At 43.6% G+C, this 288,358-nt stretch overlaps 3 protein-coding genes across 5 annotated transcripts in view; 2 read left to right on the top strand and 1 right to left on the bottom strand.

The window, feature by feature from the left end:
• The first annotated feature begins 56,073 nt into the window (after positions 1–56,073).
• Positions 56,074–84,756, top strand: IL12B (interleukin 12B). Of its 2 annotated transcripts, none has more exons than XM_073621187.1 (8): positions 56,074–56,202; positions 65,593–65,680; positions 71,208–71,456; positions 71,632–71,743; positions 72,404–72,585; positions 77,475–77,632; positions 80,588–80,700; positions 84,177–84,756. In XM_073621187.1, the coding sequence occupies exons 2-8, from the start codon at positions 65,593–65,595 to the stop codon at positions 84,277–84,279; spliced, it is 1,005 nt and encodes a 334-aa protein (XP_073477288.1). In that variant the 5' UTR covers positions 56,074–56,202; the 3' UTR covers positions 84,280–84,756. The 2 variants fall into 2 exon arrangements, with proteins under 2 accessions (XP_073477288.1, XP_073477289.1); XM_073621188.1 differs by having other exon boundaries at positions 80,588–80,704.
• Positions 84,757–150,675: 65,919 nt separating this feature from the next.
• Positions 150,676–268,205, top strand: LOC141132600 (matrix metalloproteinase-21-like). 2 transcript variants are annotated; one of them, XM_073621186.1, is made up of 8 exons: positions 150,676–150,803; positions 201,826–202,149; positions 237,650–238,301; positions 241,009–241,148; positions 242,976–243,117; positions 254,842–255,099; positions 256,704–256,876; positions 263,965–268,205. In XM_073621186.1, the coding sequence occupies exons 2-8, from the start codon at positions 201,976–201,978 to the stop codon at positions 264,268–264,270; spliced, it is 1,845 nt and encodes a 614-aa protein (XP_073477287.1). In that variant the 5' UTR covers positions 150,676–150,803; positions 201,826–201,975; the 3' UTR covers positions 264,271–268,205. The 2 variants fall into 2 exon arrangements, with proteins under 2 accessions (XP_073477287.1, XP_073477285.1); XM_073621184.1 differs by lacking the exon at positions 150,676–150,803 and adding an exon at positions 198,237–198,392.
• Positions 268,206–272,273: 4,068 nt separating this feature from the next.
• The window catches only part of UBLCP1 (ubiquitin like domain containing CTD phosphatase 1), a 31,674-nt gene continuing 15,589 nt past the window's right edge, over positions 272,274–288,358 (bottom strand). The window contains exons 8-10 of the mRNA XM_073621183.1: positions 287,256–287,372; positions 276,733–276,860; positions 272,274–272,779 (exon numbers count right to left, since the gene is read on the bottom strand). Coding sequence (XP_073477284.1) covers positions 272,749–272,779; positions 276,733–276,860; positions 287,256–287,372 — 276 coding nt within the window. The 3' untranslated portion in view covers positions 272,274–272,748. The remainder of the gene's footprint in view (positions 272,780–276,732; positions 276,861–287,255; positions 287,373–288,358) is intronic.

The following is a 288,358-nucleotide window of genomic DNA, read 5'->3' as shown; positions in this document are numbered from 1 at the left end:
TGTCTATCCTTGTGCAGGGTGAATAATCTTGTATGCGCTCCTCTTGTGATTTTCTGCAGGCAGCTTGTAATAGGTGGGCCTGCTAAGTCCATCAGCTCTTCTCTCTGCAGGGGCTATTTACAGTACAGTGATGATGTCACCACTACTTTTACAGGGCAATAACTGGGTTTGCAAAGGCATTTTGTAGATTTGTAGTAGATTTGGTCTGGCGGTTTGATCCCAGGTTCTGATCTCTTAGTGGAGCAAGCAGCCAGGAAAAGGATTTTTTCAGCCAGATGCATTAAATCTCACTCAATCCTCAGACAGTAATCAGGCAGATAGTGTCTTTTTTTTGGTGTTTTGTATTGTTTTGTAGAACTGGGATAGGATTTAGGAAACGCTTTCGGATGCCCAGAACTAAAGAACTTGAATGATGACACTATCTTGAAGTAAACCATTCTGCTTCTTGCCCGATCACTGCCGTGATCGATTGATTGAAGCTCAGGCCGAGTGGGCCTGGGTCCTTTCTGACACATGCCGATGGTTCAGCGTTGTCGCAGTTTCTGTTTATCTCAGTTTTTAGGAAGTGCTTATTGTCTGCGGGGTTTAGTCCTACGGACTTCGCTTCCCGATCTTTCTGGATTGGGGCCAGGCCTGGACTGGGACCAAAAAATAGGCCTGGGCATTTTAGACTGAGCAGCCAATTTTTCCATGGACCGGGGGGGGGGGGGGGGGTGATTTTAGTCCTCCGCGCTGTAATGTGCAAGAACACTGATATAAATATAAAGGAGACTGCACTGTAATGATTAAAGCGCCCCTTTACAGTATATTACAGTGTCCCTGCAATCATGCCCCCCCCCTTTTATTCTCCACTCACTGTGCAGATCTCCAGCTCCTCCGCCCCCTGCTTCCTTACATCAGAGTTCGCACAGAGGTCCCTTACATCAGAGTCCGCACAGAGGTCCCTTACATCAGAGTCCGCACAGAGGTCCCTTACATCAGAGTCCGCACAGAGGTCCCTTACATCAGAGTCCGCACAGAGGTCCCTTACATCAGAGTCCGCACAGAGGTCCCTTACATCAGAGTCCGCACAGAGGTCCCTTACATCAGAGTCCGCACAGAGGTCCCTTACATCAGAGTCCGCACAGAGGTCCCTTACATCAGAGTCCGCACAGAGGTCCCTTACATCAGAGTCCGCACAGAGGTCCCTTACATCAGAGTCCGCACAGAGGTCCCTTACATCAGAGTCCGCACAGAGGTCCCTTACATCAGAGTCCGCACAGAGGTCCCTTACATCAGAGTCCGCACAGAGGTCCCTTACATCAGAGTCCGCACAGAGGTCCCTTACATCAGAGTCCGCACAGAGCCCCCTTACATCAGAGTCCGCACAGAGCCCCCTTACATCAGAGTCCGCACAGAGCCCCCTTACATCAGAGTCCGCACTGAGCCCCCACTTACACTAAGGGGGAGCTCTGTGGACTCTAATGTAAAGGGGAACACTGATTTAAGGGGGTCTCTGCTCACCAAAGCCCCTTTCTTGTATCAGAGTCCACAGAACACCCCTTAAATTTGTTTTATATAGACATTGGAAGGCAGAGCTTACTCACCCCAGGATGAGGCTCAGGAGCAGGCTGCCTGCAGCTTTTAAATCTTCCTTCCTTCACATCTCCCCCGGGATGTGTGGGCGGGGCAGACGCAGGGAGTGTAGGCGGGGCAGACACAGGGGGTGTGGGCGGAGCAGACAGAGTAGAGGGGCGGGAAGAGGAGGAGCAGTGGAACTGTCAGCGTTGGCTGAGCTGTGTGTGAGAGAGGCACACAGCTCAGCCGCTCAGCCAATCAGCCGCTATTGTAGTTGCGCCGGAGCCCAGAGATGACACAGGCATGGCCGCATAGCGGTGGGTGAGCGGTGGCCGCGACCTGTGTTAACCCTGTCCAGGCCGCGGGCGCCACTTACCTCCCGCTGTGCGGCCTGATCATCAACAGGCTATGGAGCGGGAGGCCCCGGCCCACCGGGCAAATGCCAGGTCTGCCCTATGGCCTGATTGGGGCTGCCACGGAGGCTGCTAGATGGGCACTGGGTGATCAGGTTTTGCAGCGCATTGGGCGATTCAATTTATATGTTCGTCCTCATCTCGTATTGCTTGTTGTTCCATTTTCCCTGTGCTCCTGTCTGCGTTGTTATGGTCAAATCTTTGTTTGTCGCTGTCTGTTGTACGTTCTGGCCGTTATGTGTTGCTTGTGATACGTACAATTTTATGTTTTTCAGGCAGAGAATGTTTGGTGTGGATACTCGGTCACTCCTACGTATTTTGGGGTGCCAAGAGGGCTGCAGTCAGACCAGAGGGCAGGCAGTTGGGGTTTCCATGGAGTACAGCCAGTGTGAGGTGGATCGGTGTCCCGGGCATGCTGTGGTCCTGGATGTTGACGGAGGTCCATCATTATGCCATATTGGATCGGCCCCCGAACATATTACTTTTGCATGTTGGGGGTAATGATCTCGGGCCCTGGGCGACATGGGAATTGATCTGGGACATTAAACTGGATATCCTGCGCTTGAGATCATTTTTCCCTGACACCATTTTGGTTTGGTCAGACATTGTGGCCAGATCCCTCTGGTGCCTGGCCCACTCCATGGATAAGCTCAATAAGGCTCGGATAAAAGTAAACAGGGAAGTGGCAACATCTTTTGTCAGGAACGGCGGCCTGACGGTGCACCATCTGGAGTTGGAAGGGGATAACTGGATCTATTTGCGGGGGGATAGGGTTCACCTGAACGCCATCGGCATAGATATGTGGTTCCTGAGTTTACAGGAGGGTATTCAGAGGGCTTTTCGTCTGTGGCGGGCTGCCCAAGCCTGAGGTGTCACACTTGGGCGTCGGTAGCAGGGGTTTCAGGCTTTTGAAGGTGGGCATGATCAAAATTGTCTGTGGACAATGATGGGTTGGGCCCATCTTTGGTATGGGTACCTTCCTGTAGATGTGACATCAGTATGGCGATATCAGTATTGGGGCTGTATCGGGTGGTAATGTAGTAACTAATTATCCTCGAGTTGGTGTAAGTGTGGCTGGGGGCCATGGTAAGGAACTTGGTGTTTGATACAGCCGATTCCGTAGACCATGCTTGCCTCCAAATACCTGGATTTAAGAGAGTCACTATTATACATTAGCGGGTAAAGTTTATCTTTCTTGGAATGTAATAAAAGATATATTTGTTGAATTGTGTTTTGTTAATAAAAAGGCTGCTATGGCCGCTTAAAATCCATTCTAGGTGGTCGTGTCTTAGTTACATAAGGTGGGTAAGGCGGGAAGCATGGTTTGGTCTTGGCAGCCATAAATCAGCAATAAGTCAGTCAAGGGTGAACAGGGGCGCTGTTGTGCTCTACAAGTTTGCTCTACAAGTTTGGCTGTTGTTTTTTTGTTTTTTCCTTTTGCTGAGATGTCACACAACTTTACTGCACCTCAAGACTGTCATCACTAAGTCAGACACTGCCTCAGGACTGCTGGCCCTCATTGGATACAATCCCATGTTGGGTGGGGGTATACTTTATTGTTCATTTATACCTTTCCTTAACATGGCTGAAGTGAGGATTATTACCTGGAATGTGAGGGGGCTGGCCATACCTCTGAAAAGAACAATGGTAAATTCTTTTATATCCAGCCATATTTGGCTTACAAGAGACACATTTAGTGAAGGACTCGGTGTGCTGTCTGAGATATGCATGGATCGGAAGTGCTTACCACTCCACTCCATTCATACCTCCTTTTCTGGGGGGGGGGGGGGGAGTAAACTGGTACACAGAGCTTTAACCTTTTAAGAACTGCAATGTTTAATAGATGAGGAGGGTCGTTATACGTGTAGCGATGTGGACTACAGTCATAGTATTGTGCAATTCCCCGTCATTCTTCACCTATAGACATATCCCTTTAGTGCTGGGCACCAGTGACTGTCATCACATCTGTGAGCCCAAACCCCGTGGGATTAGTATTCTTTCAGACCAGTGTTTCCTTTGTGTGACATGACATCTGCACCACACATCCCAGGGATCCTTGCTACAACCTAAAGAGACTCCTGGGAGGAACTATAAAAGAGTCCAGAGATCCTGGGCCTTGCTGTGCGCACATCTCCCTGTGTTGGGAGAGAGGCTGCGGCCTACCACGCAGTGGTTCCAACCCGGTCCCGGAGGGCCTAAACCTGCTTGCTGTTCGTCGTACATCCACGCGGCACCCACCCAGCAGATCTACATTACGGTCGCCCGTATCCAACAGCTGTGGGTCATCGCTGGTCACTTCGCTGAAGGACGTCTCTCCCAGGATCACTGTCTGCAAGGTGTAAGCTGGTCTGAACACTGTGTACAAAAACCTTTACCTTGGGAACACTTTACTACAATACTGTTTGGAACATTATACATAGACACCTTTACTTTAAAAAAAACTAAAAATACCTATGCATTTTTAGTGCTTTTTGCATTTTGCAGATTTGCAAATCTGCAGAATGCAAAAAGCACTAAAAATGCATAGGTGTAAATCAGGCCTTATGCCCTGTACACACGGTCGGACATTGATCGGACATTCCGACAACAAAATCCTAGGATTTTTTCAAACGGATTTTGGCTCAAACTTGTCTTGCATACACACGGTCACACAAAGTTGTCGGAAAATCAGATTATTCTGAAAGCGGTGACGTAAAACACGTACGTCGGGACTATAAACGGGGCAGTAGCCAATAGCTTTCGTTTCCTAATTTATTCTGAGCATGCGTGGCACTTTGTGCGTCGGATTTGTGTACACACGATCAGAATTTCCGACAACGAATTTTGTTGTCGGAAAATTTTATAGCAAGCTCTCAAACTTTGTGTGTTGGAAATTCCTATGGAAAATGTGTGATGGAGCCCACACACGGTTGGAATTTCTGACAACAAGGTCCTATCACACATTTTCCATCGGAAAATCCGACCGTGTGTACAGGGCATTAGTCTGTCTGAATTCAGTACTTACCACAAGTCATCTTTGCTTAGTAGCATCTCCAGCTTGAACTTCCACAGCTGGCTTTTGTTATTGATGAGCTTTGTGATTGCAAACCTCACATCTAAGCAACTTGCCATCCTTCACCAACTTGGATGCTGACTTGCCAGCTTGTATTATTCTTTTTAGTGCTTGGGCCCACAACCTGTTGGTTATGTGTTAAGATGAGGCACTGTGATTTTGAAGAATGTATGTTTTACCTTTTACTTGCATAGGTGAATGACATACATATGTCAGAACAGAATTATAGGAGAGAGCAGAGAAAAAGAGGAAAAAAAATCATTCTTGTGCAGAACATACAAGCATAAATACAGTGCCTTGAAAAAGTATTCATACCCTTGAAATGTTCCACATTTTGTCATGTTACAACCAAAAACCTAAATGTATTTTATTGGAATTTTATGTGATGGCCCAACACAAAGTGGCACATAATTGTGAAGTGGAAGGAAAATGATAAATGGTTTTCAACATTTTTTACAAACAAATATCTAAAAAGTGTGGCATGCTTTTATATTCAGCCCCCTTTACTCTGATATCCCTAACTAAAATCTAGTGGAACCAATTGCCTTCAGAAGTCACCTAATTAGTAAAAATAGAGTCCACCTGTGTGTAATGTAATCTCAGCATAAATACAGCTGTTCTGTGAAGCCCTCAGAAGTTTGTTAGAGAACCTTGGTGAACAAAGAGCATCATGAAGGCCAAGGAACACACCAGACAGGTCAGGGATAAAGTTGTGGAGAAGTTTAAAGCAGCGTTATGTACATGTGCATCGCTCCAAGGCATTTTCTCTTACCCTGCTGCTCCAAAAAGCCTCTATCCAATGTGCAGGGTGCGAGCCCTGTGTGCAAACAGATACTTAGAAGAAAAGAAGCCTGGACGGCCACACTCCTGTGCAAATTCTTTATTGAAGTGCCAGATACAAAGGTGAACTACAGGTATCAGCTTACATGTTTTACACCAAGGTTGGGTGCTTACTCATAGCTTACTATACTATACTATACTATACCCCCTTTATATTACAGTTGTGCTCTTTAGTGCAGAACACTCGGAATCACAGAACCATTGCAGCCATCTTACCAGACTTTTCCCACAGGTGGTTCACACTTAGGTTGCTCCTCTCCCACACATAGGGTGCTTCTCCTTAGCCCTCGAGGTCATCCTAAACCAAGCCACAGGACCTGCTAGATGAAGGTCAGGGATGGCACGGTCTCTCCATATTTTTAGTGTCCTCCTCTGGTTACCTTGGCAGTCCAGCCGTGCAGAGGGCTCTCTTTCTACAGCACAGCACTACATCTTGCCGATCAGGGATGTCCTGCTCCCATACACCAACTCCACTAGGCCCCACCTACAACTGGCATATAAAGAGTCAACAACTCTGCCCACTGCATCACCACAAAAGGGGCTATAGATAAAGTGGCACTACATTTGCAAACAAGCATGCACGTGAAGGTAGCACAGTGAGCCCACAGATATTCTATACAACAAAAAAAAAGGAAGACAGAAAAGGGAATATTTTAGTATGTGAATACTAAATACTAAATAACAACATTCCAAATTTTACAAGTTTTCACAAAAAACAGGGTTTGTTTTTTTTTGGACAAATAAAATTTGGAATGTTTTTGGTTGTGTCTTAATATTTGGTATTCGTATAATATAAATATTTCCACATTTTTTATTTTTATAATATTTATTAAAGGGATATGCTAAAAAGTGAATAATTTCCTCTGACTCCCCATTTGCTTTACTCAGTTCTTCTATAAATAAACCCAATAATTAAATCTCATGTAAATGTAACATTTTAATATAATATTAACAGCTTCAGCCCCGGAAAATTTTACCCCCTTCCTGACCAGAGCACTTTTTGCGATTCGGTACTGCATCGCTTTAACTGACAATTGCGCGGTCATGCAACGTTGCACCCAAACAAAATTGACGTCCTTTTTTCCCCACAAATAGAGCTTTCTTTTGGTGGTATTTGATCACCTCTGCGGTTTTTATTTTTTGCACTATAAACAAATAAAGAGCGACAATTTTGAAAAAAACGCAATATTTTTTACTTTTTGCTATAATAAATATCCCCCCAAAATATATAAAAAAAAAAAAATTCCTCTGTTTAGGCCAATATGTATTCTTCTACATATTTTTGGTAAAAAAAAATCACAATAAGCTTATATTGATTGGTTTGCGCAAAAGTTATAGCGTCTATAAAATAGGGGATGGTTTTATGGCATTTTTATTATTAATTTTTTTTTTTTTTTACTAGTAATGGCGGCAATCTGCGATTTTTATCAGGACTGCGATATTATAGTGGGCACGTCGGACAATTTTGACACATTTTTGGGACCATTGGCATTTATACAGCGATCAGTGCTATAAAAATGCATTGATTATTGTAAAAATGTCACTGACAGGGAAGGGGTTAACACTAGGGGACGATCAAGGGGTTAAATGTGTTCCCTAGTGTGTGTTCTAACTGAAGGGGGGAGGGGACTGTCTAGGGGAGATGACAGATCGCTGTTCATACTCTGTATGAACAGACAATATGTCTGTTCTCTCCTCAGAGAACCGGAAACTCTATGTTCACATACACAGATCCCGGTTCCCCGTGTGCCCCGAGCGATCGCGGGAGCCCGGTGGTGATCGCAACCGCCGGGCACTCGCATTGGCTCCGTGGGCGAGCAGGGGGCACGCACGCCCCAAGTGGCCAAAAAAGGAAGCAACGTAAGATAACGGCGATTCGCGCAGCCGAGCCATGTTGCCGCAGTACAACTGCGGCGGCTGGTCGGCAAGCGGTTAAAAGTAATTTTCAACATTTTTAAATATGAAGCTTTCATTAAATTAATACCCGCTGATTCTGCCACGAAGGTCCTTTGTCAAGCACTTCCTGTTATTGGGTGAAAAGGCTCTGATCCTGTCTACTAACCATACTCTTGTGTTGTCACCATGTCACTTGGGCTTCCAATGGAGACTACAAATGGGCTTTCAAAACACATTACACAGGCATGGTCTTATGTTGTAATGATCAGGAGACTTGCCCTGAGAAATATCGTGCAGTCATCGTTGGAGTGCATGTTGAAAGCAAATAGCTGCAAAGAGGATGCTGGAGGTTAGCAACACTAAGATGCAATAGAGGATAAAATTGGTGAGTGTACAGTGCCTTGAAAAAGTATTCATATCCCTTGAAATTTTCTACATTTTGTCATGTTACAAACAAAAACATACTTGTATTTTATTAAAATGTTATGTTATAGACCAACACAAAGTGGCACATAATTGTGAAGTGGAAGGAAAACAATAAATGGTTTTCTAATTTTTTTACAAATAAATACTTGAAAAGTGTGGCATGCATTTGTATTCAGCCCCCTTTACTTTTGATACCTCTAACTAAAATCTAGTGGAACCAATAGCCTTCAGAAAATAGAGTCCACCTGTGTGTAATTTAATTTCAGTATAAATACAGCTGTTCTGTGAAGCCCTCAGAGATGTGTTAGAGAACCTTAGTAAACAAACAGCGTCATGAAGGCCAAGGAACACATCACCAGCTCAGGGATAAAGTTGTGGAGAAGTTTAAAGCAGGGTTAGGTTATAAAAAAATATCCCAAGCTTTGAACATCTCACGGAGCACTGTTCAAGTCCAGCAAACACGTGGAAGAAGGTGCTCTGGTCAGATGAGACCAAGATTGAACTTTTTGGCCTAAAAGCAAAACGCTATGTGTGGCGGAAAACTAACACTGCACATAACCCTGAACACACCATCCCCACCGTGAAACATGGTGGTGGCAGCTTCATGTTGTGGGGAAGCTTTTCTTCAGCAGGGACAGGTAAGCTGGTCAGGGTTGATGAGAAGATGGATGGAGCCAATTACAGGGCAAACTGTAGGAGAAGAAAGCCTGTTAGAGTCTGCAAAAGACTTGAGACTGGGGCGGAGGTTCACATTCCAGCAGGACAACGACCCTAAACACACAGCCAGAGCTACAATGGAATGGTTAAGATCAAAGCATATTCATTTGTTAGAATGGCCCAGTCAAAGTCCAGACCTAAATCCAATTGAGAATCTGTGGCAAGACTTGAAAATTGCTGTTCACAGACGCTCTCCAATCAATCTGACAGAGCTTGAGCTATTTTGCAAAGAAGAATGGGCAAAAATACCACCCTCTAGATGTGCAAAGCTGGTAGAGACATACCCAAAATGACTTGCAGTTGTAATTGCATTGAAAGGTGGTTCTACAAAGTATTGACTCAGGGGGGCTGAATACAAATGCACACCACACTTTTCACATATTTATTTGTAAAAAAAATTGAAAACCATTTATTATTTTCCTTCCACTTTACAATTATGTGCCACTTTGTGTTAGTCTATCACATACAATCCCAATGAAAAAAAAAAAGCCCTTGTGTATTTAATTAAACTTTTTTTGCTTAATTCTCCTTTAAGGAGGTGTGACAGGGAGCATGTCCTATGCCTACATACGTTTGCTAGTAGGTGTCCCTCATTCCCATCTCAAAATGTTGGGAGGTATGGGATGCTAGTATATCATTACTGCGCCATCTATAGTTCGGAGTGCATAGTATATACTGTTGCACCAACATGGACAACCCAATTGCTTCTGCTGTGAAATTTGAGAATGAATTGCTCAACAGTACCTTCAGCGACAGATGTCAGTGAAAGCTTGTTTTAAAGGATATGTAAATAGTTGAATTTCAGCCATAGCCTGGCCATAGGTTCACATTAAAAATGTGCACCCGATTATCAGACTGATTTCTTCAGACATATAAGCTGACTATAGGCAGTGATAATGAAAGAGAAAAGAGTAGACTTAAGCAAAGAGAAGAGAAACAAGATTAGATGAAGAGAACAAATAGGAAGAAAATGTGTCTGAAAATGAGAAATACACCTTGGATTGTGGTGCAATAGAAAGAGAATGTGTGTTTCATATAGGTAGAACAGAGAGAACAAATATGATGTACAAAGAGAAACTATTCTAAAAATAAGGAAGAGAAAAAACTCTGATGTGAAGGTTTGTTTTTTTCAAGACATACTATTGACAACACTTTGCATCTCATAATAAATTGACTGGTTGTCATGCTGACCCTTTCACTTCAGTACTGTAAGTCAGGGACCCAAAACATGACAGCAGACAATACCCTGGAATTCCAATCAAATTTCAACTAAACCCTATTATAGGTTACTCCCACTCCAATTCTAAGCCTATTCTAAGCCTATTCTATGTACCCTGTAAAAGAAAAGATGTCTATACATATAACTACGACACTACCTGCCTGGAGTTGGCATGTTCTCTCTGTGCCTACGTGGGTTTCCTCCGGGTACTCTGGTTTCCACTCCCACACTCCAAAGACATGCTGGTAGGTTAATTGACTCCTGTCCAAATTGGCCCTAGTATGTGTATGTATGAATGTGCGTTAGGGACCTTAGATTGTAAGCTCCTTGAGGGCAGGGACTGATGTGAATGTACAATATATACACTGAGCAAAATTATAAACATAACACTTTTGTGTTTGCCCCTATTTATCATGAGCTGAACTCAAAGATCTACGACTTTTTTCTATGTACACAAAAGGTCTATTTCTCTCAAATATTGTTCACAAATCTGTCTAAATCTGTGTTAGTGAGCACTTCTCCTTTGTCGAGATAATCCATCCACCTCACAGGTGTGGCATATCAAGATGCTGATTAGACAGCATGATTATTGTACAGCTGTGCCTTAGGCTGGCCACAATAAAGGGGCACTCTAAGGCTAGGTTTCCACTAGTGCGTCCCCAAAGTCGCGCGATTTTGCCGCGATTTTTTACCGCGATTTTACCGCGACTTTTTACCGCGATTTGGAGCAATGCCTGTATCTATAGACCTCAAGTCGCATCAAAGTGGGACCAAAGTAGTGCAGGGACTACTTTGAAGTCGCTGCGACTTGAAGTCGCACAGATATGAACGGTACTCATTGGAAATCATGGGAAACAATTTGTCATGCGACTTTTCAGTCCCAAGTCGCATGAAAAGTCGCACTAGTGGAAACAGAGCCTAAAATGTGCAGTTTTATCACACAGCACAATGCCACAGATGTCGCAAGTTTTGAGGAAGCGTGCAATTGGCATGCTGACTGCAGGAATGTCAACCAGAGCTGTTGCCCTTGAATTTAATGTTCATTTCTCTACCATAAGCTGTCGCCAAAGGCGTTTCAGAGAATTTGGTAGTACATTCAACCGACCTCACAACCGCAGACCACGTGTAACCACACCAGCCCAGGACCTCCACATCCAGTATCTTCACCTCCAAGATCGTCTGAGACCAGCCACCCGGACAGCTGCTGCAACAATCGATTTGCATAACCAAAGAATTTCTGCACAAACTGTCAGAAACCGTCTCAAGAAAGCTCATCTGTATGCTCGTCGTCCTCATCGGGGTCTCGACCTGACTGCATTTCCACGTCGTAACCGACTTGAGTGGGCAAATGCTCACGTTTGATGGCCTCTGGCACTTTGTAGAGGTGTTCTCTTTACGGATGAATCCCGGCTTTCACTGTACAGGGCAGATGGCAGACAGCGTGTACAGCGTCGTGTGGGTGAGCGGTTTGCTGATGTCAACGTTGTGGATCGAGTGTCCCATGGTGGCGGTGGGGTTATGGTATGGGAAGGCGTATGCTATCGACAATGAATACAGGTGAATTTGATTGATAGCATTTTGAATGCACAGAGATACCGTGACGAGATCCTGAGGCCCATTGTTGTGCGATTCATACACGACCATCACCTCATGTTGCAGCATGATAAAACATCCCAGTTCTTGCATGACCAGCATACTCACCGGACATGTCACCCATTGAGCATGTTTGGGATGCTCTGGATCTGCGTATACGACAGCGTGTTCCAGTTCCTGCCATATCCAGCAACTTTGCACAGCCATTGAAGAGGAATGGACCAACATTGCACAGGCCACAATCAACAACCTGATCAACTCTATGCAAACGAAATGTGCTGCACTGCGTGAGGCAAATGGTGGTCACACCAGATGCTGACTGGTTTTCGGACCCCCCCGACCACACCCCAATACAGTAAAACTGCACATTTTAGAGTGGCTTTTTATTGTGGCCAGCCTAAGGCACACCTGTGCAATAATTATGCTGTCTAATCAGCTTCTTGATATGCCACACCTGTGAGTTGGGTGAATTATTTCGGCAAAGGAGAAGTGCTCACTAACACAGAGTTAGACAGATTTGGGAACAATATTTGGTAGAAATATTCCTTTTGTGTACATAGAAAAAGTCGTAGATCTTTGAGTTCAGCTCATGATAAATAGGGACAAACTAAAAACAAAAAGTGTTGCGTTTATAATTTTGCTCAGTGTATGTAAAAGCACAGCCTAAATTGATGGTGCTATATAAGTACCTATAATAAATGTATTCAAAAGCCGCTCCAGTTCGGTCACATGATCAGGTCCCCGCGTCGGCTTCAGTGTAGAGGAGGGACAGCTGACAACAGATGCCATATAGTAAGCCTATGGGTAATGTTATTGCCCTGGCTCTGCAGCCGTTGTCACTGCCTCTTCTCTACACTGGTGGAGCCGGTGCTGGGACCTGATTATGTGACTGGATTGGAGCAGCTTCAGAATAGGTAGGTATAGACATCTTTTCCTTTTCAGGGTAGAATAGGCTTAGAATGTGAGTGGGAGTAAATTCAGACTTAGATTTTGACTGAAATTCCATTTTAAGCACTTTCAGTGGCTTATTTACTCACTTACTGAGCATTCAGCTTTTTTATCTTTTAATCCTTGCCCATGTTCCAGTTTAACCACTGCTCCAGGTTTGGTGTTTTAGGGTGTCTCCTTTCTCTTGCAGCATCCTATAGGGCCACCTATCAATGCAGGGACTAGAGTTGTGTCTCCCTTCACTGAGCGCATCAATAGAAACATAAAGCCCCATAGCCTAGGATGACAAGGCACCCTCCACCTACTCCCTCTCTTCTCCAAGCTAAGAAATTGACTGGAGACTACACTGTGCACTGTTATCTCTCCAGTTGTAGCGGGGTGCTGCTGCTGGCTGCCTCTAATCTCCTGCCTTCCTCCGAATGCCCCCCACTGGATGTGCAGAACTGTGTTAGCCCCAGTCATCCCCTGCTGTGTAGAGCAGGGACTTACTGCGGGTTTCTCTCTCCCTCTCTGCCCCCGGTACACTGCATGTCATGGAGGGAGTGCTGGGCTGTGTGACTGCAGCCAGCTTCTCCCCTTCTGCTTTAGCAGCTGACAGGCTGTGTAATCCCCACGTCAGCTAGAGAGGACAGACCTGCACCTGAGCCTGCTAAGGCTACCTTCAGAGACTGAGTTTGAGAGAGAGAAAGTCACTGCAGGACTGGAAATGAGAGACCGCACAATGTGTAAGACCGAGACCTAATAGCTGGGGACTGCTGATCGCTAAGCCATACGGGCCAGACTAGCCACCTGCCAGGAAGTGGTGAGTTGAACGACACATCTTAATCACCCACCACACACTGTTATTCTAAATAGAGACTTCTCCTACTTAGCAACCCATCTCCTACCATCCACCGCACTCTTAAAGAGACACTGCACCACCTAAAGAAAGGCCCCACCAAAAGCCAGCCAACGATAAGTACTAGGTGCCAGGTACTCTCCACCACCTCCAGGAGTACCCCCCCCATACTAGAGGCGTATACATCTGTGCGCTATGGGGGTTGGTGTACACCTGGAACTTTTAGATCCTGAACTGGTTGAGGTTGTTTTGAGACTCTTGTTACCCAGTTGTTATTTGATTTAGTCTTAGGGTCTTAGTCTTATAACCCTTTGAAAGCCAGCTAGTAGGGATGAGCTTTCTGTTCGTGTCGAACATGAGTTCGACTTGAACATTGGCTGTTCGCCTGTTCATCGAAACTGAACATTATGGGCCATTCGCCCCAAATTTGAGCGGCGCGTAATGGCCCATAATGCACAGCGGGAGCGCAGTGCATTGCTGTATGATAATTGGCCAGAGCATGCACCATGACCTGCATGCTTTGGCCAATCACAGCTCCCTCAGCTAAGAGAGCCATAATTGGCCAAAGGCAAGGTGCCTTTTGCCAATCATGGCTCAGAGGGACTAAGTCCATGCCCCACACTATATAAGGCCGCCTGCACGTCGGCCTTGTGTAGTGTGTCGTTGCCGGAGTTTGAGATTGAGCAGGCAGGCAGGTTATTCAGTTAGCTGCAGTATATTTAATATATATATATATATATATATACTGTATCCAGTCTAGCTAGATCTGACTGCAGTCTGTTCTTGGTGTACTGTTTCTAATATACTTCAGGCAGGCAGGTGCACCCATAGTTGTATACCACCTGAAGTACATTAGAAACAGTACACCAGGAACGGCCTGCAGTGAGATACAGCTAAACTGTATGCAGTGGATATATATATATATATATATATATATATATATATATATAATCAGTACACCAGGAATGGACTGCAGTCAGATCTAGCTAAACTGGATACAGTGGAGATATATATATATATATATATATATATATATATATATATATATATATATATATATATATATGAGACTGACTGTATATATATATACCGTATTTATCGGCGTATAACACGCACTTTTTCCCCCTTAAAATCGTGGGTGCGTGTTATACGCCGATCCCCGCTATTTTTGTGATCTATCGGAGCGATCGCCGCTGACATTCACATAGCGTGTATTTTTAAATATGGCGCCGCGGAGTTCGGAGGGACTCGGCGGCGCTCGTTCAGCTGAACGAGCGCCGCCGAGAACACAGTGACTGGGCGGAGCCGAGATACACATAGCCGAGGGTTCTCGGCTCTTCTCTGCGCCGTTCACAGTCCCTCCCAGTCCCGCCATTGGACCTCTGTTATGTCCATCATAGGGACTGGGCGTGACTGTGAACGGCGCCGAGAAGAGCCGAGAACCCTCGGCTATGTGTATCTCGGCTCCACCCAGTCACTGTGTTCTCGGCAGCGCTCATTCAGCTGAACGAGCGCCGCCGAGTCCCTCCGAACTCCGCGGCGCCATATTTAAAAATACACACTAAACTTGTGTATGTCGGCGGCACTGGGGACAAGACTGCACTGACCACTGGGGACAAGGCTGCACTGACCACTGGGGACAAGGCTGCACTGACCACTGGGGACAAGGCTGCACTGGGGACAAGGCTGCACTGGGGCAAGGCTGCACTGGGGCAAGGCTGCACTGGGGCAAAGCTGCACTGGGGCAAAGCTGCACTGGGGCAAGGCTGCACTGGGGCAAAGCTGCACTGGGGCAAGGCTGCACTGGGGCAAAGCTGCACTGACAAGGCTGCACTGGGGCAAAGCTGCACTGACAAGGCTGCACTGGGGCAAAGCTGCACTGACAAGGCTGCACTGGGGCAAAGCTGCACTGACAAGGCTGCTCTGGACACTGGGGCAAGGCTGCACTAACAAGGCTGCAGATGAACACTGATGAGGCTGCATTGATGGGCATTTAAATGTAAGTTTTTTTTTCCTTAAACTTCCCTCCTAAAAGTTTTTTTCCTTAAAATTCCCTCCTAAACTTGGGGTGCGTGTTATACGCCGGCGCGTGTTATACGCCGATAAATACGGTATATATATTAAATACACTGCAGCTAACTGAATCACCTCCCTGCCTGAAGTATATTAGAAACAGTACACCAGGAACGGACTGCAGTCAGATCTAGCTAAACTGGATACAGTGGATATATATATATACACACGAGACTGACTGTATATATATATATTAAATACACTGCAGCTAACTGAATTACCTGCCTGCCTGCTCAATATCAAATGCTGGCAACGACACACTACACGAGGCCGACGTGCAGGTGGCCTTATATAGTGTGGGGTGTGGACTTTGGCCAATCATGGCTCAAAGGGACTAAGGCAACCTGCCTTTGGCCAATTATGGCTCTCTTAGCTGAGGGCGCTGTGATTGGCCAAAGCATTCAGGTCATGGTGCATGCTCTGGCCAATCATCATACAGCAATGCACTGCACTACCTCAGTGCATTATGGGCCTTTCTTGATCCACGTTACAAGGGTAAGGTTGCAGAACTTATCCAGCCTTCGCAGAGGGAGCAGAGGATGAAACATCTTCGGGAGGCCTTGCAGAAAGGTTTGTGCAATGCGTTTCCAGAGCCTGGGAGGTTACAGTTTCCTGGTGCTGGACAACGTGTTGCTTAGGCTTTGTCCAGTCACAGAAAGAGTGGAGAAGGTGGCCGGCTGACCGATGCCTTCAGGCAATTCTTCAGTCCTCAGCGCCCAGGTCTGATCGGTTCCAGCAACCATTGCCACCATCTGAATTACATGGTGCAGGAATATCTAGGGGCAAGATCAGACTTGGGGACCTTTCCACCAGAACATCCACTGGGTTACTGGGTCTTGAGGCTGGACCACTGGCCAGAGCTTGCTCAATATGCAATTGAGCTACTGGCCTGTCCTGCATCCAGCGTTCTTTCTGAACGCACATTCAGTGCTGCTGGAGGCTTTGTAACCAATCACAGAGTGCACCTGTCCACAGACTCTGTTGATCGGCTCACATTCATAAAAATGAATCAGTCTTGGATCACCCGCTACCAAGCACCTGATGCTGATGTAACCGAATGATTTTTCTATGGATGTGGGATCCCTTGAGGACTGCATATGCTGAGCGACTATCCTATTTTCATCATGATAGCTTCTAAGAATATTTTCGGTTCAGGGCACCACCACCACTACCTAAGACCCAATTTTTCTGCCCCTGTTTAACAGGGGCGCGTAATTACAATTTTTGATCAAATATGTAACAGCAGGGCTCGTTCCTGCGCTCAACAAGAGTATCTGTGAGGGGTTGCAGTGTTGTGGAACCACCACCACTGCCTAAGGCCCAATTTTTCTGCCCCTGTTTAACAGGGGCGCATAATTATAATTTTTGATCTAATATTTCACAGCAGGGCCTGTTCCTGCGCTCAACAAAAGTATCTGTGAGGCTTTGCAGTGTTGTGCCACCACCACTGCCTAAGGCTCAATTTTTCTGCCCCTGTTTAACAGGGCCATGTCATTACAATTCTTGATATAATATTTCACAGCAGGGCCTGTTCCAGCACCCACCAAGAGTAACTGTGAGGGCTTACAGTGTTCTGGTACTGTGAGGCTTTACAGTGTTGTGCCACCACCACCACCACCTAAGGCCCAATTTTTCACAGCAGGGCCTGTTCCTGCACTCAACAAAAGTATCTGTGAGGCTTTACAGTGCTGTGCCATCCCCCCCCCGCCTAAAGCCCAATTTTTCTGCCCCTGTTTAGCGTGGGCGCGTAATTACAATTTTTTATCTAATATTTCACAGCAGGGCCTGTTCCTGTGCTCAACAAAAGTATCTGTGAGGCTTTACAGGGTTGTGCCACCACCACCACTGCCTAAGGCCCAATTTTTCTGCCCCTGTTTAACAGGGGCGCGTAATTACAATTTTTGGTCCAATATTTCACAGCAGGGCCTGTTCCTGCGCTCAACAAAAGTATCTGTGAGGCTTTACAGTGTTGTGCCACCACCACCACCACTGCCTAAGGCCCAATTTTTCTGCCCCTGTTTAACAGGGCCATGTCATTACAATTCTTGATATAATATTTCACAGCAGGGCCCGTTCCAGCACCCACCAAGAGTAACTGTGAGGGCTTACAGTGTTGTGGTACCACCAACACCTAAGGCCCAATTTTCCGCAGAGTGTATAGGGCAGGCCGTATACATACAGGCGGTCCCCTATTTTCAAGCATCAGCAACATTACATTACAGCTGCAAGCAGTTTTGAATTACTTTTTTTCCTTTAGAAATGTAATTTTGTGCAGGGACTGTTCTAAACACGGGAAAAATGTGCCACTTTACAGGCATACTATAGACACCCCCCAGGCACGATATTTAAAGGAATATTACACTTTTATTGTTTCACTTTAAGCATTATTAAAATCACTGCTCCCGAAAAAACTGCCATTTTTAAAACTTTTTTTGCATTGATACAATGTCCCCTGGGGCAGGACCTGGGTCCCCAAACACTTTTTTATGACAATACCTTGCATATTAGCCTTTAAAATTAGCACTTTTGATTTTTCACGTTCGAGTCCCATAAACTTTAACGGGGTTCGCGTGTTTGCACAAGTTTGCATACGTTTTTGGCCTGTTTGCATGTTCTGCCGCGAACCGAACTGGGGGGGTGTTCGGCTGATCCCTACCAGCTAGTGGGTAATCGACCATTTCACCCTTTATAGCGCTCTTAAGTCTGTGTAATTACATGTTTTTTTATGTATTTTATGTTTGTTTGCATTGGCCTAATACATTTAATTAATTTAACTACAAGTTGTTGTGGCCTGATTCCTATGCAGTATCGCACAGTGGTAGCCTACTAATTCTTGAGCTACATAGGTGTAAATAGATTTTTTTTTTTAACATAAAGTTAATTTGTTTGTAAAAACAACATTAACAGAACAGAAATAATACAAAAGAAAAAAACAAAACAGTGTACATACAATACGCAGTGAGTTCAATCACAACAAAAGCGAGTAAAATGCATTTGCTTTCTGGCAGTCAAAATACCTTATAACCAGGAGAGGGGCAGGAGAGTGGGGAGGGGTGGGGGGGGGGGGAGGGTCAGGAAACTGATTCGTAATTTCATCTACCTATCTTCCTAAATTGGTTGGAGGCCTATACATGTTTAGGTCAAGACCTAAAAAACAAGCAGTTGGGTAAACCCTTCTGGTGCTTCAGTTCATCAAATGAGAGCAAACCTGCAGAGGACGTTATGTCAGCTAATATTGTAATATCATTCCGGGCCCAAAGCACCGGCTCAGGGATCGTCTGGAATTGTGGTAACCGTGGGTTCCCCCATAGCGGAGTTCAAGGGGACCAACTGTTAGGCGATCTTCGTTCGGACAGTCTCCCAAACTCTAAGTGTAGTTCTCATCAAAGGAGTTATGTTCGGGTTAGATTTGGGTCCACGATGCATTAAGTTTCTCAGCTCGGAATAAGACCCAAGCAACACCGCCTCCAAAGTTGAGGCAGGGTTGGGCGACTCCTCTGACAGCCACCATCTCACTGTGACCAGAACCGCTGCCCAGTAATACTTAAGAAAACATGGCAGGGCCAGGCCCCCCAGTGAGAGTGGCAGCTGAATGGTAGATTTGGCAATCCTAGGGACGCTACCACTCCACACAAATTAAATAATCAGCTTGTCAAGCTTTTTGAAAAAGGCTTGTGGGATATGTACCAGGGTTTGCCTGAAGATACCGTATTTATCGGCGTATAACACGCACAGGTGTATAATACGCACATTCATTTTAAGAGAGAAGTTTCAAGAAAAAAAAAAATTTAAATAAAGGAAATTGAAGCAAAATAAGGGTCAGTGCCAATCTGCAGCCTCACCAGTGCACATCAATACAGCAGCCTCACCATTGCCTTCAATGCAGAAGCCTCACCATTGCCTTCAATGCAGCAGCCTCACCATTGCCATCAGTGCAGCCTGATTGATGCCCATCTGCAGCTTAGAGGGGACAGGGAGGGGTGTGGGACAAGGGCCGACAGATTACATACAGTGAGAATCTCATATGATAGACAGAACAGTGGTCCAATGGCAGCCCAGGAGACAGGACTTTCTATTACAGGGGCCACCAAGTAAACATGAGATTCTCACTGAATGTAATCTGACGGCGCTCGTCCCGCCCCCCTCCCTGTCCCCTCCGAGGCAGCTAAAATTGAAGTATTGGCGTATAACACGCACGCGCTATTTGCACCCGATTTTCATGGTGAAAAAGTGAGTGTCATACGCCAATAAAATACAGTATATAAGAATTTGGGAAGCACTGACATTTTAATAAGATTGACCCTTCCAAATGGGGTGAGGGGCAGTGATTTCCAGACAGCCCATCTCTGAGTCAGGAGGGACATCGTCGGAGTCAGGTTAAGAGGGATAAACTGAGCCAGGTCTCTATGGATCTCTATTCCCAGATATCTAAATTGCAAAACCTTCTGGAGAGGGGTATCCGGGGCTATGGAGGCCTCCTCTGGGTGCAGTGCAAAAATCACAGACTTTCCCCAATTTACCCAGAAGCCAGAGAATCTACCAAATATATCTATCAGTGATAAAGCTGTCCCCAGAGAGTCTGTTTCTAAGGTACAGCAGAGTATCATCTGCGTATAAAGAAATCTTCTCTTGAACTGATCCCAGAGTTATACCTTTGACTAGGGGGGAGGAGCACAAGAGAATAGCCATCAGCTCGATGGCCAGCGCAAAGAGGGCAGGGGACAGTGGGCAGCCCTGTCTGGTGCCCCTGTGTAGACGGAAGGTTGGCGAAAGAGTCGATCCTGTGCGGACCCTGGCTTTTGGGGATTCAGGGCCTCCCATAGGTAGCACCACTCTACCGAGTAAAATGCTTTTTCTGCATCCAGGGAAGCCACTGCGTCTAAACGGCTAAGGGAATCCCTGGCCCCCAGAACAGTATACAGTCTACGGTCCTCATGTATTAATGTAAGAATGACCTAATTTAGTAGTCTAGCTAGCACTTTGGTAAGAATCTTGGCATCTGCATTTAGTAAGGATATGGGGCGGTACGAGGTACACAATCCAGGATCCTTACCTTGTTTGGGGATGACAACTATAACCGCCTCTGCCATAGATTCAGGGAGACTGGCTGTTTCTAGGGCCCCCACCATCATCTCATGCAACCTGGGTAGCAATTGCTCCCCATACTGCCTGTAGAATTCAGGCGGGAGGCCATCCACCCCAGGGGTCATCCCCACCTGGAGTTCACCCAGCGCGAGCTTGACTTCCGCTAGAGTAATGGTACTATCTAGATGGGATCGGACCTCTTCAGATAGAGTTGGGAAAATAATTTGTTCCAGAAAGGAGTCCAGCTCCATTCCTGAATAGTCAGCTTTAGAAGAGTATAGGGTGCTATAGTATGAGGCGAAACGAGCATTGATGAGCACCGGATCCGTGACCAGCGTTCTATCCGCATCTCTTAGTCGGACAATGGCGGTTACCGGCTGTTGTTCTTTAGCCAACCAAGCCAACAACCGGCCTGTCTTTTCTCCCTGCTCAAAGATGCGCTGTGACTGTGTCAGCTGCTGCTTTTTTGCTCCAGCCACCTGGAGAAGCATTACCTCTTGGTAGGCTGCCTGCATATCTACAATGGCGGTTACCGGCTGTTGTTCTTTAGCCAACCAAGCCAACAACCGGCCTGTCTTTTCTCCCTGCTCAAAGATGCGCTGTGACTGTGTCAGCTGCTGCTTTTTTGCTCCAGCCACCTGGAGAAGCATTACCTCTTGGTAGGCTGCCTGCATATCTACACGGGTAATCGGGTTTTGGGTCAGGATATAGTTAGATTCCAATTCTAAGGCCTCAACTGCTGCCCTCTCTAGTGATAGCATAGCCTTATTGCGGGCACGTGAGATAGAAGTTTGATAGCACCCCAGGATATAAGCCTTGAAGGCAGTGAAGTGGATCCAGCATTGGTCACCCAATAGTCAAAAATACATTCAGAAATCTCAGCTTCTATGGCCTCCTCGGAGATCCAGTAGCGAGAAAGGCGCCACAGTCTCTCCGATGGGGGGGGGTCTGGGTCCACAGACACAGGAGCATAGGGGCATGATTTGATATGTTCCTAGGGAGCATAGCCACCTCCTGTACCTTAGGAAGCAGCCCCCCACTAACATACAGCAAATCTATCCTGGACAGCGAGCGGTGGGAGGCGGATTGGCAGGTGAAAGCCTTATCAGTAGGAAACCTCCATCGCCAAACGTCTGTCAGGCCATAGAGGGATGCCCATTTATTTAAGGGGGAGTCTGTGCCTGTGCCCGGGGGGAGTCTGTCTAGGGACGTATTGGGAGTCATATTAAAGTCCTCTGCTATGATTAGATTGTCAGTAGAGTAGGAGGCAAGGATAAGAGTCAGAAATTTAATTAAGGACATATTAAGTGCATAAGTATAGTGTCCATAAAAACTGGTATCCATCATGCTCATCCTTAACAGTGTGCAAAAAGCATGTTTCAGTGCTCTTCTGTGACCCCCAACCGTGTATGCGCTCACCTCTGAGTGTGTGACACAGTAACTAAACAGTGTCTAACACGCATTGGAGCCACTCCTGGGCTCATACAGGGTATGCTGGTGCTGATCTCCAACTCGCTCAGATAACATCAATGATTTCACATATAAGAAAGAAAACACTGCATAGCATAATATAGTCAGGGATTTATTGAGTAAAATAAACAATTCCCCTCATGAGGGTACTCACAATGTACAGGTGCGTGAGTGCACCTTCCTATCCAGAGTATAATGTGCAGGGAATGCTCGTATGGCGTGCGGTGTGGTGTGTTAGTCTCCTCTGCTCCTCCGTGCTGACAGCTCCGTCCTGGCCCCTCCCCTACGCGTGTTCGGCACAGGGATCACGTGCCTTCATCTGGGGGATCCCCCAATAAATCAAGCACGCAGGCACTATCAGGAATCCGGGGATAAACAGGAGAGATCCATATGCAGCCACAGCTCCGCCATCCCCAGTAAACAAAGTCCAGTTAAAACGGAACAGAGGGGGAAGTGGCAGTTAGTCAGTAGGTAGCGCCGGTGGCACAAAAAGTCATGCAGCATGGTAGTCAGTAATGGCAATGGGCCTCCACATAGGAAAAATAGGGGAGAAGCAATGGGATATATCACTGGTCAATTGCAAAATCAAACCTGGAGAGACTAGTCATACCTTCACCGAGCCTGGGGCAAGGTATCCAGCCAGTGGGAGGCCTCCTCCAGCGAGGTAAATTATTGAGTGGACTCTCAATCTACCACTCTAAGGCGAGCCGGAAACAGCATGCTATATTTCAGGCCTTTCAGGCGTAGCTGTGCCTTGACGTGGTCGAAGGTACTGCGGAGCCTCTGGGTATCGATGAAATAATCCGGGAACAACATAGTCTTGGTGTTCTTGAAACGGAGCTCCGCCACCTTCCGGGCCTCCTGGAGGATCAGGTCTCTGTCGCGAAAGTTTAGCAGCCAGAAGATGAAGGTACGCGGGGGGGTGGGGGGGGGCGGCGGTGGACCCCACACGGGCGGCATCCTGTGGGCTCTTTCCACAACAAAGTGTGGGGAGAATGGGGACTGTGGGAGTAAGGTGCGAAGCAGGGTCTCCGTAAAGACCGTAGGGTCTTGACCTTCAGCGCCCTCTGGTAGACCTATCAGCCGTAAGTTATTCCCATGGCTACGGTTCTCGCTGTCCTCTGCACGCGATTCGAGAGCCTTTACCTTCGCTTGTAGTGTATGAATGGAGGCCCGGTTGTCTCGAACACCGTCCTCCGAGTCCCAAAACACGCCGCTCCGCCTCGTTCATGCGATCCCGCATCTTGTCCATATCCCTGCACAGTAACCCAAAGTCCATTTGAAGGGTTTCAATTCTGTCCGTTAAGGTGTTTTGGCAGCCGGAGATGGCCAGCATAAGAGCCTGGAAGCGGTCCTCCTCCGACCCCGGATCTGTGGGGATGGTTTGAGACGCCAGGTGCGCACGGCTCGCCGGGCCTACCGGGCTCTGTAGCTTCTGCTGCGGGGATACTTTAGGAGTGTATCCACCTCTCTTCCCGGAACCGGATTTGCCTCTTCTCATGCCCGGGTTTCATCCACTGCTGGATAGGTTAAACTGCGGCAAAAGATCCCGTGAAAACGGATAAAATATACAGGCATGAGCGGAGCTCTGCTCAGACACGTCCGCTCAGGTCTACAGCTTTAGCATATGTGTGTCAGTGGAGACCGAGCAGTCAAGAGAGTCAAGGCAGAACAGAGGACCCATCACCACCAGCAGTTCCTGCGAGGGTAAGCACTACACAGTGAAGACCAGACATTCAGGAGCTAGAAGCACTGAAAGTTGTAAACTGCAAGTACTGGGATAACAGTTTACGTAAGAATGTTTATTTTATTGTGCGCAGTGTGTTAAGTCAAAAAATGCTTAGGGTTTAATACTACTTTAAGACTTTCCTAACCTGCAAAGCTGTTCCAGGTCAGTGACTTGTGAATTATCAAAGTCAGAGGATTAGAATAAAAGACGGGTATCTGCCATATTCAGAAAATGGGCAGCAAATGCTAGCCCCCATATTTCTCTTCTAAATTATTTAGAAATTAAGATGTAAAGCTAGTCCAGCTTCTGTCGTACAGGCTGCTGTACACACTGGACGAACGTCGTCTGGTTTCTGTTGAACCAGCAAATATTTGGCCCCTGTGTAGGAGGGAGGGAGGGTGGAATGGGGACCCGTTTTTGACAGGTCCCCTTCCCCACTTCCGGGAGAGACGAGCCACGTCCCAATCTCCTGGAAGTTCGGCCTCCCTCCTCCTTCCCTTGCCACCGGGCCAATTAGAAAGCTCAGCACAGTTCATGCATGCACAGTAGGGACCAACAGGGAAGTCAGAAGGCTTCACTGCCTGGCTCCCTTACCAGGAATGGCTGCACCCGGGAGTCGATCTGAAGATTGGCTCTGGTGCTGACATCGGAGGATTCCTGGACAGGTAAGTGCCCTAATATTAAAAGTCAGCAGCTACAGTATTTTTAGCTGCTGACTTTTAATTTTTTCACCCAGGCTGGACCTCCTCTTTAACTCTTTTACTTCTATTTAAATTAAATATACAAGCAAAACCCAAAAGATTTGATTGTCAGGTAGTAGTTATCTACTATATATTTTAGGGAGGGAAAACCTATACTATAATTTTTTTGAATTGATGTCATACAACTTCCAAACTTACAAAGGCAGAGAAGACATTAGATGCAATATATAGTAGCCTAAGGACTGTAATAACAAACAAACAGAACAACTAAAGAACCTGTGTGTTTTAACCACCCTGACCGTGTCAATTGCTGAAACTCAGGAGTTTTTATTGCGTTCGCTGAGCTAACAAGAGGGAACTGTAGGGAACACATGTCATTGTTAACTATTCACAGCGGTGTCAGGTTCCACTAGCCATTTGGCCCAGACTCTGTCATATTTCCTGGAGCAACCCCTATGAGCATATATATCTTTGTGGTAGGAGAGGGCATTGTTAACCAACTGCTTCCAGAAAGGTAAACTGGAAGGGGTCTGCTTTTTCCAATGTAGCACCCTCCTAGGTAGGTGCTAAAAGAGAGTATAGTTTTTGGTCTTTCTGATTATCAAGAAGATGGTCAGGTAAAACTTAGAGTGCTGTCTGCCTACCAGGGATCAGGATCTATTGGTTCAGTCTGCTCATTGTACTCAGGTGCAGCTCAGCTTGTTCTGACTGTCCTCCACTGGTCCAATAGGGAGGCATATTGGACAGTGGGAGGGGACCTGACAAGTGAGTGCACAGGCTTTGTTACAGCCCTAGTGTTTGGCAGAGAGAAAGTGCTGCATTGCATGTTGGGATACTGTATATAAAGCCAGAGTACATGTACTCAGAGTTAGTTGAGCCGGTGAACAGGGTCCAGGAGGGAGGGGCAGCTGCCCTCTCCTCCACGAAGGAGGCTGTGCCGCCATAGGTGATCGACACAGGGACCTAGAGAGAGAGAGAAGCTGAACCCAGAGGTCCTGCAGAGCTGACTGGAAGTGAGACACCAGGAAGAATCTGATTCTGCCTACTGTAAGTACAGATCTGTGTCTTAGGGGCCTGTCGAGTGAGGTCCGCCCCTTTCAGCTAGAAAAGTCAGTGGACAGGTGTCAGTTAAAGGGGATGCTAGAGAGTGTCCTGAAGATAATGTGGTGCATCAAGTCTGCTGCTAGTGAGAGCAAGGAGACTTAATTACTCCATACATATGGCTGTATGGTTAAAGCAGTGTGACTGCTTCTGCTAATAATCTGAAAAGGTCAAGTGAGAGTTGTCTTTATCCTTTGTGAATAATTCCAGTTGGATTATCCCACTCATCCCTTCTTCCATCCAGGTTCCAAAATAAAATTCAAAAACACAAACGCCCTGGCCTTGTCATTGAGTAATGAGCAAACAGGAGTAAGGGTGGGACAAGCAGGAACTCTGAGCAAACAAGCGGGAGCCCCTAGCAACCAAGTAGGAAACCCTCAGCAACCAAGTGGGAAACCCTCAGCAACCAAGTGGAAAACCCTCAGCAACCAAGTTGGAACCATCAGCAGCCAAGTGGAAACTATTAGCAACCCGCTGCAGGTAACCAGAGAGAGTCAAGACTCGGCAAGCTAACACTCAGCAAACCCTACGGGGAGAGTGCTACACCGACATAACGTAATGGCTTTCCTGACATAAAATAATAGGGGATCAATCAAGGAGCTATATCCTCCACCAGGCCAAGCAGGCACACTGTAGGGGAGGGGGGAAACAGAAATGTTGGTCACTGATTGGATAACAAAGATCACTTGTGTCCAGTATACAGTAATTGCAGGGCAGGGCCAAAATATGTAAATAAAGTCACCTTGAGGACAGTCACAGTGCCAACATGCCGGGGAAGGGACAGGCCCCATTTTATGTACACGATGAGGGATGAGATAAGCCCTATGAACCAACTTAAACTGAATGAGATGGTCCCATAGTCAAACTAGAATTTTTAATGGATGATCCCATATGTCCTCCCAGTCAGGGCCGGTGCTACCTATAAGCAAGGTAGGTGCCAACTTAGAACACACATCAGTAGGGGGCACCGGAGCCTTCCCGGCTGTGTGAGTTAGGGACAGCCTGAGAAGAAAAGGGGATTTCCTGTCATTCTGATCAGCACAGTTCAGCCTCAAATGGCTGCTGGAGGGAGGATTTTGCTCCCCCCACTGGGTGGGATGGGGATGCGGTCAGCTTTGGAGGTCCCCCCCGCCTGAACCCCCTGCTTGCAAGTGTGTGCTGAGGTAAGCTCAGCTGACGGTACCTAGTTGCAAGAGCACTAGAGAAATGGGACTGCAGCAGGCTGGAAGTGAGGAAGTGGTTAACATTGCTGTGTCCACCGATGCAGGTGGGGTGTGAGGGGAGTCAGTGGCAGTGAAAGTTGCCCCCTCCCCCTGCACCTTGCATGGTCCTTATGACAGTGACATTTTAACCCATCTCCCCCCTTCTGCATTTGTGGTAATGTCAATATTAATAACCCTCTCCCCCCACATTGGTGGTCATGGAAGAGGTTACATTTCAATGCCACTGACCACCAATGAGGGGGAGGGGGTTAATAATACTGACACTTGTGCTTGGGGGTTATTAATGCATCCTCTGACATCAATTCTAGGGGTTCTTTAATACATCCACTGACATCAATGCTAGGAGGTCTTTAATGCGTCCACTAATATCAATGCTGGGGGGTCTTTAATGCGTCAACTGACATCAATGCTGGGGTTTTTTAATGTGTCCACTGATATCAATGCTGGGGGTCTTTAGAGTGTCCACTGACATCAATGCTGGGGGGTCTTTAATGCGTCCACTGACATCAATGCTGGGAGTCTTTAATGCATCCACTGACATCAATGCTGGGGGTCTTTAATGCATCCACTGACAATAATGCTGGGGGATCTTAAATGCATCCACTAATATCAATGCGGGGGGTCTTTAATGAGTCAACTGACATTAATGCTGGGGTTCTTTAATGTGTCCACTGACATCAATGCTGGGGGTCTTTAATGCGTCCACTGACATCAATGCTGGGGGTCTTTAATGTATCCACTGACAATAATGCTGGGGGGTCTTTAATGCGTCCACTGATATCAATTCTGGGGGTCTTTAATGCGTCCACTGACATCAATGCTGGGGGTCTTTAATGCGTCCACTAACATCAATGCTTGGGGGTCTTTAATGCATCCACTAACATCAATGCTTGGGGGTCTTTAATGCATCCACTGACATCAATGCTGGGGGTTTTTAATGCATCCACTGACATCAATGCTGGGGGTCTTTAATGCATCCACTGACAATAATGCTGGGGGGTCTTTAATGCGTCCACTGACATCAATGCTGGGGTATCTTTAATGTGTCCACTGATATCAATGTTGGGGGGGGAGTCTTTAATGCGTCCACTGACATCAATGCTGGGGGTCTTTAATGTGTCCACTGACTTCAATGCTGGGGGTCTTTAATGCATCCACTGACAACAATGCTGGGGGTCTTTAATGTGTCCACTGACATCAATGCTGGGGGTCTTTAACCACTTAAGGACCAGCCTCGTTTTGGATTTTAGGTGTTTACATGTTTAAAACAGGTTTGTTTGCTAGAAAATTACTTAGAACCCCCAAACATTATATATGGTTTTTCTTCTAACACCCTAGAGAATAAAATGGCGGTCAATGCAATACTTTTTTTTGCACCGTATTTGCGCAGTGGTCTTAAAAGCGCACTTTTTTTGGAAAAAATTCACTTTTTTGAATAAAAAAATAAGACAACACTAAAGTTAGCCCATTTTTTTTTTTTATTGTGAAATAAAATGTTACGCCAAATAAATTGATACCCAACATGTCACGCTTGAAAATTTCGCCCGCTCGTGGAATGGCGTCAAACTTTTACCCTCAAAAATCTCCATAGGCGACGTTTAAAAAATTCTACAGGTTGCATATTTTGCGGTACAGAGGAGGTCTAGGGCTAGAATTATTGCTCTCGCTCCACCGGTCGCAGCGATACCTCACATGTGTGGTTTGACCACCGTTTTTCATATGCAGGCGCTACTTGCGCATGCGTTCGCTTCTACACGCGAGCTCGTCGGGACGGGGGATTTAAAAAAAAAAAAATGACTTTTATTATTTATTTTACATTATTTTATTTATTTTTACACTGTTTAAAAAAAAAATTGTGTCACTTTTATTCCTATTACAAGGAATGTAAACATCCCTTGTAATAGAAAAAAGCATGACAGGACCTCTTAAATATGAGATCTGGGGTCAAAAAGACCTCAGATCTCATATTTACACTAAAATGCAATTAAAAAAAAAAAAGTCATTTAAAAAAATGACATTTGAAAAAATGTGCCTTTAAGAGGCATGGACGGAAGTGACGTTTTGACGTCGCTTCCGCACAGCAGTGTCATGGAGACGAGTGGGCGCCATCTTAGCCTCACTCGTCTCCAGACACAGGACGGAGACAGATGCGATCGCCTACGCCGCTACCGACAGCTCCGGTAAGCGGCGGAGGGCACCGGATCGCGGCGGGAGGGGGAAGGCCCCTCTCCCGCCACCAATAAAAGTGATCTCGCAGCGAATCCGCCGCAGGGACTGCTTTTATCTGAAAGCCGGCCACCGCACGAAAACAGGGATACCGGGGTTATGGCAGCTAGCTGACATCAATGCTGGGAGGTTTTAATGCATCCACTGACATCAATGCTGGGGTTATTAATGCGTCCACTAATACATGGGCAAGGCAAAGGGGGTGGAGTCAGGGGCAGAGCCAAGGGGGGGCGGAAAAATTAGGTTTTGCCTAGGGTGTCAAAAATCCTTGCAAATCCCTGCTCCCAGTCTTCAGAGTCCAGCTCAGGGGCATCAATGGACCACCTCTGGCAAAGCATCAAGGAGGTGTGCATATAGGGTAGAAGTGGGTTTCTCTGAGCAATCATAACATAGGATTTTTTCTAGATCCGAGGACACCAACTGAGTTTCCCCAGAGGGAAATTGACTCTTGAAAGCATGAGACAACTGTAGGAAACTAAAAAGGTGAGAGGGGAGGACATTATGATTAGAAACAAAATAGTCAAATGGGCGAATGGATAGGTCTGTAGTGACATCTTTCACAAGCTTGATGTTAAATTTGGTCCAAGCTGCAGGCTCGGGAATTTAAAAAAATAGAGTAATGTGGGATTATTCCATAGAGGAGTATTCGGGGAGACTGCGGTTCGTGGATATCGCTCACAGACAAGTCCCGTCTTCCAGGCCCAAATAGTGGTGTGCAACGAGGGTGTTAAATCATACGGAGCTCTGGGGCCACAGAATGGCAGACACTGAATGGCTCCCACTGAGCGCACCACCGCTGCTTCTAGGACCATGGCTGGGTTAGAGAGGTCTGGATTTAGCCACCAGGCAGCAGTGACCAACTGGGTGGCTATATAATATTTGTAGTAGTCTGGCAATGCTAGACCTCCTTGAGAAGTGGGTCACATTAAGGTAGTCAGCTTGAAACGGGGAGGATGTGGACCCCATAAAAAGGAAAAAAACAGACCATGTAGCTGCGTGAAATAGGATTTGGGAATCCACTGTGGGGGGGGATTCTGAAACAGGTAAGTGGGGAGGACTTTGATGGGGAGAATTATATAAGGGCTCTGATGCGCTAAAATTATTTTGGGATTTCTTTGCTTTGTTTTACTGAAGTTCTTTCTCGGTTGTTCCAAATCATATGCTGATTACAAAAAAAGCTCCAAGAAAAACATATTCATCTGATTCAATTTTATTCATTCATTTATAAACTGATGCAAGTATTTGTAAAATATATGTGACCCTCATATGGAAAATTTCAGAGACGCCTGCCTTAAAGAATAAGTGCACTTATCGTTTTTGCCTCTTTGCCCTGAGATAACTAATCCCAACTTCCCCCCTCCACAAATGTAAACTTACTTATACATATACTGTAGGTAGAGCCTAAGTTGCTGACTCTATCTTGTCCGCTGTCGCTTGCAAGCAGACATTGAGCTTGTTTTATTTATTGTCTAGTGAGTATATGCTGAATAAATGCAGCGGTTTTGTATGGTGCTATACTATCTGGTCTGCTTTGTTTCCCTCCTCTGCCCTCATTTTATTGTTGAGTTGATGCAGTCTGGGTTAAGATCTGTGCCAAGCTGGTAACTGTGGACACCTTCAGTATATGTAGGCATGCATGACCTCGGTTGGTAGGGGTCATGTATCAACTGTATTTACTCTTTTTAAATCATAATGGCAATAGAAACTACCCAACTGACCCTGATCAAAAGTTTACCCCAGTTCTTAATACGTGTATTGCCCCCTTTAACATCAATGACAGCTTGAAGTCTTTTGTGATATTTGTGGATGAGGCTCTTTATCTTCTCAGATGGTAAAGCTGCCCATTCCTCTTGGCAAAAAGCCTCCAGTTCCTGTAAATTCTTGGGCTGTCTTGCATGAACTGCACATTTGAGATCTCCCCAGAGTAGCTCAATGATATTGAGGTCAGGAGACTGAGATGGCCACTCCAGAACCTTCACTTTATTCTGCTGTAGCCAATGAAAGGTCGACTTGGCCTTGTGTTTGGGATCATTGTCATGTTGGAATGTCCAAGTACATCCCATGCACAGCTTCCTGGCTGAGAAATGCAAATGTTCCTCCAGTATTTTTTGATAACATACTGTATTCATCTTGCCATCAATTTTTACCAAATTTCCTGTGCCTTTGTAGCTCACACATCCCCAAAACATCAGCGATCCACCTCACAGTAGGAATGGTGTACCTATCATCATGTTGACTCCTCTCCAAATGTAGCATTTATGGTTGTGGCCAAAAGCTCAATTTTGGTCTCATCACTCCAAATGACTTTGTGGCAGAAGGTTTGAGGCTTGTCTCTGTGCTGTTTGGCATATTGTAAGTGGGATACTTTGTGGCATTTGCGTAGTAATGGCTTTCTTCTGGTGACTCGACCATACAGCCCATCTTTCTTCAAGTGCCTCCTTATTGTGCATCTTGAAACAGCCACACCACATGTTTTCAGGGAGTCCTGTATTACACCTTAAGTTATTTGTGGGTTTTTCTTTGCATCCCGAACAATTTTCCTGGCAGTTGTGGCTGAAATATTAGTTGGTCTACCTGACCGTGGTTTGGTTTCAACAGAACCCCTCATTTTCCACTTCTTGATTAGAGTTTGAACATTGCTGATTGGTATTCTCCATTCCTTGGATATATTTCCTGTTTTATACAGTTTAACTACCTTTTCCCCACAGATCCTTTGACAATTCTTTTGCTTTCCCCATGACTCAGAATCCAGAAATGTCAGTGCAGCACTAGATGAAAGATGCAAGGGTCTGTCAGGATTCCAGAAACTCATTGACCTTTTATACACACACACTAATTACAAGCAAACAGATCACAGGTGAGGATAGTTACCTTTAATAGCCATTCAAATCCCTTTGTGTCAACATGTGTGCATGTTATCAGGCCAAAATCACCAGGGTATGTAAACTTTTGATCAGGGTCATTTGGGTAGTTTGTGTTGTCATTATGATTTAAAAATAGTAAACGCAGCTGATTGATAATAAATGGTTTCACCCAAACACTAACCATGAGTGAAAGACATGTTTTTGTGTTATCATTCATATTCTCTGAAAAATTCTACCAGGGTATGTAAACTTATGAGCACAAACTTAAACTTATGAGTTTCTAGAAGGAAGGAAGAAGGAAGAAGTAAAGCTTTACTTCAAATTATATCCTTTATGTCATACATACCTGGAAGGAACTGTTGATTTGTTACACTTCGTGTTCTGTAAATACCAGGGCCAGATTAAGGGGCAACTGATGCCTTATGCATAGCATAACAATGATGCCCCCTTCGCATCCCATCCTTCCCCTCCACAGATGTATACTTACAGAGATCCAACTTCCACAACCTTTATTTATTTATATCCAATGCCGCAAGACCTCTCTTTCCAAGTCATCCATTTGTATTACAGCCTAGTAGACTTCTTCTATCAGTCAGCATTGTTCCAAGTTATTTCTGTTGACTACAAAGCACACCTCCTTCTATGTTATGGAAAGGAGAGGTGTTATACAGTCTTAATGCTATGGACACTCTGGCCTCAATGCCTCCACCTCCTAGGACTGATTTATGTACCTGTTTCTGACAGCTGCATGAATTTGTTGTAAACACCAACAATTTCAGTGCAGAGGTGCAATAGAATTCCAAAAAGCGTCTTTGACACGCTGTATAAGTTTCACAGTATTTGGTTAGCTTGTATTTCTGCTTTAAAGCAGTATTAAACCCAAAAACATATATGTGTATATATAGATATTTCTATCTATATATAGATATTTAGATGTGGTGGTTGCCTTAGTTTTCTTTTTTCATTTGTTTTCGATTATTTTCACCTTTTGATCTGGGCAGTATGTAGGTTAGTTATCAGCTTCCTTTAACAGACTCTGCTGTCAAGGAAAAGTGGTAGTTGGAAGGTTGAAACAGGCCTTTTAACACTGCCAGGGAGGCTTAAAATGGTCAGCTAATATTCATTTATGAAAAACTTTATCCAAAAAAGAAAAAAAATACTTTATTGCTTAAAAAGGTGTGTAGCACTAACTCACGGTGGAGCTGCTGGTTTAAGCGGGTCTGTTACATTCACTTTGCTTACCTCTGTTTCACCGGCACCGGGTCTAGGGGTTCCGTTGAGTTTACTGCTGGACGACACACGCACCAACACTGGAGTACGTTTTCAATGCTTTATTAAACATTCAAACTTTAGGAAGTAGCAGGAAAGAGACGGAAAAGGAAACCTTCAGGAGAAACTCAAATATCTTCTTACAAGATCTTAGCGATAAATGTCCCGGTAGAATTCAGATAATTATGTGGAATGCGTTCCCCTCATAGGTTGCACTCTTTGCTCCTCTGGATAGGCCTCTCTCACCGGTCTAGCAGCCAGTACGCAGCACGAATCTAAAGTCTCTGCCACAGACTTACTTGGGGGGGTAAATCTGCACGATCCTCTGCCACAGGATGTATCAGATCTTCTGCAGTGAACAGTCAGTCACAGTGCCTGAACCTTTAAGCCGAACCGGCGACACTATGCTGTATAATTACTTCTTTTGGATACGTCCTCCAGCCGAGTCACCAGGCCCCTCTATAGACCAGCACGCTGCGTGATCTCTCCAAGACGGGTCCTCCCCTGGGATCTCCTCAGCTGTCCAGCTTCGTCACACAGGACTGACAGCTCAGGACCATTCCTCGGCTGCGGTGGTAGGCCCCAGACAAGCCTCTGGACCCACCCCTGCCACGTAGCATCGCGGGCCTCCCGATCGGAGGACCACGAGGTAGCTCCTTAACGCATACCTGTTGGCCAGGAGGGCTAGCAGGTGGCTGCAAAACGAAAAACCCTAGAACATGGCGTCTGTCCCATAAATACCCTCTTCCCAGAATGCAACTCGGAGGACCACCTCCACCGAGCTTATCTCCGAGACAGAGGAGCATCTATACACTTCGACACGTTGCCCTTCCAACACTGACTAATGGTAACAGCGACACCCACCGGTCAGCATGGAAGCACACACAACGTCAGCCGAGCTGGAACAGAGGCGAACCTTTAACCTTCCTAACACACAATTTACTAAATTTACCTAATCTGCGGTAGATTGTAAATCTACCAGCGCTACAGGTGATAGCTGGATTTGAGCTTAAATTTGTTCAAACTATCTAATCTACTAGCAAATCTAGCTAATCCTACTTACTAACAATGCTGCTGTACAAGGGTGGCTCCATAGTTACATATTTACAAAATTAGTCAAAATTAGTCCGATTGGAAAAATACACGCATCCATCTAGTTCACTAATAGAAAAGCTGTTACTGTGGAGAAGCCTTTTGGTATGTGGAGGTTAAATCTCTTTTTTAGATGCAAAGAGTGCCCCGTTGACTTTTGCGATGAACTGAAAGCATATAACTCAACACCAAGTTCACTGTATGGACCACTTAAATATTTATACATGGTGATCATATCCCTCCTTTATTGCCTTTTCTCAAGAGAGAATACATTAATTTTAGCCAATCTTTACTGAGCTCCTCTGTGCCTCTGATCAGTTTGGTTGCCTTTCTCCGAACTTTCACCAGTTCTCCAATGTCCTTTTTGTAAACTGGAATCCAATACTGATTTCACATGAGGTCTTACTAATGCTTTGTACAGGGGTTCCAATGCTCCTGCACAGAGCATAGAAGGGAGACACCCTAATATATATATATATTACTGGCAGGATCACTAGGAATAAAGGAAAAAAACGTCTTAAAAACAAATGCAGCCACCACATTTAATGTTTGGTAAATTGCAATATATTAAATTGAGGCTGGACAGCCAAGCCAGGCCATCTGGTATTTTCAGTTTGAAGTTCCTATTTTTTGCCTGCTACCGAGTGATTCAGCAGCTTATTTGCTCCTAGTTTTAGAGGAAGTTATTCATACATAATGCTCTTTCTATTTTTGCACACATAAACTTGTTGGAGAAGTAAAGGAATCATGCCATTGTGTCTCAGGGCCTTGTCAACGATAGGGTCTTTCCAAGGCACAGTGGGCAGCATTTTAACTCTCTTCTTGGTCTTTCTGTATACAATGTAGGAAGGGGTTCAGTAAAATAAGTCACCAGTGTCCTTTCCTCTTATCAGATCATGGGCAGTCGGTGAGAAATACAAAGATGACTCCTGACTAAGCTGCAGTGTTGCCAACCGTCAGTATTTTTACTGGCAGCCACCTTTCTCCTGTCAGTAAATGCCAGTGACAGGAAAAGGTTGCCAGTAAAAAAAATGTCTGTAATGTTCAGGTCCGGAGCTGGCTGAGACCATCTGAGTACCTGCTACAGTGTGTTTGGGTGGCGGGTCTTGTGGATGCGGTGTCTGAGTGTTTCGTATGATGTCATGGTGCAAGGAAGCCGAGTGGAGTGACCGGAGCCTCGTGTGTGGGTCTGAAGGATAGGAGCAAGGCAAGCCAGTAGAGGGACTGTCAGTGCTGTTTGGACTGGAGTGGACTGAAGGGACCGCCTAGTGTGGAGAGAGACTGGCACTGTGACTCAGGAGGGGATGTGTCATGTCGGTGAGGTGTCATCATCATCTGTGCTGTTGCACACTGCTGTCAGTGTCACTGTGAGTCCTGTTCCTGACCTGAGCTACTTACTTACTATATTGAAATAAAATAAGAAATATGATTTTTGCCTTAATATCTACCTTAAACCACATTGCTAATTGCATATTGTACTTGTTTGTAGCCTACATATTGAAATTTGCACTTAAAACTGTAATTTTGTAAGTTTTGGAGATGCCAGTAAAAGCTTGGCTGTGCCAATAAATTTTGGGTGTCGTATTAGTAAATTTTAATCTGGTAGGTTGGCAACACTGCTAAGCTGCTCAGGGTCGGAACACCCACAAGGCAGCTGGGACAAAAGCCTGGGGCCCAGTGGATGTCCAGGAGCCCAGCTACAATCTTTATGCTGCAGCAGTAAACCAGGCGGACAGCACAATTGGTCAAATATGTACATCTGCCTAGAAGATCTATTTATGGGCAGGTGGTATCTGATGGGGCAATGGTTGTACAGACAATGCAAATGGGGTGCCTTCTTGGTGCTTATTCCAATCTTTATCAATGTCAACCTAAACTACCTTTAGGGTCTCCACTCCGGCATCTATGTCCCCCATTCGGTGTGTTCCACTGAGGGTGCAGATCAAGCTAGGAGTCCGTCCTGACTCCATGTAATCCACAGAACAAACAGAGAAAATTCTCAGCCACTGCACACCATACAAGCCCAGTGTGTAGTGATAGCAGCCTCAGCCTAATTCCATCAAGGCCAATCCCCCTAACATGTTTCTTCCCACCCATGGGGCTCAGTCATGGAGGGGGTGTTGTTAGAACAACAGCATGTAATGTAAAGTTGCTATAACACTGCATTCTATGGTGATGTGATCACAGGGTGTTCTGTCTATGTTCCGTGTATGTACTTGTGTGCTCCTTGTTCCTGTCCCATGATGAAAAGACACGTTCTGATATTCCTCCATGAAAGTAAAGCGTATTGCTGTATATAAGAAGCTTCTAGTGCATGATTTAATTACTCTGTACAACAGGGGGTGGGGTGAAACATGTTGGAGGCATGGCCTGGATGAAGTTGGGCTGAGGTTGCTATCACTTTTTACCCGTGGTGGCTGGTGCTCAATAATTTAGGGGGCAGCAAACCAACACCCCCCCCCCCACGTGCGGGAGACGGACAGGATGGCGGAGATCCAGCACCACCCCCCACAGGAGACAGATGGACGGGAAGGTGGACGGCTTCCTTATCTTAGGAGGCAGATGAAGAGTCCTGCCTGGGATGACATTCCGATCTTCCCTCCTCCTCTCTCCCCTGTCCAAGCCGGAGAATGCTGAATGTGGCGGAGAATGCCATTGTGGGTGAGCCATCCCTAAAGACTTCACTCCTTGGCCATTGCTTCTTCTCCCAGCCAACCACCCTTTTTTGAAGCCAATTATGCCGCGTACACACGGTCGGACTTTTCGTCTACAAAAGTCCGACAGCCTGTCCGACAGACTTCCGGCGGACTTCCGGCGGACTTTCGGCGGACTTGCAGCAGACTTTCTAACGAACGGACTTGCCTACACACGACCACACAAAAGTCCGACGGATTCGTACGTGATGACGTACACCGGACTAAAATAAGGAAGTTCATAGCCAGTAGCCAATAGCTGCCCTAGCATGGGTTTTTGTCCGTCGGACTAGCACACAGACGAGCGGATTTCGGGGTCCGTCGTAGTTACGACGTAAAGATTTGAAGCATGTTTCAAATCTAAAGTCCGTCGGATTTGAGGCTGAAAAAGTCTGCTGAAAGTCCGGAGAAGCCCACACACGATCGGATTACCAGCCAGCTTTAGTCCGTCGGCGTCCGTTGGACTTTTGTAGACGAAAAGTCCGACCGTGTGTACGCGGCATTAGAGTCTCAGGCTCTAATTATGTGCTTCAAAAAAAAAAAAACTATTGGAATCCATGCATCCAGCGCTCTGCATATAGATTAGGGGCCGGGCACATGGATTAGGGGGGCGGTGCTCCTTATGGACAGGCCGCCATTGCTTATTACACACTGGGCTTGTATGGTTTGCGGTGGCTGAGATTTTTCTTTATTTGTTCTCTATCAATGTCAGTTGAAGGGATGGCTGATGGACCAGAGTTGTTACCTTGCCTGGGGCTCCACTGTGCCTCAATTTGTCTGTAAAGTTTGACGTGAGTGGGAGCTGTGCACCTGACAGTAAAATCCCAACTAGAGGCAATTTTTTTTTTCCACAGAGTGGGTAATAGCTCATCCACATCTTTACGATGCAGTAGCATACAGCAAAATATGCGCTTTACTATACAATTATTAACATACACACAAGGGTGCGTTGCATATTGTTGCAGTGATAACCATTATTAATGGTACCCCAATGCAATATTTTAGTGGTGGGTCACCCCAACCCCCCCCCCCCAAAGTTAGGCCTTGTTCACACCAATGCAGGTTGCAGTTAATGCGTTTTCCAGGTGCATTTAGCATTTTTTTGAGTTTTGAGTTTGTTGGGAGATGTTTGTTGTCTTACAGGAGAATCCAGCAAAATTGCAGCAGAAGCACTGCAGCAAGCACTGCATATTTGATGCGTTTCCATTGAAGTCTCTGGAACCAAATGCACAACCTGCTGCTGGAAAAAAGTCCCTGACACTTTCCAAATATGCACTGATGGAAAATGCACAGATGTGAACGTGACCCATTGGAAACCATGTTAAATGGACTGTAGTGCGTTTCTGCAAAACTGAAAACACACTGAAAAATGCATAGGTGTGGACCAGGCCTAATAGTCGACAATGCATATACTGTCTGCTGTGAAAAAGAGGGTCACATCTGGGGGGGGGGGGGGGTTGTGTTAACGTATTGTTGACAGTCCATTCATAACTGATGGGCTGCATTAACACAGCACGCCTTAACAAGCAATAACACATTGCATTAACATACATGCATTAACACAACACTTCTGTCAAGTTTTTATTGCTGCCTGTGTCCTCCTAGAGAAGATTTACCAGGACAAGAAATGTGGCAGTGCAGGTGTCACCAAAACAGAAGGACACGGAATAATTAAAACTTGACAAACTCTCTCACCTTTTCCCATACTAATAAATAGAAGTCTTTTTTGTGCAGTCTTTCCACTACAGAGACACTACCTGTACTTGTAACATCCTTTCACCAGGATAGGAAGTGGTAGTAAATTCCCCCAATGGCTACACAGGCAGCAATAAAAACCTGACAGATATTCTAAGCCTCTTGAATGTACAATATTAAAAACAAAATGTTTTGGTTGCAGTGTGAGTAATTAAAAATACATATTATAATAAGTGTAACCCAGAAGTTTGTGGTGACCAGTACTAAAAGAACAAGAAATCCCTCCATTAAACAATTGTGTAGCACAGTATGGTTTTCTCAAGACAGAATTCTGTTATATATCCCAAAATAAGAAGATTATTCCCCATTTCAGGATATTGGGCAGAACCATGCAAATAATATTTTTTTTACCCATGTCCAAGTGTGCAATAAATGACTCTATAAATTAGGTTGTAACTGTACTACACACCAACACTTATGGATGTGCAATTGGCCATAGGGTGAAAAGGAATTATTAGCATGACTCTGCTCACTGTCCTAAAATGAGGATTAATCGTCTTATTTTTGGGACCTATGATAGAATACCCTACAGTTCTACATGGGCTTAATGGAGGGCATTTTGGTTCCTAAAGGCCCTCCTTGCCATACCTTTCTCGGTTAGGTTCTCTTTACTGTACTATTAATTAAAAAAGGAAAAGTCAATTAAACTAGTGACATATGTCCAACCATAGTTGTGCGCAGGGGGTGTGGGGCGTGCCTGGGCACACCCTAATCACCCAGGGCACCAGTGTATAATCCAGTGTACAAAAGTGTGCGGGGCACACAAATCCGATAAAAGGGGGACCCACTGTGGCTGTGCCCTGTCATGCACTACACACCGCAAGTAATCATTTATATTTTGCAAGCAGCACTGGATCCGCTGCATAATCTCCTCACCTCCCTTGCCGACTTGGTTGGGTGGGGGTGCCTGTGAGCTGGGGGCGGAGCACTCTATTGTGTGGATGTGTTAATCCAATCGGGAGTGCCCAGTACAGTGTGCTGTACAAACAGGATAGAGGAGGCTGAATCTGCTCTGCTTCCCATCCTATCCCTGCTATGTCTGCCCTGCCCCCCACTCCACCCCCTGACTTGCACACACTGCTGTGAAAGGGCGTATAATGAAGGTGGCAGATTTAAATATACAGCACACAGCAGCTCTAGATCCTGGCTGACTGAGCCCATGGGAGACCAGCCTGGGGTTATGATTGTAGCAGACATACTGCATACCCCTTCTCTCTCTCCTACCCCCCCAACTCTTTACCCCTCTCTCTCTCTCTCTCTCACCCCTCTTCTCTTTTTGCCCCACTTCCTCTCTCTCTCACCCCCTCTCTCCTGCTCTCACCCCCCTCTCTCTCTCTTACCTTCAACCCCTTCTCTCTCACCCCCTCTCTCCTCCTCTCACCCCCTTTCTCTCTTACCTTCAACGCCTTCTCTCTCACCCCTCTCTCCTCCTCTCACCCCCTTTCTCTCTTACCTTTAACCCCTTCTCTCTCACCCCCTCTCTCCTCCTCTCACCCCCTTTCTCTCTTACCTTTAACCCCTTCTCTCTCACCCCCTCTCTCCTCCTCTCACCCCCTTTCTCTCTTACCTTCAACCCCTTCTCTCTCACCCCCTCTCTCCTGCTCTCACCCCCCTCTCTCTCTCTTACCTTCAACCCCTTCTCTCTCACCCCCTCTCTCCTCCTCTCACCCCCCTCTCTCTCTTACCTTCAACCCCTTCTCTCTCACCCCTCTCTCCTCCTCTCACCCCCTTTCTCTCTTACCTTCAACCCCTTCTCTCTCACCCCCTCTCTCCTCCTCTCACCCCCTTTCTCTCTTACCTTCAACGCCTTCTCTCTCACCCCCTCTCTCCTCCTCTCACCCCCTTTCTCTCTTACCTTCAACCCCTTCTCTATCACTCCCTCTCTCCTCCTCTCACCCCCCTTTCTCTCTTACCTTCAACCCCTTCTCTCTCACCCCTCTCTCCTCCTCTCACCCCCTTTCTCTCTTACCTTTAACCCCTTCTCTCTCACCCCCTCTCTCCTCCTCTCACCCCCTTTCTCTCTTACCTTCAACCCCTTCTCTCTCACCCCCTCTCTCCTGCTCTCACCCCCCTCTCTCTCTCTTACCTTCAACCCCTTCTCTCTCACCCCCTCTCTCCTCCTCTCACCCCCCTGTCTCTCTTACCTTCAACCCCTTCTCTCTCACCCCCTCTCTCCTCCTCTCACCCCCTTTCTCTCTTACCTTCAACCCCTTCTCTCTCACCCCCTCTCTCCTCCTCTCACCCCCTTTCTCTCTTACCTTCAACCCCTTCTCTCTCACCCCCTCTCTCCTCCTCTCACCCCCTTTCTCTCTTACCTTCAACCCCTTCTCTCTCACCCCCTCTCTCATCCTCTCACCCCCTTTCTCTCTTACCTTCAACCCCTTTTCTCTCACCCCCTCTCTCCTCCTCTCACCCCCTTTCTCTCTTACCTTTAACCCCTTCTCTCTCACCCCTCTCTCCTCCTCTCACCCCCTTTCTCTCTTACCTTCAACCCCTTCTCTCTCACCCCCTCTCTCCTCCTCTCACCCCCTTTCTCTCTTACCTTCAACCCCTTCTCTCTCACCCCCTCTCTCCTGCTCTCACCCCCTTTCTCTCTTACCTTCAACCCCTTCTCTCTCACCCCCTCTCTCCTGCTCTCACCCCCCCTCTCTCTCTTACCTTCAACCCCTTCTCTCTCACCCCCTCTCTCCTCCTCTCACCCCCTTTCTCTCTTACCTTCAACCCCTTCTCTCTCACCCCCTCTCTCCTCCTCTCACCCCCTTTCTCTCTTACCTTCAACCCCTTCTCTCTCACCCCCTCTCTCCTGCTCTCACCCCCCCCCTCTCTCTCTTACCTTCAACCCCTTCTCTCTCACCCCCTCTCTCCACCTCTCACCCCCCTTTTTCTTTCTCCCTCTGACTAGCTCGACAATAAGATGTAAAATGTATTAAAAGATTTTTTAATGTTTTAATACATTTAAAAATATGTATTTGCATTTATTTAAAAGAGTGTGTGTGTCTGTATAAACGTGTATGTCTGTATGAACGTGTATGTATATACATATACACTGTATATACAGTATCTCTCAAAAGTGAGTACACCCTTAACATTTTTGTAAATAATATATTATTTATTTATTTTATTAATACATATTTTATTAATATACTCCAGTGGCAACCTGTGAAGCTCCGGTGAACTCCATGTCCAAGAGAGTTAAGGCAGTGCTGGAAAATAATGGTGGCCACACAAAATATTGATACTTTGGGCCAAATTTGGACATTTTCACTTAGGGGTGTACTCACTTTTGTTGCCAGCGGTTTAGACATTAATGGCTGTGTGTTGAGTTATTTTGAGGGGACAGCAAATTTACACTGTTATACAAGCTGTACACTCACTACCTTACGTTGTAGCAAAGTGTAGTTTTTTCAGTGTTGTCACACGAAAAGACATAATAAAATATTTACAAAAATGTGAGGGGTGTACTCACTTTTGTGAGATACTGTGTATATATATATATATATATATATATATATATATATATATATATGTATACACACTGTATATAGGTTCAGGGGGTTCATACATTATAATTGGGGTTCTACCCTAATGCAATAGGCTGCGCACACCTATGTGCCCACATCTGATCCCCTGCTGTGTGCCTGTGCTCCCCCTCACCCATAGCGCTGCTGGATTTCCTCTCCTACTGGGCACTGCGGGAACCCAGGGGGGTGTGTCAGGACTGAGAGCAGGGAAAGAGGCCGGTAAATAAATCATTTACCACCCCTTCCTTTTCTAAATGGACACAGTGAGCAATTGGTACTGATCACTCCTATGTCCATTGATAACTGAGCATAGTAAACTGTGTCTACCATGCCTCAGTTTATTAATGAACAGGAGCATCTGTCTCCTGTTCATTCATATTCAATGTAGCTGAGGCTACAGAGAAAAGAACTGAACAATCCGTGTTCTCAATTCCTTTCTCTGTCTCAAAGTTTAGATGTCAGGGGTACATGTATATGTACAAAATAATTTAAAAAATTAGGGGCTCATTCACACGGGTTTTCTGGCCCATACAGTGTGAAACGATTTGTTGGCATCTGTTAGGCCTCTTTCACACGGACGATCCGTATGTCCGTTTTCATCCTTCCGTTTTCGGATGAAAAACGGACATACATTCATCCCTATGGAGCGTCGGATGTCAGCGGTGACATGTCCGCTGACATCCGACCCCGCTCCGATCCGAAAAGTGTATCGGAGGAAAAACCTACTTTTCCATCCGTTTTCGGATCGGATCGGGTCCCCCATAGGGGAGAGCGGCGCTCTGACAGGTCCGTCGCTGCACAGCGTGCAGCGATGCACCTGTCATCTTCCTGCTCAGCGGGGATCAGCGGAGCGATCCCCGCTGAGCCAGCGGATGTTCACGGGGCGGATCATCACTGATCCGCCCCGTGAGAAAGAGGCCTTACTCTATGGCAGGGGTCTCAAAGAGCTGCTGCAAAACTACAAGTCCCATGAGGCATTGCAACAGCTGGAAGGCCGCCAGTTTGAGACCCCTGCTCTATCTCTATAGGAATGCAGCAGCTGCAGGTCCTTATTTGATAGTTGTGTAGGTGTTGGTGAGTGGCCCCGAATGCATACTGTTGTGTTTGGGGGCCATACACCTAAATCAGCATGTCTGTCAAGTTAGGACCTGCAGCTGTGTTCATACAACTGCTGCATCCCCATAGCGTAACATAGACTGCTTGAACACAGCAATACCACATTAAAAAAAAAGACACATCAGACTGTAGAGACCACAGTACTCATGTGAATGAGCCACAAGACCTTGTTAACACACTGAGCTTTATTGACTCCAAACAACTCTTTTAGATCTAGCAGGAATTTTGTAAGTTATGCTATGTTTGTGTTCGCTACTAATGATTTTAGTGTATTTTTAGTGAAAAAATTTTAGATATTACCGTATTTATCGGCGTATAACACATACTTCTTTCCCCTTAAAATCAGGGGGAAATCGTGGGTGCGTGTTATACGCCGATCCCTGCTCTCTCTGAGGGGAAGAGGAGCCATCGCCGCCGAAATAGACCGAGACGAGTGTACTGTGTACTCGGTTCCGCTCACAGTCATGCCCAGTCCCGCCTCCTAGCCTTTACGTCCCGCCATTGGACCGGTGTTGTGTCCATCATAGGAGCCAGGCCAAGGGGTGGGACTGGGCGGGACTGCGAGGCGAGACGAGCCGAGAGGAGCCGAATACACAGGACATCCGGCTCTGTGTATCTCGGCGGCGCTAAAATTGAAAAACTATCATGCTGCAATTTTGGCCAAGGCTGCAGATGGACACTGGGCAAGGCTGCAGATGGACACTGATTAGGCTGCATTGATGGGCATTTAAAATGTAAGTTTTTTTTTCCTTAAACTTCCCTCCTAAAAGTTTTTTTTTCCTTAACCTTCCCTCCTAAACTTGGGGTGCGTGTTATACGCCGATAAATACGGTATTTGCAATCATATATCATCAAAAATAGTCCAATGACAATAAAAAAATGTGCATCAAATATAACAATGATAACAATGATTCAAAGTCTCTTCAATTGTGCAAAATAAGTGCAAAAAACAGGAGGGGGGTGAGAAAAAAGTGTCCAAGTGCAAATCAGCAGGATAGGATGTGATGATAGCCTGTAGATAACCTCCAACAATCCACACCCAGCCTCTCAGCCTCCCAGCTCAAGGATAGACCCCAATGGGTCTAGTCATGCATCAAGATGTTGAATCCTGGTGAACTGTGCTGTCTTCCTCTTCAATGGAACAACTGCAGTCTCAAGGGATGGATGGATATTTTCCCATATAATCCACGTTCCACAACAAACTCTTCCGATATTATCTCCAGATCCAGATTACATAAAGGCTATAAGAGCCTCCATAGTATAGTAGTTTAAAAAATCGTAGGTCTTTTATTTAAAATAGACAAAATAACATCTAAAAATGGCAAAGCCAGCAGCACACATGAAAAATTGTGTCAAACACAAAGACTCCCGGTCTCGGCCGTGACCGGAAATTACGTCACCCAGATTCTCCCGACACGTTGCGTCATAACATACGTGACTTTTTCAAGGGTATGGATACTGGGTGATGGAGATCAGGGTATATACCAGCGGTAGCCATAGAAACCACATAGCAATTAATTGAGGGCTTCATATGCAAATAGGCAGTCATAATGGAACAATGAAAGAGGAGACTCAATTGGCTTAATAGAAACTTCTCATTTTCCCAATTGGATAATAAAAATAGAGAAGCATGTAGAGCTAAACAAAGGAATGGCATTCTATTATGAAGATTTATATAATTAAATGTCACTAAAATATGTTTTTGAGAAGTCAACTTGAGTTCAAGGTTTATCTTTTGAAATTAAACCTAAAATTTTTATTAGCTTGGAATCCTTATAATGAAAAGGGAAGTGAGAAAGAGCTGGAAAAGTCCTGTATATAGAGCATACGCACAAAGGTCAGAAGTCTGCAGTTTCCACCCAGTTTGGATTATTTATTTATAATGATTATTCATTTATAATTGGAAATCTATTTTTTCTGCACAAATTCTGCAGAAACCACTGTAGTAACTTTTACCTGTAGTGTGTATCCGGGTGGCCTTCCTTACCTAAACATGAAACAATTTCTGTGTTAACATTCTTTGATTAACAATTATAGTCATTTCATACCTTATAATGGTGTTTTGTTAAAAATTCTACACTATAAATGTTGAAATTTTCCCTCTCACCAAAAGGAAAAAAAAAACAGGAAGTGAGGGAAAATTTCCCTAGAGTGGTAACAGATAGAGGAAAAAAGACAAGACAAAATTGTAGCTCTACCCTTCCAAATCTAAAAATGAGGCTTTAACCGCTTCAGCCCCGGAAGAATTTACCCCCTTCCTGACCAGAGCGTTTTTTGCAATTCGGCACTGCGTCGCTTTAACTGACAATTGCTCGGTCGTGCGACGTGGCTCCCAAACAAAATTGACGTCCTTTTTTTCCCACAAATAGAGCTTTCTTTTGGTGGTATTTAATCACCTCTGCGATTTTTATTTTTTGCGCTATAAACAAAATAAGAGCGACAATTTTGAAAAAAAGCATTATTTTTTACATTTTGCTATAATAAATATCCCCCAAAAATATATAAAAAAACATTTTTTTCCTCAGTTTAGGCCGATACGTATTCTTCTACATATTTTTGGTAAAAAAAAAATCGCAATAAGCGTTTATTGATTGGTTTGCGCAAAAGTTATAGCGTTTACTAAATAGGGGATAGTTTTATGGCCTTTTTATTAATAATTTTTTTTTCACTAGTAATGGCGGCGATCAGCGATTTTTATTGTGACTGCGACGTTATGGCGGACATGTCGGACATTTTTGACACATTTTTGGGACCATTGTCATTTATACAGCGATCAGTACGATTAAAAATGTACTGATTACTGTGTAAATGACACTGGCAGTGAAGTGGTTAACCACTAGGGGGCGGGGAGGGGTTAATCAGTACTAGGGGAGTGTTTTCTAACTGTAGGGGGGAGGGGCTGTATGTGTCACTAGACTGATCACAGCTCCCGACGACAGGGAGCAGTGATCAGTGACACTTGTCACTAGGCAGAACAGGGAGATGCTGTTTACATCAGCATCTCCCCGTTCGTCCTCTCCGTGAGGCGATCGCGGGTATCCCCGTGGCGATTGAGTCCGCGGGACCCGCGACCCGACTCACGTCGCTGCCGGCTGGCGCGCGCGCGCCGCTGGTGGCGCGCGCGCGCCGCTGGTGGCGCGCACGGAATGGCACGGCGGGGAATTCAAATGGACGTACAGGTACGCCCATTTGCCCAGCCGTGCCATTCTGTCGATGTACATCGTCGTGCAACGGTTCGGAACCGGTTAAGATATTACTAAAATAGATGAGATTAACAGTAATAAGCATATCAGTATTTTTTTTAACAGTGTAAAACATATTAGTATTTAATAATGCTTCAAATACTTGTCATAAATAAAAAACATTTTTATCAATACTTTATTTATTACAAATGTTTCTAACAAATAAGACATAAAAATAATGACAAAAAGAGAGAAGATGAAAACTAAAACATAAAAAAAAAAAAAAAAAAAAACAGAATCCCAATACCAAAACACGACATATTAAAACATTTAAAAAAAAACACTGAGTACATTACGGCAATATTATTCCTCAGCTTGACGCACCTACCATATTTTCACCAATGCAGTGCCAAACCAGGTGTCTGAAGCCATTCTGCCTATATTTATTTAAGGTGAATTTCCACTTTTGCAACCAAATTGAGATAATACCTGCTTTATATTCACTTCACATGGCATAACTTTAAAACATTTACAAATTGCTGCTTACCTTTTTTATTTTCATTTTTTTAGCCAGAAAATATTACTTAGCGTTCCCTGTGTTCTGAAAAGGAGGAGGCTATGGGGGCTCTGTACTGTGCTGGCAGATTTAATTTTTTTAGTTGTAAACTAGATCTTTATTTACTAAAGCTAGAGAGGGCAAAATTAGTCACAATTCTGTATAGAAACAAATCCGTTTCCAGGTTTTATTGTCAAAGCTTAATTGAACAAGCTGAGGTTAGAAGCTGACTGGTTGGAACTTCTGTAAGGCTCCATAGCCAGATGGGAGGAGAGGACGTGAGGACGTAGTGCCCGTCACGGAGGGAGGAGCTCCAGAGTGTCAGCCGGCCGCCGAAGCGGAGAGAGACGCTGAAGCTGCGGGAGGTCCGCAGACAAACAGCGGGATGAGAGGTACTGTCCCCCCGCAGGAGGAACGATAGCGGCCCCCGGTCCAAGGCTCTGCTAGACGGAACGCTGAAAGGGGACCGGCAGAGCAATTAGAAAGCGGCTGAAACAGAGCGCCGAGGATTGACAACAGACACGGCGGAATACTGAACCCCCCCCGCCTTCCGGGAACCTCTGCACGTCCCCCCACCCGGCTGAATAAAAACCCCCCCTAAAGGCTGTAAGTATCCCTGCCACACAAGAGGGGAAGGAACACAACAAAGAAGGGCAGAAATCAAAGGTAACCAATACAGGTCTACTTATACAATGATGACATGCATGTACTTGTAACGGACGGGACTTCTCTGTAACACAGCCATACATCTGGCTACTAAGGTATGAGCTTGTAAACATGCGGTACTGAACAGAAATATAAGCCTGGAGGAGCAGTTAAGTTAAAGTAAAAACAAAGAAGCCATAAATAGTGAACAAAGACGGTGTCAGTAGCAGGTGTGCGTTTATGCTTAAAACAGTATGGATATAAAAAGGAGGTTTGAACAGCACTAAGGGGGAGGTTCAGTCTACCAGATGGAATACTAAAGACTCTATTTGAATAGACTGGAGTTAAGGTGTGATCGATTAGTGCATGGATTTGAGCATTAATATACATAAATTTGAAAGAAGAGACCAAGTAAGAGCGGTAACAGAGTAATCCATTAAGTGAAAGGACGGTTAAAAAACAGCATGTGTCCAAATGGGCGTGGAACTGTATAAAAAATATTCAAGACTGGTCTGGAAGGAATGGTAGCCTGGCCGGCCTGCTTAGTAATTGTGATTAAGCAAATGTGTAAAAATAGAGGTATAGCCAAGCAATAGTGATAACAAAGAAGTCACATTTAAGGCAAAAAGGGAACAACACACGGATCCCCAAAATAGGTAGGAGAAGCGGAGAGGTTGGGTAAAAGTTTGGAGGATTTCAAAGTGGGGATATAATACTGGGCTAAAGCCGTTACAGAGAAAAGAGCATCTGAACCTATAATTAAAAAGCCCGGCAATCGGCTGGGGGAGAAATACAGATAGGAGTAGGACATTTAATCAGGTTGAGGTACCTATTCTCCCCAAGCCCTTCTCCCCCCCCCGCTTCCCTCCCCATACTCTATAAATATTTCCTTACCTGGACTAAAGATCCAGGACCCCCCACTGAAGTGGAGGGAAGATAGGAAACCAAGGTTGGGTAAGCGGATAAGAGGGACAAGAAAGAGAGATAAAATGAGTAAAAGTACACCTAAAGTAACAAGGGGGAATGCCCCTAAGTCCCCGAAAGACAAACCAGCAGTTAGTACGTTAAAACAATATAAGACACAAGGAGCTAGCCCAAGGAATACGGACTCTGAGAGACAAGGTCAAAATAAAGCAGAAAAAAAAAAAGGGGACCGACAAAAAAACAGGAGAGACCCCAGAACATTCCAGAGAAGACTTGTCAACAGAAGGGGATCAGGACTTCAGTGGAGCTGAAGGGGGTCCATTTGGGACCCTCCCACTAAATAAGGGAGAGATGAGCGAACTGCTTCTGAAAATGGAAAATTCAATAAAGACAGATATTCAAAATCTGAGAGGAGACCTGGGACACATACTGGAAAGAGTGGAGATCACGGAAAAAACTACAGAAGAACAAAAACAAGAACTGGAAACCCTCAGACAGCAAGTTAAAAGAACACAACAAAATCAAAAGATAATATTATACAGGTTGGAAGACCAGGAGAACAGGAGTAGACGAAAGAACATCAGGATTCGCTCAGCTCCAGAAAAAGGGGGGGAAGACCTGAAGAAAATGATTAACACAATATTTGGGCCCTTGTTAGATAGAGGAGGGGAGGACTGCCTAAAGATAGAGAGGGTACACCGAGTGGGACATGCCCGTGACTCGAAGACAGAACGACCGAGGGATATTATTGTTAGATTTAGATTCTATGAAGATAAATGGGAAATCTGGAAGAATCTGAGAGGAAAACCACCTATGGTGATCGAGGGAGCGGAAATTCAGATCTATGCAGATTTAGCTCAAGAGACCTTATCAAGAAGAAGACTACTGAAGCCATTATTGGAAACAATGAGAGTACAAAACATCAAATATAATTGGGGATTCCCGGCCTGTCTGAATGGACATAAGGGAGGGAGGTCTGCTAGACTACGATTTCCGGAAGACCTAGAAGAATTTTGCAAAAGATTGGATATACAGGTTCCAGAATTACCAGGCTGGACGATAGAAGATTAAGGGGCCTATCAAGGGGGGGTAGCCCATATAGAATTGGGTATTAAAAAAAAAAAGAAAGAAAAAGAAAAAGCTTTCGGCTGGGGGGGGGGGGGGGGGGGACGGCGGCGGAGGGTGGAGGGGGGGGGGGGGGGAATTGTAGAAAATGAAAACGAGGCCGTAATAAAGAGTATAGAGGGACCGGCTGGACCACCCCACTCCAATAGCCAACTTGAGGAATGGGGTGGAGAGGAACACTCGGAACTCCACCTTAGGATATAGGGACTCAGAAAGGGCTCGGATGGAGACCCTTGATGACCTTAGGGGCCCTGAGGGGCCAATTTGGGTAGGGGGGAATGGAGGGAGGTGAGTCAAATATCAGATTGTGGTCAAAGATTTTCCCGACGTGGTATTATGGAGATACAATTTCTAATAGAGCAAGAGGAGTGGCAATAGGATTGGCAAGAGATGTACAATTCAAACTAGAAGGAAGAATGCAGGACACGGAGGGGAGATTCCTTTTTTAAAGGGGACACTGGGGGAACTAGACTGCACTATTGCAAGTATATACGCCCCTAATAAAAATACAGCAAAATTCCTGATAGGTACACTGGAGAAATTATTAAACTTTAGGAAAGGGGGACTGATTGTAATGGAAGATCTTAATGTATGTCTTGAGCCTGCGGTGGATAGTACGTCCGGGGTACAGGGGACGAACAACGAACAGCTTAGAAGGGTCAGACAGAAGTTCTATGAGAACCAGTTAGTAGATATATGGAGGATTATAAATGGTAAATCTAAAGACTATACGTTTTACTCCCCTGTACACCGGACGTACTCTAGGTTGGACTACATATTGTTAGAACATGGATTATTAGAAAGGGTAGAAGATGCAAAAATAGGAATCACTACACTGTCAGACCATTCCCCCATAGAAATGGAAATGCGAATTTCTCAAATACAGAGACAAGCCCCCTTATGGAGAATAAATGAGGACCTATTATTAGATGAGGGTGTGGCTCAAAAGGTGGAAGAGGAACTCAAACAATATTTTAAGACAAACGAAACAGGAGATGTCTCGGGGGCTGTGGTCTGGGAGGCCCATAAGGTGTACATAAGGGGAATACTAATAAAAGAGGGAGCTAGAAAAAAAAAAGAAAGGAAAGATAGAATGGGAAACCTTATGACAGTAATATTTAACATTGAACAAGAACACAAAAAACAGAGAGGACTCCATAAGGAAACATACCAAAGGTTGATAGAAAAACGGGAAGAACTGAAAAGCTTGATAGATCAAGAAACAAAGGAAAAATTCTTCCTAATAGCGAAAGAGAGATATCATTGGGGGGATAAAACAGGGAAATATTTGGCCAGAATGCTAAGGGAAAAAACAACTTGTAACTTTATCGGCAAGATACAGTCTAAACAGGGCTTAATGGTTTATGAGACAAAAGAAATAGGAGAAACTTTCAAAAACTATTATAAAGATCTGTATGCAGGGGATCAAAACGGGGGGCAGGCAAAAGGAAAAAAAAAAAAGATAAGGGAATTCTTAAAAAAAGCGGGGATACCTAAGATTCAGGAGAACGATAGGGAGGCCTTAGAGGAATCAATTTCGGAAGAAGAAGTAAAGGAAGCACTATTAGATACAGCACAAGGGAAAAGCCCAGGGCAAGACGGATTTACCGCATATTATTATAAAAAATTTAAGGATATTCTGATACCGAAGATGTGTCAGTATATGAATGGACTGGGAAAGGATTTCGAGTTGAGTAAGGAGGCGCAAACGGCAATGATCACGGTAATCCCAAAGGAAGGAAAGGATGTGACCCTTTGCTCTAGATACAGACCAATATCGCTATTAAATGCAGATACGAAGATCTATGCAAAAATATTAGTAAAAAGGATGAAAGGACTATTGAATACAATAGTCCACCCTGACCAAGTAGGGTTCGTAGCTGGAGGAGAAGGGAAGGACCACGGGGTGAGAACCTTGCTTATACTCCAGAAGATAAAGGAAGATGGGACCCCCGGTCTGCTTCTGTCGAGCGACGCTGAAAAGGCGTTCGATGGAGTAGACTGGGGGTTCATGTTTCAAACACTAGAAAAAATGGGAATAGGCCCAAAGATGTTGAAAAGAATAAAAATTCTATATAGACAACCAAGAGCAGCAATTAAGATCAATGGAGTACTCTCAGATTTTTTTGAGATGGAGAGAGGGACAAGACAAGGGTGCCCGCTGTCCCCACTCCTTTTTATCCTATCCTTAGAGCCGCTCCTCGCAACAATCCGCAATGACCCCGATATTAAAGGATTTAAGGTGGGTAGTGAAGAGCACAAGTTATCAGCATTTGCTGATGACGTGCTCTTTTATATAACCAACCCTGAGAGTATATTGCCAAAGTTAATTAGAACGTTTAAGCAATACGGAGAGCTAGCAAAGAAGGAGTTCCAATTTATATGGAAAAAGAGATAAAATATTTGGGAATAAAATTAGCTAACTCCCTGGAGAAAATATATAAAAGAAATTATATCCCCCTACTGGACGAAATTAGGAAAGAAGGAAGAAAGTTACAGATCAGACCAATATCCTGGATAGGACGTATAAACGCTATTAAAATGACTCTTCTCCCAAAAATTACATATAAATTCCAAATGTTACCTATCGGACTACCATCGTACTACCTCAGAAAGCTCAAAACAATACTAACAAATATTATTTGGAAAAACAAAAAGCCGAGAGTATCCTTAGACACTAAGACAAGAGAAAAAAAGAGGGGGCCTGGTGGTTCCGGATATTTTAGCATACTACAAAGCAATAATCTCGTCACGAGCGATAGAATGGGCAAGGGATAATCAAGAAAAAAGATGGGTAAATATAGAAAAATTTTATAGTAAGGCACAGTTAGGAGTAATTATTTGGAACCCCCCCCCCCAACACAGAACGATAGATGAAAAAACACATTTGTTAACACGGGTGGTATTAAGGATGTGGGATACAATTTATAAGCAGTTAAATAAAATTTATAACTCACCTTTATTAAGATTAAAAGACAACAAGTTTTTTGCCCCGGGGAAAATAAGTATAGGGGGGAATTGGATAAAGAAAGACAAGGTAGAACTAAGGGAGATAGTAAACAAAGGGAAAATTAGGACACTTCACGAGCTGGAACAGAACACAGAAACATGGGTGATTAATGGATGGAGGTATTCACAATTAGAAAGGTTTGTTAAAAAGTTACCACAGCCAATAAGATCAGGAGAAGAACTGACGGGGTTGGAAAAATTATGCACCTCAGAAACCACAAAAAACACTATCTCAAAATTATATAAATTATTATTAGTAGAGGATGAAATAGAGATACCCACATTTATTAAACAATGGGAAAAGGACTTGGGGACACAGACAGAGTTAAACACGATTAAAAAAATCCTGAACCTTACCCTTAGTTCGGCAATAGACACAAAAACAGCTGAGATGAACTACAAGTGCTTAGTGAGGTGGTATGTAACACCAGATAAGGCCAGTAAATATCAAAAAGAGATGTCGGCAGACTGCTGGAGAGGATGCAAGGAGGCAGGCACAATGGCACATTTATGGTGGAAGTGCCCGAATATTCAAAAATATTGGGAAAAGGTATTAAGCATTGTCAAAGAGATTACTGGGAGAGAGGTGAAAAAAGATCCATGGTTGGTGCTCTTCCACGGCGTTGATGAGAACGAGAAACAATATAAAGCCTCGTTGGTGCCACATTTAATTAACGCAGCAAAAAAGCTAATCCCTAAAAATTGGAGGGAAAAAGAAAACCCACAGATATGGGAGTGGATAAATGCAGTGGAAGAAACCTACATCATGGACAGGATTTATGGTAATAAGGAAGAAATGTCTGAGGGGAGGAAAGACAAATGGAAGTGTTGGAGAGAGTTTAAAAAATCATTGAGTTATACAGAGAAAATCAGGATCTAGCAGAGTTAATTATGGAAGGGGCATTGCACAAGGGGAGGGGGGGGGGGGAAATAGATTAAAAAATTATGGGACATGGGTAATTGAGACAATATAATAAAGGTTGATTTTTTTAAATATTAATCCTAGAAGGAAGGAGAAGGGCCATATAGGGACAAGGGGACTACAACACTTGCTGGGAACTGTACCCTTTCCTTCCCTTTCATCTTTTTATACTGTTATGAAAATTAGCCACAGTGATGTGAAGAATAGAATAACAGAGACGTATATGAACAGAAAAGTTGATTGTTGTCTCGCTATATATGAAACTGAGTGGCAAAAAAAAAAAAAAAAAGAAGCTGACTGGTTTCTATGCTGAAATGTGACAAACTTTGCCCTCCCTAGCTTTGGTAAATAAACCCCTATATGTCCTAACAAAGGGTTAAAGATCTCCTGGCTTGGGTTCTGCTTTTTATAATATTATTACAATGTATTTATGGGTGAGAACTGTAAACACTTTATTGATACAGGAACCACTGTCATTGCTGTCATTGCTCCTAAGACACCACCACAGATTACAGTGGCAGCTGGGGGCATCACTGTTCAGAGCTCACATATTATTACATGAGCACTGTTCAGTACAGTAGTAAGGACCACCCACCATGGCCAGTGCAGTAATACTCAGAGCCATGTGATGGTGTATGCCCAGGGGGCATGCCCTTGACAGCCTGTGCACAGACAAAGTGAGCTGAATCGTGCTGGCTGTCATGCCACCTGAGGACATCTAGTGGGTGAAAGGAGATACTGTGGAAAGCACCAAAGCAACAATAAACTGAAAGAAAGCAATGCATTAAAAGCTGTTTTTTTAAGAGGGTTTTTTCTTATCTGGAATTTAGCTTTTAGAAAAAAAGGAATTCAAACAATGGCCTGGTATACCTTGTTCTACTTTTGGTGCATGTTTTTAACTCCAGCTAACGTACATACCTGTACGTCGGCCCTTCAAGACGCTGTAGGAACGTGTGTCGGGAGCCAATGCGAGTGCCCGGCGGGCTCGATGACCGCCGGGCACCCGCGATCGCTCGTGACAGAGCATGAACCGAGATTTGTGTGCATAAACACACAAATCCTGGTTCTCTCAGGGGAGAGGAGAGAGATTATGTGTTCATACTAAGTATGAACACCGATCTCTTTCCTCCCCTAGTCAGTCCCATCCCCCTACAGTTAGAACACACCTAGGGAACACAGTTAACCCCTTGATCGCCCCATAGTGTTAACCCCTTCCCTGTCAGTGACATTTATACAGTAATCAGTGCAATTTGTCCACCGCAATATCGACATCCCAATAAAAATTGCAGATCACCGCCATTACTAGTAAAAAAAAATAATAATAATAAAATTGCCATAAATCTTTCCCCTATTTTGACGATGCTATAACTTTTTAAGTTTTTCAACTTTCCAATTAATAAATGCTTATTGCGATTTTTTTTTTTAACCAAAAATATGTAGAGAAACACATATCGGCCTAAACTGAGGAAAAAATGTGTTTTTCTTTTAAAAAATTTGGGGTATTTATTATAGCAAAAAGTAAAAGATATTGGGGGTTATTTACGAAAGGCAAATCCACCTTGCACTGCAAGTGCGTTCGAAAGTGCACTGAAAGTGCACTTGGAAGTGCAGTCGCTCTAAATCTAATGGGTAGATCTGAAATGAGGGGAAGCTCTGCTGATTTTATCATCCAATCATGTGCAAGCTAAAATGCTGTTTTTTATTTTCCTCCTCGGATCTACAGCGACTTTACTTTCAAGTGCACTTGCAGTGCAAAGTGGAGTTTCCTTTAGTAAATAACCCCCATTGTGTTTTTTTCAAAATTGTCACTCTTCTTTTGTTTAACAGCGCAAAAAATAAAAACTGCAGAGGTGATCAAATACCACCAAAAGAAAGCTCTATTTGTGGGAAAAAAAGGACGTCAATTTTGTTTGGGTGCAGCGTCGCACAACTGCGCAATTGTCAGTTAAATCGACGCAGTTCCGTATCGCAAAAAATGGCCTGGTCATTGAGCAGCCAAATTTCCGAGACTGAAGTGGTTAAAGAGATTAACAGAAACTACATAATGCCACCCACACAAGCTGAATTAGTTTTGTCTAAAATTCCCTTTGAGCTTCTATTTTAATGTCATACTAAACAGGTATCGTAAGGCAAGGTACACTAAAATGAGTGGCATATCTGTACAGTATATCATGTTCTTCCACTTCACACATAATGAAAGAGGAAGAGGAAACCATTAAGCCACTTTAGAAAAATAAAAAAAATATCAGACCTTTCAGCTTCCTCTAGGAATGGGGCATTACCAGTGACATCATTAGACTTCTATATAACCAGGGATCCTCTGCAGTTTACAGATTGTGATATTTGGCTGGAACAAGGAAGCAGAGGTACTCACATCATCATCGCAGCAGCTTCAGGCTCTGTTCCAGTGACATACGAAAAAGTAAGATGCCTTAGGTTATTGTTTTGTTTATAGCATTTTAGTACATTTATAGCATGGGTATACTTTAGTTAGTTGTAGGGCCGTTCTGTGTGTCTTTTCTAAAGGAAAATGGGTTATATCCCTCAATTAATTAATCCTTAGTTAATATTGTAACTGTCATGTCTAACTTAAATTGCATCTAAGAAAATGTATTATTGTCTTTGGATGCAGTGACTCCATTTTTTTTCCCCAGACATTTTTTCACCTAGGGAGCTTAACAGTAACACATTTCCTGTCCTAGGGTGACAAACTTTCTCACTGTACTGTGTCATTGGAGGACAAGCTATGCCAGCCTGAGACAGGAAGTGTATTAGGACTACAGAATACTTCCCCCTATCCTCATCTCCATAACATAATGGCGAGAAGTGTTATGTAGTTCATTGAACTGGATGTGCAAAATTTGATAACAATATTTGTGATTTCACAACAGTGTAGACACTGGGAGGGATTCAATAAAGAAAAAAGGACTGTTTTTTGGCATTATGGCCCTTTAAAATAGCCTGTGCCAAAATTAAAAAATCTCTATCACCCATTTTAGTAACTTTACCGACACTTGCGGCGGATTCAAGAAGTTCTTAAAAGCCCCACTTGTACAAAGTGGTGCTATTAATGCACCAAATTCAAAAATAATTACCCCCCAGTTCATAGATAACGAAACTGGAGGTAATTAAGAGGTACAATTAATTGGCATACAGAGACAGACAGAGTGCCTGTCCCTGTCCGTAGTGTAGAAAAGTGGCATATTTTCCATTGCTACACCCCCTCTTATTACTTGTTGTTAAGGATGCTGTTGGCTTCAAAGCCGACATCCTCTTAACAACCAATGGTGCTGAGGTGGGTGGAGTCTGATGGAGAAGCTGGGACACTAGTTCCCCATCAGGTCTGCACTTAATTGTAATTGACAGTAGGCAGTGGGCAGATTCTTTGACTAAAAGCAGGCTGTCTGTTGACTAAAGATCTGCCCACTGTCAGTAACAAGGGGGGTGGACCTGATGGGGAACTAGTGTCTGTAAATTCCCATCAGGCTTCTCCTGCCCAAGTACAGAACTCCTCTATTGTTGCACTGTCTGTGTAACAGCTTCAGCGGCAGTGAGAGAGCACCGCTGTACTGAGGTTGGTTTAAAGGGATGAGGTGGCAACCCTAGTTGTAAGTGTTAATGAAATGGAGCAGATTAAAATATGTTTTCTCTCTGTGTGGCAGAGCTGTGTAAATCCCAGAGCTGGATAGATAGAAATTCAAATTCAAATTCTTTGTCAGGTAAAATAGCCCCCCTGTCAGAAACCATGAAATCAGGCCGAGACAGAAGTACAGTTAAATCACACTTGTTTAATAATAAAAGTAAAAAGAACTAACATAGTCAAAACCTAGCCAAAGTTCAGTAACCGGAACAGATAGTCAGCCAAGCCAGAAGTCAGGGATCAATGTAGTGGAACAGCAAATATAATCTGGAGCCAGAAGGGATGTCAGCAAAGCAAGTCTTGAACAGGATCGCAGAAGATGTGCGAGTTGCGCTGCGCGTCTACACTGGTCCCCGTTGTGTTGTGGGAACTGTGTGTTTCCCATAACACAACGGGGGGGGGGCATTTGCAGCTAGCTGCCGCTAGCTATTCCCGGAAGTGGGTGCAGATACCTGTATTATACAGGTATCTGCACCCCTCTCCCCCCTGAAAGGTGCCACTTGAGGCACCGGAGGGGGGGAGGAATCCGATGAGCGGAAGTTCCACTTTAGGGTGGAACTCCGCTTTAAGTAGGCAGGACTGACGAGCAGGATATCATCAACAGCTGAGTAACTGTGGAGAGATAGGAGCTGGCAATTAGCCGACAGCCGAGTGGCCAGCACAGAGAAGGAAGGGCTGAGCCAAGACCTGACACCCCCTTCATCTATTTCATCTGCTGATTCAACTCTTTGCCTGGAGTTTTAGTATTAATTGTTGTTTTAAATGGTAATTGACATTACATGGGTAGGAATTTAAGCACACTTACCTCTATACGCAGAATTTAATCAACAAATATTGTAAATAAAATTGAATTATAATATAAAGTATAATATTAAGGGATATTGTGAAACTCTGGGTAAACGCCAATTTAACAATGTAGTATTGGGTGGAATATGGTACATTAAACCATATAGATTAATATATTACATTTCCTTTAAGTGAAACTCTGGGTAAACAGCAAAATGCACAATTTGAATTTACTATTTTAACTTTTAAAAAAGTAAAAAAAAAAAAGGAAACTTTTTTTTTTTTTTTTGTAAAATTTGTTTAAATAGTTTTCTAGCCCATTTTGTATAACTTGGTTATAACAAAATTTGTGATTTTGTTATACATTAATTTTCTTTTTTCAACTCCAGGTATATAATTTCTAATAGAATTCAGCTCTTTAGTATAGTATGAAGATCTATACTTATGACAATGGGTGAGACTGTTTCCATAGAGCAGCTTTGTGTGACAAATTAGCAACAAAAGTACGCAGCTCCTTCCCCTGGCAGAATTACATGGGCTGTAATTACAATAAAGGATTTGTGGCCGGTGAGTGGGGCAGCAGGGTAAGAAGGGACAGCACCATATATCAGAATTTACAAATTGATAAACTTTTTCTTATCTTGTTTCTATTTTCTGGCTACCTTAGGACATTGTTGCTATATTCAGCAAGAGAACTGTAAGGGGAATGGGGTGTATGTTATGTTGAGAGGAGTCAGATGGCTCTTTACAGTTCGGTAAACGTGAACCCGTCTTTGCTTTTTTTTTTTCAAGGGGGTCTGTATAGTATAGAATCATCTGTTCTTGAAGAGATCTCCAATTGTCTGGCACTGTTCGGCGCGTAAGCATTTAAATCTGACTAGGGAGGAAGGAAATATCATACGTATCTTTATCCTGTCACTTTTTCTTTGTACTTACCTATTTTATTCTGCCTTTGTGCTGCTTGTGTCCTTGTTCCCATGCTGCCATTTTTAAAATGAGCTTAATACTGCACATGCGTGAGCAGTGGTCACTTACCGATGCCCCTGGGAATTCAGCATTCCCATAGCCTTAAGGGAAATTCTATACCTAAACTGCAAGATCAAACACAGATTAGTACAATGGCAGCCAAGGATGTGGGGAGCAAGGCATCACAATGAATAGAAACTACACCAAAAAATACGGAAGGGGGACTTTTGAGGTGCCTGCTCAAGATAATACACTTTAGCATATTTTAAAATATGATAATTTTTTTTTCCCATACATTAAAAAAAGATATTACAATCTTCTCTAAAAAAAGTTTAACAAAGATGAAAAGTCAAACGCGATCACAATGTACTGTGCAACACTATTTGCTTGACATGTTTCGCCAGAATATGGCTTCTTCGGGAGACATTATACTTTTTTTATACAGGATACTGCAAACAGAAAAATACACATTAGAAAAAACAACAGGGCTGCATAAACCTGTTAAATTCATTTTTCAATTCACATGATTACATTGGATCTTCAGAGAGACCACTCTTACTCCGAATAAATCTTCAGGTCAATATGCATGTACAACAGGGCCACAGGACTACCGCCATTAGGACATCAGTGTGTCATAGGAAGACCATGATGCCATGAGGGAAATATTGAAATGATGCCATGAGGGAAATATTTGGGGACTCTACTTTTACATCAGTATTTGTGATCGAAAGAGCTCATCGAGTATGCCTGAGGTATATTGTACCTTTTTTGGGCCTTTTCTTTTCCTTTTTTTTTTTTTTACATTGGATCTTCTGAGAGACCACTCTTACTCCGAATAATTCTTCAGGTCAATATGCATGTACACCAGGGACACAGGACTACCGCCATTAGAATATCAGTGTGTCATAGGAAGACCATGATGCCAAAGAAAATCTAAAAAACACCCTATACACACACATATATATATATATAGCATGTATACTATTCCAAAAATTCTACCGAAATATATATGACCAATTATGGTCTCTATATTTGGAGAACAGTGTTAATCACAATTACCTGTAAATTGGACATATAAAGCTATCTGCTAGAAAGGTTTCAGCTTCTGAACTGTAGTTGCTTTGATCAACCACCAGGGGGAGATCAAACACTTGTTGCGGATCCTTTATTTCTATGTAAAGAAAGATCATTCTACTAACAGGGAAGGTTCTCTCCTCCCCTTCAACTAATACTAGACTGCATAGGCGTGCGCACTGGGTGTGCTGGATGTGCCTAGGCACACCCTAATCACCCCATTTGCATTAGCATTATTGCTCTGTGTGCCAGTGGTAAGGTGGGATAGATCTCCGACTGAGCAACTGCATAAAGGAGAAGTGTGGAAGAATTTCTCTCTTTGAATCTGCAGGCAAGGAGATCATGTACCGGCGGGTCAGAGTGCCGCAAGTAAGAATGTGTGTGTGTGTGTGCATACATACATACATACATACATGTGTTTGAGCTTTGGTGTGCACACCCTAATGCAATAGGCTGCGCACACCTATCCTTGACTGCAAATAGTCAATGCTAGCCTACCACTTTATTTCTTTCCATCGTATTGTCTTTAACCGCTTCCCGATCGGCTCCTGTACATATACAGCAGCAGGATGGCTCTCCTGTGCGAATCGCCATATATGTACGGCGGCTCCTTTAAGAGCCATAGCACGGCGGGGACCTGATGCACGTGGCCAGCGGGCGCGATTGCCGCCGGCCACCCGTGGTCGCGGGCACAAGGGTCAGAACGGGGATTTGTGTGTGTAAACACACAAATTCCCATTCTGACAGGGGAGGAGAAACAGATTGTCTGTTCCTACTAAGTAGGAACAACGATCTGGCTCCTCTTCTAGTCAACCCCTTGATCGCCCCCTAGTGTTAACTCCTTCCCTGCCAGTGACATTTATACAGTAATCAATGGCTATTTTTAGCTCTGATCGCTGTATAAATGTCAATGGTCCCAAAAAAGTGTCAAAAGTGTCCGATCTGTCCGCCACAATGTCACAGTCCTGTTAAAAATCACTGATCACCGCCATTACTAGTAAAAAAAAATAATAATAAAAATGCCATAAATCTATTCCCTATTTTGTAGACGCTATAACTTTTGCGCAAACCAATCAATATACACTTTTTTTTACCAAAAATATGTAGAAGAATACATATTGGCCTAAACGGATGAATAAATTATTATTTTATTTTTTAATTTGGGATATTTATTATAGCAAAAAATATTGTGTTTTTTTTTTCAAAATTGTCACTCTTCATTTATTTATAGTGCAAAAAATAAAAACGAGGGGATCAAATACCACCAAAAGAAAGCTCTATTTGTGGGGAAAAAAAAAGGACATAAATTTTGTTTGGTACAACGTTGCACAACTGCGCAATTGTCAGTTAAAGTGATGCAGTGCCGTATCGCAAAAAATTGCCTGGTCAGGAAGGGGGTAAATTCTTCCGGGGCTGAAGTGGTTAATTGAAAATCAATAGATATATCTGTTAAGAAAACTGTGAGATCCTGCAGGATTGTCACTACAGGCATCTGTTGGGTGGAAAAAACCCTGTAAGTTTTTTTGCACAGATTCACTCGGGATACTTTTTTTAAAAACCATAATGCACTGCATGGCTTTTGAACTATGGCCAGCTGGATAAGGAGGGCCAATCAGAGGGCCTTTGGATAAACCATGCACTGGGGTGCCATTCACAATAAATGGCAATCCAAGGCATAGTCAATAGAGCGGGTGCTTTGCTATGCTTCATGGTAACGTACGTTAGCATGTTTTTAGCACGTGTTCCTCCAACACACAAGCGCGAATGGACCCACAGAAGCTTGTTATCACACCCAAGTAAACATTAGGCACGCCACGGCACTGCGCACAATGCTGAATTGTTCCAGCACGTGGAGAGGAAAACAATTAGAATATTAAGTTACATAAAAATTCTTGGAAGAGAGCCACTGCAGTGAGTCAGGTTATATGCTGTCACATCTGCAAACACTAGCAGTTTCAAGTTAACAGCTGTTCTTATTTGATCTGAATGGGACATTTTATGGGTTTGTTTGGGTTCTCTGACCCTATCATTCATTCATTAAATATCTGACAAGACTTTATAATATTTTTTCATAAATGTTTTTATATAGTTTTTATGTAAAATTGCAAGCAACAAAGGAGACAGTACAGCATGTACAGGTTTCCAATCAGTATAACTAGCCTGTGCAATCACAAAACAAGAATGCAATATACATAACAGGACATTCAGTAAGTAGCTGAGTGTCTTAGGGAGGGATAGAAAAAAGAAAAAAAAGTCACAAGGGGTTAAGGGGTGTGAGTTGGGGGTTATTTTAAGTATCATGAGAAAGGAACAATTGGGGAGTGGGAAACATGAGTAGGGTGGGGGACATGATTTGAGGCATAAAGATGATTTTTTTATTTATTTATCAAGGCAATGCTCACACTTTCAAGTTTGAAGAGGTCCACATACAGCGTGGTCATGACACTGTAGTAGATATACAATGGTCCTGCAAGAAAGCATTGGGCAGACCACTCAAGAAAAGGAATGCATTATGCCCTTGTATTAAACATTGGTTTTATAGTGTAACCAACACATACCATGTCACTTGGACAGCCTTTCTTGCATTATATGTATCAGCTGCTCCATATTCACCACCTTATTGATTAGTGTGAACCATTCCTGCAACGTAGGAGTCTGTTTGGCACGCCAGGTGTCAGAATGCACCATCCGTATGTTAAGCTTGAATCTCAGAAGCTTGACTCTGTACATAACTCATGCTTAATTTTTCCTTGAGGCCTCATTCCATCTTCCACAACATACAGGCTGGGTCCCTACGATGTCCCATACCATTAGTTGGAGCCAGATTGGGGTTTCCTTTGCTAGGGAAGGTGCCTAAGCTTACCAGCTCCTTCACTACTGGGAGCTATGCCAAGTCATCTCCACTTCCCAACTGGCTGCTATTTGCACCTAGAAACTAGTACTGTAGTCATTACTAGTTAGTTCTACTGCACTTTATGCATATATACTGTATATTTTCTTGTTCTGGTGTGAACCATACACTATATGTGATATGCATGCATGCACCCCTTCTTCTAATATCCTTAAGTAACTTCAGACCAGACGAAGATGTATACAAGAATGTTTCTTTTCTAAAGTTGCTAAGGTATAATTAAACAATTACAGCTTCTTCTATCCATTCCTAACACAAAGTGCCTTCTGAGTGTCCCTTGGTGCCCCTGCCCATTGAGGTAGTCATACCTTGTAAATAGAACATCCTTTAAAGGGGTTGTAAAGGATTGTGTATTTTCACCTTAATGCATCCTATGCAGTAAGGTAAAAAAAACACCTTGCAGTCACCGGCCCCCTACCCCCCCCCCCCAGTTTTACTTACCTGAGCTCCGAATTTCTGTCAGCACATCCCCGCCGTCCCTCTCTCCACGGGTTCCCAGCTCTTGATTGGATAGATTGATAGCAGTGCAGCCATTGGCTCCCGCTGCTGTCAATAAAATCCAATGACGCGGGTGCTGAGGGGCGGGCTTGAGTCCTGACGCCAAATGCTGGACGGCCACAAGGCAACGCCCTCAGGAGAGTTGGAGAGTCTCCAAGGGGGTTATCTAATGCGGGGAGGAGCCACAAGAGCTGCCGAGGGACCCCAGAAATGGATGGTCAGGGCCACTCTGTGCAAAACGAGCTGCACAGTGGAGGTAAGTATGACATGTTTGTTAATTAAAAAAAAAATAAAAAAAATATCCTTTAGTATCACTTTAAGTTCTTAAATGAATAGCACAAATCTATATACCTGGAACCCCGACTGGGTTCTCGCCAAGGGATGGTATCAAGTAAGGAAGCAATCGCATACAAGCACATCTACTGTTCCCTTCCCCTTGCGTAGATTGACTGATGTCTAGAGGCAGGTCTCTTTATATATATATACAGTTGCCCCACCAGAGGGTCGTTCCACCCAAAAAGCCCAAGAAAACCTGGCCTAAATAAGGTAATCCATAACTTCCAGAAGGCACCAGCTGTGCAGAGCAACATAGCAAAACAGTACAACAATCAAAACTTTAACAAAAAAAAAAAACAAAGGACGCATAGTACAGCTACAGCAATCCCCTGCACAAAGTGTCCTCACTATATATATGAAAAGTTAGAATTCAACTATGTCCAGAAAAAAAGCCATACATGATGCAATGTTATTACAAATAAATATTACCTAGCAACCAGAAACCTTTAAAGCCTAACTCCAGTAAACCTAAAACTCCTCCTCCCTGACAGTGGGGCTGGGCCCACACTGCATGTGTTAACTACTCATTTAGACCTAGGGGATGATAAAAGCAATTTATTTACCTGATTCTCCGCTTCCACAGTAGAGAGTGCCCCCCCCCCATTCCGGCAGTGAACCCTACCTCGTCGTTTTCATGTCCAGTGCAGGGTTTTGGTCTCTGTATTGGTCTTGATGAAGTCAGAGGACTTTAGACTGCCAGGAAAGAAGAAGCTGCAGGGACCAGTCTAGCCACCCGTAGGATTGAGTAATTAAGTCCCGGTGGGTGGGTCGAAATGCATCAGGGTGTGCGATGTGGTGGCTAAGGCCGCTCCTTATCATCTATTCACCTGGGCTGGTCGGGTGTAGTGGTAATCCTTTCCTCTTTACATGTTGCGGTATTGTTGCTTCATCAGGAACCTACAAATATGGAAGCTGACATTGCAGAAAATGTTATTTGTCCACCTAGTATGCTGATATGTTGGCTTTCGTATCAACAAAGATAGAAGTAGAAATTCAACACTTATCTGATACTTTTTTGCTGTATTCTTGTTTCAAGTTAGTGGCTCTGAAGTAATTAACCTGGAGACAGACAGGCAACTAGTATTTTCACAATGATACTAGCAATAATAGCTTACATATATCTCTATTGACTTTAAAGGAGACCTGCACTCTAAAAGTACCGATAAATGTTATGTCATAGAGAAAATCTAGAAATCTTTTTGAAAGTCACGATCTCTGTGTGTAATGTCTGTGGCGGCAGGCAGTTGGTCGCCGGCCACCAGCAGAGGAAACATTGTTCGGATGGGTACTCTTGTAGATCTATGGATGACCTTATAATCCTACACATTGCTGGCATGCAGTTGGGCCTTTTATATATAGGCTTCTGTTTGTATACCAGTAGGTAGTGTGTACAGAAAGCTTTTACAAGCACTTACTTTTTAGCCAGCCCATTAACATGAGATGGAGTTTCCAAGTTAGGTGAGGCTAAACGAAATCTTCTTGAAAAAATGTAGTGATAAATTGTTCCTCATTCTTTAGTTGTTTTTTTCATTCCTATTAAATTAGAACATTAATTACCAGCTCAGCAATCAAAACAGATCATAAAACATTTTGTCTTACAGATGATGCATCTACCGATGACTCTAATGTTAATCTTGCTATACCTGGATCCACTGCATGGAGCCTGGGAACTGCAGGTCAAGAAAAACAGTAAGTGTGATTTTGTTTTTACCACCTCAGGGGCCTCATGTATCCAGTCTAAAGGGAGGGAAAAGTGAGGGAGTGGCCCACCTTAACCCACCAGGTATTTGCTTCTTGGAGAGGAGCTGAGCTCTAAGCTCCAGCTCAGATCTGACTCTGTGTTTGTTTGATAATGCTGGGTGGTCGTGAAATAATTGCCAACATTTTATTCACACAGTCTGGAGCACACTGCTGCAGAGATAGTGGGGTTGATTTACTAAAGTCAAATAGACTGTTCATGTTCAAAGGGAATTTGACCCAGAGCTTAGTGAATGAGTTGAAGTTTTGCTGACTTCCATCATCCAATCACTTGCAAGCAAAAATGCTGTTTTCTTTAAAATTTTATTTGCACGTGATTGGGTATTTATTGCAAAGTGAAACTTCACCACATTCACTAAGGCAAATTCCTTTGCAAAATCCAACTTCCCCTGCAAAATGAATGACCTATTTGCCTTTAGTAAATCGACCTCAGTGCATCCAAGCATGTTGTGATCAATACTATTTGACAGGACCAGGTGAAGAATATGAATTTCTGCTGTCTTCTGATGCAGGATTTTTTTCAAGAGGCAGCTCTCTGGCACGCAATGAGCATTGCTAGGCTATTGAAACAAAAGTTTTGAAAAATAGGAGCTGCAAACAAGTACTGAATTCCAGATATAGTTTATTACGCTATCCATTAAAAATTCTATTAATTTCGGAAGTTCTTCATCAGGGCATAGAAATGGCAGGTAGATCTGGACCAAAAAGAGGCAAGTATGATTTGTGCAAAATCATAGAACCTTCTGGACAAGGTGTCACTATTTATTTAACCACAGCATATTAATTTGGTATGCGAACAAACCTAGAGTTTGTTAATCAAAAAAAAAAAAAAGATCCTGCTCCTTTAAAGCATATTATACAGCACGGTGCTTGTGCTGTGTAATTTGGCCCCCGTATCACCTGTAATACCTGGCTGATCTTGCCCGGCTTTACCCTCCCCCCTGTAAACTGACCACGGTGTATCATGGCTGCTGAGCCCTGACACATGGTCAGTTTATGTGCCTCCGTCAGCCACAGCTCTCCTGTCCTCCTCTGTGCTCTCCTCTGTCCTCTCCCCCCTCCCCTCCCTGCGTGTCTGCTACTGTGTTAGGCCCCTTTTACACTGGGGCGGAGGTGCGTAGGCAGTAAAGCGCCGCTATTTTTAGCGGCGCTTTACCATTGTTTTAGCAGCGGTATTCGGCCACTAGCGGGGTGGTTTTACCCTCCGCTAGCGGCCGAGAAAGGGTTAAAAACCACTGCAAAGTGCCTCTGCAGAGGTGCTTTGTCGGCGGTGTAGCTGAGGTGCCCCATTGATTTCAATGGGCAGGAGCGATGAAGGAGCGGTATACACACCGCTCCTTCACCGCTCCAAAGATGCTGCTAGCAGGACTTTTTTTCCCATCCTGCTAGCGCACCACTCCAATGTGAAAGCCCTCGGGGCTTTCACATTGGAAACAAAGCATCGGCACTTTCAGGGAGCTTTGCAGACGCTATTTTTAGCACTGTAGTGCCTGCAAAGCGCCCCAGTGTGAAAGGGGTCTAAGTGCCCGCCCCTCCCCTGCTGCTAAAAAAACTTTTATTGTCCTCTATAATCTTCTGTGTCCTAATGACAAGTGCTCCTGTCTGTATGATTTATAAAAAAAAAAAATCCTCCTTTACCATATTTCAGAGCGTTTCCCGGCGATCACATGACCAGCCGGCTCTCTCTCTCTCCTCTCCTCCTCTCGTCCTGACTGATGTCAGTGGGGGAATCTTGGCCCTGCCTGCTGCATCTGTCAGACGGGGAGAGGAGAGAGCCGGCCGGTCACGTGATCGCCAGGAAACGCTCTGAAATACGGTAAAGTAGGCATTTTTTTAAAAGATCACACAAACAGGAGCACTTGTCATTAGGACACAGAGAAGATTATAAGAAATAGTCAAAGTGGGTTAACAACCACTTTAACCACTGCAAAACCAACATTATTATGGCCTCTTTGCCTTCCTTTGCGCCTATAACAGCCAACACTTACTCAGCCTCTACATTTTCTAGAAAGGCTTTCTACAAGATTTTGGACTATGCCCATGAGAAATTGTGTCCATTTAGCCAAAAGATCACCCAGGAGAATACCTGGGTCGCTATCAGCATTGGTCACAATCAGAATTCCAATTCATCCCAAAGGTGTCCAATAGGGTTGAGGTTAGGGCTATATGCAGACCACTCTAGCAAGTCAACCATGTCTTTATGGGGCTGGCTTTGTGCACAGGGGTACAGACATGATGGAATAAAAAAGGATCTTCTCCAAACTGGTACCCTAAGGCTGTAACTGCACAACTGTCTAAAATGTCTTTGTATGCAGTTGCATTAACAGTACACTTTACTGTAAACACCCAAACTGAATAATTTGGAGGGATGTCCACATACTTTTGACCATGTAGTATAATTTTCTCATCGCAGGCATACTTTAAAGGTCAGGTTAATGCGGAACTAAACTCTCTACATCAACGTTAGGTATTTTAAAATTCTTTTTATTAACAAAGTAATACATAAGCGCAATCAATAAAATGCTCAACATAAGCATGAAAAGGTACATTGTATGATTTACAGACATGAAGCAGATCAAATAAAGACATGTATAACATAATGCTTTAAATTTCAATATGAGGCTCGATATCAAGTACCTTCCTGAGTATATCAAAAAACATTAAATATCAGCCGGTGAGATCCTGGGTCACATCATGCAAAAACACAACATTCCCTAGGTCACAGATCACTCTGCACAATTTTAGCCATTAATAACGGTAAGAGAGGGAAAACACCATGTATCCCAAATCTTATTGTATTTTATGGGGCATCCTCTATGCTGGAAAATGAGTTTTTCGTATGGCAATATATGGTTCACCAGCTGTATCCATTTACGAAACAGATGGAGGGGCAGGTTGGATCCATTTAGTTGCTATAGCTTTTCCAGCTAAGAATAATGTCTCTCTCAGCATAGTTCTATCATATCTCTGCCACTGCTCCTCATCTAAAATGCCCAGAAGACATACATTTGGGGTGTTTGGTACTGGTACAGATAAGATAGAAGAAAGAATGTCAATCACTCGTTTCCAATATCTAGCAATGATGGGGCATAACCACATAATATGGGCAAAGTCAGCATTTGTACAGTCATACCTGGTACAGTTTGGAGCAGGTATGCGATGCATAGCATGTAACTGCGTTGGTGTGAGATATGATTGATGCAGCATGTAGAATTGTATTAGTCTATTATTAATAGCCAGAGAGACATACAGGTGAGAGGAGCAAGCTTCCTCCCAATCTTCATCTGATAGATCAGGGATACGTTGTTGCCATTTAGAGTACACCGCAAGTGGAGTTTTGTTAATGGTGGCGGATAACAAATAGGAATATATTTCAGAGATAAGACCTCTAGGACCCTGTGACCTTAATATCCCCATTAATGGATAATTAGAGAAGTTAGTGTTGTATATACCAAATTTTGTGTGCAGTGCAAACCGAGATAGGAGATACCTGTAGAAAGCAGTGCGAGTGAGTTCATATTTTCTTTGTACCTCAGCAAAGGAAGAAAGAACATAACCATTATAAATGTCCTCAATAGTAGTGAAGCCCTTTTGTTTCCAAAAAGAGCAATCTGTAAAATGTAATAAATGGAGTAACATGGCATTATGCCAAATAGGAAGTTTAGCAGCAATGGCTTTAAACTCTGCTATGTGTTTAGCTTCTCCACAAACTGCACAAGCTAAATTCAAAAACATTACATATTTGTAATCCTTATGCTGCTAGCATTTGTAAATCAGTAGAAATGTATGTTATATTTATATGTTTTAAACTTTTTTTTTTACATTTTTTCATTTGCTTCCTGGTTTCTGGCCTAGGCCAAATTATGTCATACATTTCAGGAGTCTTTACTGGTACTTTTTTTCTTTCCTTTCTGGAGGAGCAACTTTCTTAACTAAGCATAATCTTCTGCCTGCATTTTTTAACTAAGGGCAGATGGATTCCAGGAAGCAAATGCTATGTGAATCATCTGCCCTTACTCGATATACACTGTTACCAAAAGTATTGGGATACCTGCCTTTACATGCTCATGAACTTTAATGGCATCCCAATCTTAGTCCATAGGGTTCAATATTGAGCTGGAATAAAAAAAACAAAGGGTGCTTCTGGATAGTGACATCTGTCCAGAGAAGGTGTCCCCAAACAGGGCAGGTATGAATCTGGCTGATAGACGTCTGATTAGAACACTAAGGCAGTACTTCAAGAGGAAAGCAACAACTCTGAAGAAACAAAATAAAGGGAAGGTGCCTCTAAGTGCAGAACACCAAGACTTTATTAGCCAAAGGGATTAATAACACTTACTAAAAGGTTGTGGTAAAAAGGCTCATCATATAGAAGAGTCCAGCAATGGTAGTAGTCCTGGGATGGTCAGGTTCGCAGCTGGGTGTTGTGTATCCCAGTCGTCCAGCAGAGGACGGATGGATGGCGTCACCGGATGTGCGCCCGGAATCAGCGTAAGAACGCGCGGTCCCAGAAGTGACGTCTAAATGGCGGGATGCATTTCAGAGCATCTGAGAGGCTCCTTCTTCATGCCGGTAGAATGGCATGAAGAAGGAGCCTATCAGATGCTCTGAAACATGTCCCACCATTTAGACGTCACTTCCGGGACCGTGCGTTCCATGCTGATTCCGGGTGTACTTCCGGTGACGTCATGAGTCCAGCATTCTATGCTGGTTTACAACAGCACAACAGCTTCCTCACTGATCTCCTGTCACACGGCTTCCCTCTGCTGGACAGCTGGGATACACAACACCCTGCTGCGGACCTGACCATCCCAGGACTACCACCATTGCTGAACTCCTCTATATGATGAGCCTTTTTACCATGACCTTTTAGTAAATGTTTTTAATCCCTTTGGCTAATAAAGTCTTGGTGTTCTGCACTTAGAGGCGCCTTCCCTTTATTTTATTTTATTTTTATTTCTTTTATTTTTTTCAATATTGAGTTGGCCCACCATTAACAGCTATAAGAGCTTTATCTCATTTGGGAAGGCTGTCTACAAGGTTTAGGAGTGTGTCTATGGAATGTTTGACCATTCTTCCAGAAACGCATTTGTGAGGTCAGGCACAGATGTTGGACGAGAAGGCCTGGCTCACAATCTCCGCTCTAATTCATTCCAAAGGTGTTCCATCGGGTCAAACTCAGGTTAAAGTCAGGAATCTGTGCAGTCTCTGTGTTCAGATACAGTGAGTTTAGTTCTGTTTTAAGATTAGAGTTGACGGCACTTAGCTGGTAACCTTATAATAAAGCCTTCCCTGTCATTTCTTCATTGGTCAAGCATTTTCTTTTCAAGCAGCTTAATGTTATGGGGGTAGAGAAAGAAAAAGAAGGGAAAGAAAGTGAACATGTCTAGTTTTATTACCCTGAGATTCCTTCATTTTGCTTATTAGTCTCCATTTTTTTCCATTATTCTCCATTCAGCAATGGTAGTAGATGTTGCTGAGAATCCATCAGTAAATGTAAAGTGCCACACTCAGGACCATCAAACTGTCCACTGGAAGAAGAAAACTAGAAAGCAACGATCCAACAATGGGATACTAAATCTAACAGTGCAGGAACATGCTGACGCTGGGAATTTTACTTGTCACTCAGATACAGGACTCATTCTGGATTATAAAGTCATTCTTTTACATGAGGAAAACTTACCGCAACGCAAGAGGATATTGTCAAGTAAGTTTATTGCGAATAGTGGTTTTAATCCTGTTTCGTAAATCATGTATTCATATTTATATACTTGACCTTTACTGTCAAAGCTTTCATTGATTTTAGTACCTGTGCCCTTGTTAAGCTTTGAATGACAGTTAACCATATTGAATTTGTTTTGGTTTCTGCTGTTTTTTAATAGAGTCGGGAGAATTATTGAAATGTTCAGTAAAAAACTACAGTGGCAACTTTAGTTGTTTCTGGAATTCAACAGATGACAGCAATATTGAATTTTTCTTTAAAGCTCGTAGAGGGTAAGTTACCTATGAAGGTCAAATATTGAAATGGTATTGATTATTTATGAATATAGGTGTAGGATCTGTTATCTGGAATGTCAGTAACCCAAAAATATGTTTTTATTTTAAAAAAGTATAAGCTATTTCTACACTTCAAGAACAGAAAACACCACTTAAATTTGTAGCAGCAGTATTGAAAAATAGAAGTGAAATCGATAACATAAATTAAACATATAATAAACATAAAATATATATTACATTACATTAAACTGTATATCCAACCTCTGATCATTGCATATTTAAAAATGCTAGTAAAAAAGCACAAGGATATACAGGGAAAGAAAATAACCTGAATTATTATACATGGAAATGTATTACTAAACATGATTTACAGAGGATTTGTGCCTCCCTGCCTACCTTGCCGCCCTAGGCCATAGTTGTTTTGGTTCCTCATTTCTTTTCCTAGTGACAAAGTAACAGTAAGGGAGGATACGTTTTCCTAGTGGGGTCTAAGGTATTAACTCATCTCAAGTCTATCCAAAGCTAAACAAAACATTTTAGCTGGAGTTATTTTAAAATATGGCAAAAATGTATAGTTTATAGTTTTTTTAGCCATTTTATGTCCACACTTGGCAGCCTGACGATTGTATTATACTAACTCAAATGTGTATTATGCAGTGATAATGACAGCATATCCTGCGATGAGCCTGTAAAAAATAAAGGTCAATACAGTGTGGAGTGCCGCGATACCCAATCCTGCATTTACGAAGAAGAGGAACAAAGCATCACGGTTCATCTGCATGTAATTCAACAACATAAATACGAGAATTATACACTGGCTTTCATGCTAAGGGAAATCAGTAAGTATTTTCTGTTAAAATTGTTTTCTCTGACCAAAGGTTATAGAGCAGTGACACTCAATGGTGGCTTTGGATGCTATTCTGTGGCTCACCTAGCTTTAGGATGGCAGGGGTTGGGTCTTTATTTTGTCATCTATGTTTCTGAAAGAAACTAATAGATGCCCTCAAGTCTTGTAAGAGGGACCAAGACTGCTGGACCCATTGCAAGAACAAGCATCCCTCACTATAATGTTGTTGATATTCTTTGCGGGCGAGGTTATAATGCTTGTGGGTGGGTTTATGGGTTTTGTGTTAAGTACAGGTGATGAAAGGTCCTTTTATCAATGTTTGGCTTTCAGCTGTCACTGTGGTATTAAACCCAATACCAAAAATGTAATATAATGCAGCTTACCAATCAAAAGATACGGTGGCTGCATTTGTTTTCTTTTTTTCCCTCTGTTTTCACCTGGTGATCTGGCCAATAGCACACTTCCTGTATTAGAGTTCCCCTACTCTGGATGAAGGAGCACATTTGGACAGCAGCATTGTCAGTCTGGAGGGAGGGGAGTGTTAGATGTACTAGAAGGTTTAGATACATTGACAAATTGAAGCCAAACCCCAGTTAACACTTTATAAAAGCAGTTCCAAAAAAACGTTTTGTTCTTTTTGGGATAAAGGTTTTATATAAATAAATAAAAGCTGAACATTATAAGCACACCTGTCAGTGGTAAATGGTTTGGCTCATCACTGTAACTGTAATATTTGCAAAAGAGCTTGTTCTGTTGAAAAACAACAGACTTACTAGCTGGATGACCAGATGAAAATAGAAGAAAGAAAGCCTAAAAAGTAAACAAATGCAGCCATCACATCTAATCAAACTACAATATAGTAAAAAAGTATTGCTTGAATTGTCACAACCTGTTCCTATGTGTTGTTATTATATGCAATGGTTTTAAAGTGCCTGTGCTTTGTCTATACAGGGCAAGGCAACAGGTTCACTTTCATTACCTCAACCCCAAAAGCCCATACTTCCTTTACCTTCTCTTTCCACTTCCCTGTTAGCAAGCGTAAAGGGAACACCCTGACACTGACGTCTAGTTACTGAGCTCAGGCCAACTTTCTCAAGATACATGTCTTGAGAAAGATGTACTGAGCTCCATCGAATCGTTGACAATAAAATGCTGTTGCTTTGAGCTATCTCCACTGTTTTCGATTTGTATGGTTTATTTTGTGGGTGAGCACTTGGGCATACTGTATATAGAGTGTGGTGGCTATCCTTTGAACTATGATATGTCTTTCCTAAAGTCTGACTTGAAGTCAGTTTAGTTTTAAAAGTTTGCAATAAAACAAACAGAACATAATTCCTTGCCACCCAGGCACTAACTAAACAGTACAGATTCCTCTCTGACAGGTGAAGGACTTCTCTCTGTCATCTACAAGAAAAAAAAAAAAAAGTTTTGCAAACCTTTTCTTTCTCTCACAAAGCAATTTCCACACACAGCTCTATTAAGTAATTTTCCTGAGTCCCAGACCAGAGCAAACTCTTGCTCCAGCTGTTCCTTATTTATCCCACCTGCTGCTAGTCAAAAATGGGCAGCAAAACTCGGCTTGGATTCCACACTGCCAAGGTAAGCTGGAAAACATGGACCAAATTCTACCTTAGTTTTCCACATATAATACCATGTGAGGTGAAAAATACTGTCCCTCATTATGTGACATACCCCCACCTTTGCCCAAGCCGTTGCAGCTGAGCAACTGTCCCAAGAAGGCAATGGACACAAGAAAGGGCATCTTTGTTGTCCTGAAGTTTCCCTGCTCCACCGTAGACTTAAATGCTTTTGTAGCCAGGAATCACCTTGTCACATTTCTCCTTATTATCTCGAATTCAAATAAGAGGGGCATGATCAGTGACTAGTTTAAACTGTCTACCAAACAGGTTATACTTGAGGGCATCCAAGGCCCATTTGATAGCCGAACATTCCTTATCAATGGCAAATTTTTTCTCATGTCTATTAAGCTTTCTGCTAAGGTAGACCACAGGGTGCTCCTCCCCATCTCTGATTTGGGACAGTACAGCACCTAATCCCACATCAAATGCATCTGTCTGTACCACAAACTCCTATGTGAGATCAGGGGTCACGAGCAGTGGTTAGGCACAAAGAGCTTCAATGTCTGAAATGCCTTCTCAGAATTCCACTTAGTCCTAACTGACTTTTCGTCAGGCCCATCAGTGGGGCTGCAATGGTGGCAATATTGGGAATAAAATGACTATGATTCCAAGAAGTGCTCTGACTTTTTATTGATAGGTTGGGGCCACTTTTTAATCACCCCAATCCTATTGATCTGAGGTTTAATCAACCCTCGACCAATGATGTAGCCAAAGTATTTGGCCTCCTCCAAACCTATAGCACACTTTTTGAGGTTGGCTGTAAGTTCTGCTTTCCTACTGGAATCTACTACTGCTTGGACCTGGGGAAAATAAGACATCAGTGCTTTGGATGTCTACATTATCTGAATAAACAGCTGCATATTGGTGATGTAGTCTGAAAGTCTTGTCTATCATTCTCTGGCAGAGAATGAGACAGGAGCACCATGCAAACCAAAAGGCATCAGCTTGTACTGGAATGAGCCCTCGGGGTAGTTATGGACTGGCCAGTTCCCAATCTGTCAATGAGCTTGTCCACCCGAGGCATCAGGTAAGTATCAAAATTGGACATGCTATTCAACTTTCTGAAATCATTACAAAATCTTATGATTCCTTCCGGCTTTGGGACCCTCACTATTGGACTTGACCAATCACTGTGGGACTCCTCCCTTTTGCGACTGCTTCCCATTTGGCTTTGGGTATTCTATAAGGCTTTACATGTACACGGACACCAGGCTCCGTAATTATGTCATGATGTACAGTATAACTGTGGTCAGTCCATGTGTTTGAGAGAAATAGTCTCTATTCTTTCTCACAAACCCTATTATTTAATTCTTTTCAGCCACTGACAAGGTTTCAGTTATGAGCACCTCAGTGGTAAAAGGGGCCATATCATTTTGGGGGGTTGGTACTGCCAGCAAAGTCTCTCTGTCCTTCCAAGGTTTTAAGAGATTGACATGATGTACTTGCTCTGGTTTCCTTCTGCCTGGCTGGTGGACTGTATAGTGTACTTCCCCTACTCTCAACCATGGGGACTAGTACCAGCACTCTATCTCCATGGTTAAAGTTGCAGATATTGGAAACTCTATTATAAATTATTTTCTGTGCCTCCTGGACTTGTTCCATATCCATGCCTGTACATATCCATATGTCAGTGGACTTCAAGCAGTTATACCAGGATGATGCCCGCAGCTGCATATATCACCCCTTTTTTAGAGCTGACAGTCAGGTCTCTCTTGTAAAAGTGATCCAAGCGGCTAACTAGCCGCTGGACTGCTTATACAAGTAACGGCAAGGGACACCCCCCTCCTCACACCGCCTTCTGCAGCTCTCTTAGGCCCTCCCCTCCCATACCCCAAAGATGTTTACATGTATAAAATAAAACATCTGGGAGCAGGGTGGCTTGTTGGTACTATACGCCCATTGATGCACCCGTTGAGCTCAGACCATCATGGTGACATCCAGGCGTGCAAGAATTTCATGCCTTCGATTTATCATAATCCTGGGCAGCCATAATAGGCTTTTTGGGGTTCACCTGTCAGAAAAGGTGCTAGAAGTGCCACCCATTGCTCTTTTTGCCATCTTTCCTGTGCAGCAACTCTCTCAAAAGTTGTCCACGTTACTTCAGGTATTATCTTTTCCAGGTAATAGCTGGCACACATCATTTTCTGTTACACCCTTTGTGGACCTGTGGTGCCCCTCTTTAACTCCATAAGGTGTTGGGCCACCACTTGTGGAGCTCTCAGTATCCTTGCTGGGCCTCCGTAAACTGGCGATTCGTCTCCATCAAACTGCCGCTGATTCTCAGCTAACTGGCAGTTGGTTTCCTGCTGGATTGCAGTGGTGGGCAGCAAGGCTCTTATCACATCCTCAATCTTTCCACTTACTCGGGAAGTTATCTGCATCCTCCACCATATGTGGGGGTTAGCTCAAGTGGAGATCACCTTCCCTGGGGAAAAAGGCAATCCAAGTTAGTTTTATTTTAAAAGATTACACACAAAAAAACAAAATGAAACAGAGAATAAATCCTTGCCATCCAGGGACTAACTAAACAGTACAGATCCCTCCCTGTCAGGTGAAGGGCTTCTCTCAGTCACCTACAACCAGTCCGTCTTTATTTATCCCACCTGCTGCTGGTCAAAAATAGGAAGCAAAACCCAGCTTGGAATCCATACTGCCAAGGTGACCTGGAAAACATGCATTAAATGCACCCTAGTTTCTCGCATATGAAAGCATATGAGATGAAAAATACCATCCCTCAACCACCTTGCCTTTTGTTATGTCACATATTATGGATATTAAAATGAATCTTCATATCAACGTAATAAAATTCATCAAAAAGTACTCAGAAAATACTCAGACAATAATCATAAAATACTCAAAGTACTCAAAAAATCTTCTTTTTAACAGTCTTATGTTGATATCAGTATATGAAAATAGAAATCAAAATAATTACAATGTTGTAGCCAAAAGTGTAATTAAAAAAAAAATGTTTTAATGCTGCCTGGGTCCCTGTTGAAGAATTTCCTCTAATTTCTTGTTGCAGCAACTGTGGTCGCTGAGACAGGAAGAGTATGGGCACATCAAAAATAACAAAATAACTCACAGAAGTCTCATTTCTTCCCCACCTTATCCAAAAACATTTAGGTTGCAATCTCAGTGCCTACATTTCAAGGTCATCCATACCCCGAGGCCAGCTATATTAGTGATTTGTTTACATTGGAGTCCTTCTTTAACTCTTCCATAATTTGATTCTTTTTTACAGCCAAGCCTGATCCCCCTCAAGAACTAAATATTAACAACACAAAAGATCGCAAACATGTTTCCATACACTGGAAGTACCCAAAAACTTGGTGTAACCGCCATTCATTTTTCCCACTCATCTTCAATGTTCAGATAAAAAAGGATGAAAAAACCATAGAGGTAAGCGGATAGTATCTCTAAGAAAAAAAGCCTCTATATTAATTATTTCATTCAAATGGTTAATTTTTTTTAAATACAATGTGCAACGGTGATTATTATTTTTTTTTTTTTAAACAGCCCAACAAGGGCGTGGTTTAGGGTGTGGTAGTTTATAGGGGTGTGCTTTAAATTGCCAATAGGCTCCCAAGATATAAATCCACCACTGATAATAGGTCAAGATTGTCAATCACAGCAATTGCAACAAAACAATAATGGCCTTTTCTGTTTTTGTAATTATTTCCTCCCATTAACTGACTTGAACTGTCCTTTTACAAGCAAGCTAGTAAAATAGGCAGGTGGCAGCCCTTTATATGATAGAATCCCGCTATGTATAATACAGAAAGGCCGAGTACCTGAATGGGAAAAAAAGGGAGAAAATCTATAGTAATAAAGAAACCAAGAACTAATCACATGTAAATATGCTTCTTTGTAAAATATTATACACTTCAAGAAATAAAAGAATGTACTGAGCAAGTTTAGTTATGTTTAGAAGCGTGTTTCTGTAGCAGCAATTACCTGTTTCCTTGTGCCTCAAGGGTATTTGGAAATGTAGATTGCACAGAACTTCCTGGAAACTTATAACAGTCAGGGCGGGACAGATTTAAACATTGTCTTGTGTTACGTTGCGTATATACTTTATATGTTATTGTAATATCACATCAAAGCAGATGTTCTTTTTTTAGCTTTAACATACCGTGAAAACCTGTTTGAATTATTCTAGTGGTTATTTATAGGTACAGAAAATGCTCACCTTATACTGACTGAGGGCTCACTAACTACAATGTTTTCTCTTTAGTGATAAAGTCTTGGTGCTGGTAATTCCAGTACAGAAAGCAATGCTCAAATTAAAGTCCCACTCACAGTAACCCTCCCTAAAATCCCAACACTTACCTGCCCTGTAATTCTAACCCGAACCCTCCCTGCAACCCTAACTACAACCCTCCCATGATCTTCTAACACTGACCTTCCCTGTAACCGTAACACTAACACTCCATGTAACCCTAATACTAACCCACCCTGTAACTCTAACACTGACCTTCCCTGTAACCATAGCACTAACACTCCATGTAACCCTAATACTAACCCACCCTGTAACTCTAACACTGACCTTCCCTGTACCATAGCACTAACACTCCATGTAACCCTAATTCTAACCCACCCTGTAACTCTAACACTGACCTTCCCTGTAACCATAGCACTAACACTCCATGTAACCCTAATACTAACCCACCCTGTAACTCTAACACTGACCTTCCCTGTAACCATAGCACTAACACTCCATGTAACCCTAATTCTAACCCACCCAGTAACTCTAATACCGCGTACACACGATGGGATTTTCCGACAACAATTGTTGGATGTCAGACTTTCCGAGTGTGTACACAAGTCCGTCGGACAAAAGTCCACGCATGCTCAGAATCAAGTACGAGCTGGAAGCGCTCGGTCTTGTAAAACTAGCGTTTGTAATGGAGACATCACGTACATCTTGTACGTCACTACGTTCGTAATTGTTGGCCAACATTTGTGTGACCGTGTGAATGCAAGACAAGTTGGAACCAACATCCTTCGAACAAAAATCCACGGTTTTGTTGTCGGAAAGTCCGATCGTGTGTACGGCATAACACTGACCTTCCCTGTAACCCTAACACTATCTCTCCCTTTAACTCTTCCCCAACCTTCTTCTAACCTTCCCTGTTTTTCTAACAGTAGCCTATCCTGTAACCCCAATACTAACCTTCTCTGTAACTGTAACCCTTTCTGCAACCCTAACACTAACCTTTTCAGTAACTCTCACATCCACCCTCCCCGTAGCTCTAAAATTAATCCTCACTGTAACCCAAATATTAACCCCTCCTGTTACCCTAACACTAACCTTCCCTGTAACCCTAACATTAACCTTAACTATAACTCTAACACTATTCCTCCTTGAAACCCTAACACTAACCTTCCCTGTAACCCTAACACTAATTATCCCTGTAACCCTAACACTAACTCTTTCTGTAACCCTAACTCTCCCTGTAACTCTAAAACCAACCATCCCTGTAACCCCAATAATATCTTTCCCTTTAACCTTGATATTACCTTCCCTGTTCCCCTAACACTTGCCCCTACTGTAACCCTCCCTGCAACTCTAACCCTTGTTATAACTCTAACAATAACCTTCTCAATAACTCTCACATCCACCCTCCCTGTAGCCCTATAACAAATCCATTGCTGTAACCCAAATGCCAACTCTTCCTGTTACTAAAACACTAACTTTCCCTGGAGATGTTCAGCACATTGGTCTTGTAGCTGTGCTGTCCAGTGAGCACTTTCCATTGTGAGCACCATGATGATGGATACACGTGGATGGGGCTGTGTATTGCAGTGTACATGGACTTCTAAATTGGCAGCATGGGGCATCACAGCCTGTATGTGCAGCAGGGTCCGCAGTGGTGGCCAGGATATTTGGAGTTAATTTACCTTTTCATTTTTGTGAAAAGGTGAACTTACCCTTTAAACCCAGATGCTAATGTACTCAAGCGATTTTCTTTCCTTGATTTCTTGATTTTCACCTGGTTATCTGGCCACAAGAAAAACAGAAATGGAAGGCTCGCACACCTAGTGCATTACCAGAGATAATTTAATAAGAAATCATTTAATAAGACATTTTTGTATAAAAGTGGGTACTCACAAAATGCAACTGACAAAATACCAAATACACAGTGCATGGACATGCACAGAGCATGGGGTACAGCTAACGCATTTCGGGGGTGCACCCCCTTCCTCAGAGCTAAGGGTAGAGCCATGCTCTGAGGAAGGGGGTGCGCCCTGAAACTCATTAGCTGTGTTAATGTCAGTGACTGGCATCAATTATGTCATTTTTGAAATAAGCATGTGCTATAAAGTAAATGCCACTTTTGTTTGACATTTTAGCATCAAACTGATCATACCACTTTTAAGTTGGAGGACAAACACATTGAATCCTTCTGTGTCCAAGCTAAAGACAAGTTCTTCAACTCATCCTGGAGCGAATGGTCATGTTACAAGTAGGTAAGATATCCTATGTACTACATTGACTGCACAAGTGTACTGGTTGGTTACCACTAGTTACTAACATCCACCAAATCACCCTGCTGCCAGACCCCCATCTATCACCTCTGAAACAATGAGCAGTCATTTGTGTAGTTTTGTTGTGTTTATTGTGGGATACAACTTGATTGGGGTAAAGGAAGATATGGGATGCCCATAGCACTTATTGTATTGTCATCACACGAGTAAGACATTGATTAGAAGCTGTAGCCTTGAAATGATGCACCTCTAACATTCACAGTCTATTTCCTCTGCATGTCTCCTCTGCAGACTATTGCTTCTCCTCTACTGCAAAACTGTTCGATTCCTGTTGCTTCACTTCCAGTAAGACAAAAAGGGATCACTCTGAATAACCCCAGATTGCTGGCTGTACTTTGTTACTGTAGTAAAGTCTCTAAATGGTGTGGCTTTAGCAAATCAATAAGCCAGAGGCATGCAATACCTCTCTCTGTGGCTCAGTGAATTTGGTAGCTACACAGTCTCTTGGAAGGTATTACCAAAATCCTTTGCCAAGCCAGAGATACTTAGTACCTCTCCCCGATTGCCTAGCACATGGTAATAAGTGGACTACTGTTCCCAGCAAGTCCATAACTGCGAACGCTGCGTTCCCCAGCCACAGCTCTCTGCACTACTCTCAGCAATTCTCCTTTTGCTTCTTGCACGCTGACCTTCTCCAAAGGGCAAGCTCTGTGTTCCCAAGTCACAGAACTTTGTTCTACTCTCCTCGGTCCTACTGTTGCTTCTCCTTCACCAATCTTCTCCTGTGTGCAAGTCCTGTGTTCCCCCAGTCACAGCAGCTTGACACCAACTCCATGGTGAAGATCTTTATCCAGGAATACATTCTAGCAGCTCCTCCATCCCTCCTCCGCGCTCGGCGCGCCCCCCACATGGGGACGCCCTGCTGCAGCTACCTATAACTCCATTCTTCTTTTCCTGCTCCTTCATAACTCCTCTCTGGCAGCATGTGACCTCAGCTTATATGGGAGGCCTGCCCCCTGCCAACACCAAATGGTAATTGGTTAGAGCTCTTCACATGAGCTTCTGCCACTCAAACCTCAGGTCCAACCTCTGTTCCAGAACAATCTTCCTGAAAGCAGGGGAGGCGCTTCTGAGTCAGAGCACAGGTGGTCACACCCACCACTACACCAAACACTGCCAGTCCCAAATCAAATCAACCAGGCCCAGCCTAAAGCACAGGCCAGGCTAAATTTGCCTAAACACAGGCCTGGCTAAATTTGCCTACACTGAAAGCTTTAAACCCAGAAAATCCTATTCTAGCACCTACCTAAAGGTAGAGGATGCTACATAAGATTGGTATGTTTTGTTGAATTTTTTGTGACTCGCACAGTTAGAATTGGGGGAGTAATAAAACAGCAAGTGTCCCTACAGAAAACCCTACAGGAGGCTCTTGGCTCTTGGGCTTTGATCCTAAAGTGAATCTGTGCTTTGCCCTCCAAGGTTGGCTCCTGCAGATGCTTGCACTTAGCCACTTCTTCACTCTCCAGCAAAATGCCATACCCAGTACTTCCAAGTATGAGGAAGCATGTGACTCACTTCCTTTCTTCCCTTTCTGCGACAGTGCTTGGCAATTGGTTGCTCATTATTCACGCTGTCACATTCACGCTTTGTTTATGGATCCTCTATTGTACTCTGGAAGAAGTGCTGCCTTGCACCGCCTGCAGTAAACTTCTGATTACTATCACACTGTGGTGAGCTGATTGTCTTTGGGTTTCACCTCAACCCAGCATACTCCAATGTTGTCGGAAATTCCAAACGTAAAGAACGCAGTGACGTAGAAGACGTTCGACGAGCCGAGAAAAATGAAGTTCAATAGCCAGTGCGGCTCTTCTGCTTGATTCCGAGCATGGAATTGTGTACACACGAATGGAATTTCCGACAACAAATTTTGTTGTCGGAAAATTTGAGAATCAGCTCTCAAATTTTTGTTGTCGGAAATTCCGACAGCAAATTTCTGATGGAGCATACACACGGTCGGAATTTCCGACAACAAGCTTACATCGAACATTTGTTGTCAGAAAATCCTATGGTGTGTACGGCCCATTAGTCTGCTAACTTGCTACACATTTTCACTGGCAAGTTGTACACATACAGAGCACTTGAAGCACAAATTCCAGTTGACACTGTCCAATTTGTAGCAAATTTACATGACAAGACTCTATCAAGAGCAAAGTTGCAGTGGTGAGTCTACAGCAAGAGCTCTGCAAGTCTACAGCATGAAAATTCAGCCACAGTGACCCCCTGTGGTGGGATAACTATTGCACAACATAACTGAAACAGAACTTGCAGCAGACTTGCAGAATGTTTGCAAAGAAAGTTGATCTGGATTCATGCAATGCAGACTTGCTGCAATTGTGCAACAAACTTGTGAAGTCTGGCAAGTCTGGCAATAGCTTAGCAAGTCATTTTCAAACTTGCAGCACAATTGCTTGCTATCTGACCAGTTGTGAGCTGGACTGACACCTGGTGTTTGGGCAGATGTAAGTGGATCGAGTGGGAGTGTTATTATATAGTGTATGTTTGGTACAGCCAAGTGTTTCTTTTCAGCTGCTGACAATATGGCTGTACAAATCAATGACAGGCTGACAGTTTCTGCTGCTGTCTGCAGCTTTTTTCATGTAATCGCACATGGAGTGATTACCTGCAGTTAGGGATGGCTGCACAAACCTAGGTGCAGACAGTTCACTTCCAAGAAAGCGCATGAGAATAGCTGCTGACAGTTGTGGACGGTGTTAGCCTGTCATTGACTTGCACAGGCTTACTATACGTGGCTGAACAGAAACCTCTGGCCGCATCTACCTCAGAAATACTCGGAGCAGTGTACAGCCCTAATCGTCTGTGTGCATGAGCCTTTAAAATGGTTTCTGGATGGGAGTTTCTGCCATTAGTGTAATCATTGTAATGAAAGAAACTGCAGTGTTAGCTATCATTATGGGAAGGATAACCCATGGAGAGTATCTGACCAAAAATGAAAGTGCTGTTTCAGGGGATGCCTGAAATTTGACCTGTATCTCTGTGCAGACTACTAGAAAAAGCACACAAACAGGAAATGAAATGATTGGGGAGATTCTGTACACGATTTTTCCATGTTGCACAAATTTTTTTTTTTTTTTTAAATAGTTTTAGAAAATGACAAAGGGCGCGATTTGAAATGGAAAGTATTTTGTAATGGGAGCCCCTCTCTGGGCTCCCATCGCGAAGCAAACCAAGCAAGGGGCAAGTACAGGAATTAACAGCAGCCAACCAAATTTTGGGGTAGCAGAGGATGCCTTCTGATTGGTTGCTACAGCAGCCATGGCTTAAGGTTTGCTCTTGCACAGCTTTATAAAATAACCTAAAAAATGTTTTTAAAAAATTGTCAGTGAAGATACAAAAAAATAGAGCTCATGAAAACAACTGTCTTTTTAATTCACAGACTGAAAAATAAAAGTAAGAAGAATGAAAAGAAGAAGGGAGAAAAACATAAAGGAATAAAAGAAAAAAAGAAAAAGAAGAAGAAAACAGATAAGAAGCTATAGACAGCAGCCTCTCTTGCGTATACTACAGTACTTACCGTACATGCCATTCAGACAAGCTCATGCCTTCTGCCTCCACAGCCTGATCACAGAAGGCTGATTCTTCAGTCTTCAATGACAATAGGCCAGCAGGTTTCCACTTTTGTGTATTGCTTTACCTCCACCCGTTCTTGTGATTTAAAATCTAAAGTGTTCATTTATTTATGTTCTGGTAAGATTGAAGAATCTGTTTTCTTTGATTCTAATATCAAAATGGGTGTCATGTGTTAACCAAGATAAGAAGAAATAGTTGGTGTTGCTTACAGCAGCCTAATCATATTCCAGCTTTCCTTTTTCTACATCAAGCTAGTATGCTATCCTTTTTCAAACTGACCACACTAGGCATGGGAGCACATCCATCCCGATGTGGTCAGTTTTCTGGCTGCATGCCTGTCCTCCAATGGCCAAGACACCCCCCCCCCCCTCCACAGCCAAGATCAGTGTAGTATATATATATATATATATATATATATATATATATATATATATATATATATATCTATATATATATATCTATAGATATATATCTATAGATATATATATATATATATATATATATATATCTATAGATATATATATAGATATATATCTATATATATCTATATATAGATATATATAGATATATATCTATATATATATATATATATATATATATACACATATACACACACATGTGTTTTGCCTTTCATTTCTATTGTTTACATACACTTTAAGATCATGTAGGCATTAACAAGGGTATATAACTTACTACTTTGAAGTCGTCATTACTGCACCCAAAATATTTTGTATGTCAGATGTTCCCTTTTCTATAAGAAAAAGAAATCGAAATTTTACCATGTCTGTTTATATTGCCTGAAATAGCTGTTGATTTTGTCCCAGCTCATTACTCATAGTGAGGCATCTGCTTGTCTTTGACTAGTCGTGGAGAATGAAAGCAAGCATCTGATTGGCTATTATTTGCAACCCCAATATTCTTCTCTTTGTTCAGATTTTAGTTTGCTTATGCATTTTCTGGTCATTTCAATAACAAACATGAGAGTGGTAGTATTTATACTATATATATATATTAATATGTTTATACTATTCTTAAGGTTTTGGGTCAGTTTTCACAAAAACTTTATTGTAACATATTTTACTTTCTAGCTAAGAGCTTAAGTTGTCTTTTATTTATATCAGCACCAGAGTACATTGAGTGAGAAGTGTCCCTTGTGCTGTTGTGGTAACTGCTCTGTTTGTTAAAGTCCAAACTGTAATCTTCTAGTGTTGTGGGGATTAATACAAACCACTGATCCTGAACCACTCGGCTAAAATGACAATGCCCGTCCTTGTTGCCCCCTGCTCCATTCATAAAATTTGTACTATCTCTTCCCATAATGAAAAATGCTCTATGAAAGGATGAGCGGATGACTTAAAGGTCCTGTCATTCAACTGGCCATCCTAATTTCATAGAGTGCTTTTCATTGCAGGAAGCCATAGTATAGCTTCTATAAATGAAGGAGGGGGCAGAAAGGGTGGGCATAGTCGGCACTTTTGATGAACGCCTGTGCAGGTCCAGCAGCTGCTATTAACCCTGGAACACCAGAAGGTCATGACTGCAGGGTATACAAAGGGGCGGACGACTGAAACAGAGCAGCCACCAGCACAAGGGACACTTCTCATTCAATGTAAGTACCCTCTCTTGTGCTGATTAAAATAATAAAATAAAATACCGTAACTAAACTTAAGCTTTAAAGCAAAGGTGTTATAAAATCCTTGTGGTGCAGTATGTTGAAAAAAAGCGGCAGGTGTGTTCTTCTGTTATATCCATACAGAGGTTAAAACTCTTCACCATTATATGTGCACTGAAATTGGAAAACAAATTAGTGAATGCATACACAATATAACTATTACAACCATACATTAACATCTTATCATGTGATTAAACATCCCAGTCGCCAAGTTTCCTGTCTGTGGAACGCACACATAGGAGCGATGGTGCGCTCCCCTTCTGTTCACCACAGGCTGTTTACATTGGTGCTATTTTAGCACCATTTCATGTAAGTGCATTGGCATATTGTTTTATTTGTGGGCATATTTAATAAAAATGCGATGTCTGTGTTCGCACAAGTGTGAACCCAGGCTTAAGGATTGTTTAATGCATGATAAGATGTTGGTGTATGGTTGTATAGCTGCGTATGCATTCACGATTTTGTTTTGAATTTCAGTGCACATATAATGGTGAAGCGCTTTAACCTCTGTATGGATATATTATTATTATTATACAGGATTTACATAGCGCTGACAGTTTACATAGCACTTTACAACTTGAGGGTAGACAGTACAAATACAAAACACTTTATTACAGTAGGAATCAGAGAGCCCTTAGAGCTTACAATCTAAGAGATTGTTTTCAATGTTGTTATACACTTAAAGTGATACTAAAGGATTGTTTTTTATTTTTTTTTAAATAACAAACATGTCATATTTACCTCCACTGTGCAGCTCGTTTTGCACAGAGTGGCCCCGAACATCCATTTCTGGGGTCCCTTGGCGGCTCTTGCGGCTTCTCCCCACATTAGATAACCCCCTTGGAGAAGCGATGTCCCGAGGGGGTTACCTTGCGGGCGCGCTCCCGGGTCCAGCATTCCGCGTCCATAAAGGCCGAATGTAGGACTCGGCCCTGCTGCACGCGTCATTGGATTTGATTGACAGCAGTGGGAGCCAATGGCTGCGCTGCTATCAATCTATCCAATCAAGAGCTGGAAACCCGTGGAGAAAGGGACGTGCCAACAGAAATTCAGGGCTCAGGTAACTAAAACGGGGGGCTAGGGGGCCGGTGACTGCAAGGTGTTTTTTCACCTTAATGCATAGGATGCATTAAGGTGAACAAACACGAGCCTTAACAACCCCTTTAAGGGAACAGCAGCATCACTTCAGTTTTTTCACTTTGGTGCCTTTAAAGTTAGACGCCCCCTTTTTTTTAATTTAAGTGTTTATTGTTATAGGTGTGCTGTCACTTTTTTTTAAAAGGTTTCCTGAAAAGCAAGAAGTTATACTCACCTGTCCCACTGCCTATGACATCCAAATATTCTGTGTTTAAAAAAAACTTCTATATTTAACAGCTTCATGAGTGTTGGATGTCGGTGTCCTCCTGTTCTCTGTGTTTTCATCCATCGGACCCTACGTTACTACAGAATACAGGAACTGGATGAATTAACCACAGAGCTCAGTGGGGGCCAGGAATCCAACACGCCCAGAAGTGTGGGGGATCCTAGATCTTTCAGAAAGGCTATCCATTCAACACAGAGGTATTTTGTGGTGCAGTCTGTGCGACTGGTAAATATTGGTAGGTTGCTCTTATGGGACTGTCACAGTTCACTTTTTAAAAATACTAACGCTTTAGGCTGGGTTCACATCATTGCAAATTTGATGCGGGAGATTTTGACATATCTCCGCAGCAGACCTGAGGCGTTTCTGTGCGTCTTTTGGTCCATTTCAGGTGCAAATTCAGCCCAAAATTTGGGCTTAAATCGGACCTGAACAGGTGAACCAGCGCACACCGGACCCCTGCTGTGAGACGGATCCGTCTTAGGTGTGAACCGAGCCTTAAGGAGTACCTATGCAAAATGGCCCCACTCTTTTCAAATCAGGATGCCCAAACACAGTGACACAGCAGGAAATGGGGAGAGGGAAGTTGATGGGGGTAACTTAATAGCAATTGTTATATACAGAAGGATAACTAGAGTAGTTATAACATCGCTTGTCTTCTACCAAAACTCAGTTATAATGTAGGGGGGTAGTTCTCCTTTAGGTTTTATTTCTACATGGAGAACACCTGAAACCTGAAGATAATCATAGAACTTTTTCAAAGTGTTATTATAATTGTCATTATTTTGGCACTGGAATTATACCATATATTTTCTTACAAACAGAGCTGGTCTCTATAACTTATGCTTTATTTAGCTGACAATCGTTCTTGTAATTTTATTTGATAAAACTGCAGAATGTATGAACTATGAGAGATGTTAACTATTCCTTTATTTTTTTACTGTTTCCAATAATTTTTTTTTATAAAGTATTCATTTTTGAAAATGTAATAAAATGTTCTTTTTAGCAAGTAAATGTGTTACGGTATCTGTTTTTTTCTTTTTTCTTTCTTTATAGCTGACTTCCAGGCTTTCTTTCAGTCTTTCACAGTTGTAAAAGCTCCTCTCCTGTACTGAATATGCTCTCTCTGATTTCAGTGTTTGAAGTTACATTAATCAGAAATATAAAATAGTAGGACTGTCACCAGGACAGGAGGTGAGGGGTCATTATTTCTCTGATTTCTGGAACTGGTATCCCCACTGGAGGATTTCCCTTTACCAGTGACAATCGTACAATTTTGGATTTCCTATCAATCTCTGATAATGGTCACCAACACAAATAGGGACGGAGAATCTCACCAACCGGAACACAGCAACAAAAACCTGTTTACATCGAGTGAAAGGATGTCAACTCTTGATAGGTTATTTTACTGTGGTAAAAAAAATAGATCTTTACTGATCTCTAAGGCCGGTCATAGATGGTTCGAATCTTGGCCAGTTCAGCAGTAATTTGAATTTGAACCATGTAAGGGCCAGCCCAATCTCAAAAGTTGTTCAATCAGCTTATGTAGAACCAGCCTCCCGGATCTTACATGCGATTATTGCTAGCAGCTAGTATTGCTGCTAGCAATAATCACTGTCTTCTCACGGTGGGGGCGGCTTCCCCCGCCCCCCCGCTAGGAGAGGACAATTGCTTGGCAGGAGGTATTCCCCTGTTAACACTCTCTGTGTTGATGGAGATTGAAGCAATTTTTCTTCCTTGCAAGAAAGAAATTTGCACCATGTATGGCTTGCTTAAAGTGGTTGTAAACGTTTCTTTTAAATATCAAACATGCCTATACTTTACCTGCTCTGTTCAATGGTATATCCAATGGATATCCTCCTCTTCTGGGGTCCCCCACCAGCACTCCAGGCCTCTCCTCTTCATCAGGTGCCCCCACAGAAAGCCGCTTTCCATTAGGGCACCCATGCGGGCTCACTCCCGAGTTCTGCTGCTGCGTCCATTGACTCAGACAAAGCGGCCCCGCTCCCATGTCACAGTTTTTGATTGACACCAGCTGACTTTTCTGGGACCCTGTTGAGGTTCCACCAAGCATTAGAGCTGTCACTTGTTAGCATTCATTCGGAACCTGCACCAAGCTTGGAGTCCAGCACTCCACCATCACAACCAAAAACTAACAGAGATACTAGCATTTCCACACAAACTGAAAACAAAAAGATTGGGCATAAGATACTTTTAGATACTGAGACTTCAGAGACTTTTTTTTAGTTTTAGATAAAGTAGCAAGGGTTTAGAACACCTATCAGGTTTTATTGCAGTCTGCGTCCCCCCATTAGGGAGATTCACCCCCTCTATTTGTCCTGATGACCATCAGCAACAGAAGGTGACAGTGAAAGAAATCCCAAATATCGAGTTATCAGCAGAACAGGAATAGAGAAGTGGGAACAATAGTTTTGTAATGACTTTTTGTTGTGGCTATGGAACAGAAAGTGAAAGGTGTGTCTCCCGAATGGAATACAGATGGCAAAAAAAAAAAAACTGACAGGGGTCATAACCCTCCCTTACGTTATCCAAAATAAAAAATAAAAAAAGTTTGGTTTGACTTCTACTTTAAGTTTATTTACATTAAGCTGATCATAATAAGGTTCCTTTCACACTTGTGCGACTTGAAATCTGATTTGGGATCTGACTTTAGGGACCCCAAGGTGCAGGACACGTGAAATGCAATTTATTTATGAGAGCTGTTCCCACTGACACTACAGAAGTCGCTGTGACTTCAGAAAAGGTTCCTGCACTACTTTGGTCCAACTTTTGATACCACTTTAGTCCAGAGAATGTAAAGTCAGATCAAAGTGGCACCAAAAGTCGCATCAAATTCGTGCTCCAAAGTCGCACTGAAAATCGTACGTATGAGATGCCCTAATGTAAAAGGAGCCTTATATCTATCTAAAAAATTAAAATAAAAGGCTTTCAGTTCTCTTTAAAGAGAAAGTGTCACCTTGCTCGTTCAGGGCAAAGCAACAATGTTTGTGCAAAGGGTCCCACTGACCCTTTGGTACTCACTTTGCCAGTGCTCCCCATCTGCTCCTTCTGTTGCCTGAGCTGGTGAGAATCTCTAACACTACCTTGTTTGGGGGAGTCTGCGACCCTCTCCCATAGACAGGGCTTGGGCCTATCAGCCAACCCCCAAGGCCAAGCACTGTCACATGACCGAGGGTGAGATTTTACAGCTTCTCCTAGCTGGGAATTTTAGTTTCTGCTGTAATGGAGGAAGGATAGGCACAGGGCTTTGGCAAGGTATCAGTGGTTTGGGAGCCAAAGTAACATCTTTTACAGTAGAACTTTGGTTTGAAAAACTTGCAAGCAGGAAGAATTTTTATTCCAGAAAAGACATCATTAGATTGATTTACTAAAGGCAAATAGACTGTGCACTTTGCAAGTACAGTTGCACTCTGCAAGCGCATTTGCTTTAGAGCTTAGTAAATGAGGGGAAGATCTGCTGACTTCCATCATACAATCATGTGCACAGGTCCGCAGATAGGGGCAGTCCACCAGTCCTCCTGTAGGAGGCCTGGGCACACAGGGGGGCCCAAACAGTAGGGGGAATCGGTGTGGTGGGGCGGAGGGGGCATGTACAGAAGGATGGCCAGTTTCCCTCCCTCCTGTTGGCTTTCAGCTGCAGCAGGGAGAGACACAGGGCATTGTACCTGTAATTGCTTCCCCCACACTGACACCCCCCCCTTCATTCTATCTGCTTCTTATTCCCTGCATGTGATTGGTTACTTTTTGCAAAGTAAAGCTGGGATCAGCAGGGAGCTCTGGAGCAATGCCCTTGTAGAGGGAGAGATGTTTTTGAATGTACACTGAGCTCAATGTACAGTATATCACAAAATGTTGCCATGGATGAGTGGAAGAGGACTCCAGTGGCAACCTGTGAAGCTCTGGTGAACTCCGTGCCCAAGAGGGTTAAGGCAGTGCTGGAAAATAATGGTGGCCACAAAAAATATTGATACTTTGGGCCCAATTTGGATATTTTCACTTAGGGGTGTACTCACTTTTGTTGCCAGCGGTTTAGACATTAATGTCTGTGTGTTGAGTTATTTTGAGGGGACAGCAAATTTAGACTGTTGTACAAGCTGTACATTCACTACTTTACATTGTAGCAAAGTGTCATTTATTCAGTGTTGTCACATGAAAAGCTATAATAAAATATTTACAAAATTGTGAGGGGTGTACTCACTTTTGTGAGATACTGTACATTCTCGATACATCTTAGTGTCAGGATGACCAAACTCCAGTGTGCATGCACGAATGTTATCTCATGCTTGCTGAGCCAATCAAGATCACTGAAGACTAGGGATGAGCTTCGAGTTCGAGTCAAACTCATCGGCTGTTCGCAAGTTCGCAGAACAGCGAACAATTTGGGGTGTTTGCGGCAAATTCGAATGCCGCGGACCACCCTTTAAAAGTCTATCGGAGAAATCAAAAGTGCTAATTTTAAAGGCTTATATGCAAGTTATTGTCATAAAAAGTGTTTGGGGACCTGGGTTCTTCCCCAGGGGACATGGATCAATGCAAAAAAAAGTTTTAAAAACGGCCGTTTTTTCAGGAGCAGTGATTTTAATAATGCTTAAAGTCAAACAATAAAAGTGTAATATCCCTTTAAATTTCATAGCTGGGGGGTGTCTATAGTATGCCTGTAAAGGGGCGCATGTTTCCCGTGTTTAGAACAGTCTGACAGCAAAATGACATTTCAAAGGAAAAAAAGTCATTTAAAACTACTCGCGGCTATTGCATTGCCGGTCTGACAATACACATAAAAGTTCATTGCTAAAAACGGCATGGGAATTCCCCACAGGGGAACCCCGAACCAAAATTTAAAAAAAAAATGACGTGGGGGTCCCCCTAAATTCCATACCAGGCCCTTCAGGTCTGGTATGGATATTAAGGGGAACCCCGGGCCAAATTTAAAAAAAAATGACGTGGGGGTCCCCCTAAATTCCATACCAGACCCTTTAGGTCTGGTATGGATTTTAAGGGGAACCCCGCGCCAAAATTAAAAAAAAAAAACGGCGTGGGGTCCCCCCAAAAATCCATACCAGACCCTTATCCGAGCACGCAACCTGGCAGGCCGCAGGAAAAGAGGGGGGGACGAGAGAGCGCCCCCCCCTCCTGAACCGTACCAGGCCACATGCCCTCAACATTGGGAGGGTGCTTTGGGGTAGCCCCCCAAAACACCTTGTCCCCATGTTGATGAGGACAAGGGCCTCATCCCCACAACCCTGGCCGGTGGTTGTGGAGGTCTGCGGGCAGGGGGCTTATCGGAATCTGGAAGCCCCCTTTAACAAGGGGACCCCCAGATCCCGGCCCCCCCCCCTGTGTGAAATGGTAAGGGGGTACCTACCATTTCACTAAAAAACTGTCAAAAATGTTAAAAATGACAAATGCTTCTTCTTTCTTCTATCTTCCTTTATCTTCTTCGTCTTCTGGTTCTTCTGGCTCTTCTGGTTCTTCCTCCGGTGTTCTCGTCCAGCATCTCCTCCGTGGCGTCTTCTATCTTCTTCTCCTGGGGCCGCTCCGCACCCATGGCATGGGGGGAGGCTCCTGCTCTTCTCTTCATCTTCTTCATCTTCTTCTCTTCTTCTCTTCTTCATCTTCTTCTCCGGGCCGCTCCGCATCCATGCTGGCATGGTGGGAGACTCCCACTGTGTGACGCGTCTCCTCTCCTGACGGTCCTTAAATAACGGGGGGCGGGGCCACCCGGTGACCCCGCCCCCCTCTGACGCACGGGACATGACGGGACTTCCCTGTGGCATTCCCCGTGACGTCACAGGGAAGTCCTGTCATGTCCCGTGATGAAGATGAAGATGAGAAGAAGAAAAGAAGAGAAGAAGATGAAGAAGAGAAGAAGATGAAGAGAAGAGCGGGAGCCTCCCCCCATGCCATGGGTGCGGAGTGGCCCGAGGAGAAGAAGATAGAAGACGCCGCGGAGGAAATGCTGGACGAGAACACCGGAGGAAGAACCAGAAGAGCCAGAAGAACCAGAAGAAGAAGAAGAAGATGAAGGAAGATAGAAGAAAGAAGAAGCATTTAAATAAAGGAATTGTCAAAAACTGTCTCTTGTCATTTTTAAAATTTTTGACAGTTTTTTAGTGAAATGGTAGGACCTTACCATTTCACACGGGGGGGGGCGGGATCTGGGGGTCCCCTTGTTAAAGGGGGCTTCCAGATTCTGATAAGCCCCCTGCCCGCAGACCCCCACAACCACCGGCCAGGGTTGTGGGGATGAGGCCCTTGTCCTCATCAACATGCGGACAAGGTGTTTTGGGGGGCTACCCCAAAGCACCCTCCCAATGTTGAGGGCATGTAGCCTGGTATGGTTCAGGAGGGGGGCCGCTCTCTCGTCCCCCCCTCTTTTCCTGCGGCCTGCCAGGTTGCGTGCTCGGATAAGGGTCTGGTATGGATTTTTGGGGGGACCCCACGCCGTTTTTTTTTTTTTTTTGCGCGGGGTTCCCCTTAAAATCCATACCAGACCCGAATGGTATGGAATTTAGGAGGACCCCCACGTCATTTTTTTTTTTAATTTTGGCCGGGGTTCCCCTTAATATCCATACCAGACCTGAAGGGCCTGGTATGGAATTTAGGGGGACCCCCACGTCATTTTTTTTTTTAATTTTGGTTCGGGGTTCCCCTGTGGGGAATTCCCATGTCGTTTTTATCAATGAACTTTTATGTGTATTGTCGGACCGGCAATGCACAGTAGTTTTAAATTACTTTTTTTCTTTGAAGTGTCATTTTGCTGTCAGACTGTTCTAAACACGGGCAACATGCGCCCCTTTACAGGCATACTATAGACACCCCCCAGCTATGAAATTTAAAGGGATATTACACTTTTATTGTTTGACTTTAAGCATTATTAAAATCACTGCTCCTGAAAAAACGGCCGTTTTTAAAACTTTTTTTTGCGTTGATCCATGTCCCCTGGGGCAGGACCCAGGTCCCCAAACACTTTTTATGACAATAACTTGCATATAAACCTTTAAAATTAGCACTTTTGATTATTCATGTTCGTGTCCCATAGACTTTAACGGTGCTCGCGTGTTCGAACAAACTTTTTTCTTGTTCGCATGTTCTGGAGCGAACCGAACAGGGGTCTTCCCTACTGAAGACCCCAAAGCTGGAAGAAGCCGGAGATAAAACATTGGTGCCAGCTAGGGAACTTGCTTTCATTGCATTGCAAGGGATGGATGAGTATTGGAACTTAGTTCCACTTTAAGCTTGTGGAAGTAAATTACATTTGGCTATTTATCAAGCCATTACTAATCCAGTCTACAGAACATGAAAACATTTAGGTACACATGTACATAAATTGCCATTTGTTTTCTAAGCAGTATAGTCATAGGCATAACATAAGCTAACGTTATTTCCCTACTAAAAAAAATTACCTCTTCCAACACCAATTTTCCATTGCCTTTACTTTAGAGAACAATATTATATGTGTTGCAATGGCACTCAGTTAGAAAAAGAGAAGTGACAAAAATACAAAATGCCACCACAGTCATGTCACAGTCATAAGATAAAGTTTATTATTAACTTCCTCAGTTGCCAACAAAGACACGTGGTAATAATGAATATATTATGGCATTATGAGTTGTTTTAACCATGCTATACCACATATAGACCTTCACTAGGGATGATGAAGCCAAATACTTAAAGGGAACCTGTCAAGTCATACAAATATCCAAATTAGCAATAATAAGAAAAAGGTGACAATCTTCTATCTCTTTGTACCCAGGGCCCACACGATAGTTCTCTGGATCTCAGGTGCATTCTATATAGGGGTACTCCACTCCTACCAGCATTGTATTAAACCACATGCATCCTAGAGCTAGACTCAAACTTTTCCTCTTAACGGTCACTAGAGGCCTTTACAGTGAACTGTTGAATAGGTGGTTTAGCCAGGATGGAAGGTTCTCAGCTTAAGTCAGGCAAAAGTCAATGCCAGAGGAGGAAGAGGATGAAGATGATCTGTGACGTCAACAGACCAAAAACACTAAAAAATGTATGTAAATGTATGTATAGAGATATTTGTAAGGTGCAGGGATACTCCAGTAATGAGTAGGGGGCAACAATAGGGAGGAAGGGAGATCAGAGTCCAGAGTTGTGCAAGAAGTTGGCCATACACTATAAAGTCTGATTCCACAATGTCTGAACAGCATCCTTTAGCTTTACCAAAATCACGCACAGATCTAAAGGATATTGTACAATCAGATTGTATAGCATATGGTCAGCCTTAAAAAAGGTGCTTGAACTAAGGTTCAAATAAAAAAACAAAAAACCCCCAAACATGTCATACTTACCTGTCTGTGCAATAGTTTTGCACAGAGCCGGCCCAATCCTCCTGTTCTTGGATCCATCACCTGCACTCCTGGCCTCTCCCAGCTGCTCAGTGCCCCCATAGCAAGCTGCTTGCTCTGGTGCGTGCTCACCCATGAGCTCAGCCTCCCCCCTGTACCCTCCTCATGGACTGTGATTGACAGCAGCAGGAGCCAATGGCTCTCACTGCTGCGTCTCAGCCAACGAGGAGGAGAGCTTCTGCTATCGTGCACATCGTTGGATCAGGAATGGGATCAGGTGAGTGAGAGCTGCGGGGGGAGCTGCACACTGAAGGTTTTTTTACCTTAATGCATAGAAAGCATGAAGGTTAAAAACCTTCAGCCTCTAGAACCACTATAAACGAGTTATCTTTTTTTTTTCTTTGGATCAGATATTTTTTATTGAATTTTCAGGTTTTTACATGAGCAAAACAACCTTTCGTGACAACAAACATCTTTTATACAATATCTATGTTCACAGTTTAAAAATGGAAAATACAGTCATACCATCACATTAATGGGACTAACAAAAAATTCAGTATATTTGTTGTCAGGACCTCACCTGAGAACACAGACATAACAAAGACTAACAAAACATAATGCCCTCTGTAGCTGTTGGAATTAATAAAACCCCATACTGTATAAGTTAAGCCATATGACTCGTAGAGTCAAGTAGTGCCAGTGGAGCCAGAATCAGTTCTTGAGATGCTTAAGAGAAAAGTGGCACACCTTAAGGGTTTACAGCACAAGTATAAATCATCCAGTAAGTCGTTTAGCATGACAATAGTTTATTTAGGATAAGTGAGGTAGGAGTCAGGCCCACGGTGACTGGCCACAGGTCCCTTATCTTTTCTAAACAAATTGAGCAATTCTTATGCTGAAAGAGAAGTTTATACCTGTCAGAAACCATGAAATCAGACCAAGACAGAATGTCAGGGTTCTTACCTTGGCAGGCGGGGCGCCCGCGGTGGTGTGCGTCAGGGTGCGTCGGCGCGCGTTGGCGCGCGCGTTTCTGCGGACCTCGCCGTGCGGGCTCCTCGCGGCGCCGGTGTGTGTGTCCGGGATCGTTCCACTGTGCACGCCGGTGTGCGGGGGGCGCGCGCGCGGGCGTTGGCGGGCGCGCGTGCCTGTGTGTGCCGGGGCGCGCGCGTGCACGTCGTCGGCGCCAAAAGCCCTATTTAAGCCAGTAAGTTCTGGTGATCAGTGCTGCCTAATCAACAGCTAGTAGTTCCAGAGCCCGACCGTGTACCTTGTTTGTTCCTGTTATACCTACTGACCCGGCCTTGTCCCCCGACCACTCTCTGAACTCTGCCTGCACCGACCTTTGCTTGTCTGACCATCCGCTTGCCTGTTCCACTGTACCTCTGCCGTCTGCCTGTTGCCAAACCCGGCCTGTCTCCTGACCATCCATCTGCCTGCTCCCTGGGATCCTGTCAGCCTGTCTGCAGTCTTCCTGCCTGTTGTCCACACCAGCCTGCTCTGCTCAGTGAAGGTGCTCCAGTCTACTCAGTCTTTGCTACAGTTAACCCTGTGACACCCGGACAACAATACCTGAACAGCCATACAGGCCTTCATACCACTCCGTACTGTTGTACCCCCTGTTTACTCTATCAGGGGGCCGATAGTCGGAGGGTAAGGGAGCCTACCCTCTGCCCGACAGGACTCGCCGGTCTGGTAAGTAGGAGCCTGATAGTATTAGGCAGCCATGACCGAGTCCGGGCAGGGGGCCTCCCCCATGGATGAACTTTGCCGACATTTGGCGGGTCTAACCCAGGCAGTGAAAAGCCTACAAGAGGGGTATTCCAGCTTGGAAGAACGGGTGCAGGCTCTGTCCGCACCTACCGGTCCACCAGGGTCCGCAGCAGCCACCTCAACACCTTCTGTGGTCATGTTACCTCCTGAGCCCAAAGTACCAGTACCCGAAAGATTTCTCGGAGACCGGAGTAAGTATCGTGCCTTCCGGAATGCTTGCAACCTGTACTTCGCCCTTCAGCCACGCACGTTCTCCCTGGAAGCCACTAAGGTGGGCTTTGTTATTTCCTTACTGTCTGGTGAACCACAAACATGGGCCCACCGGCTCCTGGAGCAAAAATCTGTCGTCTTGGATAGTCTGGAGGCCTTCTTTGGAGCCATGTCCCAACTATATGAAGACCCCCAGCTCACTGCCACCGCAGAAGCTTCCTTACAGGCCCTTCGTCAAGGCCGCCGAGCAGCTGAAGACTATGCCGTCGAGTTCAGACGCTGGAGTTCTGACACGGCTTGGAATGACGCTGCATTGCGCCATCAGTTCAGGATGGGGTTGTCAGAACCTCTCAAAGATGAGTTGGCACGAGTAGGGGTACCACAGACCCTGGAAGACCTTATCAATCTGTCTATCCAAATAGACCGTAGACTGCGAGAACGACGTACCGAAAGAACCACCAGTACCTTTCGTCCTACCTGGATGATTCCACAAGTACCCTGTCCTCCCAGTAGATCTCCTGCTCCACCACCTGCCTCAACCTATGATGCACCTGAACCAATGCAGCTTGGTCTGTTCCGTCCTTCTTTGACTCCAGAGGAGAAGACACGTAGGCGGGCACACAACCTCTGCCTCTACTGCGGGGAATCGGGGCACTACGCCAGCGGTTGCCCCAACAAGATGCGTAAGTGTCGTTCTGATGTTCGTACCTGTGCTACTATTGTACCCTCTTTGGGCACGCACCTAACCATTTCTGTCACTTTACAGCTTCCCGGAAAGGCCATCCAAGTCCCAGCTATCATTGATTCTGGAGCCTGCAGCTGTTTTATTGACCGGACCTTTGCCTTTCAACATGCCATTCCTCTCCAAACCAAAACTCAAAGCCTTGCTGTTCATCTCGCTGACGGTTCTGCTCTCCGCTCCGGCCCAGTCACTCAGGAGACTGTCCCTTTAGAAGCCATCATGGGCCAGCAACACCATGAATATCTCTGTCTGGACGCCATCTCGTCCCCCCTCTTACCAGTTATTCTTGGAATACCTTGGCTACAAGCGCACAACCCCCAAATCAACTGGGCTTCAGGTAATGTCGAGTTCCTCTCTGGATACTGTCTTCAACACTGCTTGCAAGGGGCAGGCCGTGAGGTTGCCCAACTCCTCTGTCTACATCCAGATGTTGATCTGCTTCAAGCTATTCCTGAGCCTTACCAAGACTTTGCGGATGTGTTTAGCAAGAAGGGGGCAGAATTACTACCACCACACAGGCCCTACGACTGCCCAATTGAATTGCTTCCTGGAACCGAGGTACCTTTTGGCCGGATCTTCCCCTTAACTGAGCAGGAACTGGGCACCCTGAAGCAGTACTTGGATGAAAATCTGAAAAAGAAATTTATCCGCCCGTCCACCTCTCCGGCCGGTGCGGGTTTATTTTTTGTGGAAAAGAAGGATCATTCCCTGCGGCCATGTATTGATTACCGCGAACTGAACAAGATCACGATTAAAAATCGCTACCCGCTCCCTCTGGTACCTGAGTTATTCCAAAGGCTGGGCACTGCCAGAATCTTTACTAAACTGGATCTCCGGGGTGCTTATAACTTAATCCGCATCCAAGAGGGTGACGAGTGGAAGACTGCGTTTCGCACTCGTTTCGGGCATTTTGAGTACCAGGTCATGCCCTTTGGTCTTTGTAATGCCCCGGCTACGTTCCAGCACTTTGTGAATGACATCTTTAGAGATATCCTGGACCTTTATGTCATCGTTTATCTGGACGATATACTCATCTTCTCCTCTTCTTTGGCGGATCATCGCAGGCACGTCAGGAATGTTCTCGTCCGGCTCAGGCAACATGGCTTATACGCTAAACTAGATAAATGTGAGTTCGAACGCCAGAGTATTCAGTTCTTGGGACTCATTATTTCTGTTGAAGGAATCAAGATGGACCCACAAAAAGTATCGGCCATCCTGGACTGGCCGGCTCCTACAGACAAGAAAGGAGTCCAACGTTTCGTAGGATTTTCCAACTTTTACAGGAAATTCATTAAAGACTTTTCTAAGATCATTGCACCAATAACGGAACTTACTAAACAGGGGGCACGATTCTGTTGGTCATCCCAAGCACAGGCAGCGTTCGAGAAATTAAAGGGACTGTTTACTTCTGCCTCTATTCTCAAGCACCCGGATCCTGCGTTACCGTTTGTACTGGAAGTGGATGCTTCGGAGATCGCAGTGGGGGCAGTACTTTCTCAACGTCAGGGCCCCAAGGCCCTCTTGTTTCCTGTAGCATTCTTTTCCCGTAAACTCTCATCATCTGAGAGAAATTATGATGTCGGAGACCGGGAACTGTTGGCCATCAAAGCGGCTTTGGAAGAATGGCGCTATCTACTAGAGGGTGCGGTACATCCGGTTCTCATCTTTACCGACCACAAGAACTTGGAATACTTAAGAGCAGCCAAGCGACTCAGACCACGACAGGCTAGATGGGCACTTTTTTTTTCCCGCTTCTCCTTTCATATCACGTACAGGCCCGGATCCAAGAATGGAAAACCTGATGCTCTATCACGGATGTTCCACGACTCCAAGGAAAGTACTCCTCCTGATACTATTCTGCCTGCAGGTAGTTTCTTACTTCTCCAGGGAGATTTAATTTCCAGGATTAAACAGGCCTCCTCTGAAATTCCTCTACCTACTGGAACCAGTTTAAATGATGGGTTGCTCTGGCATGAAGGCAAGATTTTCGTACCTGAAAGATGTAGGGTACTGGTACTGGAACTATGTCATGACCACAAGCTGACGGGTCACTTCGGAGCCCGGAAAACCTCAGAATTGGTGCTACGCACCTTTTGGTGGCCATGTCTTCTGGAGGACTGTAAGAGGTATGTGGGTTCTTGCCGCACTTGTGCCCGGAATAAATGCAACCGCTCAAAGGCCTGGGGTTTATTGAGACCCTTACCGATTCCTGACAGGCCTTGGAGAATGCTATCAATGGATTTCATTGTGGAGTTACCCCCCTCTGAAGGTTTCTCAACCATCTTTGTGGTGATTGATAGGCTATCCAAGATGGCACACTTCATCCCTATGAAGGGTACTCCCACAGCCGTAGAAACGGCGAAGATATTCGTCAAGGAAGTAGTAAGGTTACATGGGGTGCCCGCGAATATCGTATCCGACCGAGGTGTTCAATTTACCTCCCGGTTTTGGAGAGCATTGTGTGCCGCTTTGGAAATTGAATTGGCGTTCTCCTCGGCCTACCACCCTCAGACGAACGGCCAGACAGAAAGAACTAACCAGACGCTGGAGCAATACCTCCGTTGTTTTTCTGTATTTACTCAAGACGACTGGGTGTCCTTGTTACCAGTCGCCGAATTCTCATATAACAACTCCCTACACTCTGCCATCAACCAGACTCCTTTCTTTGCGAATTATGGATTCAATCCTTCTTTCCTTCCCAGTTCTATCCCGGAATGTTCTCTACCCGCAGTAACGGAAACAATGGAGTTCTTTTCTAGTAACTGTAAGATCTTGCAGGAAACCATGGCCCAATCCCAGGCTTCCTTCAAGAGGATGTTCGATAAGAAAAGGCGAGGAGAACTCGTCCTTGAACCTGGCAACCAAGTATGGCTCTCTACAACTAATCTAAAGTTGGCTTGTCCCTCCAAAAAGTTGGGACCTAAGTTTCTGGGCCCATTTCGGGTGAAGAGAAAGGTGAATGATGTTGCTTTTGAACTTAGTCTGCCAGAGTCCCTTAGAATCCACCCGGTCTTCCACGTTTCATTACTGAAACCAGTTATCCACAATCCTTTTCCTGACCGTAAGGCCAAGCCACCGGAGGCTGTTTTGGTCAACAATGAGGAGGAGTTCGAAGTCGAGGCAATCTTGGACTGTAGGAAAAGGCAGAATCAGCTCCAGTACCTCATCAAATGGAAGGGGTATGGACCCGAGGATAATTCCTGGGAACCCGAAGGTAACCTGCATGCCAACGAATTGCTACAAACCTTCAAGAACTCCCATGCTCCCAGGCTGGCCCAGCTGGGCATCCGGAGGCTGCCCTTGAGGAGGGGGCACTGTCAGGGTTCTTACCTTGGCAGGCGGGGCGCCCGCGGTGGTGTGCGCCAGGGTGCGTCGGCGCGCGCGTTTCTGCGGACCTCGCCGTGCGGGCTCCTCGCGGCGCCGGTGTGTGTGTCCGGGATCGTTCCACTGTGCACGCCGGTGTGCAGGGGCGCGCGCGCGGGCGTTGGCGGGCGCGCGTGCCTGTGTGTGCCGGGGCGCGCGCGTGCGCGTTGTTTGGCGCCAAAAGCCCTATTTAAGCCAGTAAGTTCTGGTGATCAGTGCTGCCTAATCAACAGCTAGTAGTTCCAGAGCCCGACCGTGTTCCTTGTTTGTTCCTGTTATACCTACTGACCCGGCCTTGTCCCCCGACCACTCTCTGAACTCTGCCTGCACCGACCTTTGCTTGTCTGACCATCCGCTTGCCTGTTCCACTGTACCTCTGCCGTCTGCCTGTTGCCAAACCCGGCCTGTCTCCTGACCATCCATCTGCCTGCTCCCTGGGATCCTGTCAGCCTGTCTGCAGTCTTCCTGCCTGTTGTCCACACCAGCCTGCTCTGCTCAGTGAAGGTGCTCCAGTCTACTCAGTCTTTGCTACAGTTAACCCTGTGACACCCGGACAACAATACCTGAACAGCCATACAGGCCTTCATACCACTCCGTACTGTTGTACCCCCTGTTTACTCTATCAGGGGGCCGATAGTCGGAGGGTAAGGGAGCCTACCCTCTGCCCGACAGGACTCGCCGGTCTGGTAAGTAGGAGCCTGATACAGAAGTACAGTTAAATCACACTTGTTTAATAATAAAAGTAAATAGAACAAACGTGCACAAAGACTGGCGCAGCAGCAGGGACGGCCTGCAACACAGGTTGTACCGGAGCAGCCACAGTGGAAGATTCCAGGTGAGCCGTGAGACTCAAGAGCATTTGTAACGCTATGGCAAACTGATCTATGCAGTGATCTTGCTCATCCAATTTGGAAAAAATATTACCAACAAGTGGATTGACTGTATCTTCTGAATTCATGGCCTTCGCCTACTGTCAGAAACCATGAAATCAGACCAAGACAGAAGTACAGTTAAATCACACTTGTTTAACCACTTCCCTACCCGGCTATTGTCAAATGACGTCCACAGATGAGATCTCCCATCCTGGGTGAACGTCATATGACAGCCTGGGCTTCCCGGCCGCCTAGGCGTTGCTCGGGACCCGGTGCGTGTGCCCAGCGGCCGCGATGTCCGCCGGGCACCCGCGATTGCCCGTTAACCGGGCCAGACCGTGGATCTGTGTGTGTAAACACACAGGTCCACGTCCTGTCAGTTGAGAGGAGACCGCTCTGTGTTCCCAGTACAGCGGAACACTGATCGGTCTCCTCCCCTTGTACGTCCCCGCCCCCTACAGTTAGTAGCATTCCCTAGGAAACACATTTAACCCCTTGTGTCCCCCTAGTGGTTAGCCCCTTCACTGCCTGTCACATTTACACAGTAATCAATGCAATTTTATAGCATTGATCGCTGTATAAATGTGAACGGTCCCAAAAATGTGTCAAAAGTGTCCGATGTGTCCGCCATAATATCGCAGTCATGAAAAAAAATTGCGTTCACCGCTATTACTAGTAAAAAAAATAAATACATTTTTTTTTTTTTAAATGCCATAAATCTACCCGTATTTTGTAGACACTATAACTTTTGCGCAAACCAATCAATATACGCTTATTGCGATTTTTTTTTAACAAAAGTATGTAGAAGAATACGTATCGGCCGAAACTGAGGAAAACATTTTTTTTTTTTTTTTTAAATTGGGATATTTATTATAGCAAAAAGTAAAAAATATTGTGTTTTTTTCAAAATTGTCGTTCTTCTTTAGTTTATAGCGCAAAAAATAAAAACCGCAGAGGTGATCAAATACCACCAAAAGAAAGCTCTAATTGTGGGGAAAAAAGGACGTCAATTTTTTCTGGGTACAACGTCGCACGACCGCGCAATTGTCGTTTAAAGTGCGACAGCGCTGAAAACTAAAAATTAGCCTGGGAAGGAAGGGGGTGAAAATGCCCTGTATTGAACCGGTTAATAATAAAAGTAAATAGAACAAACATAGTCAAAACATAGCCAAAGTTCAGGAACCAGAACAGATAGTCAGACAAGCCAAACGTCAGGGAGGCGGAGATGAGCGTAGTAAAACAACAAGCAGGATCTGGAGCTAGAAGGGATGTCAGCCAAGCAAGTCTTTAACCACATCAGCTCCGGAAGATTTTACCCTCTTCCTGACCAGAGCACTTTTTGCGATTCGGCACTGCGTCGCTTTAACTGACAATTGCGCGGTCGTGCGATGTGGCTCTCAAACAAAATTGACGTCCTTTTTTCCCACAAATAGAGCTTTCTTTTGGTGGTATTTGATCACCTCTGCGATTTTTATTTTTTGCGATATAAACAAAATAAGAGCGACAATTTTGAAAAAAACGCATTATTTTTCTTTCAAAATCTTTTATTGGTTTTGTACAAAAATAAGAAATTATAAAACATAAAATAAAATACAATACAGGATTACAAATCACATATCTTGTAACATCCTCTGGTGCATAAGATACGCTTACTGGGGCTAGAGCGTTATCATTTATAAGGCACATTGAGTATGGATAACTCTGGTGTGTAGTAATCAAAACTTGAAACCTAGCAACTGATGCGAACCTAGAACGTTTTCCCTAGGGGGATTGTCTGGCGTCTAGTGAGGCGCAAGGGGGTCGCACCGGCACCCCTGACGGGATCTTTCTGTGCACAGTGCGAGCCCCCCTCCCCTCCTGACCCGGTATTGACCAAGGGTCCTAGGTTCTTAATGAACAATATAATAATGCAGTGGAGATTACCACCTATCTAAGAGGAACAATCTACGAGATGAGTAATGATTGTCTCGAAATGAAGAAAAACTGGTCAGAAAGCACAATACAGTCATTACCCGTTGAATTATCCTAGTTTCCCCCAGCAGAGGGACTGGATCAAACAAAGTACATTTGGAAGGACAGAAAGGAAGAAGAGGAGAGAGGAAGAGAGTGAGAGAAATGTTAGCCGTCCGTCTGGAGGGGTCCCCGCCTCATAAGATGATCCCTGTTAGTTTTGGGGTGGGACTCCTGGTATGAGAGAGATGCCGACGAATTTTGCCCAGGGCTCCCATATAGCTTCAAATTGCTTAGTTTTGTCATCTAAAATGCTAGCCAGTTTCTCTTGGGACATGATCCATGATATTTTGTGGATAGCTGCTTTCACCGAGACATTGTGTTGTTTCCAGGCCTTGGCGATGGTGGGTTTTGCACCTAAGAGTATGAAATGTGTCAGTTTGCGTGAGTTCTTCGGCAACCCAGGCAGGTTGTCATTAAGAAGAGCTATGGTGGGGGATTTCGGGATTTGGATCTGCGTCGTTTTCCTTATCAGGGAAAAAATCTTGTTCCAGAAGGGCCTTAGTCTGGGGCATTCCCACCATACATGGGCCATTGTGCCCACTAGCTGACACCCCCGAAAGCACCTGGGGTCAGCTGTTGGGTACATTCTGGAGAGCTTGACAGGTGTGAGGTACCACCTAGTCAAGACCTTAACCCCTCCTTCAATTAAGGAGATGTTTTTGATGCCTTTAAAGGCCCTGTCGAAGGAGCGTCTCCATTTAGAGGTCTCCCATTCAAAGGCCAGATCTCTCTCCCAATCCAGCATATAGGGGGTTTTTTGGGGGTGCAAGGCTAGTAACTGGTAGATGACGGAGATCCCCCCTCTCTGTTCACAGGAGCGACCACACCATGATTCGTATGGCGTAAGGGCGTTGTGTGAGGGAATTCCCCTTTTCCAACGTTGACATAGGAAATGTCTAATTTGGTGGAATCTGAAGTGCTCAGACTGTGGAATTTCCAGTTGCCTTATTCCTTGCTCCAAGGAGATAGGGCCCTCATTCGTGAAGAAGTGTCCGATTCGATACAGTCCCTTGTCCAGCCACCAACGAAAAGCCTTAATATCCAACCCAGGGGGAAAGTCAGGGTTGTTGAATATGTGTGCTAAAGGAAGACATCTAGAGATTAATGCCGGATTTTTCCTTAAATTATCCCATAAATGGAATGATTGAGATAAGGATGGGGAGAGAATCGGGGGTCTCTGTTTGGGGGGGGTCCAGAGGAGATAGTCCAGGGTGTATGTGGGGACAGCCTGTCGCTCTATTTGGATCCAGTCTGGTTTCTCTGTCCCGGAGTAAACCGTGGACAGTTGGGCCAGCCTGGCCGCTTGAAAGTACCAGTGAAGCTGCGGGGCCCCCATGCCACCCTGGTCTCTTGGAAGGAATAGGGTTTTTTGTTTAAATCTATGTCCTCTCCCCCCCCAGATAAATTTGGTGATCTTCTTTTGGAAATTGGAAAGGTGTTCTTTGGTTATATTTATCGGGATGGCTCTGAAGAGATATAGCAGTCTGGGAAGAAGAGTCATCTTCACAGCATGTACTCTGCCCAGCCAGGAAATTTCACCCTTGGACCAAGTTCCCAGATCAGCTGATATTTTCCGGTACATAGGTGGGAAGTTTAGGGGGTATAGTTGCTCTATCCTAGCTGGAAGTTTGATTCCTAAGTAATCTATCCATTGGTCGTTCCATTTGAAATCAAAGGAGCTTTTAAGAGCGGCAAACGTACCCGGCTGCAGGGAGATGTTTAAGGCAGAAGATTTGGAGTAGTTCACTTTGAGGCCAGAGGTGTTAGAGAAATCTTTCAGTAATTTGCATAAATTAGGGAGTGAGGTGATGGGGGACGTTATGAATAGGAGCATGTCATCGGCGAAGAGCCCACACTTGTGAACTTGTTCCCCACAGGATACGCCGTGAATGTTAGGGTTTGATCTAATCGCTATTGCCAGTGTTTCGATGGCCATAGCAAAAATGAGAGGGGAGAGAGGGCAGCCCTGTCTCGTCCCTCTCGTTATTTGAAGGGGTTTGGAGTATTGTCCCTGCAGTCGGATTATTGCCGCCGGATTGGAGTAAAGGGATCTTAGTATCCCTAGAAAGCTAGCCCCGAAACCCCATCTTTCCAGGATGGAGAAAAGGTAAGGCCATTCGATCGAGTCGAAGGCCTTATGTAAATCTAGTGACAACAACATACCTGCTTGTTTAGTGCCTCCATCCCAATTTGATTGGAGAATGGAGACAATGTCCACCGCTCTCCTAATTTGATCTGGACCCTGCCTTCCTGGAATGAAGCCTACCTGATCTTTGTGAACGTACTGTTTGATGAAGGAGGCTAGACGGTTGGCTAAGATTTTGGTGAGTATCTTGAGGTCGTTGTTGATAAGGGAAATGGGCCTATAGTTCTCTACTTCTTCGTGGTTCTTATTTGGTTTGGGAATTACTGTTATGAATGCTGTATTTAAGTGGGGGTCTAATGGGGATCCCATTCTCTTAGAATTGAAAAATTTGGCCATGTGAGGGGCCAGTATATCCCCGAATTTTTTGTAATAAGGGACTGACAAGCCGTCCGGCCCAGGGGCCGAGCCTGTCTTGAGGTTTTTGATGACTTCCTTAATTTCGTCTGAGGAGAAGGGCTCCTCCATCAGGTCTCTATGGTCTTTGGAAAGAGATGGCAGTTTGACACTCTCGAGGAAGGAGACGGTCGAACTGTCGCTCTGTGTTTGTGTGGCTTTGTATAAGCCTGAGTAGAAGTCATGGAAGGCTGTCATGATTTTGGATGGATTAGCCGTGGGGGGTTGACCCGCTATGCGCACTTTGGGGAAAGTGCGAGATTTGAATTTGGGGGTGAGCTTCGCGGCTAGCATTGTCCCTACTCTGTCTTTGTGGCAGTAGAATTTAGCACCGCTCCATCTAATGTGTTTTTCAGCTTTTGCCGTTAAGGCTAGGTTGAGTTCCAATCTAATTGTGTCTAATTTGTCATTGAGGTTTTTAGATGGGGATTTTTTATGTTCGGTTTTTAAAGCTATATATTTTTGTTCCAGCCTGAGAATGTCTATCATCCTTTCCTTTTTAACTTTAGTGGCTAATCTGATAAGCTCACCACGGACCGAGGCCTTGTGGGCTGCCCATAGTGTTTCGGGGGAGATATTACCCACATCATTCAACCGAAAATATTCCCTGATCGCATCTGCTACTAATTTGGCTTGAACTGGATCCCCCAGGAGAGACTCGTTCAGTCTCCAGTAAGAGCCTCCACTACGTGATAGCACATTTTTCAGAGTCAGGAGGACCAATGAGTGGTCCGACCAGACTATGTCTAGGATTTTGGCTTTGGTGGCCATAGGAATGAGATTAGTTTGGATAAGAATGTGATCTATCCTTGCGTAGGTCTGGTGGGGTGGGGAGAAGTGTGTAAAGTCCCTGGAGGAGGGATTCAGCTCCCTCCAAATATCTGCTAACCCCTGGGAGTGGATCATTTTAGCTATTCTAGTGCTTAGTTTGGTGGGGCGTGTTAGTTTTCCTTTGAGAGGGTTGGTTTTGTCTAGACCCTGGTCAAACGCTACATTTGAGTCCCCTCCCCAAATGACTTTCCCCTCCAGGAGGGGGCCAAGAGTTGCAAAGAGGTTCTGGAAGAAGGATGCTTGGCCCTTATTAGGGGCATAGTAAGAGATTATGGAGTATAGTACTCCCTCCAGGGTGCCCTTCACAAGGATGAACCTACCCTCTGGGTCTTTAAAGTCAGAGATATGGTTAAATTTGCTATTTTTAGAGAAAAGTACTGCTACCCCTTTGGTTTTGTTTGGAGCGTTGGCTATGAAGAATGATGGGTAGAAGGCGTGTAAGAACTTGGGACTGTATCGAATCGGAAAGTGGGTCTCCTGAAGGAGCACTACGTCCAGTTTGAGGGATTTATAATGGTCTAAGGCGACCCTTCTTTTCCTAGGAGAGTTGAGTCCCTGTACATTGTGAGAGGCGACCCTAAGGTCCAGGCCTCTAGACATTTGATCAGTCATGGGAACAGAGAGAGGAGTGATCACCGGCCCAGCAGCCGCTTACCTTGTGATGGGGAGAGCTCCTTGAAAACGAGAAGGTGGGCGGGTCCGTGCTATAGTAGCTTGTGGGAGGAATCGGGGGGTCTCCAGACGGCCAGCTAGGAGGAAAAGAAAAGGTGAGAGGAAGAGGAGGGAAGAGGAAGGAGAGACTAGTAAATAAAAAAAACAACAACAATAAAGACAAAAACTGTAGCGACAAGGGTCTTCTAGAAGGACCCGTGGAGGAAAGCGGTGTGTCAGGCCGCTTAAACTCCAATTTAAGTCTTCCCTCGTCCATATTGGACAAGAGAAGTCTCACTCTTCGGGGGCTCAGTGGTTGCCCTCGAGGTGAGAGGAGGCGCATGGGTACCACCCCGGACCCATACTTCTAAGGAACCGTAAATATATACTATTTGCATAACGTAGTGTAAGATCTACAACTCAATAAGTGCAATTTGATACTGCTGTTTCCGTACAAAAAAAAAAAAAAAAAAAAAACACAAAAATGAACAACGGGGAGAAGGTAATTCAATGTCGTGGGAGGAGCATGACCTTCTACCATAGGTGACCTGTAACCTGGATCCTGGATCTGAAAAGGAAATTGGTTATTGAGGGCTATTAGGAACTGAGGTCTCGTTGGTAAAAGTCTCAGATTGGGATGGGGAGCGAACTCTCCTGGAAAAAGGCCAAGTGATCGCGAGGACTGTTCTCCATATGATGGATACTGTATAGGATTTCATCCGTGGACTTAGTCCCGTCTGTAGAAAAAAGGAAAATTTTAGGATCGAGGACCTGTGCCTGAGGTCTCGTTGGGGTCTTGGGATTGAAAAAGAGGAGCGTTAGCTCATTCAAAGAAGGGGGAACGTCCCCCACAGGAGAGACCGTGAAAGGCCTGGGTGTGAAAGAAGAGGGTCTTCTTGCTCCGTTAAGGGGGCTTGCCATCTTTGCTCCTCTTAGTGTGGCCCTTGTTCCAGAGAGGAGAGACTGGGCTGCTTGGGGGGGGTCGTTTGGATGATCCCGAGGCAGATGAAGAGAGCTCCATGGGGGCTTCCTGGGAGATCAGCTTGAGGGAGAGGAAAAGTTTTTCACCTTCCGGGAGATTGGAGAAAGTGTGGGTCTTGCCTTGTATGGTGAACTTTACCGCGAAGGGGAATGTCCAGCGGTATTTGATGTCTCGTTCCATCAACACTGACAGGAGGGGTTTGAGGGTGCGTCTTCTTTGGATGGTGGATTGGGCGAGGTCCGCAAAAACCTGAATTTGGTGGCCCTGGTGTTGAAGCTTGGGCTTCAGGCGGGATTGTCTCATTACCTCCTCTTTTACCGCGTAGAAGTGCGGTTTAACTATTATGTCCCTCGGGGTCCCGTCTTTCCTCGGGGGACCCAGGGCTCTGTGCGCCCTGTCCAGCTCCAGCCTATGGGGCGGGATGTTGGGGATGAGGTCTGAGATAAAGTCCTGCACCGTGAGGGGGATGTCCGTGAAGGATTCAGGAAGGCCTCTAATTCGGAAATTGTACCTCCTGGACCTGTTCTCAAGTTCGTCAATTCTTGATAGGGCCGTTTCTAGCTGTTCTTGGACTGACTGGAGGTGTGCGGCGTTCTGGTTGGTTCTGGCGACAGTATGGTCAATTTTGTCTTCCATCGCCTCCATCCTAGAGCCCAGGTTAGAGAGGTCTGATTTGATAGCATTTGTGATCTGGGAGGCAGTATTGGCTAGGCCCCTTTCCAAGAGGGTAGAAAACTTGGAGAAGAGTTCCTCTTGCATGACAGATATGTCCTGAAATGAGTATCCAGGTGGGAAGCCTGTATAGGAGGAGAGGTGAGGGGGAATGCTTGAGGGAGAAGCGCCATCATCCCCCTGCTCTCTGCTGTGAGAGGCTCCGGGAGCAGCCTGTGGAGCTTGGTGCTGGTGCTCGGTCTGGAGAGTGTTGTGGCCTCCCTGTGTGGCCTGGGCATAGGTCAGGGTCGGAGGGGTGAGGATGGGACGCTGTTCTGATCCCTTGTGAAGAGAGGCTGTGTGAGGCCTAGCAGTGTCCCCGTCGGCGGCCATCTTGGAGGACCCGTCCGCCGCTACCGCTGCAAATTGCGGGCCCAGATCCCGGCGGGCCTGTGCGCCGGCCATCTCACCGTGTTCCCCCGCTGTTCCGCGAGCGGGGGGAGTGCTTGAAATAGTCCTCCTTCTGCTGGGGCTGGGGATATGCCGCTCGTCGGTCCGGGGTGGTGCGGAGCTCCGGGCTTAGGCGGCCATTACGGAGCACTCGCGCATGCGCTCTCCAAAACGCATTATTTTTTACATTTTGCTATAATAAATATCCCCCAAAAATATATAAAAAACATTTTTTTTCCTCAGTTTAGGCCGATACATATTCTTCTACATATTTTTGGTAAAAACAAATCGCAATAAGCCTTTATTGATTGGTTTGCTCAAAAGTTATAGGGTTTACAAAATAGGGGATAGTTTTATGGCATTTTTATTAATAATTTTTTTTTACCAGTAATGGCGGCGATCAGTGATTTTTATTGTGACTGCGACATTATGGCAGACATGTCGGACATTTTTGACACATTTTTGGGACCATTGTCATTTATACAGTGATCAGTGCGATTAAAAATGCACTGAATACTGTGTAAATGACACTGGCAGTGAAGGGGTTAACCACTAGGGGGCAGGGAGGGGTTAAGTCAGTACTAGGGAGTGATTACTAACTGTAGGGGGGATGGGCTAGCTGTGTCACTACGCTGATCACTGCTCCCGATGACAGGGAGCTGTGATCAGTGGCACTTGTCACTAAGCAGAACGGGGAGATGGTGTGTACATGAGCATCTCCCCGTTCGTCCTCTCCGTGAGGCGAACACGGGTATCCCCGCGGCGATCCAGTCCGCGGGACCCACGACCCGACTCACGGAGCTCCCGGCCGGCGCGCGCCACTAGCAGCGCGCACGCAATGGCACGGCGGGGAATTCAAATGGACGTACCTGTAAGTCCATTTGCCCAGCCGTGCCATTTTGCCGACGCACATCGGCGTCGCCGGTCGGGAAGTGGTTAACAGGAATACAGTCTTTGTGATGTTGACCAAGGAGAAGGCAGAGATCCTTTGGACTGGATGGCCTAAGTAGACAGGACTGACGAGCAGGATATCATTAACAGCTGAGTAACTGTGGAGAGATAGGAGCTGGCAATTAGCCGACAGCTGAGCGGCCAGCTCAGAGAAGGAAGGGCTGAGCCCAGCCCTGACACTACCCAGATAGAGTGGCGTTAATTTGAGTTTTCCAATCCGCCCACGTAGGGGACGGGGGGAATGCCACTTTTGGGAAATTTGTTTTCAGGCTTGAAAATGTACTCTAACAACAGGTATGTACAGTGCCTTGGAAAAGGATTCATACCCCTTTAAATTTTCCACATGTTACAACCAAAAATGTAAATGTATTTTATTGGGATTTTATGTGATAGACCAACACAAAGTGGCACATAATTGTGAAGTGGAAGGAAAATGATAAATGGTTTTCCAAATTTGTTTACAAATAAATATCTGAAAAGTGTGGCGTGCATTTGTATTCAGCCCCCTTTACTCTGATACACCGAACTAAAATCTAGTGGAACCAATTGCCTTCAGAAGTCACCTAATTAATTAAAAGAGTCCATCTATGTGTAATTTAATCTCAGTATAAATACAGCTGTTCTGTGAATCCTTCAGAGGTTTGTTAGAGAACCTTAGTGAATAAACAACATCATGAAGGCCAAGGAACACACCAGACTGGTCAGGGATAAAGTTGTGGAGAAGTTTAAAGCGGGGTTAGGTTATAAAAAAATATCTCAAGCTTTAAACATCTCACACAGCACTGTTCAATCCATCATCTGAAAATGGAAAGAATATGGCACAACTGCAAACCTACCAAGACATGGCTGTTCACCTAAACTGACAGGCCAGACAAGGAGAGCATTAATCAGAGAAGCAGTCAAGAGGCCCATGGTAACCACAGCTCAGGTGGGAGAATCTGTCCACAGGACAAATATTAGTCGTGCATTCCATAAATCTGGCCTTTATGGAAGAGTGGCAAGAAGAAAGCCATTGTTAAAAGAAAGTTAAGTCCTGTTTGCAGTTTGCGAGAAGCCATGTGGGGGACACAGCAAACATGTGGAAGAAGGTGCTCTGGTCAGATGAGACCAAAAATGTTGTGGGGATGCTTTTCTTCAGCAGGAACAGGGAAGCTGGTCAGAGTTGATGGGCAGGTGGATGGAGACAAATACAGGGCAATCTAAGAAGAAAACCTGTCAGAGTCTGCAAAAGACTTGAGACTTGAGAGTTCCACCTTCCAGCAGGACAACGACCCTAAACATACAGCCAGAGCTACAATGGAATGGTTTAGATCAAAGCATATTCATGTGTTAGAATGGTCCAGTCAAAGTCCAGACCAAAATCCAATTGAGAATCTGTGGCAAGACTTAAAAATTGCTGTTCACAGACGCTCTCCATCCAATCTGACAGAGCTTGAGCTATTTTGCAAAGAAGAATGGGCAAAAATGTCACTCTCTAGATGTGCAAAGCTGGTAGAGACATACCCAAAAAGTTTTGCAGCTGTAATTGCAACAAAAGGTCATTCTACAAAGTATTGCCTTAGGGGGGCTGAATACAAATACACGCCACACTTTTCAGATATTCAATTGTAAAAAAGTTGAAAAACCTCTTATCTTTCTCCTTCCACTTCACAATTACCATATATATCGGCGTATAACACGCACTTTTTTCCCCTTAAAATCAGGGGAAAATCGTGGGTGCGTGTTATACGCCGATCCCTGCGATCTCCACTGATTGTGAGCGGAGCGGAGCGAGCGCCAGCGATATACACATAGCCGAGTGTACTCGGTTATTCTCGGCTCTACTCACAGTCAGGAGCGGGACTGCGAGAGGAGCCGAAACTAGCCGAGTACACTCGGCTTTGTGTATCTCGCTCACAGTTAGCGGTGATCTGCGCCAATTTTAAATAATCAGCGGCTGGGCAATGCTGCAAAGAGACTGGCAAGGCTGCAGAGGCACTGGGCAAGGCTGCAGAGGCACTGGGCAAGGCTGCAAAGGCACTGGGCAAGGCCGCAGATGGACACTGGGAAGGCTGCAATGATGGGCAAGGCTGCAGATGGACACTGATAAGGCTGCATTGATGGGCATTTAAATGTAAGTTTTTTTTCCTTAAACTTCCCTCCTAAAAGTTTTTTTCCTTAAAATTCCCTCCTAAACTTGGGGTGCGTGTTATACATCGGCGCGTGCCATACGCCGATAAATACGGTATGTGCCACTTTGTGTTGGTCTATAACATAAAATCCCAATTAAATACATTTACGTGTTTGGCTGTAACATGACAAAATGTGAAAAATTTCAAGGGTATGAATACTTTTTCAAGGCACTGTAATTATTGTCAGGCTAGGTAGAGTCATCAATAGTACTTAGCAAGCAATCAAATTGGGTCTGCCGATAGAGACACTTGAAACACGTTGTTTATAGTGGCTAGCACCCCTTGCTAGTATCAGTGAAGTTTGGGACATCTCCAGAGCATATGAATAAGATTATCAGGACCTCACCACATTTAGGGCAAAGTGGGGTGTCTCTCCTTCGCCAAGCCTATAGTTTTTCTGGATTATGATAAGTTCTGTGTAGAAAAAACAGTTGCATAAATTAAGCTTATAAGTAGGGGACAGTGACACTACTGGTAAAGCAGCTAATCCTAATTCCCACTGTTCATACGAACGGTGACCCAAATCTCTGGACCACTGTTCTCAGGCCGGAGTTTCACTTAATCCTGTAACTTAGCATGTAGGACAGTGTACAACTGGGTGATAAGCCCCTTTTTAGAGTCATCACTCGAAAGTATAGTGGCTACGGTCGAATTTTGGAATTGCATAGTATGGGTACACGATTGAGAGGGGATGGGGTGTCTAACTTGCAAAAACTGGAAGAACCTTTGTCGAGGAATGGTAAATTCAGTAGATATATGTTAAAACGATTTTAAAATATTATTGTCGTACAATTGTGCTATGTATTCAACCCCTTTGTTGTACCAGAACATGAAGCCTTCAATCTTACGCAATTCACCGTAACCGGTATTATTCCATAATGGTGTTCATTGTAAGAAACCATCTATGGCTGTTATACTTTTCATAGTATGCCACACCATATCTATGAAAACACATGTAGGAAGTTCAGGGCTTAGCTTTAGGTTCCTGGCCTCCAAATGGGCAAAGAGTGGGTATTTAGTAAACTTAGTTAGAAGTACTACTTGAATTAGGTCTAAATAGTTTTCCTGGTCCCATCCCAGTAGGTGCTGCAGTTGTTAGGCCAGGAAGTAAGATTTAACATGGGGAATGGTTAAACCTCCAACCTCTTTGTCATATTAAACGTAGACAATTTATTACAAGGATGTTTCTTTTTCCACAGTAGGCTACAAAAAAATGACATCTACCTTTCTATACCATGTGGGTGTAGCGATAGTGCTAAGTGTTGTTGTCCATCTCCACAGCCAAGCACATAGTTTTCATACACCCTCAGGCAGAAAACCAGTCTTCAAACTTTGCTTTGTGTTTTAATTGAGGGAAAAAAACTTGGATGGGGATTGGGAAGATATGGGTTGCCCACTTGATTGAAGAAATAAAGAATTGGGACTTCGAACTATATACAGTCCCTGTATATACACCTCTTCACTTCCAGCCCCAGCACATCACTTGGTTACACTTTCTCAACGAGGTTGGGGATTGGTCAGAGCTCTTCGGAATACTCCAGGCAGCTCCACCTCTCTTCTCCTCCTTCCTTTCCAGAAGATTCCAGCGTGTTCTGGTAATAAGTGGGAGGTCTCAGTGATGCTGCCTTTGAGTCACCCAGCTCTGCCTGAGTCACTCCCAACCCAGATCAAAACACACACAGGCTTGGCTGCCTGTTAAGCCTGCTTAAGTTTTCCTACCCTAACCAAAAAACCTATCTGTACACATCTAGCAACCTAGAGGGTGCTACATGGGGTGGTTGTCCAAATGGGGAAGCTGTGCATCACATTGGGCGCTGGGGAAAATGTTAGTTATTTTTAATCTCCTGCAACAACAATCCAGAGAGCATCTCACAAGATGACAGGATGTGTATCATCTGAATTGGAGCTATGTCATTTCCTTTATCTCCTCTATCTTTTGGCTCACCAGTCACATTAAAACTTTCAAGGCAGGTCTTAATTTAATTGGTGGTTGATAGAAGCTTATTGTTTTTTTTCTAAATAGGGCTGGCCACCATGGGTTGCAGGAAAAAATTTGCTTGATACCCCCATCAACACAGTCAATCTTGAGGGGGGAATCCCTCCTGAAGTGCCACCGTATCCTCCAGGCAGGGGAGGGGGGGGGACCATCCCCGCCTCCACGCCTCCACCAGGAGAATACAGTGATTATTTCTAATGGCTATAGCAGCCACTAACAGTAATCACATGTATAATCTGGCAGGCTGGTTGTGCCCAAGCTGATGGTTCGATCAACTAGGTACATTCAGCCTGCACATACATGGTTCGAATCATCTATGGCTGGCTTAAAGTATAACTAAAGGCAAATGTGTTTTTTTAGTTTTGTCCTGTTTACCATTATCATTGCAACTGAAAGTAAAAGAAAATGCCAAATTTTGGGTTGTCCCAAGAAAACTAATGGAGGGGAAATCTTCCAATGGGGACATTTGTTCTGGTGACCTGAGGGGACAACAAGGAATTCCCTTAATTTGCAGGGATTTCCTCTCACATCCTGTTTGGCTATGGGACAGGAAGTGTAGGGAAATCTCCACAATGGGACACAAATGGGAAACAAAAAAAAAAAATCAGACGGAGGGCATAACCCTCCCTTACTCTAGCCAAAATAAAAGAAAAGGTTTTGCTTATAGTTCTACTTTAAGTATGTATGTTATATGTGTGAAACAGCTAAGAGCTTGCAATGTGTAAGGAAATAGCTCTTCTGCACCACAAGCAGGTGTTCTCAGATCACCAGGTTACTGTGACAGCCTGAGAAAGACAACCAGTACTGAAAACCAAAGTGGGTAAACTGTATGCATCGCAAGCTCCAGAATATGTGTTGTGTTAACCGCTTGCTGACCGGCTGACACCGATATACATCGGCAGAAGGGCACGTACAGGCATATTAACGTAGCTGTACGTTGCCCTTTAACCACTTAAGGACTAGCCTCGTTTTGGAATTTAGGTGTTTACATGTTTAAAACAGGTTTTTTTGCTAGAAAATTATTTAGAACCCCCAAACATTATATATTGTTTTTTTTCTAACACCCTAGAGAATAAAATGGCGGTCATTGCAATACTTTTTTTCACACCGTATTTGCGCAGCGGTCTTACAAGCGCGCTTTTTTTTTTAAATTCACTTTTTTGAATAAAAAAATAAGACAGTAAAGTTAGCCCAATTTTTTTTTATATTGTGAAAGATAATGTTACCCCGAGTAAATTGACATCCAACATGTCACGCTTCAAAATTGCGCCCGCTCGTGGAATGGCATCAAACTTTTACCCTCAAAAATCTCCATAGGCGACGTTTAAAAAATTCTACAGGTTGCATGTTTTGCATTACAGAGGAGGTCTAGGGCTAGAATTATTGCTCTCGCTCTAACGATTGCGGCGATACCTCACATGTGTGGTTTGACCACCGTTTTCATATGCGGGCGATACTCACGTATGCGTTCGCTTCTGCGCGCAAGCTCGTCGAGACGGGGGATTTAAAAAATATATATATATTTTTCTTATTTATTTTACATGATTTTATTTATTTTTACACCGTTTTAAAAAATAATAATAAATTGTGTCACTTTTATTCCTATTACAAGGAATGTAAACATCCCTTGTAATAGAAAAAAGCATGACAGGACCTCTTAAATATGAGATCTGGGGTCAAAAAGACCTCAGATCTCATATTTACACTAAAATGCAATAAAAAAATAAAAAAAAGTCATTTAAAAAAATTACATTGAAAAAAATGTGCCTTTAAGACGTATGGATGCAGTGTCATGGAGACGAGTGGGCGCCATCTTCCCCTCACTCGTCTCCAGGCACAACAAGGGCACAGACGCGATCGCCTCCACCGCAAGGACGGCTCTGGTAAGCAGCGGAGGGCACCAGATCATGGCGGGAGGGGGGCCCCCCTCCCACCACCGATAAAAGTGATCTTGCGGCGAATCCGCCGTAAGAGACTACTTTTATCTGAAAGCCAACCGCCACACGAAAATGGGGATATAGGGGTTATGGCAGCTAGCTGCTACCATAACAACAATATCCGCCGCCAAACTTAGGACGTACATTGGTGTGCGGCGGTCGGCAAGTGGTGAAGAAGCGGGTTGGGGGGGGCCCGCCGAGATTTCTGTGAGTGTGATCGCTGGTCCATACCGGACTCAATGTTCGCGGGGATACCTGCGATCGTCTCACGGAGAGGAAGAACAGGGAAATGCTGATGTAAACAAGCATTTCCCCGTTCTGCCTAGCGACACTGACACTGATCACAGCTCCCTGTAATCAGGAGCGGTGATCCACATCGTGTTACACATAGCCCCTCCCCTCCACAGTTAGAATCACTCCCTAGGACACACTTAACCCCTACAGCGCCACCTAGTGGATAACCCCTTAATTGCCAGTCACATTTACACAGTAATCAATGCATTTTTAATCACACCGATCGCTGTATAAATGTGAATGGTCCCAAAATAGCGCCAAAAGTGTCCAATGTGTCTGCCATAATGTCGTAGTCATGATAAAAATCGCTGATCGCCGCCATTACTAGTAAAAAAAAAATTATTAATAAAAATGCCATAAAACTATCCCCTATTTTGTAGACACTATAACTTTTGCACAAACCAATCAATAAACGCTTATTGCGATTTTTTTTACCAAAAATATGTAGAAGAATATGTATCGGCCTAAACTGAGAAAAAAAATGTTTTTTTGTATATTTTTTGGGGATATTTATTATAGCAAAAAGTAAAAAATAATGCGTTTTTTTCAAAATTGTCGTTATTTTTTTGTTGTTTATAGCGCAAAAAATAAAAACCGCAGAGGTGATCAAATACCACCAAAAGAAAGCTCTATTTGTGGGGAAAAAGGACATCAATTTTGTTTGAGAGCCACATCGCACGACCGCGCAATTGTCAGTTAAAGCGACGCAGTGCCGGATCGCAAAAAGTGCTCTGGTCTTTTGCCAGCCAAATGGCCCGGGGGTTAAGTGGTTAACACATGCATGTTAACATAATCCATTATTGTACATTAAGGTTCATTTGGTTAAGGCAACCCAATAATTTTGAATAGTACATTGCAGCTTAATAATCCTTAAACATAATGGCTGCATTAGTAATATTTTTAGGCTTATTTTTGTTCATTTTTTCCGCTTTTGATCTGGCCAGTAACATACTTCCCATGTTAGGGTGGCTCCATTCCATGGAGCAGCAATGGAGCCACCCCTGGACAGCAGCCTTTGTTTGTCTGGGGGGAGGGTAGCGTTAGGGCCCTTTCACATAGGCGTTTTTCAATCAGGTCCGCATTTTCAGTTTTTCAGGCAGCTCTCATTGGAAGCTTCATACAGTTCTATAGGTAGCCCGGTGTAAATGGACCTGTGACCGCCTACACCAGTCCTATCTCAGAGTCCATCCAGGTCTGTAAAAAAAAATTAAGGACTGCACCCTTTTCCTTGTTCTACTTCCTTTTTTTCTGTATATGCATGGAGTTTATATAAAACATGGGGAAATGTACATGAATTATAGAGGTGAACTGCTTGTGTTTAGAAATGATGTCCTGACATATACATTAGGCGATATTTCTGGTGCTTTTTGTAATTGAGCAGAGCACTGTAGCTACCAGCAGGTGGCAATAGATCGCCAATATTGCAATGATAAAATAATCCCTCCAGCTCTGCATCTCTGCCTTTCTGTAGAATGACAGCCAATAAAAAATATCACAATATAAGTGCTGGCATTCCGTTTTTAATTTACAGAAGAACTGTTATGATGTATAGAAGAACCACCAGTAAAACCGCCTTGATTAACTGACACGATACATAACTTCAAATGGAACTTTAATCCTTTAATCCACTCTGTATATCAGCTGGAATTTAGTCATTTGCTATGTCAGAGATGGTAAGAACATGGATTTTAAAGATGCATGCCTAGTGACCTCTGTATCGACCACCAGAAATTATACAAGGGCCATCTTTAGAATAATGGAAACCCTAACATAATGATATTCCGTTTGCAAAATTATGTGCACTACAAACAGTTTCCTTTTTAAAAATAAAATAAAATACATGTTTGCAACCTTTGATGCATTTCAGTACTGCTGAACCCCAGGCAGCTACTGTCTGTCTGCATGCACTCCAATGATGGTCGCACGGAATTTTTAATAGCAAGTTTACTGATGGCAACAACAATGGACTGTGACTACGTAATGTGGGTGTCACCCTAAAACAGGAGGTGCCCTTTAATGTGGGCCCTCGCAGCACTCCTTCAGCTGCAGCACCCCCCTCATCTCTGCCCCTCTCTGCCTCCCCTGGTGACAGCATTTAGCAGACTCCAGCCTTCCTATGGTCTTCCTCCAGACTCTGCACTTTCTGCATCCCAGCTCTGCCCCAGCTTCTTCCCAGCAGCATAAGTTAAGGGGGTGCACTGTGGTTCAAGGAAAGGAGGGGGGCTCTTGACTTCTGATGGTGGTGGGAGGGGCGCTTGACATCTGATGTAAGGAGGGGTTGGGTGGCCTGGACATTTAGCCTTACCTAAATGAGGCATTGTAAAACTCTGCCATCCACAGACATGACTAGGCACAATAGGAATTGTAGTTCCTGAACAACTGGAGGCCCATAGTTTGGAGACCCCTCTGTACACTGCGCTGTACATTACAATTTCCAGAAATCTGCAAGCTCTACATTGTATACTCTGGACCACTACAATCTGCACTTTGTGCTGTGCATTTACATAGTCTTGCATTCTGTCAACTGTTGTGCACATTTTTTACACTACTATTGCACTAGGCACATCATGCTGTAATTTACATACTGCACACCCCTGTAAAATGTACACTGTTTTGTATATCGTGTGTTACATGATATAGACGGATCCCCCACATTCTGTATGCAGTGCAATGTACATTGCAGGCATTTTAACAAACTTTGTTGCAGATTCCTACCTGTTTCTGCTCTGAAGAAAAAGCTGTTTGTTGTTGGCAGCATGAATCTGAATGGGAGCGACTTTTTCATTATAAATCAGCTGATACACTCGCAGTATCCTAATGAGGAAAGTGCAGGGTCTGCGTCGCTTTAGAAGTGATTAATTATTTGGAAGGATCTCAACAAAAATTCATTTTTTGTTGCAGATGATGCCTCCAGGTTGCCATATTTTATTGAATTTTACAGAAAATTAGAGCGCTGCAGAATAAAAACGAAAGGTACATTTTAATAATCTTCAATTACAATATGGCTTCTGTAAAATTCTATATTATTATTTATTTTTTGCTATTTTATTTTCTCACTAAAGTAGAGTTACCTTTTAAATAACTGGGCTAACTGACTGTTTCCAATGTAACAAGAGTTTGTCTTTGCTCTCAAAAGTTATCCACTGTTTTGAACAATCTCTTTATCCATCTGTGATCCAATCTCTCCTGGGAGAGAGGGGATAGTTTTTCATTATTTATATGGTGCAGCACTACCACCCTGGGCACTTACCCCATCTTGCGATCTAGGTGGCGGGCTGTGGTGTCCTCTAGAACGGTCCGCCCGCCATGCGTGCGGCGGGGTGAGGGCAGCGGCTCCAGTGTCCGCTCCTCCAGCAGCTTCCTCCACCATGTGTCTCCTCTCTCTTCCGCCTAAGTGCTAGGCATCCAATAGGATCACCTGACGCTTTGGTCTATCAGGAAACAGGTCTCACGACCTGCCTCCTGATTGTTGGGGAGGAACTTTAGTGTGAATATAGAGAAAATTAATTTGCTATTGTCACACAACTGGGTGGGCTCGGAGCCAGCAGCTATCAGTCAAAAAACATGAAACATGAAAAAGCATGCAATAATTACCACCAGGGTTTTGCTGGCGGTATCACACGCAGTATTTGTCAAAAAAACAGCCTGGGCGTCGGGGGACTCCCAGGCTGTTTTTTTGACAAATACTGCGTGTGATACCGCCAGCAAAACCCTGGTGGTAATTATCGCATGCTATTTTACTCTCTGGGCCATTTGTGAATTGGACTTAAGAGCTTTTTATGTGATATTTACCTGCACTTTTTTTTCCGGTAAATACTGCATAATTATTTTTTTTTTTCGTGATTTGGACTTAATTTACTGCATGCAATAATTTATGCAAATGAGTAACACAATACCCTTATCGCATGAGATAAACGTTAATGAATTGACCCCCATGTGCACTATATTACCAAAAGCATTGGGGCGCCTGCCCTTACACGCACATGAACTTTAATGTCATCCCAGTCTTAGTCCGTAGGGTTCAATATTGAGTTGGCCCACTCTTTGCAGCTATAACAGCTTACATTTCTGGGAAGGCTGTCCACAAGGTTTAGGAGTGTGTCTATGGGAATATTTGACCATTCTTCCAGAATTGCATTTGTGAGGTCAGGCACTGATGTGGACGAGAAGGCCTGGCTTGCAGTCTCCACTCTAATTCATCCTAAAGGTGTTCTATCGGGTTGAGGTCAGGATTCTCTGCAGGCCAGTCAAGTTCCTCCACCCCAAACTCGCTCATCCATGTTTTTATGGACCTTGCTTTGTGCACTGGTCCAAATCATTTGGCGGAGGGGGGATTATGGTGTGGGGTTGTTTTTCAGGGGTTGGGCTTGGCCCCTTTGTTCCAGTGAAGGGAACTCTTAAGGCTTTAGCATATCAAGTCATTTTGGTAATGCTCCCAACTTTGTGAGAAAAGTTTGGGGATCGCTCCTTCCTGTTCCAACATGAATGCACACCAGTGCACAAACATGTATGAGGAAGTTTGGGGTGGAGGAACTTGACTGGCTTGCACAGAGTCCTGACCTTAACCCGATAGAACACCTTTGGGATGAATTAGAGTGGAGACTGCGAACCAGGTCTTCTCGTCCACATCACAAATGCTCTTCTGGATGAATGGTCAAACATTCCCATAGACACACTCCTAAACCTTGTGGACAGTCTTCCCAGAAGACTTGAAGCTCTTATAGCTGCAAAGGGTGGGCCAACTCAATATTCAACCCTACGGACTAAAAGCCCGTACACACGATACGAAAATCGGAAGTAACATTTAGTCCGACGAACGATCTGCCAATTTTCTGATCATTAGTATGGTGCTTTTGACAGGCAATTCCGGTTTTTCGTCAGACAAAAGCTGGATGTGCAGACTACTGGATGTGCAGAATTTTTGTCGTACGTGAACTCAACATCTAATTTTCGTTTCATTAGTATGGTTTTCATACGAAAAAAATTGTAAGGGCAAGACTACACATGCTCAGAGACAAAAGAATACATAGTCAACACATTACGTCACTTCTGAAGTTGTATTCTGTCGTAGGAGAATTATCCTCTTCACTTTCGACATGAGACAAATATGCCACAAAAAAACAGACGAACAGTCGTCTGAAAATCTGATCGTGTGTATGAGGATTTAGACTGGGATGCCATTAAAGTTCATGTGTGTGTAAAGGCAGGTGTCCCAATACCTTTGGTAATATAGTGTATTTATTTCAGAACAGGTTCTCTTTAAAGCGGAGTTCCAACTGTTTAAATTTTTTTTTTTGCATGAATATCGTTTGTTTAATACTCTTATTTATAGCACTTACGTTTTAGGGATGTATCGGTTGTCAATTTCATATCGTAAGATAACTTATATTCTTCTTTGCTGTCATTTTCCATATTTCTTGTGGGCATGTGAAGCCCACAAGCACTATCATCTGGGACACGGTGCAGCTGAGCGACCAGCATTCACCACCCGTCTCGCTCATGTGCAGTATGTACGGCTCGCAGCGCGGTATACATCTGACGTTGCCATCACAATGGGCGGCGGTGTCGGAAGTGCCCGCCCTGTTGTGATGGCAATGAAAATAAACTAAACAGAGATACAACGAAATCCACCTTTTCCCGTGTCACTTCCTGTTTTAAAGTAATGCGATTCCAGTTCCCGGTGCTGCCCACTGACTCCTGGGAAATGATGACACACATTTCTCAGGAGCACTAGCGAGCACGGGCGCCGACGGAAATGACGCCAGGCGCCAGGGAGAGAAAGAGGCAGATTACAAGGTACCCCTCCTTGCTTAGGTTTATTGCTGCTGAATACTGCAAAGTAAACTTTATAGGTGGAACTCCGCTTTAAGCTCACTATTTTGTGTGGAAGAGTTTGTGAGATAAGTGGTGAAAAGGTCAGCAACACAAACAGAGTCAGTTGTGAGCTGTCTGAATTTCTCTTCCCGCCTTGATATATGAAGTCTCTGCTGAGTTTTTAAACCTGGAACTCCCCTCTTCTCGCCTCAGAAAGCGGCTCCTGTCACAGAAACATTACAGCAAATAATTCTTCCTGGCAGAGACTTGACCTCACTCTTCCTCAGCTGGGTGTTCTACTCCTGGAATTCTGAGATGATGAGGAGAGGAGGCATGATCAGCATGAGGGATGAGGGTCTCACCTGCGGTATGGGCATTAAATCAACTGGCCAGAGCTTAAAGTGTAATTCCACCTTTAAAGGAAAAGATATAGCCATTATCAGGCTCTCAGGCAAGCAGATGTGATCCGACTACTCAACAGTCTTTTCAACTCTCCCTTAACCCCTTCACAGCCACCTACACATATATGGGGCGTTCAGGAAGTGGGATTTAAACCTGGGTGCCACTTCTATATGTGTTCTTGTGTGTTGTGCTGGACGTGCGTTTGCTTGGATGCTCCTAGCACAGAGACTAGGCGGTCTCCGCTAACAACCGGGACCCGGAGGAACCCGATCCCAATCACATGTTTTTATTTATTATTTATTTACTTTAGGTACTTGTATAGCGCCGTCAATTTACGCAGTGCTTTACATATACATTGAACATTCACATCAGTTCACTGTGATAGCCTCTGATTGGCTATCATAGTGATCATTCACTCTGTAGCCCGTCCCTGTGTTGTTTTTCCTCTATCTTTTCCTTCTCCCTAGAGGACATGTTTTTGAGAAAAAAAAAGAGATGTATATAGTGTATCAGTGTAGGTGCCAATGTTAGTGGCAGTGTGTCAGTGCCAGTGTCAGTGTGTCAGTTAGTGTTGGTGGGTCAGCGTGTCAGTAATGCCGCGTACACACGAGCGGAATGTCCGACAGAAAAAGTCAGACGGAAGCTTTTCATCGTATATACCGATCATGTGTAGGCCTCGTCGGACTTTTTTTTTTCGAAAAATCTGACGGACCTAGAAATGGAACATGTTCTAAATATTTCCGACTGACCCAATTCCTATTAGGAAAAAAACGATCGTCTGTATGCTGGTCTGACGGACCAAAAAAGACGCAGGCTCTGAAGCAAGTACGAGACGGAAGCTATTGGCTACTGGCTATTGAACTTCCTTTTTCTAGTCCCGTCGTAAGTGTTGTACGTCACCGCGTTCTGGACGGTCGGACTTTGGTCGGACTTTGGGTTGACCGTGTGTAGGCAAGACCACTTGAATGGAATACCGTTGGAGTTCCGTGGGAGAAACCGCCGAAGTTTTTTTACGACAGCTAAACCTGTCATGTGTACAGGGCATTACAGGCACTATTAGTGTCAGTGTGTTTTAGGTATGAAAAAAAAAATGATTTATACTTGGGCTGGCCATACAATTTCGAAATAATTTTCTTTTGAAAATCAGAAAATGTGTGCGTTTTTTGATCCGATGGTGCCACCATTGATTTCGAAATTCGACCAACCAAGCCTTCAATTTCACCTCATGTTTCTACAGAAATGAATTTTCGTGGCTTGGAATCTTCTTTTCTTTCCGAGAATTTTCTTTTCTTGCACATGCACATTTCTTTTTCGATTACATTTCTCGCACGATTCTCCCATCATTGATTAGAAAATCGTTAGTTTTTCAAAAAAATACCAACATGTCCGATTATTCAAATTTGATTACCGCACGAAAATCGTCTGTTGCTGCAGCCCACTAATGGTGCGAAATATGAACGAAAATTCTTAGATAAGATTTTCAAAAGAAAATTCTTTGGAAATTCGACCCATGTATGGCCTGCCTAAATGTCAGTGTGAGTGTAATGCCCTGTACACACGAAGGGATTTTCCGACAACAAATCTTGGATGTGAGCCTGTTGTTGGAAATTCCAACCGTGTGTATGCTCCATAAAACATTTGTTGTCTGAATTTCCGCCAACAAATGTTTGAGAGCAGGTTCTCAAATTTTACGACAACAAAACTTGTTTTCAGAAATTCCGATCGTGTGTACACAATTCAGATGCACAAAAGTTCACGCATGCTCGGAATCAAGCAGAAGAGCCGCACTGGTTATTAAACTTAATTTTTTTGGCTCGTCATACGTGTTGTACGTCACAGCGTTCTTGACGTTTGGAATATCCGACATTTGTGTGACCGTGTGTATGCAAGACAAGTTGGAGCCAACATCCTTTGGAAAAAAATCCACGGTTTTGTTGTCGGAAAATCCTATTGTGTGTACGGGGCATAAGTGTGTTTAGGCAGGGGAAAAAAAACACAACAAAATACACACTATTATTTCTTGGCCTTACTATGAGTACAAAGAACAAATCATGCTCGCATATGTGGCATCCCCACAATCATCAGGAGTAGGAGAATTCATTTTGCATGCTTTTTTGGTGGTGGGTCATGCTAATGGCACAAAAATATAAGGATTAAGTTTAACAAATTATGTTTTTTACTATTTTGGGTCAATTTTCTTTTCATAATAAAACAAAATCAGGAGAGATATATTGCCATTTGCTGCCAAATGAAAGCTCAATTTGTCCTAAAAAAAAACAAGGCTTAATTCACCTGGATAAACTAAGCACTTGCAATGATATGTACAGTTATACTAACACATGTCAAAGTTGCAAAATTGGGTTTGTGCATTAGGGATTGTTTTGACCCTGGTCATGAAGGGGTTAAAGAAAACGTGTCATCAACCTAAGCATATGATGAACCAAAAATGTATATATAGCAGGGACATTCAGAAAGGCATGTCAGAACAAACAGTAGCATACCTCCCAACTGTCGCTGATTTCGAGGGACTGTCCCTGATTTAGAGCAATGTCCCTCTGTCCCTCTTTCCTCCTCATTTGTCCCTCATTTTGGTCTGATTTATATAGTTGTATATAAAATGCACTATTTTCTCTTTCAAAAAGTGTTTCCCAGTGCTAAACCTTTCACCCAATATCTAAATTGTTGCATTTGTAAATTTCAAAAGCCAATATATAAAGGAATAGTAGTGGGAAAAAAGAAATAATTTGGGGTTTAACGAATCCTTTTATTTTTAATTGTTTTGTATAATTCTCCTTGAGGCTAGGTTCACACTGCTGCAGTGCGAATTTAGCGCGATTTTGATCCGATTGCGTTGCAAATTTGCATTGCGAATTCTTTGTGTGTTCTTGCGATTCTACTGCAAATTTTGCAATCTATGGAGCTGAATTCGCATTGCACACGGATCAAACTCGGACAGGACCCTTTTTTTAGCAGGTTAAATTCGCAACGCATTGATGTGAACAGCACTCATGGAAAACAATGTTATTAAAATGACTTGCGAATTTGAGCGATCGCAGCGGCTCAAATTCGCAATAAGATTTGCAGCAGTGTGAACCTAGCCTAAGGGGAAATGGCGGGGAGTGTCCTATCCCTACATATTTTTGCTAATAGGTGTCCCTCGGTCCCATCTTGAAAAGTTGGGAGGTATGCGGTAGAGAGATCTGGACAGCTGAACTTATAAACAAATCTAATTTTTCCTCGCAAGGCCCTATTGGTCATTAAAGCCGCTGATCACATAAAAACACAGAGGCCCCGTTCACACCTTAGTATTTTGTTGCTTGAAGCTCCAAGCTCCAAAACGCCAGAGGAGAAAAAAATCAGTTATTCTCTATGGAGTTGGTTTACACCTCCGCTCCAAGTCACCTGAAGCCAGATGTCTGAAGTTCAAAAAAGTTCTGGAGCTTTTTTTGTAGCTCGATTTGGGCAGATTGGTGCATTTTTGAAGCATTTTTTTTGTTCCATAGAAATGCATGGAAACGCTTGATTCAAGCCTTTTTGAGCGTTTCAGTGCGTTTTGTTGCATGTTTTTGAGCATGTTTCTGCTCAAATACAATATCATGAAAGTAAATATTAATAAATAAATAATAAATTAAAATAAATAATAAAAATAAACAATGAACTCTAATCCCAACTCTTAACCTTAATATTAACCCCTAACCCTAATCCTAAACCCTAATATTAACTCCAAACCCTAATATTAAACCCCAACCCCTAACCTAACAAAATAAATAAATAAACAATACATAGATACATAGATAATAAATAACGGAAAATTGTATACTCACCTTTCCGTAATTTTCCTTTCCTGACGCCTCTCCATGGCAGCACACACTGGGTTGTGACTCCGCCCCCACAACCTGACAGGATTGTTTAGCTATAAATTTGAAGGGGAGACACCCCGCTGCATTCTCTGTAAATATATCACCATAAAACGGGGTGGGAATCTGTGTGCTGCCATGGAGAGGCGTCAGGAAAGGAAAATTACGGAAAGGTGAGTATACAATTTTCCGTTTTCCTGACGCCTCCATGGCAGCACACACTGGGAAATAACTCGACAGTCGGGTGGGTGCAAGAAAATAATATTTATTCCTTATAATGCGGAAGAATTGGCTCTAACAATGGATCTACCGAAGTCTGCCATAGCCAAGTGAGCAGAATCTACTCTATAGTGAGAAATGAAAGTATGTCTGGAGGACCAAGTTGCTGCTTTGCAAATAGTCTCCGATGAAACCCTGCAATACGCTGCTCAGGAGGTAGCCACTGCCCTGGTCGAGTGAGCCCTGATGCCTTCAGGAATTGCCATATGCCGCATGGAGTATGCCTTCTTGATGGACTTGACTAACCAGGAGGCGATAGTACGTGAAGTAGCCGCTTGACCTCGTCTGTTTCCATGTGGAATGACCATGAGGGTATCCGTCTTCCTAAAAGAATTTGTAGCCGCCAGGTAACTAATGATGGTAGTTTTAACATCCAGAGGATGAGGTTCACCCTGATCATTAGTGAAGGATGGTAAGACAATATCTTGGTTGTAGTGGAAGGAAGTTGCTACCTTCGGGATGAAGTGGTCTGAAGGTCTTAGTACTACCTTATCAGGGAAGAATACTAAGTAAGGTTCTGATGCCATCAGTGCTTGGATTTCAGATACCCTCCTTGCTGATGTAATTGCAATGAGAAAAGACAGTTTTAGGGTCAGATCCCACAGAGATATTGATTCGGATGTAGTAAAAGGAGGATTGGTGAAGGCATCGAGAACTACTGAGAGATCCCATGATGGAAAAATTGGTTTCTTAGGAGGTTTGATTTTCAGACAGGCTCTCAGGAATTGGATAACCAGCGGATGTAATGCCCATCTGGTGCCTGTTTTGGCCGACAAGGCGGATACTTGTACCTTAAGGGTACTTGAACTTAGACCTTTGTTGACTCCTGACTGGAGGAACTCTAGGATTTGAGAAGGTTCTGGAGCAATAGGATCCCATCCCTTCTGCTGCGCCATTGTAAAGAATTTGTTCCAAATTCTTGTATAGGTCGTGTTGGTGGTACTTTTCCTGGCTTGCATCAGGGTTGATATTACTTCCTGTGAGCAGCCTTGTTCCCTTAACCTAACCCTCTCAACTTCCATGCCATCAGATGCAGCTTCTCTGGAGCTGGATGTAGAAATTGGCCTTGAAATAGTAAATCCGGAGTTACCGGAAGAAGGATTGGAGGTTGAAGGCTGAGCTGCAATAGGGTCGTGAACCATGGTCTTCTCGGCCAAAGAGGGATTACCGCGATTACCGTGGCTGAAGATCTCCGAAGCCTGGATAGGAATCTTGCAATTAACGGAGTTGGCGGGAATATGTACCCCAACTTGAAGTTCCATGGGTGAATTAGACAATCTATCCCTTCGGCTGAAGGGAAAGATGCTCTGGACAGAAACCTCCGACACTTCGTATTCGCAGGAGTGGCTGCTAGGTCGATCTCTGGCACTCCCCATGTCTCCGTAAGAAGAGAAAAGGCCTGGAGGCTCAGGGACCATTCGTTGTTGGAAAGAGTCTCTCGACTCAAGTAATCGGCTAACATGTTCTGTGCCGCAGGAACATATATTGCTTTTAAGTCTGCTAGGTGTGCCTGTGCCCATTCCAAGATAGGACGGACTTCCTCCAACAGTGTGAGACTCTTGGTACCCCCTTGCTTCTGGATGTAGGACACTGCCACCTTGTTGTCCATCCGGATAAGCACGTTCTTCCCTCTGAGGATTGGTGCAAATGCCATGAGGGCCTGGACGGCTGCCCTGAGTTCCAGTATATTCGATACCATCCCCTGGGCCCGGAACTGCCATCGGCCCTGTGCTGCTCGATCTTGACAGTGGGTTCCCCAGCCGCTCTGACAGGCATCCGAAGTGACTATTATCGGATCTAGGGGAACTATCAGCTTGTATTTCTTGAGGTTGGTCAAGTGTGTCCACCACCACACTGATTGCTTCATTGGTCTGGAGATGGTAATGGTCTGACGCATGGATACTCCATCCCACTGCCTCAGAAAGGAGTTTTGCAGGACTCTCATGTGCCATTGTGACCACTGCACCATGGGCAGGGTTGCAGCCATGGACCCTAGCACACTCAAGCAGATTCTGGCTGGAAGATGCCTCGCTGATAGTAATCTCCGCATCTTCTGTACTAGAGGCTGAATCTTCTCCTGAGGGAGTTGTACCCTGTTCAATTTGGTGTTCAGATCCGCTCCCAGAAATACCATGTTTTGTGTGGGTCGTAGACTGCTCTTTTTCCAGTTGATTAGCCAACCGAAGTCCTGGAGAGTCGTGAGTAAGATTCTCTGATGACATAGCAAGGTTCTTTGATCTTCTGCCAAGAGCAGGATGTCGTCCAGATAATGGTGGACTCGCAGACCCTTCTCCCTGAGGAATGCAACCACGGGTAGGAGGACCTTGGTGAATGTCCTGGGAGCCGACGAAATGCCGAAAGGAAGGCACTGGAATTGGAAGTGGCTTTTGTTGATGGCAAATCGGAGGAATTTTTGAAAGGCGGGATGAATTGGAATATGTAGATAAGCGTCCGATAAATCTACAGAGAGCATCCAGTCGCCCAGGTTCACAGCCAGAAGTATGGATTGTAGACTCTCCATTTTGAAGGCCTCTATTTTTATGTTCTTGTTGAGATTTTTTAAATCCAATACAGGGCGTAAGTCTCCGGTCTTCTTCTTTACCAAAAATAGTGGGGAATAGAACCCCCTCCCCTTTTGATCTGATGGAACCTCCAGGATTGCCCCTTTTTCCTTCAATTCCACTATATATTTTAATAGTAACTTCCTCTTGATTGGAAGTGATTTTTCGGAAGTTTGCCCATAAACTTCCACTTGTGTCCAAATTTGATTGTGGAAAGAGTCCACGGGTCCTTTATATGGCTTGACCAAATCTGTACGAAGTCCTTGAGCCTGGCGCCCACCTGTACTGGGTGGGCAGGCGAACCTTCAAAAAGACTTCTGCTGCTCCCCTGCCGGGGTAGTCTTGGACTTTTGCATCCTAAGGAAGGAAGGTCTTGTCTTTTTCCAGTCTCTTCTAAACTCCCTACCGGGACGGTAGGATCTAGCTTCCCTATATTTCTCAGGAAGGTTGCGCCTGAAGGACGGACCCTTTTGGGCCTTGGGTCTCCTGTCTGAGGGAATTAATCCCGACTTCCCTCCTGTCACCTTCGAGATAGCGGTGTCCAATTTAGACCCGAACAGGTTTGAGCCATCATATGGAATTCTGCACCAGTTTGTTTTCGATGCAGTATCGGCCATCCATGGTTTCAGCCACAGGGCCCTTCTTGCCGTGACTGAGGCTAGCATTGATCTCGCCGAGGATCTTATAATATCCACTGAAGCTTCTGCCACGAAGTCACCTGCCAACTTGATCTCCTGAAGAGAAGATATTATCTTGTCTACTTCCATACCGTCTTGCAAATCTTTCTCCACCTTGGTTGCCCAACCTGATATGGCTTTAGCCACTGCTGCTGTGGTAATTGCTGGTCTGCACGCGCCCCCAGCAGTGGAGTATGCTTTTTTTAATTCCAGATCCAATTTCCGATCCAGAACATCCCGAAAGGAAACCGCGTCTTCAATAGGCAGAGTGACATGCCGTGCAAGACGCATCAAGGAGGAGTCAACTACTGGGGCGTTCATCAACGAATTGACTTTTGACTCCTTCAGAGGATACATCTTTGTCAGTCTGTTGGTGAGACTGGTCCGCTTATCAGATCTCTCCCACTCATCTTTAATTAGATCCAGTTCACCTATAAAAGGAAAATTCTCTGGTTCTTTCCTTAAATTTGGGAAATATTTCCGGACTTTCTGCGGTTCCGCTTTATCTTCTTCCCAGCCTATCGCCTCTTTAACTGACTTTGCGAAAGGCTGTACAAGGGAGAAATCAAAACCTGCTGACATGTCCTGATCCTCATCTCCTGAGGAGGGTTCTGATGCCTTGGGTTGATGGTCGTCCGTTACCGATGTGCTGGGCGTAGGCCTATCCATTAGTGGTGTCGTTGTCTCCCTTATGGATTCCCGCACAGATTCTCTTATGAGCTCCGTAGCGACTCTTGCGTCTAATTCCTTGTCCTTTGCTGCTTCATTGAAGCAGGATCTGCAGACTAATTTCTCTGGCAAGGCCGGTGCGCCGCATACCCAGCAAGCGTTTGCTGCAGGACGGGTGTGGCGGCTCTGGCAGTGTGATGAAGGTGACCGTCTGCGGTGTGACCGACTATGACGGGAGCGGCTGCGTCTTGAGCGGCTGTGACGTGAGCGGCTATGTCTTCGTTGGTGGGAAGAAGACCTTGAACGGCTTCTGCAAGACTTCTTGCTTGACGCGTGACTTGATCTCCCTTCACGCCTGGAACTTGCGGCTCTTGACCTGGTAGGGCTGCCAAAAACGCAGCGTTAGTGGTTGGCTCTCTTTTTCTCTCCCCTTCTTCAATACTTACCAATGACGGATGGCCTCTTACCTCGTTTGCTGATGGTGGTCTGCGCGGGCAGTGGTCTCCATAGTAAAAGTGACAGTAAGACTGAAGGGTAATAAGAAAAAAAAAAAAATTTTTTTTTTTTTTTTTTGAATCTGTAAACAGTCTAAATCAGATGATTCAACTTACCTGGGCTTGCTGAGTTGTTTTCTGCAAAGCAGTGGAACGTACGGCGAAATCCAGCTTGTTTTGTAAAAATCCTCAGCAAAGAACACAGAATTTTCTGTGTTTTTAAATTTGGCGCCGCCGTCGCGGCAAAATGACGCTCCCGTGCATGCGCAGAGCGTCCCGAACACCTCGGCACCATCTTGGAGAAGAGCATAGCCCTCCCAAGGCAGCACCTAGCACTGGGGCCAATTGCAGAGCAGAGGAGGAGCGCCGGCGGCCATGACGGTTCCACAGCGGTGGACAGCAAGTGCCAGCAAGCCCCCTGAGCAGGAGAAACAAATCTACATACAGAAAGAAAGGTACAGGCAAAATGAAAAGAAAGGAGACCACTGCAAATATGAAGCTTCTTTAAAGCTTACTGTGCCAGATGTCCAGACGCCCCCTGAGACCACCAGACCGGGGGTTCCCTCCATAGAAGCTCCTTTAGAGACTGTACAGGAGGGACTTCCAAACAGGAGAGGCTTGAACCTGCTGGGGCGAGTGCGGTAAGAGGCTTTTTCTTAATCTTGACAACAGGAGCCAGCTTGCTTCCCAATCTGTCAGGTGAGGATAAAAAAGAGAATGCAGCGGGGTGTCTCCCCTTCAAATTTATAGCTAACCAATCCTGTCAGGTTGTGGGGGCGGAGTCACAACCCAGTGTGTGCTGCCATGGAGGCGTCAGGAAAAATGAATTAACCCCTAACCATTAAACCCTAACCTTTATTTCCTTACAAAAGAAAAGTAAAATAAATTAATAAATAAATAATAATACACAAAAGCAGATGAAAAAGCTGAAAAACTTATCAACAAATGATGAAATAAGTGAGAAGGGGTTATTGAGCTTGACTTTTGTAAAAAAAATGTCAAGATTTAAATATAACTTCAATTGTCTATATTCCTGGATCGGCTGATGATTTAAAGAGGAATTCAGTCTATGCACTTAATGTGTTTGTTACCACATTTTATATTCCTAATATGTGTCTGCTGTACCATGTACTTGTATTAAAAAGTATCCCGTTCTCCTTGTATTGCTTCCTTTGAATGAAATCCCTGGTGTCCCTGGCAGTCCCTCTGCTTTGCTAACAAAACTGACCACACTAAGTAGAAGAGCACACCATGGTCTCTAGCTGTGCTGGGAACTCAGCCTGCTCTCCTCCAATGATCAGGCTTGTCCTGACACGCCTTCCGCCAGCTCTTATGCAGCTGAGAACAGAGGAAATGTGTTCACTTATAAAAAAGGGAAAGCATGTATTTATACATTTTTTTTTATATCTATACAAAAATGTTTTGCCTTTGATTTTTATTTTAAACTGAATGGATCGTTTTACAAGGTGACCATTTACAATCACTTTAACTAGCCTTAAAACCGTTCCCTCCCCGCTTTTAACACCTATGCTAACTAACCTGTGTAAGAAAGATATACTGTATATGGTTACCTATTTTCAGGGCGTTCCATTTCGCTCAGATGCTCCTGCTCCCCAGTGTCATCCAGTGTGGCTGCAGGGGAGAGGAAGGAGTGTTGACAACAGATGAGTAAATGAAGCAAATGTTTGATGTCACTGTTCCAGACTTTACTAGCCATTGTTAGAGTGCTTCATTCTCACCCCTAGGGCTGCGGCCACTGGCTAACACAGGAGAGATCTAATGAATGGAGCAGCCTGAAAATAAGGGCCTTGAAAAAATATTCATACCCCTTGAAATTCTCCACATTTTGTCATGTTACAACCAAAAATGTAAATGTATTTTATTGGTATTTTTATGTGATAGACCAACACAAAGTGGCACATAATTGTGAAGTAAAAGGAAAATGATAAATGTTTTTCAACATTTTTTACAAATAAATATGTGAAAAGTGTGTCGTGCATTTGTATTCGGCCCCCCTGAGTCAATACTTTGTAGAACCACCTTTCTCTGCAATTACAGCTGCAAGTCTTTTTGGGGATGTCTCTGACAACTTTGCACATCTAGAGAGTGAAATTTTTGACCATTCTTCCTTGTAAAAAAGCTCAAGCTCTGTCAGATTGGATGGAAAGCGTCTGTGAACAGCAAATTTCAAGTCTTGCCACAGATTCTCAATTGGATTTAGGTCTGTACTTTGACTGGGCCTTTCTAACAAATGAATATTTTGATTTAAACCATTCTATTGTAGCTCTGGCTGTATGTTTAGAATCATTGTCCTGCTGGAAGGTCAACCTCCGTCTCAGTCTCAAGTCTTATGCAGACTCAAGTTTTCTTCTAAGGTTTCCCTGTATTTGGCTCCATCCAACTTTCCATCAACTCTGACCAGGTTCCCTACCCCTGCTGAAGAAAAGCATCCCTACAACATGATGCTGCCACCACCATGTTTCACGGTGTTGATGGTGTGTTCAGGGTGATGTGTAGTGTTAGTTTTTCTTCACACATATCGTTTTGCTTTAAGGCCACAAAGTTCAATTTTGGTCTCATCTGACCAGAGCATCTTCTTCCACATGTTTGCTGTGTTCCCCGCATGGCTTCTCAAAAACTACAAACAGGACTTCTTATGTCTTTCTTTCAACAATGGCTTTCTTCTTGCCACTCTTCCATAAAGGCCAGATTTACGGAGTGCATGACTAATAGTTGTCCTGTGGACAGATTCTCCCACCTGAGCTGTGGATCTCTGCAGCTCCTCCAGAGTTACCATGGGCCTCTTGGCTGCTTCTCTGATTAATGCTCTCCTTGTCTTGCCTGTCAGTTTAGGTGGACGGCCATGTCTTGGTAGGTTTGTGCCATACTCTTTCCATTTTCGGATGATGGATTGAACAGTACTCCGTGAGATGTTCAAAGCTTGGGATATTTTTTTATAACCTAGCCCTGCTTTAAACTTCTCCACAACTTTATTCCTGACCTGTCTGGTGAGTTCTTTGGCCTTCGTAATGCTGTTTGTTCACTAAGGTTCTCTAACCAACTTCTGAGCCCTTCACAGAACAGCCGTATTTATACTGAGATTAAATTACATACAGGTGGACTCTATTTACTAATTAGGTGACTTCTGAAGGCAATTGGTTCCACTAGATTTTAGTTAGGGGTATCAGATTATAGGGGCTGAATACAAATGCGCACCACACTTTCCAGATATTTATTTGTAAAAAAGTTTGAAAACCATTTATAATTTTCTTTCCACTTCACAATTATTTGCCACTTTGTGTTGGTCTATCACAAAAAATCCCAATAAAATACATTTCAAGTGGTATGAATACTTTTTCAAGGCACTGTATTTACATATTTCTTACACATGTTAGTTAGCATAGGTGTTAAGAAGCAGTAGGGGATAGTTTTAAGACTAGTTTGGGGTATAGACAGAATTTCACTTTAATTATGTGGTTTTATATTATTACTTGGGCACCATGTACATTGGGCATTTAGCCCCAGTGCATGAGGCTCTGGCGTTCATGTGCATCTGGAAGGTACAGGAGCACCATCAACCCCCAAAATTCTATCAGTGGCTGACAGCCGCTGCAACTGGATGGGGCTAAATGGTGCACATAGTGGTATGATCGTTTAGGGCAGTATGCACCCAGGGACAAATGCTCTGAATGCAGACTGCTTGCTTTATGGACATTCATCTCTGGGTGCATACTGCCCTAAACATGGATGTACCATCCAGCCCTATCCAGCCACATGAGCTGTCAGTCTCTCAAAGAGCTTCACAGGCTGCCAGCAGCAGGGCTGGAAGGTGCACCTACACCTTCCTGCGGCACATTAGAGCCTCATGCTTTAGATGTAAACACCCAGTGTGGATGGGGCCATAATCAATAATACTCCTGCATAAGGATGAGCACCAGCGTGTTCGCATGCTGCACGTGCCGAGCCCGCCAGGAAGTCGGCACTGCGCTGCACTAATCAAAGGCAGTGAGACATTTCCCGATCTCGCCAGCCGCACATCGAGAAATGTCTCACTGCCTATGATTAGCGCTGTGCAGTGCCGACTTCCTGGCGGGCTCGGCACGTGAAGCATGCGAACACGCTGGAGCTCATCCTTACTCCTGCACATAAACTCGCTATAAAAACTCTGATATAAACATATTTAAACTCTGGCTTTTTGAAGAACATCAATCTATTCATCATCTATTACCAAATTAAGAACCGAGCCTCTTTCTGAGATTTGTTGTTTATAAGTTAAAAACATTTTTTTTTGCTATAAAATTACTTAGAATCCCCAAACATTATACATTTTTTTCTAACACCCTAGAGAATAAAATGGCGGTCGTTGCAATACTTTCTGTCACACCGTATTTGCGCAACGGTCTTTTTGCACTTTTTTTGGAAACAATACACTTTTTTGAATTAAAAAATAAGACAACAGTAAAGTTAGCCTAATTTTTTTTTTATATTGTGAAAGATAATGTTACGCTGAGTAAATCGACACCCAACATGTTACGCTTCAAAATTGCGCCCGCTCGTGGAACAGCGACAAACTTTTACTCTTAAAAATCTCTATAGGCGACATTTAAAAAATTCTACAGGTTGCATGTTTTGAGTCACAGAGGAGGTCTAGGGCGAGAATTATTGCTCTCACTCTACCAATCGTGACAATACCTCACATATGTGGTTTGAACACCGTTTTCATATGCAGGCACATATGCGTTCACTTCTGCACGCGAGGTTGGTGGGACGGGGCACGTTTAAAAAAAATTCTTATTTATTTTACTTTTTATTTTTTATTTTTACACTGTTCTTTTAAAAAAATGGTGTCACTTTTATTCCTATTACAAGGAATGTAAACATTGAGTGAGCTATGAGTAAGCATCAAACGATGTGAAACGCGTAAGCCATTGATCCCTGTTCTGTCCACTTTTGTGGAGGAAAAGAAGCAATCCTGGACGGCCACACTCAATGAAAAACAGGGCATCTTTATATGCCCTGTTTTTCATTGAGTGCGGCCGTCCAGGATTGCTTCTTTTCCTTCACATAATCGTGCAGAGCCAGCACCAAAAGGCTAAGTAGGACAGGAGCTTTTATCCAGGTGTGGAAGTCCTGCGAGCGGCATTTCCTTTGGTCCACTTTTGATTTGACTGCTATATTGGATCTTATTTTATTTTTCACAATAAAGATGCCTTTTCTATGGAGTGTGGCAGTCCAGGATATTCTTGTTTCTACAGACTTGTGAAGAGCCAGTACCTGAGAGTTCACAGTAGGGCGAGAGCACCTGTTAAGGTCCGGAGGCTTAGTGAGCGGCATTCCTTTCTCGTAAACATCCCTTGTAATAGAAAAAAAGCATGACAGGACCTCTTAAATATGAGATCTGGGGTCAAAAAGACCTCAGATCTCATATTTACACTAAAATGCAAAAAATGTTGTCATTTGAAAAAAAAAATGGCCCTTTAAGAGCTATGGGCGGAAGTGACGTATTGACGTCGCTTCCGCCCTGCAATGATATGGAGACAGGTGGGGGCCATCTTCCCCTCACTCGTCTCCATACCCAAGAAGGACAAGGATCCGATCGTCTCCGATAAAATTGATCTTGCGGTGAATCCGACGCAGAGACCACTATTATCGGAAACCGGACCGCCTGCCGAAGAAGAGGATACCGGGGTTATGGCAGCTAACTACTGCCATAACAACGATACCCCTCTTCAAAGTTAGGACGTATATCAGCATGTGGCGGTCCGGAAGTGTTTAAAGGGGTTGTAAACCCTTGTTTAAAAAAATTCATAAATAACAAACATGTCATACTTACCTCCACTGTGCAGTTCATTTTGCACAGAGTGGTCCCGATCCTCGACTTCTGGGGTCCCCCGGTGGCGCTGGTAGCTCCTCCCCGCATCGAGTGCCCACGTTGGAGAAGGCTCTCCTTAAGTGGACACCCGTGCGGGCGCGCTCCCAAGTCCTGCTTCTGTGTACATTCACACAGAATGCAGGACTCAGCCCCGCCCCCAGCGCCCGCGTCATTGGATTAGATTGACAGCAGAGAGAGCCAGTGGCTGCGCTGCTATCATCTATCCAATCAAGAGCCGAGACAACAGACAGAGAGGTAGAGCGCGTCTCCACGGAAGGAACGAATGGGCTCAGGTGAGTAAAACGGGGGGCTGCTCAGTGTCAGAAGTTTTTTCATCTTAATGCATAGGATGCATTAAGGTGAAAAAACACGAAGGTTATAACACCTTTAAGTGCAAAAAAATTGATTGATGGTTGTTAGAAAGACAAAGCTGTTCTGTGTTCTCACCACAGTTCCTGTGCTATCTCAAAAAGGCTATTTAAGCCTCCCAATTCTTTATGTAAACAACAGAATTAGCCTTTCTGTTTAGAGATTAGAGTGAAGGGGATGTGTAGTTTAGCAAAAGACAACTGGGCAGGGCTGACAATGCTCAGTCCACAAAAATGCTGTGTGTTGTCAGCATTACTTACGAGCTGAATGCATTTTCCAGAAGGTGAACAGGTATAAATCTGTATTTTCTGGGTCTTTAAAGGGATAAAGCATAAGGAAACATGCATGTGTTGCAGAGGTGTACTGCAGGTTTTTTTTCTTATTTTGCATTGATACTTTAGTTTTAGGTCTGGCTAGGAGCTTCAGTAGATGTTCTTAGTACAATAAATATATGCTGCTAAGACTGCAAAACAAATGTAAAAAGAAGAAAAGGGTATCAGAGACTAACAACAACCCTGAAGGCTTCTCCTGTGCCTCTGAGGTCAAAGCTTCTAGACTGGAGTCTACACATGGGTACAGGGTCAGTACCATGGAAAGACTGGCCTAAGAGGAAATAGAGGCTCCAAATAAGAAAGATTGGCAGTGGCATGATCAGACCTCAGTCAAAAGTTTCTAGCATTCCCCTAGCCAGTGTTGGTAACATCTAGGGATGCACTGATATTAGTTTTTTAAGACCAAGTAATTATACTTTTTCTCAAGTACTCGCCAATATCAATTACCAATACTAATACCAACTAATGAAAAGTTATTACTGTTTCTTTATACTTATGAAGATTTGTGCCCCCTGGTGGTGTACAGACTGGGTTCACATATGTGCGGTCCAGATTTGACAGTGGGAATTCAGTACAACTTAGTTCAGCGGTTGAAGTGCAAACTGTCAAAGTGTATGACATTGGAAATTGCACCTGAATTGGGCAATGCTAGTGACAACCTCACCAAACCTTAAAATGACCCTGTCACTACAGGGTCAAAACAGAAAGAATTTCCTGTAAAAAAAGAGGCCCTGTATTTAGTGTTCCAGAGCCCATGTATTGATATGCTACCTCGATGCTTCTGCCACACTATATTCCACACTTCCAGGTATGTAGAATATCTGCTCCTCAGCCTCAAGATGTGGTGCCTTTAAAGGACGGTTCTGAAAGTGCTTTATAAAGAAAACACAAATACACAGGATAAATCAAAGGGAAAAAAGGGCAATTATGTGAAAGCTTGTCTAAAGAAAAATGTTTAGATTTGATTTCAATGAGTTTAGAGAAGATGATTCTCTGATGTTCTTTGGAAGTAAATTCCAGAGTTTTGAGGCATAGCAAAAGGCTCTGTAACCCATTGAGTGTGGGTGAGTAGGGGACACACACAGAAGACCATAATTTGAGGCGTGGGGGTTACGAAGGTCAGGGGGTAAGTTGATAAAAGTTCAGAAAGATAATGGGGTGCCAATTAATGGAGAGCCTTATAGATGAGCAAGAGGATCTTAAAGTCTATGAGAAACTTGACAGGTAGTCAGTGCACGGACTCCACGATAGTGGTAATATGGCCACTTGTACCAAACCTAGAGAAGATTCTGGCTGCAGAATTTTGTACATACAGTGGGGCAAAAAAGTATTTAATCAGCCACCAATTGTGCAAGTTCTCCCACTTAAAAAGATGAGAGAGGCCTGTAATTGTCATCATAGGTATACCTCAACCATGAGAGACAAAATGTGGAAACAAATCCAGACAATCACATTGTCTGATTTTTTAAAGAATTTATTTGCAAATTATGGTGGAAAATAAGTATTTGGTCACCTACAAACAAGCAAGATTTCTGGCTCTCACAGACCTGTATCTTCTTCTTTAAGAGGCACCTCTGTCCTCCACTCATTACCTGTATTAATGGCACCTGTTTGTACTTGTCTGTATAAAAGACACCTGTCCACAACCTCAAACAGTCACACTCCAAACTCCACTATGGTGAAGACCAAAGAGCTGTCGAAGGACACCAGAAACAAAATTGTAGACCTGCACCAGGCTGGGAAGACTGAATCTGCAATAGGCATGCAGCTTGGTGTGAAGAAATCAACCGTGGGAGTAATAATTAGAAAATGGAAGACATACAAGACCATTGATAATCTCCATCGATCTGGGGCTCCAGGCAAGATCTCACCACCTGGGGTCAAAATGATCACAAGAACAGTGAGCGAAAATCCCAGAACCACACGGGGGGACCTAGTGAATGACCTGCAGAGAGCTGGGACCAAGTAACAAAGGCTACCATAAGTAACGCCGCCAGGGACTCAGATCCTGCAGTGCCAGACGTGTCCCCCTCCTTAAGCCAGTACATGTCCGGGCCCGTCTGAGGTTTGCTAGAGAGCATTTGGATGATCCAGAAGAGGATTGGGAAAATGTCATATGGTCAGATGAAACCAAAGTAGAACTGTTTGGTAGAAACACAACTCGTCGTATTTGGAGGAGAAAGAATGCTGAGTTGCAACCAAAGAACACCATACCTACTGTGAAAAAAACTATAGATAAAAACGTCAAGGAGGTACCATCTGTAAAAATAGCCCAAAGGAAGGGAGTGTAACAATATCTAAACAGAAGTAAACATGATACAACCACTCAACCCACCCAGGGGTAAGGGGTCTATTGCCTATAGCCCAAACAATTAATAATAGTGATAAGGCTGGTAGAGCAAATTCCTCTGAATCAAACCGGTAATATAAACAAGATTCCAGGAGTGGGGAAGAGAGCAGGAAAGAAGCCCAAGAGGGCTGGAAAGGATTCGTCAGGGAGGAACACCCAAAATATTATATGAAACAATTCTTTATTAGAAAAATACAAAAAACAGTTAGTTTATCATACCTACTGTGAAGCATGGGGGTGGCAACATCATGCTTTGGGGCTGTTTCTCTGCAAAGGGAACAGGACGACTGATCCGTGTACATGAAAGAATGAATGGGGCCATGTATCCTGAGATATTGAGTGCAAACCTCCTCCCATTAGCAAGGGCATTGAAGATGAAACGTGGCTGGGTCTTTCAGCATGACAATGATCCCAAACACGCTGCCCGGGAAATGAAGGAGTGGCTTCGTAAGAAGCATTTCAAGGTCCTGGAGTGGCTTAGCCAGTCTCCAGATCTCAACCCCATAGAAAACCTTTGGAGGGAGTTGAAAGTCCGTGTTGCTCAGCGACAGCCCCAAAACATCACTGCTGTAGAGGAGATCTGCATGGAGGAATGGGCCAACATACCAGCAACAGTGTGTGACAACCTTGTGAAGACTTACAGAAAACGTTTGACCTCTGTCATTGCCAACAAAGGATATATAACAAAGTATTGAGATGAACTTTTGATATTGACAAAATACTTATTTTCCACCATAATTTGCAAATAAGCTCTTTCCAAATCAGACAATGTGATTGTCTGGATTTGTTTCCACATTTTGTCTCTCATAGTTGAGGTATACCTATGATGACAATTACAGGCCTCTCTCATCTTTTTAAATAGGAGAACTTGCACAATTGGTGGCTGACTAAATACTTTTTTGCCCCACTGTATTGTATTCAATTAATAGTGGATTTAGGTACAGCAGTGAGTAGAGCATTGCAGTAGTCAAGTTGGGAAAACACAAATGTATGGATCAGTTTTTCAGCTACAGTGTATGATAGCATCGTACATAGCCGGGCAACATTTTGTACATTTTTATATCATAGGTTAAACTAGCATCAAATATCACCCCTAGATTTTTTAGTTTAGACTAAAGCTCAAGTACAGTGCCATTTATACCTAGGCTACCCGGACTGGCCTTACATAATTGATGGGGGTGCCAATAAGCATGACTTCAGTCTTGTCACAGATTGATTGAAGGAAATTATGGGCCATCCAAGTTTTTATATCACAAATACAGTTAGATATGCGAGAAACAGCCAAAGTAGAATTTGTATAAGAGTGGATGTATATCTGGGTGTTATCAGCATTGAAGTGATAATTGAGTCCATGTGAAATGAGCAGCTGGCCAAGTGGAAACATGTAGATGCTAACAAGTAAGGGACCCAAGATTGAGCCCTGAGGACCACTAAACTTGACTGAACCAACTTCAGACTGGAATCCGCCAAGAGAAACAAAGTGACGGCGATCAGTAAGATACAACTTCTGAGACTCCAAATATGGTTTCAAGGCGAGAAAGTAAAACAATTGTGGTCTACGGTATCAAAGACAGAACCAAGATCCAGTAGAATAAGAATAGTTAGTGAGCCATAGGTTATTTAAAGTCAGGTAGTTATGCAATTAAGATATCACAGCCCGCTCAAGGTTCTTGGCAAGGAAGGGTAGGTTAGATACTTGGCGAAGGTTGTTTAAACTGTCCATAGCCATAGCCATGTTGGGTTTTTTTTGGAACTGGAGTGATAGCAAGTTTTGAGGATCATTGGTACAAAACCAGTGCTAAGGGATATTATTTATGATATTGATAATAATGGTGAATAGAGAATTAAAAAATGATTTAAATAAATGGGTGGGAAGAGGATCAAGTATGCAGGTGGAAGATTTCATATTAGAGACCAATTTAATCAGAGATGCAGAGTCAAGTAGAGAGAAGTATGAGAGAGAGGAACCTGAAAAACTGGGTGTGTTGGAAAGTGATGTTGAAGAAACATGTGGTGAGGTAAGAGTTTGATGCCTTATTTTGTCAATTTTTGGAGGAGAAAAAAATCTAAGAATGTGTTACAGAGCTGTGTTGAGGCTAGTTATGTGGACGGACAGTGAGGTTTTAATAATCTATCAATGAAATAAGTCGATCAATAGGACATAGCCAAGAAGCAGCATCAGTATGTACTGTATATGAGCAAAAATGGCCACCACTATTTAGTTATATAATTGCAAACATATATGAATGAGGTTTTTGGGTATACACTGAGAGGGTTATTAAAAATTACACATTTTTCATGTATGCATCTAAGGTACTAAAGCCCCATACACACTATCAGATTTTCTGCTGATTTTTGTCTTTAGATTTACCAAAACCATGTAGTGCAAGGGCCTGCCTGATTGCATACAAATTGAAACTCCTAAAGTTTGACCTCATATTATATGGTTTTGGTAAATCTGAAGGAAACAATCAGCAGAAAATCTGATAGTGTGTATGGGGCTTTAGAATACTTTAGTTCTTCTACATGTAGCATCAAATATTTTGTTTTCTATACAGGAGTTTTTTATTCACATTATACACACAGCATAACATCAGCAATGAAATTAGGAGTGGAGATAGTTCCCCAAACTTGTCTCTGAAAAACAGGGGAATGGACTATCTCAGTACCGATAAGACAGCATACACAAATGAACAAAAAAGCATAGTTTTATTAAATATGAAGTTAAAAAACAAGATATTCGAACATACACGATATCATGTAGAGTGTTTAAACAAAACAATAAAACTACAAAGGTGACTATATGAGTGTACAGTATCTCACAAAAGTGAGTACACCCCTCACATTTTTGTAAATATTTTTTTCTATCATTTCATGTGACAACACTGAAGAAATTACACTTTGTTACAAAATAAAGTAGTGAGTGTACAGCTTGTATAACAGTGTAAATTTGCTTTCCCCTTGAAATAACTCAACACACAGCCATTGATGTCTACACTGCTGACAGCAAAAGTGAGTACACCCCTAAGTGAAAATGTCCACATTGGGCCCAAAGTGTCAATATTTTGTGTGGCCAACGTTATTTTCCAGCACTGACTTAACAGTCTTGGGCATGAAGTTCACCAGAGCTTCACAGGATGCCACTGGAGTCCTCTTCCACTCCTCCATGAATACATCACAGAGCTGGTGTATGTTAGAGACCTTGCGCTCCTCCACATTTTGTTTGAGGATGCCCCACAGATGCTTAATAGAGTTTAGGTCTGGAGACATGCTTGGCTAGTCCATCACCTTTACCCTCAGCTTCTTTAGCAAGGCAGTGGTTGTCTTGGAGGTGGTTATCATGTTGGAATACTGCCCTGCGGCCCAGTTTCCAAAGGGAGTAGATCATGCTTCAGTATGTCACAGTACATGTTGGCATTCATGGTTCCCTCAATGAATTGTAGCTCCCCAGTGCCGGCAGCACTCATGTAGCCCCAGACCATGACACTCCCACCACCATGCTTGACTGTAGGCATAACACACTTGTCTTTATACTCCTCACCTGGTTGCCGCCACACACGCTTGACACCATCCGAACCAAATAAGTTTATCTTGATGTTATCAGACCACAGGACATGGTTCCAGTAATCCATGTCCTTATTCTGCTTGTCTTCAGCAAACTGTTTGCAGGCTTTCTTGTACATCATCTTTAGAAGAGGTTTCCTTCTGGGACAACAGCCATGCAGACCAATTTGATGCAGTGTGCAGGATATAGTCTGAGTACTGACAGGCTGGCCCCCCACCCCTTCAACCTCTGCAGCAATGCTGGCAGCACTCATACATCTATTTCCCAAAGACAACCTCTGGATATGACACCGAGCACGTGCACTCAACTTCTTTGGTCGACCATGACGAGGCCTGTTCTGAGTAGAACCTGTCCTGTTAAACTGCTGTATGGTCTTGGCCACCGTACTGCAGCACAGTTTCAGGGTCTTGGCAATCTTCTTATAGCCTAGGCCATCTTTATGTAGAGCAACAATTCTTTTTTACAGATCCTCAGAGAGTTCTTTGCCACGAGGTGCCATGTTGCATTTCCAGTGACCAGTATGAGAGAGTGAGAGCGATAACACCAAATTTAACACACCTGCTCCCCATTCACACCTGAGACCTTGTAACACTAACGAGTCACATGACACCGGGGAGGGAAAACAGCTAATTGGGCCCAATTTGGACATTTTCACTTAGGGGTGTACTCACTTTTGTTGCCAGCAGTTTAGACATTAATGGCCGTGTGTTGAGTTATTTTTATGGGACAGCAAATTTACACTGTTATACAAGCTGTACACTCACTACTTTACATTGTAGCAAAATGTAATTTCTTCAGTGTTGTCACATGAAAAGATATAATAAAATATTTACAAAAATGTGAGGGGTGTACTCACTTTTGTGAGATACTGTATTACTAATACTTAATGTACTCCCAAATTGGTGGAGACAGAAGGTATAGTAGGTCCTCAGGGAATATGCGGTCCTCTACATGTTTTACGGAGCTATTGCCGCTTCATCAGGAGGATATCTAAAATAGAATAACACATTATACATAGGGGTCATAGATACAGATACAGAGAGCAAAAATACTTAGTGGTAAATACAGTTAATTATGGGGAGAAAAAAGATGGGTGTGCTACTGCTTACCCACAAGCCCATACACAGGGTCACAGCCAAAGCGCCACCAAAGCTCCCCCCCAAGGCGGATATAGGGGATATGTTGCAAGTGGATAGATTCCACAGTAACTGAGTAGACTATATGAATAATCATGTATAAATATATTAAAATATATAGGGCCAAGAAAAAATAATGGGGATTTGGATACCGGAGGGGGGAAGTATGGGGAGGAAAAAGGGGGCGAAGGGGGGGGGATAGAAAAACAAGGTTGGAAATGGGAGAGGGAGAAGGGAAAAGGGAAAAAGGGAAAAGAGGGGGGTCAAGGGGCAGAGAAAAGGTGGGGAGGGGAAAATAGAAAGAGGGGGGGGGAAGGGGAAGGAAAAAGATGGGGGGGGAGCGAGAAATAGTTGGGGTAGGAAAAGGAAAGGGGAGGAGGAAGGGACAAGAAAGAGAGGGAAAAGAGAAATGGCCACTTAATAGGACATCCAGATATAAATAGGTCAATGGATTAAAGTATACAACTGACCTGCTATAGCATATAGCAGAGTAAAATTATACAATGCTGAGGGGGGGGGGGGGGGAGAAGGAAAAGGCGGACAAGCTGGTACAACATTGCAAAGATTATAGCAAAGATTATAGCAAAGATTATAGCAGCCACTCAATAATCCAGGATAGATGATGCTAAAGGCCACCCCATGAAAATCCATGGAATCTATGGTAAAATGTAAACAAGGGAGCAACAGAAGTTGCAATCAATGAGGATATACAAAAACTACAACCAGACTGTATTGTAGTAAAAGCTCACCTTAGAATAGATATAACAAAGTATCCCCCCTTGGCCAGGCATCCACTGCACGTACAAAGCAGGCATCAGCTTGCCTATGTACTCCCCAACCTGGCTAACCAGGCACACGCCGACAACTGGTGGCATGTGACGTCACCGGTTCTGACCCCCCGCACTGCGCCTGTGCGAGCAATCACGAACGCGCAAGCCATGACCAAAGGGCAGGAACACCAAGTCGTGATTGGAGCAAGTGGTGGGCGGTCCCCAACTAGATAGCAGGACCCCACCTCCACCAGGGGAGCAACATACCCACCAGAGGAAAACAAAGGGCCCTGCTGACACAGAGAACCCTGAAATCAGCAATGTAATAACAATACAAACAATAGTTATATTTAATAATCCAATATAAGCTTGTAGGCAGGTGCAGTCTACTTTCTCTACAGCAGGTGGCGGTCGTCCGCAGTGGTATTGCAGTTGGAAGGGGAGTCAAGAGGAATAATGGTTCCTCTATGGTTTCCCGGGTCAAGGGGGAAGCTATCCGATTAGATGCTACCACCCCATGTGACTCTGGAAGCTATTTTGGGTAAGGCAGAGCCTATTTAAGGCCCTGGCTCCCAGGCTTGGTGCGCATTTATCACATTTAAAAAAACTGTTACTGTAAAATAAAAAGTATACTTTTTACTATATTTTGTCCTGTTTAAAATCACACAAAAAATATGATTCTGCTACAAAGTATTGTAAAGGTAATTACAAACTTTTTTTTTTTTTTCGTGCTTTTTTAAATGTGATACTAACAAAAATAAACAAACATAACAAATACAAATGAGAAAACATTTCAACATTATTGGGTAATAAAATAGAAATAAAAAAAGCTACAGCAGGAAAATAACAGTGGAAGGGAGAAGGGGAAGGAGGAGTTCATTAGGGCTGATTAGTGTAAATTAAAGGTTAATAAGAGGTTAAACAGACACATTTTGTTTAAAAACATTTATTTTACTTACTTCAGGTTGTTGACAACATTTGCGGATTGACATTCATCCTGTTGATCTGCAGATGATTGATGATTGAGTAAATACAAAAGTAGCAAAGTTAATTTCTATTTCACATCTGAACAGTATTAATAAACTCTGAGTTAAGACAGTTTGTTCTTTTTTGATAGCTGCAGCTTTTAGAGCAGCAGTAAGGACAGGGAAACTCCTGACTTAATTTTCAAAGCCGTGAATTTCCAGCAATTGGGAGGGGGGAAGTAGAGGGGCAGAAGGACAAGATGTACTACACGTCCTGTGTACTAGGATAAGGTTTTTTGGATGTGTGAAGTATGTCCAAAGTCTTCAACTTGTTAAACATAACGTACCATGATTTGGATTTGTATATTTTTTTTATATTGATGATTTTCTATATTTTCTACGCCCCTTTTACAGAGAGTTTTATACAGTATCTCACAAAAGTGAGTACACCCTTCACATTTTTGTAAATATTTTATTGTATCTTTTTATGTGACAACACTGAAGAAATTACACTTTGCTACAATGTAAAGTAGTGAGTGTACAGCTTGTATAACAGTGTAAATCTGCTGTCCCCTCAAAATAACTCAACACACAGCCATTATTGTCTAAACCACTGGAAACAAAAGTGAGTACACCCCTAAGTGAAAATGTCCAAATTGGGCCCAAAGTGTCAATATTTTGTGTGGCCACTTGGGCATGGAGTTCACCAGAGCTTCACAGGTTGCCACTGGAGTCCTCTTCCACTCCTCCATGATGACATCACGGAGCTGGTGGATGTTAGAGACCTTGTGCTCCTCCATCTTCCGTTTGGGGATGCCCCACAGATGCTCAATAGGGTTTAGGTCTGGACACATGCTTGGCCAGTCCATCACCTCTACCCTCAGCTTCTTTAGCAAGGAAGCGGTCGTCTTGGAGGTGTGTTTGGGGTCGTTATCATGTTGGAATACTGCCCTGCGTGCAAGTCTCCGAAGGGAGGGGATCATGCTCTGCTTCAGTATGTCACAGTACATGTTGACATTCATTGTTCCCTCAATAAACTGTATCTTCCCAGTGCCGGCAGCACTCTTGCAGCCCCAGACCATGACACTCCCACCAGCATGTTTGACTGTAGGCAAGACACACTTGTCTTTGTACTCCTCACCTGGTTGCCGCCACACACGCTTGACACCATCTGAACTAAATAAGTTTATCTTGGTCTCATCAGACCACAGGACATGGTTCCAGTAATCCATGACCTTAGTCTGCTGGTCTTCAGCAAACTGTTTGCGGGCTTTCTTGTGCATCATCTATAAAAGAGGCTTCCTTCTGGGATGACAGCCATGCAGACCAATTTGATGCAGTGTGTGGAGTATGGTCTGAGCACTGACAGGCTGACCCCCCACCCTTCAATCTCTGCAGCAATGCTGGCAGCACTCATACATCTATTTCCCAAAGACAACCTCTGGATATGACGCTGAGCACGTGCACTCAACTTCTTTGGTCGACCATGGCAAGGCCTGTTCTGAGTGGAACCTGTCCTGTTAAACGGCTGTATGGTCTTGGCCACCATGCTGCAGCTCAGTTTCAGGGTCTTGGCAGCCTAATCCATCTTTATGTAGAGCAACAATTCTTTTTTTCAGATCCTCAGAGAGTTCTTTGTCATGAGGTGCCATGTTGAACTTCCAGTGACCAGTATGAGAGAGTGAGAGCGATAACACCAAGTTTAACACATCTGCTCCCCATTCACACTTGAGGCCTTGTAACACTAATGAGTCACATGACACCAGGTAGGGAAAATGGCTAATTGGGCCCAATTTGGACATTTTCACTTAGGGGTGTACTCACTTTTGTTGCCAGCAGTTTAGACATTAATGGCTGTGTGTTTTGAGTTATTTTTAGGGGACAGCAAATTTACACTGTTATACAAGCTGTACACTCACTACTTTACATTGTAACAAAGTGTCATTTCTTCAGTGTTGTCACATAAAAAGATATAATAAAATATTTACAAAAATGTGAGGGATGTAATCACTTTTGTGAGATAGTGTACGTATAAAAAAATGTATTCACAAAATATGTTGTACTTTTAAAAGGATAGTGCATCCTATTTTTTGTTTAAAGTGATTTTAGGTGTTTGGTATTCTGACACGTTTTGGTGTGCTGTTTTCCCTCATGTTTTTTATTTATTCGTATTGCAGAGGTTTTTATTTTTATGCACAAATATTATACCAGTGTTTATAGGTTTCGTTATAACATTGTTCACCAATCTTTCCACCATTGTTTTTAGTCAGATAGTAAAAGTAGTCACTCCTTGGCTATCTTCCCACATTTTTTGCTATCAAAGAAAAAATAGATTCTAAAAGCAAAAGGAAAAATAACCATGATTTAAAAATGGCTGTGTGTGGGAGGAGCTGAAGAGACACAGCTGTTGGGAGTTCAGGATTCTTGTATTATACAGCACACCAGTCACCGAAGCTGCATTAACTGCATAAAGCTCAGCCGCCTGCCTGTCTGATGACCAGAAGGAATTTCACAAAAACAGAACAAAAAGGTAATTTTTAATTACTCCTATTTAGCCCCAACTTATGAATCTGTGGATAATGAATGCATTTTTTTCTGTGGTTTAGAAAGAGCTTGCCTTGGCTAAATTACTACGAAGTTCAGCAATTTTATAAATGAATGTACACATACTGAAAGAGCCTATACGTCAGGGATTACGTAGAGAAAATAAATAACTATACTGAAACCGAAAACGCACACAATGCAATTATAGAAAATTTTGAGAAATAAATGAATGGGGTTGATCAGACAATGTAAAGCAGGATGTAACTTGGAATGTATTTTTATGTTATGTACATTGCTCAGAAGGTTTTCTTGTAAAAATATCTGTTTGTTTTTTTTGAGGGTCTATTTTTTATTACGTTGTGTTAATGCATGTGTGTTGATGGGCAGTGCTTTAGGGAAGCCCATTCATTAAGAATTGTAGAGTGGGGATAGGACAAAACTCCTGTTACATTTGTATTTCTGGCTGTGACCCGGTTGCAGATGTTTCTTCACTTCTTGTCTGGTATAACAGTTGTCACCGGGATGGACAGTGAGGGAATATTTTCGCCCCAGAAAGCGGTAAAAATCTTCCCCACTCAATCTAAAACTAAAAAAAAAATTGTGTTGACATACCATTTCAATAAAACTGTTACGCATAAATAACTTCAATTTTTCATAATAATAATAATCATAACGCTGTTAAAACTGGATTGGATTTAAATCTCCCAGGTGGCCACTGTAACAAAGTTCTGCCTCCTAGACCGGCTCGCAGCTCCTATGACACACGTCACACTGATTCAATTTCACTACATTGGATCAGTGTTCTGTCTATCTAACAGGAGCCTGTCTAGGAGGCAGGACTTTGTTACCGTGCCGCCGGGCATTTCAGACCAAAGCTTGTGTGGTGTGTGTGCAGTGGCGACTCTAGGAACAATATATAGGGGGGACACATATGATACCACAGTCAAAACTGGGAGGGGGGGGCACTAATAATTTTTTTGGGGGGGTGGGGCAATAATAATTTTTGCACTGGTGTCAGAGACTGCAGACATGATACAAGAGATCATCAGAGACTGCAGACATGATACAAGAGAGAGTCAGAGACTGCAGACATGATACAAGAGATGGTCAGAGACTGCAGACATGATACAAGAGACAGTCAGAGAATGCAGACATACTACAGGAAATGGTCAGACTGTAGACATCATACAAGAGATGGTCAGAAACTGCAGACATGATACAAGAAATGGTCAGAGACTGTGGAAATTATACAAGAGATCAATGCATCAAATGCAGCCTACCAGTCCCTATCAAATGCTGCCTCATCAGCGCTCACCAATTGCAGCCTACCAGTGCCCACCAAATGCAGCCTTATCAGTGCCCACCAAATGCAGCTTATCAGTGCCCACCAAATGCAGCTCATCAGTGCCCACCAGTTGCAGCCTACCAGTGCCCACTAATTGCATCCTGCCAGTGCCCACCAATTGCAGCCTGCCAGTGCCCACCAATTGCAACCTACCCATGCCCACCAATTGCAGTCTACCAGTGCCCACCAAATGCAGCTTATCAGTGCCCATCAAATGTAGCTTATCAGTGCCCACCAATTGCAGCCTGCCAGTGCCCACCAACTGCAGCCTACCAGTGCCCCTGGATCACACAGAGCGGTAACGATCTCCTGCTGTCACGGAGCTTGGATATGAATCTCCCGGACGGCCGCTATAAGAAAGTTACGCCTCCTAGACTGGCTCGCAGCTCCTATGATACACGTCACACTGATTCAATTTCACTACATTGGATCAGTGTTCTGTCTATGTCCCAGGAGCCTGTCTAGGAGGCGGGACTTTGCTACAGCGCCGCCAGGCATTTCAGACCAAAGCTAGTGTGGTGTATGAGCAGTGGCGACTCGAGGAACAATATATGGGGGGGGGGGCACTAATAATTTTTGCACTGGTGTCAGTGGATGCACTATTAACCCCCAGCACTGGCCTCAGCAGACGCATTATTAACCCCCAGCACTGGTCTCAGTGGACGCACTATTAACCCCCAGCACTGGTCTCAGCGGACATACTATTAACCCCCAGCACTGGTCTCAACGGACGCATTATTCACCCCCAGCACTGGTCTCAGCGGACGCACTATTAACCCCCAGCACTGGTCTCAGCAGACGCATTATTAACCCCCAGCACGGGTCTCAGCGGACGCACTATTAACCCGCAGCACTGGTCTTAGCAGACGCACTATTAACCCCCAGAACTCGTCTCAGTGGACGCATGATTAACCCCCAGCACTGGTCTCAGCAGACGCACTATTAACCCCCAGCACTGGTCTCAGTAGATGCACTATTATACCCCAGCACTGGTCTCAGCGGACGCACTATTAACCCCCAGCACTGGTCTCAGTGGACGCACTATTAACCCCCAGCACTGGTCTCAGTGGACGCACTATTAACCCCCAGCACTGGTCTCAGCAGACGCACTATTAACCCCTAGCACTGGTCTCAGAGGATGCATTATTAACCCCCAGTACTGGTCTCAGCGGACGCACTATTACCCCCCCACCCCACAAATCCCCTCCATGCGCCACAAATACCCCCTCCCATACTTCACAAATACCCTCCACGCTCCACAAATACCCCCCGCCCACACGCCACAAATACCACCCCATACTTAACAAATACCCACACTCCACAAATACCCCCCCATACCTCACAAATACCCCCCCTCCCCACAGTCACCCCACTAAGGGCTTTTCTCAGCCTCGGTGTGATGGCTCACTTACCTCTCTTCCTGGTAGTCAGTTGGTGGCCTGATCTTCTGCCTCCCAAGTCCTCTCCTCCTGTCAGGTCCTGGCTTCAACACAGGCCTAGTGGCAGCCCAGGGCATACCGAGAATGCCACGATCTCCCACCCTGAGATGGCAGCAGGGCCCTGGATCCGTGGCTGGGCACAGCCTCCGAGGGAGATCAGCTCTCGATCATCAGTGCCTAAGTGGGCGGAGCGATAAGCAGATCCTCCCTCCGCCCTGTTCTCTCTCTGCTCTCCTGTGCTGTGCACGCTGGGCTGCAACAGCATGTGGGGGTGAGGACACAGGAGACAGAAAGAGAAAGCTCCCAGCTGCTGAGTGCTGCCACATGTGACCCCCCAGCCCCCAGTGGGGGGGGCACAAGCGGGGGTAAGGAATACACTTCCTCCCTAGCAAGGCCACTGTGTGTGTGACACAGACAAGGAGAGGAGGAGGGAGGGGAGCACTCTGGCGCTTTGGCGCCACCACCTCTGCGGCGCCTGCTTGCGGTGCACCCCGCGCACCCACCCAGGATAGGCCCTGGATCCATGAAAGGCAATCTGAACATTTAGGCCCCATTCACACCTGTGCAATATAATACATTGCCCAATGAGCATTAATACACAACAAGAGGGTTGCTATTCTTTTCTAAGAGGCCCATTCACACATGTGTGCTGCACTGTCATGCTTTGGGAAAAGCAGTACAGGTGATTTTTTTTGGTGCATGGACTTGAATGACAGGGTCTGAAAAAATAAATGTAATGAATTTTCATGCGTTTTTGCACATGACAACAAGCACGCATTTCCTAGCAACCATTACTTTATCTATTTTCATTGGCCAAGCAAAGAATGCATATAAATGTGCTAAAAAAAAAAACATGAAAATACAGACAAGGGGCACATGTAGCCTCAAATATATTTTTGGTGCATCGTAGCAAAAGTTTGGTAAAGTCTTACAGTTGGTTCTCTTTAAAAAGCCTCTCCCTGTCAGCATGTTAAGAAAGACCTTTGCTCTCTGTGTGGAAGCAGGGGTCTCCCTGCAGAGGTTTAACATGCCCCCTGGTGTGTTAGAGCTAGAACTCTTCAATCAGCAGGGAGCATGAGCTTTGCAGATTACTGAGCTATAGGTCTGACTCATTGGGAGTGTCATACCTCTGGAAAGAGACCCCTGCTTTCCTACAGAGAGCAACAGAGAGTAACAGAGAGTCCTTGGCTGCAGCATACCCTCTGGCTCCTTGGCTGCAGGTTCTTCTGGCTCCTTCTACCTCTTGGCTGCAGTTGCCATTAAAAAAAAAAAAAAGTGCCGAACAAAGACTTTGTTTGGCTTTTGTAATCTGCAGTACTGCAAGACTTATAAAGTAAGGTGGAAGGTCAACACTGTTAGCCAAGCAGTCTTTGCTGTATTACAAACAATTGTCCCAAATGTTTTGACAGGTACAGTAAAACAGTTCACATGTATGTGCAGCGCACCGCCTAATGAGCCACAAGTAGACTGGGATCCCCCACCCTGCGCAGCCAGGCACACCGAGAACAGTCGGTGACTTTAGAGAACAGCCTGTGACTTTAATTTTTTTGTTATTTATTGAGGGTAATAACTTGGATGGGGATGGGAGGTTATGGGATGCTCACTTGACTTCAACAACTTCAAGGACAACTCCCTATTTGCATACAGTCTCTATATACAGCTCATTTTCTTCCTCCAGCACACGCTTGCAGAACCCAGTTAGATCACTGTGAAGATCTGACAGTCGCTCAGTCAGATTAAAGGCGATAGCCTATCACAGGCAGGAACCCAAGGCTCCTGTGGCTACTGATCCCAGCACCACCTCTTTAGGCACTGCCAATCCACCTGGCTGCAGCTTCCCCTTTCTCTAGCCCTCCAGGCTAATTTCTCCCGACAGTCCTCCAGACTAACACTCACCAGCCCAATCTCTCAGGAGATCTCCCAGATGTGATGACCTGCTCCTGCTGTCCTCTCTCCTGGCTCCCGAGCCCCCAGACTAGGGGGGATCCTCAAGTGCCACCGGCAGCCTCCTCAGCACTCCATCTCCATCTTCCAACTGACTGCCCCTGCTGGCATGACTCATGCCTATTTATGAGGTGGCCTGCCCCCTGGCAGCCGTTTTACTGGGGATTGGCTAAGGTCCTCATAAATATTGCAAGTAGCTCCTCCTTACATCCTCCCAGTATGTCCAGAACATTCTCCAATGTCCCAGAAAACAGGGTGAGGCACCAGAGAGGCTGCTAGGATGAGTCATCTAGCCTTGAGTCACTGAATCCTGACCCAGATTCACAGCTTACTCTTAGGCCTGAGCTAAAAAAAAAATACCTACAATAACAGCTACACTAGGAACCCACACTAAGAACCCTAGCAAAGATCAGACTGGGTGAGGGAGAAGCAGCATAAGCTGCCAATCAACTGTGTGCAAGGAACATGCTGATAGGAGGAGAGAGCAGGGGGACATAGAGATTAGTCTGCTGCTTCTCCTTTCATCAGCTGTTGGGGGCAGGAGACTTGGGAGGTGGTGAGACCTATAAGTGTTACTGAACCTGAAAAATCAGGTCTCTCCCCTGACAGACAGGGCTGTGTTGTGGGGCAGAGCTGTGTAAATCCCATAACTGGCTGAACAAAAATATATCCCTTGGCAGGACAACACTATTTAATATGCGTGTTTAGCTGTTCACCTGGAGCTTTTATGCGTTTTTCAATATGTGTATACCTGTAAATGTTGCATACAGGGGTGGTGTATTTTTTAGCATGTATATTGAGCTATTTTTGCACTGTTTGTCATAAAGTAATATTTGTTATGACTTTCACACTGTATAATCTTTACAACCGTTGAGTGTATCAGTCACATGCAGTGCTGCACATTGGCTGTGCTGTACTATTCCTTCTATCAGAACAGGTCTCTGGCTGACTCTGCATTAAGGCCATTAGATGGAGATGACAATCATAGAAAATAATCATGAACTCTGAAGAATTATAGTCCCTTTAGACAACTTTTTTGTATAAGCTATCACAGATGCCTATCTTTTCTAATACTGTACTAATTTTGGAATATACACTAATACATGTGATATAAGTGATAAATAGCAAGTACTCGGAATGGTCCAGTGTGGTAAGTGGGGTCCCCCAAGGATCTGTCCTAGGACCAATTCTGTTTAATTAATTTATAAATGATATAGAGGATGGGATAAATAGCTCAATCTCAACATTTGCGGATGATACAAAGCTAAGCAGGGCAATAACTTCTGCGCAGGATGTGGACACCTTACAAGAAGACCTAAAAAATATAATGGGTTGGGCAACTACATGGCAAATGAGGTTTAATGTTGAAAATGTAAAGTAATGCATTTGGGCGCTAAAAAATACAAACGCAAGTTACTCGCTAGGGGTAGAACCTCTGGGGGAATCTAGGATGGAAAAGGACCTGGGGGTCCTAGTATAGTACAGGCTCAGCAATGGCATGCAATGGCAAGCTGCTGCAAGCAAAGCCAATAGAATATTGGCATGCAATAAAAAGGGGATTCGCTCCAAGGATAAAACGATAATTCTCCCACTCTACTAGACTCTGGTCCGGCCGCATCTTGAGTATGCTGTCCAGTTCTGGGCACCAGTCCCCAAGATGGAGGTGCTGGAACTGGAGAGGGTCCAGAGAAGGGCAATAAAGCTAATAATGGGACTGGAGGATCTCAGCTATGGAGAAAGACTACAATGAGCGAACCCGGACGAGACCCCCCTTAGCAAGCGGCTTACTAGGGGTGTACTCAGAAGAGGGGAGGAGCCAGGAGCACCCTAGAAGATGAGAATTGGGGCTGCTCTGGCAAACTTTTTTTTTTTATAAAGGTTTAATATCACTTTAATACATTTGTGATACAATAAAGTTACCAATGTTAATACAGAAATTCTGCAAGTAATGTAATTGCCCATGTTTCTGTTTACCTATATAGTCTAATCCTATCCTACTCTACTGAAGACTTAAAAAAAAGTTTTTGGTTTAAGATACATAATATTCATTAAATGTGGCGATTGGGCTGCATTAGTTTTCTTTTGTAATTTTTTTTTCTTTATTTTCACTGGGTGGTAATGCCAGTAACACACCAGCCCTAGGGTGACAATGCTCACTCACACTTTTCTATCAGGAGAATAAAAACAAAATAAGACTAGAGAACCCAGTCCTTCTCTTATGCCGTGTACAGACAATCGGAATTTTCGACAACAAATGTTCGATGTGAGCTTGTTGTCGGGAATTCCGACCGTGTGTAGTCTCCATCGGACATTTTGTGTCGGAATTTCTGACAAACAGAATTTGAGAGCTGGTTCTCAAATCTTACGACAACAAAATCCATTGTCGTAAATTCCGAGCATGTGTAGACAATTCCAACGCACAAAATTCCACGCATGCTCTGAATCAAGTACGAGACGGAAGCGCTCGGTCTGGTAAAACTAGCGTTCATAATGGAGATAGCACATTCGTCACGCTGCAAAGTTTTTAATCTTTTAATGTAGCGCATTCTCTTCTTCTTTAGAATGCTAAAATAATGAAGTTGTTTTGCTGCTGATATTCACACAGAGTTCTGACAAACTGATTTCTTTATTATTTCTCGTGATCTCATGAATAATCTTTTTTTTTTTTGCCAGATCTCCAGAATAATGTTTTATTTTTTTTATAGTGATCTACTTTTTTTATTTTTTCCTATCAAGATCTCCTGATTTTTTTTTTTTTTTTTATAGTGATCTCCATAATATTTTTTCTTGTTTATTGTTTGTGTGTCAAGTTACCACAATACCATTATTATCTTGTATTTTTTAACCTCAAAGAGATTGGTTGGTGTTGGTATCCCTTGTTAATTTGACATTGTCTTTTTGAAATGTGCCTGCCTACTCACAAACAAACAATCCTTTTTGAACTAAAACACATAGCCAAGTATTTGTGAAAATAAAATAGGCATTTATATGGGGTCATAACAAAATAAAGAGGAAGGCAACGCTGGATAAACTGGTGAAATTGGCGAAGCCTTTGTACCCCAGGGCAGACTTCAATTATTTGACAGGCAAAATTGGTAGCCTAAGGAGTCCATTTAATAGGGAGCACAATACGGTCCAGGACTCGGGAGCAACAGCAGATGACATGTATGTCCTGAGGCTGTGGTCTTACAACAGCCTGCGTCTTTTGTAAGACCAGACTGAAACCAGGCCGGGCTGTGGTTCTGGTATTGGAGTTGTGGCAGGAGGTGGAGGGAGTGGAGGAGGAGAAGGATGGTCCAACTCACACAGGTGGGTTTTGCTTGTGAGTTCGCCCCTCAACCCCTTATTTAGGGCCAGATAAATCACTTCCTCACAAAAGAGGCATTGGCCCACCTCCATTTCCTGCATTTTGCTGGCTACCATGCAAGCATAGGCCTCTTGAAGATTGGGGGTGGTTCTGAGGGCCACAGTAGCCACCCGAATCAAAGAAAGCCCTGACTCCTGCACGTTCCTCCCCTTCCTGGTACTTTTTGTTGGAAGGCGGAGGGGAGGAACCTGGGATTCAGTCAGGCTACTGGGCCCGGCCACTCCCCCCCCCCACCTCCTGGCTGCCACTGTCCCCTGTCACCTCCTGCTGGCTGCCACTTTCCACAGCCTCCTCCTGGCTGAGGCTTTCCTGTGTATGAAAATGGGACATATTTTTAGTTTATTGTTCATCAATCAAACACAATTTAGAGAAATATGTTAAATAACGCTATAGCTGACTCAAGCTGGGCTCCTCCACATCTTCTTCCTGGGTAGAAGGTCCAGGTTGGACTTCTGAAGTTTCATCTGAGATGGAAGGAAGAGTGGAAGGAAGTGTGAAAGGAAGGGTTCAGAGTGATGGCCTGATTTCAGTCTGGTCTGACAGAAATCGCAGTCTGTCGCAGTACCAGAGCCTGGGGACATAAACGTCATCTGCTGCTGCTCCTGATCTCATGGAATCCTGGACCTTCTTGCGCTCCCTATTATATGTGCTCCTCAGGCCACCAATTTTGGACTTCAAATAGTTGATGTTTTCCGTGGGGATCTGCGGGTTCACCAATTCCAGGCTCTGATCCAGCGCTGCCTGCCTCTTTCTTTAGTTAGTATAAAAGGGGCGTTTTACCTGCCACAGACAGGGCAGCTCTCTGTACAATTGGGGGAGGAAGTCGTGTTCATTGAATCGATCCATTTTATCTGCAAGACACAACACAAGACAAACCCTAATGTCAGGCTAAACTCTCCTAATCTTGTCCCAATATAGGCCTCAATCTACAAGCAGTATAGACCACTGATGCCACAAGATCAAATTGTACCTTCGTTATCACGATCGGCGCTTACGCTACTCCATCCTCCACTCACAGATCGTACGTACGACGCACGTGTGTTACGCTTTATATACACTGCACATGCATGAAACTCCGCCCACCCCTGACCATCTTTCTAGTATATTCCCCACCCCTTCTCTTTCGGCGCAGTGGGAGAGCACAATGCAAAGAAAGAGCAGGTGCATGCAGAGGAGAGCAGCAACGAGGAGGACGATGAAAACCCGGAGCCACGAACGTCCCGATCCAGGAGACTTAAGGCCTCAAATATGTCGTTTGTAGAGATGGCGGAGATGGTGGACATCTTGAAGAGGGCCAACTATGATGGGAAGCATGGACCGTACCCAAACCCAAATGTGAGAAAGGCCAAGATCATGGGTAAAGTTGTGAAAAGTCTGCAGAAGAATTTTGGGGTAGGGTGATCCAAGGATCAACTGAGGAAACGATGGTCAGACCTCAAATTGAGGCAGCAGGATCAGTACAGAAGAACCAAGAAAGTGCTGCAAAAAATTAAGTATTTTGTCTTGTGTTCCTATTTTTATTATTACATTCATGCTGCTCCATGTGCTTTTCTTTACTGTTGTACAGTTTAAAATGGCAAGTTTCAGGTTCGTGGGCACAGTAATCGCTCGTAGTAAACCTTGTTCGTTCGCTCACTAATACGATGTTTTTGGCAGATACAGGTTAACTACATTTGTTCATGCCTATTTTAATTAAAAGAAGTTTATTACATTGTTCTGTAGATGGATTTTTAACTAGAATGAAATGCAAACTTGATTCAGTGTAAGGAGAGGACACTCAGCAGCTTTATACACATCTGAATGCAGGAGCACTAGTGTGGGACACCAGAACAAACTTTTAGGGTGTCCCACACAGGTGCTCCAGTGGATACTAGGGGTCTTTACAAGTGAAACTTGCACAAAACAGGTAATTAATCCAGCTTTAGAAAGGCAAAAAAAATCAAGTTTTCAGCTTGGAACTCTGCCAAAACAGACAATTGTACGTCACTTCCAAGCAATGTTACATATTCCTGTTTCTGGCCTCAAATATCTGTGTGCTAAGTATACCTATTTTTTAATTCACATAGGGGAGAAAAGACTCAGGGAGTCTGAGGTCACCAGGGACCCCCCATTCTCCTAAAGAAGGGGAACTCACAACACCACAACCTCATAATGTGGAGGAAGGAGAGGTTTATGAAGTGGGCGAAATTGTGACCACAACAGGTGAGTGTCTGAGACCACAGCTTCAGGTAATAGATGTATGCCTGCATATTTATAATACATGGTGTGTTTTTTTTTATTTTAGGTGATATGGATGTTGTGGAAGAAGAATCTCATTTTCACAAGTGCAAGTGCACACATCCTCATTGGGGAGATCATGGTGTGCAATCATGATTTACAGAAGACCAAGGAAGACATCATGGGGAAAAAAGACTCAAAAACATCATTGATGTTTTAGGCAGAATCTAAAACACCCCAAAATTATTCTAGTCTGTTTGTATTTTTCTGATTTTCACAAATTTTTAAAATTTTTTAGAAAGCGTAATTTTGAAGATGCACACAGTGTGTCAATGTGTCAATGTGATCTGCCATCACGGGATATCAAGGTACATGTTTTGTGGGTGCAACCCCTTCCTCGCAACTAAAGTAGATGAGAGGAAGGGGTTGCACCCCCGAAACACGTCCATTGATCCCCCATGATGGGAGCTAGCACATGCTGACATTAGGCATGGGATCAGGAGGGAAATCCACATTTTGACTCCCAATTTGTGTGCATCTTCAAAATTTGGCTTTCACAGGGGTGACATCACCCCATCTGATGCAGGCAATATCAACACTGTTTGGACATACTAATGTCTGATATTGCCTTCACTTTGTCAAAGTTGAACTTTGTAAGTTCCTGAGTTGTGTATGTTTTATGGTTTTAAACATGCCTGTTTAACCCAAAAAGGCTATTTGTACTGTCAAACCTAAAAATGTTATACAACAAATATGTTGGTTTGTTCAAAAACCCTTTTCTGATGCACATGTGAATGTGCTTTGAGTAAAATGTTTTCTACTCAACAAAGTGTGGCTTCTTCTTTCAATACTTAATACCAGTTTTTGTAGCATTTGTTGTTTACGGTGGCAATGGGGGTTATTTACTAAAGGCAAATCCACTTTGCACTACAAATGCACTTTCGGTGCTGTTTTGGTGCACTTTCAAGTGCACTTGCCGTGCACTTGTAGTGCAAAGTGGATTTGCGTTTGCACTATTTAAGAAAATGGCCAAAACGAAAACCCCATTGGAGAACCTAGGAGACAGCTAAAAGAAACACAAGCAGTAAATAAAATGAAATATTATTTCATTTTAACAAAAAAATTTATTTTAAAAATGTTTATCAAACATTTACTGGCATATCAATGGCCCCCCCTACCCGCAAAGTATTCCATATATTTTTGACGGACCTCGCGGGCACTTTGGGGGGGCAAGCCAGGACAGGCAGCTTCAAGCACCGTCAGGGTTGTTGTTTGTTCTGGAAATCCGGCCTCATGCCCAACTGAGGCCACATAGTTTGTAGCATTTCTCCTGAGAAAGTTGTGTAGAATGCAGAATGCATGTAATTATGGAATGATGAAAGAAATACAATACATTAGCAAACATTAAATACATAGAATGTGATGTTAAAGGAGAAAACTTACCTAATATAGTCCTTCTGCAGGACCCGTATGATGGCAGAACAGGCAGAACAGGTCTCTGGAATAATGATCCCCAGAGCCTGGGGGGAGATGCCTGTCGAGAACTTGATGTCCTGCAGACTTCTCCCCTGTCGCCAAGTACCGCAAGGTGGCGAGGAGCCTCTGCTGGGGAGTGATGGCTTGCCGCATGCAGGTGTCCTGCTTCCTAATATAAGGGGACAGCAAAGCCAACAAACAGTGAAAAATGGTGTCTGTCACCCGGAGATAATTCCTGAAATCATCAGGATTATTCTCCTGGATCTCCCGCAACAAATGCATGTAAGAGAATTGGTCATGCTAGAGCAACCAATTCTTCGTCCAGGAACTCCTCCCCACCCTGTTCATGGACTGGACTTGGGTCAAAGTAAGAACCCCAACAGCAAGCCCGCACATAGCACGAACTCTATGACGAGTACGTAACTGCAACATGGCTTAAAAGCGGTCAGCTGGTCAGAACGAACTAACAGAAGGCACTGAAAATCAGAAAGAACCTGAGAAGAACGAGCTGAAAATCAGAAATGAGCGGACAAGAACGCACTGAAAATCGAATACGTACTAGAAATAGCACGCACTGAAAACCAGATGCGACCTGACTACACGCACTGAAAACCAGATACGAAACCACAAGCACAAACTGAAGAGCAGTAACGATTGGAAAAGCACTAAGCTGAAAAGTGCGAATCGTCTGTCACCAAACTTCTACTAACACAAGATTAGCAGAAGGAGCCCAAAGGGTGGCACACTGGCTATTGTACTTCCTTTTTCTAGTCCTGTCATATGTGTTGTACGTCTAGCCGATCAGAATTTCCTAAAACATTTGTGCGAACGTGTGCATTTCAGCCAACATCCATCGTAAATAAATCCACGGTTTGGTTGTCGGAAATTCCGATCGTCTGTACGCGGCATTATTATTCATGACAAAGAGCAGTGGTCTGCAAACTGCGGTCCATGGGCCAAATGTGAACTTTTCTTTGCCTTAATCTGGCCCTTGGGACACTATTCCTCCCACTAACACCATTGGTGAGGCATCATTCCTTCCACTGACACCAACAATGAGGCACTAATCCTTCCACTGATACCAATGATGGGGCACTATTCCTCCCACTAACATCAACAATGAGGCATGATTCCTCCCACTGACATCAATAAATGGATACAATTCCTCCCACTGACACCAATGATTGGACATGATACCTTTCACTGACACTAACGATGGGGCACTATTCCTTCCACTGACACCAACAATGGGGCACTATACCTTCCACTGAAAACAGCAATGGGGTACTATTCCTCCCAATGCCACCAACAACGAGGCACTATCCTTCCCACTAACACCAACAATGGAGCACGATTCCTCCCACTGACATCAACGATAGGGCGCTATTCGTCCCACTGGCATCAACGATGGGGCACTATTCCTCCACTGACACAATGATGGGGCACTATTCCTCACATTTATACAAGACACCATTCTTTCCATTTATACAAGGCACTATTCCTCTCAGCGACACCAACAATTGGGCACTACTCCTTCCACCAACACCAATAATAGGGCACTATTCCTTCCGCTGACACCAACAATGGGGCACTATTCCTTCCATTGACACCAACAATGTTGTATGATTCCTCCCACTGACATCAGTGAATGGATATGATTCCTTCCAATAACATCAATGATGAGGCATTATTCCTTTCACTGACACCAAAGATGGGGCACTATTCCTACTGGAACCTACATGGTTCAGACCACTGCCCTTTTTACCAACTTGTGACAAAGGACTGGTTAACCTCACACTGTGCTGTCACTGATGTGCAGCAATGACACTCTCAGCCTTACCTTGCACAAAGATTTTCTAGCTTGCGGGACTACAATCTAGGTGTCAACAGACTGAGAGCGATTGTCACTGGGTTTAGTTTATATATTATATTTTATATTACTAATTCTACCAGCTATCATTGGTATTAATGGGATCCTGCACAGAACTGTACTGGAATATCCATATCATAACTAAGCAATTAACCCTTTAACCCCAAACTGCCACCAGATAGCTTTGGGATTATCAACCCTTTACAATAACAGCAATGACTATTATAAATCTAAATAAAAATCTGTACACTTACTGCCACCACAGACAGGTATATCCAGAGATTTAACATGTAGTAGCACTCTTCAAGAGACAGGGATCTTTAAAGTGTAAGTTCACCTTTACAAAAAATCTGTAAGGTGAACTTATACTGGAGCCCCGTGGCTTTTTCTCCTCTTCGCCTGCAGTGACAGGATGGGCTACACGGGTTCTGATTGGTGAGGGTGCCGACCAATTAGAATGCTTCTATACGTACCTCCTGACGACGTACATTTAGGAGATTGAGCCACAGGGGATTTCTAAACCCCGGACCGGTGTCAGTGTGGGTGATCGCTGGACACCAGGTCAGCGGGACCGGGGTGGATGAGGAGAGGTTCCTGTGTAAGTTCACCTTACAGATTTTTATGTAAAGGTGAACTTACCATTTAAGTTTGCGTTAGGGCATAATAGACACTTTTAACACTTTTCAAAATATTGTTTAATAATGAAAAGGTAAACATGGTGCAAATAAAATATTTACAGAAAAGGGGTTTTACAAAAGGAAACAATGAGACCACAATGTAACATCAAGACAAAAGGGGTGAAATTGAGAATACTCGCAAGTCTTGCAAGTCCAAACAATGAGCAAGGTGATATATTGGCTCTCAGATGACTTGACATGTGTTCCTTGGTGGAATGTTAAATGAGAGCTGTCAACTATGATTAAGTCCCCTTTTCTGGACCTCGAAGGGGTGTTGACAGAAATGACTTGACCAATCAGGAAGCTAAGGGGTGGCATTGGGATGTCTCTGTGTTTATTATCATACCACAGATCTAGTTTTCTATAGGTATTAATATCTCTGAATACCTACATGTTAAAGTCTGCTAACTTGCCTATTATTATCCAGCATTGAAATACCTTCGAAATGAATATAGATATGACAGGTTTCAGATGCCCAGTTCACCTAGGAGAGGAACTGGGCCATTCTGCTCCTGGTACTCCTAGGGTAGCAGTGTTTGGGCTCAAAACGCTACTAGTTAACTGATAGAGGTAAATATGTCCTTAATCTGGCTGTACTGCTATTATTTCATTATTATTATGAAATACACTGGGATTCTACCAAGAGGAAGAGACAGAAATGTGTATTGCTAGAGACTTCAAGGTATTTACGATTGGGGGGAGATCATGCTTACAAATTTGATGGTTTTATTAGGGTTTCTAGACTAAAGTGTAGATTTGGCTAATAGGGGCGGGGGGGGGGGGGGGGGGGGGTCTGCATCTGTCCTCTCAAGGATCTAATAAAAGGGTTCTGGCTTTGGCTAACAGTTTGTGTACTGTATGAACTGACAGAGCAGGGAGGGGGAAGATCACTGCAGCTATGTCTCTGGGGGCACACATGCATGCTCATTCCCGAGTCCCGCTGCTGCATCCACTGACACAGACAGCGGGACTTGACCCTATCCCCTGCTCCCGTGTCACCAGATTTGATTGACAGCAGTGAGAGCAAATCGCTCCTGCTTCTATCAATCTGTCCATTGGAGAGAGAGACAACAGTGGGAGCCGCTGCGCTCATGCACATCGCTGGATCGGATAGGTTCAGGTAAGGAAAAAGGGGTCTTGGGGCAGCTGCAGCACAGAAGGTTTTTCACCTTAATGCATAGAATGCATTACGGTGAACAACCTTAAGGCTTTAGAACCACTTTAAGTCTGAAGGACAATAAACTGACCCTTTGTTTAGAAAGTTTAGAGACCCCTGATATAGAGGGATGTACATTTGTAGACCTCAAGGATATATCTTATAATGAGCAGGGCCCTCAGATCCTTCCTGTATTGAATTGTATTGTAATTGTACTGTCTTCCCCGATGCTGTAAAGCGCTGCGCAAACTGTTGGCATTATATAAATCCTGTATAATAATATAGTAATAATGTAATTAATAAGAGTGTAGTACAGAGAGAAAGAACAGGAAGATATCAGCTCACAAGATTTCAGGCAGCATCAGCAGTTTTCTTTTTTTATAACTTATAAAATAGGTATACCAAGAAGACAAAACAATTAACCAAGACTCAAATAGACAATATAAAAGAAGTTCATTCTCAGGGTTAACACATACCAAATTTTCCACTATTTTCTCTAAACATTAGAATGTCGACGCACTGATCTGGCCATTAGCTAAAGAAACAGGAGGGGGCCTTAAATCTGTTGTACAATGCGCATTCCTTCCCGCTGACCAGGTATATGTCTGACCTTTAGACTGTGATATGGAGTCTGAACAACTTAAGTGGTTTCTTGATATAGCTGAGCAGCTCACGAACCAGACTGTGCTACACATCATACTATAACAAGACCTATCAGCGGGAAAGAATAAAGGGAAATTTACCCTTTTAAAAAAACGTAGATAAGTAGCAGTTTGTTAATGATATAAATTACCATTTTACCATTAAGTCTGTTATGCCGCGTACACACGATCAGACATTCTGACAACAAAATCCATGGATTTTTTCCGACGGATGTTGGCTCAAACTTGTCTTGCATACAAATGGTCACACAAATCTTTTTGGAAATTCCGATCACCAAGAACGCTGTGACGTACAACACGTACAACGAGCCGAGAAAAATGAAGTTCAATAGCCAGTGTGGCTCTTCTGCTTGATTCTGAGCATGCGTGGAATTTTGTGCGTCGGAATTGTGTACACACAATTTATGAGAACAGATTTTGTTGTTGGAAAATTTGAGATCCAGATCTCAAATTTTGTGTGTCGGAAAATCCAATGGAAAATGTCCAATGGAGCCTACACACGGTCGGAATTTCCGACAAGCACCCATCGAACATTTTCCGTTGGAAAATCCGACCATGTGTACGGGGCATTAGTGTGTGGGTTAATGCTACAATGTAGTGTGGAATTCATTGTGGGTGCAGGCATTTCAAACATGGAGCACTTGACTGGTGTAAGGCTGATACGTTAGCTGCCTTAACCTAATGACCCCCCACTAACCAACCACCATAATTATTCTTACCTTACCAATAAAACACGACACACTGTCTGGATTAAATGGCCACCAAAGGCCCCTTTATTAAATCCAAACTTAACATTGTATAAAATAACTTTCTTTAAATATATATATATATATATATATATATATATATATATATATATATTAAATAAATATATAAAACAATATTGATACCCAAAAACAGGTTACAGCTACGTCTGAGGTTCCTGAAAGAAGGTGCCACTATCTCATCGGCTGACCACCACCACCACTACAGCATAGTTGCCAACATTGCAAAAAAAAATATGTGGGACACTTTTTTGGCTGTAGGCGGAGCCGTACAATAATTAGGGGGCGGGTCATTCGTTTGTAGACGTGACTTAGCAAAAAAAGGCGAAAAACGGGTGTGGTTTATGTGAAATGGTGGGCGTGGCTTAAATGGGCATGGCTCAAAGGGGTGTGGTTAGAGTCTGAGATGAATGAGGGATGGAGAGGGAAAGGGGGGGAGAGGAATGAAGGGACAGCAGCCCCAGATCTTACACAACAATAGAAATATGTGTATTCTAGAAAGTTTAACAATCAGTAGATAAAGATACTCCAAACACCTGGTGTTAACGCTTCAATCATCCCGTCACCATGATTGTTATGGTGTCTGAATGATTGAAGCACATTATTTCTATTACTACATTGTTATATAAAATTAAATCATTCAACTCACCATAATGCCGAATCAGTGGGATCCCTGAGCGTGTCACTAGCCACGTCGCCTGCCACAAGCAGAGTCCATCCTTGCATCAGGTGCCACCAGCAGAGTCTGTCCTTGCATCAGGTGCCCCTAGCAGAGTCTGTCCTTGCATCAGGGGTCCCCAGCAGAGTCCGTCCTTGCATCTGGGGTCCCCAGCAGAGTCTGTCCTTGCATCAGGTGCCCCCAACAGAGTCCGTCCTTGCATCAGGGGTCCCCAGCAGAGTCCGTCCTTGCATCAGGTGCCCCCAGCAGAGTCCGTCCTTGCATCAGGTGCCCCCAGCAGAGTCTGTCCTTGCATCAGGTGCCCCTAGCAGAGTCCGTCCTTGCATCAGGGGTCCCCAGCAGAGTCCGTCCTTGCATCTGGGGTCCCCAGCAGAGTCTGTCCTTGCATCAGGTGCCCCCAACAGAGTCCGTCCTTGCATCAGGGGTCCCCAGCAGAGTCCGTCCTTGCATCAGGTGCCCCCAGCAGAGTCCGTCCTTGCATCAGGTGCCCCCAGCAGAGTCAGTATAGACCCCCTTAGTGCAGACCCCCCTCCATCAGTGCAGACCCCCTCAGTGCAGACCCCCTCCATCAGTGCAGACCCCCTCTATCAATGCAGACGCCATCAGTGCAGATGTCCTCAGTGCAGACCCCCCTAGTGCAGACCCCCCTCCATCAATGCAGACCCCCTCAGTGCAGACCCCTCTCCATCAGTACAGATCCCCTCAGTGCAACCCCCTCAGTTCAGACTCCCCTTCATCAGTGCAGACCCCCCTCAGTTCAGACCCCCCTTCATCAGTGCAGACCCCCCCTCTATCAGTGCCAGTGCAGACCCCCCTCCCATAATGCCCCCAGCACATGTTCATTAGAGCAGAATGGAGTACTATGTGATAATGCAGCGGGACTGACTGGCAGCACTACGGCCCCTAGGAGGAACTTGTACATTTTTTTTTGTTGCCTTGCTGCAAATACTCGCTCTGCCCGTCCACCTCCATGGCGGCCATTTCCCCTCTCTTGATGGGCTGTTCGGGAGCCAGTCATTGTGTTTGTGGCTGTGTGCTGTGTCTGGCCGCCGGCGCCGTGTGTTCAGTGGAGAGGGGAGGGGCCGATCCGTGCAGCTAAAGAAGCCGATTCATTGGCTGCACGGATCGAGCCCCCTTCCTCTCTCCACTGAACACAAGAGGGAAGATCTAGCGGCGGCGCCGGCGGCCATTTTGCTGGAGCCAGCTGCTCAGAAAAATAAAAAACAAACATTCCCGATTTTCCCGAAAATCCCGATTCGGGACAGCCTCCGATCGGGACGAGGGTCCCAAAATCAGGATTGTCCCGGGAAAATCAGGACTGTTGGCAACTATGCTACAGCATCCTGGCCACTAGCCGCGCAGGATACAGCTCAGCGACAAATGCCTAACACCTTTTTGCACCTTCAGCTCGATAACCAATAGTCCATCTTACCATATAGGGAAGGTCCCCATACCAAAACAGGTCCCAACCCTTACCACACCATATATTACATATATATATATATATATATATATATATATATATATATATATATATATATATATATATATATATACCACCGCCATTCCAACCTTCAGGAAGCAGAGACCCCTGACACCAGCGCCTGAAATAATAAGAAAACAAACAACAAAAGAACAACACACCAAATTAATTCACAATCACAAGTTGCAGCCATAGGGAGGGAAGGAGGGAAAACTGTCCTGTGTGTTCCTCTCGTCTGCTGCTCTGACTGAACAAGCCCCGCCCCCACCTCATGTTAGATGAACTCTAATACCGCCCCTCAGCCCCTCAGCCCCTCAGCTCACAACTCCCTTTCCTACACCCAGCTTCCTGTTGCACTAACAGCAGCGACCCCCCAGTCACACTTAGTTCCTAAGCTTCGGGGCTTATCTTTATCCTTATAGCCCACCCATGACCCATTCACTTGGAGCAATATAGTAACATCCACCAAATTCCAAAGGTGGAACTCAAATATAAAAAGATTTTAAAATCAACACAGTGCTTTCTAAAAGAACACCAATTTATTAACAGACAGAGATAAAATACACTCACATGGTATTGTGCACAATGACTGGTGCACTACAGGTAAGGCTGTTTCCTGAAACACTGACAGTAAGATAGAGCCTATTCCAGCATTTAAGGGGACTGTCTAAATAATTTCCATATGTCAATGCTTACTAAAAGCTGCAGCTTCCATCTATATTGCTTCCAGTGGTGGTTTTGAGGAATATTGTATGCCATATACTTGTAGTACAAAAGATGAGGCCGCGCTGCCCAAATTGATACCCAATATGTCAAGCTTATGTAGCCAAGTCCCAGGCCTCCTTTGATCTAATGACAACCTCCAGGGATAGCTGACATCCCTCTGTATGTAGTGGGTTGTGAGGCATGGTGGATGTAGAGTAGTTAAAGTTTTTGTGCGCCAGACACTTCTTGAATGCAAAAGAAAGTTTATTTTGCTTAACAAACTTTTTTAGGGGAGAGAGGGTTAGGGCCAGGACACCCTTAGGTAGTTGCAAGATTAATTGGCAGACCCTGAGATTTCAATAGGAGGACAGCCATGCAGGGAAAGGCATCCAGCAAGGCGGCACATTTGCATGTGTAGGAATGCTGTCTCCTATGGCAACAGTCTTTAACAGTTCCAAACACAAAGCTTAACAGTTCCTTCACTTTCACTACAATCGCCCCTTGTAGTTCTTCAGCATACCGAGCTCCCGACCTCTCCCTAGACCAACTGATTCGCTGCCACTGAATCCCCCTTGAGCTCCTCCAATTTTCACGGTGGTATCTTCCTCAAGCGTCACCCCCGCTTCTCTGCTGGGTCCCTAGCTTGGCACTCAAGATACTTCTCAAGCATCACCCCCGCTTCTCTGCTGAGTCCCTAATTTGGCACTCTAGATACCGCTCAAGCTTCACTCCCACTGGCCTGCTCAGTCCCTGGCTTGACATACAAGGCTGCTCTGCAAGCGTCACCTCCTCTGGCTGGGTCCCTGGCTTGATACCCACTGAAGTTTCCCGATTCTTCACTGTCCCCGGTTAGTGAGAATGAGATGGGGATAGGCCCCATCTCCGGCCTAGCAGCCCGGGCAATACGACACATGTCCACCCAGACAACCATCCAAGTGGCACAGAACATAGATCACCTGACTCCACCCAAATATATAGGCTCTCCCAGCAGGCCAAGGGATTCAAGAAAACCCCTGCCCATTGGCTGAGATACCCCATATACCCATAACCTGACCTTGAGTTGCCCTTTTCGTATCTAATACCACCAAGTACCCGGCCACCTAGTGGTAGAAGAGAAAAGTGCAACAAGGCCAAACTTGGGGAGTAATCAATAGATCTCTACCAATCAAACAGGATAACTACTCCTGGCAAGTACATTTTTGAGAAGCAAGCCTGCCTAAACTCCAGGGTGCTACACTTACAAATTATGCTTGCCCTTAAAATGACGATGAACTTTGGTACCCTATACTTTCCATAGGCAACACTTTAAAAGCCCTTACATGTCATCACTTTAGAGTTATCCATGAATAATGGCCCTAGAACTATTGCTCTCACTCTTGCATGTGGGACGATATGTAATAAGTGTCACAAAAGGAACGTTTTTATATGTAGGTGTAGATGTGTTTACACATGTTTAGGTGTAACTTTATTTTTTTAGGTTCACACCACATGCTATTCCAGGGCAGTCCCATCGTATGGACAAAGCAAAATGCCTTGTCGCCTATGTGCCCGGTTAACATCACATATTGCAATTAAGTGCGGGCATGGTGCACTAAAAAAAAAGTACTGCATACACCGCACAGCTGGCAATTAAGCTTTATGAGATGTCTGTGTGACATCTGAATAAAGTAAAAAAAGAAAGGAAACATAGCCATGCGCCAAGCTCAGAGCATCATCACTTCGCTAATCTCGGCCCCACTGCACTGCACACCTGTGTTGCATTGCAGTGGCTGGTGTGAACAAGCCCTGAAACTTTATTTATACAAATAGAGCACAAAAAGTCCCCATGTGATATAATTTTTTTGTGACAGTTCCTCTTTATTGGGACATCAGGGGTCTTTTAGATTGCGCTCCACTTCCCTGGCCACAGCAACCAGGAAAACTGAAACCTGAAAGGAGAAGCAACATTATACATTTTGCTTTCAGGTTTTTTGCAGCTAGGGGAGATTAGCAAGTAGATTTTCACTGGTCTCCCTCCCCCTATCCAGCAACACCTGGAACAGCAGGAGAGTGCATGCAAGATGAATTAAGGAGTCAGGGGGCAGACTTTAAATCCAAATTCTGAGCAACAAGAAATGATCCTTTGCAGTGGGGATGCGCCCGCACTGCACGGGGTTGATAGCTCATATTGTCCAGGGGAGAGGAGAAAACGTTTTACCAGATGGCACCCCCCTCCCTCTCTCTGGCAGTGGACTACCATGCAATAATTACAAAATAAAATTTTTAAAAAAATCTCTCCCTATGGAAAACTGTCAGCTCTCCAAAACAGGTGAAACACACACTGAAAGTATGCCTGCTGTGTGCTACCCTTTTGTAATGATGGTGCTAGGTTATCCATTCCTTCAAGTTATTAGCTCTTAAGACATAGCAGACCAGATAAAAGGCTATGCACTATATTATAGTGTAGTGTTCTCCCGTAGGAGCCGCAATTAATTTGCCCAGGTTCTTCCCTGGTGGAATGCCCCGAGGCCAGGTACATGATCTCCTCTTTTCCTCAATAACCAGTCTAGGGGTTTTGTTTTTATTTTTGCAGAACTTGGATACGGTTGAGGGAATTGAGTGGGATACTCCAAAAACAAAAACTATGTACATTTTGAGGACAGTGAACTCCTTTCAGTTAAAACTGAAGTCCTTGCATATAACAAACTGTGGACTTGGCTTGTAATAGAAGCAGTTAAAAGCAAACTAGCTTATTCAGAGTGCTAAAGCAGAGGCCCTTCACAAGGAATTAGATAAACTAAGCTCTTCAGAACACCGGCTGATGTTCCCTTTAAACAAACGAACAGCTGACTCTCTAACACAAGAGGGGTGGCAGAAACCCAAAAGTCTCTAAGATCTCTCACAGCAGTCTGCACTCACATAACGTTAAGGGACAGTTTATTTATTTCAGGTACTTATATAGCGCCATCAATTTACGCAGCGCTTTACATATACATTGTACATTGACATCAGTCCCTACCCTCAAGGAGCTTACAATCTAAGGTCCCTAACTCACATTCATACATACTAGGGACAATTTAGACAGGATCCAATTAACCTACCAGCATGTCTTTGGAGTGTGGGAGAAAACCTGAGTACCCGGAGGAAACCCACACAGGCACAGGGAGAACATGCAAACTCCAAGCAGGTAGTTTCGTGGTTGGGATTCGAACCAGCGACCCTTCTTACTGCTGGGTGAAAGTGCTATCCACTTCAGTGATACCATACTAGATCTTCAGCAGGCAGCCCCTCAGTCAGCTCACTGTAGCTTCAGCATACAAGCAAGCACATAGCAGCGTTGCCCTGAAGGGCAGTAGCCCTCAAGGCTGGAGTGATCCTCTGTAGGAAGAGACCCAGAAGCCCAGTCTCTCAGAGTATTTATGCAGTTTCCCAGCAGCCTTCACGGCCCTGCTCCTGGGATTGACCAAGGCTGCATAACTATGCATACTGCCATCTGCATAACCCCACACCTATGTTCTAGAGAATTCTACCACTCTCTGGAAAGCAGAGGGAGTAAACAGAGAAGCAGCAACTGAGAACATTGAACTGACCTAATTAATGATCTGCAGTGGTTACAGTGAGCTCAACTAAATTTGCCTGACAAAACACAGCCAGCTCCTCTGAGCATAGTGAGCCAGCACTAAAACTAATCCTAGAACCTATCTAGGAGGGTGCTACAATAGGTTGTTCCATATTTCTGGGTGCGAACCTACAAAGTTTCCTGCCAAAAACTGGTGATTGATGAACTTTGTGAATACCAGGGATTTGCTGCAAACCCACAACTCATCCCTAATCAAGAAGAGAAAGCTTAGGCATGAAGAAATTCACTAAGTAGATCATGTAATACATTTCTGTGAAGTCTGTTTGTTTTGTCTCTCACTGCCTTATCAGTAACAAAGTTTGCTAAAATCCCTGAAGTACAATGTAAAGAGTCTGTCTAGAAAGGAGAAGTTTTCAGCCAAAATGGAGTGATTCAATAACATTTTGCAAATGCTAAGCTGGAATCACTAGTGACAGTTTACTGAATTCACACTGTGCGAAAACTTTAAAGCGTGGCTCCAGATAAATCTTTTTTTGCTTTGTTTTGCATAGCGAGGGGAAGACAGAGATGGATTAAGGAAGAATGGGACCCTAGGCAAGGTAGATGCTTTGCCTCTCCCCCCCAATCCTTTTGATTGACATTGCCAACAGTTGCAATAGGTACAGAGAAGCCCCTTTCCCCACCATCTGCATTTTCAGTGCTGGCATGGCCCCATCAGACACCAACTGGCATGGCCCCATCAGCAAGTTCATCCTCTACTGTGAGGTAATAGGCAGATGCACAACTTTGACCGACTGAGATCTCCCGGTGTACTGTAGGAATATGAAGGTTGTAGCTGGGCCCCCTGGATATCAGCTGGGCCCTAGAATCCTTTCTATATTGCCTTGTGGATGATCTGGTTCTGGGAATGGTTAGAACTTATCTTAGATGTTTACTGCTGTGACTTCTTTTCCTCTGGTTTAGAGTCACAAGGATAAAAGTGAGGGGGAGTGTTCCCAATGGGATCAGAAGACAGCAATAAAAACCCAACAAAGTATGTGTTGGTGAGTTCAGTAGGTACTGTGAATCTGTGAACTTCACCAAACCATGTATTTCCCATTTTGCACTGGACTGGCACTTTAAAAAATGTATTAGATCCAACTGTAAATATTTTTTACGGTGGATCATAAGACCTATGCATCTGAATAATACTGCTCTTAAAATAGTAACCAGCATTGAGTCTTGGCAGGTGGCACAAGAGGAAAAAACACAATCTTGGCAGGTGTGTATATACTTCAATTGCTGGAATAGGGTTGTGGGATGTTTGGCTGTTCCAGCAGTGAGGGTCAAAAAAGGTTAGCCCCAGAGAGAGCAAAAACCTAACAAGGAGCTTTAGTGGCCACATACAGCGTGGCAGGGGGTTCCCAAAAAACAGGTCACCTAGCAGGTACCAGTAGGGATCAAACTTTGAAGGGACTTATGGGACAGGAATCCCACCACCAACTTGTATGCAAATGGTCCAATAGGCAAACAATATTCTATCTTTTGAGGTGCTAGCTTAAGGAGGTGGAGAAACCATTATATCCAATACCCTGCCTCTCTACCTTCACCTTCCCACCCCTTCAACAATCTAAACAATGTTACTCAAAGCTGACCACCACTGACAACAGGGTTTTGCTCTGTCAGGTAGCTCTCTAGAACACCTTTGCTGTCCCAGAGTTTAAATTATAGATTCTTCTCTCCAAAAAGGTGTGGAGCAGTCACATTAGTGAAGGAGTATTCACTAGACTCAGGAGCGAGTGAGATGATTATACTAGGATCACCTACCACATAGGGCTGTAACTTTGTGTGATGGAAATTTTTTTTGTGGCCCCCTGTCTTTCTGATCGTTATATAGAAGACAATTTTTCTTGTGATAAAGAATACCAACTGGATGTCCAGCTGTGCCGCAATGGTTTGCCAGGGTAAACAATATTTAACGGATGGAACATATGACATTTGCCCATAGGGACAAGGCGGAGGAACACAACACACGCTGGCTACACTGGGATATGTTCCGATTCTCAGATGAATATTTGACTTATTTTTAAATTGAGGCTTCTTCCTCTATGGGAACTTGACGTCGTGTGCTGTTGACTCCGCTGAAGCACCCCATCCTCCCTCCTCTCTTTCTCCTTGTATTTTTTTCCCTTGTCATTTTACCCCTTTTCTGGACACCTAGGGTGTCTACCTTTTCCTTCCATAACCCAAAAAATATTACTTGGTATGCTCTGATAGTTAGGTACAACTAGTGTGGGGGAGGGGCATGGGGCCCTTTTCCATGTAACGCCTATGCTCCGCTCCCCACATCATGGGTTTCGTACATGCTAGTTGGTACAATTTTATTTTTCTTGTTTCTTTTAGTAGGGTGTCTTAAAAAAAAGAGTAGACACCCTACCTGTCCAGAAAAAGGGTAAAAAGACAAGGGAAAAGAATAAAAGGAGAAAAAGAGGAGGGAGGATGGGGTGCTTCGGCAGAGTCCACTGCACAAGACATCAAGTTCCCATAGAGGAAGAAGCCTCAATTTATGCTTTTCAGTTTATGTTTTTCTGTATGTTTTTAATCACAATGCAGGATATACTTGCTGTAGAGGCTACGGCTTATGCCCTGTACACACGGTCGGACTTTGTTCGGACATTCCGACAACAAAATCCTAGGATTTTTTCCGACGGATGTTGGCTCAAACTTGTCTTGCATACACACGGTCACACAAAGTTTTCGGAAAATCCGATCGTTCTGAACGCGGTGACGTAAAACACATACGTCGGGACTATAAACGGGGCAGTGGCCAATAGCTTTCATCTCTTTTTTTATTCTGAGCATGCGTGGCACTTTGTCCGTCGGATTTGTGTACACACGATCGGAATTTCTGACAACGGATTTTGTTGTCGGAAAAATTTATCTCCTGCTCTCCAACTTTGTGTGTCGGAAAATCCGATGGAAAATGTCCGATGGAGCCTACACACGGTCGGAATTTCCGACAACACGCTCCGATCAGACATTTTCCATTGGAAAATCCGACTGTGTGTACGGGGAATTAGAGTTTATAGACACCTTAAATTGATGTGCTGGAACCTTGTCTGTTACTTTATTGATATCTATAAATTCTCTGTTCATGTTTATATACATTTCTATTAACGGCTATCATAGACTATGGTTAGTGATGTCATGCTGTGTTGTTTTGATGCATACCTTAAATAAAGAATAAAAAAAAGAATACTAATTGATTTGTAGCAATTGTTTGTAGTTTCCTAAATGTTATAAACATTAATTTCATCTAAATGCTATACATACATTATACATCTTGTTTTACAGTATATACATTATCTTAATTCAGTTCAGTCAAATGCTATTTCTACCTGCAAAACCACCAGGTAGCCAAACAGCTCTGGGTGCCCATGCTTCTTGCCCCATGGCAGTCACATGGACTACCATGGCTATAGTCAAGCCCTTACTACCACTATCAGAAGTTGCTGTCAAAGGTGTTTGTTTTTTTTAAAGGTAGGAAAAAGCTTTTAAATATTTTTATACATCAGTCAAGATTTGAAGGGGGAGAAGGGACACTAGCTACAACCTAAATAAGGGAAATGCGAACACTGAAAATGCTCTATTACTGGCACTAGTTGTTGGCATATCACGCTCACAATGCTTCTCAAGGCATATCTCACTAATGGAATACATGTAAACCTGGAATATGGTAATTCTGGTATTTGTCAGAAGTGCTTTTTTGTCTGATGATAGCTCCTTGGGCCTATAGGTCTAAAAATATTGAACACTTGAGCCTCTCAATAGTATTGAGTCAGGAATTCTGGCATACACAAAGGTTAAGGACTTTATAGTCATCCACACAAATTAGAGCTTGTATCTGCAACTTCTTAAAGCCCAGTTGAAGTTTCACACATTTAGCATCTTTTATGATCTGTGACTGTTTTTTTTAATTATTTTTTGCTAGAAAATGCATTAAGATACATTTTTTTCCTACAAAAAAACAGCTTTCTGCACTGCAATTCCTTGTGTTGACAGAGCTGAGTAACAACCACACCCCTCAGCACTAGTGTCCTCACACAGAGGACTAAAGGGGTCTTGTCAGACCAGGTCTGTTACATTACAGAGTGCACTGGGTCTAATTCTAGTGCCTAATTGAACTTCACATTCACGTTCAGACACTTTGTCTTGTCACTTTGCCACCAACCTAACAAATGCAAGTAAAAGAACAGAAAAATCGAATATTTTAAATATTTACTTGCAGCATTTTTCCTTTGCATAAAATATTTTTTATTCACCTTAATGAGGCTTTGAACTTGCTTGCAAATTTGACTTTTTCAGGAAGGGTCAATTCTCCAAGCACAATCACCTCCCTCCCTAACTTGAGTGACACAGCTGAGTCTGCTGCGGCTGCTCACATCACATCCAATATGGCGTCAGTCTCAGAGCGTTTGGATGTCTACACAAAGGAGGCTTTCACAAGTAAATAACATGCCTAAAATACATTAAATGCACACATGATCTAATGGAAAGATTGTTATTGAAATGAGTGGTCTGGCAACACAGTGGGGGAGATTTACTAAAACTTGTGCACACAGAATCTGGTGCAGCTGTGCCTAATAACGAATCAGCTTCCAGGTTTTATTGTGAAAGCTTAATTGAACAAGCTGAAGTGAGAAGCTGATTGGTTACTATGCACGGCTGCACCAGATTCTGTGTGCACCAGTTTTAGTAAATTCCCCCAAGTCTCTTTAAGATGCCCTTAGGGAATAAACCCTGCTGACTTGTTCTTTTTCATAGACCCAGTCTGTATGGACAGTATGGTCACCTGCTAACGTAGCACCGCAGCTCAACTCCTTAAAAAGACACAGATGTTTAATCACACATAACTGTACTTCAGGTAAGTGCAGTATGGGTGATTTTTCCAGTCTTTTGAAGCATACGAAGGCAATGGCTATCCTAAGCCCTGTCTCTGTAAAAAACTAACACTGACTGAGGAACCATGGAGGAAACAGGGAGGGTCTAGCTGGGACTGAACTAACTAGCACTAAACAGGAGGAGATGACAAATCAGAATACCAAAAAACAAGTAAACAAATTGCAACAGCCCTTGCCACTAGATGTTAGCATACTACAGAACAATAGTAACATGATGTAATTTAATACAGCAGAGAAAATATATATAGGTGGGACAGAACACAAATGATAACAAAAGATTTAAAAAAAATGTTTTACATTGAGTTTAGTTGTAGATTGTTTTTCTTTTTTGAGCAGTAGATTTGTGTCCTTCTAGTAGCAGGAAGACTACTCTAATATATTTGTTAAATTATGTGTGCTTCTTCTTTAAACTGACTTGAGTCAGAGTTTTTCAAAGGAAGAAACTGTTTTTATACATAAAATTCCAGCACAAAATTTCTAATAACAAAATCTCTAACTTGTAAACAAGGTTGGGTGTGACATTTCCGGTATCTATGAGAGAGGTGCTAATCTGTGCAAACTCCTTTCCCACTAAGATATGTAAAAAATGTGAATTCTGAGTCTTCTGGTATATAAGATTTCAGTGATAGCCAGTCAGATATTTACCTTCATTTTATTCTGAGCCAAAGAATTAGTAATCGGAAACTACCTGATTCCAATGACCAAAACATTTTTAGATTTTTTTTTTTTTTTAGATTGCCACTTTTGTGTGAAAGGGTGCATTAGTGTTTGAATACCTAATGTTCAATGCAGGTGTTTTGGTGCTAAAGAAAGAAAATGATGGCAAACTTCATGCCCTGGATCTTAAAGGCTTAGTCCACCTTTTTGGCCATGATTTATGTTACACTCATATGTAGAGTGTAACATGAAACATGGTTGCATTACCCAAGCCCCCATCCTCAAACCACTGTCCCACATATCTAAACCATGGGGTGCTTCTTCCTGCAATGTTCTGGTGATCTTTGAATATGGCACTGCTGTGTGTGACTCCACCTGCACAGCCACTTCATCGATTTACAGCAATTGGTGAATGGAAAGACTACAAATGCCATCAGACACTGTGGCAGAGGGACTCACAAATTAAGGTGACCAGATTTTCAAAATCAAATACAGGGACACCCTAATGGCTATGCCCACTTGGGTTGGGGAGATGGGCAGTGCTAAAATTGTGCTGTCAGTGTGAGGTGCTTAAAGGTATATGGTTAAATAAACCCGAGCCTTCTCTACTTTGGGTCAAGAGTGCAGTGGCCGGGAGTCAGTAACTTGCAGAGGTCAGGAGTATGTAACACAGAGTTCAGGAGTAATTAACACACAGAGCGTAGAGGTAAAGAGTAAGTAAAACACTGAATTAAGGGTCAGGAATGAGTAATGCGCAGAGTACCTCCCAAACAAAAATTCCCCTTTCCTTCCAATACAACCCCCTCCCTCCACCCTCCATGACAAGACCACCTCTAGCACAAATTCCCCCTCCCTCCCTGAATGGTACTCACCAGACCTTAGTAATGCATTTTCTGGTGAGTTCCCTGGGTCCCGATGCCATTACCAATAATGTTTTTCTTTCTTCTGTATGTCACTTACGCTGCGATTGTTGGAATGCATGGCCAACATATGTGTAATCATCACAATACATGGGGTATCTTTGTAGTGTGGTTAGGTGACAAGGCTATATCAAGCACCACATTCCTGGAATAATATTCACAAAGCAAAAAAAATTTGGTGGGATTTTAATAAAGTTAGTAGATAGACCATTCAGAATTTAAAACTTCATTATTTAATAGTACATGATTAAAATAAAACCGATTAAAATCCAACCCATGTCTGTTACATGATTAGTGGTGTATTTACATAGATAGTAATTTCGTGGTACATATTCCCAACATGTTTCGCCGCCATGGGCTTCTTCATGGGCACCATTAAAATCCCACCAAATGTTTTCTGCTTTGTGAATATCACAATACATGAGCAACAAATACGCAATTATGACAATACTCAGTCATACGGGGGAGATTGGGGGTTGTGGTGGCACTCAACGTGGACTGGTCAAGTATGAGGAAGGACTTGACTGAAGGGGTCAGTAAAATGTAACATAGAGTTCAGTAGTACATAATGTATAGTGCAGGCCAGATGTAAGAACATGATGTAAGAGAACAGATGTAAGAAGATATAATGAACATGAAAAATCAAACATACTCATTTTAAAGGCTTATATGCAAGTTATTGCCATGAAAAGTGTATGGGGACCCGGATACTAACCCAGGGGACATATATCAATGCAAAAAAAAAAAGTTTTTAAAACGGTGTTTTTTTTCAGGAGCATTGATTTTAATAATGCTTAAAGTGAAACAATAAAAATTACATTTCTTTAAATATCATGCCTGGGGGGTCTCCTTAGTCTGCCTGTAAAGTGGCGCATCTGTGCAATGTGTAGAACAGTGCCACAGCAAAATGACATTTCTAAAGGAAAACATTTCATTGAAACTTGCTCACGGCTGTAATGTATTGCCTGCTCCTGTCAATATTTAAAGTTATATCAATGAAAATACGGCAAAATAAAAAAAATTGGCATGGGGTCCCCCCCAAAATCCATACCAGGCCCTTTGGGTCTGGCATAGATTTTAAGGGGAACTCCATGCCCCAAAGCATGTTCTTTGTTGTTAGGATTTTATCCCATTAAGTATCATCTAGCAGAGAGCGCAGTTTAGGGAAGTTGACTCTTTTGAAATTCAGTGTCTTTGTATTACCCTTGTACTTCCTATTTCTGTGATTTACACTGAAACTAATTGACCTGTGGTCGCTGTTTCCTAAGTTGCCCTGTATTTCTACATCTGCGATCAGGTCTGTATTGTTAGTAATCAGTAGGTCTAGTAATGTGTTTTCTCTTGTTGGTGCGTTCACCAACTGACCCATGAAATTGTCCTGCAAGACATTTAGGAAATGGCGAGCCTTAGACGAATGCGCGGTTCCTTCTGCCCAGTCTATATCTGGATAATTAAAATCCCCATTATATTACCATTTCCCATTCTTGCCGCCATTTCAAACTGCAATAGAAGGTCCGCCTCCCCCTCCTCTGGTTAGGGGGCCTATAGCATACGCCCAGTATTACTTTTCCCTTATTTTCCTCCCTTTGAAGCTCTACCCATAATGATTGTACCTCCTCCCTAGCTCCATTAGTGATATTGTCCCTCATATTCACTTGCACATGATTCTTGATATACAGGCATACCCCTCCCCCCTTTTTCCTTCCCTATCTCTGCAATATAGGGAATACCCCTGAACGGTTGCCAGACAATCATGAGAGCTGTCAAACCAAGTCTCTGAAATTCCCACAAAATCTAAATCCTCCTCGTTCATCAGCAGCTCCAGTTCTCCCATCTTGTTAGCCAGACTTCTAGCATTAGTGTACAAGGTTTGTAGTTTTGTCAGGTTGCATGCTATTTCCTTGTTAGTTATTATGAGGCTGCAATTTGGATTTGTCAACTTACTTACCTTGGGTGTAGGTATTCTAGCCACCCTACCACTAATGCCCCCAATATTACCTGCTGAGCCTTGTTTCACGCTGGCTATCTCTACTTCTGGACCCCCCCCCCATCACCTAGTTTAAAAGGTCCTCCAACTTTTCGGCCATCTTCTCTCCCAGCTGAGCTGTACCCTCCCCATTTAGGTGCCGTCCGTCCCTGCTAAAGAGCCAGTAATCAACTGAGAAGTCGGCCCATTTCTCCATAAACCCAAAGCTCTCCTTTCTACACCAGCTCCTCAGCCACTTATTAATTTCCCTAATCTCCCGCTGCCTCTCTGGTGGGGCTCGAGGTACCAGTAGTATTTCTGATAATACTACCTTGGAGGTCCTACCCCTCAATTTAGCTCCTAAGTCCCTAAAATTGTTTTTTAGGACTCTCCTTCTTCCTCTAACTTTGTCATTGGTGTCAACATGTACCATGACAGCTGGGTCCTCCCCAGCCTCACCCAATAATCCGTCCAGCAGATCCGCAATGTGCCGAACCCGAGAGCCCGGTAAACGGCATACAGTTCGGCGCTTACGGTCTTTGTGACAGATAGCCCTCTCTGTCCTTCTAATAATTTAATCCCCTACCGCCAGAATCTGTCTTTCTTTACCCTTAGCCTCGCTCCTGCCCTCACTGGAGGAGTTCTGCTTTAAGAGTTTTTTCATCTCCTTTGGAAAAAAAAATGCTGACTATATTCCTGCTACAGGAAGTGAAAAAATTGTGGATTCCGGCAGGATCAACAGGTGCTAAAACTATGTTACAAGGAAAATGAAAACATGTGATTCAATGCTGTCTACAGGCTGTATATGTTATTTTTTATTCTGCCTGTATTTTGACTTTAACCTTACCTCTTAAACTGAACCTAATCTAACACTTAAAGGAAATCTATGGTCACAGCATACATTCTTATTTTATAAAAATAGCATTGTAATAACAAAATAAAAAAAAATTTATTTTGCCAATCCAATATAAGCTTACTGGAAAGAAATCTCCTTTCATGTTGTGAGTTCTGCCTGTCTGTTATCTGTCTCTTTCCACAACTTCCTGGATTCCCTGTATGCTTTGCAGCTTCTCCTTTGCTGTTTTTTTTTTTTTTTCAATTTCTAAGGACTACATATCCCATGGTACCTTGTTGCCTTGTTGTCAATGATTCCTATACTGAAACTCTTGCTCTCAGCACCTCTGTAAATCAGAAGGTATATTCTGTGAAATGTGTGACACATCAATGACTATCTACAGGGCATAGTGAATACATGTTATAGAATTCAAAGAAACAAAATGTGTGGAGATCGTCACAAAATCATTTTACAAACTTCAAGATCATTCCTATTATTAGGAGTAGGCTAGAAATATTAGAAATACAATGTGGAAATTAATATATGAGTTTACATTTTGACCATAGATAGGCTTATACTCCTTCAATCCTATCCTTAGCCTTATTCTAACCATGGCCTTAGCCTACCCGATCACTCCCTGTTTTACGTCGTAGAATTTTTATTAACAGTCTAAAAAAAAGAGTAGTAAAAGGAATGAAGAGCTATTCTGAAACAACCATTCTTCCCAGGTATAAAGCAAAACTAAACTCAATCAACATTTTAAGCCTTATACTGCTAACATTAATAAATAGAGAGAAAGGTATATTATAAAAAAGAGCAATCACTTCCAGTGCTAAGAGGTCTTCCACAGATGGATAGGACTATGGGACAACAAATCCAAATGCTTGGCGGATGCAGCCTTCCTTGGACAGGGGAATCCAAAGTGAAGCTAAAAAACAAACAGGAAGGCGCAGGCACCTAGTGCATTACGTAAAATTTATTGAGGTGATAAAAACTGCTAGAAATGGATACTCATAAAAATGCAACTTGTAAAAGCCAATCAACCACTAGTTGCCAAACAGTGCAGGGTGCACATCTTCCAATCACACTCTGCTGTGATGCCAAACTCCCCCTACCTCGGAGCTAAGCTGACCAACACCTCAGACTGCTCATTTCCACCCTACCCTTTTTGGGGCAAGGCCATGTAAGCATGTCTGTTAAGCACTTGTACATTGATATGTTGGTCAGCTTAGCTCTGAGGAAGGGGGTGTGCCCCTGAAACACATCAGATTGGCACCACAGCGGGGTGTGATTGGAACATGTGCACCCTGCACTGTATGGCATCTTGTGGTTGATTAGCTTTTACAAGTTGCATTTTTGTGAGTATCCATTTCTAGCAGTTTTTTATTGCCTCAATACATTTTTGGTAATATACTAGATGTTTGCTTGCACCTTCCAGTTTTTTTTTTAGGAAGGTATATTATATGTACTTGTTTTAACCTTTTTTCTACATTTCTTCTGTGGTTTCCTGATTTCTGGCCTAGGCCAAAATGATGTTACACATCCCCGGAGTCTTCATGAGCATTTTTTAAAGTGTGGAGACATGGATGGATGGGTGAGTTTGTGTTAAATAATAAAAATGAATTAAATAATGTTTTCAGTTTGTGGTGCTTAGATGCAGTTTAGCCATACTTTAACAGGGCCAGTGTTTGCCCTACATGGGCAGAGCCCAGATTTACTATCCTTATGTTATAATGTTATTTAACTCCGCAGGGTATCAATTGTATATATTACTTGGTGGCTTTCAAATCTAAGCACCATGGGTGGACAGGTTTTCCTCCCTGTCCGACAACACCACTAGAAAGGAGATGGATTTTTGATTGACAGCTCTGTTCTCTGGCAGTAGGAGCTGCTCTGGAGACCAGCATTGCCATTCACAATATAAAAACACACAGCTTTCAGCACTGTATGTCTATCAGCTGCTGCATTTACAAACACAGAGCTTCTGGATCACATAGTGCCATGGGAGTGATCTTACATTTTTATGAATGAACAATCAGCACTGTTGGGATGTGTCATATATGGTGTTGGCCCGACGGCTTTAGTCATTCATTTATAAAAGTGCTATGTGATCCATTGGCTGTGCTGTGTATGCGTATAGTGAAAAAAAATATATTCTAGATATGTATACTCGTGCTAGAAGTGGACAAAAATTGTGAACAAGATAATGAATAATAAATTATATGAATTGCAGCTGCTGTACAAAAAGTGCTATTCACTTGGCAAATTGAAAAAATAGATATATTACAGCGCTTGCAATAGTGCAAAACAATGATCTAAATATAATCAAATAATAACAATTAATAAATGGGTGAATGTCCATATATTAGTGAACAATGTGCTCCAATCCATAAAGTGAAAAATTGCTCCAAAACTCGAGGTGCGCCACACCCCCTCCTGTGTCCCCACTCACCAGATGGAATGGACCCCTAGCTTTTCAGTCTAGGGGTCATTTAGGCTTAGAATGTTGGCCAGGAATGGCAAATTCACATCAGTTTGCAAAGAAGATCTCACATGATCATAATAGTCATGCGTGGATAATAGTGCCCAAAATTACATAAAAGAAGGGGACTATAGTGAAGTACTGCTTGGCAATGTATTTATTGCCCAAATAAAAAATGGGTACTTACAAAATGTATGTTAAGTACAAGCATGTATTGGAAAGAGATTGCAGATAGAAAGCGCAGCTGCTGGCGTGCGTTCCACCGACAATCGGAAGTGATGTTGCCTGAACTCTAAACCGCAAATTGCCTCAACGCATTTCGCCCTCCCACAGGGTGTCATCAAGGCCCCACGGCTTTAGTCATTCAATCATAAAAGTGCTATGTGATCCATTGGCTGTGCTGTGTATGTGTATAAGCAGCCGCTGATAGATAAACAGAGCTGCAGCCCTTAGTGAGCTGTCACTATTACGAATGAATGATCAGCACTTCCTGTTCTCATACTATTATTAATGAACAGGCAGTGCCAATTGTTCCAAAGAATCTCATTATAATTAGTGCAACCCAACTATAATAAATTAATACAAATCAAAATACATAAGTTGCTTCTAATGCCACACAGTGTTTTCACCACATTATATACCAAGGTTTCTCAACCAGGGTTCCCCCAGAGGTTGTTCAGCATTCCTAGAGCAATGAGCAACTTCTGTCTTTCAGATAAGCTTCCACGGACATTATTAATCTTTATAGCTATCTCTAAGGGGGTAATTCTTTCCAGTGACCACAAGTGTAAGGAGCATTCTTCCCACTGACCATCACACTATATATCATGAGTTGCAGATATAGTAATTAGTGCTTAGCAGGAGTTCCCTGAGACCAGAAAATTATTTCAATGGTTCCTCTGTGTTGAAAAGGGTGAGAAGGACTACTCTATACAATAAACTTCAATCCAAAATTAGTGTAGCGCTACTTCAATTCATTAATCCGATTTATAGCAAACTAAATATTTTAAAAAGTAGTCCATTAGGAATATTATTCCAACGCAGTGTTGTCCATAAAGTGCCCATGCTATCCTCCACCTTTCCACACTAGCCACTCACCTTATGACCCCTGCATTACCAGTAGGTCATAACCAGCTGTCTCCCCCAGGGGATGTAATGAGATCTGTGTGGCGTGTTATCCCTCCGTGTCTCCTGCATCGAATAATCAGCTCCCAGAGTCTCGGGTGTACTTAAGGGATGATGGCATATAGGATAGGAATAGAACAAACACAATCTAGTGCTCCCCATTGGACATAATTTAATTCATTTATTAAAAAGTAATACTCACATAAACAGCACTTCAGCAGTGCTACAGTAGCTGTTAAACACATGTATCAGCTATGTCACCGTAAAACGAGATCGCCGCGGGATGACGTCAGAATTCAGGCTCCGCTCCCCATATGCGTTACGTCCCAAAGTGTGAACTTCCTCAGTAGACCCTTACCCTGGCCATCTCATGAATTATTTCAATTCATTCCTAAAAGTGACAACTCATTCAGCTTAGAAAGAGGACAGGGCTCTGTGCTGGCTGTACTGTCCTCCACAGGAATGTCCATAATTGAGGCTTCAAAAGGGGATGGATCTACAGCCAGCATATAGAGGTGCATTTTGATGACAATGGGGACACTAGTCAGAACAAGACCAATATGCACTTGGTCCCCTGGGGATTCAAATAACATTAAAACATTTTAATGATAGTTCCTTTTTAATGCTGGCCTGTTTTTGTGGTTCAGGTCTAAAGATTCAGTACAATAATCCTATAAATCTACTTTTTTTAATTGACATAGCAAAACACAAAATCCCTTTAGAACAGAACAGCCAGTCAATGTGAATAAATCACAGCTCATTAGTGGGGGTACTGCTATGTTTGGATAATCCTGCACGTAAAAACTACATACACTGCCAAATCACTCTACTGATAGTAACCCTGCTCATCTGCTGCCAATAAATCACTGTAAGTAATAGACTGTTCTAGAACAGGAATGAGGCACACACAGAGTACAGGGGTGCTCACACCTCAATCATGTTTGTTTTTAAGTAAAGGTAATTGATTGAAATAATAATTCAGAAATGCTGGACAGTCTCCATTTGGAGAGGGGTCACTGAAAATTCTCTGTTTTAAAAAGCTCTTGTCAGAGATGACGAATAGTGATGTTTTCAATCCTAATTAAAGGTCCTTTCCACTTTAAATGAAAAACTGACTTTTTATCATACCATAAGACCTTACCCATGGTCAGGCAATCTGGTCCTATATGCCTACTCGAGTAAAAAAAGCAAGAGCTTTGATATTCAGAACTATGTGGAGGAACAATTTACCAAAAGCGCTAAAGGGACATTCGAGCTAAGTAGCTCACTTTGAAACAATTGAAATCATGTTTAAAGTGTTACTACATCCACAACAGTAAAAGCAGTCTGTATATGCAGTAAAGCATGCTTATTATACTCACTGTGGAACCTAAGGGGTTAATCCTCCGCATTGTGTAAAAAGGCTGTTTGATCCTGTCTTCTCTGAGCCCCCCCTTCTTTTACTGTCCCCAATTCATCCGCTGATAGAACAGAGCCTTGGAGACACTCTGCACATGCTCAGTTTGGTGTGTATTGCTAGAAAGGTTGTTTTTTTTCGGGAGGGTGCATGTGATCAGCACAGGGCCAATCAGCACTGTCCAGACCGAAAGTTGGGGGTCATGCAGCCTCATAGGACAGCCAGAGGAGAATGAAACCTCCTCCTACAAGCTTTAACCAGTGGTCGGCTGGACACTGATAGAAGTCACAAGAATGCAAAATACTGCTGATGAGAAAAGGTATTAGTAGTTTATATTTACTAAAATAATTGCATTTCCATGTTCTGTGCAGGGCCGTCTTAATAGCATCATGGGCCCCTGGGCAAAGTAATGCACTGGGGCCCCTACCAGCCTGCACCAATTTACGCATCTACTCTCAATAATAAAAGTATAAATAGTTGATAGAATTAAACATATATTAGTACTTTAAATAAAATCTCGGCCATCCTGGGACAGCTTAGTAAAAAGCGTTTCTGTCCCGGCAAATCCAGGACAGTTGGCAAGTATGATGTAATGCAAGATTATCATGGGGCCCCCCGACATGCACCTAGGGCCCCTGGGCTCCAGGGGTGCCCAATGCATTAAGACAGCCCTGGTTCTGTGTACTGTGGGAGACCAGATAAAGTGAATGCAGGGTCCTGGGTTTAGTAACACTTTAAAGTATAGGCTTCCTTTAAAGTTCTTTCCAGACCTGTACAATATTTCATGTTCATGTAGACACTGTTCGGTTAGGTCACCTCTGGTGACTCTTTGGGGTTCATTCATTAAGATTGGAGAGCACAAAATCTGGTGCAGCTCTGCATAGAATCCAATCAGCTTCCAGGTTTTTTTGTCACAGCTTAATTGAACAAGCTGAAGTTAGAAGCTAATTGGCTACCATGCGTAGTTGCACCAGATTTTGCACTCTCCACTTTTAGTAAATCAACCCTTTTAGGCCATGTTTCAATGCAGTATTTTGTGTCTTTACCCTGTCCTACAAGATCACAATGATGGTACACTATATTACCAAAAGTATTGGGACAGCTGCCTTTACGTGCACATGAACTTTAATGGCATCCTAGTCTTAGTCCGTAGGATTCAATATTGCGTTGGCCCACCCTTTGCAGCTATAACAGCTTCAACTCTTCTGGGAAGGCTGTCTACAAGGTTTAGGAGTGTGACTATGGGAATGTTCTACCATTCTTCCAAAAGCGCATTTGTGAGGTCAGGCAATGATGTGGACGGGAAGGCCTAGATTACAGTCTCTGTTCTAATTCATCCCAAAGGTGTTCTATCGGGTTGAGTTCAGGACTCTGTACAAGCCAGTCAAGTTCCTCCACCCCAAATTAGCTCATCCATGTCTTTATGTACCTTGCTTTGTGCACTGGTAAAATAATTTGGTTAAGGGGGATTTATGGTGCGGGGTTGTTTTTCAAGTGTTGGGCTTGCCCCCTTAGTTCCAATGAAGGGAACTTTTAAGGCATCAGCATACCAAGACATTTTGGACAATTTCATGCTCCCAATTTTGTGGGAACAAAATTTGGAGATGGCCCCTTCCTGTTCCAAAATGACTGAGCACCAGTGCACAAAGCAAGGTCCATAAAGACATGGATGAGTAAGTTTGGGATAAAGAAACTTGACTGGCCTCAACCCGATAGAACACCCTTGGGATGAATTTGAGCAGAGACTGCAAGCCAGGCCTTCCCATCCAACATCAGTTCCTGACCTCACAAATGCAATTCTGGAAGAATTCCCATGTACACACTCCTAAACCTTGTGGACAGCCTTCCCAGAAGAGTTGAAGCTGTTATAGCTGCAAAGGGAGGGCCAACTCAATATTGAACCATATGGACTAAGACTGGGATGCCATTAAAGTTCATGTGTGTGTAAAGGCAGGCGCCCTAATACTTTTGGTAATATAGAATTTCATTGCTGTTAACTGTTGGTACGTGTTTCCAGAGCACTATATATTCATTATATGGCTTTGGCTTCTCTATAAAAGGTGGGCAGAACTGGTAATCCTTACCACTGAAGACCCCAAGACATATAAGAAGCCAACAATAGGTTCAATTTGCCAACAATCATGCAAAAAAATATATCATTTTGATTGTAATCTTTTACAAGCAGTGCCCTCTTAACCCTCCTGTTTCCCTTATTTTTCAAAAAGTGCTGTGAAAACTGTTAGCACTATATAAATCCTGTATTATACTAATAATATTATAATTTTTGGCGGTACCGTCTTCACATTGCTAGTTATCTCATCTATACTCCAACTTGCTTCTACACTCACTTATATACATAAAGCTCTGGGGAGCCTCGGCAGTGGCTGAAGCACGCAATGACTCATTGCATTGGATCTTTACCAAGAACCCAGGTCTGTAGGTGGTCTAAAGGCTTTCAGTTCTTTGAATACTCTGACAAATAATACGTTTTATCAATTTTTGGAAAGCTTTATTACTGTAATCTCTGGGGCCAGTTCATTTTGATAATCTCCAGGTGACGTCCCAAATAGAAAAGAAAAATTAAATTGTAAGGAGAGAAGTGAATTATATATTTCAAAATGAACAGGACATGGTGCGTCACACGGCTTGGCCAACAAACAACTGTACTGACCTTTATTTCAGACATGTTACGTTAAATCTACAAAGAGGGTGTCAAAGTGCCTATGGAACTGATCCAGGTATGTTTCACACACTTCTATTTAATTATGTATAACGGATTTTTCACTATAAAATAATAAACACAATAGGATTTTACTAGAAGATGCACTGCTGCTCATATTTTTTATTACTGCAGATTTTGGCAACACTGAATAAACTGCTGTTCTACAGATCCAGGGTGTGAAGGCTACATGAAATTAAGAGCTACATGAGGACTGCCATGGTTGCCGTTTTAATGAAAATGATGGTTGTCCGGCTTTTGTGTGGACCCTCTGGTTTCAACACTTTCTTGGTCAGTGACCCGAAACATGTATCAGATCAAAAACGTTAGAAGGCCTTAATGTTGACCTAAACTCCAAAATGTGACGATTTGCAATGTCATAGGAAACATATGTTAATTATGCTTAAGCAGTGCCTAGAAAAATGTACCCCTTGTCTTGCATTCCTCTTGAAAAATAGCAGTGCGCTTCCTGGTATGTGAGGTATGTAGAGCCTCATAAATGTATATCTGCAGTGTGAAATCTTAGTCACCACTGTCTCTGACTGCTAGTCTCAGGAGATTTTGAGTGAGATTTGGTAATGTCATTGCTATACTGCTCACTGAACTCCATGCTGGAGGATCTGACATGAGGAAGCAAAGCCCTGCCTCCACCAAGATAGCTGCCTCCATATACAATACATTGACACAATGCAGAACAAGCCACAGAATGTCAATAATGGGGAAAAGATCATGTGCAGGGAGACAACAGGCAATACTGGTGACTGGTCCTTTGTCCTCTGCCTGCCTTTTTTGACACAGTTGCCAGGGTTCAAGCAGATCCAAATATTTGTAATAAACTTTGAGCTATTGCTATGCATATTCTATAGATTGTTTGCCTTTATTTTTGAAAGTGTTTTTTTATCCTATAAAACTTACTTTGCAGCTTCTGCTTGTAGTGCATTCATGCTCCCGATGCTGGTGCATGTTCATTTTCTCACATGTGTCGTTGGTGCAAACACTACAATTCCATTTGAGCATAGTGCAATGGCGCAACTGATCATGCTCGATTTGTGAATTTGCAGGGGTTGCGGCAGATACAGTAGGTATAAATCAAGTTGTAGTCTCCACTCAGCAAGCTCCGCTGAGTGACAACCATGCCACAGTTAAGGTAAAGGTATCAACAGTGGACTGGAACAGTGACTAGACCTAAAAATACAGTAGATGGAGAATTGTAGAATAGCAGACAAGGAGCAGTTCACATAAGCAAAAGGACATAGAAATTAAAGCAGTAGTTAACTGCCACAAAAATTTAAAAAATGGAGCCCCCTGCAGGTTTAAGTCATAATTTACTAGTATGCACCCTATACTAGCACATTATGGCAGACTTGGCAGACCTGTACACAGAGTCCTCCAGCACGGTGGTGTCATGGCTCCCCATTATGGCAGACTTACCTGCACACAGAGTCCTCCAGCACAGCGCTGTCATGGCTCCCCATTATGGCAGACTTACCTGTACACAGAGTCCTCCAGCACAGCGCTGTCATGGCTCCCCATTATGGCAGACTTACCTGCACACAGAGTCCTCCAGCACAGCGCTGTCATGGCTCCCCATTATGGCAGACTTACCTGCACACAGAGCTCTCCAGCACAGCGCTGTCATGGATCCCCATTATGGCAGACTTACCTGCACACAGAGCTCTCCAGCGCTGTCATGGCTCCCCATTATGGCAGACTTACCTGCACACAGAGCCCTCCAGCACAGCGCTGTCATGGATCCCCATTATGGCAGACTTACCTGCACACAGAGCTCTCCAGCGCTGTCATGGCTCCTCATTATGGCAGACTTACCTGCACACAGAGCTCTCCAGCACAGCGCTGTCATGGCTCCCCAGTTCTTCCACCTTTACTCGTTCTTCCCTCTGGGTTCACAGCCTTCGGCTGTATGAATGGCCAGGGGCCATGATGACATCACTCCCATGCATGCGCGTGGGAGCCCCAGCTCTGTCACCAAGCTCTGAGGGTACGGCACGGGTATGCTGTCCCTTCAGAGTGCATGCGCAGGTGACGTCACCAGCTCCATCTCATGTGATTATCTCCTAAACAGTGTAGGTTTAGGAGATGTTCACTGTACCTACAGGCGAGCCTTATTATACGCTTACCTGTAGGTACAAGTTAAAAAGTGGACTTCACTTCCACTTTAAGTGGGGTAGGCCACAGCATGGAATAATAAAAACTTCAAACTCAAACTTTTTTTTTCAGGAAAATAATTTATGAGATATCTCTCCAGAAGGGAATTATTAGAACTTCTGACAATGTTTCTGTTGCTGTCTGTGCCTTCCTGTCACAGTGACAACTGCTCCTTCTATTTCAGGTATCACAGGTAGTGAAGGAAAATCTCCTCAATGGGATCACAGCCATAAATTTAAAAAAACAAAAGAGTTTATAACTTTGCACCCCATCCAAAAAAAACGGCTCAACTTGTGTTTTAAAACCACCTACTAGAAGTCTAAAACTAAATATCTTATATTTTTTTCATGACAGAAAGTGCAATTATAGGAATACTGACAACAGCACCATTAAGATGCTAATGATGATGTCCAGTTGGGAAAAGTACTTACAATTAAAGAAACATGCTCCTACTACAGGTGCTGACTGACTATTAAAATCTTCAGTCCTCTGCCACCCCCATCCCAACACAAACCCCTCCACAGCAGTAATATTATGGTGCTACAGGGGTTAATGCAGCTGCTGGACCTGTCATAGGCACTTCTTAATAGTGTCGGCTATGCCTGCCCTTTTCACCACCCTCCTCCATTCATAGAAGCTGTGCTAAAGCTTTCATGAATAAAAAGCGCTCTGTGAATAGAGACAGACTTTTCATTTATCCACCCATCCTTGATTCATAGAGTACTTTTTATTCATGAAAGTTATAGCACAGCTTCTTGGAATGGAGAAGGGGGGTGGAAAGGGCAGGTATAGTTGGCAAAAAGAAAAATTGCTCTATGCATGAATGAGACAGAACAAATGTATGTAAACAGGGCAGAGCTACGTTCAGACAGTGGGGATGGATTTTGTGTCCCTGCAAAGCAGGTAATAAAATTTAGCACTTCCCTGAGTAAAAGCAGCACACATAGTACAGTAAAACACAGGCTAGGCACAAAATGAACCCTTTAAACACCCCTGATGTTTAACCCCTTCCCAGCCAGTGTCATTAGTACAGTGACAGTGCATATTTTTAGCACTGATCACTGTATTAGTGTCACTGGTACCCAAAAAAGTTTCAAAAGTGTCAGCTAGTGTCTGACTTTCCGCTACAATATTGCAGTCCCGCTATAAGTTGCTGATCGTCACCATTACTAGTACAAAAATAAATAAATAAAAAATCCAGTATGTATACCATAGTTTGTAGACGCTATAACTTTTGCGAAAACCAATCAATATACGCTTATTGGGAATTTTATTTTACGAAAAATATGTAACAGAATAAATATTGGCCTACATTTATGAAGAAATTTGATTTTTTTCAATTTTTTTATTGGATGTGTTTTATAGCAGAGTGTAAAAAATATTGTATTTTTTTTTTTTTTTTTTCAATTGTCTGTCTTTTTTTGTTTACAGCTCAAAAAATAAAAAAATGCAGTGATCAAATACCACCAAAAGCTCTATTTGTGGGGAAAAAAACTGATATACATTTTATTTGGGTACAATGCTGCATGACCGCGCAAAAAATAAATCTTATATAAATCTAAATATATATATAAATATAAATCTTTCTGAGGTCAAGTGGTTAAATGTAGTACCATCAATTAAGGTACAATTAAGTACCATCCCTTGTGCTGATTAAAAAAATAATTAACCACATGGGGATAGTTTCAGATGTTGGGTTAAGCTTGGGGTTTGGGAAATGGGTTAACATTAGCGTCAGGTTTCCCTGGCACTAACTTGGAACTAACTTTTACTATTAGGCAGTCAGGTTTCTCAACACAGTAATGAGCTAGTAGACAGGCATAGAAGGTAGGAGGGTGCAGGGGATCATCTCTTGATCCAAAGAATAAATGGGGGTTCAGGGCATCCAGGCACTAAACTAAAAAGCATAAACCTGTTTGGACTAGGTACTTATTTTACAGATTTCTTTAAAATGGTGTGCTTTGCCACAATATAACTGAAGGCAGTGGACTACTGGGCCCACAGAAATATTTCACAGTCAACTATAAAAAAGCTATAGAAATTCTCCAGTGGAAATATCCTCACATATTCTATTCCTGTGACAACTGTGCAATTTAAAATTTTCCTTTCACTTTCTACTACACTGAAAGTGAACATGAATCTCTCCAGATAGCAAGAAATTCTTTACAGAGACTCTAACCCTTCTCCATTCTTTGCAGAACTACAGTGCCTTGAAAAAGTATTCACACCCCTTGACATTTTCCACATTTTACCATATTACAACCAAAAACGTAAATTTATTTTATTGGGATTTTATGTGATAGACCGACACAAAGTGGCCAATAATTGTGAAGTGGAAGGAAAATGATAAATGGTTTTCAAAATGTTTTACAAATAAATATGTGAAAAGTGTGGTGTGCATTTATATTCAGCCCCCCTTAGTCAATACTTTGTAGAACCACCTTTCACTGCAATTACAGCTACAAGTCTTTTTGGGTATGTCTCTACCAGCTTTGCACATCTAGAGAGTGAAATTTTTGCCCATTCTTCTTTGCAAAATAGCTTAAGATCTGTCAGATTGGATGGAGAGCGTCTGTGAACAGCAATTTTCAAGTCTTGCCACAGATTCTCAATTGGATTTAGGTCTGGACCTTGATTGGGCCATTCTAACACATGAATATGCTTTGATCTAAACCATTCCATTGTAGCTCTGGCTGTATGTTTAGGGTCATTGTCCTGCTGGAAGGTGAACCTCTTGCACCAGTCTCAAGTCTTTTGCAGACTCTAACAGGTTTTCTTCTAAGATTGCCCTGTATTTGGCTCCATCCATCTTCCCATCAACTCTAACCAGCTTCCCTGTCCCTGCTGAAGAAAAGCATCCTCACAACAGGATCCTGCCACCACCATGTTTCACGTTGGGGATGGTGCATTCAGGGTGATGTGCAGTGTTAGTTTTCTGCCCAAAAGCATTTTGCTTTTAGGCCAAAAAGTTCACGTTCTTCCACATGTTTGCTCTGTCCCCCACATGGCTTCTCGCAAACTGCAAACAGGACTTCTTATGGCTTTCTTTCAACAATGGCTTTCTTCTTGCCACTTTTCCATAAAGGCCAGATTTGTGGAGTGCACGACCAATAGTTGTCCTGTGGAGAGATTCTCCCACCTGAGCTGTGGATCTCTGCAGCTCCTCCAGAGTTACCATGGGCCTCTTGTCTGCTTCTCTGATTAATGCTCTCCTTGAACGGCCTGTCAGTTTAGGTGGACGGCCATGTCTTGGTAGGTTTGCAGTTGTGCCATACTCTTTCCATTTTCGGATGATGGATTGAACAGTGCTCTGTGAGATGTTCAAAGGTTATGATTTTTTTCATAACCTAACCCTGCTTTAAACTGCTCCACAACTTTATCCCTGACCTGTCTGGTGTGTTCCTTGGCCTTCATGATGCTGTTTGTTCACTAAGGTTTTTTAACAAACCTCTGAGGGCTTCACAGAACAGCTGTATTTATACTGAGAATAAATAATTTACTAGTATGCATCCCATACTAGCACATTATGGCAGACTTGGCAGACCTGCACACAGAGCCCTCCAACACAGCGCTGTCATGGCTCCCCAGTTTTTCCATCCTTACTCGGTCTTCCCTCTGGGTTCACAGCCTCCGGCTGTATGAATGGTCGGGGGCCACAATGACGACCATTCCACATGTTTGCTGTGTCCCCCACATGGCTTCTCGCAAACTGCAAACAGGACTTCTTATGGCTTTCTTTCAACAATGGCTTTCTTCTTGCCACTTTTCCATAAAGGCCAGATTTGTGGAGTGCACGACTAATAGTTGTCCTGTGGACAGATTCTCCCACCTGAGCTGTTGATCTCTGCAGCTCCTCCAGAGTTACCATGGGCCTCTTGGTTGCTTCTCTGATTAAAGCTTTCCTTGCCCGGCCTGTCAGTTTAGGTGGACAGCCATGTCTTGGTAGGTTTGTAGTTGTGCCATACTCTTTCCATTTTCAGATGATGGATTGAACAGTGCTTCGTGAGATGTTCAAAGGTGGGGATTTTTTTTTATAACCTAACCCTGCTTTAAACTGCTCCACAACTTTATCCCTGACCAGTCTTGTGTGTTCCTTGGCCTTCATGATGTTGTTTGTTCACTAAGGTTTTCTAACAAACCTCTGAGGGCTTCTCAGAACAGCTGTATTTATACTGAGAATAGATCACACACAGGTGGACTCTATTTACTAATTAGGTGACTTCTGAAGGCAATTGGTTCCACTAGATTTTAGTTAGGGGTACCAGAGGAAAGGGGGCTAAATACAAATGCACGCCACACTTTTCACATATTTATTTGTAAAAAGATTTTGAAAACCAATTCATCATTTTCCTTCCACTTCACAATTATGTACAACTTTGTGTTGGTCACATAAAAACCGAATAAAATACATTTACGTTTTTGGTTGTAACATGACAAAATGTGAAAAATTTCAAGGGGTGTGAATACTTTTTCAAGGCACTGTAGCAAAAAAGTTTTGGTTGGAGATCCACTTTAAATTTACTGACCTGCATTCCAGTTATAAAAATTATTCAGGAAGGTGAAGTTTTCCTTTACATTGTCCTATGCATAGATGATTAACTTGACTTTCTGCTGAGCAAGGAATGAAACAAATGGAAAACAAGTATCTTCCGGAGTAATGGTGATGGTGATGTCATACCGGACATTGGCCCATTCTCGGCATTGTAGGTTAATATTTTCAAGATTTAAAGACCTCAGTGCTGAGTCTCGTTCAGAGGTGACTGTCCCCATTTTATCTGCCTGGGAATAGCTAGGACCAGTCAAGTGGAGATAGGTAGCCTCTGTACTTGAAATACATCATTAGGTTCTTTAGCATTCACTGCCCTATTTGTCATAAGCTAACAGCTTGTCTGACAGTTCACATGATAGCCAATGATTTATTCAGGGGCGGACTAGTCTCATCCCAGCTCAGACCTTGTTAAAAAACCTCTGCCAAGGGGCTGCAGAGAGTAGAGAGAAGATCACAGAGCAGGAAACTGCCAAACAAGTAAGTGCAACTCCAGAGGGAAATGAAACTACCTCTGTCTAAGGTTCTTTGAACAATATTTACTTGTCTTAAGAAATAAATCCTACGAAATTGTTACCATTTACTATATCTTATAACATTTTAATGCAAAAAAACTTTTTTAGCCAGCTCAGTAAAACTTGGATTTTTTTAAATACTAAGCAGTTTATTTGTAAATAGAGTTCTCTTTAAAATTTATATTTTCTGCTAAATGCTGATGCACTTCTACTATGCACAACTCCATCATGCTTTATGATATGCTCCTAATGGACTTCCTTAAAGCTTAGTCCTCTAAGGATATGAATAAATAGCATGTGGATATAGGAATCATTACTGGAGAACAGTGGGAAATGCTCTGAGATTGGTAATCCTATGCTCACTTAATGTAACCCAACAATTGTCTCAACTTAACATCGTACTATGGGCACATTTTTACACCATCGAAATTATATAACCTCGATGTCAGAGAGACAATAGTGACTTGATTCATATACTATGGGGATGCCCCAAATCACACAGAAACTGGCATTCTGTCCTAGCCACTCTAAATAGTAATTTTCAGCTGACTGTCCCCTTAGATCCCAAAATCTGTACACTGGGTATTCTGGATGACTTGATAGCAGATTAGAATATAAAATGTGTTATATCCAGAGCTTTATTGTAGACCAGGAAGCCTATTTTAAAGCACTGAAAACCAACTGACCCCCCCCCCCCCCCCCCATTTGCATAAAGAAGGGCTAAATAATATGAACGATACACCTTGAGACCTTGCTCCCATGATCTAGTAACCTAAAGATTCTCACATGGTCAAAACCTATTTCTCCCTCTGTGCATGGAGTGAGATATGGTGTACGCATAGTGATGCATATCTAAGTCTTTGTTATGATATAACCTTTGATGGATGGATGGATGGACAGAAATTATGAAATGTGAGACGAGCTCAGGAGTAATGTGAAGATGCAATGCATATCAGATGCACTGTATTGTTTTTATGTTGTTATGGCAAATTGTGTTTCTTAAAAAAAAAATCCTTACTAAAAAAAAAAAAAAATCCTTATAAAAAAAAAAAAAGATTATAATAGATTATAATATATTTATAGATTTATTTTTGAAACATCACAGCTGTACTATGTTAATATTTGACACAGGATGCCTACTATGCAATTAATGGTTTTTGTCTTGTATATATAGTACATTTTTGGCTTTTAGTTAAATTACCATAGCAAATTTGTTTGTAAAAATGAATACAAGTGTGGGATCGGTTATAAAAATATTCTTGGGGCTTTTATCATTTCTCAAAAATTAGTTCTTTAGTAAAAATGTGCACTAAATATATTTAAATGCATCAAAAATAATTCTTTATTCCATCACTGCTCTGAGTCTTTTACATACTTGTTTGTATTTGGTGATTTTAGGAGTCATTGTAATAGAAATCACTGTCTAGCAACTGTATATACAACTTGCAGCACAATGAGCTATTTGACTTCACATTCTGCTGTCATTGCTTCTTTACAACAAAGTGCACACTTACATATGTGTATGTAACATTAAAATATAACCTAAAGTTCTTTGTTAAAAAAAAAAAAATATATATATATATATAACCTAAAGTATATACAAAACCAAAACGTTTTATTTTTATTTTTGTATAGAGTGGTGAGGGATCAGAACCACTGTCAAGCATTTATAGCTGCTAGGGAGATTTATTCTCTCTGCTTGTCTAGGTGACCACCTACACAGAACTAAAAGTGATAGGGGAGCCAAAATTCTGAGCTGTCACCTGAGCAGGAATAGAGGGGAAATCTTCCATGTTTGTACTGGTGACAACTGTCTAAGGGGGGTTTTCCCTCACTGGAGAGTTCCTAACAGTTCTTTTTTTGAGACTACAGGACAAGAATTAAAGGGAAATATCCACACTGGGAAATATGGTTTAAGCATAGCTTTTAACCATTTTCTACACTATCCGAAATTTTAAAAAATGCTTTGGCTTTAAATATACATCAATGTGATGTATGCTCAATATAACACATCAGATAACTATATTCCTGGCACGCACATGGCACACCCCGCGTCACATTCCTCAATCTAGCTAAGATTGTACATTGTCCCCCACTGGTGTCTCTTCACCACCTCTATAACTCTAACCATTTTTTTTTTGCATGTGGCACTAGACACATACATGGGGCCTATATTTGGTGTATTCGTTGGCTGTTTGGTGGTATTTTCCTTTCAGTCTCACATTATGGAAAACATCAATAAAAAATAGGATTTTTGGGCTAAAATGTGCAGAGCAGTAAGTACAGTGAGGGCAGCACATCATTCAAAACCTCATTTGTAAGGCAGTGAGTGTGCAGGATGGAGCCCTTGGGCCCTAGAAGTCAAGAGTGAATCACTGATAAAATCTTTGGCTTGCTGTCCGCTAATAGCAAATATCCAAATCCAGATTTGGGACAGTGGCTGTAGCATTCGATGTATTAAAAATATGACACATGTTAAATAGATCTAGAAATCCTGTTGAAATATGGGAAATTTAGACCTTGACTCTTTGTTTACTTGAGACCAAAAATAGGATGACCCTAGCTGTGATTTACAGTAAAACTGAAGCTACTATCTTAGACACAATCCCTAAACACCGCAAAGTCTGGCAGCCTTGGGTAGACCACTTCTTACCACCTGACTTTGACTCCTCTCTTCTTGAGCCTTGATGCACAGTGCTGTGTCGGTGCTGTTTTGGACTGTGGTTCGGTTTTGAGTGTCTGACCTCCTTTTTTCTCTTACCCTTATTCTTTATTTCCTCGCCTTCTCCCTCTTCTGCTCCCTCCCTGTCTTTCTCTTCTTAACTACAATCTTTTCAAGTATTATGATAGGGGCTTCTTCCTATATATATTAGGGAGATATGGTATATTACATACCATATATTAATGGCTAACTGTTGGACGCTATACTTCCAACTTTATGATTGTATGTAAAATATGTAAAGGTGGGCAAAGAACCCTATCTTCTCTTTATTCAAAACAAACTGTTTTTACAACAAAGAGAGCATTGTTCTGTTAGCTTTTGTTTTCAATCGCTTTTTGTTTTGAACAAGAAATATGGGAAATGTGGATGTACTGGGAACACAAGTAGATCTAGCAAACTTGTTAGAAGGGTATCGGCTGTAAAACCATGCCAGATGATCCAAAGGCTTGTTATGCTCAGTAAACACCAAATGATATGTTAACTGATCATCACCCTCCTAATAAATATGAACACATTTATATTATATTTTTATAATACAATGGGGTAATTTCCAAAAGATAAGTAAAATGAACTGTATAAAGCAATCTTCAAGTTTTGCATAAAATGACTAAAAGCTAGATCTCTTTAAGTCAATGTGTGTTGGATACATTTAAATCTTCCTTTCTCTCCTTTTCAGGCTTTGAAGACTAAGTAGCTGTGAAAAATTTACAGAACTGACAAGGTGACAAAAAGTATTACTAGTTAGTGGAAGCACTTGATTACAAGTGACAACACGTGTACTGAATGCTGATCACATGAAAACAGAAGACGGTCAGTTGGAACTGGTATGGAGCAATCTGGTTGCCTGAAAACGGTGTCAATCTCCTTTACTTTCCTCTACTTACTGTACTCATTAGAGGGGACAAGCTCAGAAAAACTCTTTCACAACAGAGACCATTCCGATGTAGAACTGCAAAATCACCCACAAGCTGATGCCATTCTGAGCCCAGAGGCAGCACAGGTATGACCAACTGAGTTAGTATGACTATTAACAGCAGTGGTGGATATAGACTGCAGAGGGCACCTGTGTAAAATAAGGCTAGGGCCTTCCGTACACTGGCATATCTGTTAATACCAGACTGATTTCTATTTATTGCTAGGTCGTTGCCTTATTCATGTCCATCTTTGTTGCAAGCTTGCTTGGGACTTGTGTTATACGTATAAGCTTTTTCTAAATGTGTTTCCCCACCAATCTCGGGTTGAGTCTGTCCACTTAGAGACCTATACGATCAAGTCACACTTTCTTCCTTTTCTGTGACACTGTCAGTGATCAAATTATTTTTTTTTTTTTTTTTTTAAAAAGTATTTTATTAAATTTTCACATATACAAGAAAAAAAAAAAGTTCAATACATCAACTGTTGCAAAATAAGGATATGCGCTAGACAAATTCAACATACATCGTTCGAGTAAACAAAACTCATATCACACAAGAAATGTAGTTGAGGCATAGACAAGCAACCTGTAGGGTAAAAAATTTTTGGAGGTTTTAGGGTTACGGAGTCTCTGACCACTCCTTTATGTGTTAGCGGGAGTTGCTGGCTAAGCCAAATAGGTTGTGAGATCGTTAGCATAAAACCCGTTTGTTGGGGATATGAGTCTTAGTCAAAGTAGGAGATCAGTATTGAAAAAGAATCATGTAATGTTTTGTCGACCGTGGTAGTTCAACCCTCAGTCCTGAGCACCCCTAGTGGGATCTATCTGTGCTCAGGGAGGGTGTATACAGGTGTCTCCTGACTATTAATGTCGGTTCGGTGTGATTGTGGATGAAGGGTTCCCATCTAACTGGGCAATTCCCTAGGATGAGATGATGCAACTTGAATACATGCAATTAGGAATTGTCTGTGTGAGAGAGGGAGACAGCAGGGAGACGGAAGGTCAGGGTTGGGGACATGCAGATTCATGTGTTTATGTGCTCAGTAGTGCATGGCCTGTCATTGTCGTCAGAATCAGTGGATAGTCGATTGGGGGAGGTGGGGGTCTGCTGCGATTCTCTAAAATGGGCCCAGCAAGCCCAAGTTTCCCTGTATTTAGAAGGAGTGTCAGCAGATTGGTGTATGAGGTTTTCAATCTCAGCCAATCTGTCCACTCTCCGTATCCATTCAGCGATCGAGGGAGGGGACGTGCTTCTCCAATGGACTGGGATGCACATATTTGCTGCATTGATGAGATGTAGAATCAGCGACTTCTTGTAGATACGTTGAGGAATGGAGGTGTGGTGGAGTAGGAATTGGGCCGGAGTGTAGTCCGGGGTAAAAGTCGTTATCTGTGTGATTAGGCGATGGATTTCAGACCAATACGGTTGGATGAGGGGGCATTCCCACCAAATATGTAGGAGAGTGCCTCTGGCTGTGTTACATCTCCAGCATTTAGGAGAAATATTCGGTATGAATTTATTAATTTTGTCAGGGGTCCTGTACCATTTTGTAAGTATTTTGTATCTGCATTCTTGAATCGATACATTGATTGAGCCTTTGTGAATGTGGTTGTGTATGTTTTTCCACTCATCGGGGGAAAGGGAGAGATTCAAATCAGTTTCCCATTGTCTGATTAAAATGTCTTCCTTGGTGTTGTTAGGTGGGTAAAAAAGAGTATGAATGGTTGAGATGAGGTGTCTTTGAGGTTCCGGACTGGTGCAGAGGAGTTCAAAAGGAGTGAGGTCCCTACGTATGTCTGTTTCTCGTTGGAGACTATGGAGGAAGTGACGGATCTGGAGGTATTTGTAGAAAGGAATGTCCAAATCCGGGAACTTTTCTGACATGGCTTGGTGTGACATAAGGTGTCCTTGGTGGAACAATTGTTGCACTCTAAGACGGGGTCTATGGGGGTCATTCAGTGGGTGACGTAAAGACACACCTGGCGTAAAATCCGGATTGTCTTCTACGGGGGTCATTGGGCCTGGCGTAGGTCGTATCTGGAGCGTTTTGCAAGCAGCTCTGAAGATCAGTAGAGTGGAGTTAATTATGGGATTTGCAGTGGCTGCTTTCGGCACTCGTTGTGGGTTTAGCCAGGGTAGAAGTCGTAGCGGAGTCGAGGTGAATGCATTTTCAATGTGTACCCATTCTTTGTTTTTGTCATGTAAGTGCCAGTCCACAATTCGGGCTAAATGGCACACCCGGTGGTAGGTTTGTACGTCCGGTACTTGTAAGCCTCCCCTCAGTTTAGGGGACGTCAATCTGTGCCAATTGAGCCTGGGCTGTTTGGCGAACCAAATGAATTTCCTACATATTTTCGTGTATGAAGAAAAGAAGGAGGGTGGAAGGAGTATGGGTATGGATTGAAGGAGATAGAGTAACCTGGGTAGTACATTCATTTTCAGTATAGCTATCCTTCCGAACCAGGAGAACGGTCCTATTTGCCACTTCTGCAGGTCGGTCTGAATGGTTTGGAGGATTGGAAGGAAGTTTAGCCTAAATAAGTCCGCCAGTTTGGTGGGAATTTTAATGCCGAGGTAGGTTATTGCTTGAGTTTCCCAGGCAAAGGGAAAATTTTTTTTGCACTGTGTTACGGTGTCATCGGACAGTGATATGTTGAGAGCTTTGGACTTGGAGAAGTTAATTTGTAAGTTTGATAAGGATTTAAATAGTGCGAAGTCTTTAAGCAAATTCGGGATGGTAGTGATGGGTTCGGAGAGGAAGAGGAGAACGTCATCTGCGTATGCCGCTACTTTGTATTGTTTATGTTTGATGTCAATGCCTTTAATGTCTGGATTCTCTTTGAGTTTGCGGAGTAGGGGTTCCATTGTTAGTATAAAAATCAGGGGGGACAAGGGACAACCCTGTCTAGTGCCGTTGGACACGGAGAAGGCCTCCGACAGGCCGCCATTCACCCTTACCCTGGCACAGGGGGAAGAGTAGAGGGCCATAATCATTTTGATCAACTGTGGGGGAAGACCTATAAAGCCTAGGGTAGCTTCCATGAAGTCCCAAGCCACCCTGTCAAAGGCCTTCTCCGCGTCCAAGGACAGAAAGAAGCCCCGAGTGGAAGTGGAGGTTAGCCAATGATGTACATTTAGAGCTTTGGTCGTGTTGTCCCGTGCCTCACGTCCAGGAACAAAACCTACCTGGTCGGTGGAGATTAAATTAGGAATCAAGGGCAGTAAACGGTTGGCTATGGCTCTGGCGTACAATTTGACGTCTACATTTAGTAGGGAGATGGGACGGTAGTTAGAGATTATCTTGTCGTCTTTCCCAGTTTTTGGGATAAGGGTAACGTGGGCCTCTAAGATGTCTTTGGAAGCTGTGTTGGTGTACACGAAACTGTTGAATGCCTCGACTAGGTGTGGCGTAAGTATTTCAGGGAAGGCTTTGTAGTAGCCGACCGTTAGTCCATCGGGACCAGGGCTTTTGCCCGGTTTCATGTGTTTTAGTGCTAGCAATATCTCTTCTTTCGTCAAAGGGGCATCTAGAGATGTAGCCTCGTCTGTCGTAAGAGGTGGAGGTGAGTATCTAGTAAGAAAGGCATGTATTGCTGTTTTCCTGACCTCTGGGTCTTGCGGTGTTTGGGGGGTGCGGAGGTTGTAAAGATCTGTAAAGTAACGAACAAATTGTTTCGCTATGTCTTCCGACTTAGCTAGTGTGTTACCCGAAGGGTCTATGATTGAGTGTATAGTGTGGGCTGCTTTTTTGGCCTGTAGCGCCCTGGCCAACAGTTTCCCTGACTTATTACCGAACTCGTAGAAACATTTTTGATTGAGTATAAATTTACGCTTAATGTTTTTGTGCAAAACCTCTAAGAGTTCGTTTCTTAGTTGTGTCAGTTCAGCCAAGGTGTCAGAGGCCAGAGAAGTCTTATGTGTTCGTTCCAGTTTAGAGATGCGGTCAGTCAGTCTCTCCAATTCAGCTCTGTGTAGTCTGTTTCTGATCGCGGCTTGCGACAGAAAAGTACCTCTTATGACGCATTTATGCGCGGCCCATACTATTTCAGGGGGGGATTCACCCTGTCCGTTTTCTGCAAAGTAGGTATTAAGGTGTTGGGAAACGATGTGTGCGATTCCTGCGTCAGTGAGGAGGGAGTTGTCCAGGCGCCAGATGCGAGAACGGGACCGCACAGTGGGGACATGCAGGGTCATGGTAATGGGGTTGTGGTCTGAGAGAATCATTGGTTCAATCGTGGAGGTTTGAAGTAGGGTCAGGTCATTTTGGGAGAGAAAAAGGTAGTCTATTCTTGAGTATTTGGAGTGCATTGGGGAGAAGAAGGTGAAATCTTTACCATTTGGATGGAGCGTGCGCCATGTGTCGTGTAGAAGTAGGTTGCGGAGTTGTGTTTTGATCGCACGTAGGGCCCTAAAGGTAGAGGTTGAGGTACCATTGGAGGTATCAAGGGAGGGATTGAGAGGGACATTGAAGTCACCACCAACGATCAATGTGCCCATGCTGAAAGTTGAGAGCAGTTGAAGTGTAGTACGGAAGAAGGACACTTGTTGTGTATTCGGAGCGTAGAGGTTTGCAATGGTAAATGTGGTATTGTGTAAAGTGCCCTTGACGAAAAGAAATCTACCCATAGGGTCCTGTTGTACGTCCGACACTACAAAGGGGCAGTGTTTCGAAAAGAGGATGCTAACCCCTTTCGATTTAGCTTCTTTGTTGGTGGCATGGTATACTTTCGGGAAGTTTTTGTTCTGTAGTTTGGGAATCGCATCAGTTCTAAAGTGTGTTTCTTGGATGAGCGCAATGTGGGTTTTAGATTTGTGCAAAGACTCGAGTAGAAGAGAACGTTTTTCGGGTGTGTTTAGGCCGCGTATATTCAAGGAGCGAATATTGAATGCAGAGAATGATGGGTTCTGGGCAGTGGGTGATTTAACGTGGTCCATGACCTCCGTCGGGGTGGGGTAACGTACCAGGAAATCGGGTATAAGGGAGGTGTGTCCCAGTGAATGTTGTCGAAGTGCAGGAGTGAGGCGTGTTATGCGTAGACAAGAGAGAGAAAAAAAAAAAAAAAAAAAAAAAAAAAGGGAGGTGGAACCGATGAGGCAGCTATAAGACTGATCAGTCCAGCTGTCTCTGTGGGAAATAAAAATCGGTAGTGTACAGTGCAGCGATAGCCTCCAGCCCGTGAGGTCCGGACTGGAGTACTGCACTGCCGCTGCGTGGGGGTTGGACAAGACCTGTCACGAGAAAGTTTGTGATGTGGGAGGTTTGAAATATATCAGTCACCTACTATCCTATGACTATGGAGCATGGTGTGTGGAGGCTTGAGAATGATGGTAAAGGCTTTCGGCTTAGAGGTCTATGTTGTTTATGATGGATAGGGGAGGACGGTGACCCTGAAACAGGTCACTAGCATTAAGGTAAGGTACCGGAGGCGAGATTGGTATGAAAATCGTCAACAGAACAATATAATACAAAACCATATCAAACTGTATAAAACCTGTCTGTGTGTGCGTGGCCCGGCGTATATGTGCCATGCCAAGCCCACACAGCGCTATGTTTGAGCAACCGAAGTCACCGCTACGACCCCTGGGGGCCGCAGCGGTGGGTCCAGAGATTGATACAAGTATGGAACATCGTACGCCTCTCTAAGTGGGCGGGAGGTCTCTTCGCCTGACCTGTTCAGTGCACCTGAAGTAAGTGAGTCACGTTGCGCCGTTTCATGACAGAGCCATGAGAACCGCGCAATCTTAGGGGGAAGCATTGCTAAGCAATTAACAACAAAACTAAACTGGGTACCTGTAGAGTATGAACTATTGTACGGTGGATGTAAACTAAGTAAGATTGTTCTTCAGTATAGTTCTGTCGAGTTCTAATCCCCGGGTCTGCGTTTGTCGGCTGTGAAGTGAGGCTCCAGGCAGTTCTGAGAACGGCGGGCAGTTCAGCGCAGTGTACCACCGGGATGCGGATGTCGCTTTGGACACGTTTTCACCAGTGTTATGCATGGACGGATCTGAAGAGCGTGAGTTCCTATGTCGCTGATATTCCATGCTTCCGGGAGTTCGCTAGGCTGTCCGTAGCGTTATCGGATGATCCTGTTGTTCAGCTCATGAGCTGGTCTCCGGTCCCCAGAGGGTAAAGTACCGATACGTAGGATCTAGGCCTGTGAAGAGAGACCAGAGGTCGCTTCGCCAGGGGGTATCCGGACGATGCCCGCCTCAGCAAGAATCGGGGGGGCCATAAATGTGTTCGCACCGGTGAGTGTCCTGCGGTGGAGGCAGCGGTGGTGGGCAGTATAACCAGACAGTGAATCGTCTTTGGAGTTGCTGAACCTCCCGGCGTGTCGTGGTGATATGCTGGAAGCGACAGGGTGAGGGAACCTGTAGTATTGGTGCGTGGGCCTGTAGCATACTTCCGTAGTTGGCGCAGCTTCGATGACTCTGGAGGGGAGGTCCGGGGATTGGCTGTGGGTCCTCAGAGGCACGTTGCGTCATACCGCGTCGTCGTCGTAGTGCATCTTGGGTATTGTAGTGTACAGTGATCAGAGGTATAAGTCATATACAGAGATGTGGCGGCCATTAAAGAGCTTCTGCTACATACCCCGATACTGTGTACTCAGCGTCGAACATTCTGAGCAGCCGGGGGTAGTCAGACGCCATTTCCAGAGGCGTTGCTGAAGGTATAAACCAGGAAAACAGTGAACGATAAAATGCGAAAAATAAAAACTCCAACAAAGTAAAACAACATCTGCGCCCATGTGCGCGGGGGCCTAATTAGGCACCTGACAGGGGTGCAATGGCCACATATAGTAGGTACCGGTAAAGGTTGTCAGCGGTCCCTTCTGGCTCTCCTATGGTTGGGAGAGTGAGGGCTGGGGTCGTTGCGTGTTGAACGATGCGTGCCATTAGGTGTGCCCGACGGGGATCGCCTTCTCCTCTGCCTTGTATGTGAAGCCTCCATTGGCTCTTCAGGTGGGTTATCTCTGCGCACTGCCGAGCGGCGAAAGTCCGCATACCAGTTGGGGACCTCCACCCTCGGGATGTTTAGGGTATCGCAAAAGAAGGGGAGATCCTCAGGAACTTTCAGGTAAGCCGTGCGGCCCTGCGAGGTGGCGGCTAAACAGAAAGGGAATTTCCATTTATAAGTGATGTTTTGCGAGCGGAGTGTGTCCAGCAGGGGTTTCAAATCTCTTCGATGCTGCAGGGTAAGGCCTGACAGATCCTGGAATATTTGGATGTGTTTCCCTTCGTGTATTATTTGTGGGACTCCTCTGGCCTGCCTGAGTATCTCTTCCTTCAGCTTAAAGTCCGTCAAGCAGCAGATGACATCCCTCGGTGGGTCTGTGTCTTTGCCTTTTGGTCTTAGAGCGCGGTGGATCCTTTCAAGCTCAATTGGCGTTTGCAGTGGTCTATGGAGAAGGCCGTTGAATAGAGCAGTGACAGATTGAGCAACCTGGGCTCCCTCTATAATCTCAGGCAATCCTCTGACCCTCAGGTTATGGCGTCTGCCACGGTTGTCGAGATCTTCAAGGTGTCTCTGCATTTCCCTCATCTGGAGCGTGTGTGTGTCGACGTGCCTGGTAGTTTTCCGGATCTGTAGATCTTGGCGATTCACCATTTGTTCTGCCGCCTGGACTCTGTCAGAGAGGGTTCTGAAATCAATGCGTAGTTCAGAAATGGCCGCCGCAAGAGCGTCCTTGATGTCCGTGGCTATCATCTGCAGGTCCTGGATGTTGAGTTGAGGTAGGGGATGACCCTCCGTTACTGTGCCACTCGTCTGGCTGGGCGGGAGAGGAGGGGGTGATGTCCCCAGTTGTGAGGGAGCTGAGGCCTCAGAATTTCTGTGGCGGGAAGGCGCCATGTTGCCTCGGCCCGCTCGAAACATTTCGGGGATATTGTGACTTGTGGTGCCCGGTTGTTCCCTCGGTGAACGGGACCGGGAGGTCGAGGTGTTCCGCGATGCCGTCCCCATGTACTCTGCCGTGTGCGAGGATTTTAAACCTCCGGTAGGCTGGTAGCAGGTCGATGGATAGCAGGAGCTACAGGATTAAGCAGCCATCTCCATGCCAGGTCAGGCCACGCCCCAGTGATCAAATTATTATCCTGCTCTGTGACCTGGGTCAATTACCAATATTGAAAAGTCCTCCTGATCAGCCATTGAGCAGAGGGCAGCAGAAGACTTTGTATTGGGTTTCATTGAAAAGCCCAGTGATTTTTATGTCCAGCTTGCATAGGTAGCATGTCAGTCCCTTGGTTTTCCAAAGGTAATATGTTTTAACAGACAGTTACCTGAACAGTTATGGACAGTTTTACCTATTTAAAGACCAATTGCCTTAACCTCATCTTTCTATAATGATAGAATAGTTAAATGTTTGAAAGTGTTGCTTTATTTTTATATATTACATTTTTGTATTATTTGAGTGAATTTATTATTCGGCAGAAGGTTTGTACCTGGGGGAATCAGATGGAAAAAGGGGGGGGGGGGGGGGGTTTCCTGTTAATGTATTAGCTATGCATGTTTCCCATTTTCAGTAGAAATAGCTATCTCCTTAAACTTTTGTACACATTAACCACTTAAGGACCAAGCCTCTTTCTGAGATTTCTTGTTTACAAGTTAAAAACTATTTTTTTTTTTGGTAGAAAATTACTTAGAACCCCCAAATATATTTAAACTCTGGCTTTTTGAAGAACATCAAACCTAAGAAAGACATCAAAAGACATATAACATTAAAGTATATGCGAAACCTAACAATAAATGTCTCTTATATGCTACCTTTTGTTCTGGTAAGTATATAATTGAAAGCGTGTTTCTGTATCTATTAAGCTACCTTTACAAAGCAAAACACAAGGACAAGGATCCTTTCTTTTTAAAAAGGGACAGTTTTGTTCAGTTGAGTCCAATGAGATTTAAAAATGAGTCACATGACTGAAAATGAAAGTTCTTTAAATTAAGTAATGCTTTGTGTATTGATGCTGTTGCAGTGTACTAAGCCAGGTTTGGACCGGTTAAACAAGTATATATTCTGTATAAAAGAGGTGGTGCTAGCAGGGATGGTGAGGGTGTTAATTTGTATGTCTACAAGCTTCAGTGATAAAATCCACCCCTTGAGATTATAAACAAGAAGTTAGGAGCACTCTGGATTTCTGGCAGATCAATAGCTAGTTTCTGCAAGAGGTGTACTGATTGTTTTCTGTATTTTACCAAGACATACACTTCTAACTAGACACTGCAATGATTACTTGAAATAAGTACTTGCTGAAGATACACTTTATTTTCCCTTTACAATTTGCATCATCTAGGTTTGCTCTAAAGATCTTTCATATATATGGCTCCCTCTGCTGACTTAAATTCAGAAATTACATATTACTGAAGGACTTATGATTTTATTCTGTGTTAAAGGCATTACTTTTTGATTTTTATTGCACACAAGACTCTACATGTAGATGAAATAAAAATGGAAATGTCAAGGAAAATATTCAGGGAGGATTATATGATGCAGAACTTCAGCAGGGAATGTCTCTATAGAACATATAGAGTGTAGAATCATTTTTGCTTGTTAACACGATTTCATAGAATGGAGTATCAGTTTGATAGCTTTTTTGATGCAGTTTCTGCCCACCAAAATGATAGACTGAAAAAAGGTAATGTGCATCCAGGACATGTCCATGCGCATGTGCTACTTTCTACAAATATCTGCATATGCGATGGACCTCCCGGGCACCAGCCTCATTACACTGTATGGACAAATACACCCATGTGCATGATGCCTGTCTCTTGCTACTGGTCCCATGGACTAGAGTAGCCCTTGCAAAGTTCAATACTTGACAGAAGGGAAGGATCAGCCTGATCACACAGAGATTATCCAAGATAATGTCTAAAGCTGGAATTGGTGATAGAATGAGATCCAATCTGAAACAAAATTTGACTGCATGTGACCCACGTTAAAAACAAAATTTAAATTAACATAAACAGTAAGTTATTTCAAAGCAATAATGTTCTTTGTCCATGCAACATACTTGCTTTCCCTTCACTTTCCCACAAGTACATTCAGCTGTTGGGAGTGCAGAGAATTAACTACGGTAGTTCTTCTGGCTATGGGAAGCATGTGACTTTCTCACCTTCCTTCCATGGGACAAGGCTGGTGCTTAATGGTTGGCCACTCCAATGCTGTCTCATGGGGGTGAGAAAAGAGTCCATGTGTAACTGTGGGGCCCTTATTAAACTAAGCCTGTAGCTTTGCTCTGTTTGGACTCTGCACAGGTTTAATTTAAAGCAAAACTAAACTCTCTCAACATTAACTATTTTAATCATTATGCTGCTAGCATTAGGAAATAGATAGGAAGGCCTTGAAATAGATAGATACAGTGCCTTGAAAAAGTATTCATACCCCATGAAATTTTCCAGATTTTGTCTTCCTTTCTCCGTTGGGGTCCCCCAAGGTTCTGTTCTTGGACCTCTCCTTTTCTCAATCTACACCACCTCCTTGGGTCACTTGATTGCCTCCCACGGCTTTAAATATCATCTCTACGCTGATGATACCCAAATCTATCTCTCCACCCCCCAGCTCTCTCCATCTGTCTCCTCACGCATTACCAACTTACTAGCAGACATATCAGCCTGGATGTCACATCACTTCCTCAAACTCAACCTATCCAAAACCGAGCTCATGATATTTCCTCCCTCAGGTGCCACTTCCCCTGATTTCTCTGTCAATATCAACGGCTCAACTATCAACCCATCCCCCCACGCCAAGGTCCTAGGTGTAATCCTGGACTCTGAACTAACCCTTCGACCGAACATTCTATCACTATCCAAAGCTTGCCGCCTCAATCTCCGCAACATCTCCAAGATACGCCCCTTCCTAACCAATGTCACCACAAAGCTTCTAATCCACTCCCTGGTCATCTCCCGCCTCGACTACTGCAACTCCCTCCTCATTGATTTACCTCTAAATAGGCTATCCCCACTTCAGTCCATCATGAACGCTGCTACCAGGCTCATCCACCTCACAAACCGCTCAGCGTCTGCTACACCCCTCTGCCAATCCCTCCATTGACTGCCACTCAGTCACCAAATTAAATTCAAGATACTAACTATAACTTACAAAGCCATCCACAACCTGGCCCCCAGCTACATCTCTACCCTAGTCACAAAATACCAACCTAATCGTTCTCTTCGCTCCTCCCAAGACCTCCTGCTCTCAAACTCCCTTGTCACCTCATCCCATGCTCGCCTTCAGGACTTCTCCAGAGCCTCTCCCATCCTCTGGAATGCTCTACCCCAATCAGTCCGATTTTCTCCTACTTTATCCACTTTCAGATGATCCCTGAAAACCCATCTCTTCAGAGAAGCCTATCTGGCCCCCACCTAACAACTGTACATTTATCTTCTCAATCAGCACATCACCCACAGTTATTACCTCTTGTATCTCTTGACCTTCCCTATTAGATTGTAAGCTCTAAGGAGCAGGGCCCTCTGATTGTACTGTCTACCCTCAAGTTGTAAAGCGATACGTAAACTGTTGGCGCTATATTAATCCTGTATAATAATAATAATAATAATGTTACAACCAAAAACGTAAATGTATTTTATTGGGATTTTATGTGATAGACCAACACAAAGACACACATAATTGTAAAGTGGAAGGAACATAATAAATGGTTTTCAAAATGTTTTACAAAATAAATATCTGAAAAGAGTGGCGTGCATTTGTATTCAGACCCCTTTACTCCGACTAACTAAAATCTAGTGGAACCAATTGCCTTCAGAACTCACCTAATTAGTAAATAGAGTCCACCTGTGTGTAATTTAATCTCAGTATAAATACAGCTGTTCTGTGAAGCCCTCAGAGGTTTGTTAGAGAACCTTTGTGAACAAACAGGATCATGAAGGCCAAGGAACACACCAGACAGGTCAGGGATAAAGTTGAGAAGTTTAAAGCAGGGTTAGGTTATTAAAAAAATATCCCTAGCTTTGAACATCGCACAGAGCACTGTTCAATCCATCATCTGAAAATGGAAAGAGTACACACAACTGCAAACCTACCAAGAATTGGCCGTTCACCTAAACTGACAGGCCTGGCAAGGAGAGCATTAATCAGAGAAGCAGACAAGAGGCCCATGGTAACTCTGAAAGAGCTGCAGAGATCAACAGCCCAGGTGAGAGAATCTATCCACAGGAAAACTATTAGTGGTGCACTCCAAAAATCTGGCCTTTATGGCCTTTATGGAACAGTGGCAAGAAGAAAGCCATTGTTGAAAGAAAGCCATAAGAAGTCCCATTTGCAGTTTGCAAGAAGCCATGTGGGGGACACAGAAAACATGTGGAAGAAGGTGCTCTAGTCAGATGAGACCAAAATTTAACTTTTTGGCCTAAAAGCAAAACACTATGGGGTTGATTTACTAAAGGGAAAAAGACTGTGCACTTTGCTAAGTGCAGTTGCCCTCTTCAAGAGCAGTTGCTCCAGAGCTTGGTAAATGAGCAGAAGCTCTGCTGACTTCTATCATCCAATCATGAGCAAGCAAAAATGCAGTTTTTTTAATTTCCCTTGCACGGGATTGGGTACTCTTTGCAAAGTGAAGCTTTACCTCATTTACTAAGCTCTGGAGCAATTGCACTTGCAGAGGGCAAGTGCCCTCTGCAAAGTGCACAGTTTTTTTGCCTTTAGTAAATCAACCCCTATGTGTGGCAGAAAACTAACACCACACATCACCCTGAACACTCCATCCCCACCGTGAAACATGGTGGTGGCAGCATCATGCTGTGGGAATGCTTTTCCAGACCTGAATTCAATTGAGGATCTGTGGCCAGACTTGAAAATTGCTGTTCACAGACGCTTTCCATCCAAAGCTCTGAGTGACCTTGAGCTATTTTGGAAAGAAGAATGGGCGAAAATGTCACTCCCTAGAGGTGCAAAGCTGGTAGAGACATACCCCAAAAGACTTGCAGCTATAATTGCAGCCAAAGGTGGTTCTACAAAGTATTGACTCAGGGGGGCTGAATACAAATGCACACCACACTTTTCACGTATTTATTTGTAAAACATTTGAAAACCATTTATCATTTTCCTTCCACTTCACAATTATGTGGTACTTTGTGTTGGTCTATCACATAAAATCCCAATAAAATACATTTAGGTTTTTGGTTGTAACATGACAAAATGTGGAAAATTTCAAGGGGTATGAATACTTTTTCAAGGCACTGTATCACATTTACTTGTTTTAAATTTTTTTCGACATTTCTTCAGTTGTTTCCTGGTTTCTGGCCTAGGCCAATATGATGTCATACATCCCAGGAGTCTTCATGGCATTTTTTTTTCTTTCATCTGGAAGAGGGAAGGAGGAGCTTTCTCAGCTAAACACACCCTCCTAAACACATATGTTTTAAAATAAATATATATCCTATAGCATTATCATTGCTTATCAGGTATATTCCACCCTGTGTGTCTCCAATTCTTGTATTTCACATATGCAATCGTCTAACCAAATTGTACACTCAGTCCAAAAACATGGTTCATAGAGGAGCATCCAAATTTAGCCACGGTTCCCGTCACCATATCTTGTGAGACCTCTCCCTTATGGTATTGGACTCACCAGAAAGACTGAATATATACACCTGTGTTAAAATCCATTCTTTGGATCCGAGATTGTCCTTCCATCTAAATGTCACTCACGACAAAGATAGTGCACATAGCGTAATACCATTTTTAAAAAATTATTGTAAACCAATCCCCCCTTTTCAGATGTACACTTACAAAAGTGAAAATGTTAAAAGCATTAAAACATGATCTAGTTCAGCTAGTATGTCAATCTCTCCCCGCTCCACAGATCACTCAGAGAGTGGTGTTACCCGGGTCGAGATAACAACTGCTTGACACTTTCGATAGCCGCGTGGTCACGACATGACGCATTACGTCATCACTTCGTCAGAGGGCGTTGCCACACAGCGCGGCTCCTTTCATTTATAAGTAGTATGTGCAGGACTTTAGCCCTGCACTTACCACACATCTGAGTCCATTCAGACATTATCTCCAAATAGACTCCTCTTTCTATGGTAAATGGGCATGCATGATGAAAAACCACACCTTATGTAAAGCATACAAATTATATATACAAATCTATTGTGACACATAGTACCTTTTAATTGTCACATTCTCTATTTGATATATGTGGCCTTGTACCAGTGGATTTACTTCTACAGCTTTTGGCAGTAAAATCAATCTCGATCGGAGTTACCTGATCACACAATGTAATGATACATGTCACTCCACATCGTGGCTTAACTTTATTGTACTCAAAATTATATCATTTATTTTACATCATATGTGCCTCTGTCATGTATATCAGATTACATAAATGATCACAAAAATATTACTTACATAAAATGTCAATAATTTGCAACATAAAACGTATGAATTCTAAAAACATTAATTAAAATATATTGTTAAAAGCAGTCTAACCTATTAATAGTCACTAATGAAACAATTCAAGTCTAATTCTACATTCATTCCCTTAGGATGCAAAGTATCTGTTAAATAGATCCACTTTGTTTCACATTTTGAGAGATCTCTAACTCTATTTGTTCCTCTCCATAGTGGTAGAGTCTTTTCTATACCATATAGAAAAGAAAGGGGGGTGCACCAACCTTGTGCATTACCAAAGATAACATTTATTAAAGGGTAACAGCAATGATGATACTCACATACAAACGTGATAAAAGAGCTTGTCAGTACAACAGCAAGTAAAACTGTGTCTCTACAATCTGCAACCTGGACCGGATTTTACGGAAGACCAGATGGCATCACAGAGCGGCTTATGCGTTTCGAGGGAGAACCTTCTTCCTCAGAGCCATAGTGATGAATCAGAGTTTTTTCTATACCCCAAAATTTTAAACTTGATGGGTCCCTATTATGTTTACGTCGAAAATGCATTGACACACTGTGATCTTTGTATCCTATTTTAATGTTATTTACATATTCGAATACTCAGTTGCCCAAAGTTCTTTTTTGTGCGGCCAATATACATCAGACCGCACGGGCATTGAAGAGCATACACCACGTGGGTCGAATTACATGAGATAAAATCCCTAATCTCAAATGATCTCTCGTTTGCCGTTGACCTAAACTGAGTTAATTATCTATCCTCTTATATGTGTGTGTACCTGTCAATACGATATGCATTTTCAGCATGAATAAAAACCTAGATGGTGGATTAAATATTTTCTTCACCACACTGTCCCCTAATGATGGAACTTTTCTATAAATAAATATGGGATCTTTGGGTAATGATTTCCTCAGCACTTTATCCAAACTCAATATCGACCAGTAATTCCTAAATATTGTTTCTACTTCTTTATACTGGGTATGGTAGTTACTAATAAAATCCCACTCGTGCTTGTTATCTATCACGTACCTGGTAAAGACTGGAATGTTTTGGAGGCCTCTCTTGCACCTCCCACCTAACACTCCTGAAGGAGGGGACAGAGAGTGTAAAGGCAAGGAGTGTCAGGAGTGCCGTAACAGCTGGCTAGTGATGTTCACCCTGTAGGTGGGTAGAGCTGGTAGTCACAGTCCTCGGAACAGGATACAAGAGCAGCTTGGCACCAGATCGTGGGACAGAAGCAGAACCAGGAGACGAGCAGCAGTCAGCGGCAACCGGGCAGTGAGGTACCGAATCGGCATGCAAAGCAAGTCCAGAAGATAGGCCAGGGTCGGTAATAGGGATGAGCCGAACACCCCCCTGTTCGGTTTGCACCAGAACATGCGAACAGGAAAAAACTTTGCTCGAACACGCGAACACCGTTAAAGTCTATGGGACACGAACACGAATAATCAAAAGTGCTAATTTTAAAGGCTTATATGCAAGTTATTGTCATAAAAAGTGTTTGGGGACCCAGGTCCTGCCCCAGGGGACATGGATCAATGCAAAAAAAAGTTTTAAAACCGGCCGTTTTTTCAGGAGCAGTGATTTTAATAATGCTTAAAGTCAAACAATAAAAGTGTAATATCCCTTTAAATCTCGTACCTGGGGGTGTCTATAGTATGCCTGTAAAGGGGCGCATGTTTCCCGTGTTTGGAACAGTCTGACAGCAAAATGACATTTGGAAGGAAAAAACCCATTTAAAACTACCCGCGGCTATTGCATTGCCGACAATACACATAGAAGTTCATTGATAAAAACGGCATGGGAATTCCCCACAGGGAAACCCCGAACCAAAATTTTAAAAAAAAATGACGTGGGGGTCCCCCTAAATTCCATACCAGGCCCTTCAGGTCTGGTATGGATATTAAGGGGAACCCCGGCCAAATTTTAAAACAAAAAATGACGTGGGGTTCCCCCTAAATTCCATACCAGACCCGTGTATGGATTTTAAGGGGAACCCCGCGCCAAAAAAAAAAAAAAACGGTGTGGGGTCCCCCCAAAAATCCATACCAGACCCTTATCCGAGCACGCAACCTGGCAGGCCGCAGGAAAAGAGGGGGGGACGAGAGTGTGGCCCCCCCCTCCTGAACCATACCAGGCCACATGCCCTCAACATTGGGAGGGTGCTTTGGGGTAGCCCCCCAAAACACCTTGTCCCCATGTTGATGAGGACAAGGGCCTCATCCCCACAACCCTGGCCGGTGGTTGTGGGGGTCTGCGGGCGGGGGGCTTATCGGAATCTGGAAGCCCCCTTTAACAAGGGGACCCCCAGATCCCGGCCCCCCCCCCCTGTGTGAAATGGTAAGGGGGTACTTACCCCTACCATTTCACTAAAAAACTGTCAAAAATGTTAAAAATGACAAGAGACAGTTTTTGACAATTCCTTTATTTAAATGCTTCTTCTTTCTTCTATCTTCCTTCATCTTCTTCTTCTTCTGGTTCTTCTGGCTCTTCTGGTTCTTCCTCCGGCGTTCTCGTCCAGCATCTCCTCCGCGGCGTCTTCTATCTTCTTCTCCTTGGGCCGCTCCGCACCCATGGCATGGGGGGAGGCTCCCGCTCTTCTCTTCATCTTCTTCTTCATCCTCTTCTCTTCTTCCTTCTTCTCTTCTTCATTTTCTTCTCCGGGCCGCTCCGCAGCCATGCTGGCATGGAGGGAGGCTCCCGCTGTGTGACGGAGTCTCCTCATCTGAACTTCTATGTGTATTGTCGGCAATGCAATAGCCGCGGGTAGTTTTAAATGGGTTTTTTCCTTCCAAATGTCATTTTGCTGTCAGACTGTTCTAAACACGGGAAACATGCGCCCCTTTACAGGCATACTATAGACACCCCCCAGGTACGAAATTTAAAGGGATATTACACTTTTATTGTTTGACTTTAAGCATTATTAAAATCACTGCTCCTGAAAAAACGTCCGGTTTTAAAACTTTTTTTTGCATTGATCCATGTCCCCTGGGGCAGGACCCAGGTCCCCAAACACTTTTTATGACAATAACTTGCATATAAGCCTTTAAAATTAGCACTTTTGATTTCTCCCATAGACTTTTAAAGGGTGTTCTGCGGCATTCGAATTTGCCGCGAACACCCCAAATTGTTCGCTGTTTGGCGAACTTGCGAACAGCTAATGTTCGAGTCGAGCATGAGTTCGACTCGAACTCGAAGCTCATCCCTAGTCGGTAACAGCCGGGCAATGCAATACAAAGTCAGCAGGCAGATCAGATCCAGTAAACCAGCCAAGGTCGGGATACTAGGTAACAGAGCTAGAGCACAAGCAGAGCCAAAGTCCAAAGGCAAGCCGGGTCACACAAGCAAACAGGAACAGCAGATCAGGTCTTGGGAAGTCGGGAACAAGCTGAAGACCATCCAGCGACTGTTCTCAGTGATAGAGCAGTTTAAATAGGCCATTGGGTGCCAAGTGCTAATTGGTATGTGCACGTTTGCGCATTCACATGCGTGCATTGATTTGCGCATGCGCACAAATATGTGCGCGATGAACTGGCACTGCATAAATTACATTGGTCTTATAAATATTAGCACGTGTGCATTGTGCACGAACATGTGCATGTATCCGCACTGGCCTTTTGGTGGTAGAGATCCAGTTTACCTTACATTATCATTGAATTTTTCACCTCATTTGATCACCTCCTGTATAACTCTATTCAGATGTACAGCTTTAAACCCCTTTTAAACAAAACGTTTTTTAATTATTTGCGTTTGTGCTAGAAAATCTGAATCTCTGGAACAATTTCGTCTAATTCTCATGAACCGTCCTTTTTGGAATTCCGAGTACAATAAAGTTAAGCTACGTTGTGGAGTAACATGTATCCATACATTGTGCGGTCGGGTAATCATGCCTGCCCATTTACCATAGAAAGAGGAGTCTATTTGGATATGATGTCTGAATAGACTCAAATGTGGGGTAAGTGCAGGGTTAAAGTCCCGCACTTACACCCTATAAATGAAAGAAGCTGCGCTTTGTGGCCACGCCCTCTGATGAAGTGATGACGAAACGCGTCATGGCGTGACCACGTGGCTATCGAAAGTGTCAAGTAGTTGTTATCTCGACCCGGGTAACACCACTCTCCGAGTGATCTGTGGAGCGGGAAGAGATTGACATACTAGCTGAACTGGATCATGTTTTAATGCTGATGTGTACATCTGTAATGGGGGGCATTGGTTTACAATAATTTTTTAAAATATAGTGTTACGCTATGTGCACTATCTTTGTCGTGAGTGACATTTAGATGGAAGGACGATCTCGGATCCAAAGAAAGGACTGTAACACAGGTGTATATATTTAGCCTTTATGGTGAGTCTAAAACCATAAGGGAGAGGTCTCATGAGATGTGGTGACGGGAACTGTGGCTAAATTTGGATGATCCTCTATGAACCATGTTTTTGGACTGAGTGTACAATTTGGTTTGACATTTGCATATGTGAAATACAAGAATTGGAGACACACAGGGTGGACTATAATTGATTAGCGCTGCTAATGCTATAGGATATATATTTATTTTAAAGAATATGTGTTTAGTGTTGTATAATTTGAAATCATTTTCTTCACAAGTTACATTTTCTATGTGCGCTGGGAGAGAGGTATCTTTTAACTAAGGTTAGTATTTAAACACACCCTCCTGCCTGCATGCCTGAGCTAAGGGCAGATGGGTTGCAGGAAGTAAATGCTGCATGAATCATCTGCCCTTACTCAAGATGGCCACAGCTAACAAAAACTAAGTGGTGGGTTTTTAGAGTAGTTTCTTAATATAATAAAGCATTGAGACATTATTGGATGGGTGAGTTTGCTTTGAACATTAAAAATGTATTAACCACTTCAGCCCCGGAGCATTTGGCTGGCAAAAGACCAGAGCACTTTTTGCGATTTGGCACTGCGACGCTTTAACTGACAATTGCGCGGTCGTGCGACGTGGCTCCCAAACAAAATTGACGTCTTTTTTTCCCCACAAATAGAGCTTTCTTTTGGTGGTATTTGATCACCCCTGTGGTTTTTATTTTTTGTGCAAGAAACAAAAAAAGAGGGACAATTTTGAAAAAAACACATTATTTTTTACTTTTTGCTATAATAAATATCCCCAAAAAGTCTATAATTTTTTTTTTTCCTCAGTTTAGGCCGATACGTATTCTTCTACATATTTTTGGTAAAAAAAATCGCAATAAGCATTTATTGATTGGTTTGCGCAAAAGTTATAGCGTCTACAAAATAGGGGATAGTTTTATGGCATTTTTATTAATATTTTTTTTTACTAGTAATGGCGGCGATCAGCGATTTTTATTGTGACTGCGACATTATGGCAGACAAATCGGACACTTTTGGCACTATTTTGGGACCATTCACATTTATACAGCGATCAGTGCGATTAAAAATGGATTGATTACTGTGTAAATGTGACTGGCAGTGAAAGGGTTAACCAGGAGGGGGCGCTGCAGGGGTTAAGTGTGTCCTAGGGAGTAATTCTAACTGTGGTGGGGAGGGGCTGTGTGTGACACATCACTGATGACTTCTCCCGATTACAGGGAGCTGTGATCAGTGACAGTGTCACTAGGCAGAACAGGGAAATGCTTGTTTACATTAACACCGAGTCTGCGGGACCCGCGGTCGGACTCACGGAGCTAGCGGCAGGCACGCACGCGCCTGCTATGCAGGCCTCGCGAGATCACGTACAATAGCGTGATTTTGCGCAGCGGAGCCAACCTAGCGCAGTAAAACTGCAGCGGCTGGTCCGCAAGCGGTTAAATAGCATTTTCAGTTTGTGGTAATCAGAGACATTTTAGTTCAGCTTTAAGGTTTGCCTGTCAATATAAGCCACTATGCTTGAAGTGGACCTTTTTCTAATTTTACAAGTTTGCACAAATAGCTTTCTGACATATACAGTAACAATATCATTTTTTAAAGGGTCCACCTATTATCATTAGAGTAGACTATGAAATCAATTGAAGTGACTTTGCCTACCCTAGGTCGAGATTATGCCATCAGTCCTGTGCAGGCAGGAGGAAACAATTCCTCAGTACTCTGATTTAAAGTGTCACTAAGCCCACATCAAAAAAACTATCAATAAATGATGTATTACATGCTGTTCATACTCACTCACTCACTCACTCACTCACTCACTATGAGATTTGTTTTCTGTATTCTGCAAAAAACCTGGTTGATGCTGCTGCTTTCTATCTCCACCTTCTGTCCATGTCCCCAATTCAACTAGGGATTTTGCAGCTGTAGTGGCAACTCTGCACATGCTCAGTTTTCAGTGAGTTTCTATGCTGAGCATTTCCTGCCTATCACAGCTGAGCAGCTCATGTGACTACAGAGTCACACATGTGGGCGTATTCACAGCCTACTCCCTCCCTTCTCTTCCATGCTCACTAACCAGCTAAACACAATGGGGGCGGGATATTAAATGTAGATTAATGGTTGCTTCACCTCCCTCTTATTCTAAGACACAGGCTGGAGGGTCGTGACACAACCTGTGACTGGCAGAAATCTGCCCACACCATGTTATTTCCACAAAATAACAAATGTTTAATTTCAAATATATATTTCTATGACAATTTAAAACCATTTATTGATATTATTTATTTATACTCTGTATTCCAAAGGCTGATTTATTTTTTATTTTGAACATGTGACCAGCAGCAGACTAGAAGCTCCTCCTGGTTATGTTTCCCTGCAGACAGGCTGGGAAAGAGCTGGGTCATGTGACAGCTGTATATCGATTAGCAAAAAGGTCCTTAGATTTTTTTTTTTTATTAAAATAATTACAGTGCCATTATCCACATACAGAAATAGAAGGGATAATGTAAAATAAACAGTGTGTGTTTAGTATCACTTTAAGCTGAGGCAAAGATAATTATTTTTGCTCAAGGCCCAAGCGTTATAGCAGGACAACATCAGATTCTGTCAGCAGTATGTGAATTGAGTACAATCAAGCCCATCAGGTAGGACTGGTTTAAGAAAAAAGAGGAGGTAGTGAAGTTCTCTCTGGAAGCCAGTGTGAGAAATGAAACCTCTAAAATGATAGAATGGAAATTTGCCAGTAAATATGAAAACACATGTCATAATATCTCAGTTTACCATGAGCAACAAGGCAGCATAAACATCCTCCTGTCAAACCTGCACCAAGCACTGTGTTTTTTCTTATCCAGCATAACAGTCAAAACACATACAAGCTCATCCAGGAAACATTTCACCATGTTCCATCTGGAAAGATTAATAATGCTTTAATAAAATTAGAATTTCAGAGGAAATACAGTATAACAAAAAATGCCAGGCATAAAAACAAAAGATATAAGTTTTATATAATACATTGGAGCCAGGTTCAAAAGACTTCTTAAAGGGTGTATGAGCAAGACTGCACCCTCTTGTTTGCTAGAGGGTTGTATGAATGAATAAACCAAGCAGCATATTTTTACGCAGGGGAGGACTCAGAGCATAGGTAGGATTGCTGTTCATGTTTGTGAAAAGGCTAAAAATAGGATTTTTATAACAGCTTACTTGTAAAATCGTTTTCTTTGAAGTACATCCAGACATTAGCCAGACTGTTAAATTTAGCATTTGTAAGGTAGGATGGAATACTGGACCTTGCGAGAGAAGGTCTGGCCATAGTGGTAGAGTCCATGGGTCCCCTACCACCATCTTTACAATCTCTGCAAACCAGGATCTCCTGGGCCACGCCGAGGCCACAAGAATCATCTCCTTCCCTTCCTGCTTGATCCTGCGAAGAAGGCACGGAAGCAGCAGAACAGGAGGGAACGCATAGATCAGTGAAAACTGATCCCCTGGAAAAACCAAGGCATCTGTTCCGCATGCCATCGATCCCTTGTCCTTGACACAAAGTTGTTGATCTTGTTGTTGAATCTGGACGCAAACAGATCCATGTCCGGAATTCCCCATCTTTGACATATTGACAGAAAGATGTCGGGGTGAAGAGACCATTCTCCCGGGAACAACTGTTGGCGACTCAAGTAGTCCGCCTGCCAATTCTCTATCCCTGGAATGAAGATTGCTGACAGACAAGGAATGTTGTCTTCTGCCCAAGATAGGATATGATTCATCTCTCTTTGGGCCGCACGACTTCTCGTGAGTACATGGATTGAAGACTGGATACAAGGGCGAGTTCAGAGGGTGGTGATAAATGGGGAGTACTCGGAATGGTCAGGGGTGGGTAGTGGGGTCACCCAGGGTTCTGTGCTGAGACCAATCCTATTTAATTTGTTCATAAACGAGCTGGAGGATGGGATAAACAGTTCAATCTCTGTATTTGCAGACGATACTAAGCTAAGCAGGGCAATAACTTCTCCGCAGGATGTGGAAACCTTGCAAAAAGATCTGAACAAATTAATGGGGTGGGCAACTACATGGCAAATGAGGTTCAATGTAGAAAAATGTAAAATAATGCATTTGGGTGGCAAAAATATTAATGCAATCTATACACTGGGGGAGAACCTCTGGGGGAATCTAGGAAGGAAAAGGTCCTAGTAGATGATAGGCTCAGCAATGGCATGCAATGCCAAGCTGCTGCTAACAAAGCAAACAGAATATTGGCATGCATTAAAAAGGGGATCAACTCCAGAGATAAAACTATAATTCTCCCGCTCTACAAGACTCTGGTCTGGCCGCACCTAGAGTATGATGTCCAGTTCTGGGCACCAGTCCTCGGGAAGGATGTATTCGAAATGGAGCGAGTACAAAGAAGGGCAACAAAGCTAATAAGGGGTCTGGAGGATATTAGTTATGAGAAAAGATTGCGAGCACTGAACTTATTCTCTCTGGAGATGCTTGAGAGGGGATATGGTTTCAATATACAAATACCGTACTGGTGACCCCACAATAGGAATAAAACTTATTCGCAGAAGAGAGTTTAACAAGACTCATGGCCACTCATTAAAATTAGAAGAAAAGAGGTTTAACCTTAAACTACGTAGAGGGTTCTTTACTGTAAGAGCAGCAAGGATGTGGAATTCCCTTCCACAGGTGGTGGTCTCAGCAGGAAGCATCAATAGCTTCAAGAAACTATTAGATAAGCACCTGAATGACAGCAACATACAGGGATATACAATGTAATACTGACACATAATCACACATAGGTTGGACTTGATGGTCTTGTGTCTTTTTTCAACCTCACCTACTATGTAACTATGTAACTATGAGATGATCCAAAGCTAGAAAGAGAGACTTCTTTTTTACTGGATCTCTGGGAACGCTTGATCTGAGAAAACGACGAGACGGGAATTCTCGGAACTTTAGTTATAACCTAGAGATATTGAGGAAGCCACCCATCTGTCTTGACATTGTTCCTGCCAGACCCTTGAAAACTGCAGAAGTCTTCCCCCCACTCAAGCGAGCAGGGGCGTCCCTTCATATGGAGGTTTTCGTATTTTGTTTTGTGGGTTTCTTCCCCCAGGGCCTCTTTTGACCCTGGGACTGACCCTGAGGTTTACCTCTTGAACCTGACGGTGGAGGCCGTCGTGACTGCCTGGAGGCTGATGCTCCTGGCACTGAAGAAGAAGCTCGTCAAAAAGAAAAACGCTTAAACTTCTTCTTAACCGGTAAAAGGGAACTTTTCCCATTAGAAATGATTTGGATGTATTTATCCAGATCGTCTCCAAATAACCGTTCACCGCGAAATGGGAAACTGGCCAAGAGCTTTATGCATGGCGCTTCGGCTGACCAATTTTTCAACCATAAGATTTTACGCACATGTACCAGCCCTAGCATAAGCCGTGAGGCCTGGAGAATAGAATCTTTTATCGCGTCTACTGTAAAACACAGCGCCTCTGATATCTTGGGCCTGCTGATCAGGAATACCCTTGAGTACCTCTATAAACTGGTCCTTTAAGGACTGAGATACCCCGATCACTGCCAGCGCAGGTTGAACCACTTAACCTGCGAGGGAAATATAGTTTTTAAAATGGAATTCCAACTTCTTATCTGTTGGATTCATTAGCATTTGAGCATTATCTACTGGACAAGACAGGTTTTTTTTTCACAGAGGATATAGCAGTGTCAATAGCTGGAATCCCCCATTTCTTATTAAACTCTTCCTCCATTGTATAAAGTGTTGAAAACAATTTTGGAGGAAAAAACTGTTTATCTGGGTGCTCCCACTCAGAATACATAAGCTTTTTTAGCCATGAATTGATAGGAAAAGCATGAACAGTCTGGGGAGGCTTTAGTGAACCCAAACCAGAAGTGGGCTCATCGACTGACTCCACTACTGGCAGCAAAAATGTGGAGCAGACCAATTCAGTGAGAAACTGCAGGGCCGATCCTAGGGTCACCGGCGCCTGGGTGCAGAAATATTTCTGGCGCCCCCACATGGGCGTGGTCATCTTACCAACTCCTCCCCTTTACAAATGTTTCTATGGCAATGACTCAAACACAGAGATGCTCCCCTAAGAAGTCTTTGTTACCCTAGGATCCTCCCATGATCTTTTAACAATAAACAAAAATACAGGAAGAGCGTACACTAATGAGACCTGGAGGGGAGTCTCTCTGATGCACACAAAGAGGGCTTCTGTTAGAGAGTCTGTTAGAAAGAACCCCCAGACATAGTACAGGAGATGATCAGAGACCGCAGACATAGTACAGGAGATGATCAGAGACTGCAGACATAATACAGGAGATGGTCACAGACTGCAGACATAGTACAGGAGATGATCAGAGACTGCAGACATAGTACAGGAGATGGTCAGAGACTGCAGACATGACACAGGAGATGGTCAGAGACTGCAGACATAATACAGGAGATGATCAGAGACTGCAGACATAGTACAGGAGATGGTCAGAGACTGCAGACATGATACAGGAGATGATCAGAGACTGCAGACATAGTACAGGAGATGATCAGAGACTGCAGACATAGTACAGGAGATGGTCAGAGACTGCAGACATGATACAGGAGATGGTCAGAGACTGCAGACATAATACAGGAGATGATCAGAGACTGCAGACATAATACAGGAGATGATCAGAGACTGCAGACATAATACAGGAGATGGTCAGAGACTGCAGACATAGTACAGGAGATGGTCAGAGACTGCAGACATAGTACAGGAGATGATCAGAGACTGCAGACATAATACAGGAGATGGTCACAGACTGCTGACATAGTACAGGAGATGATCAGAGACTGCAGACATAGTACAGGAGATGGTCAGAGACTGCAGACATGATACAGGAGATGGTCAGAGACTGCAGACATAATACAGGAGATGATCAGAGACTGCAGACATAATACAGGAGATGGTCAGAGACTGCAGACATAGTACAGGAGATGGTCAGAGACAGCAGACATGATACAGGAGATGGTCAGAGACTGCAGACATGATACAGGAGATGGTCAGATACTGCAGACATAATACAGGAGATGATCAGAGACTGCAGACATAATACAGGAGATGATCAGAGACTGCAGACATAGTAGAGGTGATGGTCAGAGACTGCAGACATAATACAGGAGATGATCAGAGACTGCAGACATAGTACAGGAGATGGTCAGAGACTGCAGACATGATACAGGAGATGTTCAGAGACTGCAATCATAGAACAGGAGATGGTCAGAGACTGCAGACATAATACAGGAGATGATCAGAGACTGCAATCATAGAACAGGAGATGGTCAGAGACTGCAGACATAGTACAGGAGATGATCAGAGACTGCAGACATAGTACAGGAGATGGTCAGAGACTGCAGACATAGTACAGGAGACGATCAGAGACTGCAGACATAGTACAGGAGATGATCAGAGACTGCAGACATAGTACAGGAGATGGTCAGAGACTGCAGACATAGTACAAGAGATGATCAGAGACTGCAGACATAATAGAGGAGATGGTCACAGACTGCTGACATAGTACAGGAGATGAACAGGAGATGGTCAGAGACTGCAGACATGATACAGGAGATGGTCAGAGACTGCAGACATAATACAGGAGATGATCAGAGACTGCAGACACAGTACAGGAGATGGTCAGAGACTGCAGACATAATACAGGAGATGATCAGAGACTGCAGACATAGTACAGGAGATGGTCAGAGACTGCAGACATAGTACAGGAGATGGTCAGAGACTGCAGACATGATACAGGAGATGTTCAGAGACTGCAATCATAGAACAGGAGATGGTCAGAGACTGCAGACATAATACAGGAGATGATCAGAGACTGCAATCATAGAACAGGAGATGGTCAGAGACTGCAGACATAGTACAGGAGATGATCAGAGACTGCAGACATAGTACAGGAGATGGTCAGAGACTGCAGACATAGTACAGGAGACGATCAGAGACTGCAGACATAGTACAGGAGATGATCAGAGACTGCAGACATAGTACAGGAGACGGTCAGAGACTGCAGACATAGTACAGGAGATGGTCAGAGACTGCAGACATAGTACAGGAGATGCCCAGAGACTGCAGACATAGTACAGGAGATGATCAGAGACTGCAGACATAGTACAGGAGATGCCCAAAGACTGCAGACATAGTACAGGAGATGGTCAGAGACTGTAGTTATGATACAAGAGACGATCAGAGACTGCAATCATAGTACAGGAGATGGTCAGAGAAAGCAATCATAGAACAGGAGATAATCAGAGACTGCAGACATAGTACAGGAGATGATCAGAGACTGCAGACATATTACAGGAGATGCCCAGAGACTGCAGACATAGTACAGGAGATGGTCAGAGACTGTAGTTATGATACAAGACGGTCAGAGACTGCAATCATAGTACAGGAGATGGTCAGAGAAAGCAATCATAGAACAGGAGATGGTCAAAGAAAGCAATCATAGAACAGGAGATGGTCAGAGACTGCAGACATAGTACAGGAGATGGCCAGAGACTGCAGACATACTACAGGAGATGGTCAGAGACTGCAGACATAGTACAGGAGATGGTCAGAGACTGCAGACATAGTACAGGAGATAGCCAGAGACTGCAGACATACTACAGGAGATGATCAGAGATTGCAGACATAGTACAGGAGATGATCAGAGACTGCAGACATAGTACAGGAGATGGTCAGAGACTGCAGACATAGTACAGGAGATGCTCAGAGATTGCAGACATAATACAGGAGATGGTCAGAGACTGCAGACATGCTACAGGAGATGGTCAGAGACTGCAGACATACTACAAGAGATGGTCAGAGACTGCAGACATACTACAAGAGATGGTCAGAGACTGCAGACATACTACAAGAGATGGTCAGAGACTGCAGACATAGTACATATTGGCCGATCGGCCCTCTCACCTGACCCAGCGATACAGCAACGGTTCCTCTGATCAGGAGTCAGCTCACTCTGAATTGCCCATGGTGACTCTGCTGTATTCCTGCAATGACTCCATTCCTTTCAATGCCAGCGATGGCGCTAGGCTGTGTGGCTTTCCCTCTGGTGGCGCAGGGCAGCAGGGTTCTCTCTCTGATGGTGTTCTCTCAGCACTGTCCTCTCCCTCTGGAGTCCTGGGTGTACTTCCCTGAAAACTTTCCCAGGCTCCTGTCTCTCTCTCTCTCCCATTCAGCTGAGCATGCTGTGTAGGCTGCAGTTTCCGTGTTACAGTGGGGCTGCCAGTTCTCGGGACTATATGTCCCACAATCCTCTTCTCTGCTCCTTTTTCTATTCTGTTTCCTCCCTGGTTGATATGAAGGCGGGGGAAGAAACATAGTACGCAGCTGTGCTGGCAAGCACCGCTCACTAGTACAGCAGCACGCAGGAGGAGAGGGAGGGGGGAAAGGAGAGGGAGGGGGGAAAGGAGAGCCCGCAGCTGCATTGGCTTCACTAGGGTTGGGGTCACCCCCCTTCCACCAACTATAGTCGCCCCTCAGTACAGACCCCCCTCCACTACATATAGACCACCCTCCGTCAGTGCAGAACCCGCACTAAGTACAAACCCCTCCCTCAGTACAGACCTTACTCAGTACAGATCCCCCCCAGGTAACCCCCCCTCCATTAGTACAGACCCCCCCAGGACAGATCTCCCTCTCCATTAGTACAGACCCCCACAGGACAAACCACCCCTCCATTAGTACAGAACCCCCCAGGACAGACCCCCCCATTAGTACAGACCCCCCTCCATTAGTACAGACCCCCCTCCATTAGTACAGACCCCCTCTCCATTAGTACAGACCCCCCCTCCATTAGTACAGACCCCACAGACCCCCCCTCCTTTAGTATAGACCCCCCTCCATTAGTACAGACCCCCCAGGACAGACCCCCTCTCCATTAGTACAGACCCCCCTCCATTAGTACAGACCCCCCAGTACAGACCCCCCTATTAGTACAGACCCCCCTCCATTAGTACAGACCCCCTCTCCATTAGTACAGACCCCACCTCCATTAGTACAGACCCCCCATTAGTACAGACCCCCCAGGACAGACCCCCTCCATTAGTAGAGACCCCCATATTAGTACAGACCCCACCATTAGTACATACCCCCCCTCCATTAGTACAGACCCCCTCTCCATTAGTACAGACCCCATTAGTACAGACCCCCTCTCCATTAGTACAGACCCCCTCCATTAGTACAGACCCCCTCCATTAGTACAGAACCCCCCTCCATTAGTACAGACCCCCCTCCATTAGTACAGACCCCCCCTCCATTAGTACAGACCCCCTCTCCATTAGTACAGACCCCCCCTCCATTAGTACAGACCCCCCTCCATTAGTACAGACCCCCCAGGAAAGACCCCCTCTCCATTAGTACAGACCCCCCTCCATTAGTACAGACCCCCCCATTAGTACAGACCCCCCAGGAGAGACCCCCCTATTAGTACAGACCCCCCCATTAGCACAGACGCCCCCATTAGTACAGACCCCCCCTCCATTAGTACAGACCCCCCCTCCATTAGTACAGACCCCCCTCCATTAGTACAGACCCCCCCTCCATTAGTACAGACCCCCCAGGACAGACCCCCCTCCATTAGTACAGACCCCCTCTCCATTAGTACAGACCCCCCTCCATTAGTACAGACCCCCCCATTAGTACAGACCCCCCAGGACAGACCCCCCTATTAGTACAGACCCCCCCTATTAGTACAGACCCCCCATTAGTACAGACCCCCCCATTAGTACAGACCCCCCCTCTCCATTAGTACAGACCCCCTCTCCATTAGTACAGACCCCCCCTCCATTAGTACAGACCCCCCAGGACAGACCCCCCTCCATTAGTACAGAACCCCCCCATTAGAACAGACCCCCCACCATTAGTACAGACCTCCCCTCCCTTAGGGTACATATATACACCCGGGCGGCAGAGGAGAGAACAGTGTGCAGCCAGCCGCGCCGCCCGGGTGGAGAGCAGAGCAGTTTAAAGCAGGAAGGAGTGGGAGACACAGAGGAGAATGTGTCAGGCACGGACCGCTCCTCCGCTCCCCCCCCCGCGCAACATCACTGTGCGGCTGGTCTCTCTCCACGCAGAGACCAGCCGCTCTGCCTCCGATGTCTCTCTTTCTCTGACAGGAGGCGGGAGGGGCTTGAGCAGCACACACAGCGACGGCGGCGCCTTTCTTCTTTTAACACCGGCAGAGAGCGCCACCGCCGGACACAATCAAGAGGAGGAGGAGGAGGGAAGGGAGCACTCTGGTGCTTCAGCGCCCCCACCTCTCTGGCGCCTGGGTGCACTGCACCCCGTGCACCCCGTCTAGGATCGGCCCTAAGAGACTGTACCAGCCATCTTTCTTGTGAACCTGATCCTTCCGTATTAGGTTCTTCGGAAGAGAAGTCACCAGCCTCTTCCTGGTCCCCTGAGAGAAATTCGTCATCTCTCGCCCCTTGTTCCTCAGCATGAGGGTCCTGAGCAATGGACAGGGACCTGTTACGCTTAGTCCCACTCTGGTATGCGATTAAAGCGTCAATTTTTTGCTCCAAGCCTAAAATGGTTGAAGAAAAAACCTCCTAAGTAATATATACAGGGGCTGCAGTGTTAAGTGCAGCTGCAACACTCGTCACTCCTGATGGCTCACTCTGACCAGCCATATTACTCTCAGGGGAGGATGCCATCTTTTTTGAGATGGTTCTAGGCTTCTGTGTGACCGTAGAAGACTTTCTAGATCCCTTTTTTGAGGTGATTTTACCCCCCCTTCCGACCATAGCCCAATGCACAAAGCAGAGGTACTTCCAGAAGGAATGCATTGACTGGTTGAGCAATAGTCCAGCCCTATCGCTGCTATCAATGTTCAGCCTGATGCAGTAGTAAATGTGTCAAAAGGAATGCCTGTGTCACCAAATCTCTTTCATGCCATCTTTGCTCTTGTGTCCCTCTGCAGCTTGCAGTAGTAACAATGGTGTTTTTTTAAACACTCTTTCCAGCGCTGGGCATTGGAGGACGCCAATGCCGCGCTAAGCCCCGCCCTCATCGCCTACGGCCCCTCTCCTTTCCTTTTAAAAAAGAGCCTTTCCTGCACGAGCGCAGGCTTCCAATCCTATGGGATCAGCAGTGAGGGCAAAGAAAATGGTGAAGAGGGAGTTTGTTTTTTTGGGGGGGGGCACTTCTTCCCCATGAAGAGGGGGAGAAAAAACAGCACGGGGGGAGTCTGGTGGGGAGGAAAAAGTTTGCTCCTGCCTGGAGGAAAGGAAACTGCTGTTCCTGGACACATCGTGGGCTCTCAGAGAAGCATGAGATGGTTAGTGCTCTATACAGCCCCCAGTGGTGACACATAGGCATGACAACATTTGCTGAATTTAAAGGAGACATTCATAAGAAAATTTCAAAAATTTCTTAGAAAATTCCACTTACCTTTCCCGCCACAGGGTTTTCTGTGGTAAAATCAACAGAACCAAACTTCACCCTTGACGGTGGGTTCAGTTAAACCTTCAGAAGCTGCGGATCCTTGGGGAAACCCACAATCCTGGACCTGTAATAGCACCACCACCAGTAAAACTTTATTACCTTACTACCAAAAGTACTGGATCCCGGGGTCCAGCTCTCTAAAAGAGAGGCGTTTACAGGCAAGACCTTGTTTCTTCAGACACGAGGCCCGGGTACCATTCAATTCGGCCTAAAAGACACTTTGAATGGATTTGGCTGCATGACTAGCCCCAGCAATGATTGTTCCAGTGGAGCTCAGCACAGCACATCTTTACTTGTGACCAACACCTTAGACACTGGCGAAAAAACTGAGGTACTCCCAGTAGCAGGAGAGGTTATATAGGGAGTGCACTTTTTGTCTTAGGGCGTGCCAGTGTCCATCACCTGAAGGTGGCCTATAACCCACATAGTAACTACTATGGCTCTATGTCCCGTGATGTACGATAAGAAATTCATCTTGAACTTTGCAGATTAGGTTTTGAAAAGCTAGAATCGAACATCTGTGATGTTTAAGTGCAGTGAATTTGGAGAACAAATGCAGTAGAACTGTAATTATGCCCATATAATTATAGACGTGGCTCTCTATAATCAACAAGGGACTTTTTACACTGTTAAATTATAAACTAGTACAGGGCTGGTTCATAATTTGGCAATGTATCTTCATCAAAATGACACAGAAATCTCCCCACAGATGTCTGGGGTATGTAGTAATTACATTTTTTTTAGTGCGGAGTTCCCTTTAATAGACTATTGACACTTCCTTCTGCTCAGTAACTGAAAGTCTGTGCAGAGTTATAGACAGATAGCTATAGCATTTGTCTGCAAGAGCCTGACATTACAACGGTGATCCACTGATCGCAGGTGCAAAACTTTGCAGGCTTCTGTGCAAAAAAATGAATGCACTTTGTGATATCATCGACCCATCATGTACCCCATACTCATTTACATGGGGGATCACCCCCCAGGACCCCCACAACTCTGGCCCCTGTCCTCATCAACATGGGGACAAGGTGCTTTAGGGGGATAGTGCCACCCTTTAAGTGCATAGTGCTCACTAATCCCCCCCTTTCCTGGCGTGCTCAGATAAGGGTCTGGTATGGATTTTGGGGGAGACCACACGGCATTTAAAAAAAAACATTTGAGACGGGTTTTCCCTCAAAATCTATACCAGACCTGAAGAGCCTGGTATGGGTTGGGGGGACCCCCACACTGTTTTAAAAAAAAAATTGTTATGCCAGCTCTGGGAATCCCGCTGACAGAAGAGGAGTGATAGTTGGTAAGGATGAGGTGGGTGCTGGCTCCTTGACAACCAGCTATTTCCTGGTTGTTGAGATCACCGGTTGGTGATGATAATAAAATACCGCTAGTTTTCACTACTAAAATACTGCTAGTTTTCACTACTAAAATACTGCATCCCTTCAAGAGATAGTGCATGTGGTATTTTAGTAGCGTTTTTTCGTGAATTGCAAAAACATTTTTGAAAGACCGTATGAGTTATTTTTACCACTGATCTTAAAGCAGTAGATACCGTTTCGTAAATGAAGCCCATCATCACATGTGTGCATCACCTAGGGTAGTCTGCATGCAAATATTCTTTAGTATTCTTAATACTGACTTCTAGTAGTTCTTTCACACTACATTACTTTTTTTTAGTACTGTCTATCCTTTTATCTTTGTTTCATGCTTTTTTTTTCCCTCTGGTCTTCTCTATCTCCTGAAGTATATCTTCAGTCTCCAACAATTCCTGTAACCTGCTTGCAGACTCTGACCATCTCCTGTAGCATGCCCATAGTCTTTGACCATCTCCTGTTACATGTCTGCAGTCTCTAACAGCTTTCTGTATCAATACATTTACTGATTATGTGGTAATGTCAAGGGCTGCGCTTGAGACCCTCTATATCAGGTAAGTTAACCACCACTGGAAAAAGTAGTCAATAATAATTAAATGAAGAAAATATGTACACAACCACTGTACATTTTATATATATATATATATATATATATATATATATATATATATATATATATATATATATATATATATATATTTATATATATATACAGAATCTCACAAAAGTTAGTACACCCCTCACATTTTTGTAAATATTTTATTCTATCTTTTCATGTGACTACAAAGAAGAAACGACACTTTGCTACAATGTAAAGTAGTGAGTGTACAGCTTGTATTATGCCCCATACACATGATCGGACATTCTGACAACAAAATCCATGGATTTTTTCTGACGGATGTTGGCTGAAACTTGTCTTGCATACACAGGGTAACACAAATCTTGTCGGAAATTCCAAACGTCAAGAACGCGGTGACGTACAACACGTACGACAAGCCGAGAAAAATGAAGTTCAATAGCCAGTGCGGCTCTTCTGCTTGATTCCGAGCATGCGTGGAACTTTGTGCGTCGGAATTGTGTACACACGATCAGAATTTCCGACAACGGATTTTGTTGTCGGAAAATTTGAGATCCAGATCTCAAATTTTGTGTGACGGAAATTCCGATGGAAAATGTCCGATGGAGCCTACACACGGTCAGAATTTCCGACAACAGGCTCCCATCTAACATTTTCTGGCGGAAAATCCGACTGTGTGTACGGGGCATAACAGTGCAAATTTGCTGTCCCCTCAAAATAACCCAACACACAGCCTTTAATGTCTAAACCGCTGGCAACAAAAGTGAGTATACCCCTAAGTGAAAATGTCCTAATTGGGCCAAAGTGTCAATATTTTGTGTGGCCACCATTATTTTCCAGCACTGCCCTAACCCTCTTGGACATGGAGTTCACCAGAGCTTCACAGGTTGCCACTGGAGTCCTCTTTCACTCCTCCATGACGACATCACAGAGCTGGTGAATTTTAGAGACCTTGCGCTCCTCCACCCTTCGTTTGAGGATCCCCCACAGATGCTCAATAGGGTTTAGGTCTGGAGACATGCTTGGCCAGTCCATCACCTTTACCCTCAGCTTCTTTAGCAAGGCAGCGGTTGTCTTGGAGGTGTGTTTGGGGTCGTTATCATGTTGTAATACTGCCCTGCAGCCCAGTCTGCAAAGGGAGGGGATCATGCTCTGCGTCAGTATGTCACAGTACATGTTGGCATTCATGGTTCCCTCAATGAACTGTAGCTCCCCAGTGCTGGCAGCGCTCATGCAGGCCCAGACCATGACACTCCCACTACCATGCTTGACTGTAGGCAAGACACACATGTCTTTGTACTCCTCACCTGGTTGCCACCACACACACTTGACACCATCTGAACCAAATAAGTTTACCTTGGTCTCATCAGACCACAGAACATGGTTCCAGTAATCCATGTCCTTAGTCTGCTTTTCCTCAGCAAACTGTTTGCGGGCTTTCTTGTGCATCATCTTTAGAAGATGCTTCCTTCTGGGATGACAGCCATGCAGACCAATTTGATGCAGTGTGTGGCATATGGTCTGAGCACTGACAGGCTGAACCCCAATCCCTTTTAACCTCTGCAGCAATGCTGGCAGCACTCATATGTCTATTTCCCAAAGACAACCTCTGAATAAGACGCTGAGCATGTGCACTTAACTTCTTTGGTCAACCATGGTGAGTCCTATTCTGAGTGGAACCTGTCCTGTTAAACCACTGTATGGTCTTGGCCTTCGTGCTGCAGCTCAGTTTCAGGGTCTTAGCAATCTTCTTATAGCCTAGGCCAGTGATGATGAACCTTGGCACCCCAGATGTTTTGGAACTACATTTCCCATGATGCTCAACTACACTGCAGAGTGCATGAGCATCATGGGAAATGTAGTTCCAAAACATCTGGGGTGCCAAGGTTCGCCATCACTGGCCTAGTCCATCTTTATGTAGAGCAACAATTCTTTTTTTCAGATCCTCAGAGAGTTCTTTGCCATGAGGTGCCATGTTGAACTTCCAGTGACCAGAATGAGAGAGTGAGAGCGATAACCCCAAATTTAGCACACCTGCTCCCCATTCACACCTGAGACCTTGTAACACTAACGAGTCACATGACATCGGGGAGGGAAAATGGCTATTTGGGCCAAATTTGGACATTTTCACTTAGGGGTATACTCACTTTTGTTGCCAACAGTTTAGACATTAATGGCTGTGTGTTGAGTTATTTTGAGGGAACAGCAAATTTACACTGTTATACAAGCTGTACACTCACTACTTTACATTGTAGCAAAGTGTCATTTATTCAGTGTTGTCACATGAAAAGATAGAATAAAATATTTACAAAAATGTGACAGATGTACTCACTTTTGTCAGATACTATATATGTACTGTATATTTATATGTATTATATGTGTCTCACTTGGCTCAGAGACTCTTGTTTTAATTTCTCTGTACTGCAGCAATATCTGGTGAAATATGGTTGGGTGAATCCTGTAAACTGGGAGGAGCAGGCATTTGGAGATTCCCCTGAACTTGACCAAGCTCCACAAGATGTTTCTCAGCTTTTATCAGAAGGCGAATCATCAGAGCGGTCCTTCTTCCCTTCTCCTAACAAGACTGAGTTAAGCGCATCTTTTTCAGATTCCTTGAAAAAGTTTCAAGAAGCCAATGGGCTGAATGCCACGGGCATCTTAGACACACCCACCAAACTGGCCATGAATAAACCCCGTTGTGGTGTTCCTGACCACAAAGCACCTTCAAGAAGAAAAAACGCAACTTTGAGCCTTTTGGCCACAAATGAAACATACCATGATTCCATGCAACCGGATAGAAATCAACGTGAAAGGAGAAGCATTCTGTCTACATTGGTTGATCACTACAGAAAAAAACGGGATGAGAGAAATGCTCTGGAGAACACAAATGCCATGAGTATTTCAAAGAGGACATTGAAGTGGAGGCTCATGGGAGAGGGATACAGCATGCAATTAACCATTGAGCAGCAAAGGAGAATACTTCGTACTGCTTTCCGTATGTGGAGTGAAGTCATTCCCCTACAATTTGAGGAGGATCTTATTGGAGATGATATAGACATTCGAATTGGATTTGGAACAGGTAAGTTTATCCTTATTTCTTGATTAGTTAAAAAGTGATAGTTCCTGAAATGGGATAATTCTGGGGATGTGCCTTAATCTTAACCCCTCAAATAACCTCTAAAATTAGCCCTAATCCTAACACAAACCTAAAAAAAACTCATCCAACTCCAGTTTTTAGTTAGCCACCCTCCCTCTTTTTATTTGATATTACTGTGTCAAAATTCCCAATGGATGGGTTCTTACTGGGACAAGGAGAATGTAAATGTTTTTGGTGGACATTGTAAACATATGAAGAAAACCAATGGGATGCCACTGATTAAGTATCTGACTACTGGTGGAAGGAGTATACAAATCTGCAAATTGTTTTACAGGTTGGGTTGTTACCACAAATTGCTAGTTTTAGTTAGTGTATCTATAGCCAAAACCTTTTTTTTTGTTTTGGATAGCAACAGTTATTGTTATATGTATTTCCTTTGAGGAATGGTAGCCAATCAGCAGCTAACTTCAGCTTGTTAAATTAGCCGCTTACTTACTGGGAACTTTTACTCCCTTCGTGCCCAGGCCAATTTTCAGCTTTCAGCGCTGTCGCATATGACAATTGTGCGTTCATGCAACGCTGTGCCCAAATGATATTTTTTATCATTTCTTTTTCACACAAATAGAGCTTTTTTTGGTGGTATTTAATCACCACTGGGTTTTTTATTTTTGTTAAACAAATGAAAAAAAGGCTGACAATTTTTCATAGTTTATTATAATATTTTGCAAACAGGTAATTTTTCTCCTTCACTGATGTGTGCTGATGAGGTTGCACTCATGAGCACTGATAGGCTGCACTGATGAAGCGCCACTAAGGGGCACTGATGAGGTGGCACTGGTGGGCACTGATGAGGAGACACTGATGAGGCTGCCCTAATAGGTGGCACTAATGAGCACTGATAGGCAGCACTGAAGGGCATTGATAGGTGCTACTGATGGGCACTGGTAGGCGGCACTGATGGGCAGCACTGAGAGGTGACACTGATGAGGAGGCACTGATGGGCACTGATTGGCAGCACTGATGAACACTGATTGGCAGCACTGGTGGGCACTGATTGGCAGCACTGGTGGGCACTGTTTGGACTGCACTGATAATCCGGACACTGATAATCAGTGCCCTGGTTATCAGTGTCGATGTCCCTTTAACACAAGCCAGTTATCGGCTCTCTTTTTCTCTCCTCACACTGTCAGCGTGAGGAAAGGAAAGCTGATAACCAGCTTGTGTTTACTTCCGTGATCAGCTGTCATTGGACACACCTGATCACGTGGTAAAGGGCCGCTGTGATTGGCCCTTTACCCCGATCTGTGATCAGCTGAGCGCAATCAGCGGAGGGTGTCCATGGAAGCCCTCCTGGCAAACTAAGCCCATGCTGTAGCCCTCTTTCGGCTATAGATGGACAGGAAGTGGTTAAGCTTTGACAAACAAACCTGGAAGCTAAATGGTTTCTATGCAGATCTGCACCAGATTTTGCACGCTCCAGTTTTAGTTAATCAACCCCATTGTCTAAAGTTGTCACCAGAACAGGAGGTGAAGAAAACTGACAATTAACCTCTACTATTTGCTCCCTTTGGTCTATTAAATATACTATTGAAGGCAATTTTATATAATTCTTTGCAAAAAAATACCTGTTGATCCCTTAATAAATCTTGTGAGATGATAGCTGGCCGATGACTAGCTTTGCTAGCCCTTTCCTAGGGTAATAACGCTGTTCCCTCAAAGACACGGTAAATGTTTCATGCTTTTTAAACCATAATTTTCATCTGGCACAATCACCAGATAAAAATTATGGTTAAAAAAACCTACAAAATTTTAAAGGAATGTAGCACATCTAAAGACTGGTAAGCTGCAGTATATTACATGTTGGTCCTTGGATTTAGATAATGTATCCGAACAAAGAAAATACACCAGATTTTTTTTTTTATAACCAGTTTCCACTTGCCCCATTTCTTTGGATGAAACCCTATGCTGGTCATAATGACTAATTATGAATGAAATGAGATTTGCTAGACATTCATGGAACACTTGAAGAAATCCACAAGCCCCAAACATAGCAACAAAACCCCATTAAAGTCTATGATAAATGAATCTTATTAATCAACGCATACTAGCATGTTATAACTTTACCTTGCAGGTTGGGAAAAAAAAAGCATGGCGGTTTACTACCGCTTTAATGCAGCAAGTCTAAATACCCGAAACTCTTTGGTTTCAGCCTTTTGTAATACCCTATGCTAACGACTAGGAGAGGAAGTGGCAGCACTAGAGGCCAATCAGTAGCTGACAGAAGAAGAAAGAGAAAAGTGAGCAAAAGTAGGGGGTCATCGGTCTGCTGCTGCTCATTCATTATCCAGACACAGGTTGGGGGGCAGGCAGGTGTTCTAGCATTTTCTCTTAGTGGTAAGAGAGAAGATTCAGTTTGCCAGAGTGGCTGTGTTGTCTAACGGAGCTGTGCAGTGTAAATCTTTCGACTGGATGGACAGAAGTACAGATCATTTGGCAGGTAAAACAGTTTACATACATTGCTTGTATTTCAATTTTAAAGCTTATTTGCCTGAAGTTCAGCTTTAGTGTTTAAAAGCAGCCACAGCTTCCTCCTAGCTTATTTTAATGAAATACATTTAAGGGTACCAAGTGCATGTTTTCCCATTTCTTTCCTAGATGTATATAACAATAATGATCTGGTTCTTCACAGGGCAGCACCTTGGCTGTACTCAGGCATTTGATGGAGTTGGACAGGAGTTTGCCCATGCCTGGTATCTGGGAGACATTCATTTTGATGACGATGAACACTTTGTTGGTCCAACCAGTGAACAAGGAATTAGCCTTTTAAAAGTGAGTTGTATTGTTGCTAGATGACAAATAATTCCAATAGTAAATAGAAAAATAACAATTCACCAACATATAACATTCCCGGTGTTTTCATTACCTCTAATATTTCCTTTACTTATGAACAAAATAACATTTCCCAATTCACCAAAGGTTTTCTTTTCACATGGATGAGCACATGCATGCTATATTATAGAGTCTTGTAGTATTTTGTACGTAAATATTAAGTCACAAAGATTAGAGCATGGGTTATCTTTTATTAAATACTGCTAGTTTCTGACTGGTATCAACTGAAAAGGATAGAAAGTGGAACCATTTCAGAATGAAGGAGATTGCTGCACTGTAACTAACATTGGTGCTGTTTACTTTTGGCTTAGGAAGTTTGGGCTTTGGGTCAGAGTATTTAGGCACAGCAGAGATATGTCAACAAGGGTTATGTTTACAAAAGTGAGGGTTAGTTTTAAGATGGGCATAGGTAGCTTACATTTTCGACCATGCAGCCCAACTGTGGGGATGGAGAAGTCTCCATTTTATTAATGCAGCCACAGCACCTGTGGCCGCTGTCGCTGACGAATAGTAACCATAATTGAAAGAATGCAGTCACTGTTCCACCGATAATTTTCCACCCAGATCAGTTAATTTTTAGATTACATTTTGGTGCCAGGCGGTGCTTGCAATGTAACCCCAAGGTTCACATTTTGTGGGATTCAGCAATAATTGGTGGACATTTGAGCTGCTATAGGGGTTGGTGTCACCAGGAGGGTTGGTAATAAAGTTACAGAGTGTTAGGGGTTACAGGGAGGGTTAGTGCTACAGAAATGGCTAGTGATGGGGTTACTGGGAGTGTTAGGGTTGCTAAGAGGGTTACTGTTAAACCTAGTACACAGGATCAGAAAATCAGATGAAAAATACCACTTTCAAATCGATCGTACGATAATCTGATCATTAGTATACAGCTTTCGAGAGATGATCATGACACGTCATGCAAAATTATCTCAAGGGACAAACACGAAAATGTTTGTCGTACAATACCAGGATGAATGATTTTGTTTAATCAGTACAATATTTGTCTAAAAAAATCGGGAGACCATGCTTGGAAACAAAAGAATACATTACAACATCTTACATGACTCTTGAAGTTGTATTCTGGTGTACAAGAATTTTTGTAACTTTAGTAACCTCTTCATTTTGGATATGACGCTAGCATGCAAAAAAAAGGAAGGGCGATAATTTGTACGATATTCTTATCATGTGTACGAGGCTTTAGGGTTACAATGAGGGCTAGTAATAGGTAGGGTTAGTGTTAGGTTTACAGGGAAGACTAGTGTTATTGTTTCAAGGAGGGTTAAAGGGTGGCTATTGTTTAGGTTACAGAGAGGGTAAGCATGGGAGTTATGTGGAGTGTTAGTGTTAGCATATACAGTATATATATATATATATATATATATATATATACAGTATATTAGTTAAACGGAGTGAGAGTTATTGGGAGGATTGATGTGCAAGGGGCTTAGGGCAGGACATCTCTGCACGAACCACAAAATTACCGACAACAATTTTCCAGCACTAAAAGCTAATGTACAACCTAGGGAGCAGAAAAATATAGAGGAATTACAAATTCATAAGATATAACGAGTTTCATTAATTACATTTTTTTCAAAGTTTTGACAACAATATAATTGTTTCTAAATTGATAAGAAACTTATCTTGAGGTAAAATTTTAAACATTTAAAATAAAACAGCTTAGCGAATGTACCCAAATTGCGTTAGCAGGATTCGCACAACTCGTACGATAAAATCTAGAGTATTTATTTCTAATATATTCTATTGCAGGTTGCTGTACATGAAATTGGTCATGCTCTTGGCCTGCCCCATATAAATCGCATGGGGTCAGTGATGCAGCCAAATTATACACCTCAGGGGAAGCACTTCGAGTTGGATTGGGAGGACAGAAAAGCTGTACAGAAAAAATATGGTATTACCTTTATTTAATTCATAAAGCATGTAGAACTATTTGCAGCAATTGCCTTTTTGGGGGAGTTTGTAGCTTTATGTAAAAGCTTATCATTTTACCAGTTTTTGTTTGGACCGTGAAAGGGAACTTACGCTGGCCATAGCTAGACAGACCTAGAAAATTCATAGGAAAAAAGTCTTATGCCCCGTACACACAGTCGGATTTTCCGACGGAAAATGTGTGATAGGACCTTGTTGTCGGAAATTCCGACCGTGTGTAGGCTCCATCACACATTTTCCATCGGATTTTCTGACACACAAAGTTTGAGAGTTTGCTATAAAATTTTCCGACAACAAAATCCGTTGTTGGAAATTCCGATCGTGTGTACACAAATCCGACGGACAAAGTGCCACGCATGCTCAGAATAAATAAAGAGATGAAAGCTATTGGCCACTGCCCCGTTTATAGTCCCGACGTACGTGTTTTACGTCACCGCGTTCAGAACGATCGGATTTTCCGACAACTTTGTGTGACCGTGTGCATGCAAGACAAGTTTGAGCCAACATCCGTCGGAAAAAATCCTAGGATTTTGTTGTCGGAATGTCCGAACAAAGTCCGACCGTGTGTACGGGGCATTAGAGTCTTAGAACAATCTCAGTACATTTTATTGTCATTCAGATTTAATTTGCTTTTAAAATTTGATTTTGGAATGAATGGACTTCAAACGAAAACTACATACACCGTTAGAAATTTGTTGGTTCGAGAAAATGTTTCCATCCTGCTCCTTCAAATTTCCTCTTCCTTGTGGTTGAAAACGAACGTCGATTTGCCCAACTAATGATTAGAAAAACAAGAGAACTTTTTTGGAACAATCTTTCCTAAGAATTTTCTTTCGAAACTCTATCCATCTATGACCAGCTTTAGAGAAGACATGAAAAAAAAGAGGAGAACATATGAGTTTCATAAAGATTTGAGTCCCTGCTGTGAATTGAACTGGGAGTCCATTGCATAAGAGAAAATGTGTGTATGTTGCAATATGGAGAGCCCAAGATCACCAGCCAGTCAAAAGAAGCAAACACAAATAGCTTTCTTAAGCAAACATAAAGGCAAACAAAATGGCTCACCACCAGTATCTCAGTCCCACACTTGGGTTTAGGGTTTCCGTCTGTTTCAGGGTACAAGACAGGCCACAGGAGCTCAGCAAACAGGGAGGGTCATTCACTAAGGAAGAGGTGCAGCACCAGTTCATACATTAATTAGTGAGCCGGAAAATCATTAATTGAACGTGCGAAACCGTTGCAAGTTGTAGGGCAAATAGTGATAATAAATAGCCGCATATCAAAACTGCAACTCGCGCTATGGCAAATGTAGTTTTCTCATTGATAATAGCACACTCCCAATAAAATTGGTAATTTCATCTAATTGTGTGTGTCTTGTTAGGCAATTAGTAGGTGTTCTCGGTTAATTAACCCTTTTGATGCTAATCTCATTCCTATTACTTCTAATATATCTTTGAAATGTATTTTTTAAATTTTTTTACCCAAATCTTTCAATACATTACAAATAACAGAGAAGTGTTTCTAAACCCAATAAATTAATATTTTCAGATCTTGATCTTTAAAGGTGATCATACACTGCAATCAGACCTTAAATTTGATTTAGTGCAAGAGCCTGTTTGATTTCCTATAATTTGAATTAATTGTTCAAGTGCGTCTTCCTATTGCCTATGTTGCCTAAATCTCGCATTGTACAGAGATTGGCCAATCAGATTGCATAGTGCATGACCATCTTAACCACTTGCCGTCCTCACTATAGCCGAATGATGGCCACAGCGCGGACCTGAATTTCCGGGAGGCCTTCATATGACAGCCTCCCATTTGCACGCGCCCCATGCGCCCCCTGCAGGGCGAGCATTTTGATCACCGAGTCACTGAGACTCGGGTGATCACAGATCCGAGTAAGGGGCCGGTCCCGGCCCCTTACCACGTGATCAGCTGTCAGCCAATGACAGCTGATCACATGATGTAAACAAAAGCTTGGTAATCATTTTTTTTCTCCCCATGCTGACAGCGTGATAAAAAAAAAAGCCGATCACTGGCTTATCTGCAAAGGACATCGGTCCCGAAGAGGAAGAGGCAATTATGCCTCATCTGTGCCCACCAGTACCCCCTGCCAGTGCCACCTACTATTGCCACCTGCCAGTGCCCACCAGTGCCACCTATCAATGCCCATGAGTGCCACCCATAAATGCCCACAAGTGCCACCTATCAATGCCCACCAGTGGTGCCAATCAGTGCCACCTAGCAGTGCTGCCTATCAGTGTAACCGATCAGTGCCCATTATTGCCACCCATCAGTGCCCATCACTGCCACCCATCAGTGCCCATCAGTGCCGCCTCATCAGCGTACATTAATGAAGGAGAAAAGTTACCAGTTTGCAAAATTTTATAACAAAATATTAAAAAAAAAATGTTTTTAAATTTGGGCTTTTTACATTTTTTAACAAAAAATAAAAACCGCAGAGGTGATCAAATACCACCAAAAGAAAGCTCTATTTGTGGGGAAAAAAATTATAAAAATTTCATTTGGGTACAGTGTTGTATGACCACGCAATTGTCATTCAAAGTGCATCAGCGCTGAAAGCTGAAAATTGGTCTGGACAGGAGGGGGGTTTAAGTGCCGAGTAAGCAAGTGGTTAAAAGGTAACTCCACTTTTGTGGGGAAAAAAAAAAACAAATAAAGAAAAAATAATTTAGCGTATACAATTGCGATACAAGTCATATTGTAATTTAATTTTATTAAAAATTACCTTTCCTTTTCAATCTGCAGCCGCTGTAATCTTCTATAAATGCAAAGCAATATGGCTACATAGAATTATTCTGTACACAGAATGTGTACTGACCACTCCCCAGAAACATAATTTCTTGCTTAGTTGATTGGCTCACTGATTTTCCCAGAAGTCTGCCTTAAGACTCATACACACGATTGGACTTCCAACAGACTTTACCGTGGATTTTGGTACGAAGGGGCGTTGGCTGTGAACTTGGTATGTTTAATTTTTGGTGAGATATTTCCAGTAGGAACACGTCTAAAGGGATGCAGGCCCAGCAGCTTTCCTCTTTAGTGCCCTGCAGCTGCCACAGCTGACTGATAATTAGGAAACCACTCCCATTAGACTCACTGAGCCAAGAGACACAGACAAACACACATGGATTTCTTCAGAATAACAAAAGGTAGGAATCTGCAACAGAGGTTGTTATAATTCTTGCAATGTACATAGATCACCCAGAGGGGAATGTTTTTTTCTCAACAACAGTGAAGTTACACTTTAAGTGAGAAATTTAGAACGTAGATGTGCCATGACCCACTTGTGTGTTCCAAACTATATTTTTTGGGCATTAAACAAGGCACATGAGAACACACCTTTTTTCAAGACATGCAAGACCATTATTTTTCAAGCCTGTGCCTTTTTCATACATCACAGATTAGAGACAGTTCTGAAACCATTTGAATGCCTCCAGAATTGAGAGTGTGGCATCTACCCAACTTCTCTCTGCTGGTGGTCACAAGGAGAGAGGGAGGGAGAGGGAGAGAGACATGTAAAAATAAAGAAAAAATGATCTTACTTTGCAAATAAGGATCATCTCTTCCTCAGAGAACAATGAATGGGGCATGGTGGTGGGAAGAAATTAGCAGCAGTACAAGCAACTTCCTGGAGGGGTGTGATGTCATCCCTGTGTGCTGGGAACCAGATATGTGCCACGGGACCATACCTATGCGCACACAGCGGTCACGCGTCTAGCTACAGGCCCATAACTTTATTGGCGAATAATATGAAAGCAGATGCAGATTTCCAGGACTGGACTAACAAATGTTTCTAGTGAAAGGCAACTGGTGTTTTCTATAAAACAAGGTCTAAATGGGCGATTAACATGCATCACAGTTGAACTTAGGAATGTGTAGTTGCAAAGTTAAACTAAATGAAAGTCTCTCTTATTTTTGCTTGGGGATAGAGTGCAGAGGGATTTGTCAGTTTTTGGCAGTTTTTGGGGATGTCTGCACCCCTGATAGGGTGAAGACACCTCCCAAATTTTGCCAGTTTTTCTTTCAAATTTATTGACAAAATCCAAGATACCTAATAATTTGGGGTGTCCACAGCAAAGTGCTAGAGTGCAATTTGCCTAATGGGGACACAATTAGATTGACCTGTGTGTCCCCAAGGAGACATTGGTAGGGTTTTACCCTCACTTCCTGTTTGGCTATGTGACAGGAAGTGAAGCTAACTTTCAGAAAAGGGACACAAAGCCTAACTTAAAAAGACAAACAGGGGTTCTAACACTCGCTTGGTTTCCCTCAAATGCCCACAATTAGAATAATAGGATTGTCTTTAGCTAGAATGTATTAGCTCAGTGCTCTAAAACAGCGGTTCTCAACCCTGTCCTCAAGTACCCCAAACAGGCCATGTTTGCAGGTTTCCCTTTATCTTGCACAGGTGCTTTAAATCAGTCAATGGCTTGGTATTTTGGCAAGCTATTTTATCTAAGATAAACTCCCAAAACATGGCCTATTAATCGCTGCAATGTGAACCAGGGCTTAGACAGATCACACCTTTTTTGTTTTGCCATGCCAATCAGCCTATTTAAGCTGCAGCTGGGAAATCTTTTCCAGGGAAATTGTTTAGGAGGGAGGGTAAACTGCATTACTTGGATTGAGCATGCATCTGCAAAACAAATAAATACAAAACAAACAAAACACATAAAACATACAAATTTTCTTTGAATTTTATTGGTCAACAAAACAAGACTTGGAAAAGAGCTAGCAAAGCAAAAACACATGTATGTTAATTTGAGACACTAACAGAAAATGGTTTTGAGGTCTGACCATTTTGCACAGGAAATTAACAGAAGTTAAAAGGACTTCTCCCACAAGTAGACAGTCTCTTAAGGATTTAAACATTTATTAGTCACAACATCTTGTGGAAGATTTTATAAAAATAATTCAGCACAGACAATTAAATCAAATTGAAACTAACAACCTACAAACAACACACACTGACAACATCAAAAATATTTCAGGGAAAAAATATCCCCCCCTCAAAAAATGTATACAAACAAAGGTAAATTAATATTTGCTCTAAAACACATCTGTTTTGCAAATACATAACAGACAGAATACAAACAGAAAATACATGTGTTACAAACTATATAAGGACACCCAAATGTACACTCTTGGCACACACCATCAAGCAATCTGGCCTCTTTTCAGGGCAAGGTAAAGAATGCTATTTGCGAGCTTTATATAACATAGGTTTGTGTGCTAATGAGGCAATTCAAAACACATGCACAGTCCATGAAACACACAAAATGCAAATTCACCCAGTGTCGAGACATTACTTCAAAGTGGGTACACCTGTAAAAGCGGAGTTCCACCCAGAAATGTAACTTCCACTTATCTGGTTCCTCCCCTCCTCCAGTGTCACATTTGGCACCTTAAGGGGGGAGGGGGGAGCAGATACCTGTCTAATACAGGTATTTGCTCCCACTTCCGGCGAAAGATCGCCACAATATCCGCAGTGATCTACGCCATGTCCTGCCCCTCCTCCGCTCCCGACACTGTCTTCTGGGAGAAACACAGGTCCCAGAAGACAGCAGGGACCAGTCAGAACGCGCAGCGTGACTCGCTCATGAGCAGTAGGGCTTCACTTCCTGATTTCCTTACTTAAGATGCCGGCACCTCCACCAGGAGCCAAGAGATGGGTCGGCTTCGGGTGAGGACATCGCAGGCGCCCTGGACAGGTAAGTATCCTTATTTTAAAAGTCAGCAGCTGCAGTATTTGTAGCTGCTGACTTTTATTTTTTTTTTTGCAGGCGGAACTCCACTTTAAGGATGTCCTTAAATTACTAACCCAAAAAACACACTCCCTGAGCATGCCCAGAACAACCCAAATGCATTTCACACACCAAAAGCCCCGCCAAAAAAACAAAGTCCAGGAGCATGCCCAGAACAAAACAAATTCAGCCAGCACAAAATAAGCCACCCCCTGTACAAAATTAAGTGCATTATCCAGCATGCTACAAAATTATAGATGGGACAAACACCCCCGCTCCGGGGAGCAAACAAAGAGCCTACGGGCAAAAGTTATGCTAGTCCCCATTTGGCTGGCTTATGTTGTAGTTATTGGACTAAAAATGGGTATGGGGGCCTAGGTATATCAGTGTCACCAATTTTGACAACCCCAAAAATGAAACAAGGAGAAGTGCCTTTAAAAATGCCAAATTGCTTAAAAGCTAATAAATGGGGTGGGGGGCTTACTCTGCCTATAAAGTGGTGCATCTGTAGCATGTATCCAATATGCTGCTTCAAAGATCTACAGCTTTCAGCTGCAAGATCTTAGCAAAGAAAAAAAAATGGCATAACCCCCCCACGATACATACCAGGCCATTTGGGTCTGTTAAGTCTTTAAATGAGAACCCCATGTGAAAAATACCACCCCAAACTAAAAAAAGATTGTGCCACACCCAAACACTAACAAACCCCTAGCCAAACGCACAGCCAGCCCATGAAAGGGGGGTAGATGCTTGGGGGCAGGAGGGGCTCGGGCACCCCAAAAGTCTGCCACCTTGTTCCCATATTCAGGGGGACAATGGCATCTTCCACACAACCCTAGGCTGGGGTTGTGGGGGGCTGCATACAGGGGGCTTTACAGAATGTGGAAAGCTCTTTTAAACTAGTAGGTATAAGGTGCTTTGTGGTTGGTATTGGGCTGAGCCCAACATGCCCCAAAGGCAGACAGCTATGTTGAGTGCATGTGGCCTTGTATGGTTCAGGAGGGGGGTTGGGCGCTCTATGCTCTGGGAAAGGATGTGGTTTGGATTGATGATGTTCGTGTCCTCTATCTCGGTGCTGGTGTCAGTGCTCTATCCCAGTGCTGGTGTCAGTGCTCTCTATCTCGGTGATGGTGTCAGTGCTCTCTATCTCAGTGCTGGTGTCAGTGCTCTCTATCTCGGTGCTGGTGTCAGTGCTCTCTATCTCAGTGCTGGTGTCAGAGCTCTCTATCTCAGTGCTGATGTCAGTGATCTCTATCTCGGTGCTGGTGTTCGTGCTCTCTATCTCAGTGCTGGTGTTAGTGCTCGCTATCTCTGTGCCGGTGTCAGTGAGGGAGGTAGCAGCAGAGAAACCAATCAGAAGGCAGTGCCAGCACAGGATGCGGAGCGCCCGGCCCACCATGGCTGAGGATCAGCACTGGACTGGGCTGGGACCTCCCAACCCCCCCCCCCTTGCAGTGGAGCCCTGCAAAGGCAGGGGTAAGGGCGGGGGGAGGGGTCAGGGGCTGTCGATCACAGGTGGGCACACTGGGACACTGGCACCGGACTGAGCTGTCCTTACTGTTAGTGACACTGATAATCAGCTGTCAAATCTGCTGCAATCTTCAAAAGGTACCAGTCTCTCAGATCAGTCTGAGGGCACAAAACTTAGAAAAGAGATAGAATTCAGAACACAGGCAAAAGTGATTTAATAGGGCACTCTCATACAGCCTCTCTTGTGGTTGCATAATAGGAACAGGAAAGACAGACAAATTAGAAAGGAAAGGGATGTAGCTTATCCAAGATGACACCCACGGGAGGAACATCCTCAATCAGGTCACATGATCAACACCATCAAATTTCACAGCCGGGTATTAGCCAGTTGAAATAGGCCAGCCCTGCAGGCAGATAAGATAATAATGGGCAGTGTAGACCATATGTCACAGGATTAAACCAGAGAGGATGAAAAACAGAGCAGTACTCAAATCTAAATGGCCCATGCGCAGAGAAGGCATCATAAAAGAAGATGGTGTGAAGCGTTGTAAGTGGGGTATGGCAGTTGGGACCAATGTGTTGTTTCAGACAGGTTGAAGCCTCTTCTGGAGATGTTAAAAACTTGGCTGATGCACCGTCTTAAACACAGGGTTTAGCCTGGAAGATCATGCTGTACAATATACCTTTCAATCAGAGTTTGGCTTTCACCCCATCAAATGACCACCAAAAACATTGCGTCTCGACAGAATAATCAGGAAAAATTAGATTTAGAAAAATCCCGGGGGCCCCTGAGGCCTAATGGTGGGTGCAATGCAAGAGGAATTGGTGGGCGCCAGACACTTTTAGAATGCAAAAAGAGATTTCTTGTCTCTTGAACAGAACTGGGGGAGAGAGGGTTAGGGCCAGGACACCCTTAAGCAGATGCAATGATAATTAGCAGACTCCGAGACTTCTATAGAAAGACAGCTATACAGGTGAAGGCCTCCAGCCAGACACCACTTCTGTATAGGTAGGACCGCTGTCTCCTATGGCAACAGTAGTAGTTACTAACGGTAGTATATTCAACTATTGACAACTCAAATAGTTCTCTGTTTACTCCACAATCACTCACTGTGGATCTTTGCTCAATGAACTCCCAGTCTTTCACTAGACTTCAGATCCAATATCCACTGGATCCCCTGAGCTCTTTCACAGTTAGCACTCAGTATCTTCCTCAAGCGTCATCCCCGCTTCCCTGCTGGGTCCCTGGCTTGGCACTCACAGATACTCTTCAAGCATCACCCCTGCTGACCCGTTAGGTCCCTGGCTTGGCACCCACTGACGCTCCGCAAGCGTCACCTTTGCTGTCCCGCTGGGTCCCTGGCTTGGCACTCACTGAGGCTTTCCCACTGTCCCCAGCTGATGAGAAGACTGCTCAGGTACTGACTTCAGATTATTAACAGTGGTCTCCAGTAACAAGGTGGATGGTCCCTTAGTGGTGACAGCTTCCCCTTCTACCTCCGACCACAGCTGGTTCCCTGTCCGGCTGAACCGTTACTTCTGGTTGGACTGCAGGCCAGCAGTCCCAAACCTACACTGCTCTCCTGCTTTTGGATAGTCTTCAGAAGGCCTAGCAGCCAGATGCACACGGGATAGGCCTCAGGCTTTCGGACTAGCAGCCCAGGGCAGTACAATACACCTCCACCAAGACAGCCGTCCAGGTGGCACAGAATTCCGATCACCTGACTCCACCCAAACAAATAGGCTCTCCCAGCAGGCCCAGGGACTTAAAGAAACCCTTGTTAATTGGCTGAGACACCCCATTCATTCATAATCTGTCCTTGCAATGCCCTTGTCTTATCCAATGTCACCAGCTACCATGCCACCTATGGACAGAAGAGAGAAGTGCAGCAATTCCAGAATTAGGGGGAAATCAATTGATCTCCTAACAATTGGCCTAGGCAACTATCGCTTGGCAACTAAATTTGATAGAAACCCTGCCTAAACATCAGGGTGCTACATAGAAATTTGGTGTTTTCAAAATGCAACTCTCCCTGTAGTCTCGCCTCCTTGAGAACCAGTTCACGAACTCTGAAATTGAGTAGTTTAAGGGTGAAGTTTGCGGAGAGGGGCATCTGGGGAGTCACATGTGTTCTGTGTGTGTGATGGGCCTTCTCTACTGCAAAGAAGTCTAAGAATTTGGCTTGTGGTAGTAAGGTTTTCATCAAATGTTCACTAAACGAAGGTGGATCAGCACCCTCCGTCCCCTCCAGCAAACCCAGGATACATAGACTGTTGATGATCAATTGCTATTCTCTGCATCCTCTGTTTTGGCCTCCAGAGATTTCACCTTGGTTTAAAGGGTGTGTGGGGACATCGTATGGTCATGTACAACATATTCCACATTATTAAAGCTGGCCATACACCTATAGATTATCTGTAGATTTTCTATGGTTAGATGGAAAAAGTGCAACAGATTTCTCCATGTATGCTAAATTGTGTGGATGGAGGAATCTCCTACTGGGCCAAGCTTCAGTATCTTGCTAGTCGGCCCCGCTGGCTCTAAACCTAAACAATGCCTGCACCCAATCAGAATGTTCAGGTATTGTGAGAGCCAGCAGGGCCGACTAGCAAGATATGGAAGCTTGGGCCAGTGGGAGATTCTTCCATCCACACAGTTCAGCAGGTAGTCATCACCATAACCGCTTCTAAACTGGCTGAATCAGGTGGGTTGTCAACTGCGGGCTTCAGCCTAGTCACCATCATAGTGTAGCCAGCTTTTTTTGTCTGCCCTTTGGCATTGACATTTGTCATTGAGGAGCATGGAATTGGGGAGTGCAGTGCCAGGTAGTCTAGGTGCCTGCAGGCCACCAGAGGGTCAAAGCAGCAGCAGAGCACTGGAATCAAGCGTCTTGCTCTGTCACCATCTTGGACATGCCTCCCATATTTTGGGAGATTTACCCTCATTTTCCTTGCCAGTGATGACTGTTACTAGGTCAGGAAGTGAAAGAATCTTAACAATTGTAAAGAAAAAAATGGGGAAAAAAATAGCTGAGATTCGACCCATCACAACTCTCTATAGTGACTATAGAGATGGTCCCCAAGTGGCAGATTGTGCAGATTTATTAGGCGCTCAGTAGTAACCAACATCTGAAAATAATTAGGAGAGACACATGAAGACATGATGACAAGTGAGTGTGACTTTACAAGTATGGCTTAAAGTATCACACCTTTTTCCCTATGCTTATATTTTAGACAAAATGGGGTACTAGGGTACATTGCATAAAGAGTGGGAGTAAAATAAGCCCCTTCATTGGTATCAGTGGGATAAAATAAACTTTGTTGACGACAGTAGTTACTTACCTGAATACATGCTCCTGAGCTGCTGTTCTGCCTCTGCTGATGCAAGGACTTTTCCCAGGATTCAGGACATTTGTCAAATATGCAAGAAGATGTTTCTCCTCACTTCAGCAGATATTAACTACCCAGGCACTAGTACAGGTGAAAAAACAATTTCTTCTTTGCAAGGGTCCCTTTATTTTAGACATTTTTTATAATTTTTTTGTTTTACAAAATATGTTTGTTTTGCTGAGTTTGTCCTCAATGAAGTCTTGATGGTGGCCATCATCACTCTAGAAGTGAAGTGAAATCCATCCTAATGGAGACACAGAAAAACCTGACCTTTCCTCATGTTATCCTCATTATTAAAAAGAAGGTTAGAGCAGAGGTCTCCAAAGTTTGTAGTATGAGGGCCATATTATATATTTTTCAAATAATCAAGGGTAAAGAAAAAAATGACTTTTATAAATGAATGAATACAATTTAAATGAATGAACAAGTTTTACTTGGAGCTTTATTGTAATCAGTGTGATTTTACTCAAAACAACAGAGAAAGAACTTTAGTAGAAGAAAGCAAAGAAATCCAAAATAAACTTGAGCCCATCAGTGTCCCCTCTCATACATGAGAGTCCCCATCAGAGTCCTCCCTTACATCAAGGTTCCAATCCCTATCCATGTTGGAGAGAAATGGAGACTGTAGGCTGACATAAAGACCTGTGTGAGAGGCCACTAACCCTAGCTACGGGCAGGAATAAATCCTGCAAAGGGCCACATTTCGCTCCCAGGCCATAGTTTGGAGACCCCTGGACTAGAGTAATAAGAATGATTACAGGTGATTTCTGTTCTAGTCTTTATTACTCTTGCTGACTCTCGCTAATTAAAAAACATTTGATAAGTCCAGCTAGCCTCGACTCTTTCTTGCAGATCTACACTGGCTGAAGATATTTAGCATCTGATACTTCCATGTAAATCTGTCCCCCGCTGTGTGCTTTGGTTTTTAAGTGAGAGTAGCTGTAATGAATGTACCTATCCATACCTATGTTGTATATATAATTACCTTTGCTGAATACAGAATATACTTATTCAAATGTAAGGAGCACCAGATTTATTCTGTATCTCTTGGTCATTAGGCTCATGTGATGGCAGCTTCAGTGCAGTGTTTGATTGGGTGAGGAAGGAACGGAACTCACGTGGAGACACCTTCTACAGGTTCAACACCTACTTCTTCAAGACTGGGTGGTACTGGATGTATGAAAACAAGAGTAACAGAACAAGATTCGGAGATCCTCTGCCAATTAAAACAGGCTGGAAGGGACTTCCAGAGAAAGACATAGATGCCTATGTACATGTCTGGACATGGAATATAGATGCCCAGTATTTCTTTAAAGGTAATAATTGAATCTTAAAGGAGAGTAAGGTCTGGACAGCAATAATATATATTTTTCAGGAGTTTCAACTCTTGCCCAATCTACTACTTCTTCTTTGTATGTGTCCCTATGGTCCTGACAGGAAGTAGGGGTAAATCATCTCACATATGATAATCAAAACCTGATACAGGCTCTAAACCTGTGGGGATCATTGTATTTAAAATAGGGGGCCTCAAGAGCAACCCATGACATCGCTATAGGACCACAGATATTATTCAGTGAATATACAATAGTGTTACAGAAAGCTGTCAAACACTACAGACATGTAACAGGAGATGGTCAGAGACTGCAGATATGGTACAACAGATGGTCAAAGAGTGCACATAGTACAGGAGATTGTCAGAGACTGCAGCCGTGGAACAACAGATGGCTAGGGATTGGAGATGTCCTGCAAGAGATGGACAGAGGCTGCAGAAATGCTACAGAAGATGGTCAGAGACTGGGGACATGCTACAGGAGATTGCTAAAGATAACAGATTACAACCCTTTTAAATGTCAGTGCTTTCACATATAATGCAGGGAATGCATTAAAGTGGAACTTCACTCTCTCAATCAACACTGACTATTTTTAATCCTCATGCTGCTAGTATTATTAAATAGATAGGACAGTATATCATATTTGCTTGTTTTAAACCTTTTTTCACATTTCTTCAGTTACTTCCTGTTTTCCATACTCAGGCAAATAATGTCATACATCCCAGGAGTCTTCAAGAGGGGAGGATGGGTCTTCCCAGCTAAGCACACCCTCCTGCCTGCATGCCTGAGCTAAAGGCAGATGGATTCCAGGATGTAATTTCTACATGAATCATCTGCCCTTACTCTAAATGGCCACGGTCAGAAATGCTAGGGGGGGTGTTTTTCAAAGTGGTTTCTCAGCAAAATAAAGCATGGAGGCATGGATGAATGGATGGATGAGTTTGCTTTAAATATTAAAAATGAAATAAATAGCATTTTTGGTATCTGGTGCTCAGATGTAGTGTATTTCCGCTTTATGATAAAAATGTTTGAACTTTAGAACCACTTTAACCACTTCCCGCCCCTATGACATCATATGATGTCCTTGGGGTGAAGTGGTTATACCAGAATGATGAACATTTTCAACCGGCTTTTTGCTCTAAGGCAGAGGTGATTCAGAGAACATCCACTCGATCACTTCTGCGGCCGGCAGAAGGGGAAGCAGCCTATCAGACTGATCTGTGTCTGATCGGTTGCAGTCGAGCCCAGAGGAGAGATTTAGGGTCTAATAGACCCCAGATCTCTCCATAAAGGGACCCATCATGGCCCAGGCTTTGTTGTTCATCCCTTGTGAAAGCAATTTGATACAAAAAAATGAAAGCGATAGTGTAAAAAAAAAAAAAAAAAAAAAGTTCTGAATAAAATAAATAATAAAAATGATTTGAAAATTTTTACGCGCCCCCTCCCCCTACGTGTAAACATGATCGCATAAGTAAGTCCCGCATGCATACGTATGGGGACATTGATATAAATCAGGAGCCCACAAACTCTGCCTGATCTCTGTGTTCATATGCAGGTTTATACTTAATGATGGCTTGCTTCCTTTGAAGGTACTCAAGTCTGGCGCTATGACCCTGACAAAGACTCAGCCTATACAGAAGACTGGAAGAAAAATAAGTACCCTCAACTCATATCTGAGGCTTTCCCTGGGGCTCCAAGTCCGATTGATGCAGCTTTCTTTGACAAAAAGGAGCGTCTCATATATTTCTTCAGACAAAACAATGTATGGTTGAGTACCTTTATATGTAGTTTTATTGATTGCAGTATTTTTATGATGGGACCTCCAGTGTCTTTTACCTGGAATCTTGACTGTCAACTACCTATTGTTTTGAGAAAGATGTGCTTATCTGAGACGTAAAAGAAATATGCACTGAGATAATAGGAAGACAGCCATTGCTGAAATCTCCTTGCAAAAATGTCAGTTGCCTGGCGCTCATACTGAACCAGTAGCTCAATACTCCAATTCAAGGCCCTGACCTTGAACTAGTATGCAGATCATGGATTCTGTAAAAAGAAAATAAATATAGGAGCCTCTGAGCGTAGACTGTAAGCATTTAATGCAAATCAAAAAACAGTAAAAACTCACATTGAGGTAATCGATGACAGGCACATATGATCCAGTATTGACTGCTGCAACGGTCTGGGCTGAACGCTTTTTCCACAACTCGTGTAACCTCTCATGGGGGCTGTCCTTGCCAGCAGGATGAATTGTAGGTTTATTCTAAGCCAGTGGTTTAGAAAACATTGAAGCCAGAGACAGCCAGGCAACAGGTATCTCTAAAATAAGGTCAACATTGGTTAGCCATGTACAGGCTTCCTTTTACTGAAAAAAAAACTTATGTCTATTAATTTCAAACTGACTTTGTAAGGCAGATAGCTCATTTGTAGCTCCACAGTAATGCAACCAAAGCACTTGCTTGGTGTGCCCTGGCCAGCCTATCAGATTATATTCCATTATTTACTTTATTAAAGTCTGGGAGAGAAATCAATTTACAAACATGTTTCAGCCTTTTGAAGGCCTTAATGACATCATCTTCTCTAATATCCTGGGGACTAAAATTAAATTCTGAGACTCCCATTTGTGACACCAACTTATAGGGGGGTGAACCACTGATCAACAGCAAAAGTGGACAATCTATGGTCCCCTAGCTTAGCATGTGATCTACGGCATGTAATTGACCCTGTTCCTATGTTCATGAATAGCAACACTGTTTAAGAAAACTCACCTTTCCAGCAGTTGGTGTGCTGAATCTTTGTTCTCTCACAGAACTCCATATGTCAGGTAGATGTCCCATGCTTGACACTATGGTTCCTTCCACTGGTCTCTAAGTCACTACAGGACACAGTAGTGACATAGTGACTTGAAGAAGTAACCTCAGTATCCAGCAGTGGATACATTATCTGGTTCAATGGCTCCTTACACCCACTGGAAAGGTAAGTATAAACCTTCTTTTTTTACAGCCGTGTCGTCTTTGATTTCTTTTAACATGGTGACTGGGTCATTTTAAAGTGCATCTCTAGCAAACAGCCAATCCTTGATTGGCATCCATGTTCTATTGGAAATAAATTGAATCCCTTCACTTTCTGTCCTAGAGACACAATGGGAAGTAAGAGGAAGTAAGAGGATTTCTCCTCTTAGACAGGTGTCACTGAAACAAGTGTCCCTATTGAAGGATCTCTCTTTGCATCCTTGTTTCAGTGGAAAATTTTGTTTTCAGTTGGCAATCCAATTCATGGATTTGTACTGTAAGATGGAGCAGTAAACCAAAAACCATTGTGTTGCTCTGCAAAGAAGAAAAGCAAAGGTTGAGTAATTAATGAGCACATATGGCTTCCTTTGTGCATATACTGTAATATTACTAAACTATACAATAGATAAATAAGCAGTAATATAAGAAGAATGTTTTTCAAGCATTTACACACATTAGAGCTACTCTGCCCTGAAACATAACTAACAGCTATGAGTAACATAAATCAGCAATAAATAATAAGCTAAATGTTTGGTAATGTAAAAAAAACGTTGCTTCTATATATATGTAGCACACCCCTTACGGGCCGAAGATGAACTGGGATCCCCAACCCTGCACAGCCAGGCACACTGAATTTTCACAGGCACTTCAGAGTCAGAGGACAGTCCGTGACTTTCTTTTTGTTATTTATTGAGGGTAATAACCTGGATGGGGATGGGAGGTTATGGGATGTCCACTTGACTTCAACAACTTCCGGGACAACTTCCTATATACAGTCTTTATATACACTTCCACTTTTCATCCAGCACACATTTGCTTGCAGAACCCAGCTGGATCACTGTGAAGATCTAACAATCACTCAGTCAGACTAAAAGCAATAGCTTATTACAGGCAGGAACCTGAGGCCCCTTGGTTGTGTAGCAAAAGATTATAGTGTCCAGCTTGTACTCTTCCTCCTTTGGCCACTGATCCTAGCACCACTTTTTTAGGCACTGCCAACCCACCTGGCTGAAGCTGCCCCTTTCCTAGCCCTCAAGGCTAACTTCTCCACCACAGTCCTCCAAGACTGACTCTCACCAGCCCACCCAGCTGACTCTCAGGAGATCTCCCAGTAGTGCTGACTTGCTCCTGCTGTCCTCTCTCATTGCTCCCATGACTCCAGGAAGGGCTTTCTCCGTGTGTTTTGTGAGGATCCTTCCAGCACCTAAGCCCAGGCCCAAGGTCTCCCCCCACTCAGACAGCCTCCTCAGAACTCCATTTCCATCTTCCACCTGACTGCCCCTACTAGCATGACCCATGCCTATTTAAGAGGTGAATCTACCCCCTGCCAGCCCATTTGCTGGGGATTGGCTGCGGCCCTCATAAATATTCCAAACAGCCCCTCCTCACCTCCACCCACCAGCTCTAGAAGTTTTTACAACCTTCTAGACCAGGATGAGTCATCTGAACCCTGACCCAGATTCATAGCTCAGGCCTAGCTCTGAGCCAAATAAATGTACTTACACTAAAAACTTATCTTACATCTAGCACACATACTAGAGGGTGCTACACATAGTTTGTAATTTTATGACCTGAGTAGCTGGATCAGCTAGTGACCAGACACACAGTGATGTTTACTTGACCTTTACTGACTGGATGCAGTACAGAAAGGTAGAAAGAGTAGAGGTATTCCTTACTATAAGCAGCAAATAAAGTCCTTGTAGAGCCATTATCTAAAGATACAGTACTTTGCACTAGTTCTTCAGCCGGCTAACAATGGTACCCAGTATTTACAGTATTTGCATATAACTACGCTCCCAGTAAAGTCTGAATGCAGTGGTAAACGCTGCTAGTCAAATGTCCAGTCCCTATGTGCTCAGTCCCTACTAGCAGCAACAGGTTCATGGCAGCAGTGCCCTCTCACAAGTCCCAGTAAAACAGCTGCCACAGTCCTGCTGTTCAGTCGTCCTCTGGTTCTGCCTAGAGTAGCCACAGCCCACAGATTAACAGCACTCCAGTCTCCCTGTATCAAGACACTGTGTCCCAACAGCAGCTTAGCCCTCAATGTCTGCACCCACTGGTTCACTCTCTCTGGTCCCCTGCACACAGTGCCCTGATTTCTGACTGACGTGCACACAGAGAGATAGCTGTGCACATGCCGCTCCACCACACTGCAAGAGAAAGCTGCTCAGTCCACAGCCATGGAAAGTACAGATCTTTTCACCTCTTTATCCCTGTCTCCTCTTGGGAACGGTAGTCCAATGGTCCATAAGTTTCCACAGTATGGCTCCCTTTTTGAACTTCAACTCCCACAGTCCTAAACTGCAAGCATACAAATCTCTTGAGCTCCTTCACCTTGTTAGCACCCCTGGTGGGTGGAGGTGACATGATGCTAGTCTATTCAGCATGACAGTCTGAGGGGAGCACACAGAGAGCAACTGCAGCCCAACCCAATGTCCTAGATTTACTCTCCCACTCTAGCCAAACATTTGGCTACACATATTAAGGTCATTTCAAATGTCATTCAATACAATATCTTTTAACTCTGCAGCATTAATGCAAAAAAATATATGTCACCTTCTGTTATAGGGTAACAATGCTTTGTCCCTGTCCCCTATTTGCGCTACTGCAATGTCACCCACCTTGTCACATAGGTTTGCCAAAGTAGATCACAAGTGGCTATTTCAACCTACACTTCAGCCAGACGTGGTCAACTGTTGCCAATATCATGAAACCCGCCCTGGGAAATGTGTCATACAGTTATCACTAGGCTTGTGCAATTCGTTTCATAACTAATCGAAATTCGACTGAATTTTGCACCTTTCGGACATTCGGATGCATCTGACTCATCGAATATAAAAATAACGAATTTCAACTAATACAAAAGAAATTATAGCGGATATAACAAATTAATTCGACATGATTCTGTAATTTGTTAATGATCTAATGAAACAAAAGGTCAACTCAAAGTAAATCTTACAGTCCAATCAGCTGATTAATTTTGTGCTGGAGGTTGGATTACTGGCAAAGTGCATTCCTGAGAACTTAGTGAGAAGGGTGTTGTATTGTATTTGAGCAGAGGAGAAGAGATATGGTCATTGTGTGTGTTAAAAGATTCAATAAACAAACGACTTTCCAAACTACGAATCATTATCATGATTACATACATAAATATTGATTTTCAACAAATACGAATGAAATGATAGCTCATATAACAAATTAATTCGACATGATTCGAGATTCAGTATGACGAATATTAACACTCTACAGAAATAACGAATTATCCATAAACGTATTAAGGTAACATAACGAATATAACAGAACAAAACCATGTATTTTACAAATGACAACGAACCGAAACTAAACGAAATTTTGTGAACAAGTCTAGTTATCACTGGAGTACATGTAGACAGGAAGACTGCAAACAGGCTGCAGGAGATATTCAGCACTGAGATGCAACTCAGTGAAAAATAGGTGAAAATAAGTATTTTATTCAAAATAAATACAATGATAAATGGTGTAGACTAAATGCCCTTTTAGTTTAAGTGTTTGTTAACCTAAAAAAAAAAAAAAAAAAAAAAAAAAAAAAAGATCCTGTTACTTTAAAGCATGTTATACAGCACAGTGCTTATGCTGTGTCATTTGACTCCCGTATCACCTGAAATACCTGGCTGATCCTGCTTGGTTCTGCCCTCCCCTTTGTAAACTGACCACGGTTAATCATGGCTGCTGAGCCTTGACACTGTGGTCAGTTTACGTGCTGCCATCATCTGCAGCTCTGCTTTGTCCTCCCCTGTGCTCTCCTCCATCCTCTCCCCCCTCCTCTCCCTACCTGTCAACTCCGTGTCTGTGCCCACCTCTTGCTGCTGAAATTACTGTTACATTTTTACAGTATCCTCTCTGTTTATTAATGTAATCTGCTCCTGTGTCTGTGCCTTATAAAAAAAACTGCTGCTATATACCTGTTTTCAGTGCGCCCATCAGCGCTCACATAACCCGCCGCCTCTCTCCTCTCTCGGCCTGACAGCTGCAGCAGGCGGGGTCCCCTCTCTCCTCTTCCCCTCCTGGCTAACGTCAGCAGGGGATCCTCGGCCCCGCCAACTGCAGCTGGCAGGCCGAGAGGAGAGAGAGGCGGCAGGTTATACATCTACTTTAAACCTTTCCCGTCAGCAGGAGCCAGCCCTTTAAGGAAATTTTAAAAGACATTTCCCAGTCATGTAACTACTGTGCTTGGTTGTCACAGTGACCAGGGCTGCTGATAAGTCAGTACAGCCAGCCTACCTGTACTAGGCCTGGGCACCATCAGTTCAAAAGGGGGGCCCAGGTACCCGCTGAGCAGGAGGGCTGGCTTTAGTGTATTATTACAACCACTGATCCTCTTCTGCCTCCCCCTGCAGCATTGCCAGCTTCTCTTCCTCTTTCTCCCCATGGCTGAACTGCGGGCGGCTTGATCCTAGCACATGCACTCCTTCCATCTGGGCCCCCCGCAGCGCTTCCGGGTTCCCTCCTCTCCTGCTGGCAGCTGCTGCGGGTACAAGGCATATGTTTCAGGATAGAGAGCGGGGGAAGGGGCAAATAAATATGTAATTTTTCAGGTAGCATGTATGGGGCCCCTTGATTTCTAACAGCAGCCCTGACAGTGACCATGTGATCAGGAACTCATCCTACCAGTTCATGATTGTTGCTAATCATAGGCGTGCGCACAGGGTGTGACAGGTATGCCTGGGCACACCCTAATCACCCAGTGTACTGCATATTGTCCCTGTGTAGACCCCTGATATTTCACCAAAGTCCCCCAATGGGGCTCCTAAAAATAACTGTAAAAAAAGAATTTGTAAAATATAATAAATAAATAAAATAATAAAAATAAAAACTACTGACACCGTCCACTGCCCTACTGACACCAGTCTCTGCCCTACCGACACTGTCCATTGCTTTACTGCACACACACGCAAATGTGTTTCAGCTTTGGAGTGCACACCTATGTTGCTAATGATAGGAAGCTGCCGCAGTTCTAGGGGCCCATGATTGAGTGGGCTCCCAGCACAAAGCTGGAATTCCAGCTGTACGCACATCAATGGATTAATGCATTAAAGTGGTTGCAGACCACTCAAACATGAAATATGAACAAAGCACATCCCTCTATTGCAGTGTTTCTCAACTCCAGTCCTCAAGGCGCCCAACAGGTCATGTTTTCAGGCTTTCCATTATTTTGCACAGGTGATTTGATCACTTTTACTGCCTTAGTAATTACCACAGCCGTTTCATCTGAGGGAAATCCTGAAAACATGACCTGTTGGGGCGCCTTGAGGACTGGAGTTGAGAAACACTGCTCTATTGTGTGTACTTGTCTCTCAATCAAGAGTAGTGCAAAGTGTCACTTTTGTCTGCAACTTCTTTCCTCTGCTATCAGCATGAATCACTTCTGACAAGTTTTCCTGACACCAAGAGAAAAAAGATTACAGGGGAGGGAGCTCCAGCTGATTGACAGCCTCAGCTTTGTTCCTGTGTGCTGTGTTAAGGGGTGTGTGTCAGTTCCCTCCAATCAGCTCTTCAGAGTGTAACTTCAGCTCTCTGTCCCCTTTTTTCTGAACTCTCAGACAAGCTTTATAATATAGCACTTTGAACAGGTGTAGAGAAGAGAGGGCTGCTGATAGACAGGTACAACTTATGTAGAAGGATTGGTTTAATCTCTGTGTATCACCTGACGCCACTCACTTCACTGAGTATATGTAAGGGTTTACAACCAATTTAACGTACAACTGGCATTTAAGAGCATTTGATATTAATCTTATTTCAAAGCTTGGAATTATTTTTGTGGAGTTGATTATTAAAAATCATTAATATAACCTAATAATTCTAGGTAACTGCATTCAGCGTGGATAAAAACAGGTTGGTTGAAGGCTTTCCAAAACTGATTAAAGACGTTTTCCCAGCGGTGGACCCTGGAGACCATCCAATAGGGTACCTAGATGCTGTCTACTTTTCCTTTACACATCAGGCAACCTACTTCATGAAAGACAGTTATTACTGGAAAATAGTGAAAGATCAAGAGAGGCAAGCCAACTCTTCCCTGCCACTCAATGGATTATGGCCCAGGAAGAAGATTAACTCCAAATGGTATGATATTTGTGATGTCCATCCTTCTGTTCTCTTCAATACGACATAGAGCGGAAAAAACTCTCACGTTTTGGTCTGTATGTTCAACAGCACCGGAAAATAACATTGCAACACAATGTTTATTATTGCATTCCAGCCACCTCCAACGCTTCGCCGTGTGCCATTAAAGCTGTTCCCAGGACTGCTGCTATGGGAAGGGAATGAGGAGGCCCAGCAGTCTTGGGTTCCTCCAAATAACTTGTGATCACTTGTGTAATATCAAAATAACCAACACGCTACTTCTCCAAGAAATGTTTAACTTGTTATTGACTGCATCCAGAGTGTACAGACTCCAAGACTAAAGCAACATTCCACAATCGATTTTAAAGTGTACCTGTCCTGACACAGTGCAGTCTAAGTATAAGCATAAATGTAGTATGTACGTATGCTCTATGTAGTTACAGCAATAGCTGCCGGTAATGAGAGAAAATGTAAAGCTCTGCTTTTGCTTTATAGGGCTCTGTTATCTTAAAACCCAATGGAACCTTCAATTATTATTATTTTTTTACAGTAATGCTGGCAGGTTTCATAAACAGTAAAGAATGTGTCCAAGTTTTCTTTTTTTAATAAATCTATTTTTATTGAATTTGAAGGTATAGGAATAGTACAAACTCCAGTGGTCTGGTGCTCCAGTGATCCAACACAGTTCTCCAATCAACAATGCTGCTCAGAGATTTTAATTGTTGTTGATTGGAGCATTGTGGGCATGGGTTGGAGGTGTTGGACTGCTAAAGATTTGGATTGCTGCACTCTGTGTTTATCAGCGCTCCAAATCTCCAGTGTGATGACAACACAGGGAATTCTAACAAAGACTGTAGCTCACACATTCTTTACTGTTTATGCTGCCATTACAGTAAGAAAAATTAAAGATTCAACTGGGTTTTAATAATAAGAATTTATAAAGGTAGATCTAAGCCCTAACTGGATAACATTTCATTTGCAAAAGTATATGTGTATCATAGACAACTGCCATTTTTTTTTTTACACATAAAATTGTATTTTCACCTTTTTTCCCAACCATTTTTTGCGTCTCGGGCTGCTGATTTTTTGTAACCTCGTTCACATATTTACTGTGACTTGATGTACCCACTCCAGCCTGGGCTGTGCATGATTGCTCTGGACCAGCTTTCTCATAGTGATAACAGCAGGCTTTTCTTGGCACTGTGTGTGGGCAGGTTGCTTGTAATTTCTACCAGGTGACAGGGTGACAACCCAGGACCATAGCTGAGAGATGGCTGTCACCCCATACAAAAAAAGTGGCTGAACATCTAACATTCGGGGCTACCCCCCCCCCGATATTTGCTGCCCTGGCACAGATCTATAATTTCTATTACAGTAAATACAGCCTTTGGACCAAGGAATTATTTGTTTTTGCTGCTAGGACTTAACTGGATGTTAAAGGGGACCTGTCACAAAGCAAATTGCCAATATGGGATAACTCAGGTGAAGTTGTTCTCCGACTCCCATGCTGTACACTCTATTATATTATAGGATACTAAGACTGAATCATATGCCTAGGAACTAGCATATGGTCTGAGTCATAAAATGACAGCTTCTGTCTGAGGCTTTTCACACAGGTATTTTGCTTTGCTGCAGACACTCTTTAAAAAAATGCAACTTTAAAATATTTATTTATCCATTTTGCATAGGTTAATGTTTAATAAGCTATTACTATTTTACAAGTCTAAAATTAGTATCCCTTATGAACTTTGTGACTACTACTTTAGCGCTTTAATATTAAACCTGTATTTGGACAAGGATACATAGCCTGTTTGAGCTTTCTCAAAGGAGGCTTAATGTACTGCTGTTATATTTTTATTTCTTAGATGATACTATTATTGCCATTATTTTTATTTTCTGTATAGTAGGTAAACAGAGCTGCGTTTTTTTGGCTCATTAACAAATGGAAAGCACACACATACAAAGCACAAGCATGATGCATTCAAGTGGAACTTTAGTCAGATAATGAAGTCCTGCTAGATCATATTAGGCTGCCCCCTTTTGCAGGTATAGCTATGTAAAACATAAAAATACAAAAATAAGTGCCTATACTGTTTAAAATCCAAATTTTACATTTTTAGGCACTCCCGAATTTGTAGAGGCCGATCTGCTGACAGCCTTAAAGCGGAATTAAACCCTCCTATCCTTTACAGCCAAGGAAGCTGCTTCTGTTTGAACTGCAACTGCCATGGTACTGCACACATAATCAGTTATGACACCAGCCATTTGATGGTTTGACAGATGGTTGAGAGGATAAGCAAATGTGACAGTTAGCAATCCCGGCATTCCAGCAATGTAACAGTTTTTTTAAACCGTTAAATCGATGGGTTTACTTCCGCTTGACGATTTACTGCAGGCGCTCTGGGCTTCAGCGAAATGGCAGCCTCCAGTCAGAAGAAACCGGTCTCTGTCCAACTAGCAGGGAAGATGACTCAGGTAAAGCTGGCTTTAAGAAACAGTTGAGATGTTTTCTTGGCTGTACTGTGTCAATTACGAGACTGGCTGAACAGAGTTACAAATCCTCTGTTTATAGGTATTCGGCTTTTTGCTTAGAGTTCCTCCTAAAACTGACAAGTGCAAATTACCTGCAACACTATCAGTGCCAAGTTGTTGTTTTTTTTTAGTATGAATGTATGAATTACCAGTCTAGTGCAACAGAATTACACTTCACTTATATGCATCTAACGGTTTGCCTAGAACAGTGTTTTTCAAACTTTTTTCAGTCAAGGCACCCTTTAGAATTGTGCACAATATCAAGGAACACCAGTTTGGCACACCTTTTTATGCGCACTCCCCGTGCATCGCGTTATTTTTAAAAATCGCGCTGCACCAAGCATGTTAGCGGGCATGAACACATGCACATTTGCTAGATGCGGGGGGTAACATTAAGAATACAAAAGATAGCACATTTTTTGTGCAGTGAGAGAAAATGGGTGATTTTGCATGCGCTACCACACCTAGTGTGAACAAGCTCTAAAATGTGATTTGTGAGGCAGAATTTGTAAAATTATCTCCCCCCCCATAAGCATCCTGCTAGCACAAATCCATAGTGGCAGCAGCAGAGATGGAGAGAGAGTAGAGTCCGGACCTCCTCCCAGCTGCTATCTATACTATCGGCAATACAGAAAGCTGTGCGGGCTGCCTGACCTGTCCTAAGCAACTGATGATGTTGGACTGCGCTCTCCTCTCTGTATATAGGGGTTAGCACAATGCAAGTTCTTTTGCCGCAGAACCCCGGTTAGGAAACGCTGGCGTAGAGTTCCACTTTGCGTTAACAAGTCAAGTTACCTACAGTACTATCATTGCCAAGCTTTATTTTTTATTAAAATATTATATTTTCTTTACTTTGGCATTAGCCATCAAAATGATTGATTGACTTTTGGATATACTTTTTTTTTTAAGATTAAAAAAATTATGTGTACCTGCTACACACAATTATGAATACTCTGTTACATTTCAGGAACCTAACAGGGAATACATGAACATATATTAAATCATTTTATTGACATTCAGTAAGGCTAGGTTCATATGTAAGCGTTTTCCTACATGCCATGTTTGCGCAGGCACAGCAGCCCACTCCTTTAAATGAGCTGCTGTACCTGCGCGAAATGCAGGAAAAAGGTCCCTGCATCTTTTTAAAACCACAGCCGCACAAAAACTGCATGGTGCTTTTGCACCATGTGTTTTTATGCACCCGAAAACACGCCGTGTTTTCAGAGCTGTGGAAGTTTTATTATGAATTAATGGCATCCCCAGCTCGTTTTGTCTGTGGGTGCAGAGACGCATGCGATTTACATGCATTTCCTCACCTAAGTGTAAACCTAGCCTAAGAGATTAATTTGTATGAATATTTATGTACCATAAATGGTTCAGTTTTGTTTTATTTTAACAATATTGTATCAATTGTACAATTTTCTTAACAAATAAAACTAAGTTTTAACAGCCTCATATGTGTTTTCCATATATACTGTTAGACTTCCTTTACATATACTTGTATATCAGTAAATAATTGTAAAATTACTGATATGTTTTTCAGATTTTTTTAAAGCACACAGAATAATTTTAAAATAAACTTCCTTTAGAGAAATATAGAGTGCCATTGCTGCTTCTGAAAATTCGTTAGCTGGCAATTTTATTGAGCCACTGGTTTCAGTACTTCCGTTTGCCTCCACAGCAATTTTTTATTTTCGCACAATAAAATCTGAATTTTTGGCTAGAAAATTTCTTAAAATCCCCAAAACAAATTTTCTGAAAGCAGAGGCCCTGTAAATAAAAAGATGATAGTTGCAAAGTCTTATGTTGCACAATATTTCCGCAACAGCTTATTAAATCCATTAAAAAAATACACAAATTAATTTTTTTGCAAAAAATGAAGAGAGGAGGTAGCTTCAAGTAAATTGATGCCAACTATGTCCAGCCTCAATACTGCGTGCACCCCCAAAATGGCAAAAAGTAAATGGTACCTAAACTTATCAATAGGGAACAAAAAGGAGCCTAGAATATATTTTCTCTCTTTCTGATGTGTGCTGGGATACCCAATTTGTGTTGTTTACATACATGTGTGCCCTCTGCATATGTTTGCACTCAGATGCGGTACATAGCGACTGGGGTGCTTTATATTTTTTTTTTTTAATTATATTTTAAAAAATGTAATAACACTTTTTTTCATTTATATTTATTGTTATCACAAGGGGACTAACAAGCCCACTATATCATAGCATTTGGCAGGGGGCTTTTAAGGGGACATCAAGGGTCTGTTAGCTGCTAATGTAGCCCCTGCCCTCTTCTCCAGATGGAGCCCAAAATGGGATTCTGACAGCTCAGAGCTCAGCACTTCAGCAGAAGCGATATTTTATGTGTGTTCTGGAATAAAAACCCTTCCTGCTTGCAAGTTTTTAAAACCATGGTTAAGTTCTGCCGTAAATTCAGCTGTTTTCACAGTGGGATGAATGAACGCTTCTCCTGGGCGAGCAACATATGCAAGTGCTTTCACTGCACATTTTGTTCACACCTTCTATGCACAACAATGCATGTTAATGAAAGTTATGTGAGCACGAACCCAAGTTTAATTTCTAGCACCACATCCCAAGAAAAATTGTGTTTAGAACCAAAAAGAGCGGGGATTTTTAAGGTGCAAGTTGAATAAGTATCAAATATTTTTGTATAAAAAGACTTTTACTTTATTAAGAAAATACAATAAAATATTTTTCACATCAAAATATAAAAAGGAGATTTATATATGGAAGTGCCACATGTATTTAATTGCAGATGCAGTAACACAGCATAAACGATGTACTTCCCAACATGTTTCGCCCATCTATCAGGCTTCCTCAGGGGATGCTGGTCACATGCAGAGTACACTGCCTTCTAGTGAAAAACATATGACAATGGTTGTATATTAGAACACAACATAAATACAGAGAATATGAATTCATTTGCTTAAATTACACGCACGTGCATCTTAGCTGTCATAATGCGATTGCCTACCTGTATCTCCTAGAACGGGGGGAAAAAATGGGAGAGCGGGGTAGGTCTGCCAAGATAGAAAAATGCTACCGCCGTAGCGAGGGCGCCCTGCGCTGAAGGTGAGTGTAGATGGTACAAAAAGGCCAGCTAAAATATATAAAAGGAAACGATAATGTCCTAATGTGTGAGGGTAAGCTGGAAATAACCTTCACATCATCATGGCACACAATGAATAATAGGGGTTAACACTCACAGGGGCTGATACGGCAGCTGGCTTAATGCCAGGGACCACACACCTCCAAGGATACAGATCACTTTAAAGGAATGCCTGAATAAAGCACAAAACACACTATGTAATACCTGCTGCTAAGTGTCAGCAGTAAAGATTACAATGTCCTTCAGTATAAGCATCAAGTGGCACAGAGCGGTAACAGGCATAATAAATTTAACACAAAAAAAGCTACTTATATAAATGAGTGGAGAGATTGAAGTGCATGGGTCCCTTGGTTCCTGCAGCATGAACTGAATGCTAACAGCGGCTTTAAATACCATCCATCCGGTACTGATACTGGAAGCGGACCATGGACTGGGCTGCACAGGTGCAAGCATCGTCATGGCTGCTTACTCTCCAGTCTGCCGCCGGGTCCTAAGGTCCGGAAGGCACGACAAGATGAGGAGATCCCTCTGGTGGTAAACGAGGGGAGATCTCACGTCTCTAGAGACAATATGAGATAAGGAGGCCAGGACAGCAGACACATGTCAGCACAGTGAATCGGGTGCCCTGCCTCCCTTCAGCAGGGCACCCGATTCACTGTGGTATTTAAATGATGGTATTTAAAGCCGCTGTTAGCAGTCAGTTCATGCTGCAGGAACCAAGGGACCCATGCACTTCAATCTCTCCACTCAGGTATTTACATAAGTAGCTTTTTTTGTGTTAAATTCATTATGTCTGTTACCGCTCTGTGCCACTTGATGCTTATACTGAAGGACATTATCCTCTTTACGCCTGTTACCGCTCTGTGCCACTTGATGCTTATACTGAAGGACATTATCCTCTTTACGCCTGTTACCGCTCTGTGCCACTTGATGCTTATACTGAAGGACATTATCCTCTTTACTGCTGACACTTAGCAGCAGGTATTACATAGTGTGTTTTGTGCTTTATTCAGCCATTCCTTTAAAGTGATCTGTATCCTTGGAGGTGTGTGGTCCCTGGCATTAAGCCAGCTGCCGTATCAGCCCCTGTGAGTGTTAACCCCTATTATTCATTGTGTGCCATGATGATGTGAAGGTTATTTCCAGCTTACCCTCACACATTAGGACATTATCGTTTCCTTTTATATATTTTAGCTGGCCTTTTTGTACCATCTACGCTCACCTTCAGCGCAGGGCTCCCTCAGTACACCGGTAGCATTTTTCTATCTTGGCAGACCTACCCCGCTCTCCCATTTTTCCCCCCGTTCTAGGAGATACAGGTAGGCAATCGCATTATGACAGCTAAGATGCACATGCATGTAATTTAAGCAAATGAGTTCATATTCTCTGTATTTATGTTGTGTTCTAATATACAACCATTGTCATATGTTTTTCACTAGAAGGCAGTGTACTCTGCATGTGACCAGCATCCCCTGAGTAAGCCCAACGGGCGAAACATGATGGGAAGTACGTTGTTTATGCTGTGTTACTGCATCTGCAATTAAATACATGTGGCACTTCCATATATAAATCTCCTTTTTATATCTTGATGTAAAAAATATTTTATTGTATATTCTTAATAAAGTAAAAGTCTTTTTATACAAAAATATTTGATACTTATTCAACTTGCACCTTAAAAATCCCCACTCTTTTTGGTTCTAAATGCATGTTAATATTGTTGGTGTGATGCAGTGCCATACATTTTAAATGGCATCCAAACACCGCTGCTAATGGTTGTGCTTTGTGGTGAGCTGCCAAAAAGAATGCATGCACTATTTTTGAAAATCACAGTGCAGCATGTGCTATTGCGTTGTTGCATATTGCAATGCAACATACATATGTCAACAGGTGCATTGGGGTTTCAAAGAGAATGAATGGCACTGCATCACAACAATGCATCTAATGTAGATGGTGTTGATGGGCCCTAAGTAATCCTGTTGCTAGCAAGTTCTCACCAATGGCTGGATCGCTCATCAGATGTGGGCCTTAAAGTTACTGAGGTGTCAGTAAAACAAAAAAAAAAAACTTTCCACAGGCAGGAGGGAGGGCAGGACAGTGCTCTAGAAAGCAAAACTCCCATAAGCAAACAAGTTCCTGAAGAGAATCTGTCAGACAGAAGGAAACCAGATGAAGGAGCATCTCATAGGACTTTTTTTTTTTTAAAGCCTTCTTGACTTAAAGTGTTTCCTGTTTTGGTGGAAGCAGCCTCACTTACTCCGATCCTGTCCTGGAAGTCGACAGGGAAATACTGTAGGTTTATTAAGTGATAATGGCAAAGACCTGCCTTTAAATATCCCTTTTTTTAAAATCTGAAGACTGCGAACTCCATCATATTGACAAACGAGCTGGGCATTAAGGCTATATCTTCAACTTTATTGATATTTTTTTTCAAAGATATATTTCTTTTAGTCTTTTTATTTTTCGCTTGTCAATATTTGTCTTTGTCCACCCTACAAATGAAAAGTAATGCTAAATTGTCCAGCATCTCAAAAGGTAAAAAAAAAAAAAAAATCAACTTAAACTAGGAAAAATGGACAATAGGCAAAACGAGTAAAAGAACGCAATATATAAAAAAAAACATAAATAAAAAATATAATGATCAAAACAGAGGGTTGGCAAAACACAGAGAAATGACAGAGTGCTTGGATATTTGTGTTTTAAGAGACGTCAAACAAGGCAAGTATTGATGTTTAAAAATACGTTTTGTGGCTACAGAAGAAAAAAAAATAAAATACGGTGAATCCCAGTTCAATCTTCCTGGCTTCTCCCATTTCATATAACAGATAAAATACACTGTAAATACAGCGCATCCTTTAAATGAAACAGTTCACTGTTGACCTTGTTTTTTTGAGAGGTATCTGAAAACAAAAAAAGAGAAAGCTAATAAATGTCATACAACCATGACAATATTTAAAGTTGGAACTGGCAGACACAAAATGCAGCTTTGTAATATTACATCCTAAAAGTGGTTGCAAAGTCAAAAGGCGTTTTATCTTAATGCATTCTATGCATTAAGATAAAAAAAACTTCTGTGTGCAGAAGCCCCCCTCAGCCCCTCTAATACTTACCTGAGCTCTATCTCTTTCCAGCAATGTCCACGAGTGCCCCAGCCATCCAGGACTCTGCTCCCGATTGGCTGAGACACAGCAGCAGCGCCACTGGCTCCCGTTGCTGCCAAAGTCAGTTGTCCAATCAGGAGAGAGAGGGGCAGGGCCAAACCAGGGCTCTGTGTCTTAATGGACACAGTGTGTCGGCTCAGGTGCCCCCATAGCAAGATGCTCGACAGGAGGGAGGGGCCAGAAGAGCTGAAGAGGGACCCGTGAAAAGGAGGATCTGGGCTGCCCTGTGCAAAACCACTACACAGAGAATGCATGTATAACATTTTTTTTTCCCTCTAAAAATAACAAACAATAAGAAATTCCAATCACTATAAATGTATGTTTTCAAACGCAAGCCCCGGTTTACACTGCTGCAACTTTGAATCCGAAATGCTGGCATAACTTCATTGCAGCTTGGATACGACTTCTTTAACAGAAGTCAATGCAAGTCATGTTGAAGTCGGACCAAGAGAAGCGCAGGAACCTTTTTCTAAGTCGCTCCTATTAGAATGGTTCCTTTGCCACTTGTCATGCGACTTTGAATTCTCAAGTTGCATGACAAGTTGCGGCAGTGTGAACCAGGGCTTAAAGCCGACATGGTATCAACCTCCTGCAGCCCCCGTACAGCAGAATTCACAGAGACAGAGGCAGGGACACCATGAGCTAGTTAGGTGTGTTGCAGTCCAAGGGAAATTATGATAAAAAGAGAGAGCAGAGAGACAAGCTCATCAGTCTGCGGATTCTCCTTTCACTGTACAGTGGGAGGGTGGAGGTGGGAAGCAGGCCTGTAACTGAAAGTGAAACTGCAGAAGGGAATGGTCAGGTCTCCTGTAGGAGGGCTGTGTTGTGTAGCAGAGCTATGTAAATCTTAGGGCTGGATGGACAGAAATACAAATCTTTTGGCAGGGAAAAAAACATCTCTCTTTTGTATTCACCTGTGTGTTTAACAGTTTGGCGGGAGAATGAATGAATGACTTGTATAGCGCTACCTATGCGAACTGAATCGCCTCAGGGCGCTTTCTGCCGCCGGTGTCTATCTGCGTTATATCGCGGTGCTTTGCCCTATGGGGTCCCGACGCGCTTACAAACACATACAACATACACATATTTCGCCCATTTTTTTTCCCAGACAGGATCTAACTAACCTACCAGCATGTCTTTGGAGTGTGGGAGGAAACCGGAGTACCCGGAGGAAACTCACGCAGGCACAGGGAGAACATGCAAACTCCAGGCAGATGGTGTCATGGTCGGGATTTGAACCAGCGATCCTACTGCTACTAGGTGAAAGTACTAACCACTACACCACTGTGCTACTAGCAAGAACGTTGCTGGTTTAAAAGAAATGTAAATAAAGCAGGACGTGCAAAAGAAGAGGGGTTTAGACTTCTGGGAGCCATTATAACTGCCAAAGGATATAGATTTCTGTTCACTAAAGTGATTTTTTTTTTTTTTTTAAAAACAGACAAACATATCATACTTACCTCCACTGTGCAGTTCGTTTTGCACAGTGTGGCCTTGAACCTAGTCTTCTGGGGGCTCGCAGCTCCTCCTCGCATTAGTAAATCCCCTGGGAGAATTGCTCTCCCTGGGGGTTACCTTGCGGGCGTGCTCCCGAGTCCAGCATTTGTGTGCATAGATTTGATTGACAGCAGCGGGAGCCAATGGCTGCGTTGCTATCAATCTGTCCAATCAAGAGCCGAGAACCCCGGGCAGAGAGGTACAGCACGTCTCCGTCGAGGGAAAGATCGGGCTCAGGTGAGTGAAACAGGGGGGGGCTAGGGGGTCAGTATTAAGGTGAAAAAACATGAGGGTTTATAACCCCTTTAAGTCTTGAGATTTACACAGCACAGTCCTGTCCACCTGGGCAGAAGACTTGATCTCCTATCAACATGTTCCTTATTAGCATATAAGCACTGCAACACAACTGATCAGCAATAGTTTTAAAGTGGTTCTTAAGGCAGAATTTTTTTTACCTGCATGCATTCTATGCATGCAGGTAAAAAAAAAACCTTCTGTGTGCAGCAGAATATGCATGCAGCTGACCACCTGCTGTCTGCAAATAGTACATTTACAAATATGCAAGCAATTTACCATATTTAATCATTATTATTATACATAATTTATATAGCGCCAACAGTTTGCACAGTGCTTTACAACATGAGGGCAGATAGTATAGTTACAATACAATACAGGAGGAATCAGAGCGCCCTGCTCGTTAGAGCTTACAATCTAGGAGGGAGGGTCAAGTGATACAAAAGGTAATAACTGTGGGGGATGATCTGATGGAGAAAGTAAAAGCACATTTGTTAGGTAGGGGCAGGATATGCTTCTCTGAAGAGAAGGGTTTTCAAGGATCGTCTAAAAGCAAGCAGAGTAGGAGATAGTCGGACAGATTGGGGTAGGGAGTTCCAAAGAATAGGAAAAGTCCTGGAAGAGGAGGTGACAAGGGAATTGGAGAGCAGGAGGTCTTGGGAGGAACGAGTAGGTTGGTATTTTGACACTAGGTTAATGATGTAGCTGGGGGCCGAGTTGTGGATGGCTTTGTAAGTTGTTGTTAGAATTTTGAATTTAATTTGTTGGGCGAGTAGAAACCAGTGGAGGGATTGACAGAGCGGGGTAGCAGACACTAAGCGGTTGGTAAGGTGGATGAGCCTGGCGGCAGCATTCATGATGGACTGAAGGGGGGATAGTCTATGTAAAGGTAATCCCATGAGGAGGGAGTTGCAGTAGTCAAGGCAGGAGATGACCTGCGAGTGAACTAGGAGCTTTGCGGTGTCATTGGTTAGAAAGGAGCTTATTTTGGAGATGTTGCGGAGGTTAAGGCGGCAAGATTTGGAAAGTGTTTGGACATGGGGCCAAAAGGATAGTTCAGAGTCCAGGGTTACACCTTGCCATGCAGGTACGGGCTGATAGTAGTTGATTGATCTTGACAGAGAAATCAGGGGAAAAAGGCACGTGGGGAGAGATAAAATCATGAGTTCTGTTTTGGATAGATTGAGTTTGAGGAAGTGGTGTGACATCAAGGCTGATGTGTCTGTTAGTAAATTAGTGATACGTAAGGAGACTATAGGAGTGAGCTGAAGAGTAGAGAGATAGATTTGGGTGTCGTCAGCATGGTATTGGAACCCATGGGAGGCCATTTCCTGACCCAGGGAGGTGGTCAGGGAGGTGGTGTAGATGGAGAATAAGAGAGGTCCAAGAACAGAACCCTAGGGGACCCCGACAGAGAAAGGGAGAGGAGAGGAGGAAGTAGAGTTTTAAGTGACACTAAAGGTGCAGTTGGATAAATAGGATGAGAACCAGCGAACAATAGGTAACGGAGACCAAAGACGTTGGGTTTTTTTGAGGAGGAGGGAGTGGTCTACTGTGTCAAAGGCAGCAGAGAGGTCTAAGAGTAGGAGTATAGAATAGTGTCCATTGGATTTAGCTGTTAGCAGATCGTTTGCGAGTTTTAGGAGAGCAGTTTCTGTGGAGTGTTGAGGGCGGAATCCAGACTGAAGGGGATCAAAAAGGTTATTCTTGGCGAAGTGGTTACTCAGATGGTTGTAAACCAGACATTCAAGAAATTCAATTAAAGAGAAATACAATAGGTCAACTTTTTTCAACATTAAAACGTAACAAAAATATAGAGGAAAAAAATTATACATCCCATTTTACAATTATATTCCATAACAAAAACAGAAATAACAAAATCCATAAAACTGAATACAAACCTTTCCCAATGTTTATGATTAAGATCTGATAAATCTTCTAGCTTAGCAATTTCCTTAAGGTACTGTGATAGCTTCAAAAGCTCTTTATCTTTATCCCGATTTAAATGAGCTTTCATGAAAGGTCTGATCTGTTACGGGAAAGAAATAACAGGAGTTTTATAACAGCTTACCTGTAAAATGCTTTTCTTTGAAGTACATCACGGGACACAGAGCCATAGTAGTTACTATGTGGGTTAAAGGCCACCTTCAGGTGATGGACACTGGCACGCCCTAAGACAAAAAAGTACACTCCCTATATAACCCCTCCCACTACTGGGAGTACCTCAGTTTTGTGGCCAAGCAATACACGTGTATATCAAAGAAGGGAGGGACCTCTGTGTCCCGTGATGTACTTCAAAGAAAAGGATTTTACAGGTAAGCTGTTATAAAAATCCTGTTTTCTTTTTGTACATCACGGGACACAGAGCCATAGTAGTTACTATGTGGGATGTCCCATAGCAATGGCAACTGAGGGGAGGGAGACACAACAAAAAGTAGGGCATTAAGAGACAAGAGGAGTCATACTGCAGTCTGCAGTACACTGCGCCCAAAGGCAATATCCTCATGACCTTTTATATCAATCTGATAGAACCTGGTAAATGTATGGACTGAAGACCAAGTTGCAGCTTTGCAGATCTGAGCCATGGAGGCCTGGTGATGCACCGCCCAAGAAGCACCAACAGCCCTGGTGGAGTGCGCTTTAACACGAAAAAGGAGGAATTTTCCTCTTTAAACCATAAGCCTGAACAATCACTTGACGAATCCATTTGGCAATAGTAGATTTTAATGCTGCCTGTCCTCGTTTAGGACCGTCTGGCAATACAAACAAAACATTTGTTTTGCAAATCTGACTGGTCACCTTAAAATAGACCTTGACCGCTCTCACTACATCAAGAGAATGTAGTGACCTCTCTTCCACAGACCGAGGTTCTGTAAAAAAAGAAGGTAGAACAATATCCTGGTTTAAATGAAAACCTGTCACTACCTTTGGTAGGAATCTAGGATGAGGCCACAAAACCACCTTATGAATAATCAAATATGGCTCTTTACAAGAAAGAGCCGCCAACTCCGATACTCTTCTAGCAGAGGATATAGCAACCAAAAAAATTATTTTCCTCGTTAAGAGGACCAAGGGAATATCCCGTATAGGCTCAAAAGGCTATTTTTGTAAATCCGACAGGACTAAATTCAAATCCCAAGGGTTCAGGGGTGTCCTGACTGCAGGATTAACCGTGTTACCCCGTGAATAAAGTTATGAACCAGAGAGTGAGAAGCAAGAGGCAGTTGAAAAAATACCGATAAGGTGGAAACCTGGCCTTTGATAGTACTCAGGGCCAGCTTCATCTCCAATCCCATCTGTAGGAATTCAAGGATCCTACCTATGACATATTTCCTGGGGTGCCAACCCCTGGAGTCACACCAGAAGACATACGCCTTCCAGACTCTATAGTATATGACCCTGGAGGCCGGTTTCCTAGCATTAACCAAGGTAGAAACTACTGAAGCTGTCAACCCACAATCTTTTAGAATGTGGGACTCAATAGCCAAACCGTTAAATTTAGCGTTTTGTAAGGTAGGATGGAATACCGGACCTTGCGAGAGAAGGTCTGGCCACAGTGTTAGGGTCCAAGGGCCCCCTACCGCCATCTTTATGATCTCGGCAAACCAAGATCTCCTGGGCCACCAGAATCACCTCCTTTCCTTCCTGCTTGATCCTGCGAAGAAGGCGCGGAAGCAGCAGAACAGGAGGGAACGCATAGATCAGTGAAAACTGATCCCATGGAAAAGACCAAGGTGTCTGTTCCGCATGCCAGCGGATCCCTTGTCCTTGACGCAAAGTTGTCGACCTTGTTGTTGAATCTGGATGCAAACAGATCCACGTCCGGAAAACACCCCATCTTTGACATATCGACAGAAAGATGTCAGGGTGAAGGGGCCATTCTCCCGGAAACAATTGTTGGCGACTCAAGTAGTCCGCCTGCCAATTTTCTATCCCTGTAATAAAAATCACTGATAGGCAAGGGACGATGTTTTCTGCCCAAGATAGAACATGATTCACCTCTCTTTGGACTGCACGACTTCTCGTGCCCTCTTGGTGATTGATATAGGACACAGCCGTGGCATTGTCGGATTGGATCCTGACAGGACAATTCCATAGTCTGAGCTTCCAGGCCTCTAGGGCCAGACGTACTGCCTGAATTTCTAGAATATTGATGGGCAAGGTCCTCTCTGATTTGGACCACTTCCCTTGGACAGATGCTTCTTCCAGGACTTCTCCCCAGCCTAGAAGGCTGGCATCCGTCGCTACCACCCTCCAGGATACTGGTAGAAAGGATGTTCCCTGTTGAAGATTGCTGGATATCAACCACCAATTGAGGCTCTGACGCACTTTGGGGGATAAGCGCATTGGAAAGTCCAAAGCCTGGCTCTTCTTGTTCCAAGTTGACAGAATACTGTTTAGCAGCAGTCTTGAATGAAACTGCGCATAAGGAACGTCCTTGAAAGAATCCACCATCTTTCCTAACAATTTCATGCAAAGCCGAATAGAAGGATTTTTCTTTGTTTTGACAAACCGAATCAGTTCCCTTATGGAACCGATCCTTTACTGGGGTAAGAACACCCTCTTCTGAACTGTATCTATGATCAGCCCCAAGTACTGCAATCTCCTTGATGGTTTTAAGGAGGATTTCTCTAGGTTGAGAATCCAGCCTAGGAATTCTAGGTAACTCACAGCTGTGACTGAACTTTGGTTTAGGCGGGTTACTGACTGATCTACCAAGAGCAGATTGTCTAAGTAGGCTAGAATCGTTATACCCTGAGCCCTTAACCTGGCTAAAGGAGGGGCCAGGATCTTTGTGAATACTCAAGCTGCAGTAGCAAAATCGAAAGGCAGAGCTACAAACTGAAAATAGGGCACCATCTGCCTGGAGTTTGCATGTTCTCCCTGTGCCTGCGTGGGTTTCTTCCGGGTACTCCGGTTTCCTCCCACACTCCAAAGACATGCTGGTAGGTTAATTAGATCCTGTCAAAAAATTGGCCAAATATGGCCCATGGGGCAAAGGACCGCGCAATACCGCAAATGGACACCGGCGGCAAAAAGCACCCTGAGGTGATTCAGTTCGCATAGGTAGCGCTATACAAATCATTCATTCAAAATGATGATTTTCTACCTCGAAGCACAGAAACTTCTGGTGAGCGGGGAAAATTGGCACATGGAGATAAGCATCCTTGATGTCGATTGATGCCAGAAATTCTCCTCCTTGTGGGATGGAGACAACTGATCGGATTGACTCCATGCGAAAGGAATGGATATTCAAGTGGCGGTTTAGATCCTTGAGATCAAAAATGGGTCTGACCTCTCCATTTGGTTTTGGCACCATGAAGAGGTTTGAATAAAACCCTGACCCCTGCTCTTCTGTGGGAACCACTGATATCACCTTTTGGAGACAAGAGATGATCCAAAGCCAGAAAGAGAGACTTGCTTTTCCCTGGGTCTCTGGGAACGTTTGATCTTAGAAAACAAGGAGACGGGAATTCTCGGAACTCTAGTTTGTAACCTAGAGAAATTGAGGAAGCCACCCATCTGTCTTGACATTGTTCCTGCCAGATCTTTGAAAAGTGTAGGAACCTTTCCCCCACTCGAGCGAGCAGGGGCACCCCTTCATAAGGAGGCTTTAGTATTTTGCTTCGAGGGTTTCCTGCCCCAGGTCCTCTTTTGGCCCTGGGACTGACCCCGAGGTCTTCCTCTTGAAACTGGCGGTGGAGGCTGTCGAGACTGCCTGGAGGCTGATGCCCCCGGCACTGGAGAAGATGTACGTTTAAAAAGGAAAAACGCTTAAACTTCTTCTTAACTGGTAAAATAGAACTTATCCCATTAGAAATTCTTTGGATATACTTATCCAGATCGTCGCCAAATAACCGTTCACCGTGAAATGGGAAACTGGCCAAGAGCTTTTTACATGGCGCTTCGGCTGACCAATTTATCAATTATAGGATTCTACGCACATGCACCAGCCCTAGCATGAGCCGTAAGACTTGGAGAATAGAATCTTTCATAGCGTCTACTGTGAAACAAATATCACCATCTGAGTAATACAAAATACTAGTTTCATAAAAACGGGTGACAAAATATACAATGAAGGGTTAAAATAGGGATATGCCCATGTAGAGGCAGATGTTTAAAAAAGGCTGACGCGTTTCGAGGGTGACCTCTCCGTCAGAGCCTGAAAGAACGGGAACACAGTCTGTGTGAGCCAGTAGGCCGACATGTGTACATGGGGAGGAGTGGCTAGTTGGAAGCTATGTCCTGTGATGTAAAGTTACTTATCCTGAGACGTCTCCAGTCTGTAGTGTACAGCGCACACCTACCATGTGCTCCTTACTATCCTGTTTTTGATCTGTATTCCACCTAGACCGTTTGGACGTGGACTGCTATGGAGCTCAGGATAAGTAACTTTACATCACAGGACATAGCTTCCAACTAGCCACTCCTCCCCATGTACACATGTCGGCCTACTGGCTCACACAGACTGTGTTCCCGTTCTTTCAGGCTCTGATGAAGAGGTCACCCTCGAAACGCGTCAGCCTCTTTTAAACATCTGCCTCTACATGGGCATATCCATATTTTAACCCTTCAGTGTATATTTTGTCACCTGCTTTTATGAAACTAGTATTTGTATTACTCAGATGGTGATATTTATTTGTTTGTTTGTATTCTATTATACATGATTAAACCAAAGTATGTTTTGATGTAAGCGGTTGATCACGCGCCCTCCTTCCACACAGTCTTCTCCAGACCAACCCTGGTCAGCTGAGGCAGCAGGACACGCATTACCATCTTCTTTTACTCTTCACCATCTACAAATACTACCCAATTATACAACAAACGCTCTCACAAGCGCAGGAGTAATTCTCACCACATTGTGTCCACATTTGCATCTACTGTGAAACACAATGCTTCTGATATACCGGCCAACTCCTGGGCCTGCTGATCAGGAATAATTTTGAGTACCTCTACAAACTGATCCTTTAAGGACTAAGATGCTCCAATCGCTGCCAATGCAGGCTGAACGACTGAGCCTGCGAGAGAGATGTTGTTTTTAAAGAGAAATTCCAACTTCTTATCTGTTGGATCCTTCAGCATTTGAGCATTGTCTACAGGATAAGTCAGGTTCTTGTTCACAGAGGATATAGCAGCGTCAATTGCTGGAATCCCCCATTTCTTATAGAATTCTTCCTCCATAGGATAAAGTATAGAAAACTTTTTAGGAGGAAAAAACGGTTTATCTGGGTGCTTCCACTCAGAATACATAAGCGTCTTTAGCCATAAATGGGTAGGAAAAGCATCAACAGATCGGGGAGGCTTTAATGACCCCAAACCAGAGGTGGGCACATCAACTGACTGCGTTACAGACAGTAAAAAAGTCAAGCGGACCAATTTAGTGAGGGAGTGTAGTACCAATAGTCTCTCCTGTGAAGCCGATCCTTCCATATTAGGAGCTTCGGAAAACGAGTCATCAGCCTCTTCCTGATCTTTTGAGAGAATTTCATTATCTCTCGCCCCTTGTTCCTCTGCATGAGCTGAGGAGCCTGAGCAGTGGACGGGGATCTGCTACGCTTAGGCCCACTCTGGGATCCAATTAAAGCATCAATCTTTTGCTCCAAACTTGAAATGGTAGAAGAAAAAACCTCCTCAGTGATATATACAGGGGCTGCGGTGTCAAGAGCTGCCGCAACACCAGCCCCCGCCCCCATGGCTCACCCTGACCGGCCACATCACTCTGAGGAGGATGCCATCTTTTTAGAGATGAATCTAGGCTGTCGTGCAACAACAGACCCCCTAGAGCCCTTTGAGGTGTTTTTTACCCCCCTTCCACTCATAGCCCGAATGAATAAACTGCTTGAGCCATAGTCCAGCACAGTTGCTGCTATTAATGCCTAGGCAGCAGTAAAATGTGTCAAAAGAAATGCCTGTGTCACCAAACCTCTTAACGCCACCTTTGCTCTTGTGTCCCTCCACAGCCCCTGCAGCAACACAAATGGTGCTTTTAAAACCTTGCCACCTCATGTTGGACGTCGTAGGACGCCAACGACGCTAAGCCCCGCCGCATTGCCTACAGCTCTTCAGCCTTTCATTTTAAAAGAAAGCCTCTTCCTGCGCGAGCGGCTGTCTACAGGTCCTCTGGGACCCACAGGATGGAGCAGCATGGCGCGGGGGTCTATAAGCCACCGAGCAGCGTGCTGATTGCGCCAGTCTTTTTTTTTTCAAAAAACGTAAAGTACTTCTTCCCCCATGAAGAGGGGAAGACAATCAGCACAGGGGGGCGAGTGGTGGGGAGAGGAAACCCCCCCCCCCTCAAGCTTACCGGAGGTCATGCTTTCTGCCTGGAGGAAGAAGCATCTCAGCTCTCCTGACACAGCGTGCTCTCTCAGCGTGAGGCGGTGAGTGCTCAATACAGCCCCCAGTGGAGACACATAGGCATGACATCATTTACTGATCTTAAAGGAGACATTCCCGCCGCAGGGTTTTCTGTGATAAACCAACAGACTCAATCTTCACCCTTCTTGGTGGGTTCCGTTAAACCTTCAGGAGCTGGGGATCCTTGAAAAAACCCACTATCCTGGACCTGTAATAGCACCTCTGCCAGTAAAACTTTATGGCCTTACTACCAAAAAGTACTGGATCCCGGGGTCCAGCTCTCTAGAAATAGAAGCATTTACAGGCAAAACCTCGTTTCTTCGGATACAAGGCCCGGGTACCATTCAATTTGGCCAAAAAAGACACTTTGAATTGATCCGGGCAGCATGGCTAGCCCCAGCAAGGACTGCTCCAGAGGAGCTCAGCACAGCACATCTTCACTCGTGACCAACACCTTAGACACTGGCGAAAAAACTGAGATACTCCCAGTAGTGGGAGAGGGTATATAGGGAGTGCACTTTTTTGTCTTAGGGCGTGCCAGTGTCCATCACCTGAAGGTGGCCTATAACCCACATAATAACTACTATGGCTCTGTGTCCCGTGATGTACGATAAGAAAAATCGAGTTATCCAAAATATTGACTAGTCAGCTTTAGATAAAAGAAAGTAACACCTTTTGTTGTTTCGGTTCTACAGATCCAACTCTTCTTTTTTGGGGGTTTTGGATAGGGTAGGCCTCATTCACACTTTACGTGCATTAAAAATGATGGAAAAAACATGCAGATTTGATCTGCGTAGAATATTTTGGCCTTGTTCAGTTTTTCTAACACAGGTCTCTACAGGGACAAAAAGAGGTTTTGTATGTGCCCTGCTCACACCATAACACTGCTGCCAGTGTTTTTTTTTCTGCGCAGGAATCTGCAACATAGATTCTCTGCCAGGGCACAAAGAAAATAATTGTTCTCCATGTGTCCTGTTCACACCACAATTTTGATGTCACTGGAGTGTTTTTTTTTCTGCGCCAAAAAATGCATACATGTTGCAGATTTCTGTGTAGAAAGAAATCCGCACGTGATAACAGTGTGGTGTGAACAGGGCACATAAAAAACAATGTTTATCTTTGTGCCCTTGCAGAAACAGGGGCATAAAAACTCACAGTGTGAACAAGACCTTAATCAAGTAAGAATTTTGGCAAGCTTATTTTTGCTGCCTGCATCCCCAGTGTGGTGATTCTTCCTCTCTTTCCATCTCTGCGACACCAAGAGAAGAAATGAGGGAATGGTGGCGCTGGAAACAAGAGACACCATCAACAATAAGGAACTGCACATAAGTTCTAAACCCCCCCCCCCCCCCCCCCCTCCCTAGTATTAGAATTTGAGATCCTCAGTTTCCTAGCATCCCATGATCAGCCCCAATAACGTCACACTCAGCTAGGGAAATGCACAGAATGATGGGTATAAGGCAAGTATTTTTTACTTTTTTTGACGTTTTGACAGAGCAATTGTTATTTGGGGGAGGGTGTAGATTATAAGCAGTCTCCTTTATGTTAAGGACACTTGCTTAAAGAGACACTTAACGGGCACTTGCTTTAGAACCTTTAAAACAAGATTCCAGTGTTCGGCGGTGCCAAATCATTTGATTTGGTGTTATTTTCAACATGACAGTATTTGCACCACTAAAATCTGTTATGTAGTAATTATTGCCTCGATAGTATTAAGATTGCCTAAAGTCAAGTATCAAGTTGGGTTTAAATATAAAGCTAATACGACTATACCTGTTACACCTCCCTTTCAGCCAAACACCATTTACAAAGCCTGTGGATTCCATGTTGCTCACAAAGCAAAACTCGCTTACGTATTTCAGCCTAAATGGCCGTGGCTCATAGCTACATTTACGCCTGTTTGGGCTGAAATGCTTAAAGGAGTACAGCCAAAGCTTATTTGACTGTACTTCTCCTGTGGATCACATGAGTGCAGTTCGTTTTACACTCCTGTGAACCGTTTTCAGCAGACAGCAACCCGAAGCTGATGTCACAGAGCTGGTCCAGATCGCAACAATGGAGTCGGGATCTGTCCACATGCCTGGACTGGCACCCAGCTCAGCCTCTCAGCAAGCTTCTGAGAGCCTGAGGAAGCCGCTCCCACCCCCTCAAATGCCAAGCGCTCCAGTGAGCGAGGAGTGGGCAGAGCAGAGAGCTGTGATGGACAGTCACCAGTTCTCTACTCCATGAGCTCTGAGAACCGAGCGTTCGATCGCTCGGTTCTCAGTGTTCAAGGCGCCGATGCTGCATCCACCTAGGTAAGTATGAATCTTAAAAAAGAATAAAAACACCCATAAATCCCTTTTAAGGGTGTTTTGCTTTGCGATATGGATTTAGCAGAGCATTATTGTCAGTTATGTCAAGGTTAAAGAAAACTGTTATTAAACACACCTGAGGACTAAAATGCAGGCATCAACATTATTATTATTATACAGTATTTATACAGCGCCAACAGTTTGCGCAACGCCTTACAACATGAGGGCAGACACTACAGTTACATTTCAATATAGGAGGAATCAGAGGGCCCTGCTCGTTAGAGCTCACAATTTAGGAACTAGATTCCTTTCAAGTAGCCAGTTTGTTGCAGCTGTCGGATTCTTGCTGCTGGAATGACCGGGTTATGCGATCAACAGCGGCCCATTTAAACTAAAAGCGGGCCGATAACAGCCTCTGTTGATCGCATGTAACTGCACACAGAGCAATTCGCTGTGGTTTGGGATAGAACATGGAGGCAGCTGACTGAATTTGTAGGAAGCTGAGAGCAACAAAAGGTACTCTTAGAGTTAAGAACACATGCTTTTATATAATTTTCTCCTATTAAACCGGAGTTTACGGTCACTCTAGGCTCTGCCCAATTTTTTTGTCTGTTGTGAAGAAGTCAGGTCGTGAGAGTGTTTAGGATAACACTGCTGCAACACTGCACAGCAATGCAGGGAGGCCTCTTTCTCAAAGCTCTTGACAGGGAAAACAGAACTGAAGCACTTTAATACACTTTAACCTCCATCACTGGAGAAGTTTGTAACAAAAGAAATTACAGGCAGATTTTCCTAAAGGATAGGCCATCTTTAGGAGCATGTTACACTCACATTTAGGGTGCAACATGTAACATGCTACTGTTCACTCTCCCTCAGCTGCCAGAGCCCCACTCCCTGGGACAGCGGAGGAGGAGGGGTTTCCTCTCCCGACAACCGCTATAGCATTTTACAAGCTGTGCGGGACTCCGCCCACATAGCTGCGCCATTCATTCACATCGATCTTTGAATGAGATAACTAGAAGTCCTGTCTGGCACCCCTGGCAGACAGCTTGCATTTCACAGTGAGACATGGCATGGAAGAGCCCCCTCGTAGTTCATTCACAAGCCCTGCAGCTTTGAAACTGACAATTGGTATAGAGGTACTAGCAGAAATTTGGCTTGTCTGCAGGAGCCGTACATTGCAATACTGTACAGACTCTTGTGAAAATATAATAAATGCACATTTTTTCCCCTGCATTTATTATTTTTTTCACAAAGATGAACTTAGCCATTTAAATAGTCCAATACAATAAAGCAGTAGTAAAAAGCACTTTCTTACTTGTACCTACAGGTAAGCTTATAATAAATTCTACCTGAAGGTACAAGGAATATCCCCTAAATGTGCATCATTTAGGAGATAGTCACTACTTCTTTAGCCGGTGACGTCACCAGCGCATGTGCACTGAGCTCTGAAGGGATAGCATGTCATCCCCTCAAAGCGCTGTGCTGTGGCCGTAGCATCATCGCAGCTAGCCCATTTAAACAGCCAAAGCTCAGGAACCCAGAAAGAAGATCGGGTGAAGATGGAAGCCCTGTCAGTGGTACATACTAGCACATTATGATATTACCTTGCAGGGGGAACATTTTTATTTTTTGGAGAGGGAGGGGGAGAGATTACTACAACTTTAATAATGCCGTGGTTCGTCTAGCTTAATAGTATTAAACAGAGAGAGACTCCTGTATCCTTCAATTTCAATGAGACATGAATGCATTGCCAGAAAAATGTCACTCACCTTTAAGCCATTCTGGGGATTCATCAAGAAATTTCTCCCTATATCATCAAACATTATAGTATTTTTTTTACTGTAAAATTCAGGATATTTGCCCCAAACAACTCCAAGAGGCTTTACCTATTTAAAAAAAGGAAAAGGTTATATAGAAAAAAGTCTGATTCTGCTTGTTGTCACAATACAAGTTCTTAAAAGCAAGTACCAGTAGCCCTTGACTTGACCGCACCACTTCCTCAACTTTTTTTAATAGGCTAAATCAGTTGACAGATAAAGGAGGCCACAGGTTGCACAATTTTGATGGCCAGTCAAGCAGTTTTCATCTGAATGGCACACGTTTTAGTAAGCCTTTTCAAGACCTCAAAGCAAAAGACCTTACTGACAGTGCTGATGGTAGCTTTAAAGTGTTACTAAACCCAGGACCCTGCATTCACTATATCTGGCCCCCCAGAGTACACAGAACATGGAAATGCAATCATTTTAGTAAATATAAACTAGACATGTGCAATTCGTTTTGTTCCGAATTCGTTTAACGGAAAAATCTGAATGAATGAAAATTAGAAAATTCTGAAATTAGAAATTCCGAAAATTAGAAAATCAGAAATAATAACTAACTAATAATAACTTAACTAGGAACTCTGCATCCCCCCCACCATGACTCTTTGGGAGGAAACTATTAAAGCTCTTCCACTGTATAAAATTACTTATCTGAATAGAAAGTGCCCCAAGAAGTTTGAGGTTATTTGGTTACCTTGGACGGCCTGAGGACTTTGAGTGTTATATTTAAACAACATGGTTGAACCTTTTCATTCCTTTGCCCGGGCTGCCTTAGGTTCCACAGTGATAACAAGCATCCTTTTACTGCATATACAGGCGGATTTTATTGTTTAGTAACATTTTAACCACTTCCCATCCAGCCTATAGCAAACTGACAGCCAGGCGGTGGTTCAGTTATCCTGACTGGACGTCTTTCAAAATAATCGCCGGCGATCGGTGGTGCAGCGTGTCAGTCTGACACACCGCAACACCAGTCTTGGTAAAGAGCTCTGACGGAGGCTCTTTATCACGTGATCAGCTGTGTCCAATCATGGCTGATCAAAGTGTAAACA

Source organism: Aquarana catesbeiana, linkage group LG03 (assembly GCF_042186555.1).
Source record: "Aquarana catesbeiana isolate 2022-GZ linkage group LG03, ASM4218655v1, whole genome shotgun sequence".
NCBI lineage: Eukaryota > Metazoa > Chordata > Amphibia > Anura > Ranidae > Aquarana > Aquarana catesbeiana.
Note: the sequence above shows the minus strand (reverse complement) of the source record. Positions and strands in the feature narration are given on the sequence as shown.

Bases quoted from the DNA above. Each gene is read 5' to 3' on its own strand.
- IL12B (XM_073621187.1), top strand. From the start codon at position 65,593: ATGATGCATCTACCGATGACTCTAATGTTAATCTTGCTATACCTGGAT. The intron at 65,681-71,207 runs GTAAGTGTGATT...TTCTCCATTCAG, and splicing joins ACTGCAGGTCAAGAAAAACA to CAATGGTAGTAGATGTTGCT. The intron at 71,457-71,631 runs GTAAGTTTATTG...GTTTTTTAATAG, and splicing joins ACGCAAGAGGATATTGTCAA to AGTCGGGAGAATTATTGAAA.
- LOC141132600 (XM_073621186.1), top strand. From the start codon at position 201,976: ATGGAGCAATCTGGTTGCCTGAAAACGGTGTCAATCTCCTTTACTTTC. The intron at 238,302-241,008 runs GTAAGTTTATCC...GGTTCTTCACAG, and splicing joins TCGAATTGGATTTGGAACAG to GGCAGCACCTTGGCTGTACT. The intron at 243,118-254,841 runs GTATTACCTTTA...CTTGGTCATTAG, and splicing joins AGCTGTACAGAAAAAATATG to GCTCATGTGATGGCAGCTTC.